At 37.0% G+C, this 288,358-nt stretch overlaps 2 protein-coding genes and 1 non-coding gene across 3 annotated transcripts; 1 reads left to right on the top strand and 2 right to left on the bottom strand.

The window, feature by feature from the left end:
* Positions 1–78,506: 78,506 nt before the first annotated feature.
* Positions 78,507–78,613, bottom strand: LOC126026813 (U6 spliceosomal RNA). Its single transcript, XR_007502028.1, has one exon. It is a non-coding gene; the product is annotated as a U6 spliceosomal RNA (small nuclear RNA).
* Positions 78,614–95,198: 16,585 nt separating this feature from the next.
* Positions 95,199–122,098, top strand: TIGIT (T cell immunoreceptor with Ig and ITIM domains). Its single transcript, XM_049785551.1, has 5 exons — positions 95,199–95,256; positions 112,415–112,600; positions 115,055–115,387; positions 115,786–115,892; positions 121,877–122,098. Exons 1-5 carry the CDS (start codon positions 95,199–95,201, stop codon positions 122,096–122,098), a joined length of 906 nt encoding a protein of 301 aa, XP_049641508.1.
* A 29,570-nt stretch (positions 122,099–151,668) lies between these two features.
* ZBTB20 (zinc finger and BTB domain containing 20) lies at positions 151,669–286,913 on the bottom strand. Its single transcript, XM_049785767.1, has 6 exons — positions 286,855–286,913; positions 211,780–211,880; positions 198,937–199,100; positions 198,369–198,556; positions 162,806–164,410; positions 151,669–152,171 (listed from the first exon to the last, which is right to left on the bottom strand). Exons 3-6 carry the CDS (start codon positions 198,945–198,947, stop codon positions 151,750–151,752), a joined length of 2,226 nt encoding a protein of 741 aa, XP_049641724.1. The 5' UTR covers positions 198,948–199,100; positions 211,780–211,880; positions 286,855–286,913; the 3' UTR covers positions 151,669–151,749.
* Between the last annotated feature and the right edge of the window lie 1,445 nt (positions 286,914–288,358).

The following is a 288,358-nucleotide window of genomic DNA, read 5'->3' as shown; positions in this document are numbered from 1 at the left end:
TTCTAAAGTTGTTTGTGATTCTGTGAATATAAATGCTATTTTACATAATTATAATTTTACATGATGTAAGATTGGGTTTCCCAATCTGAATGTGAAACTTCAAGTTTTTCTCTTGGATCAGGGAACCAAAAGATTATTCATCATGAGGATTGGCATATCTGATATGTAAAAATAAGGAGTTTATGAGAAAAATGATTGTTAAGGAGTTTAAGGGCTTTAATTGTTTGGATTCTACATGGTTCTTCTTTGAGTATCTCACGTTTATTCTATTTAACATTTGAAGCTCTGTGTTTAATAATAATGCTGCTCTGACAGGGCATGAATCGGGCAACAAAGCCCTTATTTCTAAAGTTCTTGTGTTAAGTTACCATATCTGTGTATTGGTATTGTAAGTACAAATGTTGCTGGCAGAATTTTTTTTACAATTAAAATTTATCTATTTATTTTAATTTGTGTGTGTGTGTGTGCTCAGAGTTTATTTTTTGGCTTTGTACTCAGGAAGCACTCCTGCCAGGCTCAGGAGTCAATATAAGATGCAAAGGTTTGAACAGGTTAGTCATGTGCAAGACAAGTGCCCTACTCACTGTACCATTGTAACATACATTTTTTAGCATATCTATAATTCATTTTTTTTTGGTTTTTGGGCCACACCCTGTGACACTCAGGGGTTACTCCTGGTTATGCGCTCAGAAGTTGCTCCTGGCTTCTTGGGGGACCATATGGGACGCCGGGGGATCGAACCGCGGTCCGTCTTAGGCTAGCGCAGGCAAGGCAGGCACCTTGCCTCCAGTGCCACCGCCCGGCCCCTATAATTCATTTTTTATAAAATTCAAATTAAGATAAATATTGATAGAGAGATTTTAATTCACTATAGGGTCAGCACTATATAATCAATATACCCCAAATCACACATCTAGAGAATCAACTCAATGTCCAATCTATATACTTTGATGTGCTAGTAAATGGAAAGATAAACGAATGTAAATGTATAGAAAATGAAAAGAGAGGGGTGTGTATGTGAAAGAATTAGTTCTTCATCTCAAAACATTAGTTCAGGTAAAGATTAATAATTATCCTTTTTAATCTCACACATTTCATTCATCTTTACAACATGGAACAAGCTTCATTCTTTTAAGTAAAATTTACTTAACTTTAATTTATGATTGGCATTGGAGATTTTGAGATTTGTCTTCTGGGAAGAACTCCAGTACGCCTACAGAACAGACATGCTTGGGCAAAAACCAAGACAAATACAGATAATTTTCCTCATCTTCCTTCCAGGAAACCATCTCAATAGCATGACCGAAACATTCTCATGTACTAGCCAACTGTACTTGATCAATGAAGAAGTCTATCTTTTGAACTGCAGTGGGAGGTTTAGAGCGAGAGTTAAGAGGTGTTGGGTTTCTGCATGCTCAGTGGTTTTGTTTGAAATGGAATTAGTGTGAAGTTTGTGGTGGAAATATTCCCTTTTAGTCTTTTGAAATGTTGTTCCAGGGTAGCTATTCTTTTTATTTCATCTCAGGAACCTTGCCTTCAGCACCAACCAGTGCAACATGACTATTTCACACCATTTTAAGACTCCACAGAGTTCACATTCATCAGTGTAGTGTGGAGACCAATGAGGTTGTGTGAGAGCCAATTTATAAGGATCTCTACAAAAATAGGGACATTTTGTTTTCATGTCTGACCTTAACAAGCAGTTCTCACTATGAACTGGCAGATTTTATTATCTTGATGATCTTAAATCGCATGAATTATCATCTAGTCTAAACTACAACACTGTGTTTTTCACTGCAATCAAACCCTAAGGCACTGAGTGCAAATATAAGTAGGAAAATGAAACAAGTGATCAATGTAGAAGGACTGCTTCTTCCAACTTCTAGTTCCCATTTTATCTAATGATGCTGTCTTGAGATAGATGCAAACTGTCTGAGAAAGCACTAGTTTTTATGTTTGAATTTATTCTGTTGCTGAAATAAATTTAGTGAAAGAAAATAATAGCTCAAACCACTTATTATTTTCCAGTATATATTTTTTTGAAAAACCAGAGAAAGGAAGCAAATAATGGAAGGTTTCTAGATTAATCATATCACTATTCAATCTACTCTTAATTTTTTATTTGAAGCAACACAATTTATGATATTGTCAATTATAGGGTTTTATGCATGCAATACCACATCCTCTACCAGATTGTCTACTTTCCTCCACCATTGTCCAGTGTCTTCCACCACCTACTGTTCCACTGTTCTTGGGAAACTCAGCTATGTAGACAAGATATTACTTTCTGTGTCTCTTTAAGTAGTAGAGCATAGCAGAAAAAAAATGCAAGTAAGTGATACATGTTTTAATATTACATTCGCTTTTCTTTTTTTACTTTATTTAAAGAAAATGTATTAGATAGTTGATCATGGGGCCAAGCGGTCTTGGATGCATTAGTAGTGTTAAAAAAAAGTCAGAACTAAATATCCAAGCCAAAGGCAACAACAGTGGAATCAAGAGACCCAAACTTTAATAATCTAAATTTAAAATGGGCCTATTATACTGGCAGACTGGGGGGTGGTGGTGAAGAGGGGTGGTATGGGGAACATTGGTGGTGAGAGGTCCACACTGGTGGTGGGATGGGCCCTGATTAATTATATGTCTGAAACCCAACTGTGAAGAACTTTGTAAGTCACAATTGTTTCACTAAAATTAAAATTAAAAATATAGAAAGAAAAATGAAAATGAAAAAGGAAGAGAATAAAGAAACTTTAAAAAAGAAAGATATAAAAGGAGTACAAATTAGTGACAATTAGTGTGTCTTCAATCAAGTCATTAATACAATGGCAGAAAGTTTAGTAAGATCTTGTTGTTAGCAGTCCATTATGTTAAATTGTTGTGTTTCAAACAAATGAAGTTTTCCAGGAATTCAATTTTACAGATACTGCAGCTTTTGTGGAGCATGTTCTTAGTTGCCAGGCCTCCCAGAAGAAGGATGATGTGGGAAGAGGGTTGACATACTTGCTCCGAAGAAAGCCCTGGTGATATCAGTCCAAATACTGGCATACCTAAAGTTTGGTCAGACTTGCTTTTGAAGAGAATCATAGAAGAGTGGTGAGTCAGGGCCATAGGAAAAGATGGTGTTTAAGGGACATGGATGCAGCAGGCATGCTTTGACAGAGCAGGGTTTGGCCTGCCCTCTTCTTCTAAGATGGCCCGCTGTATGGCTGGTGTACTCAAAATTTTCACAGCTTGGTTTACATTTCTATTTAGAATAGAGTGAGTCTATGTAGCTGGCACAGTGCGAGCAACTATGTTTGTTTTTCTATGTGCTTATATTTTTAATTTTACTTCCATAACTTTTCATCTGTTTTCTTCTTGATTTTTCTTATTGCTCATCAACTAATTTTTTCTTTTTTTTTTCTTTTCTTAAATTTCCTCCAATTTATTCAATAGTTTTTTTTTTTTTGGCAGCGCTCAGGGGTCACTCCTGATTTCACGCTCAGAAATCGCTTCTGGCAGGCTTGGGGGACCATATGGGATGCCGGAATTCCAACCGATGACCTTCTGCATGAAAGGCAAATGCCTTACCTCCATGCTATCTCTCCGGCCCCATATAGTTTTACTTTTTTCTTCAATATATAGAAATGGGAATGAGGATAAACTTGAATTAGAGAAATGTGCATCTCAATTTTTCGTGTGTTCAAAAGAATTTTGTGTTGATGGAAGATTTTACTTTCTACAGATGGCCACAAATACATTTTTATTTATTTTTTTAAGATTTAGTCTTTCATTATCAAGAGATAGAGTCTAATATCTCCATTTTTGAACTTGGTGAGCTTTGGTTTCAACTAGTAAACAGATGGGGCATTGAATTTTAAGGCTGGGCCATAACAATTACATTACTTCCAATTTGTTCTTATAAAGTATTTGCTCTTGGAACTTAGTCAACATGTTATGAGAAATCCTACGTAGTCCCTGGAAAGGCCATTACATAGAGAAATCAAAACAGGTATCCTATAGTCCTAGAATATTGTTCCCAGATGAAAATCAGAATCAATGTGTCAACAATTAGAATGAGTCACTTTGAATGTGCTTCTATTAATCTAAATTGAGTGTCCTAGTTGATACCACATTAAGCACAGATAAGCTGTATCTGCAAAACACACATCAGATTCATGAGTAAAATAAAGTTTATAAAATCTGGTTCCTTAAAGGATGGATCATAGGCCAAGATCAGCAACATCAGCTTCACTATGAAAGTTGTTACAAAGAGAGAACATTGATCTTCAACCCAGTCCTACTGACCCCAGAATCTATATTTTGACAAGATGCTCAGGCTACTTATTGGGGAATAAAATTGGTATAAATATTAATATATTGTTACATTAATGATATATAATAATTATATTTCATAATTAAATAATAATGGCTGCTAATACTTTCCAGGTAATCAGGTCCTGGCTGATACCTCTGTAGCATTCTCAGAAAAAAGAAAGGGTACAGATTCCAAACTGCCACCCCTTATACCCTCGACATAAAAGGTTTAGCTATATGATTGAAATAAAAAAAATTAGATTTTAGTATGAGATTTCAAGCTAAATCTTCTCATTTGAGAAAAGACTATAGGATTGACAAACTTTTGGTCTTTCCTTTTGGAAGCAGAGTGGGCAGATCCTCATCTACTGCACCCAACCTGCCACCAGAAAACTCAACAGCCCCCACAAATCTTTCAACATTTTCCCTCAGGAAAACTGCTCAGCTCCTCCACCATTCGTTCCAAAAGAAAATAATGACCATTGATACTTTTCAGGTAGGCGAGTTTTGACTGAGATACCCCTGTGGCATATGCAGAAAGGGAATGGTGTCACTAAATTTGTTTTAGACCTATAAATCATAGACTACATGACCACATAATTCTTTTATTTATTTATTTGTTTGTTTGTTTATTTGTTTATTTATTTATTTTTGGTTTTTGGGTCACACCAAGCGGCACTCAGTTATTACTCCTGGCTCTACACTCAGAAATCGCTCCTGGCAGGCTCGGGGGATCATATGAGATGCTGGGATTCGAACCACCGTCTTTCTGCATGCAAGGCAAATGCCTTACCTCCATGCTATCTCTCTGGCCCGTGGCCACATAATTCTTCAATATTTTATAGTAGTGTCAACCCAATATCACAGAAAATCTTATGGAAAAATTATCAGTGAGCCTAAACAGTAACACAGAAGGCTCAGCTAGCACCAATCACAGCCCAGGCCAGTAACTCCTTAGATACTGACTTTGATAGCACCAAGGAGAGATAACAATAATTTAGAATTGACCCATCTTGCTCTAAGTTTAGTAATTAAATTTGCCTTTGTGCTGTAACAAACAATATGAAGTAAATTTGTTTGTGCTGACATGCGCTTACTTGCTTATTTTAGCAAGTGGGAGATTGGTGAAGGGAAGTACAGATGGACAGTGGGATTTATATTTGAATATTTAGTGCCTTAAATGTCTGTATTCAGAACAACTTAGTAAATCACAGTGTTCTAATGGAAATTAGAAAAAATAAAAGAAAGTTGATTTGCATACATGTAGAGGGACTTGAGAATGAAAGAGATGGTGTAGTATTATTACAGAAGTCAAAATAGCTGAGATATGGAGAATCTATGAGTTTTAAAGGGGCCTAGACAGTATACTGAGTTAGGTGTGTTTCAGCTGTTTTAGTCTAGAAAGAGAGGAACACTAATGGGCACAGTATAGAGAGATGGTAGAGGTGCTTTGATTTAATTATTGTTGGCAACACAATATCATAGACTATGTTGGGTTTTGGTAATTGAATGCATGTGTATAGAAATATATTTATTTTGTGGAAAATAGTTTTAATGCCCGTTTAGGTTTTCCAGTGTGAAATGTGCTATAGGACTAGAAGTAGACAGTTATTATTATTGCTACAAATTGAGTGTTGAGTATTCACACATCATGTCATTCTTCAGTAAGTGTCTTTTTAAATGGTTTGATATCTGACCTATTGCATAAAGGAACTCCTTTCTCTTTATATCTGATTTTTCAAGATACTCAGCATGTATAAAATGTATCTGAAGTCCATTCTCTGCAGGTTACATTTTCAATTCTCAGAAATTCATTGCTCCTCAGCAGACAGTACTTGTAGAACTTTATATATTAATGACCATAATCTTGCATTCAGTAGTAGTTTTTTGTCCTGTTCATAGTCCTTTTGCAAACTTATCATTGATATACAAATATACTATTTTACTGCCATGATTAAACTATAGTCACTCCAAAAGTTTCTTTTAAAAAAGGCATATTTTTAAAAGTAGCTGATTTTGAAATGGTTGCAAACAGCACAAAATGGGTGTATTTTGTGTCATTAGAACTTTTGGGAAATTCAAAAAAAACTGTAAAATTTATTAGATTAGCACACCTATTCCTAGAAAACACCATTTTCTCTTATTTTACTCAGAGATTTTTTTTTCTCAAACTGTGTTCTATTTTCCACATAAACATGGTATACAGTATTATGGAAGGCTAGAAGTTTAGTTTATACTTATTTGTGTGTATGACTGTCTCCACTCTTACCATCCAAGCTTTTTATGTTTATTTATTACATATAAAATGTGTGCATTTACTTCAGTCTCCACAAACTTACCTAAGTGTGCTTTCCAAAGCATAATAAGAAATCATGCTTATTATTTTGCATTGCAAACAACAAAAATACAGTCCTCAATGGAATTAAATAATGAACTGATACCTGAAGAAAAAAATAGAAGTTAAGACAATGAAAGACAATTGAAGAGTGAGAAAATTTCATTTCTGATTTTCTCAGTGGTTTAGAAGTTTGTGTCTGGCATCAGTGCTCCAGTTATTAATTTTACCACCAGTGTAACATTCCTTCCATCATTATCTCCAGTTTCCACTTATGCCCAAGCCTGCCCCCTTGGTAGACACAACTAAATGGTAACGAGATTATAAAAAAAAAAACTTTAGTGAAATAATTTGTAAAAATTATCTCATAATGTGGTCATTTACTTAGTAAACTCTGAAGGTTTACTAAGGTATTTGTTGCTAGTTGAGTATTCTGTATTATTGTGTTGATCGTTGGTGGCTTTTATGCTATATTCACACTTAATCTGGTGTGTCCTACAGTTTCTACAGTCAGTACTGAGGAATTTGGAGATTCATATTAGGAGAAATTTAGGATATTGAGGATTTTGGAGCTCCAGGAATTTGAGGGTCTATGGAACTGGGCCGAGAAAGTTGATATGTGGTGTAGTGACTGTGGGATGTAGGTATGGCTGCTGGGGCTTCCAGAAGTGGGGTGGAAAAAAGTTGCCTGTCTCCAATCTAAATAGACTCCAGAGTTTTCAGTCCCTAAACCAGTGTTTTGAAATTATTGTTTGAAGTTGTTGTTCTGCTGTCTCTGATAAGGTTAACTGTGAAGCAGTGAAATTGGGCCATTGGCATAGTGGAGGTTGTGGGGTGGAAGCAGCTGCTAGATGTTGGCAAGGGAGGGAATCAGCAAGTCCTCCTCCCAAGGGTCTTCCACAATTTTTAGCCATGAGACTGGTGTACTTGTAAATTTATGATCTTGGTTCACCTCTCTTTAGAGAATAAAATGAGTCTAGATTTGGTCAGTGAGTTGGCCAGCACTTAAATTATTGAAAAAAATTTAATTAAAAAAATAAAAACCCAACAGCCATGCCATTCTAACTTTCTTTTATAAATTTAATTCTAGTGTTTGTGTATGTAAAAAGTTGTGTACAACTTTTACACAACTGAAAACTTAATTTACTTTTTTATTACAATATTATTGGTTTACCAGACTGCATATGTTTTAAGACCACATGTATTCTTTTTTTTTTTTTTTTACTGGATTAGGATTCTTTTTTTTTTTTTGCTCCTGTATTCTTTTTATTTTTCTTTTTTCTTTCTTTTTTTTTAATATAATTTTTATTTTGATCATAGTGGCTTACATATTGTTGACAATAACATTTTAGGTACATATTTACATAAAATCAGGGGGGATTCCCATCACCAGATTGTCCTCCCTACACCTCCGTTTTTGTCCTACCTCCCATATCCTCTTCCCTCACCCCCAGGGCGGCTAGAATATGTGGTCCCCTCTGTATCCAACCCACTACTTAGTAGTCTTGCACCTGTTTGGTCTTGATGCCTCCCTTATCTCCCCCTCTAACTGTAGGCAGGACTAGCTAGTTCAAGTTGCGTGGTTTTGCCTGAAAAAGAGAAGATAAATAAACTGGGGTAAGAGTCTAATACCCTAAAAATGGGTGGAATCCTTCTAGAGGCTCTCATCATCGATTTGGGAGATGAAGGAGAAAAAGAAGGTGAAACACTCCACCAGTACCAAAAAAAGTGTCAAATATCCAGTGAGGACTCCAGCTATATCAATAAGAACCACAAAAAAAACAGACGAAAAACAAAACAAAACAAACGAAAACAAACAAAAACACGCCATGGTCTTGAAATAAAAAACATGGCATAGCACATAACGAAAGAAAAGAAAGGAAGAGAAAAAAATAAGTATAATTGGGGACAACAATTTCAATAATCACACCCAAACAGAGAAATCGACCAAAATAGATAGGTAAATAAAAATAATAATAACAATAAGAAATGAAGGTAATATATATAAAATAACCAAGGTTTTGTGCTTTTTGTATTTTTGTTTATCCCTCCTGCCCTGGCACAGTAAATATTGGGGTCATTCGAAAAGGAATTCACTTGGCCTAAGAAATATGGGGTTTCTCCGTCCTTGGAGTATACTGTCATGGGATCAGCTCTAGACTTTGCTCAGGATCATTTACTCTACCGGTGGTGTTTTTTTTAAGACCACATGTATTCTTTAAATATATGTTACAAACTATAATCACATCAAAGTGCTGATACTCCCCAGGGTCTTCTATCTCTCTCCCTCTTTAGTATTAATAATCCGACTTTGCTACCTAAGCACTTATTTTTGTTTGGCTCTATTTTAATTATTGTCATTAGGTATACCACTTAAAATGATTATATTGTTTTATACTATTGTGAACATCATCTGTAATAACTATTGAGTGGCATTTTGATTGAAGCTCTATTGTCTAAATGATCATTTTAATGTGATCAACATAATAGGTTATTGAAGGGATATTTATATTAACAAACATAAAGCCTAAGATTGTTGTCCTTAAACTTCATGTTTAGGAAAATTTAAAAAATAGTTGTAAATAGCTGAAAAATATCAGACTTGGAACTGGAAATTAGAGTTTTGTCTTGTCCCTGCTACATATGTTGTATGTATCTTTTGGTTTATCAATATTTCAGGCCTCAGTCCCCTCACTTGGAAAAGATGATGTTGAAATAAATGTTTTCCAATATTATTTCAAGTTACAATTGCCCATGATTTTTATGAATTCTAATATATCAGAAGAAGCTAAGTGCTACGCAGGCTGGGATCAAGCTTAGTAGGGTATAGAAATTGGAAATTGGTAGCTAACTATTATTTTACCAATAGTATTAAACCTACAGAAACCTTGAGCCCACCATAACACTTTTATATGGAATCAACAGTCATTTTTTTAGATAGAGCAATCAAGTTTGGACATATTTTCCTCTCCTTTCTGTTGTTTCACAGTACCTGTCTTGCCTCTGAAGTGCTCTGAGTTTGCATCCCATGCAAGAAGGCAAGACTGTGATGATTAAATATATCACCTACCTGAACCCCACACCTAGGTTTCCATGGAAGTCCTCTTTTGGAGTATTATTGAAAGACAGCCTTATTTGTTTGCAGGATCTGGTGATGGCTTCTATGTTATGCACATAAACACCTTGTCAGGCACCAGAGACAGGTTGGAGAGAATGATTGATGGGAGTGGGCTTGTGAAATCACACCTGCTGTCACAGCAGATGGGAAAAAAAGCCGGAGTAACCTGTGGAATTGCTGATCCTTTTATGAAAATTCACTTATAAAAACATTATTTTAGCTCTTTAACATACTTTAGAGGAGCCAATATCACAAAATAGACACTAGGGGAGCAATGACTATGTGAGTTTTGGGGAGTTTAGTCGCAATACAAAAACAAGAAGCCTACATCCATCAGGTGAACTGGTGTTTGAGCTCTAGGGTGGTAAAGCAAGTCTTTCTTTGCCAACTAATGAAATGTCATTCAAGTTGCAATTCCTGGCGGTGTGCCCACTGGGCATGTAAGTCTGTCCTCAGTGAATGTTATCCCAATCTATGTATAGCATTGCCTTTGGAGCACAGAATACATCACAGAGGGGGGAAAAAAGAGATGAAATAGACTTTTCACAAAACAAACAATACATGATAACAATTTATACTAACATGGGAATCCATGAAGACCTCACTATTCATTCCCCTCCTTTTCTTTGTTGCCATATCCTGGGTTATACACTTGGCCACAATGCTCATAATTGGGTGCAGAGTATTGAGGTCTCACACTTCTGGCACCAGGAGCACAATGCCAGAGCCATGGGGATTTCACTCAGTGTTGGGTACTGGGGAGGATGGTGATGCCAGGAACTGTGTTCGAGCTTCATGTTTGCAAGCAAAAGCTCAAATCACTGGGCCACATATCTGAGCCTTTGAGGTTTCAATTTTGATCATATTACAGTGTGGGAGGGGGATCTGTCTTGCACAATTTAACATTGCTGTCTAAATGTTACCTGATACACACTTAAATGTATGCATAGCTAATTATTAAGTTTTCATCATGTTTACAGCACTGTTCTATTGAAAGCACAAAGAAATACATTTGGATAGTAGTTGTGCTCATGAAGTAAATTAACATTTCCCACTACAAGCATTTAAGAGGATAAGATATCAGGTTATGAGAGAGACCCTAAGACAGAGATACAATAAAATTCAAATGAACTTTCTAGACAAAGTAGTGTATGGAAAAGAGGAAAGGTACAAAATCTGAGTGTGAAAAAGGACTTTCCTTCTTTCCCAAAGCACCTAAGAATTGATTTGGGCCACATAGTATATGGAAATTTAGTTTGAGCTGGGGTCTGGTGAAAGAGAACAGTTTTATCTACCATAGTCCAAAGTCTCAGGCAGCTAAATTATTCATTCATTTTACATTCATTCATTTATTCAACAAATACTTATTGAGAAATTCTAGCCAGGGAATTTCAGATCCGGGGATACAGAGAATAATCATGATGTTAGATCTCTGCTCTGAAAGAGAAAGGCAACGATCAAAATCAATGAACAAGGAAAGTTTCAGATAGTGGTGAAAATTATGCAGAGAGAGAAAGAGAGAGAGAGAGAGAGAGAGAGAGAGAGAGAGAGAGAGAGAGAGAGAGAGAGAGAGAGAGAGAGAGAAATTGGGTGATGTGACAGTGATTGGGTGAGTGCTGTAGAATAGGTGCTTTCTTTGATTCTCAGAAGAGATGATGGCTAAACTCAGATCTGAATGACAAAAAGCAGTCAGCCATGAAAAGGTCAGGGGAAGAACACTCCCAGCAGATGAAACAGCTGGCACACAGGCCTGGAGATGGGAACATTTTTGGCGCATTTGAGAAGGCCAATGTCATGGGAGTGTGGAGGATGATGGGAGGGGTGGAACAAGGTGAGACTGGAGAGGGAATATGCCAGATGGTATGAGTTTGGATTTTATTTTAAATGGGATTGAAGCCATTTGAAGGCTTAAGGAAAGATGTGATACTTTTGATATGCTGATCCCTCAGGCTGCACTACAAGAATGGATCACAGTAAGAGTAAAAGAAGATGCAGAGACCAAAGAAGAGGCCACTGCAGTGATCCAAAAGGGCTCCAACGGTGGTGCTGCAGATGGGAGAGAAGTGAATATATTTGGATATAAAGTTGACAGACTTGCAGATAGGTTGGCTGTGGGCAAAGAGAAATGCAGTTGCCAAAATAGTGACAAAATTGGAAACAGTTATTAAGAATATGCTGGTTTTCTCTGGAATGCTTATGGAACTATCACAGTACCATGCTCTCCAAAAGAAGTTAGCATATTGTGGAAGTAAATGAAGACTAACCAAATAAGAAAATCAAAGCCTATAGATTCAGATCTTGCTATACAGCAAGAATGTCAGTCACTATTACTTGTAAGTTTTGGCAGCAGAGATTCAAAGGCAGGACAAGTGTCTATTTAGTTGGAACTAGGGAAGGCTTCAAGTATTCCTTGACTGAAGACTGTTGGCACCATAAAGCTGTAGTTGTGCAAACTATTCTGTGTTCAATTCTTTGAGTTTTGTTTGTTCTAAATTGGGATTGGGGACAGAAATTAGGGAAATATCCATTATTAAGTCTTGGTCATTTGGGGCTGGTAGCTACATATATTATTGTTTAGCTTCCTGAGTTAACATGAAAGAAAACAAACTGGCTTGTTGGGTTACTTATTGTAAAGAAGGGATTGGTCTCCTGGACAAGTTACCCCAAATTATAGGGCAAATGCTTATTTATATGTATGATCTAGACATTGTCCAATTGAACACTCAGTGTCGTTTTTTAAAATAATTTTTATTGTGACCAAAGTGAATTACTTTCACAAATTTCACAAAGTAAATCTTTCAAAGTAATATTTAAGGTACATACTGACAATGTTCATATGACTGTTTGGTCCTAACACTCAGTGTCTTGAAAATTATTGTATTTTTAAAAAATAAATAAAAAATAAAAGAAAATTATTTTTTATATTTTGGAAAAAGATAATAAGTTTCTGCTAGGGTTTGGAATGGAAGAAAGAGACCACACAACTGAACTAAAGTTTATTACTTTAATATGTCTGCCAAAAAGATCCACACACTGTCCAGCCAGGGCCATCTCTTGAAGGAGATGAGCCCCACCCAAGGTCATGAGGAAGATTATATAGGGAAATAATATAGGGAAGTTTCAGCTTTCTGATGATCTTTAAAATGATTAGCTCGGCCGCACAGTGGTCGGCAACCTGCGGCTTGCGAGCCACATGTGGCTCTTTCCACTTTTAATTTGGCTCTTCTGTGTGCTGGGCGGCCGCTCCAGGAGTCAGAACTCTGCTCCTAGCCTCTGTCAGTGCGCACCCTGTGTGGCTCTCAAAATAAATTTCAATCTTGATTTTGGCAAGTTTTGGCTCAGTTGAAAAAAAGGTTGCCAACCACTGTAGGGCTACCTTCCTACTGCTCCTGGTCCTTCCCTGAAAGGCTGCTTGGTATGTCTAGATAGTTTGGGGAAGTTTCTATGGAAATAGGCTTGTGAAGACACCATCTGGTTCTTACAAAATGGCTTCTCCCTTTGCTCAGAACCTGAGAAGAAGCCTGCCATGTGGCCTTTACAAAATGGCATCCCGCCTTCTTCAGAGCCCAGGTGCCAGCAGTTTCTACAGATTTTCTTTACAGGCTCCTACTAATCTTTTTCTTTTTACCTTCTCACTGTGTCTGTGCCTCTCTTCTCTCCAAATATAGTTTTTCATTTGAGATTAAACTTTTCCTTCATTGACTTATTCATATTTCTCTCCTTCCTGAGATTATTTTGAGCTTAGATATTAGTTTAAATTCTCATCCTAAAACTCAGGGATGCATAATTAAATTTTATCTAATTGTCTATTTAGTACTAGTGTCAAAAAGTCAGTCTTTAGGACTTAAGTGTTGTTAACCAAGTGATACAGGTAGATACCTCTTGTTTCTCATCTAAGAGTAAAGTATTGTTGAAATGAACAGTAGGTATTTGTATATATTTATAGCAACATAGAAAATATATTTGTATCCATTGAGTTTAGTGTTTAAACTTTAGGCTTATGTTCCTTTTCCTTTTGACAATGTATGGATTAAAAATGAAAAAAAAAAATCAAGCCAAACTAAATTGAACAACCCAACAAACTATAATACAAAACCCCTTGGACTTTCAAAGCACATGCCTTGAAAAGCACTTGCTAGATTCCCTTGTGTAGTCAGTAGCAGATAACTGTAGCCAAATAGAAATAAAGAAGAAAGTAAATGATTAATTCATACATATGGAATCAGACGTCATTTACAGGACCTATATCTCCATCCTGAGAGGTTTTGCCTGCTCTTTATTTCCTAGGGAATTCCTGAATGAACCATCTCTAAGCTGTTGCCTGCTTTACAAACTATGCCCAAACAGAGCCTCCTTGATGTGTCTGGTAACTTTTGTGGTATGGTAGACAGAAGTAGGATAGAGGAGTGGAAAGCAGAGAAACCTACTTTTTTAGTATTCTAACTAGAGCTTTCTCATTCTCTCACCCTTCCTTCTTGGGTTTATGCCTACCTATTAAATAATCCTGTATTCTTTCATACATTACATACATACATTAACAAAAATCTAGAAAAGGAAATTCTAAAATAAGTACCCAAGTTATATTTATCTAGTTTTTCTGGGCATAAATAAACACACATATGTTGAATGTATGAATCAGTTTTCCTCAGCTTTTCTTGAGTTCTCTGAGTAAAAACAACTTAGAAAGTTTTATTGCTCTATATACTTTCACCACCATACGTTTTGAAGACACCTGATCAAAATGAAAAGGTTCTCTGTTATAAATAAATGAGTTCATATCCATCATATTTTATGTTCTGATTTTTGGGGGGTCCCATACCTGGTGACACTTAGGGCCCACTCCTAGTTATACTCTCAGAAATTGCTCCTGGCTTGGGGGACCATATGGGATGCCAGGGGGATCAAACCGTGGTCTATCCTAGGTTAGTGCATGCAAAGTACCATTCTGGCCCCCATATATTCTGATTTTAATTCTTTTTTTTTTTGCCTCCTCAATTTTAAGTCTTAAATATAGGTCAAGGCAGAGAACCCATTACTAGCAGTAGTATAAACCACAGAATCAATAAAAATTTTGAAAAAAAAATCGGTGGTGAGAAATGTGTATTGGTGAATGGATGAATGTTGAACATTTTACACTGAAACTCAACCATGAACAACTTTATAACTGTGTATTTTATGGTGAAACTTACTTATTTATTAAACTATACTTTTTTTTGCCTCTGTTTTTTTTTTGGGGGGGCCACGCCCATTTGATGCTCAGGGGTTACTCCTGGCTATGCGCTCAGAAATCGCCCCTGGCTTGGGGGGACCGTATGGGACGCTGGGGGATCAAACCGCTGTTCGTTCCTTGGCTAGCGCCTGCAAGGCAGACACACTTGGGAGAAACTATTCACCCAACACCCATCAGATAAGGGGCTAATATTCAAAATATACAGGGCACTGACAGACTTTATAAGAAAAAAACATCTAATCCCATCAAAAAACATGGGGAGAAGAAATGCACAGATGCTTTGATAAAAAAGAAATACAAATGGCCAAAAGGCACATGAAAAAATGCTCCTCATCACTAATCATCAGGGAGATGCAAATCAAAACAAAGATGAGATACCATCTCACACCACAGAGATTGGCATACATCACAAAGAATGAGAACAATCAGTGCTGGTGGGGATTTGGAGAGAAAGGAACTCTTATCCACTGCTGGTGGGAATGCCATCTAGTCTAACCTCTATGGAAAGAGATTTGGAGATTCCTCCAAAATCTGGAAATTGAGCTCCCATTCGGCCCAGCTATTCCATTCCTAGGGATATACCCTAAGAACACAAGAATACAATACAAAAACCCCTTCCTCACACCTATATTTATTGCAGCACTATTCACAATAGCCAGGCTCTGGAAACAACCAAGATGCCCTTCAACAGACGAATGGCTAAAGAAACTGTGGTACATATACACAATGGAATATTATGCAGCCATCAGGAGAGATGAAGTCATGAAATTTTCCTATATATGGATGTACACGGAATCTATCATGCTGAGTGAAATAAGTCAGAGGGTGAGAGAGATGCAGAATAGTCTCACTCATCTATGGGTTTTAAGAAAAATAAAAGTCATTTTTTGCAACAATCCTCAGAGACAATGAGAGAAGGGCTGGAACTTCCAGCTCACTTCATGAAGCTCACCACAAAGAGTGGTGAGTGCAGTTATAGAAATAACTACACAGAGAACTACCATAATCATGTGAATGAATGAGGGAACTGGAAAGCCTGTCTGGAGGACAGGTGGGGGTGGGGTGAGATGGAGGGAGATTTGGGACATTGGTGGTGGGAATGTTGCACTGGTGAAGGGGGTGTTCTTTACATGGCTGAAACCTAATCACAATCATATATGTAATCAAGATGTTTAAATAAAGGGGAAAAAAAGAAATTAGTCATGGCTCTGCACTCAGGAATCAGTATTGGTGTGCTCTGGGGACCATATGTTATGCCTGCGATTGAATCCAGATTGATGAGAAGCAAGGCAAATGCCATACACTTTACTATTGCTCTGGCCATGATATGAAAGCTTTTAACTTCTGCAAATAAAGGTTGGTTAGTCAGAAACCCAAGGTGAATGTTTGCAAGGCCCTTTTATTAGGGGAAGTCCCCTTCATAGAATAACACTTCACAAATGTATTGACATCAAATAAATCAGTTCCTAAAAATTAGGGAGGGAGGAAGAAAAGCAAAACAGATGCACTTTTCATTTTTACTGAACATAAGTCAAAAGAATTTTTAAAATTGTTCTAAATTAAATGTAGAGTGTATTATTAATGCACCTCCAGGTTTAAGTTGTCTCATTTTTCCAATAATAAATAAATATATTTGTTCATAAAAAAAGGGAGACAACTTACCTCTAGTGCCACCTCATCGCCCCCAAACTATACTTTTTTTAAAAAAAATAATCAGGCAAAGGTAACAATTGACTTCTCTCTCTCTTCACTTTAGTAACTGAACTACGCTGCCTAAATGACATCCTAAAATGACACTGCAAATGTGGTTTTTTTGTCCTCCTTCAACTCACATATTCACACTCAGTTTCTTCATTCTGTTTCCATAGTGTTCCCATCTAATTGTATCAGAAAAGCATGCTTGGAAAAATCTCCTACAAATCTTGATTTTTCTTTTTTGAACTCCATTCACTCATCACATTTCTAAAGACAATTGCAAATGCTACTGAAAAGGGAAATCAGCCCCCCCCCCCACCAGCCTTGGTGGGTGTCCCGCCCCTTAAGGAAGTCGTCACTACCTTGACTCCACCCTTAAGGAAGTCGTCACTGCCTCGGCCCCACCTCTACCCCTACCTCACGAATCATTGGTGTTATCCTAGCGGAAGTCCAGCCCTCAAGGACTCTCCTTCTCCTCCCACTTCCCATCCTATAAAAGGGGGTGATCAGGGACCCACTCGGTCTTTTGGTTCCGGTCCTATTCTGGAAGTCCATAGACCCTGGCCATTCAAAATGGTCAGTATTAAAGCACTTTTCAAAGCATCTGCTGGAACTCATCAGCCTCTTCATTTCTCTGCGCCGGGTAGCTAAATTAGGACTTCCGGACCTTTCACTACTATTTACAAAACCACAAGGATCTGTTTTCTTTCTCTTTTCTTTTTTCTTTTGTTTCTGGGCCATACCTGGCTATACTCAGTTGGTTACTCTTGGCTCTGCATTATAGTGGTGCTTGGGAAACCATATGGCATGCTAAGGATTGAACCCAGGTTGACCACTTGCAAGCACTACCCACTCTACTATCACTCTGTGTGGCAAAACATCGGTTTTTTAATGTGATAAATTTATATTTATAGATTGTTTTCTCATTCTTTCTATTGTCACAAAGTCATTTCCTACCCTCTCTCTTGCCATAGGAAAGACCAACATCTTTTGGAACATATTCAAACAGTTTTCTTTTAAAATCACTCAAAACAAAGTCACCTCTTTACTTTCATGTCATTTATCACTTAAGTTCAGGTAAAATCTGCTTAAAGTTATGCATATTGGAAAAACATCTTTTCTAAGACTTGGGAGATGGGGGTTGTCTGTACTCAATTCTTAGGAAATTCCCCCAGGCAAGTATCTCCAATCAGCTCTAATCTACTCATCAGTGATTTTCTTTCAAAAGGAACCACTTGAGGCTGAGCCAGAGACCTGTCAAGTGCTTTAGGCCTTGTGGGGAACTGGGAGGAAGGAGAGGATGGGGGAAGGAGTAGTGGGGTGGGCAGGCCACAGAGGAACACATAAATTTATTAATAAATGCTAGAAAAACATTTTCTGGAGGAAGACTCCCTAAGTTTCAAGGCAGATGGAGGAAGGCATGTTATTTCATCTAAGTTGATTATATTTTAGTTCATTTGCAGTTACTGGGGGTTACTTAAAAAAGTAACCCTTTATATATTGGGGACAGAGTAATAGCACAGCGGTAGGGCGTTTGCCTTGCATGCAGATGAGCCAGGACTGACCTTGGTTTGATCCCCAGTGTCCCATATGGTTCCCCAAGCCAGGAGCGATTTCTGAGTACATAGCCAGGAGTAACCCCTGATGAGCATTGCTGGGAGGGGCCTAAAAACAAAACAAACAAACAAAAAAACCTTTTATATAATGATATAATATAGACTAAGCATTGTCATGTTAAAGAGATGCCAGGCATGCTTCAGGGTCATGATATACTTTAAGAAAAGTGTGAAAAACAGAAACAAGGTCATATTAAATGGCTGAAATTGCCATCAATAAAATACTTAAAATTGGGAAAATATTTAAAATTATTCACAAGTTATCTAAGTAAAATTCATGGTAGTCTTTATTATTAGTGTAAAAATAAAAGCTGAAAAATAGAAACAAGAAGACAAAATAAAATTTCTTTTCTTTTTAAATTTAGACACTATGATCTACAACATTATTGAGTGTTAGGCATAGAATGTTCCAATTTACTGTCCACGACCACTGTTAATGGCCCTTTATCAATGTCCCAAAGTCCTCTTCTATTCCTCACCATACCTCTTTAGCAAATTCATTTGGCATGGGAGTGCTGGGGGCTCACACCAAACATTAATCTTGGTTTTATGCTCAGTAATCACTCCTGATGTTCTTGGATATATAACTGGGTCAGTCACATCCAAGGTTAATGCCTTACTCCTAGTAGTATCTCGCTGGTCCCACTAAGCCTCTAAATTTAAAAAAATATGTTAGTGTGGGTCACATGCTCATAAAAATATTGATTCTTGTTATTTTATGTGCACAGTTGCCTCATCTCTGTACCGCAAAAATGATCTGATTATCGCCATATTGTTACATCTAGTCCTCCTCCTCATTCCTCCATCTCCTCCATTTATTTGCAACCTCATTACCATAATTTAGGGTCTGGGGTTTGCCATTATTAGATACAGTTCATTCCCTGTCCTGTTAAACTTATACCACAGATCAGTAATATCATCACTGATATCATCATTCAAAGATTTTGAAAAAGCTAGTGGGAGCCGGCTTGGGGGACCATATGGGACGCCGGGGGAATCGAACCATGGTCTGTCCTAGGCTAGCCCTGGCAAGGCAGACACCTTACCTCTAGTGCCACCGCGCCGGCCCCTAATGCATTCTCTTTAAGGATACTCATGACTCTTTTTGTTTTGTTTTTTTTTTGGGGGGCCACACCTGGTGATGCTGAGGGGCCACTCCTGGCTATGTGCTCAATTGCTCCTGGCTTGGGGGACCTTTATGGGATGCTGAGGAATCGAACTGTGGTCTGTCCTAGGCTAGCGAGCGCACGGCAGATGCCCTATTTCTTGTACTACCACTCCTACCTGACTCATGACATTTTTCAAAGAAGTGGATCAAACACTTCTGAAATTTATTTGGAACAATAAACTCTCACAAATAGCTAAAGCAATCTTTTGGGGAAAAAGATAGGAAGCATCACTTTCCCCAACTTTAAATTATACTATAAAGCAGTAGTAATCAAAACAGCATGGTATTGGAATAAATACAGATCAATGGAATAGACTTGAGTATTCTGGTATTGACCTTCAGCTATACAACCAATTAATCTTTGATAAAGGAGCAAGACATACAAGATGGAGCAAGGAAAGCCTCTCCAAAAAGTGATGTTGAGAAAACTGGTCAATTACATGCAAAAAAGTGAACTCAGACCTTCATGCATTAAGGTCAAATCAAAATGCTTTAAAATAAAAATAGATTAAAGACCTGGATATCAGACCTGAAATCATAGGATGCATAGAGGAAAAAACAAGTAAAACACTCCATGATATTGAAACTAAAGGCATCTCAGGGAGAAAAAACACCACTGTCAAAGTAAGTGGAAACAGAGATAAACAACAAATGGGACTACATTAATAGTAGTAGAAGAAGCAGAGATAAACAAATGGGACTACCAAGAAGCTTCTGCACTTCAGTGGAAACAGTAACTAGGATACAAAGACTAACCACAGAATGGGAGAATATATTCACCCAATACCCATCCAATAAAGGGCTAATATCTAAGATATGTAAGGTACTGGCAGAACTTAAGAAGAAAATAAATCTAATCTAACCTTGTCAAAAAATGGGGAGAAGAAATGAAGAGACATTTTCTCAAAGAAGAAATACAGATGTCCAAAAGGAACATGAAAAAATGCTCCTCATCACTAATAATCAGAGAGATGCAAATCAAAACAACAATGAGGTATCATCTCACACCACAGAGAATGGCACACATCACAAAGAACAAGAACCACCAGTGCTGGCATGGATGTGGGGAGAAAGGGACTCTTATTCATTGCTGGTGGGAATGCTGTCTGGTATAGTCTTTCTGGAAAACAATATGGATATTCCTTAAAAAACTGGAAATTGGGGGGGGGTCAAAAAAAACCCCTGGAAATTGAACTTCCTTATGATTTAGCAATACCACTCCTAGGGATATACCCTAGGAATACAAAGACACAATACAAAAATGCCCTCTGCATTCCTATGTTCATCACAGCACTATTTACAGTACTCAGAATCGGGAAGCAACCCAAGTACCCAGAAACAGATGAGTGGTTAAAGAAACTGTGGTATATTTACACAATGGAATACTAAGCAGTCATTAGGAAATATAAAGTCATAAAATTTGCTTATACATAGATGAACATAAAGTTTATTATAAGAGAGAGAGAGAGAGAGAGAGAGAGAGAGAGAGAGAGAGAGAGAGAGAGAATGCGTGCCCCAGAGGCAGGCAGGGAAGGGGAGGTGGGAGGGAAGAGGGCATATGAGGGACACTGAGAAGGAAACTGTTGATAATGGTGGTAGGAAATGCAAATTGATGAAGGTTGTTATACATTGTATGAGTGTAACTCAAGCATGAACAACTTTATCTGGAAAAAATAAACCCTGCATTATGAACAAGCTTATAATCATAGTGTTTAAATAAAAAATATATTTAAGAAATCAGTATGTTGTCAATGCGATCCCAAGACCTCCAAAGCAGCATTGGGAGATCCAGCCCAAAATTTATTTCCATAAAAAAACAATGAAAGGGAATTATTCCTTTTTTCTTTCTTTCTGGCAGTGCTCAGGAGTTACTCCTGGCTCCAAACTCAGATATCGCTCCTGACTGACTTGAGGGCACCTATGGGATGCCAGGAATCAAACCCGGTCCTTCCCGGGTAGGCTGCATGCAAGGCAAACGCCTTACCTCTGTGCTATCCTTCAACCCCATGAAGGGAAATGATTTCTATCTAGAAAATAAAATGGAAAGAGGAGAGAATCTGAGAATTAAAAAAAAATTTGTACCTACTCCAAGTTGGTTTGCAAATCCTCAAGTAGTGTGTAGCATAAACAAATAAATAGAAAATACAGAGTGGAGGGATATCAGCAAATTTAAAATGAAGTGCATGTGCCACTTGCTCAGCAAAGCTGATCCTAATCTTTCTCAAAGCTACCTGGCCTAAGGTCTTTCTGGACAGATAGAATTCTCTTGCTTTGGCTCATTCACTGGTCAAGAAGCAGGCATTAGTCATCTTTCTCATATTTTGTTTGTTTTGGAGCTACAACCTGCTGTGCTCAGGGCTATAGAGCATGAGGTACCAGTGCTGGAACCCCAAGAGTCTGCTGCACGAAAAGCAAGTATACTAGCTCTTTGAACTATTTCTTTTTTTTTTTTTTTTTTTTTTTTTTTGGTTTTTGGGCCACACCCGGTAACGCTCAGGGGTTACTCCTGGCTATGCGCTCAGAAGTCGCTCCTGGCTTGGGGGACCATATGGGACGCCGGGGGATTGAACCGCGGTCCGTCCAAGGCTAGCGCAGGCAAGGCAGGCACCTTACCTCTTTGCGCCACCGCCCGGCCCCTGAGCTATTTCTATACCTACTTCTTTCAAACTCTTGTGTTTTGTTTTGGGGCCATATCCAGGGATGCTCAAAGTTACTTCTAATTTCGAGCTTGGGGGTTGCTTCAGCGATCATGTGGTACTGAGAATTGAATTAGGAGCCCCATACACATGTTCCAGGAAAGTCATCAACCTATGAACCCTTTTTTCTTATCATGTGCCTTTGGTTTCTGTGGAAGTTTCTCCTCTCCTTAGGGGATTTGCTCTTCTGTGATATCATTTGCTCTTCTGGTATCATTCAGTGTTGTTTGGCTTCATCAACTGCTTCCAGTTGGGTTGGCAAAAATGCTGGTGACAGAGTATCATCTTTTTAAATCATACTAGTAGTGTGAAAATGAATTTATTCCTAAGCTCCTAAGTTCTTGAAAATTATATAAAAGATTTGTATACAAAACTCAGATGTTTTCATTTTTGGATGGAATTAGATTTTTTTTCTTGCTAAACTCTACCTTATGTATCTTAGATATTAACTCCTTATCTACATAACAGGTGAATATATTTTCCCATTCTGTGGGCAGTCTTTGTATCCTAGTCACTATTTCTTTTGAGGTGCAGAAGCTTCTTAGTTTAATATAGTCTCATTTGTTTAACTTTCAGATCAAAAGTTTTAAATCTTGATGTAGTCCTATTTACCAATACATTCTTCCTAAAGAATTAAGTTTTGATGTCTTAAGTAAAAATTTTTTTGCTTAGCAGTGCTTAACAAGATAAAGACAATTTCCATAGCGTTAGGTCTTATATTTAGGTCAATGATACAACTTGAGGGTCCTGAGAAATAATATAGTGGTTAGGCAGTTGCTTACACACTACTGGTTTGATCCTTAGCATAGCATATGGTCCAGAAATGATTCCTGAGTAAAACGAGCAGGGAGTAAGTTCTGAGTACTTGCAGGGTATAGTCTCAAAACTGAAAATATATTTAAAAAGATATAACTAGAGTTATTTTTATTTATGGAAAAAGACATGGATGAGGTTCTTATTTTTGGCAATGGTTATTAATATTTTTAAAAACTTAGAGTTGTTTTCAGTTGTTTGACTATGTTGGCTTCTTTGAATTTCCATGTAAACTTTAAAATCATGTCACTTTCTATTAAAAAATCTTTAATGATTTTGATAGAGACTACATTTGTTCTACTGATTTAGAGGTTTCCTATAAATCAATATTGATTCTTTCAACACAGGAACAAAAGCATATGTTTTTACTCATTTAAGTCTTCATTAGTTAATCTTAGTGATAAATTTTAGTGCACAGTTCTTTCACTTCTTTTACTAGCTACCTTAATACTGTCATGATATTATAATTATTTTCAATTTCACACTATTGTTATTAGTATATGGAAATACAATAGCCCTTTTTATGAGGGGGGGGTAGAGTTATAGTACAGTTGGTAGGTTTTTTTTGCATGCAGTAGACCTGGGTTCAATCCCCAACATGGTTCCCTGAGTATTGCCAGGAGTAATTTTGGAGTTCAGAGGCAGGAGTAATCCCTGAGCACTGCCATGTATAGCCACAAAACATAAACAAAGAACTACGCTTTCTTTTTACACATTGATTTTGTATATTGCAATCTTGTACATATTAGATCTTGTACTTATTCATACTTAATAGCTTTGAGCTTTGTTTATGCAATCTTTTGGATTTTATACATAGATAATCATATCATCTCAAAATCCTGTCTTATTTCTTTACAATTCAGATGACCTTTATTTTTTATATCTATGACAAAGCATGTTTAATATCTATATGAAACAGAAAAAAAGTAGTAATTAAGTTTTGATAGCTTCTCTTTCCTTCTGTAATGTCTAACTTGACATTAATCTCATCCAACAAATCTTTCATGTTTTCATACTGAGAAACTAAAAATATTTTTCTTTTAATTTTTAATATATTGAGGTTACAGATATAGCTCAGCAGTGAAACACTTATTTTTGTATATATAAGGCTCCAGGTTTAATTTTTGCCATTTAAAAAATCTGAAAAGCAATACGCTCTGCAAACAAAAACACTTTTTGAATATTAAGAATACACTTACAACAGTGGTTTTAATGTTCTTATCAGCTACACTTAATATTTGGTTAAGTAAAGAATACATTTAACTTCCTGGGAGCCGGGAGTCTAGCAGGAGGGGGTTTGGCAGGCCACCGCCATGCTGGAGGCCTTCCTAACCAGGCCTAGTGGGGGTGCGGGACTTGGGTAACCCCAGCACCCCTCTACCACCTTGCTCCAGATCTCCAGGGCTTCCCTGGGCCACATGCCTGGGCAAGCCGGTGAGTTGGGCCCCTTGGTGGAGCTCGAAGGTACCCTAGGCTTTCCCCCATTATCCATTCAGCTCCTTAGGGAGGGTCTGGGTGGGGCCCTGAACTTCTGGCCTCCCAGCTTCTTGAAGTCACTGGTAATCTCTGTCCAGTCTATATTTTCAAAATCGCATGGGGGCTATTGCCCCTCGCGCACAAGAAACATTAATAGTACTCACTATCATTGAATTATGTTTTTATATATGCAGAATGTCCATTTTGTACTCTGCCCTTTTGCATACCCCTTCGTAAGATCATATTTCTCTTTAACTTCCTTAACTCCTATCATCATTACTCTTCATTTACCCTTTCTAACTTAAGTACTGTAGAGTCCTAAGTCACAGATCAAAGTGGTGTCCTGGAGTTAACACCCAACCAACTATTTTAAAAGGCATAAAGAGGACACTTATGTCTCTTCAACATTTTATGGGTGTTTCCTTTGACGGCTATAACTTTTGCTGAATATTTTCTTATACAGTGATGATCCCCCCCCCTATGTTTTTTATCTTCTCTTTGTGAACTGCTCAATATGAAATTTGGTGTGAAAGAATCCCTCAGTTTAATGCTTATGTTTGAACCAAGTCATGGGTATTGTTGGAAATGTTCTTACGCCCCCATATATCTGATAGCACCACGTGGCTTTATTTCTTATTTGTTTAGGCACACTAAAATGGGAAAATACTATACATACCAATAAGTTCTTATCTAATAGAGATGGGAACACACAAATTTGTAGTGCAATGAGACCTTACACCCTGAACATTGGCATAAAGACCTGGTACAGGCCTCAGAAGAATGGGCATTCTCCATTCACCCCTGATCTAGAGAAGACAGCTACAAAACATCCAAGGTTGTATATAACATCACCTGGAGGTATTCCTTTACCAGGGAAGACCCTATAGCTGCTCTGACATCGATCTACTCAAAAAAGACTTCCCTTAACACTAAGAAGACTTAACAAAAACAATGACCTGCTTACTGGACAGGGCTTGCTGTATTGCCCCTTAATTGTGAGGTTTGTCTATAACATCACCTGGAAGCAATCCTCTACCATGGAAGACCCTACCACTGCTCAGACATCATCCTGCTGAAAAGAGACTTCCCTTAACAATGAGAAGACTTAACAATGACCTGCTTACAGGACAGGGCTTCCTGCATTGCCCTTTCATGGTGAGGTGAAACGAGAAGACACTCCATATCATGACTTCAATTTAGGATATGCAGATTCCAGAATCTTTAATACAGAAACATGATACCAACAACAGAGACTGTGTGAAAGTGTGTTGGCACTATGGACAATGTCTTGGATTGGACGATAACTTGCCTGAAGCCTATAGTTGGTCTTATGCCAGGAAACTTCAGGGGTAGGATCTCTTTGTATTTAGGCCAAGGTTATTCCTTTCCATGCCTCTCATATTTTGGTGGGCCTATGCAAACAACAATTGCCACTCTAACACCGTTTTTACTGTGCTCCTTTGACTCTAATCCTTAAAATGCACCCACTTAAAATTTGAGGTTAAATGCACCCACTTAAAATTTGAGGTTAACTTAAGCTAATATGCATGTACATGGAAATGTAAAAAATACTATGCCTCTAATGTTTAAGGAGTTAAGTAAGTTTTATGGCTTTAGATTGCCTTGTGTGCTGTTAAGAAATATTATAATGTGCTACAATCTGGGGACTTGAGGGACAAAGTAATTGTACATGGATTCTGTTTTATTTATCTTAACGTTCTTTGGCTGAAAGTTCAAAGTTAAGATATCAGCAAGGGGACTTCTTCTGAGAATTATGTTATGGCTGATTGCCCTTCCACTATAACTTTACCTTGTCCTCTTTCTTTGCATCTTTTGTTCTCATATTCAAAATAAAAAAATTAAAAAAAAGAATACATTTAAGTTTATTTTCCCCCATGATTAGAAATTAATAATAATTCCTAAAGGAGATTAAAACATCTTAATTTAAAAACTGATTTGCGGCCTTGAAATAAAATGGTCCAAATTATAACACAAATTCAGGAGATCCACGAAAAATGTTTTCAAAGAGAGGCATATATGTTATAAATTGAAAACTGTGAATCTGGAAATTCAATGTATGCTACTTATGAGAGAAAGATAAAAAATATCTATGAATGAAAAGTAACAGCAGTAATAACAAAGAAATATAATTAGAAGTTCAGAGAAAACCAAATGAGACTAAGAAAGTCATGTTCTAAAAATGAAGTAAATTGTCCTGTGTGATTTGAGAAGTTGATAGAAATGGGAAAAATAACACTTTCTAAAATAATGAAACAAAATTCTAGATATTTCAGGAAGATGAAGAGGACCAACTCGTATTTTATATTCATGTGTACTTTCTCTGGGCTTTTCATAATTACTGTTTAATCATATTCTTATGGTGTATTTAGTATTCCCCTCTTGAAACTAATTTGACTTCTTATAAGCTATTTTTTCTTTCTGAGCAGCCAATTTCTATTAATTTCTCCCCAAGTTTAAAAGTTTGCTCTTTTTAGAAAAAATAAAATATATTTTGTTTTCAGGACTTACCTTGAAACATCTTTAGATGTTTAAGTGGCAGTAGATGAAGTGTTACTTCTTACAAATTTAAACTGACATTCATTAAGAAACATACTGAAAAACTTTCATATAAGCTCTTAACACTCATAATGTTTTTTCTTTAATCTCAAAGGAAAAATTTTAGATAAAACAGCTGTTGTTTGAAAGAAATTTTCTAAACTTCGATGATGACTTAAGACTTATTTTTAGTATGTTTTCCCTCTTCTGTCATATTTAAATAAAATTGTATTTCATGATTTTATTAAAAAGAAATATATATTGACTATCTCTGTGTTGGCTGAGAAAAGTATTCTTCATTAATTTCTGTCTCTTCTCCCAAATTCTGAATGTTATTAATGAAATCAGACTTTTATTCAGATTATTTCACAATTTTTAAGATTAATCTTTATTCTGATTATATAATTACATTTAATGTTATTAATTTTAACCCAGTGAATAACAATTCTTTTTAATTATAGGGTTTGGGCACTTTCCCTTAAAGGAGATGAGAAGGCACATGCCAGTTTCATTGGACCTCTGCCTACTTTGCCTTTCTGGTTCCTTTCTTTTCTATGCAAGAGTTCTACATCTGCTCTCTATAGCTTCTCACACAACTTTAGTTGTGTGCCATATACAAGCTGTTCTTCATTTTGTTCTGTGACTGTTTTTAATTTTCAGAATAATGATTTACTTGCTTTAATTCTCCATAAAACCTTTCCTTTTTCTGTTTTTATTGCTTTCTCTTCATTTGTATTTATTATTTTGGTTCCACAGATAAAAATGTTCATTTTTGAGAATTAGTAAAGAAATAAGAACAGTTTATGAAAGCTTCTCTTTTTAAAATACTTTCTCCATTCGAATGATTTTCTTTTTGAATTTACATAAGTTTTGGAAATACATTTTAATGCAGTTATTGGCTTTGAGCTATATCTTTCTGTATTATATTTTTTGGTTGCAATAAGGTTTGTAATAAACCTCTGCAAATTTTCATTGTTCTTAGAGTTAATATTCTACTTCATATAAGAAGTAGAATTTTAAACCAATAGTTACACATATTCTACACCTCCTAATCTTAATTTTATACATGTATTTCATCTACATAGGTTTTAAGTTCCAACAATGCAAAGCTTTTTTTTTTTGTTTTTGTTTTTTGGGCCACACCTGGCGATGCTCAGGGGTTACTCCTGGCTGTCTGCTCAGAAATAGCTCCTAGCAGGCACGGGGGACCATATGGGACACCAGGATTCCAACCAACCACCTTTGGTCCTGGATCGGCTGCTTGCAAGGCAAACGCCGATGTGCTATCTCTCTGGGCCCTGCAAAGTTATTTTTTTTTAAAGAAAATAAACACATATTTTAAGAAAATTGGGGACCAGAGTGATAAAAAAAAAAAACCAGTAGGGTACTTGTTTTGCACATGGTCTACCAGGCGTCCCAAATATGGTCTTTTACAGAGCCAGGAGTAAGCTCTGAGTACCACCAGGTGTGACCCCAAAGCAAAACAAACAAAATTTAAAAAAAGAAAGAGAAAGGAAACCATAAAAATAAATAGTGCTTACCAGACATTCAGCATATCTGCTCTCTTCATTCTTTACTGATGTTGTAATTTCTATTTGGTTTTATTTTCTTTGAATCTGAAGACTTTCCTCTATGTATTTTTTGCTAGTGCATGTTTATTGGTAATGACAGCCTTTAATTTTCTTTTAATTTTGCTTTTCTTTATAGAAGAATTTATTTTCTTGGGTATAAAATTCTGGATTGTTGTTTAGTCTAAGGACTCTAAAGTTATTATTTCCTTTAGGTGTTATTTGACAGTTTGACTATAAAGCTGTGACCCATTAAAAAACTATGCCTAGAGTTGAGTCTCTTTAAAATGGTGACTTTAAATTTTGTTCCTCAAATATTTTATGTTGTCATTTCACATTTTCTGGAGACTGATGCTAGTACATATTATATGTAGATGTATATATTATACATAATTATGAATATGTTAGATGCTTTGATTTTGTACTATGAGTATCTGAAAGCTTTGTTTATTTTGCCCGTTAAAATTTTTCTCTTCCAATTAGTTTTTATTGATTTACCTTAAAATCAATTGATCCTATAATTTGTCATCTCCTTTTCATTAATAAGTAAAAATAGTTATTTAAATATGCTTAATATTTTAGTTTTGGGTTTTATTTTATTTTAAAAGCACACAGCAAGTCTTTAATTAATGTTAAATGATAGATCTTGAAGACTTTCAGTGAAATAACTTGTAGTATAGATCATAGAATGCCACTTCGTTAAACATTGGCCAAGAAGTTTTTTCCTTGTTTAAATGTTATTGTAATACATGTTAAAATTATTATATTATATTATTTTACCTTTTTGTTTCAGCAATCAATTAATAATCATATGATATTTGTAGAATAAACTGAATGAATCTTATTTCTTACCAAGGATGCTTAGAACAGACTATATCTTCTTCATTAGTCGTACTCAGGAATCATTGTGCACTATTTAAGAATATTAAAAGATGTATAAGAATCTCTATTAAGGGCCCGGAGAGATAGCACAGTGGTGTTTGCCTTGCAAGCAGCAGATCCAGGACCAAAGGTGGTTGGTTCGAATCCCGGTGTCCCATATGGTCCCCCGTGCCAGCCAGGAGCTATTTCTGAGCAGACAGCCAGGAAGTAACCCCTGAGCAACGCCGGGTGTGGCCCAAAAACCAAAAAAAAAAAAAAAAAGAATCTCTATTAAGTTTTTGCTGACTTTTTCAAATAATCACTATTCTTAGATTACACAATCATATATATTAAAAACCCTAACGTCTCAAAAAAAATTTTTTTTTTGGTTTTTGGGTCATACCTGGCAGCGTTCAGGGGTTACTCCTGGCTTCATGCTCAGAAATTGTTCCTGGCAGGCTCAGGGGACCATATGGGACGCCGGGATTTGAACCGATGACCTTCTGCATGAAAAGCAAATGCCTTATCCTCCATGCTATCTCTCTGGCCCCAACTCAAAAATTTTTTAAGTAATGAGCCACTATGGTAAAATAGTTGGCAGCAAAATAAAAATATCAAAGTCTGTTGTATTACTAATTTATAGAACAAGCTAGAAGTAAAATAAGGAAAAAACTCCAACTACTTAAAATAATTATATATTATATATTAACTATAAAAATATATATGACATATTTATATATTAACTTAAAATAGCTATATATTATAGTACCAAATTAAAATCTAGGAATCAACAAAGAAGATTGAAAATTATTATGAAAAAAAATAGAAAAGGGGCTGTAGAAATGGCAGAGTGGTCAAGATGCTTCTCTTGCATGTGACTAACCTGGGTTTAATCCTTGGCATCTCATACAGTACACAAGAAAATGAAAAAATATTCCATGTTGAAGGCTTGGAAGAATTAACATTGTTAAAAATGATCATCTGTTAATGTAAGATATGCAGATTCCAGGATCTTTAATACAGAAACATGATACCAACAACAGAGACTGTGTGAAAAATAAAAGTGTGTTGGCACTACAGACAATGTATCGGATTCGACGATCTAGCTTGCCTGGAGCCTAGACTTGGTCTTGTGCCAGGAAACTTCAGGGGTCTGGTCTCTTTGTACTTAGGCCAAGGTTATTTCTTTCCATGTCCCTCATATTTTGGTGGGCCTATGCAAACAACAATTGCCACTCTAACACCATTTTACTGTGCTCCTTTGACTCTAATCCTTAAAAAGAACTCACTTAAAATTTGAGGTTAACTTAAGCTAATATGCATGTATATGGAAATGTAAGAAAATACTATGCCTGTAATGTTTAAGGAGTTATGTAAGTTTTATGGCTTTAGATTGCCTTGTGTACTGTTAAGAAATATTATAATGTGTTACAATCTGGGGACTTGAGGGACAAAGTAATTGTACATGGATTCTGTCTTATTTATCTTAATGTTCTTTGGCTGAAATTTCAAAGTTAAGATATCAGCAAGGAGACTTCTGAGAATTATGTTATGGGTGATTGTCCTTCCACTGTAACTTTACCTTGTCCTCTTTCTTTGCACCCTTGTTCTCATAATTAAAAATAAAAATTAAAAAAATGATCATCTGTTGAATAGCATTGTACAGATTTAATGTGACCCCTCCATAATTCCAATGGTATTTTTCAAAGACAGAAAAATATTACTAGATTTTGTAGAAATTTAAGATTCCACGAATAACCAAAGAAATTTTGAGAAATCTTTGCACTAATTCTAATAACCAAGATTGAAGAACAACCAAAATGCCCAAGAACAGAGAAATTGTAGTACAAATGCACAATAAAATACTCTTCAGCTGTAAGAAAAGAACACCCACTGCTACCACTTGGATGAAAATTGTGTATGTCATGTCAAGAAAATAATTTAAAGTGAGCAGGACAAATGCTAAATAAACTATCTTACTTACGTAGTATCTAAAGAGAACAAAAAGGGAAAATGGATAAAGAGATTGAAGATAAACTCTTGAGTATGACAATAAAAATGAGTTAATAAAGAAAGGCGATTAAAATGGGGGGTAAAAGAAGGGTGGAGGGGCCAAATCAGAACTACTAAATTTAGAAATTTTAAATAAAAGATAAATATTTTGATGTTATGTTAAGTGTTCTCTACAATAGCAGCAAAGGGTAATAGGAAGCTGTGGAAATGGTAATTATGTTTATTGCCTGAATGTGGCACTGTGACATTTCAACTCATTAACCTCTTCATTCTTTACTGATGTTGTAATTTCTATTTGGTTTTATTTTCTTTGAATCTGAAGACTTTCCTCTATGTATTTTTGTTATGTCATACACAGATGTGCTCAATGCTATTTCCTGGCTCTGTGCTCAGGGATCACTCTGTGGGGCGGAGGAGACAATATATGGACATAGGGAACAAATCTGGCGCCTATTTACATCTCCTTTGAGAACAGAGTGAGTCTATGAAGCTGGTCAAATTCTAATGTAGTTTTTATTTTTGTTTCTTTGTTTGTTTTGGGGCCACACCCAGTGGGACGCTAGGGATTGAACCGAGGTTCCTCCGGAGTAAGCTGTGTGCAAGGCAAACACCCTACCGCTGTGCTATCGCTCCAGCCCCCAATGTAGTTGCTTATTTTTTTAAGTTTATCATTATTTTTTTTTGAATTTTGGGCCACACTCAGTGACACTCCGGGGTTATTCCTGACTATGAGCTCAAAATTGCTCCTGGCTTGGGGACGCTGAGGGATCACCGTGTGTTCTAGGCTAGTGTGTGAAAGGCAGATGTCTTATGCCCTGCGCCACCACTCTGGCACCCCAATGTAGTTTTTTATGTACCAAGTATTCTTCAAGAAATTTGGAGAAAAGAAAAAATAATTAAGTTAAAAAAGGTTAAATAGTTAAAAAAATTTAAATGTTCATATTAGACCCTTTAAAAATAAATTATTCAGATAATACCTGTGTATAACACTACATACTTCAGGTATAAAGTTTATCATCTCAGTAACAGTATATATATCAATGTCCCATATTTTTCAAAAGTGTTATAACACAAGATCATCTGGACCTTTACCTGAGTATCTGAGTAATTAATTGTTTCAGAAATTTCATCCAGTTCTAAGTAACTCAAGACACAACTAGTATCCAATTTGCACCTCCCTTCTCTGACCCCACTTTACCAGTTGAGCACTACTAAGATTACTTAGTAACACCAAATACACTAGGATTCACATAATATTAATAAAATATTTTAATGGATAAGTGAAATGCCCAATTTATTGCTCATACAACTGGAATTTAGAGTTAAGTAATCTTTTCTCATTTAAAATTTTACAAATTAATGTTTCTAAGCTTTGTGGGAAAGTAAGTGTTCTAAAATAATATTAGTTTCTATTTATTATGCATATAGATATATGCCAGCTCCTCTGTCCATTCCCCATCTTGTTTTTCTGTGCTGAAGATCAAACCTTGGATTTCACACATGCACTTTACCACTAACCATAGCCCCATCCCCTAAATCTTTAATGTGCTATGTATGCATTATTTTATTTGTACCTTATCTGCTAGGTATTATTATCCTAATTTACAGAAGAACAAAAAGTATATGAGTAACTAGCTCATGATTACACTCTGAAATCACTGCAGATTGAAACTTTAGTCTTAGGGCATGTGGTTTTAAGTCTCTTCCTCTTTTTTTTTTTTTTTTTTTTTTTTGGTTTTTGGGCCACACCCATTTGATGCTCAGGGGTTACTCCTGGCTATGCGCTCAGAAGTCGCTCCTGGCTTGGGGGACCATATGGGACGCCGGGGGATCGAACCGCGGTCCGTCCTAGGCTAGCGCAGGCAAGGCAGGCACCTTACCTCTAGTGCCACCGCCCGGCCCCAAGTCTCTTCCTCTTAACCACTGATCTAGTTGCCACAATCAAGTTGCCATTATAGGGCCAGCGAGGTGGCGCTAGAGGTAAGGTGTCTGCCTTGCAAGCACTAGCCAAGGAAAGATCGCAACCGAGGTTCGATCCCCCGGCGTCCCATATGGTCCCCCCCAAGCCAGGGGCAATTTCTGAGTGCTTAGCCAGGAGTAACCCCTGAGCATCAAATGGGTGTGGCCCGAAAAACAATAAAAACAAAACAAAACAAAACAAGTAACTTTTGGGGCCGGGCGGTGGCCCTAAAGGTAAGATGCCTGCCTTGCCTGCGCTAGCCTTGGATGGACCGCGGTTCGATCCCCCGGTGTCCCATATGGTCCCCCACCCCAAGCGAGGAGCAACTTCTGAGCACATAGCCAGGAGTAACCCCTGAGCGTTACCGGGTGTGGCCCAAAAACAAAAAAACAAAAAACAAAACAAAACAAAAAAAAACAAGTTGCCATTGTAGGGAATTTTATTCAAGGCACAAGAAATTGTGCTATTTGTGGAACCTGGTTGGAACTAAAAGAAAACATGTTGCGTGAGGAAGAGGGACAAACAGGATTATCATATTATCTGTGGTATATTGGATAATTAGATGAGAAAAATGTAACCTAGTGAAGGGAGTATGCCTAGATTACCATTGACCCCTGAGTATAAAGAGGAGAACAGAGAAAGAAAAAAATTGAGGGGGAAGGAAGAAGATAAGAAAAGAAAGTGAGGGGCCGGGAGGTGGCACTAGAGGTAAGGTGCCTGCCTTGCCTGTGCTAGCCTAGGAGAGACCGAGGTTCGATCCCCCGGCGTCCCATATGGTCCCCCAAGCCAGGAGCGACTTCTGAGCGCATAGCCAGGAGTAACCCCTGAGCGTCACCGGGTGTGGCCCAAAAACCAAAAAAAAAAAAGAAAAGAAAGTGATAGGAAATGGGTGTCATGAGCCTTGGGTATATCAGTGATGTGTGAGCGTGGGATAGCTATATATATATATATATATATATATATATATATATATATATATATATATATATATATATATATATATATATATAAAACCGAAACAGACTCAACAACATTGACGTGGGGGCAATTGAGTAGGAAGGAGCATGGGAACGATTGTGGAGGGAAGAAGGCACTGATGGTGAGATTGATGTTGGAATGGTGTATGCCTACATCTCATCTATCAATAATTTTGTAAATCATGGCCCTTTCATTAAATAATAAGAAAAAGAAATTTTTAGAAAGATTGTCTGTTAAATACACACATGAAATCACTTCATAACCTGAGAACAATTTGAGGCACAGGGAAAATGTTCTACTAGGGGAAATTTTTGCTTTTGCATAAGTTTTACCTAAGACTAGCAAATATCTAGTTCTTACAATGTCATAGAAATGTAAGAGTCTTTTCCCCAATTCCATCTGTGATTATAAAAGCTAAAAATTTGTGGGAAATGTCGTGACTGCAAAAATGGCAATTAACGAAGGAATTGTTGCCAGAAGTAAATCAATAACCTATTTCTGTCACTTCTTTTTTATCCTGGATTTAGCAGGCATTAATCTAAGAAATCAAACTATTGTTTGTCAGAGTCTTTGCTGATTATTACTATTTAATTCTATAAGTTGTTGAGTCTTTACTCATATAAGATGTACAGACTACATTTATTATCTTTAAAAAAATTGTAGTTGTAGGGACTGGAGTAATACTACAGCAGGTAGGAAACTTGTTCTGCACTTTGCGATTTAGGTTCTATCCCCGGTACTACATATGTTCCTTGAGCCCCACCAGGAGTGATTCCTGAATGAAGAACCAAAGAAAGCCCTGAGCACATTGTGTTTATATATAACAATACACTTTCCTATAAAGTACTAAATGTATTTTCCTTAGAAAAGGCATATTGATTTTGTATTAGAAAATATTCATTAAGAAGTATAAGATTGCAATTAAAATCTATTGATGTTAAAAAACTGGTATTACATAGAATATTTAATATAAGACATTAATGGTTGAAAATGAATTAAATCCCTTAGCAAACTAGGAATAAACATATCTCTCTTAATCTAGTAGAGGCAGCCATGTGCACCATGGATGAGTGCCATATTTAGTGCCACATGTTGGGAAGTCCTTTAAAGAAATACCTATAATCCTTTTTGTAAACTGGCTTCAAGGTTATGAATTTTCTAAGATGTCATAGAAATTCACCTGTCCACAAATCTCTATAATTCCTTCAAATATAAATAATAATCTAGCTGGATAGAGTATTCTTAGTGAGGTTTCATTTTGTTGACTCTTGTTTTTGTTTTTGGGCTCTACCCAATGGCACTCAAGAGTTACTCAGAAATTATTCCTGACAAGCTGTGTGTGTGTGTGTGTGTGTGTGTGTGTGTGTGTGTGTGTGTGTCCGTGTCCAGGTTCAAGACAAATGCTGTACCAGCTGTGCTATATCTCTCTGGCCCCAAAGGAGGAACACCTTTTTTTGTGGGGGAGCCGTACCTGGCAGTGCTCAGGGCTTACTCCTGGCTCTCCCAGTCAGAATTTACTCCTGACAGGCTCAGAGAACCTTATAGGTTCTAATCTGGGTTGTCGCTTGAAAGGCGAATGCCCTACTTGCTGTGCTATCTCTCTGACCTTAGACTTTGTACTATATTCCTTTATCTCTGGTGCATATAGTCTCATTCGGTAAGAAACAACATAGCATGGAGATAGGGCGTTTGCCTTGCATGCAGAAGAACAGTGGTTCGAATCCCCCGAGCCTACCAGGAGTGATTTCTGAGCATACTTGAGCGCTGCCGGGTGTGTCCCAAAAAATAAAAAACAAATAAACAAGCAAAAAGGAACTTATATATGCAGGAAAGTCCATAAGATCTTAGTGTCCTAATGATTAACAATTAGCATTAAATAAAAAAAATCTTTACTCCATAATCTATACTAGTTTAATAGTTTCTTTCTAACTCTAGTATTATCATTCTTAGAAATAACTTATTTCAAAAACTTTTTTGAGGGACAAATTGATAACAAAGTGTAAGATACTTACCATACATGCTGTTAATCCAGGTTCTCTCCCGATATCCCATATGGCCCCCAGATTCCTTTTGGAGTAAGCCTTGAGTATAGAACTAGGCTAATCCCTAAATATAGCTGACTGTAGCCCCCAAAATAAGACACCCACAATCCCCCCCCAAAAAATACACCCAGGAAACTTTTTTGATGTTAGGTTCTCTGTGTTTTCTGTATATTAATCATTGTTCTCTCTCTTGAAAAGTCTTAGGGTTCTTCTCTTTCTTCTATATCAGTGGCCATGTGGAAGACAGCTCCTAAATCCTAATTACTTTAAAAGTTTTTCACGTCATGTTGTTTTACTTTCATCGCAAACAATGTGAGAACAACTGAGAGTAGTTAAGGAGAATGTTTTTCTCCTCATTTCACATACTACTTGAAAGGTGTTACAGTCACAAAGTCTACCTTTCTCTATTAGTTTTACTATGATGTATGCACAAGGTGGTCTCTAGTGGCTGGAGATGTGCCTAATGCACTGTATGTTTATGTATGCATTATATATGTTTGAGTATGTTATGTTTTTAATAGCAAATATGCTACTAAGATACTAATTAACAGTAACATCTAATCTTGTTACACTGTAAGGAGAAGGAAGCATCATAAGTTCCTTGCTTACCATCCTCATCACAAAAGCAAAGCTGTTTTAAAAATTATTTTCTAGCCCCAATCACACGATTAATTTGAATGTGCCAGATAGCAACATCTTTATTTGGAGTAGAGCAGGGACCCTCTCCCCTGCCACTCATCTCAAACTGATTGCAAGTGAATTTTCTGTCTCCTCAGGTCAGTGGGAGCTTGGAAAAGACTGATTAAAGAAATACAGAGCTGTAACATCATTTCACACCTGGGTGCTGTTGATAAAAATTCATACCTGTACTGATGATTATTTAGTTCTATTTTGTCTATGGAGGGTCTTGAGGTAGATTGTCCAATTGGAAATTTAACACTATGCCAACAAGCTTGCCAGCCATAAGTCTAAACAATGAACTTTTGAGTCAGTAAATAAACAACCTATGTTTATGCAGCTCTTCTCAGTTTATAAAATATTGTCTATTTCCTGTGATGGTCTCATACGGTAATCAGAAATCATTACCCTACATTATATTGAAGAAGCAGAGCATAAGCATGATCAAGGAGCCTTCCAAAAGTCACTGGTTTGATGAAACTCAAGCAAGGATTTTGAAGCAGGCAGTTGACTCTATCTCTGGGGTGTGATTTACTACTTCTGCACAGAATGGGGTGTAGGGAACCAGGAAGTATCACTGGGCTTTTTTTTTTTTTTTACAGGTGTTAATAGAAAGGTACATTGGAGGTAAATTTCTTATCTGTGGCCTCCTATAAAAAATGGAAGAGCTTCATTTGAAAAAAAAAGTATAATTTATATATATCATGAAATACACAGACACTAAATGTGCAGTATTATCATTTCTGACAAATTATAGTTTCATACAACTCTTGATTATATCAATTCAAGATGCAATATTTTTATCAAATATTTACACTTAGATACATTTACACTTTTTTATAGTCAACACCTCCCATACCCTCTTTGGCAATCTCCTTCTTCACATGTCCTCTTGCCCTGTTATTATTTCTAGCTCAAAGATCTGGAGATCTGATTTATGACAGTTTTGTTTTAGTCATTAGTGGAAGGACCTGTGAGCAGCGACAACCATATCACCTCTTTTGGTTGCCATGGTCAACCTGGAATCAGGATACATGTGAGTCACTTGAATAGGTCTGCCAGCTTATGTCACTGCACAGAGGCAGTGTCTCTGTGACAACAATTCCCTTCTGCATTCACTAGGCAATGAGTGACATTTAAGCAGCACTGAGACTTTGCCCGAGGCTCCTTTTGGCTTGCCTTAACAAAACACTGAAATCCAGTTAATGTTGAGGCAAAATAAAATGTCAGCCCCATCCCATTGCACCTTTGTGAAGAATGGGTTATAAACTCAAAGACCACTCCTTTGGGGTGGTTCCTTTTTGAGGAATATACCTTTCCCTTCATACAAAGGTAGAAAGACTTTAAAACTTAAGTTTTAAAGTCAAATTAAGTCAAATCTTAATACTAGTGAATCAACATCAATTGTCTTTCTAGCAAACACCAGTTATTAGTGATGTGTGTATTGATTCTGTGTAGATGAGTTTCATAGAGAAGCCACAATTTTTTTTTTATTTGGAACTATGTTTGGGAAATAGAACTTAATCAGAAGGTGGCAAGTCAGTGACTAGAGACTCAGTTTCAAGAGGTAATTCTCTTTGTTTTGAATTTTTGGTCACACTGGATGGTGCTCAGGGACTAATCATGATTCTGTGCCAAGGAGTGAGGAGTGACCCCTGGTTTTGATTGTGTTCTTGAGGACATGCTCATGTGTGTGTGTGTGTGTGTGTGTGTGTGTGTGTGTGTGTGTGTGTGTGTGTGTGTGTGTGTGTGTGTGTGTGTGTGTGAAGTGCTAGAGATTGGAACCAGGTTCAGTAGGGTTTAAGGCAAAAAACTTAATCTCTCTACTGTCTCTCTGGATTGTCAGGCAGTAATTATAAGGAAAGAGGCTTGGCAGCTCTAGTTTCATATTTGCATTTATTTTTTAGCCAGGAAGTTCTTTCAGGAATAGGGCAAACTAGGAGACCCCCTTTCCATTCATTTTTTTTTTGGTGGGGGGGCACATCAAGTGATGCTCAGAGGTTACTCCTGGCTATATTTGCTCAGAAATTGCTCCTGTCTTTGGGGACCATATGGGAGGCCAGGGGATCAAATCAAATCAAGGCAAATGCCCTACTTCTTGCACTACTGCTCAGGCCCCTTTTATTTATTTAATTATTTTTATTTTTCCCCTTTCCATTCTTAAACTATCCTGGCTAGTTTTGAAATGATTTTATTATTCTTTTATTGCTTCCTTCATATTCATGATTAAATCTACTCTGTACTTGGGGCAAGACCTGGCTCATTATAGTTTTCCTTTCTTTGACGGAAATCATTGTGTTCTAGGTAGGAAAAGGTCTTGGGAGAGGTTGCAGTATAGTGCATTCTATCATCTGAGCTGGTTGCTGCAGTAAGCCGGAACCATTTTTTAAAATTAATTTTTTATTTTTAATTATGAGAACAAAGATGCAAAGACAGAGGACAAGGTAAAGTTACAGTGGAAGGACAATCACCCATAAACAGAATTTTCAGTAGTCCCATTGCTGATATCTTAACTTTGAACTTTCAGCCAAAGAACATTAAGAAAAATAAAATAGAACCTATGTACAATTACTTTGCCCCTCAAGTCCCCAGATTGTAGTACAAAATATTTCTTAGCAGCACACAAAGCAATCTAAAAACATAAAAATTATGTAACTCCTTTAACATTGAAGGCAAAGTACTTTTTTAAATTTCCATGCACATGCATATTAGTTTAAGTTAACCTCAAAAGTTTAAGTGGGTTGTTTTTCCAAGGAGCACAGTAAAAACGATGCTAGAGTGGCAATTATTGTTTGCATAGGCCCACCACAATATGAGGGACATGGAAAGGAAAAGCCTTGGCCTAAATACAAGGAGACCCTACCCCTGAAGTTTCCTGGCATAAGACCAACTCCAGGCTCCAGGCAAACTAGTTTGTCCAATCCAAGTCATTGTCTGTAGTGCCATTACACTTTTATTTTTCACACAGTCTCTGTTGTTGATATCATGTTTCTGTATTAAATATCTTGGAATTTGCATATCCTACATTGCAGTCAGGATGGTGCGGAGCATCCTCTTGTTTCACCTCACAATTAAGGGCAATGCATGAGCCCTGTCCTGTAAGCAGGTCGTTGTTGTTGTCAAGTCTTCTTAGTGTTAAAGGAAGTCTCTTTTGAGCAGGTCGATGTCAGAGCAGTCGTAGGGTCTTCCCTGGTAGAGGATTGCTTCCAGGTGTTGTTATGAAAAACCTTGAATGTTTCGCAGATAGCTTCCCTGGTTTACGGGTGAATGGAGGATGCCCATTCTTCTGAGGCCTGTGCCAGGTCATTATATCAATGTTCAGGGTGTAAGGTCCCATTGCACTACGAGATTTGTGTGTTCCAATCTCTATTAGATAAGAACTTATTTGTATGTATAGTATTTTCCCATTTTAATGTGCCTATGCAAACAAGGAACAATGCCACATGGTGTTATCGGTGCATATGGGGGCCATAAGAACAAGTCCAACAATTCCCATGACATGGTTCAATCATAAGCATTAAACTGAGGGATTCTTCCACCAAAATTCCTTATTGAACAGCTCACAAAGAGAAGACAAGATAAAAAAGTGGGTAGAATAGTCACAGTAAAAGAATATTTAGAGGGGCCGGGCGGTGGCGCTCGAGGTAAGGTGCCTGCCTTACCTGCGCTAGCCTAGGAGACGGACCGCGGTTCGATCCCCCGGTGTCCCATATGGTCCCCCAAGCCAGGAGCGACTTCTGAGCGCATAGCCAGGAGTAACCCCTGAGCGTCACCGGGTGTGGCCCAAAAACCAAAAAAAAAAAAAAAAAAAAAAAAAAAAAAAAAAAAAAAAAAAAAGAATATTTAGAAAGAGTTATAGCTGTCAAAGAAAATACACATAAATTATTCAAAAGACATATGTGTCCCCATTTTTTGAAAAATATTTACAACACACTCTTCTTGGTCAAGCTAAGGAAGTGCAGGGGTGGGGGTTAATTCACCTGCATATTTCCTGTGATAAAGAAGAGGAAGGATCCAGATAATAACTTATTTTCATTTGTGATTGGTTTTCATTGGCTCCAACTGGCAAGCCAGACTGGAGTTGGTAATCTGGCAACAGCAACTGAGAGTCACAACCTTATTATCAAGGTATGAAGCAAGAAGGCATCAGCAAATATAGGGAATGACAGCTTGCAGGAATGGGTGTGTACATGTTGCAGAATTCAGGGATTTTATGATTTATATAAACGCTCCAAATTCCTTTTTTTTTCTTTTTCTTTTTAACCAGTGGCTTCTCAATTGACCAACACTTCTCTGAAAATGAAAAACATTCAAATAAGGTCACTTCATCTAGGTCAAACATGTAAAAAGGAAAAGACAGTCGATCAAGATTCTGCTTGACTAACATCTTGGGAGAAAGCTAACCAGAGTCTTCAAGGAGGAAAATAAATGACTCTGAGCCTGGGTTATCCTTATAAGGGCTGCCCTTGTCACTATGCTAATGAGGAAGGCCACAGAGGACATTAGTGATCTCTTCTCTGTAAGATGACAATTGTACCCATTGCAGGACGTGGTGGCATTTTTTTTAGCACACAGTTCGGCTTGCTCTGTGTGCATGCATCCACTCACATGCAGAGCTCGAATTGAAATCATCTCAAGTGAGAATTCTTGTGATGCATTTAAGGGGCCTGCACTTGACAGGTTGCTACCTAGTTATGGACTAAAAATCTCACCAGGCACCCCCCTAGCATATCGCCTGTCATTTCAAAACAAAGACATCCGGCTTCCCATTTCTGTGTCACATCTCATCCACTCATTCTCAGCTGAATCTTACTTTCATTATGAGCTCGGTGCCACCTCCCTGACTTTCATCAGATGAGAACTTGAAGAAAAGAGGAAGAGAGAGAGAGAGAGAGAGAGAGAGAGAGAAAAAAATCCCATTCCATGTTTTGACTTGGACTCCAGGTGTTATTGTCTCAGTCCAGCTTGAAAGAATGAAAGCCCATCCCACGAGGGGGCAGACCTGCTTTGCTGTCTTCTGCCACCACACAGCCTCTGAAGTGTGTGAAGAAGAGAGGAAGAGACAATTAACACTCAGCACCAATCTGCATTTCCTTTTTAGCTGCCATTTACAGGCTGCTCAGGTTTTGAAAACCAGCATTTCATGCTACTCCCCAGAGAGCCAGCCTCAGCTTCAGCAGGATCCATCTGCACAGCAGTCACACTGCTGAAATCTCCAGCCAACCCAGAATTCATTTATTTATTTTTTGAAAAATGAGACAAGAGAGCAAGTGGAAGACAGTGTGTGAGCCAGCAAGCAGGGTGAAAATAATAGATTAGAATCTAGTGATATCTAACACTCAGGTTTCACCAGTCCCTGCCCTGGTCCAGGCGGGCATGAGTCAGTGGAATTTTTCTTTGATCATCATCTAGATTCGGATGAGCAGTGAGTTGCTGTGCTTGAGCCATGCGACAACAGGAGATGACAGGCTGTGAGGTTCGAGGCAGGAAGGACACACTCGATAAGTTTCGGCGCCTCTCATCAGCCTGCGTGTCAGAGCGCTCTTGCTGATGGGGAACAGCAGGGAGAAGAGCCGTACTGGGAAGTCACTGCTGGTGTGGGACAAGTTACAAGATGCTTCTGGAGGAGAGAAATGTGCACCAGCGATGCCACAGTTCTGGCCAACTTGCTTTATTTCCGATGGCCCCCAAAGGGTTAAGGCTTGAAGCATATTAGCTTCGATAACTTTTGTTATTTTATCATTAATATTTTTAATACTGACTTCACCACCCCAGGAGATCACAGAGTCAATGGTCACAGCTGGTTTTTAAAAGGGGGTTGAGTCATTGTGTGATTGGTAAAACAGAGACTCAGCCTGAGATGCAGGCAATCAAATTTCCTGCTTCAAGGCATCCGTTGATCACTACAGGGGTCAGGAAGAAGTGTTTTTTCTCATGCAAGTCCTGGCATGAGTAGTTAGGTGAATGGAAAAAAAATAAAGAAAAAAGAAAAGAAAGGGAAAGGAAACAGGTTGGCTTTTGTCTTTTTCTTTCCTTTTCTTGTTTTTCCTTCTTTTTTTTTTTTGAGAGATAAATAGTAGAATTTAAAAGCCCTCTCATACCAATGAGTTCTCTCATTCCCTCCAGCTCTTCTCAGATGAGAAAAATACCTCTGGGGACGTTGAAGAGCTGGGGTGAGCATAAGAGATTTAGAATACAAACTGGTGAGCTAAAAAGAGCCATAAGAAAAATGCAGTGATCACCAGATGCAATTACATGCGAGGTCAAAGGGCACATTCTCAGGAAGCAAGGGTGTTTGCATCTCCCACAAACAAACCTTGGGCTCCTGAACCTTCCAGAGAGAGGGGGGGGGCAAATATTGCTAGTGTATTTTAAGGGCATTACTGTTAATGCATCTTTAAGGGATGATGACACACCCTGTAAGGACAATTGAACTGGGACACGCCACCCTTGTAATAGCCAACTGCCCAGATATAAAAGGAGAAGCTTGGCAGTTAGAGGGAGGCCAACGAGGAGAGCCAACGGGTTGGTCAGGGCACTCGGCCTCTGGGCTTAAAACAGCAGCATAAGCAGCATCAACAAATGCAACTTGCTCCTTGCTCCACCTTTCTCTCTCTTTCCCTTCCCATGAAATACAGCACTTCAGCCACGGAGCTACAGGTCTCCGTCCTGCATTCTGACAGGTGTTCTTTCTTGCTCACACCCCACTGGGGCAAACTTCAGGCGATTCATTGCATTAAAAGGCAACATTCTCTCTCTTTCCTCTCTCTTCTCTCTCTCTCTAGCTGTATCTCTCTCTCTCTCTCTCTCTCTCTCTCTCTCTCTCTCTCTCTCTCCACGTTCTCTCCTCTCTTCCTTTCTCTTCTCACTCTCCTCTCTCTTCTCCCTCTCAGACTGTTTACACTACTAGTCATCTACAAAAGAGGAGTGTAAGACTAACAGCTTTTAAAATCCCTAACTGTCCTTATTAGGTAAGAATTCTTTTTTTTTTTTTTTTTTTTGGGTTCTGTTTTCAAGTGCTTTTTAGAGTTCCTAGAGACAAGGATGTTTTGCCCAGTCCTCAGACAATAAATTCAGAGTGTGTGGCCTCAGATCCTAAAGTCATTTATTCTGTTAATCCAAATGCCTTTGGGAAGTATTCATTATGAACCCAGCTCTATTCTAGATGCAAAACAAAGTCCAAGTTCTGACTTAATTTCAATTCCAGAGGTGGAATAATCATAGCTATATGATATACTAGGCACACAAAAACTCTATGGAACAAAATACATTGGGATGGGCAGTGGGTTTAATGGGCGATAACAGTAAGGGTGGTTTGATGTGCTAGTGAAGGGCTTAGCCACAATTTGATGCTGGAGTAGAGTGGAGGGAACACATGGATACTCATGAATGAATAGAGGAAGAGGTAGCAACAGACACAAAGAAGAGTTTGAAGCTGAGGCTTTCTCCCAAGGAATGGGTAGTTAGAGCACTATTTGAAGATGGAACAGTCTTTATCATTATTGAGGAAAACAAGGAGGTCAGCAAAGAAGACAAAGGTTAACTGGTGAGAGAAACTTTTTCTGGAAGAAAAGAGAAGGAATTGTTAGAAAGGAAAAGTATTTTGAACACCCAAATCAAACACTAGTGGCAGTTCAAGTCAGAGTGAGAACATACCATTATATTTAGCAATGTGAGGTCATTGGTGCCCTTGAGAAGAGCTAACTGTATAGAATTGTGATTTCTTTCTGTGATGTGAGAGTTTCAGATCTACTCTCTGCTCTTTTAGTCATTTTTAAACTTATACTACAGCATTATAAATAATAGTTGCTGTTCACTATATCCCATGACTTAGTTATTTCATAACTGAAGGTTTGATGTTTATACCTTTTATTTTTTACTCCCAATTTTGTCACCTTCCCTGTTTAACCACCAGTTTGTTTTATGCATTAATAAGCTTGGCTTTTATGTAGTAGTTTAATTTAGATTGGGATCATAGAATGTTGTTTGGATTTTTGAATGGGAAAGTAACATTATCTTTTCAAACTAATTCAATAGAGAATAAGAACTAGAGCAAAAGCAATGCCTTTGGGTGACACATATTGAACTGAGTGGTTAGGAAGAACACACACCTTCATCCATTGCAATAGGAGGGAAGATAAAGTACCTGGACACATGTAGAAGGATGGGCCACATATGATAGGAAAAAGTTGTGCAAGTTCTTTTTCCGTAGCTTTAATTTTCTCAGAGGAGTGGGAAGCAAAGTAAACAGATGAGATTCATGAGAGAAAGCAAAAGTGTCAAAAGTTTGCAAAAAGAGAGGAGGAGATAAAAATAGTCCTAGGAAATGAGTGGACTAGAAAAATACAGTGGGATTCAAATATTACTATGGGCTTATTGGGGTTTGTGATCTTGACTTAAGAAAAATTAGTTAGGGACCGAAGAGTTAGCACAGCGGTAGGGCTTTTGCCTTGCATGCAGAAGGATGGTGGTTTGAATCCCAGTATCCCATATGGTCCCTGAGTCTGCCGGGAGTGGGGGGCGATTCCTGAGCTAGAGCCAGGAGTAACCCCTGAGCGCCGCCGAGTGTGACCCAAAAACCAAAAACCAAAAAACAAACAAACAAAAACAAAAAAACTAGTTAGCCTGGTGAACTCTTTCTGTCAAGTTTTAGCAAAAATATAGTCAGGGAATGAGAGGAACACTTAAATGAACTAGGCCTAGGGCTTTGCAAGCTAAGTACAATGAAAGAAGAGTAGATTGAGGCAGCAAAAGGCATTCACAGCAAATCACAGTATGATAGCCCCTGGAATATAAACTGGGCAAGCAGAAAAGGAAGTAGAGAAGGGGTGAGAAATATTTAACAGATGCCAAGAGCAATGGCTTGTAGGATCTAGTGTGGTACATGAAATGTTGGAGCTGAGCGATGAAGAAAGAAGAGTTGGAAAGAGACTTTACTTCAAAGAGATATTGGAGGAGTGGAGTAGCTGTTGAAGTTTTTGGTGATATGTTGATGGTGGTATTAACATGGAGTGGCAGGCTGAGATAGTTTGTAACAAAACCACTGGAAAAGAAGAAGGAAAATAACATGCGGCCAGACCTTAGAATTTTTTTCTGAGGGAGTGCTCCCAAGTACTGCTCAGGGACCTGGGCCATTGTCAGATGTACTCAATCAATCTGACGGGTGGGTCAGTATCTGCTAGAATCTAAGGTTGTGTTGATTGAGTCCTCCAATGCCAGGTACCATTCAAGGATGGTACCATTCAAGTTGGGCTCCCTGGGGCCCAACTCTCTGATGTTTAGTTGGATATTGAAAACAACCAGAGTTATGGTAGAAGTGCCTTTGAAAGCACTCAGCAATAAAGTTAAAATCTTTTAGGGCCTAAGAGATAGTATAGAGATTAAGGCGCTTGACTGGAATGTGCCAGTCAATTCCTGGCACCACCTGGGGTGCCCTGAACACTGCTAAAAGTGATCCCTGAGTAAAAAGCCAGGATTTGGCCCTGAGCACAAGTAGGTGTGGTCCAAAAATAACAAGTAAACAAATATCCTTAAGGACCTGGGACACAGAAGGACACAAGTGATCAGTGATAAGGAGGGACTTTTGTACGGAGGATGTTCAAATCATTTCCAGAAGGAAAGCTAAGATAAACATTGTGATTTAGGCAATTAAGGGAACATTTTTGTAATTTCTCTGCCTCAGTTTCTCTACATGTAAAATGGAGATAGTAACTGTACTACTCTTTAAGAATTACTGGTGCCCAGAGTTTCAGTAAGCTAATATATGAAATGTGCTTATCACAGTACCTTGCTCAGCAGGGCTCTTTGTTTTTGTTTTTAAAATTTTTGTCATTGAAGCTTTTTATCAGCTGGGCACCAGCATCCCCTTATGTCTGAAGTGACAGACCAAGCCTTTGGCAGGTGCTGAACAGCTTTTCAAGGAGGAGGATGTTCAGGGGTGAGACCCAGGGAAGATGCTGACTTAGCCAGCAGAGATGTGGTTCAGAGAAGAGGGTTAGAAAAGTAAGCAGGCCCACTGCTAAGACAAAGCAATTAAATATGTAAAGGGATGAGAGGCTTGACAGAAGAAATAGAAGTAAAACATGTTTCTAATCAGAATCATGATGAGGGCTGCCTGGAGGCTTCATTGGTAATTGATGTGCCTCTGACAATAATTAAAAACAATTTCTAGGACTTACAGAATAGAGTCACCTAGCGATATTATTTACTACAGAGAATAATGTCTGAAGTGAAAATGGATGTTATTGTTTCCTCAGAACCCATTAGAAGGTGACTTCCTGGTGAATAGATTTTTCAAGCTTTTTGACATTCACTGACTTTCTATTTATCTCTTCTTAGTCACAGAGACCATTATCGCAACAACAATACCTGGATTTATCTCTGTTAATGGCAGAAAACATGTGCAAAAGAAATCTTCTATGTGTGGGTCCTCAGATCAAGAAGCAGCTTTATTTTCCCAAATCACTAATAATCCTAGGGGGAGGGGTCCTGAGTTTGCTCAGAACACAGCTTCAACCTAAGGACTCACCCATAAAGGCTGAGGTATGGTATAAGCACAGATTTTATTATTCTTTTCTAATATGTGCATGATCTTATCTCACTGGAGAGGAAGAGAGAAAATGAGATGCAATGCTGAGTTTAAACTTGGCACATAGCAAGCATTCAGAAAGCATTCATTACTTCACTCAGTCATTATTTTTTTGTTGGGTTCTTCTCATAAGATTAAAGGGCCAGGCATATTTGCTCATTACAAACTTGGGGAAGAATCAGTGACATTTTGGGTTAGTGGCTAATATTCCTCTTAGGAGATGCAAGGTTCTGTGACAAGTTTCTCTCTGAGTTGTTCTTTCTTTGAGCATAAGCCTGTAGGTAATATGCCATATGATAACTCAGCAGCAAGAATGCTACACAGGCATTTGAAATTAAAGCTCAGTAGGTCAGAGACTTTACTGCACCTTTAGTCCCCTCTGTTTTGACAGCCAAGTGAACATTGATGTGAGCCCTGGAAAGGAGGTATGAAATGGGACAGTCATTATTGTCACCTTGCCTTCATGCTAAAGAGACAAAAGGAGTCCTCAGGGCTCTCCCAACATTCTCCAGGCCAGCACCCCAGGATGAGAAATAGCATTAACAGATTGTTGTTGTCCAAACCTCCATATGGTTCTCAGAGGGAGTGTAATTGGCATTTGGCAGGTGGGACCTTGCCAAGCAAATCAGGATCTATAGTATTAGTGACCCTTACCAATGAAGGTCAGTAGTAACTTTCCCCTTAAAACATCTCACTAGTCCAAAGACCCCCCAACATATTTATTCATGCCTCCAGATTTAAAACCACAGGAGAAGAAATAATAATTCTTGGAATATCATTGGTGCCAATATTCCTCTCTGCAAATCTGCCTGCTTCCCTGTGCCCCACCCACACCCCCAAGGGCAGGGAACAGGGACACTTCTGATCCAGGGCCTTGAAGAAAGGTGGTGAAGTGAGCTGTTGAAGTTGAATAAATATTGCAAGCTTGCAAATTCTGACTGTATATCTCCTGCTTGGGGATGGGACCCTCTCTGGACTGGTTCTTCTAGACACATGGCCATGCACCTAGCTATGTATCAGGTTTATCCCTTTATCATATACTACCAGGTGAGGGATCATCATTCACTCTAGAGCTAATTAATGATTCTTGAGATCCAGGGCCTCTTCCAAGATTCATCTATGAAAGGTACTTGATAAAATTCCCAAATTTGAAACAATCCTAAAATTTTATATACCAGTAACAACTTATTTAAGAAGTTTGGATATAGAATGATATTAAGAATAGCTATATGGCCTTTGCCTCCGCCCCCCACCCCTCCCGTCTGTGAGGTTTCCCAGGCTGCACTCACCAGGGGACCTTCCTTTGCCATCGCCAACCCCATCGTGTCTGTGAGGTTTCCTGAGGCGGCACAAGGTAGGGTTGGCATTTGCCAGGGGACTTTCTGCTGCCTCCGCCCCGCCCCCAACCGCATCTCCGAGGTCTCCAGCGCCCCCTATTGGGACGGGCTAAGAACCATAGACGAGAGGGTTTTCCGACAGAGGCCTGGAGGAGGCGGAGCTCCGCTGACTTCCACATAGAGGATGAGGACAAGGGAGCCAGGCTCAACAGCACCCCCCACCATTTTGGCCAGGTGCAGTACTGCACTGGCTACCAGCAAGAGGGGGGAACACTAACTAGGCTCCCACTAGAGGGCACTCTAGAGTCCAAACTTCAGCTAGCCCACCCAACATTCCCACCCAGAGCTGCAATCCAGAGAAGGGACCCAGCCCCACATCTCAGGGAGCAAAAGCAGGCTGAAATCAGAAGGCACTGCTCTCCAAGCTGCACCAATAAATGCATAAAAACATGGGTAAACTGAGGAGGACCCTAACAGAGTACAAGAAATCATGGAGGAACAAATTAGCCAAATTAAAGAAGATCTGCTACAGAATATGAGAGACTCCATACAAAAGGAATTAAAGAAATTAACAGACACCGTAAAAAGCCAGACAAGAAGAATCACAGAGATGGAGAAGCACATAGTAGTACTTGAAGGAAAACTGCAAACCAAAAATGACCAGGAAACCAACAGGGAATTAAGAGGCAAGGCACTGGAAGGAAAAGTCCAGTACTTAATGAACAAAGACAAAAGAAATACTCTAAGAATTGTAGGTATACCAGAAGGGGAGGAAACAGGGAAAGGGAAGAACAAGTAGTTAGGTAAATAATAGCAGAAAACTTCCCCACCCTTTGGAAAGAGGACTCTGTGCAAATCCAGGAAGTGAAAAGAGTCCCTAATAAAATAGACCCTAATAAAACAACACCAAGACAAATGGCAAAAAAAAAAAAAAAAAGGAGAAAGATGAACTCCTTAATCTCCCTAAATGTTAATGGACTAAACTCTCCCATTAAAAGACACATAGTAGAGAACTAGATTAGAAAACATAAACCGGACTTCTGCTGTCTGCAAGTACACCTACAAGTACAAGATAGGCATAGGCTTAGAATAAAAGGATGGAAATAAATCTTTCAAGCCAATGGAAAACAAAAAAGAGCAGGAACAGCCATTCTTATATCAGACCAAATTCCATTCAATCTCGAGAAAGTGATCAGAGACAAAGAGGGTCACTACATACTAATTAGGGGAACAATAGATCAAGAGGTACTAACCCTGATCAATATTTATGCACCTAATGTAGAGTCAGCAAAATATGTGTGGCAGTGTGGATCACTAATCTGGAGAAACACATGAAGGGAAATGTGATAATAGTAAGAGATTCCAATACCCCACTATCACCACTGGACAGATCTAGCAAGCAGAAAAGTAGCAAAGAAATAAGAGCCCTAAATGAAAAATTAGAAGATCTAGGGATAATAGACTTATATAGGGCCCTCCACCCCCAGAAAACAGAATACACATTCTTCTCAAACCCACATGGAACCTTCTCCAGAATAGACCATGTCTTAGGATACAAATCTAACCTATATAAGACCACAAGTGTAAGGATCATTAGAACCACCCTATCAGATCACTATGCAACAGAGGTCAAAATTAACTGCAAGAAGAAGCAATGGAGAAAAACTAATACCTAGAGATTAAACAACATGCTGCTCAACAACAGCTGGATCAAAGAGCAACTCAAGGAAGAAATAAAAAGATTCCTTGAGAAAAATGATAATGAAGAAACAACTTGTCAAAATTTGTGGGACACAGCAACAGCAGTAATTAGGGGGAAACTCATAGCAATACAGGCCTATGTCAAGAAAGAGGAAAATGACAAAACCAACAGTTTAAAGGATCATCTCAAGAAATTGAAACAACAGCAGCAAAGAAATCCAACCACAACCAGAAGGCAAGAAATAGTAAAATCCAGAGCAGAAATAAACAACATAGAAACTAAGAAAACAATACAAAAAATCAATGAGACCAAGAGCTGGTTTTTCAAAAGCAAACAAACAAACAAACAAATAAAACCAAGATAGACAAACCACTGGCAAAACTCACCAAAAAAAAAGAGGGAAAATATTCAAATTAGTAGAATCACAAATGAAAGTGGAAAGATTACAACAGAACCCCAAGAGATACAACATATCATGAGATCATATTATGAAAAACTATACTCAGTTAAGCTAGAGAACCCAGTAAAAATCGACAGATTCCTGGAAAGAATACCATCTTCCGAGACTGGAAAAGGAAGACCTAGAAAGCCTAAACAGACCAATCACTTCAGAGGAAATTGAAGATGTAATTAAGAAACTCCCTAAGAACGAAAGTCCAGGCCCAGATGGATTTACAGGTGAATTCTATCAAACATTTCGAGAAGACTTACTACCACTTTTTCATAGGCTCTTCCAAACCATCGAAAAAACAGGAATTCTCCCCAACTCCTTTTATGAGGCTAACATCACACTCATTCCCAAAGATGGCAAAGACACCACCAAGAAAAAAAACTACAGACCAATCTCACTAATGAACATAGATGCAAAGATACTCAACAAAATCTTAACAAACAGCATCCATCACCTCATCAAAAAGATCATACACCATGACCAAGTGGGTTTTTCCCAGGAATGCAAGGTTGGTTCAACATATGCAAATCAATCAACATCATACATCACATCAACAACAAGAAAGACAAAAACCACATGGTCATATCAATCGATGCAGAGAAGGTGTTTGACAAAATCCAACACCCTTTCATGTTGAAGACACTCAGCAAAATAGGGTTAGAAGGAACCTTCCTCAAGATAGTTACAGAAATCTATGAAAAACCCACAGCCAACATTATCCTTAATGGCGAAAAACTAGACGCATTTCTACTAAGGTTAGGAACTAGGCAAGGCTGTCCACTCTCTCCACTCTTATTCAATATAATCTTAGAAGTCCTTGCAATAGCAATCTGACAAGAAAAGGTAATCAAAGGAATCCAAATTGGGAAAGAGAAAGTCAAACTATCTCTTTTTTCAGATGATATGATGATATACATCATAACCCTAAAGAGTCCATAGTAAAACTCCTAGAAACAATTAACCATTACAGCAAAGTGGCTGGCTACAAAGTCAATACACAAAAGACAGTAGCATTTCTCTATACAAATAACAAAACTGAGGAGAGAGAGATTAAAAAAATACAATTCCATTTAAAATAGTTTCAAAAAACATCAAGTACCTAGGAATCAACCTTACAAGAGAAGGGAAATTTTAAAACACTTCAGAAAGAAATTGAAGAGGATCTAAGGAAATGGAAGAACATCCCATGCTCATGGGTAGGTAGAATCAACATAATCAAAATGACTATCCTACCCAAACTTCTATATATATTTAATGCAATTTCCATCCAAATCCAGGCATTATTTTTAAAGACTTAGAACAATGAATCATAAAATTTATCTGGAACCACAAAAGACCAGCATAGCCAAATAGATACTGAAAAACAAGAAGTTGGGTGGCATCTCTTTACCTAACCTGAAGCTATACTATAAAGTCATAGTGATCAAAACAGCATGGTACTAGAACAAAAACAGAGCCTCAGACCAGTGGGTTAGAACATAATTTCCAGACATAAATCCCCAGATATACAGTCAACTAATATTTGACAATAGAGCCAAGAACTTGAAATGGAACAAAGAAAGTGTCTTCAACAAATGGTGTTGGTACAACTGGAAAACCACATGTACGAAAGTGAAAATTGACCCATACCTCACTCCTTATACAAAAGTCAACTCAAAATGAATTAAAGACCTTGAAATTAGATCAGAATCTATAAAGTTTATTGAGGAAAAAATAGGCAGAACACTCGAAGACCTATATATTAAAAAAATCTTTGAGGATGGAACACCAATGGCAAGGATTCTAGCATCAAACATAAACATATGGTATTACATCAAACTAAGAAGCTTCTGCATGGCGAAGGAAACCCAACTTAAAACAAGAAGATAGCTAATGGAATGGGAAAATTTTTTTGCACTCAACACATCAGATAAAGGGCTGATAACCAGAATATACAAATCACTCAGAAAGCTGAGTCCTCCAAAACCAAATAAAGCCATAGAAAAATGAGGAGATGAAATGAATGGACACTTCTCCGAGGAAGACTGAAAGATGGCCAACAAACACATGAAAACATGTTCACCTTCACTCATCATTAGGGAAATCTAAATCAAGACAACAGTGAGGTACCACCTTACACCAGTGAGGATGGCTTATATCAAAAATAATGGGAACAGAGAGCATAAAAACCGGCTATCCTTTGCAAAAGCTGGCTCCCTGTGTGTGACACCAGGCGGGGAAAATCCGCGAAAGTACACCGGCCCAGTGGGGCTCAGCTGTGAAAGACTGTGAGTGTGACCTGTCTATGTCTGTCTACTGTCCTCTTGCGTGAAACTCTTGCGAGTGGGGAAAAAAGAGCCTCCAGAAACCTCGCTCGCCCAGACGCCATTTTCAGGGAGGGACTTCAGAGCATAAATACCGGCTATCCTTTGCAAAAGCTGGCTCCCTGTGTGTGACACCAGGCGGGGAAAATCCGCGAAAGTACACCGGCCCAGTGGGGCTCAGCTGTGAAAGACTGTGAGTGTGACCTGTCTATGTCTGTCTACTGTCCTCTTGCGTGAAACTCTTGCGAGTGGGGAAAAAAGAGCCTCCAGAAACCTCGCTCGCCCAGACGCCATTTTCAGGGAGGGACTTCAGAGCATAAAAACCGGCTATCCTTTTCAAAAGCTGGCTCCCTGTGTGTGACACCAGGCGGGGAAAATCCGCGAAAGTACACCGGCCCAGTGGGGCTCAGCTGTGAAAGACTGTGAGTGTGACCTGTCTATGTCTGTCTACTGTCCTCTTGCGTGAAACTCTTGCGAGTGGGGAAAAAAGAGCCTCCAGAAACCTCGCTCGCCCAGACGCCATTTTCAGGGAGGGACTTCAGAGCATAAAAACCGGCTATCCTTTTCAAAAGCTGGCTCCCTGTGTGTGACACCAGGCGGGGAAAATCCGCGAAAGTACACCGGCCCAGTGGGGCTCAGCTGTGAAAGACTGTGAGTGTGACCTGTCTATGTCTGTCTACTGTCCTCTTGCGTGAAACTCTTGCGAGTGGGGCAAAAAGAGGCTCAGAGGAGCACGGCCGCTCCGCTTCGCTACGCGGCCGTGCACTCTTTCTAAGGAAAGAACTCCATTGCAACAAGAAGGAAAAATCACACTAAGAACGGCGCTATATCACAGAAGCAAACATTTCTCTCTGGACTGTCTTCTCTGTTGCATGCTCGGGCCTAAGATTTGACCCAGTGTGAGGCTTCATCCACGGAGGACTCCCCTCCCTTAGAGGCAAGTCAGCCCATCCAGAAAGGGAGGAGCCAGAGGAGTGTGCTGCCTACATCATATAGACAATGAATACCACTACAACACGTAGAAAAACCCACAATACAAATGTGACAATGGGGAAACAGCGCAGGCCAGCATCAGACATAGAGAATGAAGATGACAATTCTGAGGACCAGATAATGACTGAACAACTAATCAACCTCTCAGATAAGGACTTTAGACTAGCAATATGGAAGGTGCTCAACAGACTCCAAGAAACCATGGATCGAGTTGAACAGAACACTAATAAGAACCAAGAAAATATGAAGGCAGAAATGACAAAACTCCAAACTGAAATAACATGTCAACTAACAGGCCTGAAAAACTCAGTAAACGAAGTGAATGACAAAATGGATAAGCTCTGGGACAGGGTATCAGAAGCTGAGAATAGACTTGGTGCTGTGGAAGATGAGATACATAACAATTCCATACAGCAGGAGAGATTGGACAAAAAACTTAAAGCAAATGAGCAGACAATGGAAAAATTAGTCAAAGAATGGGAACAGACGAAAATAGAAGTTTATGATAAGATCAACAGAAACAACTTAAGAATCATTGGAGTCCCAGAGACCCAGGAAGAAAATTTCCAGGAAGAATCAATGGTCAAGAACATCATTAAAGAGAAACTTCCAGAGCTAAAGAATATATGTTTTCAAATCCTGCATGCCCGAAGAGTACCAACCAAAAGAGACCCCAGAAAAACCACCCCAAGACACATCCTAGTCACAATGACAAATCCCACAGATAGAGACAGAATTCTGAAAACAGCAAGATCAAAAGGGGAAATCATGTTCAAGCAAGCTTCCCTGAGATTTACAGCAGACCTGTCACCAGAAACGCTCAATGCCAGAAAGCAGTGGTGGGATATTGTGACAAGACTGAATGAAATGAATGCTTCACCCAGAATACTATACCCAGCAAAACTCACTTTCCGGTTTGATGGAAGAATACATGGTATCACAGACAAAAAACAGCTCAGAAACTTCATAGACACAAAACCAGTCTTAAGAGAAAAACTGAAAGACCTAATCTAAGACAAGACTACCCAAAAGACACACCAAATTTTGAAATAAAGATGGCGTTAAATCCCAGGACAATTCTTTCTCTCAACGTCAATGGACTAAATGCACCAGTTAAGAGACACAGAGTGGCTAAATGGATCAAAAAACTCAATCCAACCTTCTGCTGCCTACAAGAAACGCACCTGAATAGTCAGAACAAACATAGACTCAAAATAAAAGGCTGGAGAAAAGTTATCCAAGCAAACAACACCCATAAAAAAGCTGGAGTGGCCATACTAATATCAGATAATGCAAACTTTATACTCAGGAAGGTTGTAAGGGACAAAGACGGACATTTTATATTAATCAAGGGGTACGTAGAGCAGGAAGAATTCACTCTCCTAAACATATATGCACCGAATGAGGGGCCAGCAAAATATTTAATACAACTGTTGACAAATCTGAAAAATAATATCAACAACAACACAATAATTGTGGGGGACCTTAACATGGCTTTGTCAACACTGGACAGGTCAACCAGACTGAAACCCAACAAGAATATACTAGACCTGAGGAGAGAAATGGAAGAAAAAGGCCTAGTGGATATATATAGGACACTCCATCCCCAGAAACCTGGATACACATTCTTCTCCAATGTACATGGGACATTCTCCAGGATAGACTACATGCTGGCACATAAAACATACCTCCATAAGATCAAGAGGATAGAAATTTTGCAGACTACCTTCGCTGACCACAAGGCTCTGAAATTATTTGTGAACTCCAAAGGGACTCAGAAGAAACACTTTAACACCTGGAAGTTAAACAGCCTCATGCTCAATAACCAGTGGGTCCGAGATGAAATCAAGGAGGAAATAAAAAGGTTCCTGGAAACAAATGACAATAAAGACACAAACTCTCAGAACTTATGGGACACAGCAAAAGCAGTACTGAGAGGAAAATTTATAGCTTTGCAAGCACACATCAGGAAGGAAGAAGGAGCTTACCTGAGTAGCTTAATGACACAGCTAATAGAACTAGAAAATGCTCAACAAAAGGACCCAAGAACAGGAAGACAGAAGGAAATAACAAAGCTGAGAGCAGAAATCAACGAAGTGGAAACTCAAAAAACAATCCGAAAGATCAACGAAAGCAGAAGTTGGTTCTTTGAAAAAATAAACAAGATTGATAGACCACTGGCAAACCTAACAAAGAAAGAGAGAGAGAGAAACTTGATAACTCGTATCAGGAATGAAAAAGGAGAGATCACTACTGATATGACAGAGATTCAAAGGGTAATCAGAAACTACTTTGAAAAACTCTACGCCACTAAAAATGAGAACCTGGAAGAAATGGATAAATTCTTGGACTCTTATAATCTTCCACGGTTGAAGGAAGAGGATGTAGCATATCTAAACACCCCCATCACCATTGATGAAATTAAAACAGTAATCAAATGTCTGCCGAAAAACAAAAGCCCAGGCCCAGATGGATTCACTAATGAATTCTATCAAACTTTCCAAGAGGAACTACTGCCAATCTTGGCAAGACTCTTTCATGAAATTGAACAAACAGAAACACTCCCAAATAGCTTTTATGAAGCCAACATCACCTTGATACCTAAACCAGACAGAGACGCTACCAAAAAAGAAAATTACAGACCAATATCACTGATGAATGCAGATGCAAAGATCCTCAACAAAATCCTGGCAAATAGGATTCAATGCCTCATTAAGAAGATCATCCACTACGATCAAGTAGGTTTCATCCCAGGAATGCAAGGCTGGTTTAACATCCGTAAATCTATCAACATAATACACAACATCAATAACAAGAAAAATAAAAACCACATGATCATATCAATAGATGCAGAGAAAGCATTTGATAAGGTCCAACACCCATTCTTGATCAAAACTCTCAGCAAGATGGGAATGGAGGGAACCTTTCTCAATATAGTGAAGGCCATCTACCACAAGCCAGTGGCAAATATTATCCTCAATGGAGAAAAACTGAAAGCCTTCCCTCTAAATTCTGGCACAAGACAAGGCTGTCCTCTCTCACCACTCCTATTCAACATAGCACTGGAAGTACTTGCTATAGCGATTAGGCAAGAAAAGGATATCAAGGGAATCCAGATAGGAAAGGAAGAAGTCAAGCTCTCACTGTTTGCAGATGACATGATACTCTACTTAGAAAACCCTAAAGACTCTATCAAAAAGCTTCTAGAAACAATAGACTCATATAGCAAGGTGGCAGGCTACAAAATTAACACACAAAAATCAATGGCCTTTCTATACACCAACAGTAATAAAGAAGAAATGGACATTAAGAAAACAACCCCATTCACAATAGTACCACACAAACTCAAATATCTTGGAATCAACTTGACTAAATATGTGAAGGACCTATACAAAGAAAACTATAAAACTCTGCTCCAAGAAATAAGAGAGGACACACGGAAATGGAAACACATACCCTGCTCATGGATTGGCAGGATTAACATCATCAAAATGTCAATACTCCCCAAGGCATTATACAGATTTAATGCCATCCCTCTAAAGATACCCATGACATTCTTCAAAGAAGTGGATCAGACACTTTTGAAATTCATTTGGAACAATAAACACCCTCGAATAGCTAAAGCAATCATTGGGAAAAAGAATATGGGAGGAATTACTTTTCCCAACTTTAAACTGTACTACAAAGCAACAGTTATCAAAACAGCATGGTATTGGAATAAGGATAGGTCCTCAGATCAGTGGAATAGGCTTGAATACTCAGAAAATGTTCCCCAGAGATACAACCATCTAATTTTTGATAAAGGAGCAGGAAATCCTAAATGGAGCAGGGAAAGCCTCTTCAACAAGTGGTGTTGGCACAATTGGATAGCCACTTGCAAAAAATTAAACTTAGACCCCCAGCTAACATCATGTACAAAGGTAAAATCCAAATGGATTAAAGACCTCGATATCAGCCCCAAAACCATAAGATATATAGAACAGCACATAGGCAAAACACTACAGGACATTACAGGCATCTTCAAGGAGGAAACTGCACTCTCCAAGCAAGTGAAAGCAGAGATTAACAGATGGGAATATATTAAGCTGAGAAGCTTCTGCACCTCAAAGGAAATAGTGCCCAGGATACAAGAGCCACCCACTGAGTGGGAGAAACTATTCACCCAATACCCATCAGATAAGGGGCTAATCTCCAAAATATACAAGGCACTGACAGAACTTTACAAGAAAAAAACATCTAACCCCATCAAAAAATGGGGAGAAGAAATGAACAGACACTTTGACAAAGAAGAAATACGCATGGCCAAAAGACACATGAAAAAATGTTCCACATCACTAATCATCAGGGAGATGCAAATCAAAACAACGATGAGATACCACCTCACACCCCAGAGAATGGCACACATCACAAAGAATGAGAATAAACAGTGTTGGCGGGGATGTGGAGAGAAAGGAACTCTTATCCACTGCTGGTGGGAATGCTGTCTAGTTCAACCTTTATGGAAAGCGATATGGAGATTCCTCCAAAAACTGGAAATCGAGCTCCCATACGATCCAGCTATACCACTCCTAGGAATATACCCTAGGAACACAAAAATACAATACAAAAACCCCTTCCTTACACCTATATTCATTGCAGCTCTATTTACCATAGCAAGACTCTGGAAACAACCAAGATGCCCTTCAACAGATGAATGGCTAAAGAAACTGTGGTACATATACACAATGGAATATTATGCAGCTGTCAGGAGAGATGAAGTCATGAAATTTTCCTATACATGGATGTACATGGAATCTATTATGCTGAGTGAAATAAGTCAGAGAGAGAGAGAAAAACGCAGAATGGTCTCACTCATCTATGGGTTTTAAGAAAAATGAAAGACACCCTTGTAATAATAATTTTCAGACACAAAAGAGAAAAGAGCTGGAAGTTCCAGCTCACCTCAGGAAGCTCACCACAAAGCGTGATGAGTTTAGTTAGAGAAATAACTACATTTTGAACTGTCCTAATATTGAGAATGTATGAGGGAAATGTAGAGCCTGTTTAGGGTACAGGCGGGGGTTGGGTGGGGAGGAGGGTGATTTGGGACTTGGGTGATGGGAATGTTGCACTGGTGATGGGTGGTGTTCCTTTTATGACTGAAACCCAAACACAATCATGTATGTAATCAAGGTGTTTAAATAAAAAAAAATTAAAAAAAAAATAATGGGAACAATCTGTGTTGGTGGGGATGCGGTGTGAAAGGTACTCTCATCCACTGCTGGTGGAAATGCCCCCTAGTCCAACACCTATGGAGAACAGTCTGGAGAGTGCTCAAGGAACTCAGAATTGAGCTCCCATTTGACCCAGCAATTACTCTCCTAGGTATCTACCCCCAAGTGGGAAGGACATTCATCCCAAAGTATGTGTGCACCCCACTATTTACCGCAGCACTCAGTATAATAGCCAAGTCTTGGAACCAACCTCGATGTCCAACAACAGATGAGTGGATCATTAAGATGTGGTATCTATACACAATGAAATACTACATGGCAGTCAGAAATGATACAATCACAGACTTTGCAGCAACGTGGATGGACCTAGAACATATTATGTTAAACAAAGCAAGCAGAAAACAAGATAAACACAGAATGATAGCACTATTCTGAAGTACCTAGAATATACACCAGATATACAACCAATACCCCGCGATTAAATAACAGAGTGTAACAGGATAGAAACCTCAAACACAGTAATAATCACCATGTACTGGGGAGAAGAGCCCAAAACAAAGGGGGAGAGAAACAACACAAAGCCCGATTACACATTATATCATAAAGAAACGAGCAACAACAGGAACAGCAGCATAGAGAGTACAGGTATGTAATTATCATTTTACTACAAAGGCCCATAATAATTTACTAGGGATCTTATACAGGATTACAGTTAAAGATTAAGACGGGAACTTACTGAGTCCAACGGAAACATTTCAAAACATTATATTTGAATGCCTTAACCTTACCACATTTAAAATAACCTCTCAGTTGTTCTGTCCATAGGGGTTCCTGGATACAAAGTGTGAACATCTTATGGTGGTACATGGTGCTCTGTCACACGAGGCACCATACTCTGCTTGAATCATGAAAATGGTCGGATAAAACTCTTTAACATACTCTTTATCTCTAAATTATGCCTTCTTTTAGGCATATGACTGTTGGCTACCGTGACATGACAGTGGCCACTTTTGCAAAAACCTCTCTGCCATTTTCCAGTCCTACGTGCTGTTTGCTACAAAGCCCCTGGGCCAGCAGGAAACAAGTAATAAATAATTTCTTAGCCCAGGGGAAAGGGACACAGCCTGGAATGAAGCTAGACTCCCCTAGCCCACATTTTTGAGTTAACAAGGTACCTTTTATTGTTTTGTGCAACATCGGGTTTTTACAAAAGAACTTTGCCCCACCATAAATCTGTTAAGAGTTTAGAAATGTGGCCAAACAGACTCTACCCAGGGTCTAGCATGACTGCCCCCTGCCCACTTTCCATATTTGGGGAATGATGTTATGTTCCTTGTTCCAACCTACCTGTCCTGTGTTTTTACCTTATTTGGAATAATGAGATGGTCTGTGCACTAAAAAGAGTGATTGACACTGCCTTTTGCCTGCCCCCTGTACCTACTCTATATAAGAAGGTGCTGAACCACATTAAAGGCCTTTGAACGGAAATCCTGTCTTGGGCCTTATTAATATTAACCTCTCTTAGATTTTTTCAAGGTGTGGCTGGTGATCTGAGCTTTGCAAAATAAAGGTGCGGTTGTTCGTGAGCCTCTCGTCCACTCTCCGCTGGCCGGGCCCCTTCGGGAGGCTTACAGGACACCCACATATGACCATGAAGCACCCAGCCAGATCACTGAAGCAACACCAAGACCTACAGATTTTTACCACAGGGCCCAAGCATTGAACCCTTTCAACCAAACTAACATGCCCTTGCTCTTATACCCTCTCTTCTCATTACTTCGTATTTTTGTTATTGGTGGTGTTTGATTGTTGGTTTGTTTTGTTTTGTTCTGTTTTTCCTATTGTCTCTTCTAGTCTCCCTCTTCTTCCACCTTCTCCTCCTCACTATCATCAACTCAATCTATGTCAAATAAAAACCACATGGTTACCTCCTCTATAGGAAAGGAAAGCTGACATATAGGGTGCTGTGGACAATACTGCAAAGGGTAAACACCTATATAGATAAACCTCACTAACACAATGGTCAGTACTCAAGACATGAAACCTATACATACCCAAAAGTTGATTAGTTTCCTTTTCTTACAAGTACTATACTTAGTACTCAGTGCACCTCTTGCACTCCACACCTCTCTACATTAATATACACCTAAGCTAACTTCTATATGTTTATATGTATGCAGGAGCACACAGAGATAGGAATCCTCCTTAAGGGACAAACCTAAACCACAAACAACCCATACCTATACCCTATATAACCCCTCCCACATACTATCCCCTCTCCCTCCTCCAGAAATCCGACTATTTCTTCACCCCTCAATCCCACCCCCCATATCCCCACCACACTATAACTTTTCACCCTCAGTTCTTAATCCATTAGGCATCAAGACAGACCTCCTATCCCAACGAGCCAGTACCCACTTCACAAGTGAAGAGACACCCACTCAAGCTCTCACCTCGTTTCCGGCAAGAAAATTCAACCAACACCCCGACAGATTCATGCAGTGTGGCCCTCCTAATCACCCCTCCCTAATGTGGACTGTGGTTTGATACCGGAACTAGCTCCAAAGGACCCCCACTGCAAGAACTCTACCCAAGACCTCCCTGCCTGGACCCCACACCTCACAAGGAAATCTCAAAAGACAATGGGGAAACCTATATTTTCATCATAAGTATAGGCCCATATAACACTACCTTTTATCCTGTTTCTCCCCAAATGTAAAGTGATCTCCTGTATCACTTTCTCCCTTTTTCTTTGTTGTTTTTTTCTTTTTTCTTTTCTTTTTTATTCTTGATAGTTTCTTTTGTTTGTTTGTTTGTTTTGTTTTGTTTTAGTTTTTGTTATTTGATTTGATTTGTTTTTGCTTTTTTTGGGTCACTCCTGGCGGCACTTGGAGGGTGCTCCTGGCTCTATGCTTGGAGAACGTCCCTGGTGGGCACGGGGTCCATATGGGATGCCGGGTTCTGAGCCAACGTCCTTCTACAGGAAGGACAGACGCCTGGTCTCCATGCTATCTCTCCTGACCCCACTTTATCCCTTTAATTACGTCTTTTATTTAATCTTTTTTTTTTTAAAGAAACTTTTTTTCCTTTAGATATGTGTGAGCATATATATTCTTAGTTTTTGTCGGGAGTCTGTTTTCTTTTCTCTCCACCTCCCAAATCCACCAGCAATATAACGTAGCACCACTTCCTCCTGAGAAGACATATTAAACAAAGGGGAAATTGTACGTATAAAAACAAGCTCTTACCTACTAGGGATAAGAACTCATACTTGTTTACAACACAGGGACATCTCCCACCCTGAATGTATGTCATGTGGAAACAACTTAGGCTCCAGGGAACTAGATATTGACCATCCAGCCTTGATTCCTGGATCCCAGACATAGAAAGGACAGAGTTCTCCACAACAGCTCCAGGAACCAAATCCCCTCCAGGGCATTTACAATGCTGCTCTGACACCAACATGCACCAGTTCTAAACTGTTAACCTGATAATGAGGAAATGGGAACAACTTGATCTAAGAGCAAGTTGTCCTTCCTCATCAGCTACCGATAAGACAAAATCAGAAAACATGTCACCCTTTGATCTGTGCAAAAGCCAAGATCGCTATATACAGATGACTGGTTGTTGCAACCAAGACTGGACAGTACGCATCCAGGGACCACCACCAACAACAACAGTAACAAAAAGCTCTAGCCTAGCCTTTGGTCTACAATCTGTTCAACAAACAAGATCTCAAATTCCAGAGGTTTGACTGAGACAACCGTAACTGAATGGGTCTTCCAGAAACATAACGAAAGACTTTAATTCAAGCTCCATCTTAGGAGCAACATAATGACCAAGACCACCAACTATAGAAGATGGATTAAAATGACACTGAAGAAGCATAACTGCTAGAACCACAAAGAAAGACTTCATAAGCTCCATTTCCTGAGCTGCACAGCCACCAAGTTCTCTAGATATAGAGGTCTGATTTTACCATCCAAGACAAAGCAGAAGTCTTCCACACACCACGAAAGCAACAAGGGGAGAGTAAATGATCATGCAAGGAGTCTATAGTTAATCCCATGACAGTATACTTCAGGGGTGGAGAAACCCTATATCTCCTAGGTCAAGGGAATTCCCTCTATATTATCCCCAATAATTACTGTGCCTATGCAGGGGGAAAAAGAAAAGAAAAAGCACAAAACAATCATTTTTCCACATATTTATTTATCGATTGATTGATTTTTTGGACGTCTTTATTTTGGTGTAGAGATTGAAGTTGATGTCTCCAATATTATTTTATTTTATTTTATCTTATCTTTCTCTTTCTTTTTGCACTCGAGCATGATTTGATTTCAGAACCGAGACTATTGTGTCGTGCTTGTCTTTATTGCTGTAGTGCTCACTGGTTATTTAATTTGATATTTATTTCTATATTGTTGTTGTGTTTCAATTACCTTTTTCACATCCTCTCTCAAACTGAGGTTGGAAGCCTCTAGAGGGACTCTGCCCATTTTCAGGGTATTTGACTTCTTTTTTTTCTCTTATTTTGTACCCCAATCTATTGCTTTTTTTTTCCTTCAAACAAAACCACATAACTCAATTTATCTAGCCCTGCCACTTAAATAGAGGGGGAAACAGGGGAGGGTTCCAGGACCAAACAGATATATGATCACTAATAGTAAGCCAGACAAAGATGGGCCCACCTACTCTAGCAGCCTGGAGGGTGATGGTGGGGTATATGGGTTGTAGAAAGGGAACTGGGATGGAGGGAGGACATATTTGGTGATGGGTATTCCCCTGATTCAATGTTCACATGTACCTAAAATTCTACTGTGAAAGATACATAAGCCATTATGAAAAAAAATCGTGTTTTAATCAGAAACTTTCTTTGACTTACATGTATTATTATATTATATTAATTATATTATGTTATGTTACTATATTATGTTATGCTAGTTTACCTCATCATGTTAATCAATTTTGTCTCTTGAATAAATTCTTATAATAAAAAAAGAATAGCTATATGATACTTCCAATCTCTCTGTGTTACTGTACACTAGCTTCTTTCAACAATACTGAAAATTTATTTCTTTTCTTCACTCTTATCTTATAATAGAAAACAAACTGAGGTGCATTTATCTAAAGTCTTGCCTTTCATACAGCCAACCAGGCTAAAAGTAAGGATTCAGACCCCCAGGTTTTTGGTTTCAAAACTCCATGTATTCTGCATTTGGTTGCATTATTTCTTAGGCTGTAGGAATAATTAACAGTAGGAGGCCTGGGAAAGTAAAGGGAATCCTGGTGACTGGCAGCAGATAATCTCTAAGCAGATGGACATTTAGCCTGTAGGACAGTGAGTGTGAGTTAAGGAGAATAATTGTCAGGTGGGGTGGCAGTCAAGTTTGGCCAGGCTCTAATCAATCTGAAGGTTATTTTCTTTAAAAAAAAATCTTGACTATATCTTTCTTTTTTCTGTCCAGAGAAGATTTTTGTTACTCATAAATGATGGTCGTTTACAATTGCATAGTGAGAAAATTTGAAATGTATGCTTGAATCTCCATTTATACCACATATTCAACATTGCATTCAATTATGCTTAAATTAGCTATTACCAATAATCCCATTTTTCCCTTTAAATATCTTATTTTTGGCCACACCTGGTGGTGGTCAGGAGTTACTCTTGGTATTGCACTCAGAAGTCACTCCTGGAAGGTTTGGGGGACCCTATGGGATGCCGGGAATCGAACCTGGGTCTGTCCTGGGTCAGCTGCATGCAAGGCAAACCCACTGTGCTATTAATCCAGCCCAATTTTGCCATTTAAAAAGAACATCAAGGCTTCACTGAGTAATCTGAAAATTAGCAAAACGAAGAATGCTTTATGAGCCACTTGTTGGAATACAGTTGTAGAACTACTATAGATATATATACACTATATACTATATATCATATAGTATCATATATATCTATATATAGTATCATATATATCATATATATCTATATCATACTATAGATATGTGGACAAAGATATTTATTATAGCTTTGATTGAATAAATTTTGGGTTAGTAGATAGTGGATTGCTAGGTAGGCATTAAATTATTTGAATAGATGTTATATTAAGTCAGAATCAATATAAAAATAATCTTATTGTGCAATCTGCAGTCTTCTTATTAAAACCACTATATGTATATGTTATTACATATTCATGTAAACATTAAAATTTATTTAGTTTTACTTTATATGTTTCTCAAAAGGTAGAATAATTTAGCAGATTGTGCCATTGTCCTAACCACTGGATAAAATGGTTAGACAGGAGACGGCCATTTTCTTCAAGACTTCTAATCCCTTAGCAAATCTGATCAAGCAACCTGTCACTATGTCTTCCTTAACTTTCTTCATTTTGATACTTGAACAAATGATCAGACACCAGCAGCTGGGTTCTGCCTACAGGTGAAATTAGTTTCTTTGAATTTACAGTTTGACTCTAAAGCTGTGATTGCTGTAATAACTCATGGCCTTATCATGATTCCTTTGCAGGAAAATCATAAACAGACTAGTGTGTTTGAAGTCATACAGTAAGACAGACATTAGTGTATTTACACTGACTTAACCAGTTCACTAAACAAAAAGACCCCCAACTAATTAACAATAGTCACGTAAGGCTAACTACACACTGAAAAATAATCAAACATCATGGAAGCTATATGTGAAATCAGTGTTCAATCCTAATACAGCTCTGACAATTGATCTCTTGAGATCCTCACAGCTCTGAGATTTCAGAGAAAGGTACTTCCTTCCGGTCAAGGTGCCTCCTCATCTGACCCATCATTGCAGTCAGCCTCACATACCATTTTCCCTTACTCTAACCTCTCTCTTTCCCTTAATTTATCATGTGAGAGTTGCATAGACTCTAACACCTAAGATACACCTGCCTCTTTAGTCCAACTCATAGTCTCCCATCTATAGTAGTAGTACAAACTGCTTCTCTGAGTGACTAATTTTAGTGAATGCTGAATGAACCAGCTCAACTACATTTTGCATTGTAATGTTTGTTTATTTTAGTGACAACTATGTAAAATTGACAATCTTTACAATGGTTTTTCTTTTTTTTTAAATAATATTTTTTATTTAAGCACCTTGGTTACAAACATGATTGTGGTTGGGTTTCAGTCATATCAGAGGACACCCCCCATCAAACACTGGTTTTTCTTAATATTTTGCTTATAATTAACATTACTTATTTTACTATTAATTATTTTATTATCTACACTTATTTATCTTATCATATAGTTAGTTAACAATAGTCCTTCATCCCATTGGGAAAAATAACTGAAAAACTGCAGTGGCAATAACAATAACAATAATGCTTTTGATGTGTATGATGTAGAGTTTGAAAAATGGAGGATTAACAACTAGAAAACTAAGCTTTTTAGTTTTTTTGTATACTCTCTTCTAGGTGGGTCCTCTGATTCAGTAGCTCTTTGGTGGAGCAGGGAGTTGGTATGTAGTAATTATAAACCCAGTTATTCAGGTCCAGAGAAGGATACACTGGCTAAAAGTGTAGATAAATTACAATATTTATAAAGGTAATGAGAGCAATTTATAATTTTGTAGTATAATTTATTTTGGTTTACAAGGTGTTCATAATATAGTTGCTTTTTATTCACAGTTACAAAGTTGTTCATGATTGAGTTTCAGTCAATGTACCATACCATTCACCAGTGCACATTTTCTGTCACAAATGTCCCTGGTTTCCCTCCCATCATACCCTCTGCTCTCTCCTCTGCCTGCCTCCCTAGCAGACATTTTTCTTTTCTCTTTCTTTTTTCCTTTTATACATGTGGTTTGCAATAATATTGTTGAACGGGTATCATGCATATCATTTATTTTAAAATTTAATTGTTTTATTTAATCACCGTGGTTACAAAATTTAAACACTGTGTTTATTGTTGAGTTTCAGTCATACATTATACACCATTCTTCACCAGTGTATCCTTCCTGTCATCACTGATGTCTCCCTCCACCCCTACCTTCACTCTACCTAGGTAGGCAATTTTCATCTCTCTGTCTCTTTCCATTTTGACTCTGTGGTTTGCACTATTAGTGGACTGGTGCCTTGCCTGTTAGTTTCTCCACTTTCAGCACCAAGTTTTTGTCCAGAGCAATATCCATCTATATATAAGTAAATTTCATGACTTCATTTTATGCATATCGCTTTAGTTTCTTTCAGCACCTATTTCTTGCATAGAGTGATTATTTCCAACTATCATTGTTAAAGTGGTCTTTTCTCTGTCATAACTGCACTCCCTGCTACTAGCTTCCTACCATGGACTGTTCATCTCTGGATATTATTACCATGCAGTAAAAAATGTTAAACAAGTGCTCAATGTCTGATATGTGTGAATTAGTCTTTTACCTAGTGAGTAAAGCTAACTAATCTTTTAAGGAATTTCAATTAGGGAATTAGGGAATTTCAATGATGACTTGAATAAATGGTATTGCAGTTACTAAACAAGTACACCGAGGAACTCAGTTTAGCAATACATGTACTGAGTGCTGTAACTGCAGAATAAAGAGTATTATTGGGCAACAGAAGAGGGAGAAATTAATTTTGACTGGGATAATTAATTTATAGTTAGCAGTTGAATGAAATGCCAAAGCAAACAAACACACACAGGTGTTCAGGATTATTTTTCTGACACCATTTGTTATTCATATTTGTGTGTTGCTTGCTATGAGCAGGAACATGGGTAGAACTGGAGATCTGTGAATGTCAATCTTTAAGACAAGGAACTGCCAAAAAGGACTTTGAGAATTTTATTTTGCATTAAAAAATTTCATTACAATTTTACTTTAGTAGACATTATTGAGATATATTCAATTCTAAGCCCAAAAATCATATGTAAAGAGAGCTTTGAGGAAGTTATACAACACCTTTAAGGAATTTTTACAATGTGCAGTGGAAGTATAAATTTATACATTTTTTATCTCATTGATCAATTCTAGAATAGCCTATTTGTCCAATATGTGATCTATTGGAAACTGTCTTCCTGTAGCTCCATTTCTTGATTGGCTGAGGATTTAGTTTTTAGAAAAAAAGAGTCTGGGATTTAACATGAAAACCACTTTTTAACAGACATTTATGTATATTCATTGGCAAATTTTGGAGGCCCTTATCAAATACCCACTACATGTCAAAGCAAATGTTAAGCACTTTCATTAATACTCCATATAAAAGATTTTTAGGTTTACCTCAATTTCAGAGAAGCTTCCAAAATTTTTCTTTTAGTCTGATGTTTTTAAGTCTGGAATGGTTTGCTGTATAATATGCTGTCATAAAGGTTCTACTTGGAGAACTAATGTTCACAGATACAAAATAGTTTGGACTTGAATAAAGGACACCAGAAAGATTGAACAGGTCTAGGATTACTGCTTTGGGTCTTTTTAATATGTTAAATGTTAATTAACAGAAATTACTATAGTAAATTTAAGCAGAAAACTCAAATTATCTGATATCAATGTTACCAGACATTAGTGGCCACTAAATTGTTTGAGAACTGACAGAGTTAGCACTAGTATAAACTTTTAATGAACTTTGAAGAACATCTTAGCACCCACTATCAGACAAACACCAGTCACAATCAAACCCATTGCATTTCAGCTGCTGCAAGAGGTTATTGAAGAAAGAAGCTTCTGACTTCCAATTATTCTGCCTCTGCCTCAGTCCAGGCCAACAAATAAATGGTTTCTCCTGTCTTCACTCCTTTCATATTTTTTTCCTGAAACTCGATTCCTGCTAGGATTTTGAGTGCCAGAGGATCTGGAAAAAATAGTTTCTGGCCCTATTAGAATGGGGAAACACAATAGGAGGGTAGAATACATTTGGAGCAAGCCCATCATACAATGTGGTAAGAGGCTGGTGTGTCCAATTTTAATCAGGTGCACCTATGAAATTTGAAACCCAGACAACATGCCTCACTTCCCTCCTTCAGTTAATAGGATATAGGTCTTAAATACAAAATAATTAATTTTGCCAGTTCTGGAAAGTCTGGGGTTCAGGTGGCTTTTTGAAATTTGTGGCCTTAGAAGAAGATACAGCAGCATATGGAGCTATTGAAATTATGATTGGAGGGTCCAGACACAATTAGCAGAACATTAAGTGTGAGGGGACTAGTGGCAGTTTAAGGCTTGGAGACTGTGGCTGGCGAGATAGTATAGTGTGTAAGGTGCATGCATTGCACCTAGCTGACCCAGGTTCTATCCCCAGCACTTCAAATGGCTCTTTGAGTAATGCCAGAAGTAATCCCTGAGCACAGATTCAGGAGAAAGCCCTGAGCTTTCATGAGATTGTCATTAACTGATCCCCGTCAAAATAAAGTTTAGAAACTCAGAGACGGATTAACTTCAGTGGGTAGAAAGAGCAGTTGAGCATTTTAGAGCAGAAACTCAGGAAAGGCTACTTGATTATTTTGATGATTTTTGCTAAAAAGTATTATGTTGACCCATTCCTGAGTTAATTATGAGAGTATAAAGTCTCCCCAGCTCCACAAGCATCTGAGTGTACTCATAATTGACTTAATATTTAATAATTTTGGAGAGATAAACATCACTCAATTTGGAGTGAAGGAGGAGAAACACAAATATGAAAGGAGGGAGGACAGGGGCCAAGGTTGTGTCAGGAACATTGGTGGTGTTAAGAAAGGACAGAACTGAATATCCAAGCCAGAGTCAACAACAATGAAATCATGAGATTCAAACTTCAACAACCATAAAACAGGCCTGTTATGCTGACAGTTTGGGGGACATGGGATGGACTCTGGGGACATTAGTCCAGGGAGGTTGACACTGGTAGTAATAATGGTCCTGAAACACTGCATGCCTGAAACCCAGCTATGAATAACTTTGTAAATCACAGTGGTTTAAATAAAATTTTAAAAATAAATGAAAACAGAAAGACCACTCCATTTGATGACCCTGATTAGCAATTTTCTGTTGAGATAGATCTTATTTGTATTCACTAGGGATAAGGTTATGGGAACCATCTGAAAGCCCAGTTTGAACTGGATTCAGAGTCAATTGTAATTATAATTTATACCGTATTTTCCGGCATATAAGATGACTTTTTAACCCATAAAAAACTTCTTAAAAGTTGGGGGTCATCCTATACACCGGTACACAGGAATACTGAAACTTACTCCAATGAGTGTTTCATCCCCCTCTTACTGCTGCATCTGATCCAGCTGCCAGGCATCATCACTCAGTCCTCTGATTGGCCTGATTCATCTTACAGAGGAGCTGAGTTAGCTAGAGCAGCATTTCATACAGCCGCCGGATATGCGGCTTGGCTTTCTGGTGCTCAGCTTTTATGGGATACAGAGGAGGCACTCTGTCTCCCTCTAGCTATCCTATTAGTCACTGCACCCCAGCCAGCTGCTCTTGGAGGAGCCCCCTCTTCCTGCTCTCAATGTAGACCACAATTAAAAAAAAATCACAGTCACTCACTACAAATGACAAATGTAAAATGATTGTTGGCACGCCAAAGTCTAGTTTTATTTAACATAGACTATTAACTTTAGAGGGTTCTACTCTTTTTCTCTTACGTTTTTCAATTTCAATTTGGTGTGCATTAAAAGAAAGGTAGTCTTATATGGTGAATATAGTTCAAACCCTGTATTATAACAGAAAAAGTAGGGGGTCGTCTTATACACCGGAAAATATGGTAATTAAAATTGTAATAGTAATTTTTAAAAGAAACTTGAGTATTCAAAATGAAAGATGGATACCATTAGTTCTAATACAAGGACCACTATGGATTCTTTCTTTTATATACTAATAACATCAATTGAACTCCTGCCATACAGCAGTCTGTGTATGCTCTTTATAGGCGACATAATAATAAACAGGCTGAAAGATGAGTCAGACTACAATAGGTGGAAAGTGTTAGTGAATCTCATCAGGCAGAGAACATGATGTCCACAAGCCCCATGACTAAAATGGAAGTAACTTGAGAAAACATGCTTGGAGGAAAGGGGCTGCTGCAGGGACTGGGGCAGACAGGGCCATATTGTCTCTATTAAAGACTCTGTCTTCTCTTTCATAACATTTGATGAAGCCATCATAAAGAGTTTTAGGTAGGAGATTAAACAAATCAAGTAAGTATTTACAAATAGTTTTGGTAAACTAAAACATTCTATATTTTCCATCTGGAAGGAAGAAATGCTGGAGAGGGATTAATGTGAATACAGTGCCTTTGCCATAGAAGAGGAATGTGATGGTAGAAGTGAAGAAGAGAGGGAAAGGAAAGGGATGTTTAGAAGAAAGAGGAAACACATAAAAAGGAAAACAGTTTTTTTCTTCTTCAGTCACATCAAACTTTATTTCACCTTCAGAATTTTTGTCATAGTCATCCTGTCACATATAAAAAAGGGAATTTAAAAGAGTTCACAACCTTGAGCATTAACAGGTTGTTCCTGGTAGTCCATGGCACTTTAAGGTGTGAGCAGCACTGCATTTATGTTCCCTCATATCAAAAATGGCTCCCGGATACACTATTTGGGACATCTCTTTCCCACAAAAAGAGAATTTGCATTCTAATATAAAGATGCTTGCTTAGAAATCAAACCAATGACCTTAAAGTATGATAAAACTTGTATTATAATTATTTCCATTTAAATTTATAGAATATGGATTATGAAGAGAGATTAGCTCTGTGTTTTATAATTTTATATATACAATTTATATTTTATATAAAATTTTATACATAAAATTCTGCTCTATTTTATCTTTCTGAGCTCCAGATTTTCTATGAAAAAATGGAAATAAGACTGCTTCTTAATTTCATAATTGGCTTATTTTGAAAATTAGATAATATTATTCTGGTATAACAAAGCAAAGTAATGTTAACTAGTATTTTATTCATAGTTTTTTAATTTATATTTTATTACTTTTTCATAGCATTTATCTAATTGTCCTCCACACAATTGTCTAATACTCTTGAAGACCTTCAAATTATAAGAACTCTTAAAAAGTAATACAACAATTTGAATTTAAATTTTTAAATTTTATTTTAGAGCAAGATTCTTTCATTGGAACTGTACAGAACTAGTTGGAGAAGCACTGCAAAGAGAGGAGGATAGGGAGAAAAGGACAAAGTAAATTAATGAGGGGAAAACTCTGAAGTGGAAAAAACTCAGAATTTCTGCTCTTTATTGTATGATCTTGGTTGGAGCTCATTTTGTTGTTGGGCTTTCATTTGTTCTCTTATTCTTGAGAACGTGAAGACCTTAAAATGTGCCAAGATCTATATAGAGCATTGGGATACAACTTGAAGCAAGGATATAGCTTCTGTGAATTGGTATTGGCAGTATCATCTTCGTTGTCAGCAAGTTTTATTCTCCTTGAGTTCATAGCTATTCCAAATTTCTTCTGTCATGATGCATATAAAAAAATCCAACAACACATATTGCCATTTTTAGATCTATATTGAAAAGAAAGTTTGTGTTGTGTTGATTTTGAACCCTCTTTCTTTCTTTCTTTCTTTCTTTCTTTCTTTCTTTCTTTCTTTCTTTCTTTCTTTCTTTCTTTCTTTCTTTCTTTCTTTCTTTCTTTCTTTCTTTCTTTCTTTCTTTCTTTCTTTCTTTCTTTCCTTCCTTCCTTCCTTCCTTCCTTCCTTCCTTCCTTCCTTCCTTCCTTCCTTCCTTCCTTCCGTCCTTCCTTCCTTCCTTCCTTCCTTCCTTCTTTTTTGGGCCACACCCAGTGACACTCAGAGATTACTTCTAGCTATGCACTCAGAAATCATTCCTGCTTGGGGGACCATATGGGATGCCAGGAGATCAAACCAAGGTTCATCCTAGGTTAACATGTGCAAGGCAAATGCCTTACGGATTGCACCACCACTCCGACCTCATGAACCCTTTTTCTTTTAGGTAAAATTGGTATTTGTAAAAGAAGAGAATAATAGACAAGTAAACAACTCCAACTCTTTCAGCACTCAAAATATCAACAAGTAATATATAAATGTTCACATATTTATAACATAATATACATATATGTAATTATGGATGAAGAAACTGAGACTAAAAGTAAAAAGTTAACTAATTTTCCCAAGGTAGATCTAAGTTAAGATTTGGACTTCACATTTCAGGATTTACTTCTTTTATATATTGAGAGATTCTTGCTCGAATGTAAAGATACCATCCAAGTAATGAAATTAGCCCAGTTGGAGGTGACTTAGATGTGGTTGAAATTTCTGGTAGATTTCTACATTGAGTATTTTATAGACTAGTCTGTGGAATGTGATATAGCTTAGTTCCTACATGTCAGTCAATAGACCATTGATGCTTTTTTGATAAAGTTGTCACCCATTTCTGCAAAATGTAAAATGAATCAATTTAATTTCTTTCTTAATTTAAGTTCAAGACAATTTCTCTATAATATGTCCCCAACTTTCTACTTTGGAGTGATAAATATAAGAGGAGACAGATATTATTTGTTTTAAATTATTTCTCAAAAAATTATCAAATTTATGTATTTTAATTCTTGTCGTTAAAATTTACTGCTGGGTAAATTAAAAGGCTGGAGAAGCCTGACATAGCTAACTAAATGAAAAATAGAATTTCTGTTGTTGCTGGCAATGTGAAGCAGTAGATATTTTTAAAAAGCCCTTCTAGTGCAAATTTGCAAAGCATATAAAAATAATGTAAAACTAGAAACTTATATTTAAGAAATGCATAGTTGTATTGGCAAGAAAGGGAAATTCCTAGAGGACAAAAATGATAAGAAAGCATAAAGACTGATAAAACTACATTTGAGAGAGAGAGGGGACGACAAATCTCAGAATATAAGAAAGATGGGAGAAACTCTGAGGCACCGTGGAAGGGGTTGAACTGAATCTCCACCTTGCCAAAGCCCTGACAGTCACATCCATACCCCACAGTAGCTGCCATTGCTAACAACACAATTTCACTGCTTCACAACTAGACACCAAACCAACAAAAATTCGAGGTATAGAGGCCGGCAAGGTGGTGCTAGAGGTAAGGTGTCTGCCTTGCAAGCGCTAGCCAAGGAAGGACCGCGGTTCGATCCCCTGGCGTCCCATATGGTCCCCCAAGCCAGGGGCAACTTCTGAGCGCTTAGACAGGAGTAACTCCTGAACATCAAACGGGTGTGGCCCGAAAAACAAAAACAAAAACAAAACAAAACAAAACAAAAAAAATTTGAGGTATACCAATTATGGGGCTTAAAAACTCTGGGGGTTTCTTGGAGTTGGGGTAGGCAGCCCTACCTTTCCCCCCAGCCAGAAAGCCCCAGCAGCCATATTCACACTCCTCAGTTGCAGCCATGTAAACTCATCTATCCAGGACTACAGATTATGGAATTCCTGGAGAGTGCCTCCACATATAACACCTCCAAATTCTTCAATACTGACACCAGATCAGATGGGAAAGTAGTATAGAAGCCAACTAAACTCATTTACCAAAAACAACAACAAAGAATACTCAACTAATAATAAACCACTTATTAAAATTCAATGAATTAAAGATCCCATTGTAAAATAAAACATTTTTCTTTTTCTTTTCTTGCCTGGAGTTCCTGAACCTGTTTTACCACTTCTTTTTGTTTGTTTGTTTTGGTTTTGGGGCCACACCCAGTGACGCTGAGGGGTTACTCCTGGTTATGCGCTTAGAAATCGCTCCTGGTTTGGGGGACCATATAGGACACAGGGGATTGAACCAAGGTCCGTCCTGGGTCAGCCGCGTGCAAGGCAAGTGCCCTACTGCTGTGTTACTACGGCTCTTGCCTCCTGTTTTACCCTTTTCACTGAGTGTGGATTATTTCCTGGGTCAGTGTTTGCTTTCAGATCTGTGACTCTCCAGTGTTCTGGTCTTGGGGCATAAAGCTTCCTCAACATGGTGGTGCTTGAGGGATCATATTGGTTTTAAAGATCAAACCCAGGTTATTCTTAATTCCATTTCAGGCTTGTCTTCTCAACTTTCAGCTCCCAAATCTATTAATCAGATGGATAAGTGTTTGGCTATCAACTTTCTTTAGTGGAGATACCATCCTCATTCATATTGGTTTGGCCTTGCCTTATATCTCCAATAGTATATCTTTTCTTACAGTAATGTTTTGCGTGCACTTACTGTTATGCATAAAATTGCATCTTCCCCAAAGATGTCAAAGTTCTTGGAAATGGGTCTTTATAGATAATCAAGTAAATATCAGATTACTTGGTGGGTGAAAGGTAAAAGAAATAAAATAATTTTTCTCTGTACCTTCCCAAGGACTCGCCCTTGACCAAAAGATACATTTTAACTGTTGAGCTTCACGAGGACTCCACTCCTTCCTAAATTCCAAGAACTTGCCCTTGCCTGTTGCAAATCTTATGACTTGTGGTTATCTAAATCTTGCAAAAATGTAACTGAGCAAATGTCAAGTGTCACTTACTCCCTGAAATGGACCACCCTCCGGTAAGCTATATAAAGACTTGTTAAATCTAGTTAGAGGCCCTCATCCTCTGACTTATGTTAGGCCACTGAGAGCCCCTGAATATTCTTGCATAATAAAACCCCTTGCTTTTGCATGGTCTCTGCTTCTTGGAGTCATTAGAGGGGTGTGTGTGGAATTCTCAACCTTATCAGTGGGCACACATACGCATATATAAACTTATAAAAATTTATAAATATATAAAGCTTATAAAATTTTATGAAAAAGGAAATGCTTCTTTTATTAAGAATAATGCTTAGGATAGAGAAACAAAAGGCATAGGAACAACTGGATCCACGTACAAATCAGAACTTGGATTCTTACCACATATTACACAAAAATTACTCAAAATGGTTCATTGCTCCAAATCTCGAAGTTAAAAATGACAAAATTCTCAAATAAGAAATATAATAATAAGTTCTGTGGTCTTGGGATGAGATATTATTAAAATTTTATTTTTATGTGTGTCATACTCAACAGTACTCAGAGACTACTCCTAGCTTACTTTTACTTTGGGGGTGATACTTGGCAGTAGTCAGAGGACCTAGATATTTTACCCAGACCCCTGACAAGGAAAGCATGAGCTCTAGTCAACTAAGCATCTCTAAGGTCTGAGGTAATGTTTTCTTAGACATGATTTAAAAATCATGAGCAAGAAAAGAAAAATAAAATAGATTGTTGGGTCTCACCAAAATGAATAGCATTTATGCTACAATGGACACCACTAATAAGGTGAAAGGACAGTTGACATAATAAGAAAAATATCTGAAAATTGTTTGTTTGATCAGTGACTTCTATACCAAGATAGAAATAACTTTTTTAATTCACACACCTACAGACTGAGCTATCGAAGGACTCAACTTTATAATTCAATAATCAAAAGAAAAAAGCTCAATTAATGAGAATATTTAATTAGACATTTTTCATAAAGCATGTACACATAACTAATATAACATGAAAGTATGTTCCAAATTGCTTGCCAAAGGAAAGCAAAAATTAAAAAAAAACGAGTAAAAACCACCTGAAAAAAAAAATGAAACTAATGCCACTTTCATATATTTGTCTGACTAAAATTAAAAGGACATGTTATGATGAGGGTGTAGAGAAAATGAAAAATTTATACATTGCTGGTAAAAATGTGAATGGTATAATCATTTTTTTTGGATACTGTTTGGCAGTTCTCTGTATTTATTTATTAAAGAAATGGCATCCTTTTAAAATTTGATTTAAGTTTTAACTTTTTTGGTTTTTGGATACACCCAGCAGTGCTCAGGGGTTATTTTTGATTCTGCACTCAATAATCACTCTTGGTAGATCTCAGTGATAATGAATGCCATCAACTGAACTTGGGTCAGCAGCAGGGGACCCTGTGCAAAGCAAGCTCCTTACTAGCTGTTATAATGCTCTAAGCCCAGTTCCCCTAAATTTAAATAGTCACTATAGGTTGAAATTATTTTTGTGTTATATTGTTTTGTGGGGCATGCCTGAATGTGCTTACATTTACTTTTGTTTACATTTGCTCTTGTCCTACTCTTTCTGGTGGGATCTGGGGAACAATATGTGGTGCTAGGCACTAAGTCCATTTTAGCCATTTGCAAAACAAGCACCCTAACTGCTATGCTAACTTTCTGGCCTGAACTCAGCAATTTTACATTTGAAGTGGAGAATATGTTCTAAAATTAATTTGTATTGATAGTAATGATCATTCAGTGAATACACTAAAAACTATAGACTTGTACATTAAAGCATGTCCACTTTACTTATGTGAAATATATTTCAACAAAATTGTAAGAACCGCATTCAAACATTTGAAGTATATTTAACTTCTGATATGTATTAATAATCTGATGACCATACATATGCTTGACATATAGCTTAAGAGAGAAAACCTGGAGCCAGAGAGATAGTACAGCAGGTAGGGCCCTTGCCTTGCATGTAGCCAACTTGCTTCCATCTCCAATATTCCATATTGGTCCCTTAAACTCTCAAGAAGAGCAGTCAGGAGTAACCTTTGAGCACTGCTGAGTATGGCTCAGATTAAGAAAAAAAGAAAAAAGGACATTTTAAGAATGGATAAAAATTTGTTGCTGTGGTACTATGGTATTGTCAAGGAAAAGAGCTTGAAAGTTTTGGTGGTCACCTTCATGTATTTATCACAACTCTTATTCCAGCTTGAGCTTCTCTCTGGAAGTGGTGATAAGGTAGTCTTCAGCCTTCTCTGGAGCTTGTGTTGGTGCCAGTTTAGAGTCTTAACAGACCTCACTTTTATGTCTACAAAGTGAGTCTGTCCACAATGTTCTTTTCCTCTTTAAGGATAGTAGCAGAATATCTTCTTCAATTTTCAATTTTTATTACTTTTTTTTTTAAAATATGGAACGCATCCTTGCACAGGGGCCATGCTAATCTTCTCTGTATCGTTCCAATTTTAGTATATGTGCTGCCGAAGCAAGCACAAGTTTTATTACTTTTTATTAACTCAATGACTGTCAACCCTACCCACAATCTACTTACCTTAACTTCTAATTTACCTTAAATTCTGGTCCTTAAATCTAGCTGTAGCAGATTAAGTCCTTTTTCATCACATAGAAGACTTTGACAAATAAATTTTTACTCAAAGAGTCTGAGAATAATTGGGATTCTTTAGATATCTTTCACATCTGTTTGAGGTCTTTTAAGGGTTAATCTGAATTGATAGACCAAAAACCATCTCCGATTTTTTTTGTTTTGTTTTTGAGCCACATCTGGCAATATTCAGAATTACTTTTGGTTCTGAACTTAAGAATTACTCTTGGTGGTGAGCAAGGGGCCTTATGAGATTATGAGGATTGCAAATGGGTTGGCCACATACAGGTTGGCCACCCTACCTTTTATACCATACCTTAAACCCCTCATCTCCAAATTTATATACAAGTATATAGGCCAGATGTCCTCTTTTCCATGAGATCCATCATGTCACATCCTCAGAGAGGAGGAAGAGAAGCTATAAGAAGAACCTATGGTATGACTACTTCTAAGGTGGATTTTGGGCCTGTATTCTCCTTTCTCTTTTTCTTAGTGATGAGAAAGATCAGGATTAGGTCTGGGAAATGAAAGAGAAACAGGATTCAATTGGTTTTGCCTTGATATTCCTTTCCTGCTGCTATTAATCCTATAAACAGAAACTTCTCTGGATCTTAGTCACACCCTACAGACAGCAGCAAAGTCCCTCTTCTCCACCATGACAATTTTGTGAAGCTAGCCCTTTAAATCAGTAAGGAGACAGTGGAAGAGACATTAAAAAGTTGATGGGCTTTGGGCTCTTAGCAACAGGGTCCCATAACATGCAGGCAGGAAGGTGAAAATCAAAATAGTGACTTTTAAAGAGAATGACATGTTAGATATATTTTAATGCTGGAACATTTTCTGCTCTCAGAAGAAAAAAAAAAAGAGAAAATCCAAAAGAATGGAATATTTCTAGAGGTTTGTAGGAGGAGTTATACAGCTTTAGTATGGTGTTCTGATGGATCTCCTCTCATCCCAGACTCCTAAGGAAAGGAAGGCCAATGTGAGCTTAAAACCTCATTTACAGCCTTAAAAAAACAAACAAATAAACAAACAAAAATGTTTACCTTCTCAAGCACTTCCAATGCTCATAGTCTAGAGATTTAGTAACTTCATTCTCCCCATCTACACAAAAGGCTTTTTGAAATTCTTATCTTTTCCAGACTTACATGTCTCTTTGCCTTGCTTTATCTCTTGCCCTCCATCATGCTCAATACCTAGAATATTTGTACTTCATTCAATATCCTGCTAGACTCAAGAACAGAAAACAAATCTATGTGCTCTTCAACTGATGAATGACTGGAGATGTGGTACATAGACTCAGTGGTCACTATACTTATAGAAATAAAATGGAGAGATAAACATTGTATGCCATTGCTCATGCATGGTATGTAGAGAAAACAGATGAATAAAATAAAAAATAATAAAATTTAGGACTATGAAACTAGAGAACTGGAAATATTTTTTTGTGTAGAAATGACATAAAACTTCAGGAAGAATGTTAATTTCTGTTAGCATGTTTCACACCTTTGAATTTTAGCTACTTAATCTACTTTGACTTCATACCTTACATAATATACATAGTAATATTTATCTTTATCTTTTGCCATTCCATAAATGGCATATGTGTGTGTTCTGTGATTAGGATAACAATATTAAGTGGAAAAGCTAATGGTTTCATATTGGTCTTTTATTTAGTTATTTTTGTTAACACAAAAATGGTTTACAAGAATATCTATGTTCTTGGGCTGGTGAGGTAGCATGGAGGTAAGGCATTTGCCTTGCATGCAGAAGGTCGGTGGTTCAAATCCCGGCATCCCATATGGTCCCCCAGACTGCCAGGAGTGATTTCTGAGCATAGAGCCAGGAGTAACCCCTGATCACTGTTGGATGTGACCCAAAAAACCAAAAAAAAAAAAAGAATATATATGTTCTTTATATATGTTATATATATATATGTTCTTTATGCTTTAGAGGTATGTATAGTTCTGCCACTCCACACTCCACCATTGTAGAGTTCTTTCTGTCCACACCCCTCACTACTTGCTCATTTTAGTTTTGTGGTTATAGCTTGAGAGTTTGTCTATTCATCTACTCCATTGCTTTGTTTCTTTTATTAGGTCTTATTTAGAAACTTTGCTCTTTTGGGTGACAGTATAATCTAAGAAATTTAGTGTGTAATCTATGAGAGAAAATTAAACTGGAAAAAAGAGAAAGAGGTACATAAGCATGAAGCTATCAAAGAGATGAATTATCCAAATTCTAAAAAGGTATGGAAAATGTCACTTGAGATAATTCAGAAAGTCAAAAATCGTAAATGATTATCTTTTTTTTTTTTCACAAAGAAGAAGAGGGACATCTAAAAAATGAACCAAGGTTTCCCAATCTCTTTTCAAGAGACAAAGGTTCCATAGAAACTCATGATATGTGTGTGTGAATTGAGTTCTGTGAATTGGAACTAAAGCATTACAGTCTATCTAGTACTACTGGTCTTAGACTAGATTAGTTAAAAGTTATTTTATGAAGGCCATTGGAATATACAAGTTATTGAAAACCACAAATCAACCAATCTTCCTATGTCTGTTTTGTTAGAATATAAAAGCAATTAAATATTAAAAATGTTTTTTTCTAACTTTGTAAATCACAGTGCTTTAATAAATAAAATTTAAAATATTTCTTCAACTATGCATAATTTAAAGAAGTAGAAAACTGGAGCACAGCTAAACAGCTTCTGTTATCTCAAAATAAGATTAAGTTATGGGTATTTTTAAATGAAATTAAATGTTGTGGGTTTTTTTTTTTTTTTTTTTGCTGATGACTTAGTTGAAGTGGGGAAGAGAAAGGTAGAAGCCTTGAGAATGGAGGGTATCACTTCCCTTTTTACTAACCTAAGTCACTGGGAAGTGTCTGGGGAAGTTTGAATAGATAAAAGTCTATAAAGAGCACCTGCACACCTCATATCACACCTGTTCCACAAGGCAGTCATCATACCACATCGACCTAGGTTCCACTTGTTCTAGTCTGAGTAGAAAATGCTCCTTGCCACCAGATTTCAAGGGGTTCTGCGGAACCCAAGCTGGACTGAAGAATTGCTCTTTGCAGGAAAGGAATATCAGTTCTAAGCTCTTACTCAGGCTTTCTAGGTCCATCACCTTCCCTCACAGAAAAGCATCTTAGGAAAAGAGGTGAAGTAACATAATTTTACTTTATTAGAGATTGTAAGTATTATAAAATAGGAGAAAAAATAATGTCCAAAGTTAAAATGAGTTTCTCCAAAGAGTAAAGAGTCCAGAGTACACATTTTATATGCAGATGAGTCCTCATCCCAGAATAGGGAACCATTTGTCTATGAAGAATCAGTTTTATAGGATTTCTCAACTGTCCCAGAGTGAGATTGTTTATGTAGATGAATCTTTAGCTATGACATTGTCAAGGGGAAGAGGTGGTCACCTTTATGTGCTTATCACAACCCTGTTTTTCCTGCTGGAACTTCTCTCTGGAATTGGGGATTTTGCTGGTGCCAGTTAATAGTCTTATCAGAACTCAGTTCCTGTGTCCACTAAGTGGATCTTGCCATTAGCTTTTTGATACTTTAGGACTAGTGACAGAGTATCTTCTTTATATCCCATTTTACATTTTATACTTCTAAGCACTCACTGCCATCTATCTGTCTGCTTTAGGATTAATACATAGTCACATATTATATTTTCTACAGTTAAGTTGTTTTTGGAAAATTAAAATATTACATTTAATGCTTCAATAAAATTAAATTTAATGTCAAGTTCCAACTAAATATCTTTTCCTTTAAAAATGTAGATTTTCCTTGATACTTCATTTAAAGAACAAATTCTCCTTTGTGTCATTCTATTAACTTGTTAAATAACAAAAATCCAATCTAGTTAATTTTAAAGATCTAATTGACTTTTTTAAATGATTCATGAGTCAGGCATATTCCATCTAGCAAGTAGTGGAAAGCTTTGAAACATTATATGAAACAAGAGGGTGTTTTTTTTTTTCTGTCAGAAAGAGGGCTATATAATGGGATAGGGAGTTATTTCAGTCTTAGGTAACATATCATTGGGGAATGGAAAAACGTTTTGTGACAGGTGATTTTATCTTCCTTTGGGGAATAGAAAGAAGTTACTTATTGGTACAGACTAGAAAATTTCAAAAGTGACCAGTATGACAATCAATATTTAATATGTGTCTTCATTTGGCATTGTTCTTTTCTATATATATATATATATTTATTGCAGAAGGTTTATTAATCTCATTGCAAGTTGACCATTCTGTTACTTATTTGTTTAACATTCGGTGGCTACAAATATACATTGGTGTCTCAATTGGTGTGTTTCTACAGGATGACAGTATTATTGGTGATACTGAGGCTTTTGTGAGGCATGGTTTCAGATTCCAGGTCTTCCGGAAGTATTAGAAGGCATGGGCCAAGTATTTGCACTCACTTCAAAAAAAGTCCTTGTGATGTCAGCTCACATACTGGCATACCTGGAGGCTGGGTCAGATTGGTGTCTCTGCAGAAAGAGAGAGTAGATGAATGGTGAAGCAGGGATGTTGGTAAAGTGGCGATTATGGGTGATGGGTGCAGCAGGTATGTCTTTGGCAAGACAGTGACTTGACCTGCCTTCTCCTCTTGAGATTGCCAGCCTTAAACTGCGTTGTTGGTGTAGCCATTATTTTTCGAGGATCAGTTGAACCTATAGAACTGTCTACACTCAGACATGGTGACTATGTTCATTGAGCTTGTTTTCAGCTGCTAGGACTTCCAGATGTTTGAGAAGCCAGGGGAAGGTGCTTACACTAACTCCAAAGAAGTCCTACTATGTACTGGTCCTCCTTGCCCTTGTCACTATTGTCTCTGAACCATTATTACCATGTCTCTTATTACCATACTATCTTTTTTGTTATATCTCACAAATGAGGCAACCATTCTATATCTATCCCTCTCCCTCTGATTCATTTTGTTCAGCATATTTAACTCTCCATATCCATCCATGTATAAATACATTTCACAACTTCTTTTCTAAAAACTGTGTAATATTTCATACTGTAGATGTACTACAGTGTCTTTATCCACAGAGGCAGGTAGACAGAGGGCCAGGGAACATGGGAGGGAGCCTAGTGGAGAGAATGTGTACCAATAAAGGGTGTTGAGCATTGTATGACTGAAACTCAATAATAAAAAACTTTGTAATTGTGAAAGAAAAACAACTGTATAATGAACAACCTTATAGACCATGTCATTTTAATAAAGTAATGTTTACAAACCTAAAATTAAGCCTTGGTGATGTAAGCAGAAATACCTTTTCAAAAATTTTGTAGCATCAATTTTATTTCTACTTGGTGGTAAGGACAAAGGGTTATACATTCCACCTATCATCTCAGACCATAAATTCACAGAGCAAAATTAATTTTTTATCTCCTTGATTAAAAAGTGTACCTTGTGTGTGTTCTGTTAGTAAATACATACTTTAACTTAATTGCTTGTAAAATCCAGAAAATTGTGCTTTATGTACTTTACATGTTTTTGACTGGTGAGGAGAAGTATAGCCCAAAGATGACCTGTCCATGTAGAATTCTTTCTCCACTGTTTACTGCTTCAAATGATCAATGTGAAACAACAACAAAATACACTACAAAATCCAGTAGATCTTTACTCCTTCCACAGGATCCTTTCTATTCCTTTTTTTTTTTTTTGCTTGTTGGAGGTTTTTTTCCTGGTCTTAGAGTAGCTACATAGTAGTAGTGCACCACTTACCTTTGGATGCCCAGTAGATTATGAAGGAGGTAAAGATGAGTTTCAATTTTTTCTCTAAAGATTTTTTTTCTGACTGGAAGTTTGTCATGTGCTTTTTTTTTTTCCTACTTGTCTACAATTTGCTGACAGGTTGCCTGACTAATCTTTTATTCATAAACACACATGCAGTCATGTTTTCCATTACCAGACCAATAGAAAATTCTTCATAACAGCCTTAAAAGTCTGTTATGTGATGTCCAAATCTTACTTTGTAATAACCCACTAAAAATAACCAAAAATAGAAAAGAGAAATCCCATTGTTTCTTTGTCTAGCAGAATTTGATAAGTCAAAGTGGGGACATCTATGTTTAAGATAGAAATAATCATGCAAAATTTATTTACCTTTCAGGAACATTCTTCCTAGAAATTGAGGGATAGTTTATCCAGGGTTATAACTTTCCTTTTAATTTTTTAGGTTGTCTTAGTTTAGTTTGTAATAAAACTAAGATATAGGCTACACACTTTAAAAATGTACATGTATCTCAGGTTAAGAGGAACAATTTAAGAGTAAAATGCTGTCAGAAGTAGAGTTTACAATTTATTTACATGGCCTGGAGAGATAGCACAGGGGTGTTTGCCTTGCAAGCAGCCAATCCAGGACCAAAGGTGGTTGGTTCGAATCCCGGTGTCCCATATGGTCCCCCGTGCCTGCCAGGAGCTATTTCTGAGCAGACAGCCAGGAGTAACCCCTGAGCACTGCCGGGTGTGACCCAAAAACAAAAAACAAAAACAAAAACAATTTATTTACACAATCATATTTATGACTTCAATTTGGACCAAAAGTAAAACTATCAAATGACCCCACTCTGCCATTTTAATTTGATATACTTCCAGATTTTAAATCTCAAAATTCTCAGTTTGTTAAAAAAAATAAATTGGGTCCTTAGGCCAGAGCAGTCATACAGCAGCTAGGGTTCCTGCCTTGTATGTGGAAGATTTGAGTTTGACCCCGGCATGCTGTTTGATTCTCAGAGCACTGATACTAGTGATTCCTGAATGCAGAGCCAGAAGTAAACTCTGAGCACCACTAAATGTGGTAACAAAATAAAATCTAAAGCAAGGGGAAAATCATAGCACTGCATAGTCCTGAAAGAGAAGGCTTCATTAATGTCTATAGTCAGCATTCTTCTTCCTCAGTCTAACTAAAGAAAGCTTCATATTGTTATTCAAATGTGCCAAATTGAACACTTGTGTGGTTGGATAGATATTTGAGAACTTCAAGTATTCCTCTGAGAGAGAGAAAGTACATGGAACTCATTTGGGAATGTCTTAGAGTGTCCTAGTTATGTCCATTGTGGCACTGATACCTGTAATTAGTCTTACAAAAGAAGCTTGACTTACTCTGGGTTATGTTCTATTCCCAGTCTTAAAAAAGTAGCACTCAGATTTTGTAATTCATTAAAAAAAATGGTTTCCATTTTATTTGAAGCATAGGTTCAAGCAGCTTGAAACATTTGTTTTTAAAATCATTTTACTTATTTATTTTTTTAATTAATTGGTTTTTGGGCCATACCTGGCAATGCTTAGGAGTTACTCCTGGTTCTTTGCTCAGAAATCACTCCTGGCAAGCTCTGGGGGCCATATAAGATGCTGGGAATCAAACCAGGTTTGTCTTGGGTGGGGTGCATGCAAGGCAAATGCCCTACTGCTGTGCTGTCTCCAATGCCAGCTTAAATCATTGGTAGAGAGGGAATAAATTTTTATCACACTGAAATTCAGAATACATCACCCAAACTTCAGAGATTTTTCATAAGAAATTCCTCTCTCTAACATTCTCCTTAATAGACAAATTTTACATCCTTTAAAATACCCAACTGGTCTTATCTCTATGTATTTATCAAACAGCTTCTTGAATCAATTTATTAAATCTTAGTTGAAGAACTTACCATCTGGCCAATATAGAATAATTTCATTTCCTACCAACACTTCGTTTTACAACTAAAAAATTTCCAGCACAAAATAACAAACAAAAAAAGACTGAATGGTGGAAGGAAAACTTATACTTAGCCAAACACCAGGACCTGAGGTACCACATGATGATGAGTCTTCTTGCTTTTCTTTTTGCTCCCATGTATTGTAAAGTACAAAGTCTGGAGAGGCCATTTACCTGGAACCCTTAATAGAAAAGAAAAAGCAGCAACAGTAACAGCAAGCACATCTCATGATATTTTTTCTATAGGCAAAAGATGAGAAAAGAACAAATAAGTACAGAAAATATTTTCCAGTCAAAAAAAAAAGAGAAAAAAATGATTAATGGTGAAGATAATTTGTAAAGTGTAAAATTTACATAAGAGAGATAAGATAGTAGAAATAGTCAGGGTTTACTTGTGTGGAAACTCTTGAGTGCGAGAAGAAGCATTTTTATTTAAAATTAATAAAGTTGGTACAAAGTTTTAAATTTGGAGGAACTTTAGATCTCTATATAACTTATGCAAATAATAGTAGGGATTAATATGAGTTTTTTTACAAGGGTAGGTGAAAGCACTTATTCTATTCCAAAAGATAATAAAAAACTATTTGGCAGGGTCATCAGAAATGCAGAGATGGGGAGAGATTCTCAACATTTAAGAACATGGCAACTAGAGGCCAACATGAATATTGGGGGCCAAGGGTGTTAAGAAAGTGAAGAGGTAAAGAATGACTTCAAAGTTTCTGACTTGGATGACTGTGTAAATGGGATGTCCCCACTGCAGTTGAGAGAACAAGGGAAGGGACATGTTTGAAGTGGAAAATGCTGAGTTCAGTTTTGAACAACCATGGTGAATCTCAGGTATCTTTGGGTCATCCATGTAGGGAGTGTGGAGGACATGCATAGGTCTAAAAGGAACTTTCTGGGTGGAAAAATGAGGTTTAGTATATCCAATTAGCATGCCAAGTCAGTGGCAATGTAGGGCTCATATGCAAATGAGTCTGTGGTGAATGTCATGACTCACTCATAATTTCTCCCTGAACAAAAAGTCATTTTGTTAAACAGGTTATTTTTTTCTGTTATTTTCTATTCACAGTACTATATGTCTAAGCATATTCAAAGATCTCTACAAATGACATCGGTACCCACCACCTATTTGATACCTATATTTTTTTAGATTGAGTGGGAATAAAGGATTGAGGAATCTATTGAGGATGGGGATGAGATGGCACTGAAACTCTTGTGGTGGGTGACAGAAATCTTATGCACACATAGTGTGCTAATATAATTTTAATAAAAGCAAATGAATAAGTAAATTATTTATTTACCAACTTTACTGAATGTGACCAAAAGCTATGACTCCCAAATTGGTTCTTAAGACTGAGTAGTATAGTACTACTACAATTTAGAGATAGAGTAACTTGGCTTAGATGACTAGGGCACACGTTGAACAACTTAAGAAGTGGCCGTCTGAGAAGAGACTGCCATTTCTTTAACCAGCTCACTGCATAGCTGCTAGTATTAAGAAATGACTTTCTGGTAAGCATTAACCCAGGACAAAGGAAAGGGCAAGCATAGAGAAGATCAGAGTGATTTTGTTTCCTTACCTGAGTATCTTAGCCCACCTCTGTATACAGGAACAAATAAAGGCTAATTAATTTAATTATTCAAAACACTCTTTCTTTTGTTTTTGGGCCAAATCTGTGATGCTCAGGGCTTAGTACTTTGGGTTACACATTACTGTTCTATGACAATGCAGTGAATATCTGACAGTAAATTGTGGAACTCCTCTCTGGAAAAGAGAAAACATACCCTCTTTCATAGTGATGCTTAGTATAGGGAGAAAAATAGATACTTCTGTTTTTATTTAGAGTTCTGTCTCTCACTAGGATCCGGGGTCCAGATTGTGTCTAGAGAAAGAACTTGGAAGGATTCAAATGATACATGACATTCAGCATCATATAGAAACAGAGATTTTTAGAAAAGAGGCATTTTTCCTTGAGTCTGACTATCATTGCCTATGTTCTCATCTCTTCGGAAGACTTCACTCCTGAGATTCCCACTGTCTTCAGTAATAGGTTTTTGTCAGGCCTCTGCTACCTGAGTAAAGCACATCCAAGTCTAGTTTTTACAAAGACAAGAAAGGCTGTAGATGGGAATGGCATCAAAGGTACAAAATGTCAGCTCTGAGGGACAGAAAGATTTGCTCAGAACCGAGTAGAATAGTTACAAAAGAAAAATCAGAGGGCATTATTACAAAGAAACTTTCTGAATGAGTGAGAAAAGGGGTGCTGCTGGAGCCTGTGAAAGTCAGAACTTCCTGTAACTAGGCACAGCAGCCAAGTTAGTCAAGAAGGATTCACAACTCCAAAGTTTGAGTGCTTTGACCATTAGGAAAGAATTTGAAGGATTAAGGAGACCAGATGGCAACAGGGCTAAAAGGTACATTTTGGTTCTCATAAACCTGAACCACCTCCACCAGCTCTCAAGAAACAGAGGAAGCCAGAGGGTTGAAATTAATTGTTTAGTTTTAGTCTTTTCATCTAGGTCCAGATGACTGAGTGAAAGGAAACTTTGTGGATGGTATGGATGAACCATACACATCTTGTACCAATTTAAAAAATGGGCCAAATATGTAAGAATCCCTTGGGGCAATGGAGATAGCTCAAGTTGTAGAGCACATGCCTAGCATGTGGGAAACTCTATGTTCCATCCTCAGCACGGCTTGAACTCTTCCTTAACACCATTGGGTAGAGTCCTAATGCCTTAAGCAGTGTTAGGAATGTTTGCCACACCAAGAGGCTTAGCACAGCCAGGAATGGCCCAAGAAATGGACCACAGCATGTGATCCATGTAAGGAATTGAAAAAATAATTTTGATTCATTTGTAGAGAGAAGGGTTAATTTTTGTCTTAAATATGGCCATATTTGTGCCAGCTTTGACCAGCATGGCAGGAAGTATAATATTACTTTTGAGAATGCCTGGATCTCTTGAGGCACCAGTCTGCATGTAAAATATCTGAATACCCAATGCAGCCAGAATGTGAAGGCCCCCTGGACAGCAGAAAGATGAGCTCAGTCATTTTAGTTGTCCTTACCAGAGCATGGCATAAGTGATTAAAGCTATTTGTGTCCTCCAACTGCTTCAACAGACCACCCTATATGCCAGCTAAATCCCTCTGACATTAGTGAAGACACAAAACAAAATTTCACTTTTTGAGCACAAATACTCCTTTAAATTCATGTATTGAGACTTAACTCCTAACAGTTCAGAATGTAAATGTATTTGGTACCTTTAGAGGAGGGAATAAAGTAAAATTATGTTACAAAAGTTGGCTCTAATCCAATATCTGGTGTCCTTATAAGAAGAGAGAATGATACATATACAGAAGCAAGATGATGAGGAGACATTGGAAGAGGATCTTTTGGCCATCTTCAAGCCAAAGAGAGAGGCCTGTTTGGAGAAAAATTTCCATAGGAAATTTATCATTCTAATAGGTTTTTGTTCAATAATTCATGAATGAACTAGTGTCCAATCTAGGATTCCTATAACCACAGTGCTTAAATAAAGAAGTTATTAAAAAAAAAAGGAAAGTACCACCAAAAAATACAAAGCAGGGGGCTTTTTATAGACCAATGGGAGGTGGAACAAAGAAGCTTCTGATTGGTTAAAGAAGGTTATTTTACTATTATGGAGCAAAGGGAATTCAGAGTTGGGTCATGGCTTCTGATAGTTCATTAAACAAAAGCTCATTGGGTATCAAGCTTTACTTTTCTGGGAAAGCTGAATATAAAAACTTAAAGCAGGGCTGGAGTGCTAGGACAATGCCCAAGGTGGTTGCTTTGCAAGTGGCTGACCCATGTTGGGTCCTGGGAATACCAAAATTTCCCCCGAGCCTACTAGGAGTGATCCCCAAGTGCAGACCCAGGAATAAGCCCTGGGCACAGCTGTGTGTGGCCTCAAAATAAAATAAAACACTTTAAAGCATTGGATTGCTGACAAGGGGCTTAGTATGCATAACTCTATTTTCAACTTAATCTGGGTATTTTAGTAGGCATCAGAAGAAACCACCCCACCATGGTATTGAACTTCTAGCTTCCAGAACTGTGAGAAAATTAATTTCTGTTGTTTAAACTGGATTTAGATTTGGTTCATTTACTTTTGTTATGGCAGCCCTATAAACCATTACACTCACCAAGCTCAGAATTTGTCATTCTCAGGAACTGTGAAAGAAAATAAAATGGCTTCTGTTTTAAGTCACTAAATTTTGGAATAGGTTGTTTCATACTAATAGGGATAGGAATAACCTTGTATTTCTAAAGTTCTGTTTCCTCTGGGAATATTCTGCTTGCTACATTCATTATATTTTAGGATAAACCAGAATAAGTAACTTAAAAGAACTGATACTACCAGAAAGAGAGGTTAGGATAAAAGGCCAGAGCTCTGTATTAGGTCTTTTGTGGCACTTGGGATTTTTATACATTTAAGTGTGAGTACAAAACAATGAATTGAAATGAAAACAAATTATATATAATTTAAATTATATTGCGTATAATTTCAAGTTTTAAAAATACTTTCTCATTAAATCTGAGAAAATAAAAAAAAAAAAACAAACAGAAACAACCAAAAAAATAATTGAATGTAATTTTGCTTTCTATAGCTAATTTGTGGATAGGCCATTTGGTCAGGTGGGATTCCTTGGAAGACAGAATTACAGTACCAGATTGCAGGCCAATGGCCCTGTCTGACCTAGATTCTGATTTCTTTAAAGAGTGATTATAGCTCTAGAGGCAGGGGTTAGGTCTCCTGGCCTCTATCAAAAAGCTCTTTTCTTAGCCGTGGGGGATATTACATTATAGCTAATTACAGGCTGTCTGCTAAGCTTTTCTAATTACTTCACTCACAATAATCTTGCTTTTAGGAAACTACGTCTCTGCAAAGCATCTTGAGGACAGGAGCATACTTGTTGGGATTCTTAGTACCATATGGAGACCACCTCAGTGGTAGATAAAGAGAAGATATAAATAGTGAGATCATCAGTCACTATAAAAACTGGCATCAGAAGCCAACCTGGTTGGGTTTAAGTCCAAACATTACTACGTACTGGTTTAAAGATTTAATTGGGTAACCTCTCTTTAAAATTTTCTCATTTGAAAAATGGAATTTTTAATAATAACTACTACATACAGTTTTTGGAATTGTGCCTGGTACCTACTTAGTGCTTCAATTTAGTAAATACATATCTAAACAAAGTATTATTTTAAATAATTTTTAATTAAAATTTTATTATTATTTTTTTTTGTTTTGTTTTTTTTGGGCCACACCCGGCGGTGCTCAGGGGTTACTCCTGGCTGTCTGCTCAGAAATAGCTCCTGGCAGGCACGGGGGACCATATGGGACACCGGGATTCGAACCAACCACCTTAGGTCCTGGATTGGCTGCTTGCAAGGCAAACACCACTGTGCTATCTCTCCAGGCCCGTTTTATTATTATTTTTAATAAAAATGCCAATATTATTTTTGGGGGGTCATACCTGGTGATGCTCAGGGATTACTCCTGGGTATGCACTCAGAAATTGCCCCTGGCTTTTGGGGGGGGACTATATGGGATGCCGGGGATCAAATCGATGTCCGTCCTAGGTCAGCCGCGTGCACAGCAAATGCCCTACTGCTGTGCTTGCCAATATTGTTTTATACTTGTGGGGCCCTGCCTCTATATTCCATGCCTTTCTCTTTATCCTCACATAGTGTCCTCAGATCACAGGCTTTTCTTCTTCTAATCTTAGTTATAATAACGTGCTTTACTAAGTTTTTATAATTAATAGACATTTAAGGCATTAAATGTTTAAACACTCATCCCACTATAAGTGTGACCTTTCCTTCAATAGTTTGTCCCCAATCTACCACCACAAAAACCTGTCTCTATGCAGGAACAAACAAATTTACTTTATATTGATTCGACACATAGGCAAGTGTAATTATCAAAACTTAGATTAAAAAGGGTCATTTTAAAATAATTGTTATGTCTTGTCATGTGTTACTAAAGTCAGTGTCTAAGAATTTACTGGGCTGTGGTTGATGCTAGTTGAACCTCTGTGTTACTGTTTGGGTTCACTGAAGTTGGTAGATGACTATGCAACTTTTCCATCAGATTTCCTGTGATACTACTGGGCTGATATTATTTTCTTTTGGAACTTGGTGAAGGAGTCAGTTTTTGTTTTTTTTTTTTTTCTGCCAGGAAAATGGCAGATATGGGTGGGGGCTGCTGGTCAGATTCCAGTTTTATTGAATATATTTCAGGATTTATTTCCATTGGCGACAATCTGATTTCTTCTTTTTTTATTAAATTTATTTAAAGGAAATATATCACACAGTTGACACAATCGATCACAATACATTTGTTTCAGGAAGAACAAAGGCAAAGTTATTAAAAAAAGAAAAGAAGGGCCCGGAGAGATAGCACAGCGGTGTTTGCCTTGCAAGCAGCCAATCCAGGACCTAAGGTGGTTGGTTCGAATCCCGGTGTCCCATATGGTCCCCCGTGTCTGCCAGGAGCTATTTCTGAACAGACAGCCAGGAGTAACCCCTGAGCACCGCTGGGTGTGGCCCAAAAACCAAAAAAAAAAAAAAAAAAAGAAAAGAAAAACTAACGAGATGGAAGAGAAAGAAAAGGTTCTGTAGCAAGTATATTTTTGAAAATCATTGAATCACCAGTTAACTCATCAAAGGCCTAGCAGGTTTAATAAGCTTTTTCTTCTTCCTCTCTCTCTCTCTTTTTTTTTTTTTAAGAATAAGAAATTTACAAGAAAAAAACATCTAATCCCATCAAAAAATGGGGAGAAGAAATGAACAGACACTTTGACAAAGAAGAAATACAGATGGCCAAAAGACACATGAAAAAGTGCTCCACATCACTAATCATCAGGGAGATGCAAATCAAAACAACGATGAGATACCACCTCACACCACAGAGAATGGCACACATCACAAAGAATGAGAATAAACAGTGTTGGCGGGGATGTGGGGAGAAAGGAACTCTTATCCACTGCTGGTGGGAATGCCGTCTAGTTCAACCTTTATGGAAAGCGATATGGAGATTTCTCCAAAAACTGGAAATCGAGCTCCCATACGATCCAGCTATACCACTCCTAGGAATATACCCTAGGAACACAAAAATACAATACAAAAACCCCTTCCTTACACCTATATTCATTGCAGCACTATTTACCATAGCAAGACTCTGGAAACAACCAAGATGCCCTTCAACAGACGAATGGCTAAAGAAACTGTGGTACATATACACAATGGAATATTATGCAGCTGTCAGGAGAGATGAAGTCATGAAATTTTCCTATACATGGATGTACACGGAATCTATTATGCTGAGTGAAATAAGTCAGAGAGAGAGAGAAAAACGCAGAATGGTCTCACACATTTATGGGTTTTAAGAAAAATGAAAGACATTCTTACAATAATAACTTTCAGACACAAAAGAGAAAAGAGCTGGAAGTTCCAGCTCACCTCAGGAAGCTCATCACAAAGAGTGATGAGTTTAGTTGGATAAATAACTACATTTTGAACTGTCCTAATAATGAGAATGTATGAGGGAAATGGAGAACCTGTTTAGAGTACAGGCGGGGGTCGGGTGGGGAGGAGGGAGACTTGGGACATTGGTGATGAGAATGTTGCACTGGTGATGGGTGGTGTTAAAAAAAATTTATAAAAGGAAAAAAAAAAGAAATATTTAGGCCAAAACTATGCTGCAAAAAAAAAATACTTTTGTTGTGAGCATTAATTTGCATTTTGCTTTATAACTACATTTACCGATTGAATTATAGACCAATACCAGGTTTTAGTTTTTAGTTTAGGCTTTTTATGGTTTATACTCTCCATTTCTGCTTACGGATTTCTACTCACTTGTCACTTGACAAGAAAACACCTTTTGAGAGATTATTACTAAAAATATAGCCATTTCATGAATATCTGATATTGGTCTGTCTTCCATCACTTCATTTGATACTTGTCTTGGCTTTTGTTAAAAAAAAAAAAAAGAATAAGAGTTAAAGAAGTTCAGTAAAAACGGTGTTAGAGTGGCAATTGTTGTTTGCATAGGCACAGTAAAATATGGGGACATAGAAAGGAAAAGGCTTGGCCTAAATACTAGGAGACCTTACCCCTGAAGTTTTCTGGCATAAGACCAACTCTAGGTTCCAGGCATACTAGGCTGTTCAACCCAAGTCATTGTTTGCAGTGCCAATAAACTCCCCCTCCCCCCGGCCCCCCACCACACAGTCGCTGTTGTTAGTGTCAGGTTTCTGTAGTTAAAGATCCTGGAATCTGTGCATATCCTACATCGAAGTCAGGATGATGTGGAGCATCCTCTAGTTTCATCTCACAATTAGAGGGCAATGTGGAGAGCCCTGCCTTGAAAGCAGGTGATTGTTGTTGTTGTCTTCTCTGTGTTAAGGGAACTTTCTTTCAAGTAGGTCGATGCTGGGGCATCTACCTGGCATCTACCAGGGTCTTCCCTGGTAGAGGATTGCTTCCAGGTGATGTTATAGACAACCTTGGTTGTTTTGTAGATGGCATCCTGGTTCAGGGGTGAATGGACAATGCCCATTCTTCTGAGGCCTGAGCCGGGTCATTATGACAATGTTCAGGATGTAAGGTCCCACTGCATTACAAGATTTGTGTGTTCCTATCTCTAATAGACAAGACCTTGTTTGTATGTGTAGTAGTTTCCCATTTTAATGTGCCTATGCAAAAGAGGAACAATGCCACATGGCGTTATTGGTGCTTATGGGGACCGTTGGAACAAGTCCAACAATCCTGGTAACTTGGTTCTAACATAAGCTCTAAATCTTGGGACTCTTCTACCAGAATTACTTATTGAACAGATCAAAAAGAGAAGAACAGACAAAATAGTGGGGAAAATTGTCACTGAATAAGAGAATATTCAGCAAGGGTTATAGCTGTTAAGGGAATACATATAAGATATTCAAAAGACATATACATGTCCCTTTTATGTCGTTTGAAATAGTTGTGGTGTGTTAAATCTGGTGCATCACTTTGGTCTGTTATTTGGCCTGTGCAGTCTGATAACCGGCTGGCGATAGTCCCATATCAGGAAAAATCCTTGAGCTGTGACTTCTCAGAAACCAGTGTTTTAGCAAGTAAAGGAAGGAAGGAAGGAAGGAAAGAAGGAGGAAAAAAGGAGGCCTCTGAGAGTATATCCATTGCAACAGTATATTGGGATCTTCTCAGGCTGAGAGTCTATCTTACCACTTAGGATGCGTTTTGGCAGCTGGCTTTGTGTGGAGATAATGATCTGCTTCTTGGGGAGCCAAGAACTGAAGGTAAAAAGGTAAAAAGTGGTTTTGGGGCCACACCCTGTGATGCTCAGGGTTTACTCCTGGCCATGTGCTCAGAAATCGCTCCCAACCCAGGGGACTATATGGGATGCAGGGGATAGAACCAAGGTCCATCCTAGGTCAGTGAGTGCAAAGGCAGATTCCCTACTGCTTGTGCCACCACTCCAGCCTGATAATCTGATTTCTTGTTTTGTTTCTCTATACTTTTATACTTTGTATATGAGTAAGATAATCTGATATTTGTTCTTTTATTTTTACTCACTTTATTACAGATTGTTAATGAGGTGGGAAGGGAATTGGCTTAATGAAAAAGGAAGGGAATTTTTTTTTTAATAGAGAAGCAAATAAAGGTCAAAGCAAATTGAGGTCCCATGGAATTGTTTTACCCCTCTTTTCTCTCTGGCAGATCTGTAGATGCTCTGGTTATTCAAAAACATTTATCAGGTCATACTTCTTTTTTTTTTTTTTTTTGAAGTCTTTTCTCAGACACTCTAGAAAGGTAGTTTTAGTTTAAGGAGGCAGGAGTAACATTTGTTATTTTGAACCAGGATACATTTGAACTGTTTAACCAAGGACACAAGTTAGACACATTTACTGTCTGTGAGAGTAGGTAGGTTCTACACCATCAGTTACCTTTTTCCCTATTGAAACTCTGACTATATCTTACTTTTAGACCCAGCACATGTTCCACACCCATGATATGTCTTGTTTTGAAGTTTATAAACATTCAGTGTAAGAATGACTGAGTGTTTCACCTTATTTTGAAATGTTGCCCAGGAGCAGAGTCTGGGAGCCTTAGTACTGTCATCATCACTGTCTCAGTACTGGCTGCATGCCAGCAATTTTAAGTACTGTATTTGACTTTTTATAATTTAGATCTCTCTTCTTACTCTGAAATAAACACCTTTGCTTCCTCCACATAACTACTTCTTCCTTCTTTTACTTGATATAGATGGCTATTTTATAACATTCAAAAGCACTCATTCCAATTTGCAGCCTACTTTGTATCCTACCCTAATTTTTTTGGGGGGGTATGAAAGTTTCCATATAAATTATAAATTCCTTGGCAAGAGGGTCATGCCCTTGCATGTTTCTGACTTGAGTTTGTTCCCCATTTCCACATATGGTCTCCTGAGTATTTCCAGAGTTATCCTTGCACACAGATCCAAGGAGAAGCCTGAGCACTGCTGTTGCTGAGCTCCCCAAAATATAGTATAAATTCCTGGGTTAAAGTTTTCTTCTTCATATCAATCCTAATGCCTAGTACAACAATCTTGCAAAGTAAGTGCTCAATATTTGTTGATTGATTGACATGAAGAAATGTGTTAGGGCTGTTAGATTTGTTATGACAGAAAATCAAGCAGCCTTAGCTCAGACTCAGAACAACCTATCCAATACAAGGAATTTGGTTAAATACTGAGAAGTGCCTTAAATTATTCTGACAGTCAAAATTAATTTAATATTTTATACTATATTTTTAGTTTTATGCATAATTGTTATTATGCTAAACAGTATTATATCTATGTGTTTAGTAGTTGGTGCCAGAAACCAAAATTAGTAGTTTATTGGCAATGGGAGTAGTGTTTCCCAAACACTTCTCAAGGTCATTGTCTTAACCAAATTAGAAAGATAATGCTAAGGGCCCGCTTAGCATGGAAATCATCAGGTTCATACTTGGTGGCACTCAAGGTGACTAAGTCTCAGTACTGGCTGCATACCAGCAATTTTAAGTACTGTATTTGACGTTTTATAATTCAGATCTCTCTTCTTACTCTGAAATTAACACCTTTGCTTCCTCCACGTAACTAGTTCTTCCTTCTTTTACTTGATATAGATGGCTATTTTATAACATTCAAATGCACTCATTCCAATTTCAGCCTACTTTGTATCCTACCCTTGGTAGTATTGGGTGAAGGACATGTGGTTCTGGATACCAAATTAGGGCCCTTCGCATACAAAATATGCATCACTGGTCCTTGTGATATCTCCCAGGCTTTACCCAACTAATTTTCAGTTGTTTTCTCCCAGTCTTCCTATTGATATAGCTCAGATGCAGTGTACAATTCTAAACCCACTATGTCACATTCAAATATGTTTATAGGGAATAGCTCTGAGTTTATCCTGCATCAGGCAGGTGATCGTTATAAAGTGTCATCTCTCTGGGCTTTTCATTATGCTGCCACATGTTGCTGGGTGCCCTTTATCACTCATTGAAATTCAGGAACCTCTTTTCTTACAGATTTACTTTATCACTCCTAAGTTTTGAGGCTACTGAGAAGTCAAAAGACATTAATTACACCCACATTCCTATCACTAAAAGTTAACACTCAAATGTTTTTTATTTTATTTCAAGCATTTAAAAATTATGACATTTCACATTTTAGAATATTGTAGAAATCTCTAAAAATTTTGTCTATAAGGGTCTATAGGGATAGCACAGTGGTTAAAGTATAAGGCCAGCCCTAGCTTGATTCTATTGATTCAACTGCTAAATGGTCAGTTGTGTTTTGCCAGATGTAGTCTTGGAGGCCTAGAGTGTTGGATAATCCTTGGCACTGCAGGCCAGAGCAACACTGCAACCTTGAGTCCTCACTTTGAACTGCAGGCCCAGGGGGTTGAGAATTACTATGAGTGGCCACCTTTATATTGCTCCTACCCAAAATAATTTTTCTATATAACCACTATATCTATTACAACATATTAGAATGTTAATATATGTTAAGTGCTATAGTAAAATACTATAACTTGGAAGTTTTCTCATAGTTCAGGAGACTAGAAGTACAAGATAAAGTGTTAGTGGGCTTGATTTCTTCTAACTCTTCTTTCCATCTTGAAGATGACCACTTCTTACTATGACCTCACTTGACTGTGTGTATACAAATTTCTTCTTCATGCAATGACACAGATCATATTGAAAAAAACCCAGCCCATTCAATTTTATCTTAATGTTTGTGAAATTTATAATGTGTTTGGGTAAATTAAGACATACTTAAACATACAAATTCAAGACGGGAGTTCAATTAGTAATAGATACTTAACAAAACTAAGAATGGTTCATGTAATAATTTAATTTATATTTTTAATTTATATTTGATTTCTTTCAATTAGGCCCCAAATATCTTTTTTCTCCTCTTTCTCTGTCCCCACCAAATGTCTTCTAAACCAAATGATGATCATGAATTGGATGGTCATAACTTATAAATTTATGTTACTTTAAAGAATTCCCTCTCTCTCCTCTTTTCTCCCATGACACTGTATTGCTAGAGTTTCTCAAACTAGATGTTATACCTATTATTTCAAAATAACAAAACAATGAAAAATATACTAAAATAGTCCATCAAGGAAAAACAAAGTGCTAAGCTTTAAGTTCAAATGAAGTAAGTGGTTGTGGAGCAGGGAGCCTGAGTGAGCCCTAGGGACCAGGGTGGGAAGTGGTGGTTTCCTCAGCAGCCACTGACATTGGTGTAGCCCTATTTGCTGGAACAAATGGAGTTAGGCCCTTACCAAAGGTCAGAGATGCCCAGATGTGCTGTTTCCTGGGAGTGCTGCTGCTGATGTGGCCACAAGATAATCATTCACTTCCTCAAAGCTCCTCCAAATTCTTGGATCAGAGATCATCAGATCACCCCTTGGCAGTGGAAAAGACTCTGATAGTGATTTAGGAAAGACACAACTCCAGATTACAAAAGGAGCCATGGTAAACCAACACATAAACCCACCAAGAGTAGTGGATAAAGATTGTAATCCTGAAGATGCTATCAATACTGATATAATCACTCTGAAAAGGGCTTCAGAGTGGAAGCAATGCAATGGACCACCAATGAAACAAAAAAGGATATGAAAGTAGAAATAAGAAAAATATAAACAGAAATGACAAAACTGAATAACAAATGACAGAATTGAAAAACTTGGTCAGCAAATTGAAAAATCCACTGAAGGGGCCGGAGAAATAGTATGGAAGTAAGGTGTTTGTTTGCCTTTCATGCAGAAGGATGGTAGTTTGAATCCCGGCATCCCATATGGTCCCCCAAGCCTGCCAGGGGCGATTTCTGAGCATAGAGCCAGGAGTAACATCTGAGCACTGCTGGGTGTGACCCCCCCTAAAAAGAAGGCCTTCACCAGCACAGTAACAGCTGCTAAGGAAAAGAATCGGCAAGCTCAGCAATGAAGTACAGAAAACCTCCAGACAACAAAAGAAGATGAAAATATATGCTACAAAATAAATCAACAGATGACAATAGGACTTTGGGATTAATTCAAGAGAAACATTAGAATCATTGGGGTCCCAGATGGCCAGTTTGAAACCTTTATGAAGAAATCAGACATTACTACTGAAAAGTTTCTAGAGATAGTGAAAACATAAACCTCCATCCTGGAAGCCCAAAGGATATTAGCTAAAAAAGAACCAAATAAAATTACCTAAAATACAACCTGAATAGAATGACTATAATTATAGAGATAGAATACTGATAGAATCAAGATCAAAAAAGAAAATTACATGCAATGAAACATCCTTAAGATTTATAACAGATTCGTCAAAGGAAGTCATCCAGGCCAGAAGACAGTGAGCTATAATGAAAAACAAAACAAAAAACAACACCCCCCCCCAACCTCCTGGCTTTTCTTTATAGAAATAATGAAGAAGGAGCCAGAGCCATAGTACAGTGGTATGGCGTTTGCCTTGCACAAGGCTGAGTCAGGAAAGGCCTCCATTTGATCCCTGACGTCCCATATGGTCCCCTAAGCCAGGAGCGATTTCTGAGCGCATAGCCAAGAGTAACCCCCGAGTGTCACTGGGTGTGGCCCAAAACAAAAAAAAAAGAAGGAAAGAAAAAAGAAGAAAAGAAATAATGAAGGAGAAGAAAGAAATATTTTTTAAAAATCCCATTCACAATAGTGCCTCAGAAAACTAAGTACCTTGGAATAAACTAAAATGGTGGAAGAGCGATATAAAGAAAACTACAAATCATTACTTTTAGAAATAAAATAGGCCAGATCAGGGGGATAAAAAAGGAACCGTAAGAGGTCACAAGGAAATAGAAACGAATTTGCTCATGAATTGGGAAGATTAAAATAATTAAAATGGTCATTCTCCCCAAAGAATTGTACAGAGTCAATGCAGTCCCTAGTAAGAATCCCTATGATATTTTTCAGAGTATAAAGACCAAACACTCTTGAAATTTATATGGAACAACAGTTCTCACCCCAGCCCATAAATAGCTAAAGCAATCTTTGCTTGAAAAAATGATGGAGGCATCACTTTCCACAACTTCAAACTGTTTTATGAAGTGGTAGCAATTCAAACAGCATAGTTTTGGAATAAATACAAATCCTCAGATCAATGGAATAGAATAGATTACCCTGAGACAGGGGCTGGAGCGATCGAGGATGGATCTGGGTTTGATCCCTGGCATCCCATATGGTCCCCCATGCCAGGAACGATTTCTGAGCATATAACCAAGAGTAACCCTGAGCATTGCAGGGTGTGGCCCAAAAAACAGAAAACAACAACAACAAAAAATTAAAACCTTGATATCAGACCTGAAACCATAAGTTATAGGAAAAGATCAGCAGAACTCTTCTTGACATTGAAAGTAAATTAACTTCAGACATGAATCAGAACTAAGCAATCAAATTGAAATGAATATAAGCAAATAAGACTATATTAAACTAAGAACGTCTGGACCTCAAAGAAAATGGTGACCAGGATAGAAAGGTTGCCCACAGTAAGACCATAATTATTTTCCTAACACTTATCAGATAAGTGGTTAAAAGCTAAGATTATAAGGCACTGGTAGAGCTTAACAAGAAAAAATTCAACCCCATCAATATGGGGAGAAGAGATGAACAGATACGTCATCAAAGAATAATTACAGATAGCCAAAAGGTACATGAAAAATGCTCCACATTATTAATCATCAGGGAAATGCAAATGAAAACAACAATGAGACAGGCAAACATCAAAAAGAACAAGAACCAGTGCTTATATATAGAGAGAGACTTTTATTCACTGCTGGTGGGAATAGTGACTAGTGAAGCCTCTTTGGAAAACAATGTAAGCATTCCCAAAAGGGGAGCTTGAAAAGGACACAGAAGCCAACTCGACTCCACCATGGATGTCTTTTATTCATTTCTCTCACCAAAACTCTTTTGGAAAAACTGCTTCTAACAAACTGCATTTCCTCTGCAATGGGTAATGTGAGGGTCACTGTGTTCAGAGCACCATCATTCCCAATAACCAGAGCATGGGAGCAGCCTAAATGCCATCAATACACGCAAAAAACAAACAAACTAGAAACTGAGCTTCTGAACAAACACTACTGGGAGTATACCCTAGGGGCTAAAAAACACTATTTTTGAAGGTTTTATATATATATTTAATTTTTAAATTGATTTTCATTGTGAAAAGAAGAAAAAGACATACAAATTATAATGAAAATTCTGGTCATATATATTTTAAATAAAAATATATTTTATATAATTAAAGAAAGATAATGGGAGGTAAGGAGTAGGTCTAAGGAGGTCATTTTTTTTGGCTTACTTTCTTTTAAATATAAGCCTGAAATAAAGCCTCATTATTTGGAGACTTCCTGATACTTATTTTCTTTATTTTTATTATTTTTTAAATAATATATTTATTTAAGCAACGTGATTACAAACATGATTGTAGTTGGGTTTCAGTCATAAAAAGAACACCCCCTCACCTTCACCAGTGCAACATTCCCACCACCAATGTCCCCCATCTCAATCCTCCTCCAGGCCCTGCCTGTATTTGAGACAGGCATTTTACTTCTTTCACTCATTAAGATAGTCATGATAGTTGTTAGTGTAGTTATTTTCTTAACAGCACTCATCAGTCTTTGTGGTGAGCTTTATATTGTGAACTGGCCCTTCCAGCCCTCACATCTATTGTCTCTGGGCATTATTACAATATTGTCCTTAATTTTTCTTAAAACCCATAGATGAGGGGCCGGAGAGATAGCACAGTGATGTTTGCCTTGCAAGCAGCCAATCCAGGACCTAAGGTGGTTGGTTCAAATCCCTGCGTCCCATATGGTCCCCTGTGTCTGCCAGGAGCTATTTCTGAGCAGATAGCCAGGAGTAACCACTGAGCACTGCCAGGTATAGCCCAAAAAAAAAAAAAAAAAAAAAACAACACAAAAACAACAAACAAACCCATAGATGAGTGAGACTATTCTCTGTCTATCTCTCTTCCTCTGACTTATTTTCCTCAGCATAATAGTCTTCATGTTTAACAATTTTTTAACCCTGTATTTCACAGTGACTCAATAAAAAAATAAAAGAAATAATTCTAATCTTTGTGTAATTGTTACTGCTTTTATATGCAGTTTAATTAGTTTCTTACTTAATTTATAGGGTTGCCTTTTTCTTTTTGCTTTTATGCAATATTTACATTTTGGATATATAAATAGTTATAGATCTTAGATGTTAAAAGCTATATACAAACAAATGTCTTTCATTCCAATATTCTCTATCCCAACCTCTGTTGTACAAACCAATAGTAGTTAATTTGTATAATTATTTCTGGTTATTTTTAGTGTATTTCTCTTTTGGGCCATACCTGATTGGTGGTCAGGTCTAACTTCTGGCTTTGCTTTCAGGGATCATACCTAGTGGGGCTGGAAGGAACATATATGGTGCTAAGGTTTGAACTTAAGTCAACTATTTGAAAGGCAAGAGATAATAGTATTTCTTTGGTTCCTTTTTACATTTTTTCTTAATACATAGGCAAATATATATGCAATGTCTGAGATGCCTTTATCTGTATCATACTAGACACAATTTTGTTTGCTGTTGGACTATACCCAATTATACTTGGACTCTGTACTCAGGAATAACTCTTGGCAGGCTCACAGGTGACCTGGATATCACATGATATACTGAAAATTGAATGCATGTCAGCCACAAGCAATGCAAGCATCCTGCAATACTATCTTTCAGCTAGACACAATTTTTTGGCACCTTGCATTCTAATTTAGAAATGTTTTCTGTAAAACACACCATATCAATATGCTAGTGATTAGTGAATAAAAATATTGATTAATTAGTAAAACATGAGGAACCTTATTTATGATGCCTAGTTCTTTATTGTAGGGAGGTGCCATAATTTACCCAATAAAGTACTGAAATTTGATATCTCATATTTTATTCAATGAGGTTTCTATTGACATACATTTTTTTCTTTTTCTTTTCCCTTCCCTTTTCTTTTTCTTTTTCTTTTCTTTTTTCTTTTTCTTTTTTTCTTTTTTTGAGCTGGTAAGAGTGACAGGTCACTACTCACAATTATTGGTTAACCTGACTGGCAGTTTAGTGAAGGGCCCAATGATGTGATGCTGTTCATTCTTGTGGTGCCAGGGACTACATGGGCCCCTCTGGCAGTGCTGGTGATGTGGTGTGTGGAATCCTCCAGGGAAATTCTTTGAATTATTCAGGGGCATCCAGTACTGTACCAAGTAATAATTGGGGTACAATGTCATGCTGAGAGTTGAACTGGAGTTGGAGGCATAGAAGGTATGTACTTAATCCCTGTACTGTTTTTTCTAGAATAAATTTTATGGGTTTTGGGTACATTTATTTTTCTCAAGACACTATGATGAATAAAGTTGCTCATGTTAAAGTTGTTTCAAGCACACAATGTTCCAACAATAATCCCAATACTTGTGTACCTTCTACTAATGTCCCTATGTTCCCTTTCTCCTTCTAGTCTGTCCCCTTGACAGATTTACAATAAATTTATATCATATTTCTTGCTCTAACAAAACAAAGGAATGGCAAATAACAAGTGAAAGAATACAATAAAATAACTATGGCTATACAAAGAACTGACCAGACATAGAACATTCAATTTAAGTGAGATGCTAATTTATTATTGAAATTGTCTAAAAATCCCTTAACAAGCTAGGAGTAACTATAACTTTTTTAATCTAGGAGAAGCCAACCATAGCACCATGTTTAGTTAGTGCCATACTTAATGCTACTTGCTGGGAAATTTGTAATATCCTTTTAAAAAGCTCCTTTAACTCTTAGAAAATTGATTTCAAAGCTATCATTCCTTCAAATCTCAATGATAATCTAGTTGGATAGAGTGTTCTTAGTAAGGTGTTCATTTCCCTGAGTTTTTGTTCTATATCCCTCCTTTCTCTTCTGACTCATAGATTCTCATTTGGTAGATCTGCTATGTAATTTATGGGCTTTCCTTTGTATGTTAGCTGCTTTTAGATCTTGCTTTCAATGGTCAGTTTCTATATGTCTGTGGCTTTTGTCTTTCTGAATACATTTCCTTGGTAATTCTATTTTTGCTTGAACCCTTCAAACCACTTATATTGTGTTATCTGTATTCCACAACTCTGGAAAATTCATTTAAAAATTGAATTCATTTAAAAATTGAATTGAGATAGAAAATTAAAAAGTAGTTGATGGTTGAGTTTCAGTCATACAATGTTCCAAAAACCTTCCCTTCACCAGTGTACATTTCTAGCCTGTTCCCTCAACACTCCATTCAGCCTGCTTCTATGGCAGACAGTTCTATTACTTCCATCCCTTTTTCTTTTATTTATTGTAATTTGCAATACCATTACTGAAAAAGTATCATGCATATCACTTTGCCTCCTTTTAGAACCAAATGCTTGTCCATTTCCAACTATTGTTGTCAGAGTGGTCTCTTTTCTAGCTCCTTCCCCCTCTCATTTCAGGCAAGCTTCTCTCTGGAAAGTTCTCAAATAAAAATTTTTTATATATATTTTAATTTATTTTTTATGTCTTTATTTAAGCACCTTGATTACCGACATAATTGTAGTTGAGTTCAAGTCATATAAAGAACATCTCCCTTCACCCATGCAACATTCCCATCACCAATGTCCCCCATTTCCCTTTCTCCAAACCTGTGTTTGGAGAAACATTCTTTCAGGCATTCTTTTTTCTTTAAATTACTTATTTAAAGAAAATGTATCACATTGTTGACATAACTGATCATAATACATTTGTTTCATGATGACAGAAAGCAAAGTTAGAAAGAGAACAGAGAATTAAAAAATGAAAGATGGGGAGAGAGTTTATTAGCAGTTATATTTGTGAAACTTATTGTATCACCTATAAAGGCATTAATGCAATAGCAAAAGGTTTAGTATGCTACCATTTTTTTTCCAGAGATGGGAAATACATTAAAAATGTATGTGTGGCAATTGTCATTTGTATAGGCACAGCAAAATATGGAAGAAATTAGAAATAAACACCTTGGGCCTAAAAAAACAGGGAGATCTTACCCCCAAAGCACTTTGGCATAAGACCAACTCAAGGCTCCAGGCCAACTCGGTTCTCCAATCCCCTAGTCATTCTCAGTGATCAGCTCTTCAGTCTCATAGTTGTTGCTGTCAGATTTCTGTAATTGTAGAAACTGGTTTCTGTACAGGTCCTGTGTTGAAGACCGGGTGATGTGTCTTCTGGTTCCGCCTCTCCATCAGTTAACATTGCAGAGAATGCTGCCCTAAAAGCAGACTATTGCTGTTGCCTGGTGGTCAGGGTGATATAAGAACTGTTTTTGGAGTAAGTCAGTACTGTGGTGGTAGTAGGGCCTTTGTTGGTAGAATTTATGTTCCTGGTGCTGGTGTGGAAAACCTTGTTTGTTTCCATAGGTGGTATCCTCAGTTAGGGGGTGACTAGTTAGTGTCGAATCAACTAGAGTCTAAACAAGTGTCTAGGGTGTAAGGTCCCACTGTAGTATACAAAATTTTGTGTTCCCATCTCTATTAGATAAGAACTTGTTTGCAACTGTTAACTTTTCCAATTTTGATGTGCCTATGCAAAAAGGGACAGTGTCACAGGAAGTTAGTAGTGCAAGACAGGCATTCTAATTTTCTCATTCATTAACATTTCTATGATAGTTGTCAGTGTAGTTATTTCTCTAACTGCACTCACCACTCTTTGTGGTATGCTTCATATCATGAGCCAGTCCTCCCAGCCCTCATCTCTATTGTAATAATGTCTTTTATCAACTATGATTTCATTTTTTTGTTTTGTTTTGTTTGTTTGGGGTTTTTTTTTTGTTTGTTTTTGGGTCACACCCAGCAGTACTCAGGGGTTATTTCTGGCTCTATACTCAGGAATCACTCCTGGCAGGCTCAGGGGACCATATGGTATGCCAGGATTTGAACCACCAACCTTCTGCATGCAAAGCAAACACCTTACCTTCATGCTATCTCTCCAGCCCAAATATGGTTTCTTTAACTAACTGATTCATCATATAATTTGTCTTCTTGGTCCTCAAGGAATTTTAGTGATCCTCTTGATCTCATCCGATATATAGTTCTCTGGTGAGCTGATCATTTCTTTTCTAACTTTCTTCTGTTGTTTGCAAGAGGTTTCATCCACCTCATCTTGGGTTTTCTGAGACTTTCTCTCAACTCTTGTTACTTAGCTGCTGAGAGCTTCTAGTTATATTTTTATCATGATCTGCCATACTTTCATTTGTGCCATTTCTAATAGGCATTTTTTTCTCATATATTTTTGGTTCTCATACATTCTTGACCTTTGCTACCTGTGCCATCATTTATTTAACCTTATTAAATAATCTCACCATGATGTCACCAAAATTATTTTCTGAAAATGTACAGAACTGATTGATATTGTTTGTGCCTTCCATATTATTGGCCGCATTTATTGAACTCAGTGAGTTTCTATATGTTTTCCTATATGTTTTAATGGTGCTTCTGATGTGCTGGTAATGAGTCTTTGTAGTTAGACACCTTGAAAGATTCTCAGTGATTATGCTGAGGGTTGTTCTTTTTCCTTCTCTGCCCTTTACTGATTGACAGGAAATGTAACTGTGAGTAGTCTGTAATTTGCTGAGTTGCGTATGTGGTTTCATGCTTTAGGAGCTGCAGTGTGGGCCCTTTAATATGGCAGAAGTATGGTGGCTGCTGGAACCTTGCCAGAAGGAAGAGGCTCTGCCTCCTGTTCTGAGGAGGGCCATGATCTGAGATGAAGATTAATGTCAACTGGAAGGTTGGTGCAGCAAGTGAGGTTCGGAATCTCTGGTGATTGATGAAGATTATGATGGAGTTTAGGCATGAAGGCTACTTCTCACTCCCCTTCTGGATAGGGCCAGTCAGAGATTAATCTCATGTGGAAGGGTGGAGCAGTAAAGAGAGGTTTAGGAGCTGTCCTGTGCACTCACCAATACATACAATGCCTCAATGATAAATTCACATAAGTGAATGGATCATTTTATTTTCTATTTGTGCTATTGTGTACATCCTTAGATTTCTAGAAATATTTTCTTTGGTTAAATAGAAAATACAGCTGTTATCTGAATCCTTCTCTAAATATGTTATAGTTCTAACAACAACATTTGACACTTATTTTTCCCTCTGCTACAAGAATTTGATTGGGTTAAATGAAATCAAATTGTACTTAAAAAATGCCTTCCCAGTGAGTGTTCAAGAGTTTGGGAGCCACTTTCACCACACTGGGCCTGAGAATTGAGTCCTGACAGTAAAGTGCTTGGATCAGTGATCTGGGGGACAACCAGGACCCCTAACAACTTCTCAATTTAATAGTCTCTTCTGATCTTTGAAAAAGTCATAGCAATAGTGAGTATTCTCTATATTTTCTATACTTTTTTTTTCCTTTTTTGGTTTTTGGGCCATACCCGGCGCTGCTCAGGGGCTACTCCTGGCTGTCTGCTCAGAAATAGCTCCTGGCAGGCACGGGGGACCATATGGGACACCGGGATTCGAACCAACCACCTTTGGTCCTGGATCGGCTGCTTGCAAGGCAAACACCGCTGTGCTATCTCTCCGGGCCCTGAGTATTCTCTATATAAAGTACTAACAAAGATCAACAAAAACAACTACAAAAGTTTTATCAAAATTTGGAGAGAGGAAATGAATGTATACTTCTCAAAGGAAGAGAATAGGCATATGAAATGTGATCAGCATCACTTATCGTTAGGGAAAATCAAATCAAGACAACAATGAGATATTACAAGCTAGTAAGAATGGTACATGTTAGAAATCAGAAAAACAATTTGCTGGAACCAGCTGAAAAGGAACTCTCACCCATTGCTGGTGGGAAAGTTGTTTGGTTCAATTCCTGTGAAAAACAGATTGGATTATCCTCAGTAAATTTATAATTGAGCTGATATATTACACTTTTGAGTACTTATCCCAGAACTTACAAACATTCACTCAAAAGGACTTATGCATACCATTATTCATTGCTGCAATGAGTACATTAGCTAAGATATAAAATCAGCCTTGGTGGCCAATGAAAGATGAATGGATTATTAAGATGTGAGACATATACATAACAGAATATTATGCAGCTTCAAAGAAATATGAAATCATGTAACTTGCTCTATTCTGGTTGGAACTGAAATATATCATGTTGAGTGAGGTAAGCCAGAAGAGAAAAGACAAATACTTACCTGTGATATATAAAATAACTGTATTAGAAAATGTAAATAAAGGGAGGGGATACCTAGATTACCCTTGACTCCAGATCTTAGTGAGGAAGAAAGATAATAAGGAAATCAAGGAGGGAAATAAGATGAGAAAGGGAAGTAATAGGGGAACAGGAACCTGATCTTCAGTTATATTGGGGATGTGGAAGAGAGGTATAGCTATACAGCCAAAGCACAGACTCAACAACACTGAAAACATAAGGTTTAAGCTAAAATCACTGATATTTACTGTGTCTTCCAAAGTGACAGGAAAGGATAGGGGAGGTTAGTTGAGTGGTGGTGGATGATAGAGTATGAGATCACTAGTGATGGGAGTTGACACTGGTGCTGGGACTTGTGTTGAAATATTATATGCCTAAAAATAAACTATCAACATCTATCTATGAAAACCATGGAAAAAATAAATTAAACAAAAGCCATTGAATATCCTCATCTTAGTCCTTATCTCCAGTGTTTTGCCCTCAAAATTATGCTGTTTGGATGTTGAAGTAAGTGTGTGTGTGTTTGTTTATGTGTATATCTGTTCATGTGCTCATGTGTTCACAAATACAAGTTAGGGGAAAATTTATTGATTTTTATTTTAGTGAGTCAGTCACAAAGATTGAATTTTCTTCTATTTCTTTTCAGCATCAAAGGAAATGAGCATAAGCTTTTCTATGTAGGTCTAGTATTTAATATTTATGAATTTTCTAATATCGAATCACCCTATGATCTGGACATAAACTCTAACTGGTCATTATGCTATTGAACTATGTATGACAATATTTTATTTAGAATATTTATTTAATATTTTATTTTAATATTTGTAACCAGATTGGGATCTGGTTTTCTTCTTTGTATTCAATTCTACTTACTTTATATAATTTTAAAATTTACTTTGTAAAAGTAATTTGTAATTTCTCCTTTATGTTCTATCTGTATATTTTAAGAAACATTAAAATTATCTACTCTGTAAATCTTTGTTACAATTTCCCTGTGAAACTTTCTGCCTAGCATTTCTTTTATTAGAATTGGGAGAGCTCTGGATGATTTAGAGTTTCTTTGAATGTTATAGTTTTACCCTAATTCTCATATAGATCCTGAAAGTACTGGAAGTAGAAAGAAGAAGTAGGAAGCAATTTTCCAAGGATTGAGTATATATTTCCAAAGAAAGATGATGTTAAGGGGTATATTAATGAATATTCACATGTCTGATGAAGAGAGGGAGAATGGAGCAATATTGTTGAGTGAGAGAATTGTGGAGAGCAACTGCAGAGAGACCTCAGCTAAGGAGAGATAATTTGCTTCCTCCCAAAGACTTATCATTGGGTCCAATGAAATAGCATAGTGTTAACCAACTTACCTTGCATATAGCTAATGTCTTTTGATCCACAGCACCACCTACAGTCCCCTAGTACCTCCATCTGTGGCCCAAACCAGCAAAATAATGTTTTGGTTTTTTTTGCGCCGCCCCCCCCCCCCCCCCGATTCTATGTTCTAACATCTTCTGGGAGACATTATCTTAAACACAGCTGGAAAGGCAGAGGGAATTTCCCATTGTCCACTGAGCTACTTAGTGGCCTTTGTGTGGAGGTCTTCCATGTCCCCTCACCTGAGGAGATTTGGATTTAGTAAAATAACCAATCACATCCCCAAATTACCACTGTTTATATAAATCAAGATCCAGTTTCAGCCTATAAGCCATACAACGTGATAAAAGGTTATAAATATTTTTTACGGTCTCTTTCCACCAGAAGCTTTGGGCCAACCATTCCATTGCTCAGATGGCTCCATGATGAAGTAAATTTGCTATAGCAAAATGGTAGACATATCTGAGTAATACTAGGCAAAATCTTCCAGGTGCCCTAAGTAGCCTGACCCTCCTTTCTCTTGTTTTTCTTAAGTAGATCTCTGTGGACCTACAGTTGAAGAGGAGGGGGATGTTTGTTTTTTTTTTGCACTCTCTTCTTTCACAACATAGACTATGATTAGGCTATTATAACCTATGACATAGGGCATGGTAGCTCTACACTGAAGTGGTTCTGACGTCTACAGCTATAGGCTGCTGCATTTATTCAGTGGTAGGGAGACTGCAGAGGTCTATTATGATTATCCCTGAATCCTTTTTTCAGTTCTAAGGCAGAGAAAGGTTTTGGAGAGATTGGATTTAAAAGACACTGCTGAGAGAATGGCCTGTTCCCTGAGAGACTTAGGTAGAGTTTATTGAGTACAAGTCATAGACATTGGGGAAAGTGAGACGTCATATAGTTAATATGAGTAATATGCTTGGAGCTCCAGGGAGGCACTCTGTTCCTTTTCAATACTGAGTAATTAAGGTATACCCTTCTCTCGTTTCCTTATTAAGGGGTTCCCACTCACAAGAAAATTTACCCTTCTAGCTGTTTTCTCTGATTTGAAGAGATAAGAAAGACTAAATCAGAATTCAACCAAATTTGGGTTCAGATAAAGGGGATACAAGTAATTTGGAGAGGGTCTCATTCAAGGTAGTTTGGGTATAGTGCCATTTGCCCCAGACTTTTGTCTTTCCCGCTCCCATATTTTTGCCTCTAAAATAATAGTGTTGTTCACTGGCTGGATTTCCAATACAGTTTCTGACATTGAGGTCGATTAACCTAAGATTCTCTTATTTTGCATGTTCATCAGCAGGATGAAGTCAGGAAACCCAAGGAACCACACTGGTAACAAGGCCTCATCAGACTTCTGGGCATTACACAGATGCCATTAGCTTATATGGTAATAGCTAATTTTTTTAAAAATTATATAAGAACAGAATTTTTTTTTTGTGGTTTTTGGGTCACACCCGGCAGTGCTCAGGGGTTGTTCCTGGCTCCAGGCTCAGAAATTGCTCCTGGCAGGCACGGGGGACCATATGGGATGCTGGGATTTGAACTGATGACCTGCATGAAAGGCAAACGCCTTACCTCCATGCTATCTCTCCGGCCCCTAAGAACAGAATTTTAAAGCTGGTTTTTTTTTTTTTTTTGATTAATAGTAATCTTAAGACTAGTGTACGTCTAACCACATTTTTGTTAAAAATTTTAAATGTGTTTCCTTCATGGCCTTTTTTTTTTTTGTGGTTCACCCAGTGCAGTTTGTGTAATTGTTGAGAGTGTTATCTTTTTTTTTTTTTTTTTTGCAGAACTTGTTTTTTTCGAGACCCTCTATGCTCTTAGATTCAGTTTCACCCTGCCAGCTGCAATCGACCAGTTTCAGTGGCAGAAGAGGCCACATGATCTTCCTGTAGGGCTCATGGGCAGAAGTATGCGGTGGTGCTTCTTCTTGCTCTGGGCACAGGGGCTGAGGCAGGCTTCCGAAGCTGTCATAGGTAAGGCCTGCAAATCCAATTTAAAGCTGGAAGTAGAGGGTGGCTGGGAAGGAAAATGGGAGGATATAGATAGGGGTGGTTGAGTCTGAACATCATCTTCATCTGAAGTAAGGAAACAGCTCTCAGAATCCCGTGTCTGTCTGTGATAATCGTAGTTTCTGATGAGAAGGCAATTTGTGGCAGCAGATGAAAGAGATGGGGCAAGAGATACCTGGCTGATACCAAAAGTAAAGAAGTTTAGGAAGAGAAAGGCAGTTAAAAAAGGAAGGTTTGGAAACTGACTTGAAGTTCAATACTTTTCTTCCCTTTTTCTGTGCTTGAAAAATTATCTGAGAAATACATTTAAATAATATTTAAATAATTATTTAATTAATAACCACATAATTTAAATTAATAATTAATAACATTCATTTATTATAACATTAATAAATTAAATATAATTATTTAAATAATTACTTATTAAGAAATAATGGTAAAAGCTTTCTCAGATCCCAGAGTCCCTACCATTATAGGTGAAATTTATGCTAGATCTATTGTCTTTCGTATTAAGAATCAGAGGCAAGTATTTGAGGGGCTACACATATTTAAGAACTATTGAATGAGGGTCTTTGATGCTGTTTTCTGTACCATCTGGGGGTGGAAAAGTTCTCTGAATGTACAGGGCTGATAAGTGTCAACAAAGAACAGTTTTTCTTCAAGCTAGTTTTCCACTGAAGGTTTTAGTTTTTCTGAAGGTTTCCCCCAAGAAACCCAAATGGCACTTAAACAAACCTCCAATTTTCATTTCAAAGGAAGTGATAATGTACCAGCACAGAAACAGGTTGCTGAAAATAAATAAATAAAATACATGTACTGACTTGTTGACAGACAAGGTCTTAGATTCTAGGCAAGGGGATAAAATTTGCTTATAAAATAATCAATGACCCATTAATGTTGAGAGAGATTATTGTCATGGGATTTAGAGCCATCTTCATGTAAAACTTTGATGCGTCTTTAGACCTGTCTTGTTTTAAAGTAGACCTCTCAGCTTATCTTTTAAGGCTGGTTTTGAGTCTGTAAAATTTCTGAGCTGCTGTTTATCTGTGAAGCTATGTATACTTCCTTCAAACCTGAAAGTGAGTCTGGCTGGGTACATTATTCTATGTGAAGCATTCATTTCGTTGAGTTTTGTCACTATCTCCCACCACTGCCTTCTGGCCTTGAGGGTTTCTTGTGACAGGTCTGCTGTAAATCTTAAAGATGCTCCTTTGAATGTAATTTCCCTTTTTGATCTTGTGGCTTTCAGTATTCTATCCCTATCTATGGGATTCATCATTGTGACTAGGATGTGTCTTGGGGTGCTTTTCTTTGGGTCTCTTTTAGATGGTATTCTTCAGGATTTGGTTGCATGCAGTCTTTATCTCTCTCAACGTTAAAGGGCCAAATGCACCAGTTAAGAGATACAGAATGGCAAGATGGATCAAAAAACTGAATCCAACGTTCTACTGTCTACAAGAAACAAATCTGAATAGTCAGAACAGACTCAAAATCAAAGTTGCAAGCACACATCAGGATGGAAGAAAGGACCTACATAAATAAGCTTAATAATACAGCTTATAAAATTAAAAAACGATGAACAAAATTTAAATTAAAAAATTAACAAAATAAGTAGGCAGAAGGAAGTAACAAAGATTAGAGCAGAAATTAATGAAGTAGAAACCCAAAAAACAATCCAAAAAATCAATGAAAGCAAAAGTTGGTTCTTTGAAAAAATAGACAAGATTGATAAACCACTAGCAAAATTCACAACAAAAGTGAGAAAAACTTAATAAACCAGATTAGAAAAAAGGGAGGCCTCTACAGATAATACAGCAATCCAAAGGATATTCAGACTACTTTGAGAAACTGCCACGAAAATGAGATCCTGGAGGAAATGGGAGAAAATATAAAAGACATTATTGTAATAATGCCCAGAGATGATAGAGATGAAGGCCGAAGGACTGGCTCACTATATGAATGCAGTTAAGAGAAATGACTACATTAAGAAGTACCATGACAATGTTGATGAGTGAGAGAAGTAGAATATCTGTCTCAAATATAGGCAGAGGGTGGGGGAGGAGGAGGAGGGGGAGCACTGGTGGTAAGAATTTGCACTGGTGAAGGGCGGGGGTGTTCTTTCTTTGACTGATGTCCAACTACAAGCATGTTTGTAATCATGGTGTTTAAATTAAAAGAAAATAAAAGTACTATAATTTAATTAAAAAAGTAATCAATGAGTTTATCATGAAGCTCTATTACAGTCCAATATTCCAAGAGTGTGAAGGTCTACATGCTGTGGGAATTATAGCCTGTACTGGAGAACTGGATTAGAGAAAGAATCATTTTAGAACCAACTGTAGCCTCAGTGCCTCTAAGGTAAGGTTCTAGACCAGTATTGGTACAAGACTTATGCATGCTTTTTTCCCCTTTCCCTAGGAGGAAATATGGCAGGTAGAATATTAACGACGGGAAACATTTCTGCAGAGGAAGGTAGCTCTGTAACCTTCCACTGTCACTTATGTTATACCAATGCCAGTGTGACTCAGGTCCAGTGGGAGCTGGGAGACCAACTCCTGGCAAATCATAATGCTAAGCAGGGGTGGTACATCCACACCAGATTCAGTGATCGAGTGACTACAGGCCACAACATGGACATCACTCTCCAGTCATTGACCAAGAATGACACAGGGGAATATTCCTGCAAATTTTACACATACCCTGATGGACTTTACAAAGAGAAATTCTTTCTGGAAGTCAAACAAAACTCAGGTATGTTTTTGGAACCAAGTGACTAGTAATCCTTATTCTCTCAGGGAGAAAGTGCTGAACATCGTCAGAACGTGGCTTCTTACTACTGGCTCAGACTCAAATCACTTGGAATCATTCCAATGATACTAATCTGACTGTCTTGTAGTAAACATTTTCCTTAAGAATCTTTATGGGGAGAGCATCCCTAGGAATATATCAGTCACATAAATTAGAATTAGCCCCAGAATTTACGAAAGGCTTTAGAAGAAAAAGCAAAATCTGTGCAAACATGTAAATTTACAATAATTTCTACTTACGTGCTACTTTATGGTTTCGGAAAGACCTTCCTATTCCCCATTTGCCTAGATATTTGAGCCACTTCTCTAGTAGGTAAACCTACCTTGTTATTCTTCTTACAGTGCCTAAGTACAACACTATGTTTCAGATGTCATTGCTTGGAACCCTGGCCACATTGCTGATTGTCATCTGCACAGTAGTTGTGGTGGTAGTTGTACGGATTATAAAGGTGAGTATCATAGTCATGACATCCCATCTTTACTACTCTGGTCCTTTCTGGTTACATGTATTCCCAGAAGGAGGCCAATATGTGTTTCCTGCACTGATCTTTGTATCATTTCAGGGTTCTCGTTATGCCTTTTGGTAAGGTTTTAATGCTCTTCATACCTGGGAACTCTAGAATTGTGGAACCTTTACGCTTACTATCTTGCTGTCACCTACAGTTCTTACTTTCTGCTTGTATTTTAGTGTGTGCTGCCAAAGTGAGTATAGTTACTGCTTGTGCTTTAAGCTATTCCTCTGAGTATTTATCTACAATTAACTTGGTGCATTTTAGAATCTATTCCATGATAAATCTTTGGTTCTTGCACACTTGAGTTTTAAAAAATCAAATTGTAGTTCTGGGTTAGAAATTCTAACCAGTATTTTATGAACAATGAGAATTTTATGAAATTTGATAAAAACAAGAAATAAATTGTAGGACTAAAATGTGCATGGCAAGTTGGGTAGACTGTATATTCTGTTATTCTAGTTTAAGATATGTATATGAAAGAGTGATGAGCAGGGTATTGTTAGTTTCGAATCTCAGCACTGAGTGTGCACTTTTAGAAACTTTCAGTTAGTTTTAATACATTCTTAGCCACCATGCTTTCACATATTACTTCTCTGCTCTTTTTTCTCTTCTTATAGACAATAATTTTTAAAAACATGGTTTCTAACACTTTTTGCATCATTTTCACTTTTCTCATATTTCTGATTTTTTGGAATATTTTTCCACCTATTTGTCTGATTAGATTTTAGAATATTTCCTATCATCAAACTTTGCACTTTACTGCCTTTTCTGTTGTATCTAATGTTCTATGTTCTATCAAGCTGATATACTAAATTCCTTTTTCTGAGGGGTACACTTAACTGCTCAGGGATTATTCCTATCCTATGCTCGGGGATCACTCCTGATGGGCGCAGGGGACTATGAAAAGGATTGAACCTGAGTTGGTTGCAAGTAAGGCAAGTGCCCTACTATCTAATGGCTCTGCCTCCTTCCAAGGTTCTTGATTTTAGTCAGCTATATTTTTTCTTCTTCTTTCTTTCTTTCTTTCTTTCTTTCTTTCTTTCTTTCTTTCTTTCTTTCTTTCTTTCTTTCTTTCTTTCTTTCTTTCTTTCTTTCTGTCTTTCTTTTCTTTTCCTTTCTTTTCTTTCTTTCTTTCTTTCTTTCTTCTCTCTCTCTTCCTCTCTCCCTCTCTCCCTCCCTCCCTCCCTCCCTCCCTCCCCTCCCTCCCTCCCTCCCTCCTTTCTTTCTTTCTTTCTTCTTACTTTCTTTCTTTCTTTCTTCTCTTCTTTCTTTTCTTTCTTTCTTTCTTTCTTTCTTTCTTTCTTTCTTCTTCTTTCTTTCTTTCTTATCTTTCTTTCTTTTTCTTTCTCTTTCCTCTCTCCCTTCCTCCCTCCCTCCCTCCCTCCCTCCCTCCCCTCCCTCCCCTCCCCCTCCTTTCTTTCTTTCTTTCTTTCTTTCTTTCCTTCTTCCTTTCTTTCTTTTCTTTTCTTTTTCTTTCTTCTTTCTTTTCTTTCTTTCTTTCTTTTCCTTTTCTTTCTTTCTTTCTCTTCTTTCTTTCTCTCTCTCTCTCTCTTTCTTTCTTTCTTTTTTTTTTGCCACACCTGGTGACACTCAGGGGTTACTCCTGACTATGTGCTCAGAAATCGCTCCTGGCTTGGGGGATCATATGGGACTCTGGGGAATCGAACTGCGGTCTGTTCTAGGCTAGTGCACGCAAGGCAGAGGCCTTATGGCCTGCGCCACTGCTCTGGCCCCTAGTCAGATTTTTTTATACCTAATATTTTCACCTTGTTTTTTGTTTGACTAGTTTATAATCTGCCAAAGATTCTAGTATTATCTGTTTTACTCATTTAAAGATATTCATAGTAATTAAAATTGTATCCTCTGTGTCTACTTTAGTTATTTGTTGCTCATTCTGCTTTATTTGATTACTTTTTATTATGATCTGTATATTCTCATGAAAACTATAGTAATAAGTTGAGGCTCTATATTTTTTCATTTTCTTTCAGAGAGGATTTCCTCTTTTTTCTATTAAGTGACTAGTTTGGAGGCACCAGAACACTTTGGTAAAAGCAGTGAGATTTTCTACTGTGGACTACATTATATAGGAGTATACAATTAGACAATCCTAATTTAAAATTAGATGATCCTAGGTTTGGACTTTTACTTTATCAGTTACTTGAATGGTTATATCATCTGACTTCATTGAATCTTTCTTTTCTCCTCTGTAAAATCATAATGGTGTTATCCTCCTCGAATTTTGGAAAAACTTAAGTCGAATAATTAAAGTAAACCTACTTGCCATTTTTCCTAACATGTTAAAAACTGTTATTTATTAGATTTTTATAGTTATTATGTTTTAGTTACCATAGCAGCTCAAAGCCTGGTGGTCACCTTATGTTTTTATTATATAGAGTATGACTAAAAATAAATAATATTTATTAGGCAAATATTAGGATACCACTCCACTCCTGGAGACTTCTGTGATGTCAAGGAGAATTCGGTGTGCCAACCTTCAGTTACACATTCTTGAAATTGACATTTTGGTCTTAGCAAGACTCAACTGTGATCTCTGTGACTCCTTTCGATCTTTAGTGTGTTAGTTTCAGTTTTTGTAATGATAATTATATTTCACCCAACAGAATGGATTGGAAATAGTAGCTGAAAAACCTCTCTCAGGCACAGAACATTTCTCCAAGGATTTTTGGAAGAGAAAAAAGATTATACCAACACAAAGGGTCACAAACAGAGATTTGAGGGAGAATTAGGTATTCATATTCTTAAAATGATTTGAGATACTGCACTGATACACAGTATATCCATAATCTCTGAGAACCACCTTTTATCTTCATAGTTAGAGAAAGATGCTACCACTGTGTACTAAAAAGGAATGGATAGAGTCTGAGGAGAGAAACTTCCCTGATTCAAATGTATGGTTTTGGCACCATGGTCTTGATCTAAGCCTTATTATTCATGATCTTCCCATCTGGTATACCCATCCGCAAATTTTCTTTTTTCCTTTTGGCTTGTTTTTGGTTCATACTTGGCAATGCTTAAGGGTTGTCCTGGCTCTATGCTCAGGAATACCTGTTGGAACTTGGGGAATTTATGTTTTGTGGGGGATTCTTACTGAGTTTGGCTGCAGGCAAAGCAAGCAACTTAACCAATATACTGTCTCCATGCTTGCTTCTTAATTTTTGATATGTGTTCACAAGTATATCCATGGCTTCATACACTCTCCACCTCAGCCTCCCTTCATAGATTTGTGTACAACTGACCCTGACACTAACCAGCAATCTATGTTTTAATGAGCCCTGGCTATTGTTGTTCAGATCAGGGCTAAATGACTTGCTTTAGTGTAGTGTCTAGAAAGTTGACTGTTTTGCATTGAATATCATTAAGCATTTTTTTTTTTACCGTTGTACTTGTGCCTGTTATCCTCTGATTTCATGGCCTTAGCCCAACTTCACCTATGATGATTTCATATGAATATGATAGCCAATTTCAACTTTGATTTTTCCAAATATATTGTACTTTTCTGCCAATTGTTCCTTACTTGAATTTAGGATGTACTTATAGACAGCAGAAGGTCACTTGTCCTGCATTTCGCTGACCCAGGTTTTATCCCTGGCACCATGTGTTGGTAGAGGCCTTTGGATTGGTCCTCATATTGCCTTCTAATTAGATGTCTCTCAATTGTTTCCTTTGGTTTTCCTGTTTAAAAGATGTTTTCCCCTTGCCTCCACATCTGGCTTTTCTCCTTCCCCTTGGGGTGGGCTTTTTTTTCCAATAAAGGCTACTCAGGTGGCCTTGATGGTGGCTGACATTTTGACTCGTGATTCCATGTGGTGGAGCAAGTGCCTTGTGGGTAAACAGCTTGCAGTATGAGTTTCTGGCCTGCTATTCCTTCCCAACTGTGTGTGGATTATTTTCTGCATTGGAATTGCTACCAGACCTTCATCTTTTGTCATACCTGGACAGGGGGCATGGGAATCCCTTTCCCTCTTTGGGAACGCACAACCCACCATTCAACAACATATATTTTCCCCTGCACACTCAGCTCTGACAGAAGTGATTCTTGAGCGCATAATAAAAAGAAAGCCCTTAAAACTGTTTAAGTGGCATGAAAATCATATGTGAATTTATAGTTGTTGGACCATGAGTCAGGGCTGTAGATTACATCGTGTTGTAGACAGTGTGGTTTGTGTTTGAGTGTGTATTTGTGTGTGAGCACATATATATGTGCACTTGCATTTAATTCTAAGATTGAACATCTGTTGTTAACTTGGAGTTTCTAATGAGGAACACAGCACCAGCCCTCCATCAGAGGCTTGGGAACTGGAGAAAACAGGGAAAACATGTTAAGTATCAAACAGTACTTACTACTACAGTGAAGAGCACCAGACCATAGTATAGCACATAGGAAGAATATAATTCTTGGAAAGGTTACAGAAGCTTCTTAAATAACATGTAACAAAGACAAGTCTTGAAAAATGATTAATATTCTTGTTTTTGTTTGTTTGTTTGTTTGTTTTTGGGTCATTCCTAGCAGTGCTCAGGGGTTATTCTTGGCTCTGTGCTCAGAAATTGCTCCTGATAGGCTCAGGGGGACCATCTGGGATGCTGGGAATCAAACCTGGATCCTTCCTGGGTTGGCTTGAGCAAGGCAAGCACTCTACCACTGTGTTATTGCTCTGGCCCCAATATTCTTGATTTTTTTGGACACAGCCAGTAGTGATAAGGGCTTACTTTTTGCTCTAAACTCAGGTAGCACTCCTGGTAAGCTCAGAGGACCATATGGAATACCAATCCAGGTTGGCTACATGCAAGGTAAATGCCTTACCTATTGTGCTATCTTGCAGGCCCCTGGAAAAATGATTAAGGTTCTTAAGAAACTATATGGAATGACAAGAGAAACAGTTTAAGTAAAAATGGGGGAACCTACAGGAAACAGCATATATAGCATGTAAGAACTTCCAAATGAGAGCAGCTTTACTGAGGAGAAAGCATGACTGATAGTCAGAAAACCTTGAGTCAGAACTGAATTTGTCTTTGTGCAAGTGACTTCACCTGTTCATGCCTCTTAGTTCTTTCAAAATTAGACACTTTAATAGGTTTACTAATAATGCCATATAAGAAGGTAGCCCAAATTCCCAATTAATGGAGTCTCTCAATATCTAAGCATGAAAGGATCCAACTCACACTTTGGAAGTTTCTTCTGCTGGAACCTAGGTGAGATTTGGATTAGAGGTAAAGGGGAATCTAGACATAGGTGAGAATGGGAGCCTAGGAGAACAGGAGACAGTGATGCCATGGCACCCAGCAGAACATATTTCAGAAAGAAATGAGTTTGAAGTGTCAAGTCACATAAAGAGAGTAAAAGGTATGGAAGAATGGTCCTTAGTATGGGGTCTATGAGGTTGGTGAAAAGGAATCAATAAGTCTGAGGCACAATTGCACATGTAGCAAGTGCTTTCAGGAGAATGATTAGTATTGAATTTTAGTTGGATGGGTAGCAAAACTAAAGAGTAAAAAATTAGTGTCCTGTGATAATACAATGATGTGTACGTGTGTGTGTGTGTGTGTGTGTGAGTGTGTGTGTATGTTTGTGTGTGAGAAAGAGAGAGAGAGAAAGAGAAAGAAAGAGATCGTTATGTATCAAGTTGGGAGTAAACTGTTTTTGTCTTAGGAACATATCTGACAATTAGAGAGCTACTGCCAGTTCAGCACTTGTAGCCTGTGACCTATGGTACACAGGAAACCATACAGTGTTGGGAATCAAACCTAGGACTTCAACATGTAAAGTTTGTGTTCCAACTTCAGAAAGCAACTTTTGAATGACATCCCACATGGAGCTCCATTGGAGTAATTGGTTAGTGCGCGGTACTTATATGAATGGCATCCCACATTCTCATTTTGGAGTTGTGTTTGTTTGTTTTTAGAACAAGTTGCTCAGAAAACATTCTGATGTGAATGGTCTCAGGAGGACAACATCTGAACAGGCACACCAGAGACCCAGCAGTCTTTCAATTCCTGGAAACTATGTCCCTGATGGATTCTGTAGAGAGCAGGGGGAAGAGGACTATGCTGAGCCACATGACTACTTTAATGTCCTAAGCTATAGAAGTCTTGGGAGTTTCAGCTTCCTGGCAGAGACTAGTTAGCCCCCAAGAAATATCTCTTGAGATATGTATACCTATTTTTGCTATTATAAATGGGTGCATAAGTGTCTGCATTCTCTACCTCCAACTCCACTCTCCATTTGCATAACCCATGCCTCTTGAACAGCATGATCTTCTCTTTTCAAATTATCTTTTCTTCCCTTTCATTGTAGCAGACCAGGAGAGAGCAGCCTGAAGTTTGATCATGAATGTACAGTTCAAAAAAATCTGGAAATTTTGAACCTGGCAGTTTGAATGAATTATCCAAATATTACTAGAAAGGGTTTGCGCCTCATGGTCTTGGGTGGGTATTAATGATGGTATGACTGAAGTTCTGCACGTATCCAATTTTCCACAGTTTTTATCACAAATATTCAGCATTTAATTTTAGGAATAAAGCTGATAATAGTGAGGGGTTAGTTTTTAATAGGGACTTGAGGATGACTAATCTGTGGTGTTGACTCTAAGAAAAAACATTAAGTGGAGACAACACTCAGATTTAAGAGCTAGGCCTTCCATAAGACATTTCAGTTGGGTTAGCGTAGGGTCAGAACAATATTTTGTCTTTTATTTGAAGGAGATGCAACTAATTATGCTGAAGCTGGGCTGAGAGTAGGTTTTATTTGATATGGTTATGGTTGTTGGGAAATAGTTGTAGTACCATTTGGATTGTTATAAAAATATGAAAGGCTCTATAGGTGTTATAAGTGTCATGTTACAAAAATAAGATTGAAAATTGCACACAAAAATCAATCTTAGAGTTCACTGAACTAAACTTTTCCTAGTGAATCAGATAACAATTCCATAAAAACTAGATTCTTAGAAAGATCTATTGTTTAATAAGGTATCCACTATTCACAATTAACTACTGAGAATGTGTGATGTAGTTAGTTTGAATTGAGATAAGCTGTAAATATATAAAATGTGCCAGATATAAGGTCTAAATGCTCTTAATATTTAATACTGTAAACTATCTAATCAGTCATTTAAAATATTTTTCTTATTAAAATGATATGTTGGAATAAATAAAATATATTATATTAATTTCATCTGTTGTTTTTAATTTCATAATGTGGCTACTAGAACATCTAAAATTACTTTACACATCTTCTAATATCTTTTTATTGGGTCACACAATTTTCTTTTCTGACCCTAAACTAGACTGGAATCTCGGAATAATCTCTCTCTTTGACAAAGGTTTTTTTTCTGTTTTTCTATTATTCAAGATGGGATATGGGGGCAGAGAGACAACTCAAAGGCACTGTGCATATTTTGGATGCAGGAGGTCTGAGTTTGGTATTAGAAAATGTAATACTTCGTGATTTCTGAGCAATGTTGGGAACAGCCTCTGAACACTAAGCTAGGAGAAGCCCCAGGAACTGCAAAGTGCTTTTCTCCCATTACCCTGCTATTCAAAAAAACAGTGATGACTTTGTCTTTTGAAAAGTATTTGTGAAAAGACCACATGGGGAGATTGAGTCAGAGGCCCTAAACTCTCTTGGAATCCCTCTTGCTTTCTATGACAGGAGGACAGGAAAATAAATGAATAAATGGATGACAGAGGAGGAATATATTCTATTCCTGACAAGTCCATTCAAATGTCTGACTTAGACATGAATTATAAATTAATGCAATCATATTTAAAATCCAAAGTATTATAGTGAGCAATTGAGGATCTGTGAATCATATTGTTTTGGGATAGGGCATCTTCATTTGTGGACAGGACCTTCCCATGTAATTTTGCTTCATGACTTGTCTATTTTCATCCTTTGAGCCCCTAGAAATATATGATCACAAATAATAGATGGCTGACACATATTATGCATATAAATGGTACATTTTTGTGGCAAACCATGTTTCAAAAAAAGGAGGGCTGACAATGGCTGTCAGCTGTGGGGTAGGATTCTGTTGAATCTAATTGATTCTTCCCAATATTTCATTATGCCTGTAGATATACTCTGCCACCACCTTTCCAGAGTACACCAGCAAAGAGGTGAGGACCACCTCTGTAATTTCTTGACCTCTTACGTCAGAAATATATAAATGTATATAATTCATTTGTATAACGTAGAATCTAGGACAATAAATACCATTTAATAGAAGTTTCTATCTGTTAGAAATGTTCTGTCTGTGCCATCCAAAATGGCAGGCACTATCCCTGTATAAAGTATGCTAAAGTATGGCATATAAAATATAGCCAATGTAACTAAGGAACTGAATTTTAAATTGTTTTTATCAATTTCAATTTAGATGTAAATAGCAACATGAGGCCAATGAGGCCAACAGATGCTTTATAGACATCAACATTCTTACTGTCTTGTACATGAAGAAAATGCAGATACGTTTATAGGCTCTTTGGCCCACAAATGCTGTTATGTATTTTAAAGGAAGCTGTGTGCTTCCTGTGATGAAGACAATGCATGAGGCAAAATGCATTTATGTATCCAGGTACTTCCTAAAAAGATACCTGAACTGTATAGATTGGATAATTAACTTAAAACATATCAGAACTACCAAGAAGCTGCAGTTCAAGTTTTCTGCAGAAAAGAATTAACATCATAGGACTTGCTTTGAACTATAGTCATTCTGTCTTCACACAAGTTGTGAAGAATATCTGCTCTAGGACCAATCACCTGATAGATTATGACAGAGATCAAAAGAGTAGTGATTGTCTTGAACTGGGATACTTGATCCAAGTATTGAGGATAGATGTGTAGTGTTTTGACACTGGATGAGCCACTTAATATGTTGATTCATATACAAATATGAATTGTAAGTAATAATAAGTAATAATCTGATCTATTATATGAAATTCTTGCCAGGGTAAATTAATATAGTATAGTCATGTCTGTAATTAATATTATGGAATTAATAGTATATTTACTGTATATATACACTATGAGTATGTGTGCTATAAGCATATGGCTTATGATAATACCACTAGGGTCTACAAAAGAACATCAAACCTTGTTGAGATCAACCAAAGTATTAAACATTTTCTGGGGGGTGGTGTGCTTTTCGTGTTAAATCTGGTGATTTTGGGGGCAACTCATAGGGCTGGACCTGGAGATGATCATGGGACTATGTGCTATCGGGAATCTAATCTCCAACATACAGAGCATGCACTTCAACCTATTTTCCCAGCTTCTAAACTTTTGTTAACTGGGTTATAAGTAGTGCTAAAAATTGTAGTTAGAACTTGAGGACAGCAAATTCTCTGTATCTAAAATTTTTTGTTAGGATGATAATCTTTTAATACCAGAGAGATGCCCTGATAGTCTCCATATTGATGTTTAAATTTAAGCAGACAAGGAGACAATTCATAAATGATTTATTTATTTTAAGTGATTGGATTTATTTCAATGCCCAGTAAGTGGTTGTAGCAATAGAAGATTTTAGTGGAAATACTAGGACAGTGGTGGGAGAGAAAATTGTCTTTACTGTGAACAATGTTTTATAGAGATGCTGACCTCAAAAAGATACATTAGACAGCATTCCTTGTTTTGTGAGTATTAGATTCAGTCACCCAGTATATTATATTGTTTTAAACTATCATTTTAATAAAGTTTCTTGTATATGTAGCTGTATTTAATTATTAATTGATATTGGTGTCCAAATCTGGAGGTGATCAAGGCTTTCTTCTGACTCTTTATTCAAATATCACTCCTAGTAGGTCTTGAAGGACTATATGTGGTATGTGGATTGTGCCCAGGCCAGCCACATGCAAAGGAAGTGCCTTACTTGCTGTACGATCTCTCTAGCCCTATATTTAGCTGTATTTAAAAATTATTGTATAATCCTCTAAGAACTTTAAACATAATAGATTTGTCTAATTTTATGGCTGAGCATATTTAATATAGATGATAGAAAAGTAACTACCCATTATATTAATACTATAATTATTAACTGTACTTATTTCTAAGCATTACAATAGATAATCATAAATCTATTCCTTAGAAAAAAATTTTCTCTCCTTGATAAGGGCATATGCACATTACTCTTTTGAGGAGTACTAGTATGGTACACATATCTTAGATTTCAGAAAACTAACTTTGTGTTACTCTACAAGTAAAGCTGCAGGCATTTAAACCTTGGTTGGTAAACTAGTATAACAACAACCTCACAGTGTTTTACAGGGTTATTGTGAAATTGGATAAAGTATCTGAAGGAGATACCAAATGAGTAGCTTGTCATTTATCATTAATGCCTATATATACTTTGCACCACAGTATTTTCAAGAGGTAGAATATATTCCTCAGGCAAGTGAATGCGGCACCAGAAGAAAGAATCTTCATGACGTGGATTGGCAACATCAAGTCTTTACTAAGGCACACAGAAAAAAAAAAGGTGATGCATTGTTACAATGTTTTCCACTTCATTTTCAATGTCCTAGAAAATTAGAGCTCGAGAGATTGAATTATAAGAAGACAGTATTTAATTTCGTAGAGGTCACTTTTTAGTCAAATTTTCTTTAGGATCGTCACACTTCACTTTCCTATCCAGAAATCCTCACACTAGTGGAAATGTTCATCCACATTAACCTCCTCCTGCTTAATGCCTGCACGTGAATGTCCAAACTAGACTATTTATTCTTTGAGTTGTTCCCTAGCATAACTTACTCATGCATGTTTTTTTCTGTTAATTTGTATATGATCATGGTATGTACCATACACTTTAAATTGTATAAAAATATTTTATTTATATTTATTAGATGATAAAGAATAAAGAGGTTGAAATAATTTCTTCCATCTACTTTATATTTCTAATAGTATTAAAGAAAATTTAGGTACTTCCTGAATAATGAACTAATTTGATTCAGTTCAGTTACTTTGGATTCATATGGACAAACAAAATTCATGTTTTCTGGGAAAGAGTGATAGTACAGGAATTAAGGTGCATGTGGCTGACCCTGTTGGATTCCCAATACCATGTGCTATCCGGAGTACTACAACTACAGCCCTACCTGGAGTCCCCTGAACACCGTGGAGTATAATCAGGTCAGCTTCAGCTCCTCAGAGCTTGAGTAGCACTGTATTTGTGGGCTCTTGTTTCATGTCTAGGTTGGCACAGTGTCATATGGAATTGGTTATTTCCACAGAAGGCGGGTAGAAATTGATTTTGACATGGAGGAGGGGAAAGGGTGATCCAATTAGGACAGCAGTAAATGATCATATGTGAGGCTCAGACAGGAGAAGGAAAATACCCAAATTTATCTTTCATTTTTCCAAAGTGATTTTAATAACACTAACGCTGGAACTCCTACTTCCTGTATCAAGGGGACTGAAATATTGAGGATTTTCTGTCCTTTTTGGTAGAGATCTAACTGAATAATCTCAGATTAGACCTAGTCCACAATTGTGTGGTAGAATATAAAGAACTGCTTAAAAATGAAACACTAACACAGAACAAAGAAGACACATTAGGAAACCAAGAGAAGATTTTTTTTTTAATTATTCCTTCATATTCAAACTTCACAAACAGTGTGAACTTGTACAATACCTCGGAAAGTGAAACTTACAAAAAAAGTGCTGGTAACATTTAAAAAAAAAACAACAAAAACCCCAAAAAACAAACATCATTCTTAGCAACATCAATTACTCTTCCACACAAAACAGAAACCTTGTAAAATTTATTTTCGTATTTTTTAAGGCGTAATACTTCCGTATAAAGTATATGCAAGAGATAAAACTTCACAGTATTCCAAAATGTCACAATAATAATAATAATATAATAGTATAATGAAGCGCTACAGTTAATTTTTCTTTTTTTGAAGGTTTTTTTTTCCTGTTTAAATAACAAATACAAGTCACAGGTAAATATACGTGAGAAAAATACGAGGCTAATATTAAATGGCAGGTAAGGATACTGTCACTGTAAGAAAAAACTGGCAGGATGTGTGTATTTAGTCTATATTTTAAAGCACTTGATAGAAAAGGCGTATGCAAGGTTTTTCAAAAACAATTTTCTGTTTGATAACTGACAACAATTTAAGAGTAGATGATTAAAAAAAAGGAACAAACTCCCTCTCAAAACTTTTGACCTGCTCATCCCAAACCATGTCTATATTGATGAATGAATGGATAAATGTGTAAAGACGTAAGTTTATATGATACACAGATTGATACAGCAATGTTCCATGCCCACCTGCGAAGACTGGAGGGTATAGTCTCTGTAGTCATTGAACCCAGTTTCTTCTTGGAAAATTATTCTTTCAATTTAAAGCTCTCTTTCTTTGCCTCTTCCTTTGTCTAAACTCTCCCCCAAATCCCAGGTCTTCAGTCTGAAAAGACAATCTGGTTAGAAAAGTTGCCCTCCATTCAAAATTCACTGGGAAATAGAAACTGCAAAAACAGTGATACCCACACAGCCACTTGGATGAATATGTTTGTACAAGTGTATATGTGTGTGTATACAGTAGCAATTGCAAAAAAGGGACCATATTCCTTTCCATACTAAAATACAATGTGATAAGAATCATTTCTGTGCAGGGAATAGGGTTTCTTCGAATCTTATCACAACACTGTGGTGGGAAAATCAGGAAATGGTTCACCTTTCAGCAGTCACCACAGTAAACTTCATTGAGAACACACACGCCCAGACCTCTGGTCTAGGAACACGTGTGTGTGTCAACAGCTAGCCATTCAGCCAACAGGTAACAGAAAGACAGCAGATAGCAAAACATGTCAATAAGGTGCTCAAAGAAAAAAGTGGCACCCACTCTTCAAATGGATGGCCACATTAAGGTGCTTCAAAAAGGTTTTTTTTTTTTTCTTTTTCAGTTTTTATTTAAAATGTTAAGAGAGTACTGCTTTGCACATGGTAGTTCTGAGCCAGGCCAAGAGTTTTGAGATTTCTGACATCTTCCATTAAAAAGGGCTTTCACTGTCGTTGTTTTGTTCAGTTTGTGGTGAGTCACTTGAGTTTAAAATTTTATTTCTTAAGAGCCAAAACTGAAATAAAATGAACATGATGAAAAGAAATAACATGAAATGGTTTAGAACATTACTGCATTTCCATTAGATCAAGATGGCTTCGCCCAGTTTTCCTCTTTCACTAATACTGTTCCTTTTTTTCTATGACAATCCATTCCTGGTGAACATACGGAAATGACCAAAGTCACTGCAAATGGCTGTTTTTATTTTTTGTGATCTGTTGCAAGAGTCCAACCTTGTTTCCTCTGCTGTTATGTGTAGTATCTGGTTTTGTAATGAGTATCTGGATTTGAAATGAGATTTCATTTTGTTATGTGCATATGTGCATAAAAGCACAGATACACACTGATACATGTATAATATATACACTATATATATGAATATATATAGGAAGTGTGTATACATTTATACATAATATAGTGTATATTGTTTCAACTGGAGATAAACTGAACTGGGTTCAGACACTAGCACGTGTTTATCTTTCCCCTGCTCCCACTGTACATTTTAAACAGTCTGGAGCTGTAATTTATTTTTTAAAGTGCATTTTTAATGCAGAATAACTGTAATCCATTGATTTCTTAGAAAACATTTTGATGAGAAAAATCTGACAGTTTTCAGCCCCAAGAAAGAGAAACCTGGGTTTGTTCGTGCCAGGGGCTGATGTGGCAGTGCCAGGCATGTGCCTGAGTGATTACTGGGCATTCTGGACTCTGGGCACCTTAGCAGCAGCAGCAGCAGCACCTTTACGAGAAGGCATAGATAGAGAAGGAAGAAGGAAAGCTTAGATGAGAAAGGAAGAGTCTGTGATGTGTTTACAGGTGGAAACTGTTAACTTTGCATGAATGTGTGCATTTCCTGCCTGGTCAGCCAAGAGATGGCATCTATTTCCTTCCCACCACCTGCCCACAACCTCTCCACACTCAAGCAACACCCATGCATCTGTCCCCACTTTCAAGGCTGACTTCTATGTCAGCTCCCTGTGGGTATGTGAGTGCCAGTATCGAGTAGGAATAAGGCACCAAAGAGATCAAAATATTACAAAAAGATGCAAAACCTCATTTCACAGAGCCTCTTCCATTGCTCCACATAGTATCATAATGCATGTGATACCAATCATTTGTGTGTACTTAAATGTGTCAAATAATATCTGAAAGAGACTCGAGGTCCTTCAGCACCAGAGATCTTTAGGAATGCACCCTTTATCTAAACACACTCACTCCCCCCCCCCCCAACACCCACCCCAGCCCCCACACAAAAGCACCAAATAGGGAGAACAAGGCTGCTTGCCATTGTTCACCTTGCTGTTGAGAAAAATCAAAGAAGTTTATGTAGTAACTTTTCAGAAATTTTTCTAAGAGTAAAAGGGTGTAGGCTGCATGTATGCAATTACTTAATGTATAGAATGTCCACATCAAAGGGTGTGGATATTCTTTAAATTAATGGGTAGTGGGGGAAGAATATGCTAGACAAAATTTACTTCTCAAACCATGCCTAATTCCTCTACAAACAATTTACCTCACCCTTGTTTTCTTTTAAATCTTGTAAAATGGAAGAGATTCATCCAAGAAAAAAAGGAATAAAATGAAGGCACATGATTTTATTCGGTCCCGCAATCCTTTATGAAAAATTATGTTTTGTACCTATATGTGCGGTATGTGCATATATGCAATTGTGAAATGGGAGTTCAAGGGCCACTGGGTATGAAATTCTAGGAAAGTTAGGAGAAGAAAACAAGAAAAAATGTAGAGAAAGAAGAAAGAAGCAGATAAAAATAGAGGCCTCTCTTTAGCTTTCTGTCATTGACAGTCTCAAGATTTGGCTGCTATAGGGTCCAGAATGGAATTTTTTTTCTTGGTGTAGAAAGTGCCCCCAGTTAAATATCTCCAGTTAATCATGTTACAGCTTTTGGTGTTTCCCTTTTCCCTTCCCTCCAGCCAAATGATTATTATTTTTTAAAATCACAGTTTAAAAAATTATTTTTTCAATGTTGAAAAAATATGGAAAAGCTATTGGACAGCCGCAGGACACTCTGCCTCTCCATCTTCACAGTGAGCAAGCAGATGAAGACAATCCACAGAATCAAGGATGTGGGAAGCAAGATCTCTTTTGCTAGATATCCCTCCTTTGGATTTCCCAGGAAGTGCCTTTCCAGCACCACAGGACATTTCTTTCAATGGAAATGCCCCTCTCAACCCTGCCCCATTCATGGAATGTGGGCTACTAGGAAAGGCTACTTTGGGAAAACCAAGGGAACAGAAGGGTTGTAGAAGCCAAGAGTGGAGGTGTGGGAGGCTCTTTAATTAGGTAGCCTGACCACAGAATGGAAAAATGTGGTGACTACTGAGAGGCTGAAATCCCATTCACATTTTACCTATGAGACCTCAACTCTCAGGGGCACCACCTTTATTCCTCACTTTGTATAAAGTTGACCTCCAATCCTTAGGAAGGCAATGGGTGGGGAAAGAGAAGAGAAGAGAGTGGAGAGAGAAGAGAGCTAGAAGAGAGAGGGGAGAGTGAAGATAGAGAAGAGAAGAAAGAAGAGAGAGAGGAGAGAGAGGAGAGGCAGAGGGAACTGGCTGTATATACAATAAAGGGCTATGGACAGTGGGATTTCAGAAACAAATTTAACTTTGGTTTTTCGATATTTTTCAAACCATAAAAATTAAAGCAGGGCTTCGGTAACTTCGATCATCTGACAGCTATTATATTTTTCTCATTTGGCATGGCTAAGGCAGGGGGGGAGAGAAAAGGGGTTTCCCATAATTGGTTGAAGACACAGGGTGGTAAAATGCTTCCACACTTAAACTCACAGTCCAGTGTTTTTGACATTTCATAAATAGCTTTTTTTTTTCTCTAAAAAAAGAATAAAACAAGAACAATTCCTTTACTTACTCATCTGAAACAAAATAAACAGCAGTGGGTACAAACTTCTTCTTGTAACAATTACAAAAAACAACAATATAATCCCAACTTTTAACACGCATCTTGAATCAGTTATTTTTTTTTTTAACCTCAAAACTGCAGCATATCCTTAAGGGCAAACTTTTCGATTAGTTTTTTTTTCTTTTTTTTTAAATAATATCTTCACCAAAAAAACAGTCTTGTACCAATAAAATGCATTCAAAAATAGAAAATATTACACAACAAAAATATGTATCCTTCCTTTCCAAAAAAGATTCTTCACAAAAAAATGTAGAAAAAATTCTAACAATTTTTCTCCTCTCCTAAACATTAACTTTCAGTCTAGGGCACAATTATTTATTGATTTAAATGTTCGTTTTTGCATAAAACATGGAAGATGCAAAACAATGACTGTATTAGGATTGTGTAATTACATCCATTCCCACCCCTAGTCAAACAAAACAAAACCAGAAAAACCCAGCAAGCATTAAATAAATGATACAGTCAACGGCTTGGAAAACTGTCTCTGTCCTTCATTTCACGGTGCATTTGTATGGATTAACTGGCTCTGTTGATATCTGGGCATGCTGAAGAAGGGAGACCAAGTTGGAGTCAAGAGGTTCGTTAGGAATGACCGATGTTATGGGCCATTTACAGCCTCCCATGTTACAAGCCATCTGCTGCAAATCCGCAAGGGGAATTTGCACATGAGCATGGCCACATGTGCACTGTACACATACCTCTATACAAAACACTTTCTCAAGAATAGTAATTCATTATTTCTTTTCTGTCTCTTTCTTCCTGTACCCAGACCCCCCTCAAAATGGAGCTCAAGAACAGAATCAAAGCTAATGATCAATTCTAGTGGTATGAGACTGGCTGAGATTTTTTTTCCATATTCTCTCACACAGTCAACCTGTTGAGGCATTAATTAAAATGAGAAAAACTCCAGCTTTCAACTAAATGTCTTGTTTTCACTATCACCATTGAACTCAGGTTTCATTTGTCTTTTCTTCTTTCCTTTTTAGCATGGTAGGTTAAATAATTATTTTTTCTTATTTGTTGGTATTTCTTCATATGGGATGTATTGTGTATGTGTATTCAATACAAGCAGATTTTTACCCTTGTTGCTTATTTGGTTGCTGGTTTTTTCTTTGTGTTTTGTTTTTTTGTTTTGTTTCTGATTTTTAAACAGTGAAATGTGTCCAATTTTATTTCCAGTGCATTAAACAAATTTTAAATTAAAAGAATAAACTCCCCCACCCTTTAAAAGGAAATAACTGATAAAAGTACAATATAATAAAATCAGGCATTGCCAAAAATAGCATGATGTGCAACCTCACTTACATAAAAGAAAAACAATCAGACAAACAAGAATTATAGAACATAAGCATGAAGGAGCCAAGACTATAATCCCAACTACCATACAATTGGCAAGCACTGGTTAAAAAATAGGTAAGGCTACTCTTAGAATTTTAACTCAACATAGTTAACCACTGCTCATGTCTTTTCCTTCAACTCTTAATCTTTAACTCACTCATTCTTTATATCTTTAAAATGAAAAAATTGTTTTCATGTATTTGGTCTACAGTAGAATTACATATTAATAATAAAATAAAAGGTATTTCATTAGCAGGTTGGTACTGCATCCATGTGAGGAAATAGAAAAAAAGTACTTGTAGACGTATCAAATGGACTCTATTATTATAAAAATAAGCACAAATATAAAAGAAATTATAAACAGGGCAACAGTCAACTGAAAACAACTGTAAAAAGATATAGTTTGGATTCTACAAACTCCTGACAAGCTATGCCCTAGAATAACAGCCTCCAAATCTATCCCATGATTTTCACTTTTCCATAGGACCACTCAAGATTCAAATGAAAATGGAAAGAAAATGAAAATAAAGTGGACAGGTGGTTCAGCCAGTCAAAGCTTCTTGCTATCTCAGTTGACTGGTCAAGGCAGGTGGACAGCATCCAAGAAACTGGTAGTCTATAACAAAGCCACCGATGGTGTCTGTTTTTAATTTTGGATGGGTCTTCAGCCCATCCTGTAACGTGTAATATATGAAATGAGATCTAATTCTGATAGTGAAGAATTGGCAGCAAAGAGGGAAAGAGAAGAATGAGAAATAGGAAAGCTTTGGATACTACTTCCCTTGGTTTTATTTTTCTAATACATTGCTTTCCTTCTCTTTCAGAGTTTCCTTGAGATTTATCTACAGGGCCAAATGTACTTTAGGTATAAGTAAGTATGTAAGAGTCCAGAACTTTGTCTTTCTGAATGTGTCCCTCTCTCTAAGCCCCACGAAGCAGAAGAGGGCTGAAATATTTGTAGTAGCAGAGGCCTATGACTTTGCCCTATCTGAGGGCCAGTCCACACTGATGGGGTAGGAAAATAATTCTAAGAATTTAGTCTGATAATCAGCATGTATGAAGATTTTTTTTTTGCTATCTTGTCAGAAAGAAAAGGAAGATGAATCAGTCAGAAAATAATGCTTTTGGCTTCTTTAAAATTTAATTCAAACTGTCCTTTTTTTTTTCTCGCTCAGATGCTCTAGTTTAAAATAGAGTTTAGAATCTAGTGCAAATATCAAATCACAGCATTCCAGGAACAAGATCCTATCTCTTCATTTAAGTGAATATTATCCCTTCAGACTTCCTCAGAAGATTTGGGGCAAAGGTTCAAAAATTAAAATAAAAAAACAAAGTTGGACAAATTATTACATGAAAGGCACTATCATAACCGATCAGCCTCAGGCATTTTCCTTGACATGAGCCAGGATACTTGATTCACTCAAGCAAGTGCAATGGATTCCAGACTGGGATTTTTTTCAATACTTCATTCATTGGATTTATCTGACTTCCTTATAGACCACTGTTAGCTCTAGCCATGCAAAGCATTGATCTATTCTGCATTCATACTTCCCCATGTTTTTTTTTTTTATCAATGATCTTTATTTGGTTGTAAGTGATTTACCTCATGCTCTTTCATGGAACTTTCTCTCCATCAGTCTACAGATCATGAATACATTACTGATTACTACTGTGTATTTGATAAACATGTACTACTGTTTATTTTATTCCTATCTTTTTAAACCCAAGATCAAGACCTCAGTCATTAAGATAGTTCTATAGCTCCTCTAAAAACAAGTTTCTTGTAAATAGCACTGTGAACAGAAAGAAAACCAAAGTGCAGCCCCTTAACCACCAAAGCATAAGTATCTCTGGAGCCTGTCGTTTTATTTCTGTCCAGGAGAGGAGAGGTTGAGCTCTGGAGAGTAAATCTTTGGTGACAAAGCTGAAGAGGGAATGCAAGAGGAATGCAAGATGCAAGGACAAAGTTTTCCCAAGTCTTCCAGAGTATACTTGGATAGTTAATGTGAATAAATTTTTAAATTCTTTTCCCATAACTTTGGTTTGATTCAGTCAATATTCTTAGTGCTTACAAATACACACCTCTAAGAACCTGTTAAGACCTCTAGATTAAGAGTTTCTTATTAAAAATAGAGATAATTATTTGAGTACTTAAGGAACAGCTTAGGTTCTTTCTGAAAACTTTAAAAGGAGATTTTTGACTGGCAAGGCCAACAACTTTATTAAATTTTTTTTTTCAATTTAGAATGATGGATTTGAATGGATGCTAAGAGACAGAGAAGGATACCAATGTTGTAGGTGACCAAACTTTCGGTAGACCAGTTTTGGGGCTGATAACACCAGGGCGTTTTAGGAAGGAGGTTGCACCGGAATATTTTTCAGTCTTCACCTGACTGTTTTTCATTTGATTTCCCCATCATGTTATAGTTTTCAGAGAAATTCGCCTAATTTGGATGGGTGTGACTCACAGGAATTTTGAATTCTTAAAGACTACTGTAGCATCTTCCCTCTTAGGTTATGATGGATTGATTTTTATGTGGCGAAGGCTTTTTTTTTTAAGTTATTAAGAAGCCATCAAATTATAATTCCTCTAAGATTGAAAGTGGCAATAAAAATAAATCTAATAAAGAAAACTGGGGGAACCCACAAGAAGTTCAAAACTAAACTTTAGGCACTGTTAAGGTCTTTTGATTAACAAAAGATAGATAACCTATGATGGAAAAGTCATCCACTCTCCCTCCAATTTCAAAGATGGACTAGCTTGTTTCAAAATAAACCTTTCACCTCACTGGTTTTCAGTGTTTATTGCACTGTTCCCTTACCGTTGTCTTAAGGAATTTTTCCACATGCATGGCCTTCCTCTTTGGTTAGCCTGTTCTAGGTTACATATTCAGGCTGAAGGTATATACTCAATATAGATAAGGTTATGTTTTTATTTTTTTTTCAGAAAGAAGAACAAACCACTGCCCTCTGTGCATCAGCAAAGGGGCTCTGTGGTACAGGCCAACGTCACTGGACCCTCATCATATTGGTTCACTTTTCCATCATTACAACTCTTACTGAAAGCTTAGATGGAGATAACATTGAGCAAACATCTCTTTATATGTCTTCCACTTATTGTTCTAACCAAACTTCTTTATAATAAGAAAAAAGATTTCACCAGCATGGTAATTTCTAGGCCTGATCAAGTTGGCAGATTTCATAGCTTCTCACCAATTCTGCTAAGATCAAGGACCATGGAAATAACCCTCCATTTCTGTGATGCTTCTGAGTTTTATAACTTGCTTTCTTCTCCTTTCCCATACTCCACAACTCTCTCCTGGCACAAGTAAATACATTTCAGTAGTGCAATGCAGTGCAGTCATATTTAGTGCAAAAACAAAACAAAATAAAACACCCCACCCCCAAATAAGCCCTATAACAGACGCAAACTTAGCCCTAAACAGCTCAACAGCTCTTACTAAAGGTTACCAGTGCCACAAAGTGGGAAATTCAGTCTTTATCTCACACTTCTGTGAGTCATCTCTTTTGTTGCCTCATTTGCTTTAGATCAAAGGAGAGAAACAACTGGCTTGCACCTATGCATTATTCTGTAACACATTAAGTCAATAGGCAGAAAATAAAAAGTAGTTGAGTTGAAACCAGGGGTAGTATTTAGAAGAGAAAAATAGCAATTTAATATAAAGGTCAGTAGTGGTTCTTATTTAATGGTTTTTAATTATGTCAGATGGCTCCAAAGCTAAAGGGAATGAGGACAGAAAAAGATAAAGCTTCCCTGTGTCCCAACACATGGACTTAAGTTTAACAGTGCTGGTCTTTTATTTTTGAATAGTATAACCAATTATTTTTCAAAAGTTTGGGGTAGCAGTCACACCTTACCTAAAATATGTAGGGGATACTTGGAGAACTCATTTCTTCATATTGACCTCCTTCTCCCTCATCTCATTTCTCTCCCATGCAGTTATTTTCCGACTACCCATAAATACAATTCTACAAACACACATAGAAATTCTCAAGGCCCCTCTCAGTATAACTGAATGAAAACTGGTATAAATAGCCTAATGATACATACAAAAGGACAGCTATAAAAATAAAAGTGAGTTATTACTCCAAAATTAAGAGTCTATTGTATCTCTTGTTTTGTTTTGTTTTTCGGCCACACCCGTTAGATGCTCAGGGGTTACTGGCTAAGCACTCAGAAATTGCCCCTGGCTTGGGGGGACCATATGGGACACTGGGGGATCTAACCGCGGTCCTTCCTTGGCTAGTGCTTGCAAGGCAGACACCTTACCTCTAGCGCCACCTCACCGGCCCCATATTGTGTCTCCTAAGGTAAAAATTCATTGTAGGATATTTTAGGGAGCCTACCTCTCTTGCTTACTATTAATCTAGAGTTAGTTTGGGATATGGCAGTACTGAGCTCATCTGGACAAGTATTGAAAGTTACAAATTGCAAAAACGAAAAGTTTTGCATATGATAATCTTCAAGAATCAGTCTCTTCACTTTTTCTGGGCCTCTGCTCCTCAAATGCAAATCTTCTTGTCTATACCTGTACGTACACACACACACACACACACACACACACACACACACACACACACACAGGCTAAAATCTCAGAAGCATCAATATGTAGATAGGAACAACTGACTCAGGAATCAAAGATATTTGGTAAAGTGGGAGCCAATAGCTTCAAATTACTTGAAAACATCAAGTTACTTTATGCTATCAATTTCTTGCCTTATAATGAGGACTACTAAGAAGCTTTGCTTTTATTTACACTGAAGACCACAATTCTGTCAATTATAGTGAAAAAGATTATTTTAATTAACTATATAAAAGTAAGCTTTAATTTGTATTTCAACAGACCCCTCAAGGAAAAAAAAGAGGTTCATCTGAAAGGAACTAAGGATGAAGTTTAACTGCTAAAAATGTCTTTGAGAATTCTCTCCTGCATGTTTATAATCTGGTTCCCAAAAATTCAAGTTTGTCTCTGACAAAATAGGTATAGTGATCATGGTACTTTCTTTCCTTAAAAGTAGCTACTGTCAGTGAACATACACAAACACTTAAACTATGGATAAACCTTGTATCAACTTTGAACCTTTCTTATTTTTTAGCAGTGGTTGTGTGGGTTCTCTTTACACATGCTCTGTGTTAAGAGCAGATTAGATATAGAAGTCAAAGGTTTCTACAGTTTCGCTTCACAGGTTTGATAGTATTTAGAAGATTTAAGTCACAAAAAGGCAAGGTTGTCTTACCAATTCTTCAGACTGAAATAGAATGAGATGGCAAAGAATGGCTAGAGGTGAGTAGTATTCTCTCTCTGGTAAGTCTAGGAACTGGCTTTAGGAATTCAGAAAAATATCTTATTTAGTCCCATCACATTAACCTGTTCCCCTTCTTTGCTTTTCCTCTGTTCACTTAATTAAAATTTTAATTATTTTAAAGATTAAGCTAAGAATGCAAATTATAGCACAAAAGACAGGTTATAAAAAGGTTGTCAGGCTATCTATAAAGTGAGTTGAGTTGAAAACAATATGCTTTCAAAATGACGCACTACAATTTCCTTTTTAAAAATAAAGTTTCTAATTTGGTTTTTGCCTTCTTTTGTGGTGGTGGTGTCTGAGGGTAATGGGCACTGACACTGCAGTGCCTGTTCCCTTTTGTGATTCTTTCTTCCAGTGCCTGGTGGGAGAGAAGAGAAGTAGTGGATGTAGTGAAGTAGTGGATGTTTCTCTAGTCACAATCTCAAGACCACATACATTTTGGAAGTTAACAGAAAAAACAATGTTGAAAATCTAAAAATAAACTGATTTTGACATCTTAGCTACATCCTTTTCCAGAAAATCTACTACATATTAATAAGAAACATCCAAGGAGGATTTAAATTAAATTAATTTATTCCCCGTCTTAATAAAAAAAAAATCTGAGGAGGGAACAAGGATTTGTAGTGTAAAATGTATGACCTTCACCTACTTCAATTTCCATCCTTTATTTTCAGACCTGACATTTTAGGTAGGGTTCAGTTTTATTTTAAGTCATAGTTTATACGTTAACTAGTCTACACTGAAAATGCTGACAGAATTTCTCTTCTCAAAGCTCCCAAGTGCTACCAGAGAAGAAATGTTAATTTTATGGCAAAATGACTCCTTAATAAAGGTAGAAAGGCAGAAATTTTATTCTAAGAGGAGAATACTATGGTTGGGTCAGCAAGTTACTTGACCGATGCCTATAGCCACAGGCAGTAGCAAACTGAAGTCAAAATCATTTAAGCTCTTGAGAAGAAAGAGATAAAAGGAAACAAACAAATCAACAAAACAAGATTTACTAAAATACACATTCCTCCAGTTTCAGGTTTCTAAAAATAATAATTATGTATATATCAAGGTTTACAGATAGCGAACAACTGTTTTAATGTGTAAAAGTATTATCTCTTTGCTTTACTATGTTAGTTTCACTTTCTTTGAAGGAATTGCATCTGTGCACACTCGTCTTAAAGTCCAGTGCAGAAAATAAACTGGTATCTACCAGCATCGATCTCAGAACATTTCCTAAACTATGTTTGTAAATGCTAAAACTATGTATCTGTAAAATGAGATGCAGACTCTATGAAATGCATTGTGGGGGTAGGTGTGGAGTGGGGGAGAAAAAGAAGAAATAAAATCCTTCCTATTCTCCAAAATAGATGCTATAATATTTCTGACCATTATTTTTCTGTATTAGTAGTTACTGTTAGAGTTCTTGGTGCTCCTGACAGGTGTCAGCTTGGAAAAGCAGAAGGCTCAGAAGCAATAAGAAATTCATACTCTGGAGTCTCTATAATTTTAAACAGAATTTACACATTAATCTCAACTAATTCAGAGATTCTAGGGGGAGAAATTCTGTGTCTTGGGACCAGAACTTTTCTTAGAGAAAAAGACAGAACAATGTCAAACAAGTATTCTGGAGAAATCTTGTGATTAACTGGACCAAATGGGACTTATCAGGGCCATATCCGTTTCTATTCCTCATTACACTTTAAATCACAGTATTTATGATTTAAAAGTCTTATTTTCTTCATATTTCAATGCCTAAGTATGAGAGTAGTTTGAATAAAGACACTTTTCAAGAAGATGAAAGAATAAAGGATAGAAAAAGGAAAATAAGGAGTAGGATTGACCAGGAGAACATGCCAGATGGAGATCACACTTCTAAGGACCATAAATACTTTAAGAAATGTTGATTTTCTTCTAGATGAATAACTCAGTGATGACCTTTGAACATACTCTTTATTTCATTGCTCTTTATGGCATAAATTGGCTGTATTGATATTAAAGCTGGATCCAATCTCAAGTTAAGAATACATTTTCTTGATATTAGATGTTGATTCTGTTTTCCAATAAGACAAAAAAAAATTGACTCTTGTGTATTTAAAACCAGGTAGTTCTGAATGCCACAGAATTGTCTACATAAATGTCTGAGGAAGGTATTAAATGGCTCTTCAAGTATCTATACACCTTTATATTATTTTATTTAAACATGTGTTAAGTTTATGTTTAAAAAAAATCTCTGGCTGCAAAATATGGGATCTTTCCACCTCATTAAATTGCAGTATAGAGATCAAAATGAACCAATAATTGATTTTAAATGTTAGCACATAAAAAAAATCTTGCAAATTGTTCCCTACACTGTATTTTAGAAGTGGCCTTGTTTACTTTAGAAGAGCTGCTAAATCTTGAGAAGATAGGGCCAGAGTCCAGCATCCCATATGGTCCTCTGAGCCTACCAGGAGTGATTCCTGAGTGCAGAGCCAGGAGTAACCCCTGAGCACCACCAGGTGTGGCCCCAAAACCAAAAAATACTTCTGAAATGTTATCGACTCTGCTAGATTTCTGTAGTTCTCCTATCTTGTAAGTATGCCATTTGGCCTAATATTAAAAACTAATATCAATGAAATGAGCCTTTTGTTTTTCTCCCTCAGAAATGGTTTATTCATACCAGAAATTTGAACACTGATACTTAAGAGGAAAAAAATAACAGAAAATAATTTTCTCTTTGTCTCTGACCAAATGTGAAGGTGAAGGGAACTGATGACCTCAGCAAGTATAGTTGACATTTAAAACTGTGAGTCAGGACCTCCCACGCTCTGAAGAATATTGATAATTTTTAACACATGAAGGCTTAACACATGAAGATATGTTTTATTCTGCTTATGAGTCTCAAGTTAATGAATTCACCCATGTAAATACTCTTCAATTACATAAAACTTGGAGAATGCCAGAAAGGGGAGAGAATGTAGGAAAATGAGTGCTCAGGTGTCATAATTATTAGGGTCATGGTGTTATATGAAAAGATGAGGTAACTTAGTCGTGGCGAGAAACTAAAAAAGGTAAAGGATAGTGAAGAGGAAAATAATAAAGGTAATACAGTATTAGTATATTATAATCATTGGAAAAGAAGAAACAACAGTCTCAATTTACAATCATATTACTATAGTTGAAAACTTTGGAGAAACAGATTTTTAACTTTGCTATTAGTTCTAATATTAATCTTTTTAAAGTAGACAAGAACAGATAATTCCTTAATACCAGGATTCACAAGTGTTGGGTGTTGACCAAAGCTTCGGTAAAGGGGGTGAATGGAAAAACTAGTTTAGGGGCAGAAAAACTGAGTGGGATTATAATAAAAGAATAAAAAGTATTAGGAAAGATGAACAGAAGAAATTGCTATTACTCATACTGAGAAATCCTAATAATGGTCTGGTAGGGGAAGAGTTTTCACACTGAATATGATGAACACTTTGTTTTCTTTTGACCTGAATGTCAAACAAAGGAAATAAGACTGATTTCAGGGGCCGGGCGGTGGCGCTCGAGGTAAGGTGCCTGCCTTACCTGCGCTAGCCTAGGAGACGGACCGCGGTTCGATTCCCCGGCGTCCCATATGGTCCCCCAAGCCAGGAGCGACTTCTGAGCGCATAGCCAGGAGTAACCCCTGAGCGTCACCGGGTGTGGCCCAAAAAAAAAACCAAAAAAAAAAAAAAAAAAAAAAAAAAAAAAAAAAGACTGATTTCAGGCACCCAGGATGGATTAAAAGTTTATGTGACCATACATAGGGTTTTCTTGGCACCGAGGGAAGAAAGCTGAAGAAACTTTTTATCTAAAATATTATTTGAAATTGTTTTTTGTTAGGAGGATAGGCAGACTGATTTCTGAATTTGCCCGATGGTGTGGCTAAAGAAGAAACACCCCAAATCTCTCCCTTCACAGACAAATGGAGATGTGAAGGCTAGACACACAAGAACCATCATTTTATGGATTCTGCAGACTGAAAAATGAAAGGTATATTTCTGAGTTCTATTTCTGTCAGCCTGTTCTGAAAAAGTTCATCAAACTCTGTCTTTATTTATTATTTAAATTTCCTAGAGAAATTAACACTATATTACCAAGCTGCCTCCAGGGATACATTAACAATTAGTTAAAAATAATTGTGAATTCTGAAAGCAGAAAGTTTTAAAATCAATGTTTAAAAATATAGCTGGGACAACTAGACATTTCATTGTTTCATGTTTCTCACATGAGGAGTTCTTTAAAATGGAGCTTATAATTGTTGGTCAGATTATACGGGGTTTAAGCAGCCCCTTGGTCATATTTTTAAAGGAAAATACAAACAATGACAGTCCAAGAGGAGAAAATCACAGATACATTCATATGTACTTGCTTTTGTCCAATTATTGAGAGGGTGAGCTGAACAAGATCACTTTGAATATGAACCTCTTCATATCAGTCACACCAAAAAAATGTTTCTTAAAAAAGTTTTCACTTTCCTACATTTGCTAAGTCTGAGCATAAAAATATCTAAAATTCTGTAAGAACAATACTGAAGCTGATAATATAAAGAGCAAACTAGAGCAGTTATGATTATGAAATGTACCAGATTAACTGTAACAGGTTGGTGATGGGTGATAAATGCAAAGAAATAATATTTCAATCAATTCATGATAATAGGCAGATTCAAAAAGGTAAAATGAATATAATGTAATATATATTTCAATATAGAGTTGTTATATATGTGTATGTTCTAGGTTTCAGAAATACTGCAATGTAGTGAACTATACTTAAGTAAGCATACCTAAATAGGAACTCATTCTTCCACCAAGTCACTAGTACTGTTAAAGAAAAACAAAAACAAAAATAAAACCTCATTTCTTCCAGTAAAAAGAAATACCTATGGTTACAGTCACAGACTTTTTTAGATATAGAAACACAATATAACTTTTTAAAAATAATAACAACAAAAACCTGCAACTACAAGTAGCCTTACTTAGTGGAGGAGGGAAAAGTCACCAAAATAGAAGAGGAAAGAAAATGTCCTCTGAATTCTGTAAATTAGCAGAAATAATCTACATATCATAAAAATAATAAACCATCTAGTAAAAGAAGGGCATGGGAGTGAGAGAACAATCCATCTGTTTCCAGGCCATCTTTAAAAGTCAGCTGTGAGAGTCAGGCTCATCCATTTAGAATATTACATAAGAGTGGTAGTCAACTTTAATGTTAAGATGGGCAAAAGCCATCAGTTTTCAAAGTTTACCAAAAATTAATCCCCCAAGAATCTATTGGTTTACTAGACATGGTAAACAACCCATTCCTGGAAAGATTTCTGCAAAGGCCACATTGGTTTCAGGAGACACAGTTTGTGAATTATGATGATAGCCTGCAGATGCAGGCAAAATTAGGAAGCTTTAGTTTGAAAGTAAAGTGGGTGGGTTCTTATGCGTACACACTGGGTTGCATAGAGGAAATGAACAGAGGCCGTTCAATTATGGGATGGCTCAGACCAATGTGGGTTTGGCCTTGCCTGCCTGGCCTCAGTGCCCCCTTCTCCCCAGAAGACCCGATGAGGTGCCCCAGATGGCTGCTTCCTCTTGTCTACTCGCCAATGGAGGACTTCTGTTCTACCTTCTCCTGGAGGAAAACAGCCTGTCACTGTGGGTTTGTTGTGGCTCCAACAAACTGCCTTTGTTTCTCCCAACTCTGAAACACTACAAAAAGCAACAGAGTGGGCAGGTGATTGCTTTCTGGGAAGAGAGCCACAAGTCTGAGCACAACGGTGGGAGAGGCAACTCTATCTATGCACTCGGACCTGCGCCTGTGTATGCTTTTTTGAGACACACACATTAACAGACAAACACACACATTAGTAAACCCAATAAAAGTGCAGAGTTGGTTAAGCGCACTCCATTCCAAGTATATTCAAGTTTCTCATGAAAGGGATACAGAGAAATTACTGATGGTTGAGCTCCTTCAGAATGCCCTAAAGTTTCAGTACAGACAGTAATTATAAATGATGCACCGCTAAGGCAACAGAGCAGAAGCAGATATGGGATATCTTTGCACAATGAGAAATTTGAGAATCTCATTCATTGTTCCTGGAGAAGAGGAATGTGGGACAGTTTCTGACTGAGAGCACCTCACACTGCATGTGTTTAGGATTAACATGTACTCATTTACAGATATTTTGAACAGCAGCTGTGACAAATCAAAAGGGCTAAGTTGCTTTCATTACTAGAATCTACATATACATATATATAGCAATGATTTTGCTGGGCAATAAGAAATTGTTTCAATAATATTAGAAACAGATGTCTCTGATGGTGTTAATTTTTCTGCTCTCTTAGGTATATCGGAATTTCAATGAGGCATTTTGAACCAAGGAAACCTCTGAATTTGAAAGAGGCTGGGTAGGGGCTTTTTACATCTTAATTAGATAAAGCAGAAATCAGGTCTTCCATAATATTGCCTTGATTTTTCCCTAGGATCTGCAGACTATGCTTTCACTGAAGACTTGAAAATGGTGAATTTGTATTTACAGCTAAAAACCATCAGATAAACCAAATGCTCTCTAAAATGGAGAAAGAAAAAAGTTTACAATTTTTTTCTTATAAAGAAAGTTTTTTGTTGAGATTATTCTCCCTGGAAAAAGGTCTAGGGTTATATGCTGTTAGGGAAAAAATAAATTTAATTGAGATTATTCTCCCTGTTAAGAAAAATGTTTCAAACTGGCAGTCAGGCTCCTCTGTTAATGTCTGATGGAATTCACTATTGAGCAAAATGATGTCTGCCTTATGCCCAGCCAAGATGTATGTCACTGAAATAGGAAATAGTCATGTCAGTACAAATTCAGTTTGTTCCCCCCCCCCCAAAGCTCAGTCACAAATAGGGCACATAATTGGTTTTTTTCTGGAGAGGGGGAGGGTCACACCTGGCAGTGCTCAGGGATCACACCTGTGGAGCTCAGGGCACTATAATGAATGCCAGGGCAATCCCACTATGCTAGCTTTCCATATCCAGGTCACATACTGTGATAAAGCAACCATGAAAAAGCAAGAATGTCCATGTCCTCAAACCCTTTCAGTTTCTGTTTCTCTCCTGTCCTCTGCTGGGCTTTCTGGATTAAGATAAAGATTCTTGACTCTATGTGGCCTCTTGTGAACAAACTTTAACTAGATTTTTGTTTGATCTGAAAGTAGTTTAGTTGTAACACTAATCTGCACTTAAAGAGCCTGCTAGAATCCAGGTGTTTGGGTCAAGGTATGGACATTCACTAATTATTCCATTTTGTTCCTTCATGTGATGAACCACAAAGCTCTGAAATCAAACCCATCATGCTATAAAGCCATTCTTTCCTTCCTCACCCTAAAAAGTTGGAAACAAATCCTAGTGTTTCATGCCATTTTCTGGAATATGTTACTATACACCACTGATTTCTAGGGATTCAGTATTACAGGAAAAAAAAAAAAGACTAGGCAGACACTTAGAAAAATCTTTGGGTTATTTTAGTTAGGATGACGATCTTAATGTCTAGTGGTAGGAATAGCACGTTGGGTTAGAAAATTTTTATGTTCTGGATGTTTACAGGGATAGTAATACAACCACGTTTCCCCTCCTTTGCCTCCAGATGTAGCCTGAGCACCAGGGGAAACAGCCTTTGAAAGTTTGCCTCCATGTGATCTATTTCATGGGCACCTAAGAAAACAGCCCATTCTTCATGGAAAACGGAGGAGATAAAGAGGTTTTGGAGTCCCAATGGGGAAGTTCAGTCAAGTCTTAGAAAGCCCCCGTGGTTGGGTCAGCTCAAGAACTCTTTTCACTTCCCGCAGATGGAGAAGCACTGGGTTGCTGAGCCTTTTCTATGGAATTAGGCAGTCTATTGAAATTCTAGTGCTCCCTTCCTTTTGTTTGTCACCAAGTCACATGGTTCTGTCTTTAGTGTCCTATTTTTCTTTTCTTGTTTGAAATTTCTTTTTCTGGGGGACAGAAATTGGCCATTTAAATAAAGTTCTTTTTCAGTGAGTAAAGAGGTTTCACAGAGCCAGAAATCACTCAAAAGAGTCGGCCGACCTTACCCATGGAAAAGCTTAGAGATTTCTCTAAATACCTTTTGCCAAAACTTCTTAGTTTTGTGATTGGATGTTTTGTTTTGTTTTTTTTTTTTGGTTTACATTGTCAGGCTCTGAATACATTTTGCAATCTTTTTATTCTCTTTCCCAAGGGCTTCCATTACTCTGAACTTCAACTCTTTACTAAATTAAAGAATTCTTTCAAAAAATTTCTTTTAAAGTTAGCCATGTCCCAACAGAAAGGGTACCCCAGAGTTTCCCTAAATCCCATGGGTATCTCAGGTTGTGTCAGCTCTAAATTTTACATCTTGGTTTACTTTCCTTTGCAGCAGCATACTGGCAAATCTGACTAGGTTAACTGACACATTGCCTGTAGAATCTCCTAGCTTCTCCTCCCAGTCCCAGTCAGTTGAATTTCATGTAGGTCAATGAAGGAAGCTTCAGAAGAGGCAATTTGGTAGAAATTCTGACCAGATCTATCTCCCATCCTCTTTTTCTAAGGACTGGGCAGATTTGAGAAGCATTCTGGAGGAGTCACAAATGGAAATACATATCTGTTTTATGCTCTCTTTCAGGCTCAGAGGATTTTTAGAAGTAATTTTAATAAGGGTGCTTATTTTCAACTTCTATGCTGAAGCAAATACTGATTGTTGATGGGTATGTATGTTGGTTGGTGTGTCTGCATGATGTAGGCCAAGCCATGTATTAGGATTCTTTTCACACCAGAATGCACAAATTATAACTGTTGGTAGGCTGGAAAGATTTTTCTTGGTCCTTCTAGATTATTGGGATGCTACAAAACAAAAACAAAAACAAACTCCTATGCCTTTCAAGCAAAGAAAGTTCAAGTTTTACTTTTTATTATTTTTTTTTTACTTAAGATCAGAAGTTGCATTCACCTCCAGATACTTATGAAAAGATAAGCACTGAAGCCACCAACTAACTTTGGCACATAGGATTCAGAACATTAGAAATTTGGGGAGGAAAATACCATAAAAATGTTATTAGAAGCTAAAGTTTGCAATTCAATCAAGTCTACATAGCAAAAGATCTTTGATATAGACGCTTTCACTTCAGATTTTTTTTTTTTTTAGTTTTGGCTTGATTCTCAATCTTTCTTCAGAAATAGAATTTGTATTAGACACAAGTGTTCCAATTACTCCCTCTTTTAGGATTATATTTTACACAATTGGAGTATTTTTGTACAAATATTGGCATTTATTAGGCATAAAACTGCATACTAAACTTATGCTACTGATCTTTTAAGTGTAGGAAATTTTATTCATTTTTCATAAGTTGTACATAAATGTCTCCAGATTTAGACAACATTATATGTTGACTTTTGTCCTTTTCTTAGTTTAGTTAATCCTGTTTTCAAGCCATAAATATTTTTAAATGTTATTTTTTGTCCCAGTTTGTTCAATGTACTCGATTATTTATTTATCTTTCTCCTGATTTACATAAAACTTGTTTTTTTGTATTCATAGCATCCTATCATGAGGTTTCAATGCAAGAAATGCATTGGTTTGTAAATGAAAGCCTAATGGATCTATGCTCATCCTCTATTCCTGAAGCAAAATATTCTCCCATTTTCTCAGATGTCTGGAATTAATTTAAAATTGGACTGACAATCTGAAAGTATCTCTATCTTTTGGAAACACTGATTGGTTCATTTTTTAAAATGTAGGTCAATTGGGAAAGCAGCCTTTTCAGAGACTAGGCCATAAAGTAATGGCCTCATAGCAACTTAATTTTCATCCAGATTGGATCTTCTACTCCAATCTAGCATCTTTCTCTCTTCAGGAAACTATCTGTCAATTACTTTAGTCTGTAAGACAATTGCAATGAAGTCATACAGAAATAAAAAGCCTACTATTAAGCAAATGTGAATAGTCAAGTTGTCACAATGGGTATTTCATCCTACCAAAAATTCTTTAGGAAAAGAGAAAGAGAGAGAAGAGAGAGTCAGAGACAGAGAGACAGAGAGAGGGACAGAGAGACACAGAGAGACAGAGAGAGAACTGGAATCTCCGCACTACATGTTCTATGACAAAAGGTAAATTTTAACCTAATTGTAAGTTTTTTATGTGGCAAATCAGCATTAAGGCAAATGGATATCCCTTAAATTTGAAGAGATATTTAAATGTGGCCCATATTGTAACCTAAGGTCAATGTTTTTAGAGGTACTGTAAGTTCTGTCTATTTTTACTAAAATATGAATAAGGACACTATTTTATTTTATATCAGCCACTGTTAACTACTTTTCAACATTTGAAGTGGCATTTAGCCTTTTTTTTTTAACATAAGCCAAGGGATTTCATCATTTTCCTGTTATGTCATAATTTTTGATTTTATGGGTTCAGTGACTTTCCAAATACCAAAAATATTCCAGGACATGGTTAATTAATGAATGCTCCCTCTATTGGTGAAAAATTAAAATAAGAATCTTGATATTTCTATTTTAAAAGCAAAGTTAGTAAGAGAAAAATGACTTCTTATTTCTGAAGCTATTGTCCACTAATGTTTAAAACAGATCAATTTTGGACAGACAGTTCTTAACAGGACTCATCTAGAAGTCATGAGTTAGTTAACCATTCAAATCAACGTGAAAATTTCTAGCAAGATACTAAATCAAGAACCAAAGGATCAAGTCAAACCCAATTGTACAAACACTACTAAAAACCACCAAGTACTTGTGGAAAGATTAACCAAACGACTAAAATACAACTATAACATCAATTTAGTCATCACAGAGCTGATGACTTCGGCAAATTTTCCTCATTTGGTGCACTATTTTTATAAATAAGTTGCTGGTAAAAAAAATTAAATTAAAATGCCAAGTAATCTTGAAATTAAATTTATTCTTTCTTGAAATTAAAATTATTCTTTTTCTTAAACTTATAATTTGATATTTCTGCTTAAAAATAGATTTACCCTTAGGTTAAACATGCCTAGCAATGAAAGAAACTTTGGATTTTTTGTGAGGTTTAAAAATTCCTATATTTGAGTTTCTATGTTTTTCAGGACACTGTTTACACTGAAAAATACTTATTATAATACCTTGATTAGGACAGAGTAGAGAAATCCCAGTGAGGAAGAGAACCATCTAGGATGATACAAAGATTTGGTGGCCTTTTGAATGACAGATTTGGCATCTAAGAAGATTTTGTTACTTTCTTTAAGCCTTTCCTAACAAGCAAGTGTTATGAAGTCACCTAAAGAACGAACATCTTGTTTAGCCCTCTGAAGCATGGTTCATATAATCTGAAGGTGATATTTGAAAGGAAGAAAGTAATTTTGGCATCAAGACATCCTAATCTAGAACAGGCTTTTGATTTATGCTGCTCTCTGTAGCTGAGAAGGGTGAGGAAAGATGGTAGAGTTCTGTGAATGCCTCCTCCTGGCTGACTTCCAAAGGAAAGAAACCTTTTGTCAAGACCTCCAGAATACTAGTGTTTTGTTAATTTTTTTTAAGTCAACAGAAATCCTAGAATCATAAGGTTTCGATAAGCTTTTCAAGAAGAAAGAAATCTGTTTCTGAAAGATAAAGTCCCTCCCATGAAAAAAAAAAAAAACAGAATTCTACATGGATTGGTTGACAACAAATTCAGTGGAACAATGTAAGCTTGCTAAAAGTCAAAGAACTAAATATCAAAATACAAAGCAGCAGTTCAAATTACAGCAGGGATGGGCTGGCCACCGAGGCCCTCATCAACCCAGGCAATACTTAAAATAATAAAAATTAAGAAAAAATTTTAAAAATGAAAAAAATATCCTTCCTCTCTTTAAAATATAACTTTAACTGCTTTTTATTCTTTCTATCTGGAAGCAGTATCGCTAGCCTTAACAGTCTGACTTACCAAAAAATATATATATATGTGTGTGAAATAAAATAAAAGAGAAGGGATCCGTGGCAGTGTATGCAAAACCAAACTGAAAAAAAAAATTACTTTGAACAATCTTACTTTTTTGTTTTTTTTTTACACAAATACTGTTGTAAATATATTAAAAAAATCAGCATTCTATCTGGTAAACGTCACTTTTGCCCCTCTATAAAATTTTGAATTAAAAAAGCCTCACGAACTTTTTTATTCCCCCCACCCTCCATTTCTCTTTCTTTTTCTCTTCCACAAGAATATATCCTGACACTTTTTTTTTTGCAAAGATTGTTGGAAATAACCTTCTCTTGTACCTAGAAACATAGGTGCAAACCTCTGATATCTTTGTTTTATCTGCATTCCTGCCTTTCATGAAAGTCCCTCTTGATTGTGCTGAGGCTATGGCCCAGCGAAGACACTGAATAAATACGATAGCCACTGTTGCTTGATGCTTTTCCAAGTCTTCCTGGCTTCTGCTGAAAAGGGGTTATGGAGGTGGTGGGTCAGGTGTGTGGACCCAAACAGGATCTGGGGGAGAAGTCTGCCATTCGCCTTTCCCACACCACAGAACCCACTGTCCCTTCCCACCCCCACAGCCCTTTTATGAAATCAGACAACGTGGTAGGTGGAAAACAGCAGGGCCTTTCCTCTGGATTTTCAACCAGAAGCGATATTCCACAGTTCTAACTGGTTACTGTGAAGTCCAAGCGGCCAGAATTGTGAAAATGTCCACTGAAACACTGCAAGCGGTGTACTTAAAAGACAGTAGGCCTTTTAGATTTTGTATATATTTTTGTAGTGCTCTTCACAAGTGAAAAAAAAATTTTTTTTTTACTTTTTTTTTTTAAAGATTTTTTTGTAAAGAAGGGTTGTATTTAGAGGCCAGTAGCTAGAGATCCAACCAGTGGACCTCTTGAAGCACTACCAGGCCTTAAGGCCACCATCCAAGGGAGACTGGGAAAACTATTATTCACCCAAGCCTCCGGAAATGTAATGTACCAGCAGGCAAAAAACAGTTCTTCATGTAGTACAAAATGAAACGAAACAAAAACAGAAACAGAAAGTAAAAACAAAACCAAAACATTTTTAAATTCTAGTGCCATAGCTTTTTTTTGTTGTTGTTTGTTTGTTTTTTTTGTCGCTGTTTTGTTTTGTTCATAAGAAAAAAAGAGAAAGAGACTACTTATCCATCAGACACATGCATCCTCATGTGGTCGTTGAACTGCTCGATTTGGTCAAACTTTGCTGGACAGACGGAGCAGACATAAGTGGTCCCCTCCGTGCAGGCCACCACCCCTGGGGGACCAGCTCGGGCACCAGGGGGTGTGCCCGCAGGAGGGGTCCCATTGCTGGCACTGTGCAGGGCCACGTGTCGCTCTAGGAGGGTCTTGTGGGAGAATTTCTTTTTGCAGATGTAGCACTCGTAGGACTTCTCCCCTCGGTGGAGACGCATGTGCACGTTAAGAGAGCTCTTCTGGGTGAAGCGCTTGTTGCAGATACTACACTGGTAGGCCCTCACTCCCGTGTGTGTCACCATGTGCTTGATAAGGTAATCCTTTAAGGAGAAGGAGCGCCAACAGATGCTGCATTGGTGGGGCTTCTCACCTGTTGATGTGGGGAGAGACAGCAAGCAGAACAAAGCAAGACACAACAGGGGAGGGAGAATGAGAGACAGGAAAACAAGACGACAACAACACAAGAGAACAAAATTAAAAAAAAAATCAAATCTGATTTTGTTAATGGATCACCCTTGCTTAGAAAGATCCAGTCCTTCCTGGCCTCTTGTGTTCTGAGAAAACTTGCTTTAAGGTGATGTCAGCACAGAGTTTTCCATTTCCCCATGCCAGAAAATGGCTTTCTTGGAAAGCTACAAAGTAATCCCCACTAAAATTCTTCAACAAAGGTCATTCTGTGGAGAAAAGGGAGAGCTACTTTAAAAGGGTCATTTTCAGTGTCATCATTAGGGGATTTACCATGTGTTTCCCATAAACATTATTAAACATACATAAGAAATGTGAGAAGGAAAATCTTTGGAGACATGGGGTTCTTTGGGGAACTAAGGACACAGTCAAATAGCTTGGGTCATTGGGAATTATCTCTTTGTATTCTACCTAGTAAGTAATGCCTTTATTGGGGTTCTGGAAAATACTGAATGGTTGAGGAATACATCATTTGCAAGCACTATGTTTTCAATTGTATCTATTTTAGACAAAATTCTTCCCAAAATATAACTTAAGACATAAATTTCCACTTTCTTTTGATTGTGCCAAGAAGCTCCAGGATGGATTTATTAGATATGGAGGGACAGCTGATAATAGACAGCACAATAATCTCAAAGGTAAGTGGTCCTCAATGCATGGCATGCCACTTGACAAATATCCAAATGGCTTAAAAGAATACAGTCCTACTTACCTCATTGTGCTAGTGTTGACATAAAATACATATGCAACCACTTTTCAGACCACCAAGAGTGGTGTGGGAATACTTGCATGGTATTCTTATTAGAAGACTTTCCGACCCTCCTCCACCCATTAAATAGTTCCATACGATTTTTCTGAACCTTTGGATCAATGTATAAAATATATTTCTCTATATTTACTTGATCTATTGGCTGAAATCCTTTTAACTCTCCTGTGTTTACTATTTTGATTTTTTGTTAATTTAGCAATCCAATGATCAAACTTGTTAAAAAAATAGTGAAGTAAGATTAAGAATATCCTCACTGCTTAACCACATGATGTATTGCTCTTTCTATATTATTCATACGCCTGGAACAATTCTTTGGAGTGAAACTTGGTCTTGTTGGTGCTATTTGTCCTCAGATTTGCTTTTGACAAGTGACATAAATTGCATACAGGTCTTCCCTTTCTTCCACTTCATTCCTAATGCCCAATTGTTGCCCATGATTAGCACCCATTTCAGAGAAGAAAGTCCTTCTATGTATTATTTAATACATTTAATAATTCTTTCTATGTATTCTTCACTAATCCTGCCTAAAGTTCAACCTTTTGAAGCTCTCTAGAATAAACAACCTAACATCTGGATTATATATCAGAGCAAACAAAAAAAATTGCCAAATTAGAGTTAACTTCTATCTAAAATATGTACCTTGACTTTCTTTTTTCCCTTATTATTCAATAGGTGAGATTTGACATGTCACTAGAATAATGGCAATTAAAATAAGTGCAGAATGTTTGTGTTTGGTTCAGTACTGATGATCGAATGAGGCATTCATTATCAAAATCAGTGTTTATAATCTGGCTATGAAACTTTATTACATAGAGAGCTTTCATTTTTCTTATATAAAAGAACGTTCTCCCCCTACCCCAGAGATACACTACTGTAAGAAATGCAGTTTAGTTCAGGAATTACTCTACACGTTTCTGAATGGATTTTATTGGTATTAGACCTTTCCTTTAGTTATTTACTAATTTCTGGACTATCTGTCTCTTTTGATTTCTGTTTATTTCATTCTGAATAAAGGGAGGGTGTGAGCTATATTTCAAAGGGTTACAAGAAAAGAATTTCACTTTTGGACTGAAATGTGAGAATTTAGGAAAACTTCATTCCTAAATGAAGAGCTCAGATTATGAATGGTGTTTACGTAGATTTTTATTTTATGAAATGAGAAATTCCCCAAGGGAGAGAATCATGCATGTTATTTTTAGTAGGAACATTTCTGTCAGCTGCAAATGTGTGGGGATCTCAAGCTGGTCTTTGCCATCCCACTGCTTTCTGTATTCTTTCTGAGGCTAGATAGACCAGCCAATTATCCTTTAAAACATGGTCCCCTGTAACCTTGAGTAGAAATGTGCTATTGAGATTCCAGATATGTTGGCTATTGGGAAGTTGTAACTTGGTCTGTCTTAAAATGCTCTGGTTGTTTGAAACTTTAACCTTCTTTTGGTATATTTTTATTGATGCAAGGCCACTGATAAAGATTTTTTTATTTTCACTTCCTTCTTTTTTTATTAATGTCTTTATTTAAACACCTTGATTACAAATATGATTGTTGTTGGGTTTCAGGCATAATCTGTCTATAAATTTATTCTTCACCATTGACCCCTTTCTGTCCATAGCATATGGATATAAGTTGTTTATATGCACATAATATTTGCATGACAGTTAATTATTTGTGTGACACTCTGATTTATAAAAGTTTTCATCTTTCTGGGTTTACTTTCTCATCTGTCGGTGGGAAGCTGAGCCAAACATTTGCCATGTTCTTTGCAGACTTAGTGGCTTTATGTCCACCTGGTCTACAACTCCTGAGGACTCTAGTCTAGGACTCAAGTCATCTTGTTGGCACAAGACCTGAGACAACCTGCTTAAACTACTCAATGCACCAGCAGTCCCACATTTTAAGTAGGACATAAAACCTTGTTCTTTACAGAAAAATGGTGTGATAATTAATGAGGAGAAATTTTTGCAAAGCACTAGGGAACTCCTTAAAGCAATGTACTCTCTATAATTATTAAGGTGCTATATTTGTGGAGTCTAGGCATTTGAGAAAATGTCATACTAAGTGGAATGTAGTTTCAGATTTGTCAGGTGTCTACAATTTCCATTTATCTATGTTGTGTGTCACTTTGTAGAATAGTTAATATTTTCCCACTGTTTTTCTGTTTATTAATGATAACATTCCCAAAGGATTCTCAATATTCAACATGAACTGAATGTGACCTGCTAGTTGTTGCTTTCAATGTGGAAACATGATAAGGTAAAACTAGAGACAGTAAATGGTTTTCTAAGTCTGAACTAGGAATGACAAGTTTTGCTAGAGAAAAGACATGAAGTATTCAGCAAACTTTAGAAGTCTAACAAAAAATAGGTCACACAAAGTCTCTTCATTTTAAAATGGTCTTTGTAAGGGTTAGACCTGAATTCTATTATTTTGGCTCATTGGTTTGGGAATGTTACTTAACTTCTCTAAGTCTCAGTTTCCTTATCTGAAACTTGAGACTAATATACTAAGTTTCTCTCTTATGAAGGAATTTTTAAAAATAAAGAGATTAAAGTACTTAGCACAGAGCCTGGGATAATTTTGAGTAAAGTTAAACTATTCCCTTCAGTACAAAGTAATTTGTGATAAACATAACCAACTGACAAATGCCTTGGATGGTTTGGAAGGTTATGGATTAAGAAAAACAACTGGCTTAGGTAATCAACAAAGACAAGTGAATAGACTGCAGCTATGTAATTCCAAAAGAAGTAGTATGATTTCAGTTCCATATGTTAACAGAAACCAAGGGTATTGTAAACATGCCTATAAACATTACAGAGGTTTTCTTAGTGGCAATCGAGCTGTGAATGCAGTGAAAAAAAAAATGATAACAAATGACAAATGGGGAGAGAAGGTGATGCCCTTTACAATTGCTAGGGAAAGGTTATGGTAAAACACATGCATTTTTTTCTAAAGAACTCCTTTTCAAGGGCAGGAGCAAGTGATTGGGCATTTGCCTTGCATGTGTTAACCTAGCATCCCATATGGTCCCCCAAGTCAGGAGCAATTTCTGAGTGCATAGCCAGGAATAAGCCCTGGAATAATACCCAGGAATGAGCATCACTGGGTATGGCCCAAAAAGCAAAAATAAGCCAGGAATAATACCTAGGAATGAGCATCACTGGGTATGGCCTAAAAAGCAAAACAAAACAAAACAAAACAAAAACAAACGAACAAACAAAAAAAACTGCTTTTCAATTCTTTCTTGTGGACCAGCCTGAGACTTATGAAACTTGTTCTATTATGAGTGACTATTTAGAAATAGAGAGAAAGAAAGATGTTGTTAGATTAGGAGAAATAGAGAGTTGCATCCAAAGTTCAAGTGGAACATATCTTAATGGGTTGAAACAGCCAATTCTGAAATAATCTCTGTATTGGGGCTCAGCAAAATTTACTTATATAGAGAATTCTTTCTCATTCTGACTAAGCTTCTCCAGAGTTGAGAATGGAGGGAATGGATATTGTAGCAGGGCATTTTTCAGAAGCAGTGTTACCGCCTCTCTCTTTCATCTTCATGACTTCTCCATTTCCTATTATAGCAAAATAGTCTCTTCTTCAGATGAGAATATCAAGGTGTCAGAAAACCAGTGTAGGGCCTAGTCAAAGAGTTGATAGTAGGGAAGGAATAAATATGGACAAAAAGGGGACAGTGGCTAATGTTAAGAGAAACAGCAATCTTGAAAATGCAGGTGCTCTTAATGGGAAAAATCAAGACTAAATCAGAAAAGCTCAGTATCAACAAAAATGTGCTCAGATGAATTAATATAGAGATCTCACTGACTGCAGAATTTGTTCTCAAGAAAAGTCTATCTGAATGGTTGAATATACAGCTGAGAGAATATCACTGTAAAAACCTCCAAAGCTTTCCTCTCCAATTCTTGCTTATATTCCTAGTGCCAATGTAACTGTGCTGCTATTGTGAGAAGTTGCTACTGAGCGCACAGTACACTCACTCACAACATCTCTGTGGCTTGGGTGACAACTAATTATTTTGGTTTTATAAAAAAGTTTTTGAAAAACTCAAGAAACTCCATTCACCTGATTTTTTCTGACAATATTATGTCATTGTAATATGTAATTGTTTAGCATGCATAGTTATTTATTGACTCCTGAGTCAAGTGGTGTTCATGTGTGCTAGAGATTGAACCTGGGCCAGTCACATGTAAGGAAAATAACCTAACTACAGTGGTATCTCCCCAGTTCCTAATATGAATATTGAACAGATATTAAAAGATAACAGACATTAAAAAGGTAAGTAGCATTCTAAATCCATTCCCAGCAAATAAATAGCAATGGCCAAGAGTATGGTGCTGGTTATATCAGGTTATCTCCCTCCTCTGAACAATTTCTAGCTCCTTGATTTGTTGCAAAATGGATGATGTTGTTATAGTGCATCATATGTATGTTCCTAATAGGTTCTGATAACTATATATCTTTTACTCACTAATGCAATTCATATAAGTTATGTTAATCAAGAGCAACCATGGAAAGTAAGAACTAGAGCTATATTTCAAGTGGCGAAAAACTGATAATCAGATATTGATTAGGAATCTTAACTAGTTAGAAAGTGCTAAAGTACTTCTCATTTCCTTCTTTTAGAATATATATCTGCTCATGACTTCTTTAATTGGTATAATTAAATTAGAAACCCAACTTCCATGAGAGGATTACTATTTTATGTTAATCTTACTATTTTTCCATGATCTTGCTATTCCAATCTTATTGCTATATTTATTTATATCAAATTTATGGCTGAAATTGCTGTACTTCCCAAAGTAACATATGAAATTCTCTGTGCAGAGGGCACTAACAAGTTAAAAAGCATTACCAATAAACAAGCTACAATAATATAATTTAGAAAAATGATTACCTATCAATTTTCTGTGAAGAAAACATAAGTGGGGATAGAGATAGAACAAATTGTCTAGCAAAAAGAAAAAGATATAAAAATATGGGTTTCTTACTGAACTTGAATGCATTTATGTATAAGTCCTTTGGATTAAATTCTTCTGGAAAGCAAACCCAAATTTCAGACTTTCATTCACAAACTAAACAAATATTTGTTAAGTGATTACATTTACTACTTTGTATTTATCTCTAGAGTTTTAAAGCCAATAATATTAAGATTAAGCTTTAAAAGAAACTTTACTTTGTCAGATAAAATATATCATATCCAGTTATATCGTAATCTAAGCAAACAATAAATGATATCTGAAGATCAGTATTCCAACAATACTGCATGATATGTACTTATATTAAAATGTACCTAAAAAATTTTAGCTTAGAATCTTACATTTTCAACATTCATCCAAAAGGATGTATGCACACCACTATTTGTTGCAGCATTCAGTACAATAAATAAGACTTGAAATTAATATAGATGTCCAACAAAAAAGAAGTGGATCATGAAGATGTGGTACATATTCAATGGAATACTATTACACAGTTGTAAGGAATGATGCAAATCATGCAATTTGCTGCAAGAAGGATGGAGTTGGAAGGAAGCCAGAAGAAAAAGGATAGATATGGAAAGATATCACTAATATGTAGTATTTAGAATATCCGCATAAAAAATGCAATGGTCTAAATGGGAGTTGTTTCAAACACCTGGCCCCTGAGTATAGTGAGGAGTAGGAAAGAAACTGAGAGGAGGAAGAAAAACACAAATATAAAAGTATGAATGGCAGGAGTCAAGTGGTCTCAGGTACATTGGTAGAGATAAAAAATGAACAAAACTAAATATCCAAGCTAAAGTCAAACAACAATTGAATCATCAAGAGACCTAAATCTAAAGATTTAAACTTAAAATGGGCCTGTTATACTGGCAGGCTTGAGGGAAAAAGGTGGTGATATAGGATACACTCTGGGAACTATCTTCCTCCTACTAAGTATGAATAAGGGTTTTCTAAATCACATTTTGGGCTCCATCATTATGATTTCTGAGTTTTAAATTTCTAAGAATTTTTAAGCAGCTGGTAATGGGATCAGTTTAAGAACCACTGATCTTGGTTTATCTATGAATTTTCCTCATTGCTCACTTCCACACCCAGAGTGACTCCAAGACATCCTAAAGTCTTATAGAACCCTCTGCCTTTCTCTTTTTCCTGTTCTTTCACTTTTGTTTTCACTCTTAAGTGGAGGAGGCATAGAAAAGTCCTGCTTTCTTCCATCAGAAGATGGTGTAAGTTATCTTTTCTCACCCCCTCAAATTACCTTATTTTCAGGTGCTTTGTTCTTAATGTTTGGTTACCTTTCTCACTTCTTTAATGAAGTTTCAGTAAAGTGAATTTGAATAATTCCAAGAAGACATAAAGTCCTGCTGTACTTTGGCAGTGAATGGAACAGTTATGTAAGAGATTTTCTTTTATTCTTAAAAAAAATCATCCTGAAAAGATGATTTTTCCCTCCAAAAAGCAAGTACCTGTTATGAAGATAGTTCATGGGAAACCATTTTAGCATTTCAATTCTACAGAGGAAGGAAAGGCATCAAGAGCTTATTATTCAGAGGTAGGAGACAGAGCAAAGAAACTCAATGGCTCCTGGGTAGAGGGAGATAAAGTAATATGCTGATTTTTATTTTTACATTAAGTAGTACTTTGCCTTTTATGAAAAGATCTCACATGCTTCATACCTTTACAGCTTCTCAAAAGACAGGAAAATTATTATTTCTATTTTAAATTCAAAGAAATTGAAGGTTATAAAATTAAGTGATTTGCTTAAGGTCACATAGCCAATTAAAGGAACCAAAATGAAACCCAAATAATCTAATTTCAGTACAATCATCCTTCATTTATGCATTTCTAGAGCTATAATCATTATGGAATATGCTTTGACAACCAGGCCTTTTTTTTTGTTACTAAGAAGTACTGCTTCACCTCAAAGATGATAGGATGGACTACTTATTTGTCTCATCTATTTGCTTTTAATAAGTATATAGATCATCAAGATTTTGAGCAAGAGAATTCTTTTTAGTATCTAGATATTGGAATGCCTGTAATTGCAAGCATAAGTTAAATGGAATCTTGGTTATTGAAATTATAAGCTAGTTACCATGCATAGAAGCTCCAAGACAGAAAATTCAAATTTCTTTTTTTTTTTTTTTTTTTGCTTGGCCAAATGACTCTCTGTTAGAGTCTAGGAAAGAATAATAAAACCATCCCACTTTTCCACCAAGTACCTCCAGTACTTTATAGAATTTTTTAAAAGATAATTTGAGTTATTTACTTTGAATTTTTATCATTTTTTTCTTGGGCTTTTTTGGGTTAATTTGGGAGATGCTACTTTTTGTGTTTTCAAAAGAAAAGAGATATTGGAGAACTCTGTTTTGAATTGTGGATCCAAATCTTGCATTACTTCCATATGTTCAGGCTCTTTGCCTTTTGAAAATTGAGACCAATTGTTTTAAGTTTTGTTATTTATGTTATATATTCCTTTAGTTACACAAAAGTCTTGATAGACTCAGGTCTCTTCCAACTGCCACTGACTGCCAAATAATTCTGGAATGAAAGGGAAGATTGTTGCTTCTTTTAAGCGAGGTGCTCCAGTGGTATATGTACATTATTGATTGCTTCCAGATGTGGTCATGTTATAAAAACCAATATAAAGCCATAACTTACTGAGAACTATCATGGTTTACTAGATTTTTGAAGACTATGCTTTGTTTATAACTTAAGTTTAGAAAATGACTTTACTTGTAGCTTTTGTATCTATGATGTCTACATGTGCAAAGCCACTGCTGGTTTTCTCATAGGCGAATCTAGTGATTTAGGTTAACCACAGAGTACTTTGGTGAATCCACTGAGCAAATGGGTTTATATATTAGAAAGACAAATTTTGGTGGTACATTGTAAATTTATGTTGTGAATTTAGAGCCATATTTCAATATAGGATCTAAGAGAGACTATGCATTTTTTTAATCTGCTAGTTTTGCTGAAGGAGATACATGGAGTAAGAAACAAAATTATTTATGGGTCCAAGTTCAGCAAGTCAAGTTTAGCCTTATAAATAGTATATTTTTCCTTCTTAATTCTTAATTTATGAGTTTAAGACAGTTAAAGGAAGGATATAGACTATGTAAGAGTACTCCATAAACAACAAATTGTCACAGCAATAAAAATATTAGTATTGGATTATTTTTTCAAATAGTGATGATATCCATACCACATATAATGTTTCTCTTGATTGATCACAGGTTATAAGTGCATTCACATTTAGCCCAAATAAATACAGTGACTTATCTTTACTTGATTGTCCTCCTAAGTTTTGTAGTTAGGCACTATGTTTATTTGTAAATGTGAAAATTGTCATGTTTTAAGAATATCTGGTTCCCATGTAGATTTATAGAATAACTTGAATTATGCTAAACTTAAAAGAAGGCAAATACATCTTACACAATGTCTATTTCAGTTGTTCACTTCCAAGTGTGCACTATGTTATAGTCTTTCTCTTTTCCTTCTATTATTGTTAAAATTTATTTATAATTGTATTTATATTATATTATTTTATTATATTATTTATATTCTATTTAAATTTCTACTATCTTATCTAAGTAAAAAAGTTTACTTTAGGAATTAATTATTATTGTTATTTAATTCATGTTTCTTTCCTTTAGCAACTTAACTGTCATTTAATAGAAGTATTCTGAAACAAGATGTATTCCAGAGTGACTCTTAAGATGGCAAGTTCATCCATAGAAACCACTGTTAGAGTAATTTTTTTAGGTAAAGAAATCGTAGAAATAATGTAACACATGTCATTTATATGAAAGGCAGACAATATATATATATATATATATAAATAAGTGGAAATAATACCTACTCTTTTAGAGTGTTCATGATGTGCCACAAATAGTTTTAGCAACTTAATATATATTAATTCATTTACAAAATAGCCTTCTAAGAAAGATATATCTTTTATACAATGAGTGACTAAGTAATTGTAATTTCCCCAAGATGACAAAACTCTGATGTGGTTGTCTAAGTTAAACCCAAGCACTCTAGATTCAGTGCTCTAACTAAACCACTACAATATATTATATATATATATACAATATATATATATACAATATATATAATATATATATACAATACAATATATTAACCCTGAAGCATAAGGGACTATGATGCTTTGAGCATCCTCTAAAGGCATTGGTTGTTGAAAAAAGAGAATGTGAAAATATAAAGTAGAGTAAGTCTTTAAAGTGCATAGCTCTATTCTTCATTTGGGAAGGGGGTGCCAAATGCAACATAAGTTTGCATCAGTCCATTGTGGTCCCCTCAAACTGATGTTTCATATAGAAGTTAGTAGAGAAGAAAGTCTTAGTCCCCGATTTACTTATATCATTTTTATCTAAAATGTGGTGGTATTGGGGAATATGTTTTCCAAGTACTTTTCCAGTACCTCGGATCAAAAAAATATAGTGCAAGTTTCAACACATTTAAGGAATGCAGTGCATGCAGATTCTTCATAGGACATTCCCATTTGACCTGTCTCTAAAAAGGATTTTCAAGATTCTATCTTTCTGTGATGGGGTGACTTAGTTCCTATAAGGGGACACAACTGGGGCTACTGAAAATGGATTATAATGGGGGTGGAAATCCTTAACTCCTGAAAGATGCTCTTTTGCCTATGACCCCAGATCTTCCCCCACTCACTACCTTCTGGCTTGCTTATCCCATTCCACCATCCCCTCACACCCACCTCTTGCTACCAGGCCTCCCAGGGGGCCTGGACTCACCTGTGTGTACAAACATGTGCTTGACGTAGTTCTGTTTGGCGGTGAAAGTCTTGTTGCAGAGAGTGCACTCATAAGGCTTTTTTTCACCTTGCCCGCTGGCTGTGCTGTGACCTGCAGATGGGGCCAGGGGCTGTGGTGCTGGGAGCTGTGCAGTGAAGGTGGACAGGCCGGGCTGGGACACTGTCACAAACTGGGTCTGCTGGCCTGCCAGGGGCTGTGGCAAGCTGAAGAGAAAAGGCTTGGGGCCGCTGCCCGCGGGCTGGGTAGTGAAGAGGGCCGGTAAGTAGGTGTTGCCGGCTGTGCCAATGACCTGTGTGTTGCTGGTCAAGGTCAGAGGCATCCTCAGGTTGCTGGTGAGGGTTTCTGTCTGGCGTAAATAGAGCTGGGTACCTGGCAGTGGCTGCCCGATGGATGTGTTGACCGAAGGCTGCTGCAGGACGCTTTTGTCGGAGCTGTTGCTGACTGTGATCACTGTGTTATCCATGTCCACCTCGCTGCTTCTTTCGGGGGAGGAAGCACCTGTGTCTAGTGGGTGCTGTTGGGGACCACCCTCAGCAGGAGCCTCTGCCGCCTGGTCAGGCTGGGCAGGTTCTGCCTGACTATCCCGTGCCGCAGAAGGCCCAAATTGCTGCTCCACTGAATCTGGCTCGGTGCCTATGGAGGAGCTGACCCCCGAGTCGAAACTTTCCCCCTTGGGCTCACTCTCGGTGCCCTCGGCCTGGTCGGTGTCTTCTGTGCACTCCTCCGATTCGTTGCGCTCCAGAATCTGCACCCTCTGCTGCCCATAGTAGTCATAATCGTCCTCCATCTCCTGCTTGATGTGGATATTCCCTACCAGGGTCTGGATGCGCACAGGCCGAGGTTGTTTGCGGCAGTGTGTGGTCTCGGGGGTGGTAGACAGGTAGCGCTCCATCTGCTGCGAGCGCTCATGGATGCGAGTGATCCAGCTGGGGTCTTCCATGTGATGGTCCCGGGGCAGGCCGAGGGCCGTCTCGTGGTGGCTGACCACGGCCCCACTGTAGAAGGAGCGCTCGCCGCTGCCATTCTGCATGGAACACGCATAGAGCGCCGAGTAGATCCTGTCCACGCTGTGCTGGGGGTGGCCCTGCAGGTAACCAGATTCAGTGTCGCTGCTCTGGCCCGAGGTGCCTGATTCGGGAGTGCCCCGGGGTGTGTCCTGGCCCGAGTCTTGGATCCCTGGGAACACATCCCCGACATTCTGCGACACAATGCGCGTGCATTCGTCGATGACGGTTTTGATCTGCAGGATGCTGGCCGCCGTGAGGATCTGCAGGGCTTCCGACTGCGACACTCGCAGCACGCCACTGTACATGAAGTCTATGAGCTTTTGCACCGACTGGACCGACACCACGGATGGGATCTCGATGTCGCTGTAGCCCAGAAGCAATTTGTCCTGGAAGAAGGGGCTGCCGGCTGCCAGCACGCAGCGATGTGCGCGCAGCATGCTCCCGTGGATGCGCACCGTCACGTCACAGAAGTGGCCACGGTTGCGCTGCTCGTTGAGGGTCTCGAGCACGGAATTGCTGAAGTTGTGAAGGTTGATGCTGTGAATGCGCTCGGTCATCCCCTTGCAACTGATGTCACCTAGATGAAGACAGACATAAAACAAGAGCGTGGGTCAGAGGTGGGAAACTGCAGCTCCTAAAATCGAGGCATCGCAGTGATAAAAGTCTGTGGCTTCTTGAAGTACCTGCACTGCCCCCAGCTCCACTTGAACACAAGCTGGCTTTGTAGCAAGATGGACATTGATACGTCTTGTGGTGGGGCGCAGGAGGCACTGGCAATCTGCCCATGTGGTTGCCTATGTGGGCAAGGCCTGAAATTTGGCTCCAACATTTCCCCTGTTCTTTTGGCTATTGAATTCATATTAATTTGTGGCACCACAGCGAGGGTGCTCTGTTCAAGTAGAGAACCTGTAAGTAGATGGTATTTGCCTGCTATTTTTAAGACTTCAACAATGACAAAAACCAGGAAGGCCACCTCTGTTGCAACCTCATTTCGTTCTCGTGATCAAAATATCATGATCAAATCATCGAACATGCTTTTGCTTTGTTTTGTTTCAATCTCTTCCACATATAAGTGAAATCAATGACTATTATCAAAAAGCAAGAAAGAAGTGGTGGCAAAGATATGAAATGTAAGCCCTCTTAAACCGATGGTAATTGCGGTAGTCACTATGAAAAAATTATGGAGAACCCTAAAATAAATTAAGAATAGGACTATCATATGACCCAGTAGTTGTACTTCTCAGTATATTTAAAGAATCTGAAAATACTAGTTTGAAAAGGTGTAAGTAGCCCAGTGGACACTGAAACCTTTTAAGTAGCCAAGATGTAAAAGAATATCTAATGCTTATATGAAAAATGGGTGGATAAAGATTTTGTATCCGTACATAATGGAATATTACTTGTTATAAAAGATGAGATATTCACATTTGTTATAATGCATTTGGTCCTAGAGTGTGGTAAGCTAAGTTAAAGGAAGATTCCAATCTATTCTTAACTTCAAAACTCAACAACCAGCTCAAGAGAGGTTCTATTCGATATTAAGAAGATGCTGAGGTTCTGAAAGTACCTAAATGAATCACTGAAAGTTCAGACAATTCGTAAGTGTCAGGGTGAATCCAAACCCTTGCATCTTGATCCTCTTTACAATGTATAGCAATGGTCTGCTGAGGAATAAACTTGGATTATATCCATATTTGTAACAAACAGAATTCTAATACCCAGGACAAGGAAAAGTGGGATACTGAAGGTGATGATTTGGTTGCTTTGAGAGATGTAAATGATCGACAGCAGAGCTATCATTTTATCTTTCTGTCTCTGCCTCCGTGTGTCTGTATGTCTGTCTCTCTCTCTTACACACACACACACACACACACACACACACACACACACACACATACACACACACTCCCTATTTGACTGAACTAATCAAGTATAATTAAACATCCAGATAACCCTATAGAGAATCACAAAAAAAGTCTTCTAAATAGTTTAAATTATAATAACTGTGGTGATGTCAACTTCATTAAAAACCACAAATTCAAATTCATATTGCACACGTATGTACAATCATCTGCCATGACAAATCTCATTTGATTTTTATACACCTTCCTGAGTACACTGGTTCTGCACTACTACAACAGCCATAAAAGGCTAAATAGATTTTGCTGATATGGGTACAGATGTGAGGGGACCTGCTTCTCTATTCATGTGCACCTCCTGTGCACAATGCTGAAGCAATTCCTTTCCCAGGCTCTCTTTTATGTTTAACACGAATACAGTGGGAAAATGTTTCTGCCACAGTAAGACAATGTCCAGGCTTTTGTGAAACATGCCCTTTTTAATCCAGTGGGCATTAATGTATAGATTCCAATGGAATAAATCTGAAATACTCTACTGTAGAAGATTTGTCCCCCATTGAAAACAAATCTTGATTAGATGGTTATTCAGGGACTGTATAGGAAAGAATGGTGTGAAAATGCTAACTCCATTCTTTGTGAGATTGGCAATGAATAGGCATTTAGGCTATTCAAAAAAAAAAACCCCTCAATTCTACAAACCACACAACTTTACAAAGATTTGGAGACACCCCCTCTCCATCAGTGGCATGAACACAGAATTGATGGCAAAATAAAAAATGTGATAAAAAAAATAACCTCCTGTGTGTTTTAAAATAATAATCTATCTTCTTTTTACACTAGACTAAAAATTCAGTTTGCTGGTAAAAGCATTCACTCAAAACATAGAAGAAATTCTATCACAGAAAGTGATCATGCATTCTAAGTGATTGCATTCTATGAGAGAACACAATTATAGATAGGGCTGAAACTGAAGTGGGTACTGAGAGAAATTTATTTGTGGTAATAGGTGATAGAGGGCCAGGCCCCACCCCCTTGCTTGTCCCTTAAGCTGCGGGTGTCCAGGGATAGGACTTAGCATGAGAATAAAATGCCGCCTGTGCACAAGGGGAAATGAACAAGAAAGGAAACAGCAGGCAATACAATCTCTTTTAATTAGGTGTGAAATCCACTCCTTTCTCAGTCCGGATATATAAAATGAAACTATGGAAGGGTGAGGCACCGTAGAGGGAGATGGGAATTTGAAGTCTCTGTGATTTGGGAGGAAACACCAGCTCTCAAATTAAAACCAATATGAATTTCGGTGAAGTCAACAGGTCTAAGTCAAATGGCAGGGATGAAAAGCCCTTGAGCTTTCAATCTGGGCCACAAGGCTCAGATGAGATAAGTGGGTTAGCACAGAAAACAGTGCTAGGGTGGCCAGTTCTCTGAAAGAGTCTCTCCTATTAATCCTTTTTCTTTACTTAGCCTTAGACTTTTAGCATGTTGAGGTTGATCTTTCATATTTTATGTGATTAGTGATGAGTTTAATCTATCACCTGTTGGTGCTGTTGCCAATACAGTTATGCAATGAAAAAAATCCATTTCTTTCTCATTCATACATTCAGTATTTCCTTGTGATTACTGCTTCTACATGGAAACCATGTGAAGTTTATCAGCCAATATAAAGAACTGCAATTTTAAATGCTCATTTGAGGAGGGGCAAAAGAGGGAGTTTTACTGTACCTCCCAATAAAATTTCTCTTCTCTTCTGTAAGGTTTGCTGGGGAAAAATCAGTCAGTCCCCATCCCTACCAGGAGAAGGGCTGGTTAAACCTGAAGACATCAGATGTCAGCCCATACTATCAACAGGAGGACTGACTGGAGAATAACAGGATGTCAGCTCATACTATGTGTGATAAGGACTGCAATGAAAACCCACCTAACCTGCTTGTAGGGGACATAGAAACATTTTAAACTGATTAAGGATGTATCAGCATATACTTCTTTCCATGCCTTACCCCACCAGATGTGAGCTATATAATTCTACTGTAGGCTGCAGGTTGGTGCAACTATGGCAGCTCCTGTAGAGACTGAGACCTCACCAGGAAGTACCCCCCCCCAATAAATTTCCCAGTAGGTCAGATCTATCTCTGCTTCTTACTCTTCTATTCCACCACTTTTATTTAGTGCCCAAACCAACTCATCTGCTGCTTATGGGAAGCCCTCTGCCTCTCAGGTAAGGTGGTTATAATAAACTGCCGAGGTCACTGAAATTATTTCTTGATGATGCCAGGCAATAAAAAAAGACAAATAATCTGGCCTGCAGTCTAACTAGTCCCACCAGATGCCCCTGCTCCTATTCTGTTCCAAACTACTCCCAGGTACCCCCGGATATACTACCAAGCAACTGGCCTCACTGTTGTCTTAAGGGGGAACCACCCATCTGAGTGCTGGATTTTTATAGGCAACAAACTGGCCAGGCCTGATGAAGATGCCTGATGAAGAGGCAGCAGACATTCTAACCCAGTTACACAACAGCTTACATATAGGCCATACATAAACTTTATTCCTGCCTTTTGCAGTCCCTTTTTCTTTCACTCATCCCTTTCTGCAATACGCCACACAATGTGTTTAAAATGCTGCATCTGTTGCCACATCTTCCCTCAGGGAAGTCGTCTTCTGTCCCCCACTTTTCCCATCCATCAAATGAGGGGCCACTTGGTAGGGCAGGGTTGGCAAATTTACTTTACTCATATGCCCTGCCACAAAACCTTCTGGTATCTCCTGAAGATGGGGGATATCTTCTCTGAGTGAGTGGGAGCTTTTTCTACAATAAAAGAGACTGCTGATGTGGTCTTACTTCTCAGCTCTCAAATTTTCCCTCACTTCCCTCTTCTATCTAGTTGGACAATGGACCAGTTTTTGTATCCAAAATTACCTAATAGGTTTCCAAAGCAATAGGAATAGAATGAAAATTACTCAGCCCATACCATTTGCAATGTTGGAAAAGTCCAACAAGTCAATGGAGTGTATAAAGATCAGCTGTCTAAATTAACCAATGAGCTTTCCAAGTTGTAGGTAGAGCTATACCCCATGGCTCTGACCTGTTTTCATGCAGCCCCCAAAGACCCTGCAGCATCTCAGTCCTTTCAAGTTTATGTATGGGAGACACCCTCTTCCTCAGACATTCTCTACTGTCCCTCCCAACTCTTCTGGCTGACTACCTACCCTACTTATTCATGTTTAGACATATGCTATGTGAACATATAGACTGCTACTTACCCACCATGTCTTGGGAGACTGATTCATCTGGGGTTGCTGAATCCCTGTCCATGGGGACTCAGTATTCCTGAAGAGCAGAGATCCTGCTCTGCTATACCCATGATGGGAATGGTAATCCTCATCACACCCAGGTGTTCTCAAGGTCCTGGATGACCCAGTGTGGGACCACTTTTCCCAGGTGAAAAGAGCTGGATCACCAGGGATATGATCACCAGGGATCACCAGCAGACTCCAACTCTCTGAAACTTTGGGCTGATAAGTATTCAATGACTCCTATTGGCACAACCCACTTGAAGTTCACTTGCAATTCCTTAGATGTTTGACTATAATTTGGTGCTGATTGCTGTTCTTCCCTTTCTTGCCTCTGTATTCTGACAGTGGAGTTAGTGATTGTGGCCCCTCATAAGTGGGTTCAGACTGAAAAGGCCCTACTACCTACTACTTATCTGACCCTAGTCATCTTTTTCTGCCTCCTAATCCTGTTTCTGGGATGTTTGAGGGGCCGTTCCTTGGGCTAAGCCATAGCTTCGGTCTCTGGCTCCTCTTTCATTCCAATTAGCTGGGTAACCAGAGACATCCAAGCAAGCATTCTGGGAGCTCATAGTTTACAATGTAGAATGCAACCCCCCACCAGCCCTTTTCAACGCATGCCTGCCCCCCTACTAGATGCACCTCTCCCATTTCCATACATTTTTCCATATAATTAAAAATTCTCCCATTTTTAATCTCTCGGCTTGTTGGTTAACCAGTTTTGGGAGAGGGAAGGAGCTTGTTTTTTTTCTAAAGAAAGAAGTAATTGCAAAAATGGCTTTAATTTTTTTACAGTTGTAGAAGTTATCCAAATTAATTAATTATTTGAACTCAATTAGTTCAAATTAAGTCCTTTCTATCTCCATCACTCCCTCTCCAAAGAAGACCTAAGAAATGCATGGAAATATTTCCCAAATTTTAAATAAAACTGGTTGATGGATGAAGCTTTTTTTGGGGGGGGGATTTTAATTTTATTTAGGGGCTATTGGGCCATACTTAATGGTGCTCAGGGCTTATTCCTGGTTCCTGGCTCTGTCCTCAGGGATCACTCCTGACAGTGTCCAGGGAATATTCAGTACCAAGTAATCCAAGTGATGCTAACTCTGTGCGAAGCAAGTGCACTAATCCCTATTCCACCTCTCAGGTTTTAGTCATTTGACTTTTCACTAATTTATTAATAAAACAATTATTAAGAAGACCCAGGGGAAATGAACCCATAAGAGTATAGATGAATCTAAAATCTAAAAGAGTGGAAAAAGTTTATTCATAAAATTTTTGGTACTTGATTTTTTTTGTTTGTTTTTTTTTCTTGGGGATTTCGTTTTGTTTTGTTCTGAGCCACAACTGATGACACTCAAGGGTTACTCCTGGCTATATGCTCAGAAATTGATCCTGATTTGGGGACCATATGGGACGCCAAGAGATCAAACAGCTGTCTGTCCTGGGTATCCACATGCAAGGCAGATGCCCTTCCACTGGTGCCATCGCTTTGGCCCTTGGTATTTGAAATGCATATCATTAAACCAACTTCTTCCAAACCTCAAGCCCAGGAAATATTATGCTTTGTTTCTTTTTGTTATTTTTTTTTTATCCTGTGAATATTATATCAGTAATTTAGGACAAAAAAAATTAAGCTATGGGCCAGAAAGATAGTATTGTAGGTAAGGTGGTTATCTTACATGCAGCCAATCTGGATTCAATCCCTGACACCACATATTCATCCCTGACACCACATATTCTTGCTTGTTTCCTGAGCACAAAAGAGAAATTAACTCTGAGCATAGCTGGGAGTGGCTCCCACGCCAATAAAACATTCCAAAACCTCTAGGTCACATTTAGCAGCTATTACATTGGACTTCATTGGATACTTTTTTGTGGAAAATGTATATTTTCCACAGACTCATTCCACTGTTAATACCTTATTTTATTTCTAATATGATTTTTATTAGTTATATGTAAAAATATTTTTCTATGTATTTATTAACACATCAAATATTATTTTGTTTAGTTTGGGACCACACTGGTGATGTTCACTAGCTCTGCACTCAGAAATTATTCCTGGCAGTGCTTGTAGTATCATAGGGATCAGACTTGGATTGGTCATATGCAAGACAATGTCCTTCCTGCTGTACTATTTCTCTGAATTCTGTATATTGAATATTCTTTAAGTCAACTTAAATTCTTTATGTTATGAGGTGAGGATATAATCAAACAATAGGTAAGTAACAAATTTTATGGAATCAATTTTAAATATAAGTCAAATATATTCAAATTTTAAATATGTCAAAATATAAATATATATTTAATATATTAATATATATTATATTTAATATGTAATATATATAATATATTTAATATATTAAATATATATTTAAATAAATAATAAATTTAATATATTGTAAATATATTAAATATATTATATATAAATATAATATAATATAAACATAATATATAATATATTTAACATATTAAATATATATTTAAATATATATTTTTAAATATATAATCTAGCTACATGCTTTATAAATTTCTATATTTTAGGCATCAGATGCTTCTGGGATAAAACATTGAAAGCACAAATACCATCTTTGCTTACATATAGCACAGTTTCTGAAACCTAAATTTTATTTCTGTGAACAAAGCATTGTATAGCTATAATTCTAGGCAGCATTCTTGAACACACCTATGCTCTCAATCCAAGGGTGAAATAAAGTGGCTTAATCTTGACAAGGAAAAACCTGCTGGGACTGAGAAGAATAATCAATGAAATCTGATGTGGATGCCTTTAAATTCTCCTCTATCATAAACCTTTGAGGCACCTTTTAGGAGTTTCATTCCCCCACCCCTTCTCTTTCCTTACAAATTTAGCTGTTGCCCTATTGTAACCTTTTCTTTTGTTCCTTAAATCTGAGGAACAAAAACACAAAGATGCTGCATCTGTGGGTGGGATACAAAGATGAACAAAAGGATCCACTTAAATTCACAGCTGAAGTATGCAGTTTGAATGTGGATTGTCTGCTAAAGGATCTATATATTTATGTATAGTTAATAAATTTGATCTTTATTTTGCTTGCAAAGAAATAATTAATTTCAAAAGTGCTTCTGTAAAAATCAGCATCTGCATACTACTCTGTTCTGTTCTTTTTGATCTCTGTATCATCACCTAATTTGAAGATAAAAATATTTTTAACTTTATGAATTCAAAGGTTTAGCATAAGTCTTAGAAATGGTATTACTTTGAAAAAAAATACCATCAAGGGCAATGAAGTATAGTTAGGTAAGAAATCATTTTTTTTTTGACTTTGGTAAAACTTTTATCTGAACTTCAATGAGTGAGAAAACAGAACTCCAGTGTCATTAAAAAAGCATTTTTGAATAAAATTATCACAGAGCTTCCCAATACACAGAATTTCCTTTAGTGCTCTGTTTCAGCACTGTTTTGAAACTTCTTTGAAGCATTGTTTCAGATTGATGCTCAAACTGGTCTTATGCTCTTATTACTTGTGTCTTCCTGAATATTTATGTTGCTTCCAATGTGGCAATTGTTTAGCAAGAAGAGTCTTGTTTGTTAGTAGGAAGAGACTATATTGTTTGTGTAAGGAAAATGTGACTTTGAGTCACAATACATATATTGGGTAAATAAACTGTTTTTCTGATAAACAACAAGGAAAAATCCACACACAAAAAAAGTGAATTTGTTTTGCCAGATGACTGGTATAGAAATGATTTGATACAGGCCAGATTAAGAAAGAAGTTGAAAATGGGGCTGGAGCGATGGCACAGCAGTAGGGTGTTTGCCTTGCCTATCTAGGACGGACCTTGGTTTGATCCCCGACATTCTTATGGTCCCCTGAGTCAGGAGCGATTTCTGAGTGCATAGCCAGGAGTAACCCCTGAGTGTCACAGGCCAAAAAATAAAAAAAAAAATTAAAAAAAGAAAGAAAGTAGTTGAAACTATATTTCAATAGATCACTGAAGGTGATTCTTTATAGAACATTGCACAGGATTTTCTTAAGAAATAGTAAGATGTATTGCATTATTGGCTCATGCATATAGGATTCTAAGTAACTGTCAGAACTCAAAACTTTGGATGTATATAAAGTATAGGACTTACTTTATTTGTTTTCCTTCCCCCCAACAAGGACTTACTTTAATTAATAAGGAGTAAGATATTTCATTTTAATCTATTTAAAAAATTTTTTAAATTGTATTTTTTTGGATATGTTTCTGAGGCACACTGGACCAGTGTTCAGAGATCACTCCTGGCCCTATACTCAGAAATCTCTTCTGGTGGTGCTTGAAACTATATGTAGTACTAGATATCAAAAACAGTGGTTGAATATGTGCAACCTTACTTCCTTCCTTTACTATCTCTACCATTATTATGCACCTTTTAGTGAAATATTATATTATTTAGTATAGAAAAAGTCTTCTGTAATAGATAACATTGTACTTATTATTATTTTAGGGGGGCACACCTGGTGATGCTCAGGGGTTACTCCTGGCTATGCACTCAGAAATCACTCTGGCTTGAGGGACCAAATGGGACAGCGGGGGATTGAACCATGGTCTGTCCTGGGTCAGCCACATGCAAGGCAAATGCCCTACCACTGAACCATTGCTCGGCCCCTACTTATTTATTTTTTATTTATTTTGTTTCGTTCTGGGGCCATAAGCAGTGGTATGGCTCAGGCCTTACACCTGGCTCTATACTTAGGAATCACTTTTGGAGGACTTGAGGGACCATGTGGGTTGGTCCCATGCAAGGCAAATACTCTACTCACTGTAATATAACTCTGTCCCCAAAGTTCTAATTATGTCATATTTATTATTTTTCTCAATATATCAATATATTGATTTTATTTGATATTTTTTTCTAATTAGTCTCCAATTTTTCAATTAGTCTCTGTCATAATTCAGAAAGTTGGAATTTCTCCACCCCTTGCATGCAATAAATTTAAAATTTTCTACTGAATTTTTTCCTAAATGAAATTACTGCAATATCTTTCCTTACCAGATCTTATGTGTCATTGGAGAACCCTGTTCCAAGTTCTTTCTTTTCTATGGGGGTCTAAGTTCTCCTTTTCATAGTTCCCAAAGCTTGGTGAGGTAATAAAATGAAACATCAATTTTTGTTATTCTCCCCCACCACCAAATTAGAAAATGCTCATTATAAAAAGGTAATGAAGAAAAACCAAGTCTTGTACACAGTTCTACGCTCCCTTACTCTGCAAAGTTATGGTTCTGAGACTAAATCAGAAGTTGAATTTGAAAGAAAGAGTCCCCATATATGGCTTTGCTTTAGGAATCTAGGTCCATGGATAGATATTAAATTGGGTCCTTTCCAATGAGAAGAGGATGAAGCTGGCTGGTGCTTAGGAATTAGATTAAAGTTCTCTGACAGGGAAGAAAAAAGTCTTTGTCCAGATGTGGAAGGTTATCAAGGTTTCAAGTTCTTTTCTAGTACACAACTCCAGTTGAGGTAATTCCTTGACACACTTCTCAAGGCTGAACTTTAAAAAGCACTGCTTAGACAAGTACAGCTATATTTATATCAGATAACACAGAGTTCCAGATAAGACAAACAATAACATAGGAACAGATCATTATATATGTTAATGTTTAAGAGCATAATACAACAAGATTTTAAACTTTTAAATATATGTTTATCAAATGAAGGAGCAACAAAATAATTTAAACAACTACTAATAGAATAATAATGACAGTACTACCATAATAATTGGGTATTTTAGCACTCTAATTATGGACAATAAATAGGAAATAAATAGTCTTAATGATGAATTTAAGAGACACATTTAAGGTTTAAGAGACATATGGAAAATCACCCCCAAACAACAAAAAATCATATATTCTAAGTGTACATAGAATTTTTTCAAGGACACAAAACAAGCATAAATAAACTATAAAGATTGAAATAATGCCAAATATTTTTAGAATAATATAAAGTTGAAGCTGTTAAAGTTTGAAATGTATTTACTAATATTGCTGATTTGTTTTTGCAACCATTATCATAATATTTACTTAATTCAACTAGGGTTAATTGTAGTCAGGACAAATCAGGCCCTACCAAACCCTGAGCTTCAGCAAGGAGCACAGATAAGCAGATGAGACCAGGAAAGGGCTGGTCCTGTTTTTTTGGTAAAAGTAGTTTTGTACAACTGTGCTCACATCGTTATCTACACTATACATTAAAATTGATTCTGAAGGCTGGTCCTATATTATTGTGCAACTGTGCTCACATCCTTATCTGTACTTTACACTAAAATTGGTTCTGACTTAGACCATAGTCTGAGAACCCTAACAAAACAAACAAAAAATGAAGTTTTGAAAAATCTTTAATATATGGACTTTAAACAATATGTATCTCAGTGACCACTGGGTTGATGGAGAAAATAAGTGTTCTAGAGATTAAAAGTACCTGGATATTTATGAAAGCTAAAACACAGTTATTTGACCTATGAGACATAGTAAAAATGGTATTAGAAAGTAATGAATATATGAACATATATATAAGAATCACAAATAAAAAATTTGCCTATGCTAAAAATTGAAAAAAAAAACAAATCCAAAGGTTAGCATAAGAAAGAATTAAAAACTAACTCAAAATAAATAATAAAAATAAATAAAATAGAAGGAAAAATTGTCAAAAGATTACTGAAATTAAGAGCTATTTTTCAAAGATAAATAAAATGGATAAGCTTTAGTTAGGTTTATGAAGAAGGCAAAATTTTAATAAACAGAAGCAGAAATGAAAGGGGAAGTACTATAGAGATGTAAAATTTTATAAATAATACAAAAGAATCCTGGACAACTATATGCTAACAACTTTTAAAAAACCTAGAAGATATGGTTAAATCTTTAGATATTTATCTAAATTGTATTTACAATCTACCAAGACCAAAAGAAGAAATAGAAAACATGAATGAATCAACTGATCACAAGTATAGAAACTGAAACAATGATCAAAAACAGTGAAAAGACAAGTAGAACAGATGGCTTTACTAGTGATTTTTTTTTACTAACTTTAAAAAAAAATTGATTTTATTGGAACCATTGTGATCTCAAAACCCTTCATAGTTGAATTTCAGATATACAGTGAATCAGGGTCATTCTCACCACCAGTGTCGAAATCCCACCACCAATGTTTCCAGAGTGCTTCCTATACCACCACACTTTGACCCCCTGGCTTGCCAGTATAACAGGCCCATTTAAATTTAGATTGTTAAAGTTTAGATTTCTTGATTTTATTGTTGGTGACTTTGGCTTGGATATTTCATTTTGTCCTTTATTTCTCCACCAATGCACCTGAGACCACTTGTCCCTTGTCCGCCATTCTTTCTTTTTCTCTTTTCTTAATTTTATAGAAAAATGGAGAAATATGAAGTAAAACAATATGATCCATGTCCCAGGGTTCTATTAAAAAGGTGGGAGCCCCTATTTAAAAGATAAAAAAGAAAAAAAGGGGGTGGGGTGGCAGTTTTTTGCAGAGGTGCAGAAAAAGTCGGGGATAATAGAAAGGAAAACCATTTGGCCTAAAAACAGGGAGACCTTACCCACATAAAACAAACTATAGAGTTAGACTCTGGACATACTAAGTTGTCCAACCCCAAAATCTTTCTTCATAGTTCCAGTATTTTTTTTTACAAACTTTTAAAAGAGAAACTTAAAGTAATTCTCCTTGGGTGCAAAAAACAAACAAAAACAAAAATAAACTAACTGAAGGTATAATGCATCTAAATATTATTATAAAGTCAACATACTGTATTATCAAACCTCTATATAGTATCACAAAGCAACAAACTATTGACCCATATCCCTGATGAACATTTATGCAAAAAACCACATAAAATTTGACAAAATTAAATACAACTGTACATAAAAAAAAAAATTCATGACCTAGTGGAGTTCTGGGCATGCAAAAGTATGTCAGTATATTCAAGTAATCAGTATAGTATACTATAAAAATAATTAAAAAATAAATGTGATGTACACCCATTTATGATGTAATGAGTCCAGAATAATGGACTGTATACAATAAATATGCATAATTAATATTACATGCAGTAATGAAAAACTGAGTCTTTCCCATAAAATCAGAACAAGACAAAGCTATCCCCTCCATCAGCTCTATTTAATTTGGTATTACAGGTCTTAGAGAAACTATGCAACAAAATAAAAAAACTTAAAACAGAAAAAAAGTAAAACTATCATTATTTGCATTTGACATAATGCACACACATATAAAACAGTAAAATTTTCATTAAAAATATATTAGAGCAGTGAATACATAAGTTACACATATCCAAAAATTCCTTTAGTTGATATATAAATAATAAAGAAATTAAGAAAGCTATACAATCTATAATTGTATCTAAAATAAACATATATCTAGAAATAAATTTAACAAAAGAAAGGAAAAACCTGTATGATAAAAACTATAAGATACTTCGGGCCCGGAGAGATAGCACAGCGGTGTTTGCCTTGCAAGCAGCCGATCCAGGACCTAAGGTGGTTGGTTCAAATCCTAGTGTCCCATATGGTCCCCCGTGCCTGCCGGGAGCTATTTTTGAGCAGACAGCCAGGAGTAACCCCTGAGCACCACCGGGTGTGGCCCAAAAACCAAAACCAAAACCAAAAAAACCAAAACAACAACAACAAAAAACTATAAGATACCTTAAAAAGACAGAATAAGACAATAAAAAGTGAAAGATTTTCAATGTACATGAGTGGGAAGAAATGGGAATATATGTCCAAAATACAAAAATTAACATGCATATTTAATGCAATTCCAATAAAAATGACAATGACATTTTAGAAAGAAGCAGAACAAAAATACTAAAGTTTATATGGAATTAGAAAAATCTTCAAATAGTAATGACAAGAAAAATAAGAAAGGCCTCAAAATATTTGAATTTAAAGTATACTACAATGTATTCAATTAATATTGCAAGATATTGAAATAATAGCTTCATAGAGAAATAAGATAACAGAAATCCCAGAAACAAACCTATTTACCTAAATTCATTAAAAAGAATCAAAGACTATGCATACAATGGAGAAATGACAATTTACTTAACAAATAATATTGGGAAAACTGGACAGCTACTACCCTTTAGCTGCATATACAAAAATAAATTTAAAATGAATTAAAAATATAAAAGTAAAACCTGAAACAATAAAGTACACAGATGAGAATCTACGTGAAGCTTTCTATGGAATTAGTATTAGAGATATTTAGGAGATGATGCAAAAAGCAAGGAAAATGAGCTAAACAATTGGTACACATTATATTAAAAGTTTTTTTTTAACAGTAAAAGAAAATGAAAGCGAAATGAAAAATTAGCTTATGGAAGATATTTATATGCCACATATACAATAAGTTAATATTCACAGTATAGGAAGAACTCACACAACTTGAAAATATACTAACAACTAAATAAGAAATCTGAATTAATACTTCTCCAAAGAGAACATAAGGATAGTTGATAGGCATATTAAAAATGTTTGCCTGTCAGTATGATTGATAATGACAATATCAAGATACCTACTGATAATCATTAATAAAGAAGATACAGTACACAAAAAATCAGTTCTTCAACTAGTTACAGGGAATTAAACAAACACAGCAACTGTCCAGCCAACAGTCACCTGAATAGCCCTGAGCAAGGGGCAACTGGTATTTTATTTTATCAGCAGCTATACTTCCTTCTGAGTCCAGTCAGAAGGACCCTTCTTTATAAATTAGCATATATATTAAGAACAAAGACTGGCAAATTTACACAATTGTGGCCATAGAGTGAGAAGCAGCCTGCAAGTACTTTAATGTATAACTTTGAGATTAAGGGAACTTCCTGTTATACCCTTATTATCCTGGCAGTTCCTGTTTGGCTGTAGGTTTCCTTATCATAGATCTTTCAAAACCTAGTTTACCCAAAGGTCTACCTCCCAATCTTGGGTTTTTTATTACTGGGATAATTTTCTACACATTTATACTATGGGACTCTATTTGATTATTCAAAAGAGATGTGATTTTTTTTCCCATTGCATAAAAATTAAAGGAGCTCATGGCAATTATGCAAAACAAAATAAGTCAGAAAGATAAAAACAAGAATTTGATGAATCACTGATGAATACAACATATGGATATAAAATTCATGAACAAATGAAACAAAATGGAAAGATAAACTAATGAACACTGAGTAGGACTACTTGAAGATAAGGAGAGAAAAAGGTGGGCTAGTATAACATTTATTTTAGTTGAAAAAGATTAATAACATTTGTAAGGAACTCCTTTACCAACTATACTAAGACAGATTAGCGTAGTATCTTAGTGAGCACAGACATATCTAGCTAACCTCATAGTTAACAGATAAAAATCTCTGTGTATATATATATAGATAAATAGATATCTAGACAGACATAGATATAGTAATAGCCCTATATCTATGGAGAGGAATGATTGCTGAGTTAGTATAGAAAGGAAGGGACTTAAGAAAAATACTGATATTCTTGGAGTTAACCCATGTTCAACTGTAAGGATCATATATAAAAGGTATATCTAAACCCAATTAATACTGGCACCTGGCAGTCAGATGGACCTGGATGAATGAATGACAGTCTTGTTGGTAGATGTACATGTACAGTGAAAAATGGAAACCTAAATGGACTGAAGATCTAATTTCACCTTGGAGTTCCCAAGTCTTGTACAGATTTGTTCCTTATATTGTGTGCATAGATGGAATTTATCAGATACTCGTCTCATTATTTTTCACATGTGGCTGTCTTATCATTATAAGAATATAAGACTCTAAGCTTTCTGTGGGTTGGTACTCTGCCTTGTTATTACAACAAACACAACTATAGGCGATCAGATTTCTCATATTGTTTTACGTTGAGTGGGTCATATCTTAATGCTCAGTCAACTCTCTCCATTGCATTTCACATATTTATTAACAAGTAGGAGCCTTGTAAAAGTAAAAGTAGGAGCCTTGTAAAAGCCTTCTAAAAGTAGAATACCTTTATTCTGAAATGTGTCTACATATTTGCAATTTCTGAAGTTCTAAGTAATTTTGTAATATTCTTCTCCCTCCCCATTATTACTCTACCTCTTTTTATAAGAGGTTGAGTAAGACGAACTTCAATTTCCAATATAAGTTTAAGATAAAAGCATTTGATTTTTAAAAATATATTTGAGTTTTCCATAAATTGTGCTCAGAAATGTATTGTTTCCAGCATATGCCAGGCTGTTCCCATACTTCTGATTTTATTTCTCCATTGAGTCATCCTGTGTGTTGCCATTTCAGTAAAACTCAAAACTGAGTTATTACTTATAATGTAAAATGAGAGCAGATAACCCATCTGTGATGTAACATAAAAGCAATCAGACTATACTTTTACCACTGTCATTCAACTTAGGGAGGTTACACTGCTTTGTAACAGATATTATAGCCATAAAGTATCTATCAGTCAGTTTTGATAACATGCATTTATATTTGCATAAACAACGTCAGGGATTGTTTAGAATATTTTCTCTTAGTGGCCACTGGGTGTCCTCATTTACAAAGTAAATACTTGATATTTAGTGTTGGTCACCAGAGACACTAAAAGACAAACCAGTTTTCTTTTTCCCCTTGTACATATTGGGTAGAAATTTAGTACCAAACTCACATACAGGTCAGATACTAGTCTATTTAAAAATATCAGGTCCAATTGCTGAGCTAAAGTTTATACTTTAACCTAAACTAACTTCTGCAGTTTCCAGAAATGAGTTTACAAGACTATTTCCTCAATAAAGGAGACTATGATTCAGCTATTAGACTGAGCTCTTATTTATTTGAAAATTGGCATGGGATTTTGACTATCTGCCGAGAGCCAAGAGAGAGGAGCAGAGAAGTTCTTAATTTATTCTTGAAAGGAAAGAGAACACCAAATATCTCCATGGGATATTTGTTAGATTCTGTTTTTATCTTGATTTTTTTTGAAAACCAATTAAAAATAATAATGAGAATGAGAAAATGTCCTTTGTCTGGGAAAACTAAAACAATGTAAAAAGCAGAATAAGCTGGGTCATATATGATAATCAATAATTTCATATTTAAAACTAAGATTTAAGTTATTCCTATATGGACTAAATAATCCAGCTATAGCACCAAGGTATAGGTGTTTCTCAGAGTACAAGATAATAATTAAGAGTTTGGGAGAAAAATACTTTAGATGAGGTCAACTTCATGGCATCACTAATATTTTTTTACTTTATTTTATTTTTTATTAATTTTTTATTTTTAATTATGAGAACAAAGATGCAACGAAAGAGGACAAGGTAAAGTTACAGTGGAAGGACAATCACCCATAAACAGAATTCTCAGTAATCCCATCGCTGATATCTTAATTTTGAACTTTCAGCCAAAGAACATTAAGAAAAATAAAACAGAACCTATGTACAATTGCTTTGTCCCTCAAGTCCCCAGATTGTGGTACATAATATTTCTTAGCAGCACACAAAGTAATCTAAAGACATAAAACTTATGTAACTCCCTAAACATTGAAGGCAAAGTACTTTTTTTAAATTTCCATGCACATGCATATTAGTTTAAATTAACCTCAAAAGTTTAAATGGTTTGTTTCTCTTAAGGATTAGAGTTAAAGGAGCACGGTAAAAACGGTGTTAGAGTGGCAATTATTGTTTGCATAGGCCCACCAAAATATGAGGGACATGGAACGAAAAAGCTTTCGTCTAAATACAAGGAGAACCTACCTCTGAAGTTTCCTGGCATAAGACCAACTCTAGGCTCTAGGCAAACTAGTTTGTCCAATCCAGGTCATTGTCTGTAGTGCCAATACACTTTTATTTTTCACACAGTCTCTGTTGTTGGTATCATGTTTCTGTATTAAAGATCCTGGAATCTGCATATCCTATATTGCAGTCAGAATGGTGCAGAGCATCCTCTCGTTTCACCTCACAATTAAAGGGCAATGCAGAGAACCCTGTCCTGTAAGCAGGTCGTTGTTGTTGTCAGGTCTTCTTAGTGTTAAGGGAAGACTCTTTTGAGCAGGTTGATGTCAGAGCCATGGTAGTGTCTTCCTGGTAGAGGATTGCTTCCAGGTTTGTTATAAAAAACCTTGGATGTTTCGTAGATACCTTCTCTGGTTCAGGGGTGAATGGAGGATGCCCACTCTTCTGAGGCCTGTGCCAGGTCATTATATCAATGTTCAGGGTGTAAGGCCCCATTGCACTACGAGATTTGTGTGTTCCAATCTCTAATAGATAAGAGCTTTCTTGTATGTATAGTATTTCCCATTTTAATGTGCCTATGCAAACAAGGAACAATGCCACGTGGTGTTGTCGGCTCATATGGGGGCCATAAGAACAAGTCCAACAATCCCCATGACATGGTTCAATCATAAGCATTAAATTGAGGGACTCTTCCACCAAAATTCCTTATTGAACAGCTCACAAAGAGAAGACAAGATAAACAGTGAATAGAATCGTCATGGTAAAAGAATATTTAGAAAGAGTTATAGCTGTTAAAGAAAATACACAAGGGCAGAATCTGTTGGAGAAGGAGGTCGGTCTTGGTGCCTAACAAATTAAAGAACTGAGGGTAAAGAGGGCTAATTAAGGGGAAGATAACGAATCCGGATTGGGATATGAGGGAGTAGAAGGGGCTCTGTGTGTAGGAGGGGAAATATATCAGAGGGGTTATATACATTGTATAAATGAATTGTTTATGGTCAGGCTTGGCAGTCAGAGAGGACCACTGTATAGGAAGTCACGACTACATATACACTGATTTTAGAGACCTATTTGAATATTATCCAGCAAATCTAGGGAATTCCATTTTTTTCCTAAAACAGTCAAGAATTAAGAATATTTTTGGGTGTTGTTAAAAAGTATTTATGTCGTGCGGGTGCATTTGTGCCCGCTTGCTTTTGAAGATGAATAATAGTAAGAAGAGAAATCCTGAATGGGATCCAGTCTGGGGTGGGGGGATCTCAGTCCCCTGAACTAAGTGATCAGCCCAGGGGGCCTATGGCTAGCTGTCCTGCCCAGAGCCCCCAACATGTCAGCTGAAGAGAGACAGAAGAACTGGCATGTGGAGTCTTCCGGGTGCATCCCTGCCTTTGTATCACTAATATTTTATTTGTGACCAAGTTATAGTTGTGTGACTCTGTTGCCCTGGTCGAAGATAGATGTCAAGGTCAGAGTTCACATAGTCAACAAATATTATCGATTTTCCCACTCTCAGGCACCGAGTATAACATAACACATAACTAGGCAATCACTTTGTACTCCCTAGAGTGATTTTTGCAATGCCTGGAATTGTTAATGCTTCCAAATTCATATTACATACCTTGCTGGTGCAATTGTTTCCTTGCACAGCAAAATGAAGGTCTACGTCCAGACTTGGCAAATTTCTCAAATGTAAGATACAGAACTACTATTAAAATATTTTAAAATATTTGCTTCAAACTTAGTTAACTAAGTGAACCATTTCTGAAAGCAAAGTTAACTTTACTGCAACCATGACCTTCATTTGTGTATATCTCTTAAGCATAATAAACTTTCTCTGGCATGTCATCATAGTACATAAATTATTGATATAATTTTGGGCAATCATTTATAAATTATACAGATAATATCTGGGAAGCTAGAAAAACGGAGTGGTTCACTACCTTGCAGGATGTTCATTAATTAGTCTTGTTGGTTTTGTTTAACAGTCTTTTCTGTTTTTAAAGGACCACCCACCCAAGCTCCTAGAGCTTCACAGGGTTTGTAGAGCTTTAAACACTTAATCAACCATTTAAATCCTAACAATGCACAATAGCCAGGTCACTTTCACCCTGAGATTCAAATAAAGGTTCACAATGCATTGAGAGTATATAACAAAGTGTCTTATTTCTTCTAGAAATGCTTACGTTCCTGGTTTTTATAGCACTTTTTGATTCTTTAATTAGCAGATTCATTTTTCAACTACTGTAACCAAAAGACACATTTGGGGAGAGAATCCGCTTTATTGCATTTTACCCTAAGCCTCTTCTCCTTTCAGTTTCCTCAGTTTGCTCCGTCAATTTTACTTTTAGAACTTCTTGAGGCTCGGTGACTGAATACCACTGAGCACAGGTCTTATCTGATGTACTGGGCCCTGTTGTGGTGTTTTGTTCTTGAGGTACAGGAATAATATTCTAAAACCTAGACTCCAACTAAAGGAGGATCATTAGCTTTTTAAGTGTCGCTTTTCTTTCCTCCATGCCTCCTCCTCTCCAACCCAATACATCTTTAGTCCTGTGTGCTGGAAGCAGATGGCAACCATATTCCTAAATTGAGTATATACAAAATCATGCCATGGAGAACAGAGTGGCTTCAAAGTTAGTTTCTATTCAAGTGGGATGGCAGAGAGTCCTGGAGGAGTGAACTCATCTTTCATTCATTTTATCCTCTATTCATTGAGCCAGGAATTTGTTTTCCTACACATCCATCTACTGTCCAGCCAGTAGAGGCGTGTGTGTGTGTGTGTGTGTGTGTGTGTGTGTGTGTGTGTGTGTCTGTAATTCTCCATAAGACTGTTGCAGCAGAAGGGCACTAAACATTTAATGCCACCCTCTTGTTTCCCTGGCCCAATTCTGCCTGTTGCTGATCAAATCATGTTATTCCCATGAGAGGAGCCTGGGTGCACTGTGGGAGGCTGGAAAGGGGTGAATTTCTTAAAACACTGTCCCTTTTGGAGACTGGTACTTATATTCTATGTTCCTCAGACATGGAAAAGGTGACTGAACTGTACAGAAAATTGTGCAGGTGATGTCGTAGTATTGGTGGTGGTGGTTGTGTGTGGGGGTTTGGGGGTGGGTAGAGTGGGAAAACCTTTACTTTTTGTTGTTTCAAGGTTTGCTGAAGCTTTCTCCTAATCATCTGTTTGAACATCTTGAAAATACGTATCTATTTTCATGATATCTATAAAAAATAGGCACCACATTATACTACAAAGTCGACCTTAACCCTGCCATATTGCTACTAGAATCAAAACATGTAACAGTCTACATCCAACAGAAAGTAATTATGTATTCTCAGAATAAAAACCAGAGGGTATCTCTGAGGTACTTTTCTTTGAAAATCTGCAGAATGAAACAAAAATCAGATAAAAAAAGTTATCTCTTTGGATATAATGCTCAAAAATGCATCAGAGGCTTATGTTCGTTCAATTCTTTCCACTATATTCATCCATTAATTTAATCACTCAACAAATATTTGCTGAGCACCAATTCTAGTAACGTACTTTTCTAGGTGCTAAGAACTCAACAGTATATTAGAGAGGATTTATGTTCTTAAAATTCTTTCACCTAGCCAAAAATAAGTATTATTAACTTTTATAATGTTATCTAAAAAACAAGAATTCATGTTACTTGGTACTTTCTTTTGGTTTACTTTTTGTTGTTGGGTCACACCTGACAATGCTCAGGGCTTATTCTTGGTTCTTTATTCATGGATCACTTCTGGCTTTGTACAGGGGACCATATTGGGTACCTGGGATTTAACTTGGGTTGGCAGTATGCAAGACAATCATTCTTCCCATAGTACCATTTTCTGGTTGCTATTTTATACTTTCTCTCCAGTCTATCTGCAAACACAGTTCTTGAAGACTGACTTCTTAAACCAAGAAGTTTTTTCTTAAAGTTTTGTATTGCTATCTTCACTTTTTTCTGGAATACAATGCTGAGAGTTCAGATTGTATCTGCTTCTGTGTGTACTGTCTGGCTATGCATATGCATGTGGATACACACATGTAACCTGAGAATTGTTACTCTTCAAGCTACACTTACATTTTCTCTGTAAATATTGTACCATCTAATTTGAGTCTTTGGATTCTACTGATTAGCCATCATCAGATGAATTAAAGAATACTGCATATAAGATGCAAAAATCATGACTCAGTACAGTGCTATTCTGCCTCAGGCTCACACATAATCTTGCTTAGCATTTGATTTATAAATATTAATAAAAGATTTGTAGCTCAAGGTTTATACTCATGTATGAAATTCTATACTTGCACTAAAAGTGCTCAGGAGTTAAGAGAAGCAAATGTCAGAAATTAGTATGCATAACCAAACTTATGTGAGTATCATAAGATAGGAAAGACTCAATGAATACAGTGAGCCAAAAATTCTTAATGAATTTCTAAAGATTATATTTTTTCTACTATTGAAAATGGACTAATAAAGGTAAAAAGTTAGTGAGCTGGATGACAAAGAGCAATATTCTTCTGCAAGAAAACACATTTACTCTTTTAGCTTTATGTTGAATTACTAAATTATTTCAAAAATACTTTGAAGTCAACAGGAAGACTGTATTTCCAAAATAATAAAAGATGCATTTTCAAAGAGTTGAAAGTTATGTCTCTTTGGGAAGGACTCACTGCAGTGAAGGTTAGTAGTTTGTGCTTTCTAAACTTACTTTGGCATTTTCAGGTATTAGGGCTGGTGGTAATGCTAGTGAAAAGACATCCAAGTGTGCAGAGTGGGTACATGGACATACACTACAATGTATTCTGAGATAATGCTCAAATTCAGTACAGGCTGTCTAGCACAGTTTTATGGGTTTGCATATGGAATTCCATCAAGTTCTTATATAACATAATATAATTTTATGGTGTATATGAGGAAATAGAAACACAAAGGTAAGCAAAGCATGATAAAAGGATGTAGAGGTGCAATTTCACATTAAAAGGAGCATGTATACTGACACATATAATCAATAAAAATTTAAAATAAAAGGGAAAATAACTAACTAGACTTTGGAATTGAGAAAATATTTTGAGCAACACATGGTCCAAATATTAATCCATTATTATCATGTTCAAGAAACAGCTTTTGTGGTCCATTATCATACCTGTGCCTGTCCTATGGGCATTCAGAAGGGTCAAGAAAGGGTCTAGGAGTCAGTCTGCACTTGGGTTTTTGCACTGTACTTCTGGACTCAGAGTTTACTCTCTGGGGACAGGGTTGAGGATGCAGATTAAAATATTCTGACTGCGATATCTGGGAAAATAACTCTTTAATTCTTTGAGCTCCCAATCTAATGAAAGTAATTTTTTCTAGTCTTTCACGTACCTAGGCAGGGTAGGTAGTTGTGTATCTTCTTACTTTCTTAGACTGTGACAGAAAGACCAATCTTGGATTGAAGTCAAAGATCTTCTGACTGGGCCCGGAGAGATAGCACAGCGGCGTTTGCCTTGCAAGCAGCTGATCCAGGACCTACAGTGGTTGGTTTGAATCACCGTGTCCCATATGGTCCCCCGTGCCTGCCAGGAGCTATTTCTGAGCAGACAGCCAGGAGTAACCCCTGAGCACCGCCGGGTGAGGCCCAAAAACCAAAAAAAAAAAAAACTTCTGACAAAGAATTTTTTTCTGGAGATAGAAGAGTGCACTCCACCTAAAGCCTATGTACTGCGTCATTTCCCAAAGATTCCAAAGCTACCTGGATCTTCCTTTCAGTGTTTTAGTCCCTGATTCCTAAGTCACTTTTGGAGCTCAAGCTCCACTCACTCTTTTGTGAATTTTACATAATAAATAATTTTATTTCAGATGGAGTCTTCCTTAAATTTTAAAAATTCAATAAATAATAGAGTATCTAGTTCTAACCACCAAGACCTACAGAATTTCTCTCTTTTTCCTTGCCACTACTACTAATAGAAGTGCAGCATCTGCATGTGTGTTTCCATAACACATGGAATCATGACTTGTAGTCCTAATCTATATAAGCTTTTTTCCATGATTTCCTTTAGACTATTCACCTTAAGAACTCATTTGAGATATAAGTCAAAGAAATAATCAGTGATTATAAGGAAAACGTTAATAGCTAAGCAAAAACACAAAACAACACAAATAAATAAACAAGCAAACAAAATCTAAATAGTGAAGGAGAAAAAGAAAAGAAAAACCTAAACAATAGTTAATTTAGTTGCTATCTATTGCTTTGTTCTGGGTCCCACTGGGGTGCTCAGGAAATGTTCCTTGCTCAGAGCTAAGGGATCAGTCCAGGCAGAACTTAAGGTTTATATTTGATATCAGATATCTTTTTTTTTATTTTTATTGTGGCCAAAGTGAGATATCAGATATCTTTTATCAATCTTTTTATTCTTCTATCTATAGACATCCTTTAGATTCCTGTACCATAAATATTTCATAATCCAAATTTTTGTGTTACCTGTTCATTATTTCTCTTAAAATTACTGTCATGCTTTACTTAATGTCAATTATATGTCCTATTTACAAATTGACCTTAAAGTACATAAATAAAACTAATTTCACTAAAGCTAATTAATATAAATAAGAGTTAATTTCTGATGTCATAAATTTAGTCAAAAAAGAAAAAAAATCACCATACTTGCAAAACCCCCAAACATTTTGGCTCATATTCTGTGATTCTCAGGGCTTACTCAAGACTCTGCATTCACTGGTGCTCATTGGACCATATGAGGTGTCAGGGATTTAACCTGGGTCAGCTACATGCAAGTCCAACATCTTACCTGCTGTATTATTTCTCTAGCCCTATCACTTTTGATAATAAACATTAATTTGTATTTATTTTTCTAAACTGTCTGTTCTATTTGGAGTAGCAGGAACCAGAACTGATCCTGGTAGTCCAGGGAGTAAAGTGGGCTGGACAATATGCCTTCCCTCACAGGGGCACTCATATAACCACAGTAACTCAGTCTGGGACAATTTACACATGCCAATAGAGTTGATATGCACATTTCTGGAATGTGGAGGAAGCTAGAGATCATGGAAAAAATATAAATAGACATGGGGAGAATGTACAAACTCCATGCAGATGGGATCTATATGGGAAATACATATTTTCCATAGTATAAAGATGAAATAACATCAAACTAGTTGAGGGCCTGCTGTATTAAACTTCTTTTAAAAATATTTTGTGGGGCCCGGAGAGATAGCACAGTGGTGTTTGCCTTGCAAGCAGCCGATCCAGGACCAAAGTTGGTTGGTTCGAATCCCGGTGTCCCATATGGTCCCCCGTGCCTGCCAGGAGCTATTTCTGAGCAGACAGCCAGGAGTAACCCCTAAACACCGCCGGGTGTGGCCCAAAAACCAAAATAAATAAATAAATAAAAAGGTGTATGTTATCTATTAAAAAAAATATTTTGTGAGTCAGAGAGATAACAGTTGTCTTTTATTTCTTCTTTTTTACCTCATTGCCTTCATATCTGTCTACTCTTGTCTACATAGTTGAACCTGACTCCTCTTATTACGTCTATGAACCTGGCCTCTCTTGTCCCTTCTATCAACAGCTTCTTTAGATTACCAATAGCCTCAGCTATTGACAAACCTCCTTGGCCTCTCTCCTCCCTCTAGATACTCTTTCTCACTTCTGTTGCTCTGTACCAGAATGCAAACTCTATGTACCTCCCCCTAATGTCTCATTTTCAGTGAAATTCTAATAAATTTATAAGAGAACTCCAATGAAAATTTTCCAAAAAACCTGAACCAGATGTTAATGTTAGATGGAGTATTATTATCTTATGAATTTTCTAATTTCCATCTAAGATAATGGTGATCTGAAGACATGTACTAACTAAGCTTTAAGATTTTTCGTGGCAGTGTCTGCTTGTCTCCAACTTTGGTGGTCCTGAAAATTCATTGTATTGCCAGGTTGGACTTGTGGACAAAATGTCAGGATTTAGGTGCATCCACATATATAGAAACATACTTTAATCATTCTATAGAGGAGTTTCACTCAATAACTAATGTCTCTTAAAAAATACATTAATTGTGTTTAGAAGTTGTATGTTAGGATAAAAGTAAGGTTGTAATTTGTCTTTCACTATGTTGTAAACATTTGCTATGATTCTTTGGCACTCTTTGGGTCTCAGTTTCCTCATCTGAATAAGACTGATTTTAGGCTATGTAACATTTAATCTCTCTCAGTATTGGTAAAAATTTCTGCCTTAGAGATAACAAAGGCCATAGAAACAGAAGAAAGGCAAAAGAAAGAGTGCTATTCAGATGTTGAGACAATAACAAATTTGATTGTAAACCTGGTATGAATTGATTGGTGAAAAGATCTGGTTTGAAATGTCTTTCAAATAAAGAATTCCTAGCATCTTTAGCATACTCTAAATTGATTCAAAATGAAAGAAGGAGAAAAAGAGAAAGAGAGACAGAGAGTTTTAATCAGGATGTGAGAATCACTGATAGATACAGAGGAACACTAGTTTATATAATGAAATTTGCTGCTAGCAGAGGAAGTATATACAAAACTGCCACTAGCACCTGCAGATAAGAACTGGAGATGCACTCCAGCAAGATATGAGATGTCAAGATGAAGAACTTAAAATCAGCAGTCAGTCTTAACATTTATGTGTGGACAATAACAAGCATATTCAGTGCAGTATTGGGGAGAACAATATGGCATGGATAACCTGAGGCAATGGGCCATTAGACCAGATTTATTAAGGGACTTAGGAAGAATTTCACAAAGAGCACAGATTGCTAGAATCTGGTGAAGCCATGAATCAATGACAGAATTCCAACATGATCTTTTAGGGGACTATTGGTTCCAAGAATCAACCCTTCCCAACAAGAAAAAGGATTTTGAAATCCCTTCATCAATAAATTATCCATTGGTCCCTCATAATGCCTTTATTGTATGCATGAAAAGATGGTCACTTTTGCTTACTACTAAATGGGTGGCTTGTATATCACTTACTTAAAAAGCAAATATGTAAAGGAGACATATACTTCAGACCAAATGAATTTTAATGACTGGTAATGTTACTCAAATATATACCACTTATTATTAAAAAGACAAAGCCAAAGAATGTCTGGGTACCATAACTACTCTGCTTTCTGAAACCACTGTAATACTCTTTTTGCTTTTGCAGTCTTACTGCTATTTCTTCTTCCTGGATGCTACACACAGCCATTCCTTCATGATCCAGGTCTAATGTACCCTCTCTTGTGATACCCACCCTTTCCTATTTCTTCAACTCCTGCCTCAGAAATATGGCAGCTTTATCATTATTGTTGTTGTTATTGTTGTTTGAGGACCTCTGGAAGAAAACTCTTGCTCTGACTACCTTGTGAGTGATACCCACCCTTTCCTATTTCTTCAACTCCTGCCTCAGAAATATGGCAGCTTTATCATTATTGTTGTTGTTATTGTTGTTTGAGGACCTCTGGAAGAAAACTCTTGCTCTGACTACCTTGTGAGGCTAAGAGCAGTAGGATCAGCAAACCCATGCCCAGATTCCTTATCCAGTGAAACTGAGAGACATTAAGTTTCGTTGCTTTTGGTGCTTTGTTGAACACATTAACACACATTTTTATATCCCCCTTTGTAGGTTTGAGGAAAATGTCCAGGAACAGTTTGGTGAATTCCAAAGAGAAGTAATAAAGATAGCATCCTGCTTGCATCTACACCCCCTAGGTAGTACTAAGAACCAAGAAACCAAGTTACTCACGAGTGAATGACACAGGGTGACCACCAAAACAACTGTACTAAGTAGTTAGGGGAGTTATTCATATAAAGTAGCACTGTAGGGAGAGGGGAAATTTTTATATAAAAAGAGAAATAATTTTATTTTAAAAGGTGGATTACAACGTGAAACTTGAAGATCAAGAAGGCACATAGTAAGTGAAAATTCAAAGAAATTAAAACAAATTCAAACAACAGTCTGTCTTTCTAACATGTAAGTGCTAGACAAAGCACAGAGAACTTTAAGTCAGAGGACATCAAAGGTCCATAAAATGCCAAAGAGAATATGTATCAACTCAGAGACATAAAAGCAACTTGTAGAAAGAGAAAACATCTTAACAGACATGATTTCATGATTTTTAAAAAAGAGGTTTACTTGGGCAGTGAAATAGTAGATAAACTGTTTAAACTACTAGCAATGCAAAAGTAAATGTGCATTTTGGGGAGTAGAAGTTGAGTAACAAGAAATGTAGGACACTTTGGAGATAAAGAGAATACTTAGCTATATCAAAACTGCTCTGCTGTTTAACTGATAAGGAATTTTAAAGAATTGAATAGTAGAGCCATAGAATGACTATCTGTAGTTACTTATCCCAATTCATTTGAGTATATTTCTTCTGTAAATTAGCATGACCCCAAAATGTTTTTAGGATTGTCCAACTTGTCCTAAATTCCATAAATAAACTCTTTCAGAGGATGCTGTTTTTTGCCATGTCTCTATTACAGTTCCTCACAGATGGACCATTTTTGTCCTTCCAAAGTCTAAGAATAACTCTTTCAGTTATCAAGACATACCAAAATCCAGTTCAGCTGCTCCTGTGGGATTCCAGTTAGTTTAGACACATCTGCTGAGATACATGCATTTGAATCCAAATGAAGCTTTTGTTTGATTATACATTTTGAACATTTATGGAGGCTTTTTTGGGGCCAAAATGTTTTTCATTTTTTGGCACTCCAAACAGAGATCTTCATTTATAAACACTGCCTTCTGAGCACCTCCAGCAGAAATGCAATCTTTTCATGTGAACAGGTGCCTCAGGAAGTTTTTGGAAGATTTTACACTGAATCAGCTTTCTGATTGGAAACTTTCTGAACACGTAGTCAAAATTGCCAAAGAGACCTTCAAACTTGCTAGAGCATTTTTCACTCTTACAGACATACATTCACACATACAGACAGCCCAAGTAAAAGCAAATCAGAACTCTATTAAACTCCCTAATAAGTCGCTCTTTCTCAAAAACAAAATACCAAATACAACCAAATGAAACAAAGAATACATGGCGCAAGATATAAAGAACAAAAACAGGAATTGGGATTCTTCATGAGCATGTTCCCTGAGAAGCTTATTCTGAAGGTTTATGATTTCAGGAAAATTTCTCTCTTAATTGGTTTTCAGTAAATGCTCACGTACTTGCATTCTATGCATCCTTGCCTTAATGTATGACAGGAATTATTTTTACTTATGAAATTTCAAATTGTCAGTTTCAAAGATTTAATTCTCCTATAAAAGAGGTCAACCAGGATGGAAAAACCCTACCATTCTAAAAAAGGGTAGAAAATACTATTATTCTAAATTAGGGATTCTTCTGCAAAGTCCACATCTTCCTCAATTCCCTGCCATTTTTCTTTTTCAAGTTGAACATAAACGAAAACATGGTCACAGAGTAGAATAACTTTTAGGCCTGAAAAGTTATTATAGAGTAAAAGCACCCCTCCCACATTGGGCTGCCCGGAATTCAGGGGGGAAATCTGCTTTTAAGTTGTTCTTATGGCCCAGAACCAGATGCTCTTAGGTGGCCAGAAACCTTTGTCTACACCCACTTAGCAGATTTCTGGCTCTTTATCAGGGACTAAGAAGTTTATTTGCAGAAATGAATCATTTCCTTCAAAATATCCTTTACCCTATTTACATGCTTGCATATTCCTTCCATTTTGTTTTTTCCCCTACAGCTTTACTAAGGGAATTAATTATCTAGAAGAACAGGAACATACAGTAAGTACATCTGAGATACAGGATGAGACACAGTATGTCATCTATTAGGCCTGGCTAAGACCAGCAGCTGATGCTAAATGGGAAGGAACATGCACCAAATGTTTTTTAATCACAAAGTTAGTAATTAATTGCTCTTTAAAATACATTTTATGCTTCTTTCTGTCTGTGTACATGAAATGCACATTTATTACATGCCAAAAATTACAACATTATGGTTTAAATGTGACTGGCACGGAAGTCCGGAAATCAGAGTTAATGTTCCCACAGCAACTTTAATTTCGTCCGTGTGCACATGTAGAGCTATAACAGTCTTCCGTTCCAGGATAATACATATATAGATGGTGTGGGGAGGAAAGCTAAAGACCCATATCCTCAACTGTAGTTACAGAAAAAAAAGAGAATAAAAAAGCGATGCTCCTTTCTATATATGTGGGAAAAACCAACAGCAAAACAATGTCCCCATGTCCCATATTGTGTAATGAGGGAATGAAAGACTCTGCTGTGATGCCGGCACTCAAGAGGACAGTTTCTGTTGCTGTGGGAACCTGAACTTTGCATTTCCTGACTCTGGGGTAATTAAAATGTCAGCCTTAATGTGGCATTAATGGAGTTTGCCATAAAAAATCCTCTCTGTTTTGTTCTCTAAAAAATTGCTTCAAAGTTCAAACTAAACAAAGGAGACTGAAAATTGGAATCTCCGGGACTTGGACAGGGGAAGCCAAGGAATAGGAGTGGGGGATGGCTCATAAAAGCAGATGCTAAGAACAAGGTAAGGAAAAGACCACCATTCTCATTACCAGTGTTCAGCTCCAGCAGAGTCATGCTACCTACAGAGCTAAAGTTAAATCCACCCACACAACAGTTTGGTAATGTGTAAAGGTTATATTAAAAATAAATAAAAACTGTTAATGCGTAAGTGCATCTTGGCAAGGACACAAAAAATGAGACAGTCTGATGAAAAAACAATGGAAAACAGGGAAAGGTAAGTAACCATGGATCTCAGTTTCCAACAAAAGAAAATATCAGAAGAGAAGCCACTGTAGGTAAGGAACGTAGGATGGCCACAGTAAGAGGATGCCTTCTCCCTGTAAAGGGAGCTTATTAGGGGGAAAGCACAATACAAATAAATACAAGTTAAAGTTCTGGCCAGGTATAAATATATGCAGACAAGAATGTATGACTGTGATGTGCTATAGCTTGATAATCAAGAAAAAGTTTTTCTTTTTAAACTGAAAAATATTTTCCCTTCCCATCTTCTAAGCCCTGTCTCACTGGGGAATCTCCAAAGACCAGAACTGTCAAGATTGCCTCAGTGCATATGGATAGCACCATGGTTTGAACTCACAACCCTGTACTTGCCAAGCAAATGTTAAACCACTGAGACATCTCCTGGGCCTGAGAAAGATTTTTAGTAAGTAGACTTTTGTTTGCTTTACTGAGCTGGCTTAGCTTTGTTTAACCTGTTTTCCTTTAACTCTAAGGGCAGGGTTTCATATATATGTGTGTGCATATAATACATGTATATATAAAAATCTATATATGTATAATTCTAGATTTATATATAACATCTCTATATAAATGCATATACATAAATATACATATATGAATCAATATATGTATAAATCTAAATTTATAATATAAAGGTAAAATACATATAAAATATTCATATATAAATCTATATATGTCAATTTATGTGTGCATATACACATATGCACATACACATACATCACAAATAGAAGTCACTATCTTGTTTCTACACTTTGGATGAAAGAGCTTGGTTCAGTTCATCCTCAGCTTGTTTAGTGAGTAACTGTATTGTCAATCGCCTAGGGGGTTTTGCACACTTTGCATTCCAAAACTCATCTTAATGCCTTCCATTATCATCATCAGAGTTTGATTACCATTATATTTTGGGAAGTAGTGAAGAGGTGTCAAGCTAGGAGGTAATAGGGGAATTTGCTGAAAGGAAATTGTTGGTATGCTACAGAACTGCATATATTTCAGTAGCAATATTCACCTCTTTGCATCAAAAAGGGAAGCGTTTCTTAACTACAATCCATATCTTTCCAGTGACTGAAAAGGTATTTCCAGTGACTGGATAGATCTGATACCATTCAGCAGGTTAAATATTCAATGGGGAAGGGGCTAGATGTGACCTCTTTGCTCTGTAACATGGCCTGTGTCCTTCAGAAGTGACAACTATCTGATTCATTCACTCTACCCATTCATATGCTGCTTTTTCTTTAGGAGAAAGCTTATCCATTATCATTTATAATACAGATCTGAGTATTTACACATTTTCAAGTATTTACACATTTTCAAGATGCCTGTTTAATACAAGGAAATCATCTCTAAGCTTGGAGAAGTAATTTCAGAATATAGGATGAGAAAAAAATTCATAAACACTCCTCAAGTACATCATTCATGTCTCTGGTGTCAATGTTCTCAGTTTTCTCATCTGTAAGATGGGAAGACTTATAATGAATGGCAGTAAATGAGTATTGAGAAATAGCTAAGAATAATTTTGCTAAATACATGACAAATGAAAGTTGTTAGAAGAATTCATATCACTCATGAAACCTGGGAATACCAGCCAGTGGTGGAAAGTTTCTGATGTTGAAGATACAAACAAGTCAAGCACTATTTTTAAATGCTGTTAGTTCTAAGTAGAAACTAAATATTTTACCTTAAAAATTGGTTTTTAAATAATATATTGGAGGGATGACATTTTAAAGCAAAAAAAAAAAAACACCCTACAAATCCTTCTGAACACAAGTAGAGCATCCAAAAAAATGTAACATCTTAAAAATAAACCTCTTCCCTCTATTCTCTCAAGCAATCTTCAAATGGATAGCTTTCTGTAAATCTTCCCTAAAAAGATTTTCTTCTAAATGTAGGCTCAAATAAGGACAAACTACACTCGAAATATATTTGGAGAAAAGTATAATCAATTGAAACAACAGGTTGGAGCATAGAGCATTTTATAGTAAAATCTAACTGACTTTCCAAACAGCTGGGAGGATTAGGCTTCTCCTTCCCATTTGCTCCCCTTCCAATTGTATTTATATACCTTTCTGAGCTCAGATCCATTTGCTCCCTGAGGTTCTATAAGGGTAACAGGCTTATACTCTTCCTTGTTCACATTTACTACTAATGCCAAGGCCTGGCCCAAGGTCACATATGATAAAGCATAATAAATGAAGCCCAATTCTTTTTCTATTAAGCAAAACCTTTATATTATGTTAACAGAGGATTTTCTGGGCCAAGGCCATTTGGTGTAATACTCCTCATCAGGTATGGCATAGAGCCAGGTAATAAAGGTTTGCGTGCTGGAGCTCCAGGCCCTTCTCCACAGGAATAGGCTACCTTCCTGGTAGGTAAGGACAGTGTGCGCATGTCTATGGGCTCTGTGCCACACTGTTTTCCAGTTCTTCCTGTAATTACTATTAGACTGAGACTGCCAGGCATGAAAACTGAGGGTGCTATTTTTACCATGGTCCACAGAAGTGTGGGCTCCAGCTTCAGTCCTCTAGGTTTCTCCATAGAGATAGAGACTTTATATAAATTTCGAAGACCATAGAGATTTGGATTCCCTCACTTCTCTTTTTATATTCTAGTGAATAGCTGGAGTGTGGCCTCAGCCCAACCACAAGTAGAACTAGCTTTCTTCCCTACAACCTCAGCCCTTAGGTTTGCCCTTTTATCTAGAGACTATTATATGAAGAAATAAGCTGAGAGTGGAATCTTCCAGACTTATTCACCTCCTGCCCTCTTTGCAAAGTTTTACATTTTTTTTTTTTGCCAGAATAATAACAGTACGGAATTTAGACTCTCATTTCCAAACTAATAATTTTTTGTCTTTGTAGCTAGTATAAATGGAGTATTTTTAAAAACATAACTTTCCTGATTGTATCTTCTTCTTTATAAAGAATATAATACACTAGGCCCTTGCCTTCTACCAGACATGTCTGGAGATCATTTTCGGAGTTGTTGAATTGTTGTTGAGTATCTTAAGACAAAAGGAATATTCTTTGGATTAAACTTCATTCCATTTCTTTTCATTGTTAACACATATGTTTCTTTCTCTCCAAAGTATTGGGTTACATTTCAGAAAGAGGAAAAAAAGTCTCCTAAACGTGATTTATCAGCTTTCTTAAAATAGAATCTGAAGAAGTGACTCCCAGATTGGTGGGAAGACAGCAAAAATAAACAGCAATGGAGATTTCAATAGCTACGATCTCATTAAGCTGCCCATTTCCAAATTTAGCCCGTAGGCAGTTTTTTTAATTAAAAAATATTTTTAACCTGAATTCTTATTGGCTACGTTAAGTCTGGGTGGCTTCTGAATTCTTGGAAGTCATTCTCTTTTTCTTCTGTAAATTTATGCTATCCTTTAACCACTTCAAAATAAATTAAAAACTGGAAAGAAATTCAGCCAAGCTACATGAGACTCCAATAACTAATGCAAAGCTGACTTGTGTTATGTAATTTCAAAATGGATGTTTCCTTGTGTCTAACTGGCCTTTTGAGGTCCATATTTGGCTGTTCATTTAGTCATGGTGGAAGTGCCATGATTCAGATCAACAGGACAAAAGAATAATTAGAAAGCAGCAGCACAACCTTTTCTGAGTTAATGTTATGAAAGAGAATGTGGTTTGTATAATTATTCAGCCTTGTGAAGTCACATGCCCCTTTACCTGGCTTTAAAATACGCTCTAGTTCTGAAAATATAGATGTTGGCTGAGTCAAAATGGTGGCAAGTTACTTTTGTCTACTTTAGAAGACCAAATGGAAATAGCTTGTTCCAAATGAAAAAGCCAGAAACCAGGGAAGAAGCAGGCTCCAAGCACTGCAAAAGACACCATCACCTTACTGGTGTACTCACAATCAGATGACCCGGTATGAGCGTGAGAGTTTGTCAGTGAATGTGTTGAGTGGATGAGGGCTGGGTCTGGAGACAAAACAGCTTCAAAGTTCAGGCAGGGAAGGCCCGGCTTGGCGCTGGATCCACCCGGCTGAGTAATCTCATTCTCCTCAGATGCCTTCTGGTTTTCAGCTGTCTTGGGTTTCTTCCTGAAAATAAACAAAGGGCCCTTTGAAGGAACTGACTGCATATTTGGGAAAAGGCATTTTTAGAATCTGTTAAAGATAACTTGATTTTTTTTTCTGAGGGGGGGTGGGAAGGGGGAGTCCAGTATGTCCCTTGTTTTAAAACAAGCTGATTCTTGTTTTTTTTTTTTTTTCCCCTCCAGTAATGGTCTAACTGGGAACACATGAAAGCATATGGGCCAAGCAAACAGCACCACATTTGGACTCTGTTGGCTGCATAAAAAGACCCTGTCCCAGAACTTTAGACAGCTTGAGCTACGTATGGCTGACATTATCCAAGAAAGCATTCTTTTTCCCCCTTAAGAGTTTTAACATGGTCTGGAAAAATACTAGTGGAGGATTACCGTTCTAGCATTTGTCAGGAAGCTTAGAGACAGGACCCGTGGAGTAATGGGAGGAGCACTGGACTGGGAGTCAGGAGACTTGAGCTATGGTACTAGCTGTGCCTCTAACTTGCTGTGTGGCCTTGGGCACCTCACTTCACCTCTCTGGACTTCAGTTTCCTCATCTGTAAAATAAAGGGCTTGGATTAGAAGGCCCTAAATGTTCCTCCCAGCTTTAAATGTCTATTCATGGAACACATTATGGAACATTAAACTTTCTTGCTTTTATTAGATTTTATTTTAGATCAACACATAATTTCAGTCAAATCACAATCAGGATTTTCAAACTGAAAATGTAAGAAAAGGAATAATGAAGGTTTTTGTTAAAATAGCAAATGCAAGGTGAAAGCAAGAGCTTAGATTCTAGTAGGTAAAGGATAGTGTAATAAGAGATCCTCTCTGTATTACTCACCAAAGGTTACATTTCTTTGTATTTTTTCCATTTTGATTTAGTGCATGATCCTGAAGCAAGGAGTAATGAATGCATGCTTGGGATGTGAGGAAGAGATAGATGAAAGGAATTAGAAAGTAATTGTTGATAATTGCTATTTGGGATTAGAAATCGGAAGTAAAAGAACTCAGCTGTAGGTCAGCCTGTCATCTCTCTCCAGGACAACACAACTGAGAAAAATGAATATGTACTTAACTCACACCAAACACATTCTACACCCCAGCCAAACTGGATTATTAGTCATATCTTGAATATTTCCTTGGTTTCCTTGTCTGTGTGCCTTTTAAAAATATGATATAGATGGTAACCAGAGAAAGTATTTTTTTTTAATTTGGTAGATTATTTGTGAAGCAGAATTTTCTGTAAATTGATTTTTTCCATGTATTCCTTTTTTATGATTATGGCAATAGAATTGTCATACAGAATATTTCGCATGGAAATTTGATGTACTGGGTAGTTAAATCTGCCTTTATAGAATATGGTATTATGATTAGCATCCTGGGTTTCTGGTCCAACAGGTTCAGAAATCAAATATGCCTTTTTAGAGGGCAGGAGGTAGAAGTGACATGGTAAAACTGAAAATAGCAAGGATGCTTTCGGACATATATTTTGGTATAAAGAAGCTATTGTAAAAGAAACAACAAACTGCAATACTTTACCAACTGTTTGCTAACTGGGTGAGTATAGAACTAGCCCACACTCTTGAGGGGGTTAGTGCCCCTTTCAGACTTTCTCTAGGAAAACTCATCTATATGTTTTTCCATCACTGCTTTATGTCACCAGGTTTGTGACTATGCTAGAAACCTCAGAATCATAGACCTTGCTCTTCCTTAAAGTCAATTAGTCAGGTTTTGACAACTGCCTTAGTCATGTTTTTCACATCTGTGTTTCCTTTCCATTTCCATTATTATCACATTGACACTTTTAATTTAGATTATAGCTTACTTACTGGCTTTCCTGTTTCCTTGACTCCTTTATTTTTAATTCCTGGATTCACTAAATCTGAGATGACCACATGAACTTGACATGCAAGCTACAATTTATATTTGCCCTCCATGTTAGCCATACTGTTCTCCAACATTTCTTGAACTTTTCCAGAATATCCTAAAAAATCTACATTATTTATTCTATATCTCTGCTCATTAATTTTGAATGCCGTTTATTCACCTTCACTGAGGGTATCTCTCTTATAATTATCTCGATTCCTTTCTCCCAAACAGGCCCCGACTCCTCTTCTTCCTTCCTTGTGTCTCTCTCTTTTGCCCTTTCTATTTCTGGAATTTTCTCTCACCTCTTTCCCCCTGAAATTTCCAAATAATTTTACCTCTCTTATTCCACTTTTATTCAAAAATTTTAAGTTATGTGTTTGCCTTTTCTATAGGACTGAAAACTGTCCAAGGGCAAGAGAATGTCACGGACTCTTAAAAATCTTCATGTTGGGGCCGGGGAAATAGCATGGAGAGGCAAGGCATTTGCCTTGCATGCAGAAAGACTGTGGTTTGAATCTTAGCATCCCATATAGTCTCCTGAACCTGCTAGGGGCAATTTTTGAGCATATAGCCAGGAGTAATCCCTGAGCACTGCCGGGTGTGACCCAAAACCTAAAATCCAAATCAAAACAAAACAAAACTTCATGTTCAGATCTCTCTTTCCTACCTACCATTTATTTAATCACACATTTAATTGGCAAATACTTACTCTATGGCTATGTGGTGCAAGAATGAGTTAGGGAATAATTCTAGTTTATGCCTTCCTAGTGTTGTCTAGGATCTACCATTAAGCAGAATAACTGAAAAAAATGCTGTCATTCATCACTAAGAGGCTGTGTGGGCTTCCTTGTCCTTAAAAGGGGATCAAGCCCCCTCATTCTAACAGGTCCCAATTCCCTCACCCCACTGGCAGCCAGGGTGGCCTCAAATTGTACCCCTCACCTTTCTCTACAGCGTGGCTCTCACCCACTTTTCCTTCTTAGTCTGGTCTAGCACCTGCATTAAGTTGGATGGCTATGTGTGGGGTGCAGGATGGTGTGTGTGTGTGTGTGTGTGTGTGTGTGTGTGTGTGTGTGTAGGGGGGTATGTCCCCTGCCCCTTTTTGCCCATGCTAGACTTCTTTTCACCAACATGGAGCTACCCTCACCCACTCTCTGGTTCCATCATTACCTCTGTTCACAAACTACCTCTGAACAGTTAGTTATCTGTGTGTGTGTGTGTGTGTGTGTGTGTGTGTGTGTGTGTGTGTTTTGGTCTGTTTACTGTTTCATTCTTCAATACCATCATTGCTGCTGTCAGCACCAAACAGCCTTGCCCTTACCCCCCTGTGCAGAGACCTCTTGGGGCAGGCAGGCAGGCAGGCCAGGGGGTCCCTGACAACCTTAGTTCCAGGGAAGGTAGGGCTCTGCCTCTGGAATGCTCTGTAGAGTGACGGGGGCTTTGTTGTTTTTGGAGGATGGAGGGCCACCTTCCTCCCTCTTCTGTTAGGGAGGAGGTAGCCATTATTTGTCCCAGCCTGGGACCCCCTTCTGGTTTTCTATTTGCAGTTACTTAAATAAAAAAATACCCTTTTCTGGGGAAAAAAATTGTGTTTACTGATAGAATGAACTGCAATAGAAATTAAGACTATATTATGAGAGGAGTCATAGTCTTTAGACCATGTTTCCCAATTATGTTTCCTAGTGAAATCTACCTTTCCTTTACCTTCAACTTTGCTCAAACAGGCATCATTTAAATATCAGAATGAAACACTAGGAAATATCACTTACCAGAAAAGAATGATTTTGCCAAGTCTAAAGCAAATTTCAGATACATGCTTCAGGAAGTTAATGAGGCCCACTTGCATATATGAATATATGGCCAAACAGCCAATAATACATTACTTTTAAAACTGGAAAATTAGGGGCTGGAGCAGTGGCACAAGCAGTAAGGCCTTTGCCTTGCACGTGTCTAACCTAGGACCGCAGTTCTATCCCCTGGCATCCCATATGGTCCCCGAGCCAGGAACGATGTCTGAGCGCATAGCCAGGAGTAACCCCTGAGTGTCACTGGGTGTAGCCCCCCCAAAAAAAACAAACAAAAAAAAAAAACAAAAAACCCTGAAAAGTATAGTATTCTTTATTCTAATGGTCTTGTTTTCTTCTTGTGGTTTGATCCTGCTCTCTCTCTGATATCTTGCATGTACCCTCTTGCTCTTTCTTTCACAGATCACCTTTGGAGGTCTCTCCTTGCATAAAAGCACCAGAGCCCTCTTAACAGAGAGGAAATACTGAAAAATCAACTTTGTGACTCACCCCTCACCCAACCTCATTTGCTAAATATCACTTTATTTGTTTTTATAGCACTGGGCTCTTTCCCAGCTGCACAGATAACAGAAAGCCACCCACTGTCCTTCAAGACAATTCATTTTCCAATTCATCCTCTGTGATATTTCTTTGGGATTCCTTTCTCTGGAGTGAAGATTCACTAAAACATAGTAACAGACTATGTCTAGATATGCGTAGGTTGTGTTATTTTTGAAAGGTCTTCAGTAAGAAGTCTTGAAACAGGACTGGAAACTTTTACCAAGGCACAATGCTATGACTTAAGGCTATCAGGATGTCTGAAATAACCCATTATTTACTTTTATCTATGTAGCTCTAAAAGTTTAAGTTGGTAAAATTTCAGAGATAAATTAGTTTTAGATGTGTTAAATTTTGGTTCACTCTTTTATGTGTCAGTCAAGTTAACCTGACTCGGAAATTATAAGTTAGAATAACTTTGGTCAAAAAAATTTGATAGACCAGTTTTAACAGACCTGCTTAGATAACAGGAGCAAATTCTGATACTTACTCCTTGATAGGATAAAATTTCTTTACCCAATTTTACAACTCTAGAAAATTGTGTTTCAACCTAAACCACTTTTTGAATCTGATTTTATTCACCATGATTTTTTTTCAACTCACAAGATTTTCTTAAATTACATACTCTAGTAATTCAATGTAGAAACAAAACAAATGTACTTTTAGACATAAAAAATAGCCGATGGTTTTGACCATACTTTAAGGTATGGGCACAAGAAAATATTTGAACCACCAATGTTTATGAAACACAAGAAAACCTTTGATTTAATTTTGATAGTTTCACATACCTGTTAGTAGTGTGTTTTTTCCTCTTTAAAATTGGCTAACACCTATAAAATAAAGCCCTATACTACCTCACAAAGCTATGACCTCACTATACTAGAAGCTCTAGTTCAAAATCCTTTCTAGGCTGTCCAGGTACTGATGCTCATGAGAATTTCAGATGTTAGGAACCATTATAATTTTTTCCAATAGATTGAGAATTTCAGTTATCTTTAGACTGAACATCCTAAGGTTCAAAAACACTTAAATGTTTTAAATTGTTGGGTTGTCTTTTTTTTTTTTTTTTTTTTTTTTTTGGCTTTTGGGTCATACCCGGCAGCGCTCAGGGTTTACTCCTAGCTCTATGCTCAGAAATCGCTCCTGGCAGGCTCAGGGAACCATATGGGATGCCGGGATTTGAACCACTGACTTTCTGCATGCAAGGCAAACACCTTACCTCCATGCTATCTCTCTGGCCCCTGGGTTGTACCGGTATTTCTGACTTACAGTGATAAAGCAGCTTGCCCAAGTCTAAGGATTTCTACTTCTAATATCAACCTGCTCTATCATTCCAGTGTTCCACTTAGACAGATGATTACAGAGAGGTGGCCATCATATATACACATGCATGCATATACTAGATTGATATATTGATTTTTTGTTTCTCTGATATTTTAAGAATGGATGGAAAGTAGCTTATTTTGGTCAAGAAAGACAGGCGATCTCTAAGGTGAACTGAGCCCCGTTGGCCAATTGAGACTACCCAATGTTTTCTGACCCTCACATTCTGCTCCCAGTCTTTTTTTTAGCAGGACAGATAAAAAGCTCTTTTGGTACCAAGCCAGCAAGTTAAAACAATAAGGTTAGGCTCTTTGAAGGAACTGGGGTAAAACTGTAAGCAGGTTGACTTGGGCTTGTCTGGACCCTTAAGGCCTGGAGTCTCCCTAGCCAGTAGTATTTGGAAAGTGTGATAAGACATAAAGAGAGGGAGGATGGGAGGCTAAACTTGGGGAGCTTCACCCATCTATCATGTTGCTGACAGTTTGTTCTCAATGCAGATAATGTTGGATAATTGAAACAGCTTTTCTCTGGCCATCACAGACCCTCAGGCAGCTCAAACTGAGGACAGATGGATTTACAATAGTGGACCAAAAGCTTTAGACTGAATATGAGGAAACAAGTAGAGAGCCTTTAAGCACCCCCTCAGGCATTTGACTATTGTGGATGCATCACTTTTGGAGGCCTAATCACCCATGGAGACCCCTGCCTTATCTCAGGTGAGAATTGCCCAGAAAAACCAGCATCCCACTAGACTGTGGGAGGCTTCCAGTCAGAGGCTGAGAGGAGGGAGGGAAGAAAGGACCTTCTCCAAGCCCTTCTGCCAGCCTACACAGTTAAATCAGAGTGGAGCAGGCATCCCTGGGTGACTCAGACTCAGAAAGGGACTAGCACTGATATGACATCATGGTTTCAGCAGACAGGGCAGTTGGAGTTCTGTGATTGGTGACAAAGCAAGGAGTAAACTGGGGTGGTATTCCCAGCTGAAAATTAGATTGATAGAAGGATGGAGGAGGTGCTCCTAAGCAGGAGTTATTAAAGGTGATAATTAAATTAGCATAGTCCCGGTGAAGGTTCACTCAGGACCTATGAGGGTGTCAGCAAGATGGGTAGAGACTCAGTTTCCTTTTCCCAGGGTACCAAGGGGTCTCTGTGACACCCTAAGATGGTGTCATAGATGACATGATACTCATCTGTTTGGACCCTTCATGTGTCTGTTAGCTCAGAAGTACCCAGATAAACACAGGATCTTGGTTCCATCTCAATGGACCAGAGTCTGAGGTGGAAATCTCCACTGGGCTAAACAGTGTCCATGGAATCGCAGATACGAGCTCAGTCAGATCCGTAACAAGAGCTGTGGGGCCAATTCATTTACACAAGCCTGCCCTCAGACATTCACACCTGGAAAGAATTTGAGTCACTTTTGTTGGCGGGGTGTCTGAGACAGGGTCATGAGTTGGCCATTGTGTTCAGATTCAGGCCTGGTAAGTGGGCAAGTTCCTGGCCTGAGACCCAGGGCCCAAGATTGAGGATCATCTCAAACTCAGAATCCCATCTCCAGGCCTAGGCGAAAGATGATGAGATAGAAGAAGCAGAAGCAGAGATAGATTTAAGCAACTTTATTGGGGTGGGGGGGGGAGTGAAGCCTGACAGTCTCCACTAGGGCTGCCAGAGTCGCGCTCACCTGCAGCCTGCAGTGGGATTATATAGCTCACATCTGGAGTGAAAGGGCATGCGAAGAGGCATATGCTGATGCATCCTTCATCAGTTTAAAGATTTCTCATCTTGGGGCATAGCGGTAAGGCATTTGCTTTGCTCGTGGCCAACACAGGACAAATCCCAGTTCAAATCCCGACATCCCATATGGTCCTCCGAGATGGGCAGGAACCATTTCTGAGCGCAGAGCCAGGTGTAACTCCTGAGCACTGTCGGGTGTAAACCCAAAACCAAAAAAAAAAAAAAAGTTCCCATCTCCCCTACAAGCAGGCCAGGTGGGTTTTCATGGCCATCCTTATCACTGATGCTGACACCTGATGTCTTTCAGGTTTAACAGCCCTTCTGCTGTGTGGATGAGGACTGCCTGATTTCCCCCCACAGTAAGCCTAAGAATTGTGGCCCCAGTTTTGCAGTTTATAGTTTCTCTCTCTCTCCCTCCCTCTCCCTCCCTCTCCCCTCTCTCTCCCTCCCTCCCTCTCTCTTCTTTCTGTCCCCTATCTCTTTCCTCTCTGTCCCCTATCTTCTCTCTCCCGCTCTCTCCCCCTCTCTCACTTCTCTCTGTCCCCTATCTCTCTCCTCTCTCTTCCTCCTCCTCCTCGTCCTCCTCCTTTCTCTCTCTTTTCTTTTGTTAAAGAAGGAAATAGCATGACCTGGAATAATTAATTAAAAATACCTTCTCTGGTTGTTTAAGAATTATATAAACACAGCACATCTGAGGGCAATTCACACAAACCCACTGTGTCCATGCATTATTCCCTGGAGCCTTTAGAGGGCAGCAGCACACTGGAGGAATCCAGACAGCATTTCAGAGAGGCAAACTCCAGATCAGACTAGAACCTTCCTCCTGTTCACCATGCCAAAAGTTGGTTTGCCAAGCCCTGGCTGCTCAGCCTCTTTCTTTCTTTTCAGTCTCTGTCTCTATCTGTCTCTGTCTGTCTCTGTATCTCTGTCTGATTTTATTTTTTGTTTCTGTCTCTCTCTCTGCCCCCACCTTCCTTCAATGTTAAAATTATACACTCTGATGAAGTTGTTCCTCAACCGGAAAATGAATGCTCCAATAAAAAAAGTTAGACAGGCCAACAACAACAAAGAAAGAAAGAAACCAGGAGAAAGGGGACTGTTGAGAGGGAAGCATTTAAGAACAAGAAAAGGGCAGATGTTTCGTAAATATATGCAAAGTAAAACTGGGTGGACCCCAAGCACTTCCATGGAGAAACAGACCAATCATTGTACACTTCCTCTCTCCACACTGGTGGAGCTGTGCTTTCAAAAAAGAGAGTGTGGTCTGCAGGCACCTGCCTTCCACTGGTCGGCAGTCAGTTCTGACATTCTGAAGGAATCACTTCCAATTGTCCAGAGAAAGAACAAAAACATTTTCATCTCCCCATGGCAAACATTTCTGTTAGGAGAAAGAGGCTGCTTCAGAACTGGGAAGGCAGGCGTTTTAAGGTGACTGGAGGCTGAGCTAGCCAGCTAGACCTTCTGCTTTTTTAACTCTCACTGTGCCGCTTCTGAGTAGTTTTGGGCTGAAACATAGCAGTAAATAAGGCCGTGACTAGTGTTGTCTCTTTCCTTATCGGACCATATTGTTTGTGGAAAGAAAAATATGCATTGAGACAAACTGACGAAATTGTAGATAGTAAGTATGCTAAATGCATAAAAATTAACTAGATTGGTGGCATTTTATGTATATATTTCACACTTCTTTTTGCATACTGCATATGAGACAATGCTTTCTGCGACATATGGAAAATAAATATTTTATTGGTGTATGCTCTTATCAGTCTCCAGGGTCTGTTGAGTGGAAAGTGCTCTTTTCAATTTTTCTATCTCACTCCTATTTTTTTTCTCTTCGCTGGGCTTCTACCCTCTTGTGCACATTAACATGCCTTCTGCTTCTCAGCTTGGCTGAACAAGAAAGAATTAATCAGACCAGCCCTTTGGTAAATAATTTACTTAAACATTGGATCACGATAATTTAGACCAGTGATGTCGCCCTGTGCTATGACCAATCTTTCTGGAGTGGTAGCCTTGATGTCTTTTCTAATACATGAAAAAGTCTCACTCTTGCCTGTTTTTTCGGGGCGGGGCACACTCAGTGACACTCAGGGGTTACTCCTCGCTATACACTCAAAAATCACTCCTGGCTTGGGGGACCATATGGGATGCCGGGGGATCGAACCGCAGTCTGTCCTAGGCTAGTGCGGGCAAGACAGATGTCTTACCATTTGTGCCACTATTCCGGCCTCTCACTATTGCCCTTTTGGAAAGAAAAAACAAAAGGAGGTGGCAGCCCCAATAGGACTGGTAGTTGATGGCAGAACTGGGCTCTACCATCTAATAGTGGTGTGTCCTGATTAAATCATTCTGCTATGCCTCATTTTCCTCATCTGTAAAATGGAAAAAATAATGCTCTTCTCCTAAGATTGATTGGGAGGATTAAATGAGATAATTCATGTCAATGATTTATACAGCTCTACACCCAGACAATGCTCAATTAAGTTAGCTCTTTTCACAGAGTGAATCAGATCTGTGATTGTTTTTATTTTGGTTATAAGAGGCCACATCCTTTGCGTTAGAAGTCTTTTTTTTTTTAAATCTGGTTTCTGTCAGGGACAAATAGATTGTAATTATAGCTAAAGCAGAAAGAATGCTAGGATAAGCAGGCTCTTTTTCAACTCTTTGATATTGTATGACCCTCCCAAGTCTCTGTTGATCTGTTTGTCACTGCTCTTGCTATACCAAGAGCTCCTCTTGAAGTTGAAGGTCAAGCAAGCTATACTTGGCCTATACAAAGTGATCTAAGCAGAGTAGTCTGGTCTATTCATTGAAACCAACCTTCGGCCCTTTCAAGCTTATCATTTCTTCTTACAATTTATCCTTTCACTGCTTAGTCTAATACTCTCAGATCAACTGAAGATGGTTCTATGATTAAAAAAAATTATTCTCCCATTTTTTTTAAACCTTCTTGACAAGGTGGTTCCTAATGTTTTTCAACGTATTTTCCCCTCACTGTATCAGTCAGAATCCAGGCATAAAACAGATGGCACCCTCAAAGGTTTCAGCTGAAGAGGGTATAATGAAAGGACAGTATACTGAGGTACAGATGAGGTTAAGGGACCCCTCAAGGGATAGTGATGCTCTGGGGATTAGCAATAGTAGAAAGCTGTTGATCTCAGTGTTAAACTGTTAAGACTATTAAAGACATCAGTTCTCTAAGTCCAATCATAACTAGAGTTGAGAAGGGGCCAGAGCTATAGTACATTGGGTAAAGTACTTGCCTTGCATGTGGCTGACCTGGCTTTGATCCCTGCAGCCCATATAGTCCCCTGAGCACCATCGGGAGTGATTCCCAAGTACGGAGCCAGGAGTAACCCCGTGCATTGCCAGGAATGCTCCCCCCCCCAAAAAAAAAAAAACAACAAATAAAAAAGGATTGGTCTTGGGAAAAGGAAGCTGGAGTAATAAACAACCTCACTCTTTCTCTTCTCCATGATTTCTTTGGGTCTACCTCAAAGGTAATTAGGAAAGAAGGAAGCGTGGGTAATGCCTGTGTATGTGTGTGTGTATGCATATGCGTACGCATGCACATGTGTATATGTATATTTAGGGGCTCATCAGTATATGGATTCTTACTTTTTTCCATTTTGCTCCCTCTTTTAATCTTGACATTTTCTGGAAGACAAAACTAAGTAAAATAAAATGAAATCAGGTCTCTCATAGTGTTCATGTCTACCTATTTCATCTATTGCCATCTATGGGGGAAGAAAGCTGAATGTAAGCCACATGACAGTAATGGTTTTAATTTATTTTGTTGCTGCTGAGTTCCTAGTTGTACAATGGTTCTTAGTACCATATAATACCAGTAAAAATTAGTTGATTAAGTATTCTCATCTGTGCTGTGTCGACACTACATATACATAAAACAGTCTTCTTATCACAACAATTCAGGTAAAGTGGATTGGATCAATGTGTAAGTGGTAAAAGAGTAGGAAATGAATTTAAATCTAGTACTATCTTTAACACCTCCAATCCTTAAGACCCTGCCCTGGGGATGTTGTCAACCAAAGAAAGAAACACATTTTTAGAATTAGGACACTTTATAAATAGTATGTGTACATTGTGTGTGTGTGTGTGTGTGTGTGTGTGTGTGTGTGTGTGTGTGTGTGTGTAGAAGGGGGTGGATACTCATCAGTGTTCAGGAATTACTCCTAGCTTAGTGCACAGGGTTGCTTCCAGCAGTGCTCAGGAGACCTTGTGGCACAGGTATCTAACCAGGGGTTAGCTGTATTCAAGGCAAGTGCCTTAACTCCTATACTTTTTGGCACCATTTTAAAATATTTTAATTATTGTCTTTTTACTCAACAAGTCTATTAGTGTTGTTCTCATTTCATCTATATATAAGAGAAAGCTTAGTTTCTGCAAAGCAGATATGGCAAAGATTAAAACTAAGTTTAAATACTTTCCAGGCCTGTGATATGTGAGAGCATAACAAGCTACACAGGTGAAAAGCTGCATATGTCAGAAACAAATGTTCACTGGTCAGCTTCTCAATAAATTTTAAATTCAAATTTCCAGATCTGAAGCTGCAATCTCTGAGCACAGAAAGAATGGGAAAGATGGTTTTCCTTCCCAAACAACACAAAAAATTTAAAACCAGTATCTCTCCTAGTATACTGTACTACTTGCACCAGCAAAACTAATCTATGATGACAATAAACTGAGAAAATTACCCAGATTTGGGAGTTTTTAAGGCATTCCTTACACTTGATGAATGAAGGGCTTTACCTAATTTTCTAGCCTGATTATAGAACAAATAAACTGCTTTTGGTCTCCTGTCAAGTTCTCAGACCATAATTCCTCAAATCTGTGACCCATTCTGGTCAGGCCCACGTATAACCTTTATCTCAGTGAGCATCCATTACAATTCAGGCAATTCAAAGAATGAAAGGTAAATGTAAAGAAAAAATAAAGCGAAGGACCAAAACTCTGGATTCAATGCCTTGGATCTGTTTTATACCAAATATCTAAAGACACAGAAAATAAGAAAGCAAAACACCTACTTTAAGCCTAAGAAAAGTGTTAGTCTTCCAGCTTTAGCATTTCCCAGTGACAGAGATATATGTAAAACACCATCCCATCACCTGCCTCAGACCTTATAGGAGAACTTTGTAGACACAATAAATAGAAGGAGTTCTTGTTTAAACGTGTATGACTAAATTATTTTGTAAGTATTGTCTACTCATAATCGACATTTCTGGCTTTTCTACTATCAATAAAAACATTTTGTTATTTGTTACTTTGAACATTGGTTAATGAGTACTTTATATTGGTCTTTCATCAGTATTCTCTTAGAGGCCTTTCCCAATTTTTTTTTTTTTGGCTTTGGCTTTGCAAAGCCTATACTTTTCCTGCATAAAATGCCTGACCAGACCAAATATCCAGAGTCATGCATCCAAAGAACTGGTGCAAACTGATGTAGAGGCCTGGACACAAAATGAAAGGAACCAAAAGTGTCAAGGCAAAGACACTGACCCCTCAGCATGACAGAGAGAAAAACTATAAGATACTGAGGTTTAGCTAAGACATTGAGGAGGAAAGCTGGGTCATACTGTTGACCAGCATAACAAAACATGACAAGTTGCAGTGAGATTTAACATAATGGCACAGCTAGGAATGAGAGGCAAAAGATCACACACGAGCTGCCATCGTTTCAGGTACAGCCTTAGATGTAAAGGCAGAACAATCTGGTCCCTGCAAAGAGTACTCAGATCCAGCTTAGCATAGTAATCCATAGAGAAGAAGCGATGCTGCAGTGAGGAGCTTCCCAGACTGGAAAGTGAGCTCTACAGTGGAAAGATCAGGACAGAGAGGAGAAGCCACCTAACATTTCCTCCATTTTTACAACTGTGTGCTGGCTGCTGTTGTTGTTTTGAATGAAGTAAAGAAAAATAAGAAGCCTTCACATTAGGCATAATGTACTCACAGTAGATTCCAAACAAATGGTGTCACTCTTCAGGTAAATCACTCCAAGACTTGGGCCTAGTGCAGATGTTCATTGGGGCAGGGAATAGAAAGAGGCTGCATCTAGAGTATTCAGAAAAAAAAATAAATAAATAAAGTGAGAATTGAAAACCAGGGAAGAAAGATTATAGAGAGTATTGTATAGGCCTCTTTTGCTGTATTTTCCTCTAATTTACTATCCAGTACTAAATCATCAACACCAAGCACCATCTTGAAGCCAACAGTTGATTTTTCAGTTTTGAGAAATAAGCTGAGATGGAGGATGAGCATGAGGGACAAAGTGTAGTATCCTTTGACTTTATCACTACAAACACTTCTTTCAGTTGAAGTTTCCACCTCTTTATTGCACAGTTTTGACTCATCTATAAATGTCCACTATATTTCTGAGTACTTACCTTTTCACTACACACCCCTACAGTCTCCATGGGTGACTCATCTTGGGGAGTTTAGTTTTATGAGCTATAGAAAGGATGATTATTTATCTCAGAGCTCCAAACCCAGAGGTATTTTCTAGCTCTTGCTCTTTAAGCTTGAGTTACCAATCACTTAACTTCTGAAAGTTTTCTCTCTTCCCATATGGAAGCACCATTTTATTTTTTATTTTTATTTATTTATTTTTTTGGCTTTATTTTTGGGCACACCTAGTGATGCTCAAGGGTTACTCCTGGCTATGCACTCAGAAATCGCTCCTGGTTTGGGGGACCATATGGGATGCTTGGGGATCGAACCGCTGTCCATTCTAGGTTAAGCTGCATGCAAGGCAAATTTCCTGCCACTTGCACCACTGCTCCGGCCCCTCAAACACCATTTTCTAACTTCCTCTAGACTTATTTTTTCTGCCTCCTTCACTGATTTCCCTTCTTTCCCCTGTTTTCTAAGTGCAACTAGTTCTCAATATTCTTTCCATACACTTTGCTTACACCTACTCCCATGACCTCAAACAAGCCCTTCTCCATACAAAACACCCACACTGTTATCTTTAATTCATGGTAGTTTATAATGCTTCAGATAAAAATCCTAGATAGCTACTAGTAATTGGCTATTAATTAAGTTGGTTCTTTGTTTACTAATTCAGCATTTATAGAGCATCTATTAGGCACTGGGAAAAAGAGAATAAGATAAGATGCTCCCATTTCTATCAAATATTGTAAAACATGATTTTTTCCCCAGAATGTTTAAAGTAGAATTCATTCTCTATGTTAATTCTCTAGCCTTCCCTCTTGGTACCATCAGATTTATCCAATAACTCGAACTCATAATTGTTTAGTCATCTTTAAACTCTTTACTTATATCCAATTAGCTGCCAAGTCCTGAATTTTTATTAGCTATATATTATAATTTTGTATGTATTATATGATGTATATATAATTATATATAGGTATGTACATATTTATTTGGGTTCAAAGCTCCCTAAAACTTCATAATATCCCATGTTTACAGTGATAAAGGTATCTTATTTTTGGAAATGGAGTGAAATTTAGATCCCATATCTAAGGAAAACTGAGTTTGCCAACTGAGCTAATCATGACATTTGAGAGTTGGACCTTCTAGTTCCATTCCTCACTTAGAAGAAAGGTAAAGGATTTGGGGATTGTGTCAAAATATGATTTAATGATTCGTGCCTCTGTAAAGAAGCTATTTAAAATACCTGAAAAGGTTTTAGTTTAGATAGCTTCCAATGGCAGAGCATTTGGAGATTTGGAAAGAGTGTGAAAACCTGGATAAAACATGGAGCTCTGTGCCCTTTCCTCATACTTTGCTCTATGAAGCTCTTCCATATGATGTTACCAAGTTATATTCTTTTTATCATGAGCAATAATCCAGAAAGTAAACCAATACTTTAGCAAGTGAAATACATTACTTTAACAGACAAATGAATTCAAAGGGCAGTAGGGCAGTGTGTGTATGTGTGTTTGTCTGTGTGTATTGGTCATTGGAATCTCTAATGTATTACCAATTGGTCAGACGTGGTAGGTAAAAACCACATGTCTAAGGAGGGAATTCTTGGAGTATTATATCTATAGGTGGGTAGAAGTTCAGAAGCATAGTGACAACCTGAGTTTGTAATGAAGACTAAAGAGGAGATGGATAATCTTTCAAGTATCATCCATACCTCTGGAATCAGAAATTATCTTCAGGTATAAATGTGTGTGTGTGTCAGAAATATGCTGAATTGTAGGACAGTTGATGTCTGTAGAGCTGTTTGATAAGAGAATCATTTTTATACACATTGGAAATTTAGTTCTCAGAATATCTGAATTAACACATGCTGGGGATCATAACAGAATTTAGCTCCTATAAACTCCTAACTGGCTTCATGTCATCCAGACTTTCTTGATCTCAAATCCATTATTTACACAAATACTACATTAACCTGTCTAAGACTCTTAACCAGAATCAGATGAAAAGTCCAACAGAATGTGTTCTAGGTGAAGAAAACAGATTCCCCAACTCCCAGACAAGAAGATTCAGTAGTTTTTACTTGACCCAAACAGCTTAATTCATTTAAATGTTAGCCTATAGAACTACAAGACTTCATCTAGCTCTGCCAGATGTACCAGAGGAAAAAAGCAGTTATATCATATTCATTTTTCTAGAATGGTGGAAGCAAAGACCATAGAAAAGCATGCATGATATAGGAAACAGCCACCTTAAAAACTGAGTAAGCTAAGAGCTCTCCCTTATTCTTCTAAAATCACCAAATGCTTGAACAGACCAGCAGACCAAAATGCCACCTGAGTTTCTGAGCTTCCTTCTTTCAGGCCCCTCACTTGTTACCATGAACGTTACATTGATAAAGGAAATCACCGATCACTGTGTCTAGTAACATAGATTAAAAATTATCTGATAATATATAAACCATTAGGTGATTAAATAAATGTCTAACATATCACTTAAATCGTGCATTCTATAATTAAAACAATTCCTCAGTCCTCAATTCTGCTGTTATGATGTTCCTTTAAGTTTTTGGCAAATTGTAAGCTATCTCCTAATTGTCTTCTGTCATTACACACACCTGAGGATCTATGAAACAAAATGCTGTATGCTAAGTTGCATTGCTGCAGTTTGGTAAAAGTCTTGGTGAAGGTGATGTCTGATTTTTTTCTATTTATCCCCTTCTAATACATCCCATCTCTAAGGCTTTCAGTTGTGATGCCACAAGATAATTTTAAATGGTATTTGGGGCCACACATTCTTTCTAGAATCTAGGAAGTTCTGTCTGCCTCTTAAATCATCACTGTATAGGGAAGCTGATTCTGAAATGCAACAAGCAAAATTGTTGTTTGTGTTAGAGGCATTGGAGGTGGCGGGTTATTTCCATGTCAGCAGGCTTTATTGTTGGTATCTCTGCAGCTCTGCCCTGGAAACCCTTACTTAGAGAACAGAACTGCTTTGTAACACATTGGCATATAACATGGCAAGGCATTATCTATGGAGGTCTCATTTTAGTATGTCCCTTCCCATTCACTGGATATCATACCAAGTCATTCTAAAATGACAGATGATTATTATGACAAAGCTTACAGAAAAAGATAATTGTCACAGTAACAGTTACTATTTATTAGAGATCTGAATTTTGCTACTAATTGAAATTTGTATTTTCATATGTAGGAACATTTTAATTAATATTTATTTATATTAGGGCCATAATCAGAAGCTACCCCTGATTTTGTGCTCATGAGTATTCCTGGCAGTGTTCAGGGAACAATGTGGAGCTAAGAACTAAAAGAACCCAGGTCTCCTGTCTGTGAAGCATGAACTGTCTATTGAGATATTGTCTCCAGTCCCTTTTAATGACATTATTAATTAATTTATTAATCCATTTATTTGTTTGAGGCCACACCTTGTCTGTACTCAGGACTTATTCCTAGCTCTGCATGCGGAGATCATTCCTGGCAGTGCTTGGGAGAACTCAGGGGATCTGGGGGCTCAGAGGATTAAACATGAGTAAGCAACATGCAACGCAAATATCCTACCTGATGTATTAACTCTCTAGCCCCTAAGTACTTTATTATTTAATCTTAATAACAGTTCTGGAATTGAGGTGTATATTAGTATATCTATTTAACAGTTGAGGAAAAATGAGATTCACAGAGCTCAAGTAATCAATTCATGTTAGAAAGTTATAGATAACGTGTCCATGTTTTAAACCCCCACTTCCTGATACTAAAGATGTAATTTTTTCTTACTGTACTAACAACTGTCCTAATAACATGGACACACATATAATTCTCTTTATCTTATCTGCGCAAGAAAGATGCATATGCTATGTCTATGTTGGTTCATAGCATTGAGAAAATAGAATAATTAGCTCCTCCAACTAGAAGAATTTAGGATCACAGACTTTAGGTGAAAGAACTCTTTAGGAAATTATAGTTTATATAAGTAGGGGTACTGAGAGATAGTACTGTGAATAGGATGTTTGCCTTGCACATGACTGACCTAGGTTTGATTTCTAGCATCCCATATTGTCTCCCAAGCACTGTCAGGAATACTTCCTGAGTGAAGGACCAGGAATAATTCCTAAGGATAGCCAGGTGTGTGGGTGGGTGTGTCCCCCACAAAAAAAGAGCCAAACTATAGATCGTATATATAATATATAATACAGTTATTTAATACAAGCAGATAAGGTTCTTGCCTTGCAGGTGGACAACCCAAATTTTATTTCTGGCACCATTTCAGCACTGCCTAGAGTAGAGATTCCTGAGCCAGAGTCAATAGTAAGCCAATAGTACAGTAAGTCAATAGTATAGCTGAGTATGACTTAACCCCCAACCCTACCCCCAAAAGGGTAAATATATGTCCTTCCTAGCTACTTTCTATTTGAAGATGATAATGTCTTATATTGGTCTTAAACTAAAAAACAAGTGAATCAATCACCCAGCATTTCTGATTCAGCATGTCTAGGATGGAGTCTATAATTCTGTTCTTTGAATAAGCTCCCAAATGATGGATGTTACTGATCTGGGTTCCATATTCCCTATGTCTTATACTTCCCTTCCTAATTAGGAATGTTTCTGAAGGGGCAATTCAAGTAACTAGCTTCGCTAACAGCTCAACAGCACAAACAGCTTCTGATTCTGGGCCACTTTGTCAGGTCATCAGGCATTAGACAGAATTCAAGGAGTTTCTGGCTGAGAGCACATTATGAAAAAATATCATTTCTAGATCCCCCAGGGCTTTTATACCCCATTGGAAATTAAAATAATAATGTCTCTAGCATGTACAGTTCCTATTTCTTACTTTATTGTTATTTTTAACAATAATTATCTGGTAATAATTCAAATAACACCTTTCCTCTGAGAAATTCAGTGAGCTTTACTAACCTTAATTGTCTAACAGCAATTCCCAGGTGTAGATAAAGATGTCTCAAAGATCACAGTAAATTTTAAATTGTTCCATTTCCCTCCTTTCTTCGCCCCAAATGTAGTGATGAATTAGTGGTGAGGGGTTACTAATTGGTAAAGACCAAAGATTGAATATCTTATAATCTGAGGCATAGGGAATTTTGTAAAGCAAGGGCAAACCTAAGCAATAATCAGCAGGGGTCTAGGAACAATAGCGGTGTGGGTGGCACCTTGCTTTGATGTAACCAACCCAGACTCTATAGCCGTACCACAGGTGGTTCTCCAAGCCCTCCAGGAGTGCCTTGAGCGTAGAACCAGGAATAAGCCCTAAGCACTGTTAGGGGTGGGGGAAAGAATGAGCAGAGAGGTGATTGTAGAGTACTGGACTATTGGTGAAAAAACAAACAAGGAAAAGTAAAAAAGCCCAAGATTAATTTTAGGATTAGAATTTTACTAAAAACAAAGTAAAAGCCTATAAATAAAATAGATTGCCTTGAATTTGTCATTTCCCCTCTTAGCAACTCAGTTCTTCCATTTATAAGAAAAGAAGGTAGAGTTTGTTTACTTAAGGGCCTTTAAAACTCTTAATAGTCTTCTAAGAAGAAAGATCTGGCAGTTCGTAGCTCATCAACCAGTTAAATCATATAAACTTTTAAAAATCTGTTTGATTTTTAACTTTTCAACTTTTAAATTAGACCAAATGAATTGCCAAGTCTGTGATTCTCCCCGCTTTTCTGGAAATGAGGCATTTCATGAACGAGGCTCTGAAGGAATGCTAGCTAGAAAATGAATCAGGAACCCCATCTTCACTTCTATGATGCTATCAAAATGTTCTGCTTAAACATTTTTTTTAGCTTTGATACCTACTAGCTAATATCCATGTCCAGAGGAAATAACTGATGGCTGAAGACCCCTGAGACTGGCTTGGCAGTAGAGGTCCCATTGTTTGTCATATTAAATCTATGTTCGTTTTTCTCCTAGAGACATTTTGATTCATCTTTGACAATTCATAAACTCTGCTAATATGAGTAGCATATCTCAGGAGCCTTATCAGTGTTATCAGGTACAACTGATTCTTTTATTTCATTTTTTTGGCTTCATGGTGTTTTTTTTTTTTCTTCTTCTGGTTTTAATGAATACCTAGTGATAAAACCCTTTCTCTAAGTTGTTGGACACTCAGAATCTTTTTGTCTGGAAAGCCTGCTGCACATTCTGGTTTTCAGGGTATTTTTTAAACTTACGTTTAGGATTCTAATATGAGCACAATTTATGGTTATAGCATTATAATATTCAGCTAGCTATGTTCTATCTGTGTTATTTGTACCTTGTCCTTTGCTCTGAGCAAATCTTATTACAATTTATGACTAAAAGAAAAACAAGTACATATGAATACCAAATATTAACCCAGAAAGCATATTCTGTTGCTGTCTCCAGAGCACCTCTCTTATTTTTCCTCATCAGTCCTTCAGATAATTTGGCTATCTTCACTCATACCTATGGCAACTTTACTGTGTGGCAGTTCTTGTTTTTGACATTTTCATACATTATTTCTCATAATTTCTCTTTAAAGGTAAAAAGTATAAACTCATAGATCATGATAAGAACTAGAGGAAATCAGAGGCCAAAGTGATATAGTATAGTGGTTAGTGATAGATAGTGCCTTGCACATGGTTGACCTGGGTTTGATCCCTGAAATCCCATATTGACTGTCAAGCCTGCCAGGAGTGATTCCTGAACTCAGAGCCAGAAGTAACCAACCTCTGAGCACTGCTGAGTGTGGTCCAAAACCAAAAAATACAAACAAAACAAACAAAAACTAAAAGAAATCAATGTAGGTCTTTCAGGCAAAGTTTTCCCATAGTACTTTGGGCACTATAGAAAAGTGCAAAGTACAAAGTCACTGACATCTCCCACCTTTATTAAACCTATGTTCATTTTGGGTCATCACCCAGACATAAACTAGACTCCTCATCATAACCCTGTAACACCTTCTTAAATTCACTTTTAATTTTCTCTAAAACGTGTAACTTTTAATTTAAAAATCTCATCATTCTTTCTAAACCTTATCTACTTTGGTTCTACTCTTAGCTCTCACCATCATTTCAAATAACAGTGTAAAGGCCTTACACTGAACTTCAAAAGTTAAAAATCTAAGTTGAGAAATTTCCTTTCATATTGCCTAACTCTTTGCAACTGGTCCATTATTAGCTCTCTGCTGGCTTTACTGACTATTTTTGTTGAGTATGGCTTTGCTTCATGATCTATTATTTTAAAACAGTTCTCAGAACCCCTCCAGATTTTCCTGATTCCTTCATTTTTTAACCAACATGGACTCTTCTTACTTACAACTTTTAATTATAAATCCATATTAACATTTACCACTCCCTCCCTCTCTTTGCATACAATGCACATGCTTGCTATCTGGTGTCCCTCAGCCTTACACAGTATCACTTCCAAGTACAAGTCTGTAGTAGTTTTCCTTAATATGTCCCCTTTTGATTATGGTGCAATGAGGATAGTTTTAGATTGGAAATCTTGACTCCTGTTTTAGTATGAAGAGCTGGCTCTTCGTGAAGTGCATAAGCATATCAGCTGTAACCTCTTCCTTCAATGCTACTAAATTTTTATTTTGATTCCTATTTTAGTATGAAGAGCTAGACCATGAAGTGCAATAAGCATATCAGTTGTAACCTCTTTCTTCAGTGCTACTAATTTTTTTTTCATTTTTTCTCAAGTTATAACACATAAACACACGTAAACACCTAAACACGTAAACACCTCCTTGTAAATATTTTCCTATCTTGGACATTATCCTCTCTGTTTCTGATATTTATCCTTCTGATTGCTCTAAGAAGTTATTTTCTTCTATGTAGTTGATGAGATATTTATCAATAATAGTACACTAGTGTGTTTTGCCATCAACTCCTGATGTTCAAAATCTTTCTAGATATTAAATTTAGAATTAGTTTTATAAAGTAATAGAATTTAATATATAATTCAAAAAAGTTTATTTTCAATAAAGTATAGGGAATGATTAATTTTATAAGTTTCTTTTGTAAATGTACATAACAGTGCTAATCCCAACATGTTCATCATAATGTACACAAGAATATTAAAGATGATGAACACCACAGAATTGTTCAAATGCATCAGATACAAAAACTTCCTTGTCCATTTCATTTTTTTTAGTGAAGCAATAAAAAGTAAAATGATGTCGGAGGAAGGAAAGAGACACATATTCAAGAGAGAACACAGCATCTTCAGAGAAGGAAAAGCTTCTTACCCTTTTCAACCAGAGCACTCATTAACCTAAGAATATGGTTAGGTAAAGAATGTTTAATAAAATTTTCCCAGTTCCAAACTATTTAACATAGGTACCTAAGTTCACTGAATCAGTCTGTAATCAAGGTGCTTAAATAAAGATATTATTGAGAGAACTATAAATAAATAAATAAATTTTCCACTACTAGTCACTTCCGTCTTCTCATAGAAATAACTTGGTTTTGAGCATGTCTGCAAAAAGTACCATAGAATGTGTCTAAGTCAGTGTTAAGAATTGCCAAGAATATTACCCTATTTTCAAAATGGGGTCATGCAGAAGAGAGATGCAAAAATGTTACTTTTTACATAAAATTAAATTGTTTATTTTTTATACAAAAGAAGTAACTAAATTTTATTTTGCAAAACTTTCCATTGTGCTCAGAAAACACTAGCCTTGACACAGTAACAAATGCAAACCACTCTTCACTTTTATTCTAGTAAATTTTCCAGGACAACACTAAAAAAGTATATGTTTCAAACATACCTGAGACTTTAGCTCATCTACTCAATCATCTTCCACAAAAATCCCAACAATTTAAAAGTACTTATTATTGTCACTTAAAATAAACCCTTTGATACATTATTATAATTTTTAACTAAGAACAATGCAGAATTTTTCTATTGTAGACATTTTATCATTATCCAGCTTCTTTCAGACATTACAAAATACAATCTATATTTATTTTAAAGTAAACACAAGTAAACATTCTCCTATATAGTTTTGTTTTGTTTTGTTTTGTTTTGTTTTGTTTTGTTTGTCGGTTCAGACCCGTTTGATGCTCAGGGGTTACTCCTGACTAAGCGCTTAGAAATTGCCCCTGGCTTGGGGGGACCATATGGGACGTCGGGGGATCGAACCCCGGTCCTTCCTTGGCTAGCGCTTGCAAGGCAGACACCTTACCTCTAGTGCCACCTCACCGGCCCCATAAATAGGTTTGGTTTTTTTTTTTTTTTTTTGGTTTTTGAGCCACACCCAGTAACGTCAGGGGTTACTCCTGGCTACGCGCTCAGAAGTTGCTCCTGGCTTGAGGGACCATATGGGACACCGGGGGATGGAACTGCTGTCCGTCCAAGGCTAGCTCAGGCAAGGCAGGCACCTTATCTGTAGCGCCACCCATAAATAGTTTTAAATTAACATTTTTATTTTTATACCATGTTTTAGTCCAGTAAGTCAGTAAAATATTTCACATACATTATTTTAATTAAATAAAACATGAAACTTCGACTTTTTGCTCTCACACAATAAAACTCCATGCCTAGGCGTCAAGATACCAAGAGACCTTGGCCATCAATATGAAGGATCCCATTAGGTCCTAATTTTAGATAATATCAAATCTGAAAAAAGTCAAAGCCCATTAATATCTGGTTTTTATATGCTCATCTGAGACTTACAACCTGCCCTGACCCTGTAGCTGATGTGGCAGTACAAGTTTTATGAAAAACATGGATTGTGTTGTTTGGCAGTTAAATGCTATGCTAGTGATAGCCAAGCTACCTTTACTACTCTAAGTTGATGTCTCCAAATTGATCAGAAGAGAGGGAAATTGTAATGTGACTTAAGGCAGTAGCACAATCCTTTGCCATTCTTCAAATGTTTGCTACACAGCAGAATAGTATATTCTGTATATCAGACACTGTGACAAGCAGTTAACCCTCACTCCAGTCTACCCAAGGCTTCCTTGTATAGGAAAATCATATCTTTTTTTCCATTGAGTTTCCACAATTTAATGATCAAGAATGGTAGGATTGAATGGTAAAGCATGATTCAACAATGAATTAACATTGGTAGGAAGGCATTTTTTCCAATGTCCTTTCATGGGTCCTTGGAAGTTCCTAGATTATTTGCTCTTCTCTTTGTTGTGAACTTATGCAAATTCTTATTCATACCTAAATACAGAATACCTAAATACAGAACTACCTTCGCTTTTTATTTTTATTTTATTCATACCTAAATACAGAACTACCTTCGCTTTTCTAGATTTAGTCTTTATTTTCCCTAAGCACATGATTGCAGTTGGGTTTCACTCATATAAAGAATACCCCTTTCACTAGTGCAACATTCTCATCACCAACGCCCCCAATCTCCTTCCCTCTCCACCTGTATTCAAGATAGGCATAAGATAAGATAAGATAAGATTCTATTTAGCAATGAGAGGATTAAGAGGAATAGTACTGCTGAATCTTAAAATCAGGATTTTCAGTAGAAAAATCAGCCTTTGCCACACACTCACCCATCAAATATAATGGTTACCAACAAACTATGAGACACATATAAAACCAGAATACTAGATGGAGACTTTTTTACTGCATCTGGTAATAAGAGCAAGAAAGCTGCATGATCAGAGTCACAGTGAAGTCCCTTTTCTGACCCTTATATAAGCATGGCAGGGAATCAATGCACGGCATAATTACATTCTTGTTGAAAAAAAGTACCACCTGTAAAAGGGTATTGATTAATAATTTGTGCTTTGCCTTTCTCATACGTCTGAAGGCTAAAATAAACTGATACACATGGGAGGGCTTTGAATTCCATAAAATACTGAATCAGTGTGATCTTAAAGAGTGACTATGAGAGAATCAAAAAAAAAAAAAAAAAAAAAAAAAAGGTCTCATGTGGGCCTGTGAAAGTTGACAGCCAGTCCACTTTCATTGAGATTTTTTAGCAAAAGCTGTGATAAAGCACTGGCACTAAATCAACTTCCACTTCCTCCTCTCCCTTTGCAGCATGTTTCATTCAGGGCATCATCAGCTGAGCAAAGTTACTTGATGGGCAAAGCAAATATCCAAGTTCCTACCATTCTGATAGGAGTTAAGACTTCTAAACAACAGTGTAGCTGGCAATCCTTTCCTGTTCCTGTAGGTGTTTGTGAAATACAGGGGAGATTCCTAGGAAAAAAGCAACAGCTGAGGAGAGAAGTCAGACCTCACTGCTCCCAAGGCCCATTTTTCTCTTACACACAGCTTCTGCCCACATAATTTCCTTTAGGAGTCCCAGGAGACAGAAAAGACCAGAATTAGCAGGAGCCTCCTTTCCTGATAACCCAAGTGCTCTGCTTGAAAGGCAAAAGATATCAGCAGAATAGCTGTACCAAGTCGGCATTGATTTCTCCAGCCTTTGTCTGTGTCTGGTTTCTGTCTCGGTTAGAGGTGGTTACTGTTACTACAAGCAGCATGAATCATGTCTCTGTTAAAAAAAACAGAGCTTCAATTGTCTTACATAATCCCTAGAACTGAATGTCTAACAATAGCAAGCCATTTACAGGTAGGGAGTCTGTCTTCCTCCCAGACACATATATACTCACTCACTCACTCACTCACTCACTCACTCACTCACTCACTCACTCACTCACTCACTCACTCACTCACTCACTTCATCACACACTTTCTGACTCCTCCCTCTCTCTCTCTCTCTCTCTCTCTCTCTCTCTCTCTCTCTCTCTCTCTCTCTCTCTCTCTCTCTCTCTCTCTCTCTCCTTTCAGAGTAATGTGAGGTAGTCAAGGAGGATGCAGAATGAGAAAGGGGACAACAAACACAGTTGATCCATTTTATAATTTTTTGGGGAGGAGAAGACTACACCCTGTAGTGCTCAGGGCTTACTCCTGAATCGGCACTCACGAATCACCCCTAGTAGGGGCTCAGGGAACCATCTGCCAGGGTGAAAATCAGGTTGGTTATGTGCATGTGCTCTACCTGCTGTACTAACACTCTAGCACACACACATACATACACACACATTTTTTTAAATTTTATATTCTAGTGAAATAATATGCAACACAAGGGCCTGATAGCCAACATTAACTGAGCAAATAAACTGTAGAAAACAAATGCTCTTCAAACTATTTAAAATGGGGAAAAAAACCCCCCGAGAGATATAACCAAGAGACACGTTCTGGCACTCTTGTCAAGCCAACGAGGATTGATGTAGTGGGTAGAAGGTGGAGTAAAGTAAATTGAGAGGAGTGATGTGGGAGGATGTAAGAGAAAAAGGGAGGGAAGGATAGATAGAGAGGACTTTTGGCTACCATTATTATATAATTATTATATAATAAGTGAAAAGGAAAATATAATAATAAGATAAGATGAAAATGACAAGAACCATAAAGGTAGGTTGTTCCTTAAATTTTACTTTTGGTTGAGGAAAAAGTTAAATGGAAAAAAGAAATACAAACTGTAACATGGATGCCTCTATTTTCCCATGACCTTATCATGGCAATCCTAAAAAAATTGGATGATATATATTTTGATATATGTTTTGATACACATTCCCAGGAATATAACAGATCTGCATAGCATGGAAATTGGAACTGGGAGGATTTTATGGAAACATACAATTGTCCAATATATCCTGTTATTCATCTGGATCTCAGAAGGAAAACTTGATTCTCTTTTTTGATGGTTGAATAGCATGAAACAATGACCTAGCCTAGTTATAATCAAAAGATGTTCTTGGGCACAACATTTTAAAAACCAGCCTCTGAGACATTCTTGTTCTTCAATTGTACAAGAATATAAAAAGGAATGTAGATATAGTTCTATGTCAAAACAATTTTATTACTTCAAAATAGGACTTCTCCTACCTAAGAGGTTTTCTCTTTAGAATATTCTTCAAATATGTAAGCAAAAGAATTTTGAACAGACGGAAAGGTGATAAGAGCAAACTTTTCTTTAAAGGGAAAAAGGTGGAGGAAGAATTAACTAATGCCCCATCATCCCACCTGTAAAGGAGTTGAAGTTTATAAGAGAACTGCTACAGTTTTCTGAGGAGATTTGCTCTGTATTGCCATAGAATATGGTTTCCCAAAGAAATTAATTCTATGTTTTCCTTACAAATATACAAATATGGAACAGTATAACAATGATGATAGGACCAAAATAATAAAACGAGGCTCATGGGTTAGACTATTCTGCTTAGTTTTTGCAATTTATGAATTAACATTTTTTAGAGTTGCTGTGCTGTGGACTAAATGTCTTAATAAATACAGTCATGAGACATCAGTTTCACAAAAGGCTGTCCTCTATTGTGAATTTAGTTACCAAATAATTTCTTCAGCAGATATATTCTCAAGATCAGAGTTACCTATGTATCTGTGAGATGACACCTGCCTGAAATTTCAGTATTTTTTCTCGGCAGTATGGCTAACATCTGAGTCAGGACAAGGTGAGCCAGACAGATTTAAAATGTAGAAGCAAAGATAGGTAGTACAAGGGTTATTGCCTTATATAGTTGACCCTGATTCCATCCCTGGCTTTGAATATGTTCCCCTGAGCACTGCCATAAATGATACCTGAGCACAAAGCTAAGAGTAACCCTTGAGCTCTTGATGCACTTGCTAGTTATGGTCTAAATCCTCCTTACCCCTCAATAAATGTAAAAGTGAATTATTATATATTTTTTCACATTGCAACAATAAGTGTTTCAAAGTTGAAGTTGACAGGTGAGTCATAATAACTATACGTGGTGGTACAACAAAACATAGTATTATATCAGAAACATAGAGTTTCCAAATGACAGATTTTCTTTCTTTCTTTTTTTTTTTTAAAGAGAAGTGGTGGGTGAAGGCTTTAACCACCTTTCAATAAACACTTGTTGAATGCCAACTGTCAATGATTGACTTGTACTCCACAGAAAGAAGCTGGGACTATAATATACTCTTGTCGTGATCATCTCTCACACTGAGAAAAGTGAAACTCAAGTACAGTTCTTACCTAACATGACAGAAATAATCGGTACAAGGTAACAGGTTCTGCTGGTGATAGCTGGAACTGGTACTCCAAATGGCAGGTATTGCAGTTTAAGAACATCCAGAGCACATTTATATAGTGTAGATCTTATCTGAACTCTAGAAACCCAGAAAAGTCCCAAATATGATCGCTGAGTTTTAAAGTAATCATAGGACTCTTATTAAGATATCCATGTTCTCCTAGTGAGTTTTTTTGTATATGCAGAACAGTTAGAATTCTTCTGAGAACAAATTCTGAATTTCAGAATCATTTCTGAGAATCCAATAACTTGTAATGATAAAATAAACTTTGGCTCAAAGCAATTGATTGAGAAACTAGTTGACAATCAAGATATGCAAAAAAAAACTCTGGAGGTGGGAGGAGGGGAAAGGAAAAGTCAAAAGAATTCTCTAAAATAATCACAGAGAAACTGAAGAAATGATTGGATGATTAGTGAGAAGAACAGAGACACTAGTCATGTTAGTTCAGTTCAATGACCTGGCAAGCCATGAAACATTTCCCAAGTTTCACTTTTGTCATATAATAAAACACAAGTAAGAAATTAGATGCCTTTAAGATTCTTTCCAATTAGAGCATTTGATTATGACATTTTTAAAGTAAAAACCAATGACAGTAATTGTCTCTTCCTCCTTTTGGTAAACACATTTCTTCTGATTTTTGCCTATATTGGTTCATATTAATGAACACCAAACTTATTTATCCTAATATACATAGGAAAAATAATAGAGTAATAATTCACATTCCCCCCATTATTCTAAATCAGTGTCTCCTTTCAGATAAAACTTAAAATGTCTACCATAGAAACACAGGCTCATTCTGATGGTCACAAAGGTGCTTACTCATGCTTGACAAAGGATCTCCCTCATTTGTGCTCATGCAAGCTTGCCTGATTGGGTTATTTCTATATTTACATATGACTATTTTTTCCTCTTAAAACTTGTTTATGAAATCCCTAGGAAGCATAAAGCTACTCCCTCAAAAAAAAATAAAGCCAAATAAAACAAAACAGTTAAAATAATTTACTTCAGTTAAAAATCAGTGTAAGAAAACATTCAAGGAAAAAAATGCCTTTAAAAATACTCCTGTATGAGGCTGGAGTGGTTGCTCAAGCGGTAGGGAATCTGCCTTGCATGTGCTAACCTAGGACAGACCGAGGTTCAATCCCATGTCCCATATGGTCCCCCAAGCCAGGAAAGATTTCTGAGAGAATAGCTTCAGTATCACCCTGAGCGTCACCACGTGTGGCCCAAAAACCAAAAGAAAAAAAATACTCCTTATCTTAGGGGGAAGAAAATAAGTAAAATACTCTTATCAGTGACTGTTTCACATGAAGTTATTGCTTTTTATTTTTATATAGACTGTTACATGTTGGGTTTATAATTTAGAATATGAACATGGATATTTCTCCCTGTATTATTCATAGCTATGAAATCAAGAAGGCCCAGAGTTTGCTGAGTCAGCTTTATACAGACTAAGGAGCCACACAGAAAAAACCCAATACCTGGAACTTATATCATATCCTGACTAGAAACTCTGATTACTCATGACTTGCTCTTTTCCATCTCTGTCCTGTTCCTGTACTGGTTTAAAGCCCTGCTCCTAGAATGCCCTCCATTTGTCTTCCTTTACTTCTCAAAATTCCCCCTGTTTTAACACTTTCTGAATGATAGCCCCTTTCTAAAAAGCAACTTGGATTGATCCAGAGATAATTTTTCATGGCCAGCAAGTGATAATTAGCCTGTATGATAACTGAAGTTACTGAGAATATATATCTGGGAAATGTTCAGATAAAACAAGAGAAGATTGTTATAAGTTTCTGGGTTTATATAAAACAATACTAGCTAGATTTGAGAATAGGCCCAATATAGAGGTTGTGGTACATAAAAGAAAAGTTATAAAGTTGTAGTCTTCTAGATAAGGAATGATTTACAATGATCTGACTTCTTTTGTTTCCCCCTTAGTTTTTAGGACATACCAACCAGTGCTCAGGAGTTATTTCTGGTGCTCAGGGGTTATACCTGGGGACCATATGTGATGCTGGGTATCGAACCTGGGTTTACCACCTACAAAGCAAATGCCCTACCTGCTCTGCTATTCTCTGGTGCCTCTCTCTCTTTAATAAAGGAAAGAGATACTTTTTATTTTTTATATTTTATTAATTTTGATTTTTAATTATGAGAACAAAGATGAAAAGAAAAAGGACAAGGTAAAGTTACAGTGGAAGGACAATCACCCATAAATAGAATTCTCAGTAGTCCCATTGCTGATATCTTAACTTTGAACTTTCAGCCAAAGAACATTAAGAAAAATAAAACAGAACCCATGTACAATTACTTTGTCCCTCAAGCCCCCAGATTGTAGTACATATTTCTTAGCAGCACACAAAGCCATAAAACTTATGTAACTCCTTAAACATTGAAGGCAAAGTACTTTTTTACATTTCCATGTACATGCATATTAGTTTAAGTTAACCTCAAAAGTTTAAGTGGGTTGCTTTTCTTTAGGATTAGAGTCAAAGGAGCACAGTAAAAATGGTGTTAAAGTGGCAATTATTGTTTGCATAGGCCCACCAAAATATGAGGGACATGGAAAGGAAAAGCATTGACCTAAATACAAGGAGACCCTACCCCTTAAGTTTCCTGGCATAAGACCAACTCTAGGCTCCAGGCAAACTAGTTTGTCCAATCCAGGTCATTGTCTGTAGTGCCAATACACTTTTATTTTTCACACAGTCTCTGTTGTTGGTATCATGTTTCTGTATTAAAGATCCTGGAATCTGCATATCTTACATTGCAGTCAGGAAGGTGCAGAGCATCCTCTCGTTTCACCTCACAATTAAAGGGCAATGCAGAGAACCCTGTCCTGTAAGCAGGTCGTTGTTGTTGTCAAGTCTTCTTAGTGTTAAGGGAAGTCTCTTTTGAGTAGGTCAATGTCAGAGCAGTGGTAGGGTTTTCCCTGGTAGAGGATTGCTTCCCCAGGTGTTGTTATAAAAAAACCTTGGATGTTTCGCAGATAGCTTCCCTGGTTCAGGGGTGAATGGAGGATGCCCATTCTTCTGAGGCCTGTGCCAGGTCATTATATCAATGTTCAGGGTGTAAGGTCCCATTGCACTACAAGATTTGTGTATTCCAATCTCTATTAGATAAGAACTTATTTGTATGTATAGTATTTTCCCATTTTAATGTGCCTATGCAAACAAGAAACAATGCCACGTGGCATTATCGGCGCATATGGGGGCCATAAGAACAAGTCCAACAATCCCCATGACATGGTTCAATCATAAGCATTAAACTGAGGGACTCTTCCACCAAAATTCCTTATTGAACAGCTCACAAAGGGAAGACAAGATAAAAAGTGGGTAGAATCTTCACGGTGAAAAATTAATAAAGGAAAGAGATATTTTTAAAAAAGAATTTGGCACTTTGGATACTGCAACATACAGTACTGCAAAATTATACTGTTTTAAATTTAAAGTTAAAAAGTCAAGATAGTGGGGAATATAGAGGACATAGCAAAATTAACAAAGAAAAATATGGTTTATTTTTCTTCAAATATAGAAATGTGTTTATAATATACCTCCAGACCTTCTTGGAGTGGTTGGTCAAACCATGTGCTTTGATAAAGTCTGATAGTACCTATCTGGGCTGAAGTGATGGGACATAGTATATTATGATACTAAAAGATGGAATGAAGCTCAGACATGCTGGATGCTGTACTATATGTATATGATTTTATTTATGTGTATATTTTTAAATCTATATATACAAACATATATATTTGTATGATGTTTGGCAACCTCACTCATGATATTCCTGTGAAGTAGGCATGTGGTAAACATAATTAGCCCATTAAACAGATGGTAGGGCTCTGGCATATCTCACCATATTCTAAAATGGTGGAGCTGTGAGCTGGGACTGGAGAGAGTGTAGCTTAATGTACAGTTAACTGCAAATCTCTGTGAATTGCTACTTTCCTAAAGACAATCTGGGTAGGCTGAATTTGGCTGAGAACTAGGAATGGTTTAGGAAGCTTTAAAAATATACAAGGGGACAACTTTTCACATTCATTCAGATATAGTATCTTCATTTTTACTTACTAGAGACTTTTTTTTTTTGAGAAACAGTTTTTTATCTTAACTCATCTGTGTTCCAAGCAAACTTCCAAGTTGCAGAGCAGATTTAAAAAAAAATTACATGCCAAGTGGAAATGCTGGGTAAATGTTACTTTTAAAATTGTCTTAACAAAGTGCACTACTGAAAAAGATAAAGTGAAAAGAGGTTTAGTACCATAAACATAAACACATAGTTGTTAGTGTAGCAGAGTAGACAGATATATGCCGAAATGTATAGATGAACTTTTACCTGGTTGAAATATGTGGCCATGTTACATTACTACACCATGTTATAGCTGGCTTCATAGGATCTGAAATGAAAGTTTCTGCTCAATTCTTTGTCACTTGAAATAGTGGTGCTAGCAGAAGTGAAAGAGTTATTAAAGTTAAGGCTTGAATTTTACAAATGTATTTGAACTGGCTTCAAGAAGACATGAAACATCAATACATCTGGAGAATAAAACTTGCAATTGACTGTTCTTTACCATCTGGTCTCAAGAACATTTTCTGCTTGGAAGTTGCATAAGCAATGAAAAAACACACACAAACAACTTCCTGTACCATGTTTTTGGTCACTTATAATGACGCATTACAAAGCAAACCAGCTAAATATGAGCAACTGTGCCTTAGTCCAGATGACAACATATATTATAAAACTATCAGTGACAGAGAACATCTTTATTTTAAGTGATCAGGACCTGGAAAAATATTTAAAAACAAATATTCTTCTTTCTAAGGTGTTTGTTTTGAATCATTTTCATTAGTCTCATTTTCAATGTCCCTACAAAATCATTTCTAACCTTTTCCAAATTAAAAAAAATTCAAAAGCCATATTGCTATCTAAAGCAAGAAGATTTTATTTCTACACTTTTTAGCAAAAATATTTTACATAATCTTTATTATTATTATTATCTTTTTTTTTTTTTTTGGTTTTTGGGTCACGCCCAGCAGTGCTCAGGCTCTGTGCTCAGAAATCACTTGTGGCAGCCTCAGGGGCCATACGGGATGCTGGGAATCAAACCACCATCTCTTGGGTTAGTCACGTACAAGGCAAATGCCAACCGATGTGCCATCTCTCTGGCTCGTTTTTACATATTCTTATCTGTTGTAATAGTATATGTGGATATCATTTACATTCCCCCTACCTCATGATAAAGGGTCATCCATAAATGTCATTAGTTTATATTTTTCAATAATATCTTCCCTGTTCATTTGAGAATCATCCTTGGCCCTCACTGCTCAGAGTTGCAATTCTGTCCATGACTGGAGCTCAAGGTATCATTTTTCCGTTTTTTGTTTGTTTTCAACCTTCCAACTTTCTATGCTAGATGGATTTTCTAGTTTGCTTTAAACTGGAAAGTCAGATAAATAAGTATTTCAGAAACACTACTGTTTAAAAGCCAGGTCTGGTCAAAGACTTTGGGTTCTTCATTTGGACGTTTGAAGGTTTTTCATTTACATTTTGCTCCAAGTTGTTATTCAGGAATTTGAACTGCCAGAAATCAGACTTCAAGATATCATTGTGTAGCACAGGGCATGGCACTATATGCTCTTTCCCTGCAAGAGCTCTCATTTTCAAAGGTGTTTCCCGACAGTCCATTCTTGATTACTTTATTAAGTCCATTCTTTTTCATCCCTTTGAGGTAATCTTAGCTACAGAGATAGCACTGGGATGTAGGGAATAGCAAAATTTTTTAGGATGAAATGAGGAAAATATTGATTTCTTACAGATAGGAACAAAAGTACATATTGACAAGTTATAAAATTTCTGGACTTCCATTTTCCCTCACCAAGATTTTGAACAGGGCTCTGCCCTTACTGAATATTAGAAAAATATTTTAGTAAAATTATTTATATTAATTTAATACTAACTTTAGTATTCATGAAGTAATAGGTAATATCTGATTCTTTTTGCACCCTTTTTTGGGGGGGGGGTTTGGGCCTTACCCTGTGACACTCAGGGGGGACCATATGGGACACCAAGGGAATGAACTGTGATCCATCATAGGCTAGCTGAGGGCAAGGCAGACGCCTTATCCCTTGTGCCACCGCTCCGACCCCTTTTTCCACCCTTTCTCACAAAAAGAAAACCAGCATAATTCACAACAATCTGTGATAGTTAAGATGACTGAAATTTAAACTGGACATTTTGTCTTGTCTCAGAAATAGGATTTAAAAATGAACACTATAATGTTAAAGATTTCTAGAGAGCAAAGAGTTAACTATGTTTGACATAAGAGAAGTGGAAACCTTAAAACTAAAATTGCACAATCTAATAAGTGACTGATAATTAATTTTGAAGTCAGAGTTCATGAAACTCTGTCTTAACCCTTTAAAATTTCAGTTTAAGATATATAAAAATATCCCATGATTCATACTTTTAGCTAATGCAGATTTATCATCTCTTTCCAAGATTTTTGAGGTAGTGAAGTTTTACAATGCCAAACATCCTTAGCTTCCTTCGAATAATTTTTTCTACTTTTCAATTTACTTGTTAATATTTATACTGTGATTATGTGATAAAATACTATGTAAGTTATTATTAGATATTGGCTAATTTGTGATAAAGAGAGTTTTCAAGAAAGTATCCATCTTTTAGCATCCAAGTTCACTGCAGATGAAAGAAGTAATTCAGGCATAAAATGTTCTACTATTTTTTCACAATAATATTTGAGGGCATGGTTAATGAGTTCTAAAATTCATTCACAACATCACCAATCTTTTAGGAATCTCATAAACTTGCATGACCTTTCATAATCATGAGAGGAAAAACCTTGACAAAATTAGAACCGGTTATTATGCCCGCTCTTCCTTTCTTTTAGTTATTTACTTTTTTTTAAGGGTGGAGTATTGAAACAATCGAAGGACTCCATGCTCTATGTTTTTGAATTTCATAGAAGACTAACGATTGAATAATTTTCTCACATCTCTGTTTGCATTTTCACAGTCTAGCTGCATTGATTTGTGTCTCATAAGTAGACATTTCCTTTGTTGGTTACAAATCAATGCTATAGAACAAACCTGCTAGCATATTACCACCTCCCCCCACCTTGCAGTTTTCAAAACAAAGCAGTTTCCTTTTAAAATTTTAATATCATTGAGTGCTAATATACTAAAAGAAAAGAAACCCCACTGCCACCCCCCCAAAGGGAAAAAAAAAAAAAGAAAAGCACCAAAAATGTGGGAAAAGCAGCTCCTCCCTATCCAAGCTGGTCTCTGCTTCTTTGGCACTACTTAAAGCAGAAGCCTGCCTAGTGGGAGAGAAGGGCTCTGCTGCCAGCCGCTCCTGGAGTGCTCTTACTAACCCAATTAAGGTCTATGCCTTCATACATCACAAGACTGCACAAAGTAACACACTGTGATGTCACCGTCAGATATGATTTCACTGCAGGAAAAAGCCAAAAAGGCAGAAAAGGTTGCATGTATTTGACTTTCATTCCAATCTTCTAAGAGGGGTTAACAGGAAAGATAATCTTTTTTTTTCAAGATTAAAAAAAAAAAAAAGCACCAGCTTCTCATATGAATGTGCAAACTGCTCTGAAGATACCCCAGCATTTTTACCCCAAGTGGATAGGTATGAATAAGGAAGTACAAAGAAGTATTTTCATCAGTTTGAATGCTCTTGCTTGACACTTAGCTACAGGTACAAAGTAAGAAGGCCTAATGTAATTTACCAAAATTAAAAGAGCAATTTTCTGTTCTGTTCCCTGCCCCCCCCCCCACCCCACTTAAAAAGTGTCAATTGATTCTGGTCAAGCTATAGCTCTCTGTACTAGGTCCATTTTAATACACCACTGATTAAATGGTGTGTTTGTGGCTGAAGGCAGGAGGAAGCAGAAGCTGCTAAAAAAATGAATTAAGGCCCCCAAGGGCCCAGCTCTACAAATACTAAGGACCTCTTCCCTCACTCTCTCTTTTATTTCTACTTCCCTACCTCTTCTTGCTTTCCTTCTCTTGCACTTCAGCAGGGCGCTGTTGATAGCCCACTTTAACTCAAAGTACTGAAATGGTAATTTGGGACACTGAAACCTGGAATCATTTAGCCTTTAAATTCTGTTCTTAAGAATTAAAAGAAAATTCGGGCCCGGAGAGATAGCACAGCGGCGTTTGCCTTGCAAGCAGCTGATCCAGGACCAAAGGTGGTTGGTTCGAATCCCGGTGTCCCATATGGTCCCCCATGCCTGCCAGGAGCTATTTCTGAGCAGACAGCCAGGAGTAAGCCCTGAGCACCGTCGGGTGTGGCCCAAAAAACAAACAAACAAACAAACAAACAAAAAATATTAAAGGAAAATTCAATGCCAGAGTGATAGCACAGCTATAGGGCGTTTGCCTTGCACACAGCCAACCGACCCAGGACAGACAGTGGTTTGAATCTTGGCATCCCATATGGTCCCTGAGTCTGCCAGTAGCAATTTCTTAGCAAAGAGCCAGGAGTAACCCCTGAGCACCACCAGGTATGACCCAAAAACCAAAAAAAAAAAAAAAAGTCCATTGATTTTATATATACACACAAAAGGGAGAAAATCCCATGCCCTAAATCACAATAGCATTTGAAAAAAAGATGAACTTTCCCTAGGAATTAGCCTATTTAACTGTATTATGGAAAAAATGTTAAAAATATGTACTTAGTTGGTATCATTTACACCAAAGGGAACAACAGTTGTTTAGAGATATTGATAAAGAAAATTATAAGAAAATTACAAAAATACAGGAAGAATACAGGAGCATTATATGAAGCTGCTATATGTTGGGATTCACCAAGAAATTCTCAAAACAGTGAGAGGATCTCTTCAAGTTCTGGGAAATAAACATCTTTGTTACTATGAGAAAGTCTTAACCAAAGTTTGTGGCTGGAAAAATAAACTTGGGGAGAACACTCTCGTCCACTCTCAGACCATACCCACAGATGTTCCTTCTAAAGCCCATCTAACAGGTGAAGCTGAGGATGTCCACAAAGCATTTGAGGATAAGAGAGCTGGCTCTAGAAATGAGTAAAATCTATTTTAAAAGAATGGTCCTACATTTTCCTCCTTTCTTTTCCACTTCCTCTCCTCTCCTCCCCTTTTCTCTCTCCCACTATTGTTTACTTAATCTGAATCCTGCCTTCAGAGGGACCAAACTGCATCCAGACGTACTATTAAGATAAGAAACTTCAGGAAGAGAGATTTAATGAGGGGCTTAGGAGTTTTTGGAGGAGGAATGGAAAATTATTTAGAGAGAAACTAGGGGGGGAAGTAAGAAGCAAAGTATCAGAATCAGCACCAGAATGGCTGTAAACTAGTTTTGGAGAGACACAGATGGTCTGCATTCTCCAGAACAAAAACAAACAGGAAGTAGCAGGGCCGGAGCCCCCCTCTCCTCTTCATTCCTCCCTCCAGTGTAAATTGGAAAAAAAATAAAACAAAACAAAAAACAACTGAAATGTGTTCAGATCAAAAAGTTTTCTTTTAAACACTGGAAAGTGACCAAAGGGAAGAAAAATGAGGAATTTCTGGTTCTAGTAGGTAAAACGCCAAAAGTGCATCACATTTGGAATTGTAGAGAGAAGAGGGGGCTTGAAAGAGAACTAGGCATCGAATCCATATTATTTGGAGAAATGCCAGGCTTGTAGCTGATGCTGGAAAGTAACAGACAGGTGGTAAATAAGAAGTCTGGACGAAGTCTAAACTGAGGAACAGGGAAATGGTGCTGGGGATCATTAACACTCCTGGGGTAAAGAGGGTAGGAGAGTAAGGAATTAAAAACTAAAAAGCCTTGGGGCACTGCAATTTAGGATTCCAACTTATATGATCACTCACATGCAGGACACGGCTTTAACTCAGAAAAAAAAAAAGGATCTGAAAGGAAAGGCTAGTTGGAGGGTTGAAAACACACCAAGAGCTCATGCTTTTCTAAACTGAATGCTAATAGACTCTCTTGAGCAGAGACACATACACACAGAACATTGAAAGTCCACAATGGGGTTCAGGGTCAGGGAGAAGGTGTAAGGAGTCGCCTTCTTTTCTGTACCCTGGAATGGCACAGGCCTCTGTCAAGTCAAAGACATTCAAGATAGATCAAGCACACCAGGCCCCTTTGACTCCAGGCAGCAATGATGACAGTTTTCATGTTCCAAAATGACTTGGAAAGTAAGGAGTGTCTGTAAGAATAAAAGGGGTGGGAGGGGAGGGTGGAAATAAAAGGGGAAAAAAAGTGTCCTTGTTGAAAGTTTTAAATTACAGGCTCAGTAAAAAACTGGCATTCCACCACATCCGGTCTAGTTACCAAATGGAAAAATAGGGTCATTAACATGTTTATTTGAATTACATTAGTCCTTCTCTTTCATATTTAATTTATTCTGTTAGGGAAAAACACACAACACTCTGCATGCTAGTGAAAGGCAGGAGTGTAATGGATCAGGGAGCTGAAATGCAATGATCTTTACCGGTTATCTATCCTGCTAAGGCTTTTCAGAACTTACTAGGATTACTCAAGGATTCTGTCCCTCAGGAGGAAGGGAAGAGTACAGAAAGATGTAAGGTACAGATGCCACTGAGTTATTAAAATATTATTGAAGCACATTTGAATTAAGGAGTGGGTGTGGGGTTTTAATATGGAAAGAAAGTTCAGGAATAGAAGAAGAGGTTTGAATAAATGACTTCTCTCTATTGAGTGACCACATACACAGTTGGTACTGGGCTGTTTGAATATTCTCTACATATGGACAGTGTAAAACAGAATGACAGCTCTGTGTTATTCATATTCTTATATTAGAAGGTGAAGGCTGCGGATTGATCTCCTGGGCCTTGCTATTGTCCAAAACAACTCAGACTAACTTATGTATAGGCAAATATAATGCAGTACATTTATGTATCTTATGAGAATTTATGTGTTATGCATTTAATGGAGAAATGAAAGGAAAAATATCTTTAAGATGATCTTAAGAGATGACCTGGTTTTCACCATGGTGAAAGGATATAAGATGAGTCCTTACTCTGTAATTCAGTAACTACATTTACATATTCGATGGATAAAGTTTTCTCAACTATAAAGTAGGAACATTATTATAGTAGCAATTATTTTAGAGTTGTGAAGATGAAGTGAGGTGACTTAGGCAAAGCAGCTCTTTAAACCCTGTGCATATACAAAGCATTCTTATTTCACAGAGACGGTGGTGTCAGACTCAAGTACCAAACTATGCCAAATAACCTCAGAAATAAAATAGCAAAGGAAACAAAGCAGGAAATGCACTGAAAAATATCACACTGAGGGGGCCACGGATCTTTCAACTCCATGCTTCCTAGCTGTGTCATTTGTTACCTGGAGGGTTTCTCACTGGGATGCTGACCTTGGGTTCACAGATTGCCTCCACAGTGGGTTGCCACCCACTCATAATGAGTCACATAAAGTTCAAATCTTACTTTATGCTAGCAATGTTAATGTATCTAAGCTTTTTTAGTTGTAGATTTCTGTCAACGTTGTCAAAATGGTAGCCTCAACTTCAAAGCAACATGAAACAGCCAGCCCAACCTGCAAATGGTCCCTTGGTTCTGGAATCATTTGTAATCCAAGTCCAGGTTCTAGTTTTAATGACAAAAATTGGCTCCATAAGCACTGTCTTTTTCCTTTTCTTTAGGCTCTCTACCATGAGCGATACTTTTACAATCTGCCTTTTCCTTAAGGCAGACTTTAATATTTTATTTTGGGGGATTTGCTTTTTTTTTTAGTGTGACATAGACAGAATCACATATTCTGTATCTTCCTCTTTGGTCTTGTTCAGCTGTCTAAAAGCTGAACCCTGACTCAAATATAACTGCATACACTATAATGATGCTCTGGTTTGAGCCCAGAACATACTTGAACTGTATTTTGAGAGAGGAAGGAACAACCCCAAGAGAAGACTATGATAGTCCAGTGTGGCACAGTAGTTCTGGAAAAGGATATGATCCTGCTTAAATTCAACTAAAGTAATCATGGTATACACGAAGAGTTTTATTTAAAGTGGTCAAACCCAGATGTTAGAGCCACAGTATGTTGGGTAGAGAACTTGCCTTGCACATAGGCTACTTAATTCAATTGCTGCCATCCTATATTGCCCCCTGATTCCAAACCAGGAGTGATCACTGAGTTCAGAGTCAAGAGTAAGCCATAAGCACAGTGCGTCCCAAAACATCATAATCACCACCACCGTCCTCATTATCATAATACTTTCAAAAAATATGGTAAATGTTTACAAAGAAATAAAAGGTCCACTGGACATGTGAACATCATCTTATTCTTTAGAAGAAATAAATTAAGATAGATATATTTTATGACAGAAAATTAAAAATAATTAAATGTCAGTGACATAAATAGTATAATAAAGGCTTAGCTAGTTCGGTAATACGTCTATAATGGGTTATTTAGGGAAAGTGAGATATTTGGAAGAATAAAACTGTAATGCTTGAACTTAGCACAAGGACAATTGTGTCTTCTTATATAAACAATTCCTAGTGCTATGATCTGAGAGTGAATGGTGAATTGAAAGGTCCATGGGTATGACTCAGTGGTGGGGCTTTTCTTGTAATCAAGTTTTTAGAAGAAGCTCATGATCAGGGATGGAGTGATATTACAGTGGGTAAGACACTAGCTTTGCATGTGGCTGACCTAGATAAAATTGCTACCACTGTAGATCCCCTTAACATCACCAGGGGTGATCACTAAGCATAGAGATAGGAGTAAGCTGTGAGTAGAGCCAGGTGTGCTGGTAAATTAAAAACTAAAACAAAAACACACAAGGCTAGTGGCTAACCTTGGGGAGGATATTGGCCAGAAAGCATTGTGAATTCTCAAGTCCATTATCACACACATCCTGCTGCCTAAGTCACATCATACCCCTCCTTCTGTGAAGCACTTATTATTATTAGCTCCTTTTTACAGACAAAAGAAATAAGGATAAGAGAATTTCAGTAAGGAAAAGTAATTTAACAAAAGTCACACAGCTGGTAAGTGGCAGACCTGGAATTTGAATTCAGCATAATCCGCTTCCAACAATACCACACTATCACATTACTGCTGTTTTCTGCCCCACAGTCAGAGCAGCTAAAGTTGATCAATTTAATCTGTTAAAGTTATATAGTCTTGGTCTTTATTTCCTTTAGTATCTAAATTGTGTCTGCTGTACCTTCTTCCCATGAAAGAATGTATATACATTAATAAATCATCCATTAGGACATATCTAGTCTCATTAAGAGGTAAAAGAAAAAGAAGTTGATTAAAAGTTAAAGGTATATTTAACTAGTAATCTCAATATATTGCATGTAGCTATAAAACACCATACCTTATGCTATTATTAGCAATTTTCTATCAAGTAATATAATAAAGATCTCTTAGTTCTCCTAATTAAAGCCAGACATTTTTAAATTGTATTTTATTTTATTAAAATGATTGTGATTTACAAAGTTCTTCATAGTTGGAAAACCCAGATATATTAATAAAAATAGCATCTACTAATCTACTAAGTGTAAGAATGTCTTAGATATCAATAACTTCATTTTATAAATTCTAATATTAAATGGGTAACCAAATGGAAGAAGATACATATATGTGCGGCAGGAAGAACATGGTTAGGAGAAGAGATAGTATAGAAAAATATGTTTTTAACTTACTGTGTTTTGCCATATGAAAAATATAAATAAATACAAACTGTTTCATGATTTTAAACTCATGATTAAACATGTAACTGTATAAATACACCTTTAAGGTTCAATGTTGTCACTTCTTTTTTTCCTTAGAACCCCAAATTTCATTTTTTTAATATTTTTTATTTGAGTCATCATGAGAAATGTTACAAAATTGTTCATGTTTGGATTCCAGTATTACAATGTCCAATGTCCATCCATTCACCAGGCACATTTCCAGTCACCACAATGTTGTCATTTCTACTTTGTCCATTTATGCACCATGTAATAAAGTTTCTTAGAAAATAAGACAGAAATAGAAGATAAGAGTTTAAGGGGGAAACCATCTTATTAAACAGTAAAACTAAATTTCCCTGAAAATATAAGAAATTAGAGAAAACTCCAGTTTACTTTCCTGAATTCTGCATAATCTAATCCTCATGGACTTAGTTTTCTCTTTATTTTGAAGGGCTTCAATTCAGTTGTAGGAGATTTTATTCAAGAGCATGCCTCACCTAAAGGATGTGATAGCATATTTTAAGAATTCTTTTGCTACTCCAAAAATTTCAAAATTATATGTGCTTTTGAATATGTTGGCAAGTATTTAATTTTCTATTCTTATAAATTGGGTCAGTTTATTTTAATATAGTTAGAAATTTTTAAAATATATTTCCAAATAAGTCATATCTATATGTATATTATTGAGAATTTGGGTAGAAGTGAAGTAATTTATAATATCAAAGCTCTTCTAGGTTTTTTATTTCTTTTCCTTTTCCATTCTGCTCTCTTTTTTATTTTCCAGCATTTCAAATACAAATATAATGGATTTATCTTATGCCAGCTGTGAACTCACTGCTTTCACAAATATTCTCTTGGACATGGACTACCCAAGTAGTGACAATCACTGCCTAATTAAAAATCAGTGTGATTTGATACCATTTAGAAAGGACTGAAATAAAAATTTGAGCTAAAATATTTTATCATTTAAAAAACATTTCTTACCTAAAAACAACTTACTTTCTTTCAATTTGGCACCTTATTACAATTATGGCCTGGGGATATGGAAATAGAGAACTTTGGAAAAGTGCTAACATGATTCCAGTGATTTACAGAACCAAAAGAACTGAGATGAGCCAAAGAAGAATGAAGGCAAAAAATATATATGTATTAAAAGATGTGCAAAATCATATACAGGCTACAATCTCTCCCTTCAATGTGGAAATCTTCACTACCATATTTAATTTTCATAGCTATTAAAAACTCCAATTTATAGATTCCAAATATGACTGGATAGCTTAATCCTCTGTTGAATCCTAATAATGCTAAATTCCTGGGATTATTTTCTGTTGGACTCATGAACTTTGACATAGGTCAAATGAGGCATAGAGTGGATTGAGGATCACATGTCAAGAGTGATGATCAGAGTTTATAGCTCAGGTTGTGGGCCTGACTGAACAGTATGTGTTGAGTTTAGCTAACTGACTAAGACTTAAATGTCTTCATTTGTAAAGGAAAAGACTCCTTTTATACCTAAAAGACCTATTTTGTGAGTCTTGTCTACTTGGTTTTCCTTGTTAGATAGATACTAGCCTGGTTAGAAGACCAGATTAAAAAAGGCTATCATCATAAATCCATTGCTCATGTAAGTCAGATAGCCCTAAATACTGCTTCATACATTGTTTTTACTCAAATATTTAAGGATTAAATGTCTTGGTGTAGAGAAAAACCCAATTTCATAGTCAGAGATTCTAATTTAGATTATAAAATGGAGAGCTGCCAAAGAGACCATAGGGTTTAGTTAGGACCAATGAATCTCAACCCTGCACAAAGTAATTCAAAACAGGAATCTCAGCGAGATTGAGTCAGTAGAGTTAATATAAGAACAAAGTACCATTTGTTGTTCCCTCAAATTATCTCTGAGTGCTCAATCCAAAAACCCTCTTCCAAAAGAGGCATTAATCATAAAAGAATTCTCTGACTTTAAGTTCATATAAATAGCTCAACAAATCCTTGCATCTATTAGTTGAGGTACAAACATTTCATATTTTTTTAAATGTTTCATATCAATATCTACTTCCAGTGTATGTTATTACAGTTACTACAGAGTAGGGAACAGTCACACTAAAACTAGCTCAACTGTGCTGGGCTCTGCCCACACTATCCCTAAAAACTGGACAGACAGGCTAGCAGTGGGGTTCTCTTTACGATACAGAAGAGCCATTTTTACCTCAAGTTAGTGTGCCTCAAGAAGAGTGTGTCTGCTCTGTGCTACACATTTCTTCTAGTCAATGAGCCCCATTACAACAAATAAAAAATACTACCATATTGCAAAGATTCAATGGGAGAGCAATGCAGAACCATATAACACTTAGTGAATGAAGATGGTATTTCTTGAAGACCAACTAGTAACAGACACCTATATAGTCTCTCTGTTATGTGCTTAAAGAAAAATGCACTTTTTTTTGAGAATGTTCAGAGAACTCAAATAAACCATGGAACAGACAACTAATAAGACTCAAGAATTCAGGAGAATAGAAGTAAAGAAACTTCAAACAGAAAGGATAGTACTGAAAAAATTGATGGTGGAGTAATGAAAAGCTCACTGGATAATCTCACTGCAGAGTAAAAGTTGCTGGAGATAGAATCAGTGATACTGAAGACAGATGAACTGAATAACACCTCCAGACAATAGCAGAAGATGAAAAAGTGTTTTAAACAAACAGAAATGGAAAAATCCTCAAAATAAAACTAGGTCCACTAACTCTTTGTAAAATACTTGAGTAGAGTTTGCACTTAAGTAGAATATATAGTGCCCTACTGTAAATATGTCTTAAGTGTCTCCATACCAAACTTCTACCTCATATAACAAGAATGACCTCATGAAGAATATGTAAAACTGTATATTAAGTATCAATGATATAATCAATCAGTTATATTAATATATACAATACTTACAATATAATATATAACATTTACAATATAATATAATATTGTGTATAGAATACACGATATTACAATATCATAACACATCTGATAAAGATTAGTATTTAATATCTATAACGCACTTTTGAAAAATTTAAAAAACATATCCTTGGGCTGGAGCAATAGTAAGTGGGTAGGGAACTTCCACATGGCAGATGCAGGTTCAATTCCCATTTAGTCTCCCAAGTTCCACAAGGAATGATCCTAAAGCATAGAACTAGGACTAAGTCCTGAGCATAGCTAAGTGTGGTCCAAAAACAAATAAGAAAGACACTCAAAATGGGGAGAAAGCTGACCAGACACTTCCTCATTAAAGGTATATAAACAGCCAATAAGAATATTAAAATTTTATTTCCATCATTTATTATTAAAGAGATTTAAATCAAGCAGCAATTATATATCAATTTATACTGGTGAAATTGGCACACATAAAAAAAAAAGCAGAAACAACCAGTTCTGGTACAGTTTTCAAAACAAAAACAAAAACAAAAAAACCCAAAGGAATCTCATTCACTGCTGGTGGAAATGTTATGTGGTTTAGCCTTTATGGAAACAGCATGGAGACATTTCAACAAATTGTATTGGGTTTTCATGTGACCCAGAAATCCCACTACTTGGCATCTACCTCAAAAATCACAAAGCACTATTTTGAAAAGATGTTTGTGCTCCTATTTTCATTGCAGCATTATTCACAATAGCCACGATTTGGAAAGAACCCAAGTGCCCAAGATATGATAACTAGATAAAGAAACTGTGGTATAGATATACGATAGAATACAACTCAGCTATAAAAAAAGATAAAACAATGCAATTTGCTGCAATGTGGCTTGAACTAGGTGGTATCAGGCTAAGCAAAGTTAACCAGAAAAAAAGGCACATAAAAAGAATTATCTCTCTTAATTGTGTGATATAAAATAGAAAGAGAAAAACAAATGGCAATAGGTAGCTGACCCTGGTATTTGACTATAGAGCTGAGTCTGCTAATGAGTTGGAAGGGGATTTTGAGACATTAGTGAAGAAACACTGACACTTGTGGTGGTGGTGCGTATAGTGTTAGGACACTGATGCTAACAACTCTAAACCATATTGTGAATCATGATGTTTAAATAAAACAAAACAAAACAAAAAACCCACCACCAACAACGTGATTTTAATTTCTTAAAATTCCTTTAAAATCTAACTAAATAGGATTAAAAGCTGAAAGATGAAAATCCTTATCTTAGAACAATTAACCTCAGATTATAAATGTTCTCTGATATCGTTAGTTTGCTTGCTTTCAACATCTAAGGTTTTGTTGTGGTCTTGTTTTGGTGCTTGAATGTATTGTGTTCCATCTCCCCCTCTTTTTGGAGAATTTGGCCAAGCTTAGATGCAGAAGGTGAAATCCAATCTCCAAGTGCCTACAGAGTTCCTCTTATGGCCTGCAAGACAGATCTATTGGGCCTCACTTTTCCTGGTCAGTGACAAGTAAACATTGGGTTTCTTTAAGCAGTTCCATTGTAGTTCCTGGGCAGCTGTCCTCACTGCACATAAATAGTCTTTATTTCTATGGGTTGTAACTCAACCATCAAAATACCAAAATATGCTTTGGTTTGAGACTTGGTGTACAGAGAGTCCCAAGCCCCAGGATGGCTGTGGTTTATCTAAATTTAAGAAAATGGTGAGTTTTGTAGGTTGTTTACTTACTGTTCTCAAATATGCTTGAAAGTCTATTTTACACTTTCCATAGAATCATGTATTCCCAAAATGCCATTTTAGCACTTTTGGCAATCCATTCTGAATTTCTGTACTATACTGAAAGAACCAACCAACGGTGGGAATAAATTTCATTTTCTTACCAAATACAGATGTTTGACTACTTAGGTCCTCATCAGTGTTCAAACTATTGGTGTGTTGTAACATAATAAAGTAAAGGCGTTAACGTCTTTGTTTTTGTTTCTTTCAGTGATGTGCAGAACAGATTAATGAGTTCTTGTTTTGGTCCCTTGTATAACTCAAAAACTCATTTCAACTTAAATAAGTTAAGTAATTACTTCATAATATGGCCTAATCACCTCTGGTATTTTGAAACAAACAAAAACACAAAATGGCTGTTGCACATTTGCACTCAATTACCCTGTGGACTTTATTGCAGGTGGCATAAACTTCAAATGTATGCTTTGTTTGTGGCAGAAAACCTGTAACCTCCCCTACTATTCTTCTAAAGAAAAACATACTTGTTCTCTTAATTGGCAAGAATGGTACTTTATTTCCAAAATCTGGAGAATAGATTTATTCCTACAGGATGTTAATAATAATAATGAAAATAATATCATATCAGAATTTTTCAATGCTCAAATTTTCTCTGCTTTTGAAGTCTAAATAAGTTCCAGTTTACCATGTATTAAATGGAATTTGCTTCTCAGAGGAACAAATTGCTTCTATAGGGTAGCCCTGTAGAATCCTTTTAGATGAATATACCCAAGAAAGAAAATAAATCTTTTTAAGTGTCTAATGTTATGAGGAAAAAAGAGACATTTAAAAACTGTGTAATTGTGAGTTTTTCACCAAAAAAAAATCCCTCTTGATTTGGATTCCTTTTCTGTACCCTTAAGATATTTAAAAATAGAATTACATGCCAAGAAACTGATGATAAAAACTAAAGATTTCCACATGAACTTGGACCTCTTTTCTATCATTTAGTGAGCTGTAGTGTAACCAAGATCGAATTTAAAAAAATCAATAATAGAAAATTGACAATATAACATAGTCCATAGCAAGCTGTTGCTACCTAGGGGAGATTCATTACCCCATCCCTTATCCTTCAGAAAGGATAGAAAGAGTCTATATCTGATTGTGATGTTTCTAGGCTATTTTGACATTCTGCTGTAAGAGGGAGAAGTGGCTAAGCTTCATTAGTAAACATCCAGGTCGTTTCCTTGGCATGCATGATCTGCTATGTCAGCTGAACAACTGAACACCTCGAGATTTCTCCAGGTGGTATCTGATAGGACCATACAGTTGTAATACTTTCTGAATACAAAGATCTAACTAAAAACAATTTTCCTAAACGGTGACTACTTTACAGATATCATGCATTTTAGGACTTCATAGAAACATTTATTTTTTAATGGCAGGGGATGTTTGACTTAGAAACCTTCTCTAGCTTCTAGCTTCTATAGCGTTGTAGATCATGACAATCCACCATGCACGGGTCTGTGCTGCAATCCTTCATTTAGAGATGTTTTATAAACTACTGGAGAAATAGTAATGGGTAGGGTACTTGTCTTGCATACACCTGTCTTAATTTAATCCCGGACACCTCTACAGAGTCCAAGTCCTGTCAGGAATGATCTCTGAGTGTAGAGCCCAGAGTATGCCCTGACCACTTCCATGTGGTCATATGCATATATATGTATATACATATACATATATGTATATACATATATACATATATGTATATATACAGACACACACACATTACACACAGTACAAACAGTGCTCTAAACTAATTAGAGTTGAACTAATAGATGTTCAGGTTATTAATAAAAGAAAATTCAAGCAGTGGAAACAGTTCGGTTTTGATACAGCTTTCCTATAAAAGTAGTGGAAGTTTCATTACTCAAGGCATTTTAAACTAGAATAGACAAACACTAGTGGGGTATGTTGAAATAAAATATGCGTAGTCCGTCTGTGAATTAGTGTTTACTTTCAATATAATTATAAGTGAAGCAACACTGTAATAGGAATTTTTCATACACAAGAAAGCTATGGCCACTATGTTTCCACATTGACCATATGTTGCACATATTGGTTGGTGCGGATGTGTATCCTTACTGCCCTCTAGTGGATGAAATGTAAGACCTACCTGATCAGACCAATCTAATAAAACTATTATGGCTCGGGGGTCTATCAATCCTTAATCATTTAGGGTAGAAAGAAAATAGCTGTGTTGATGCATTTTCCATCAAATTATAAAATTGAAGGGCATTAAAAACAACAGAGTCAAACTCTGTAATTAAGACTGCCATTTAATGTTTGTTCGCACACGGTATTCATTTCTGTGTATCCCTGCCAAAGATCCATTGTGTAATGTTGTCCTCATTTGACATTAAAAGCACCAGTTCCCTGGAAAATGTGAAAAAGAAACCATGCTGCCTTGAAATACATGGAGTTTACTTTTGGAAACAGAAAATTAATACAGGCACAGTAAGATAATTTGGAACACAAATAATGGTGAGGGAAAAAAAACTTGAAAATCAGGACGGCTCCTTAATTCTGAGTAAGCATATTAGCAATCTCTGGGTATGCTGGCTGATATTCAGAAGAAGGCAGGCAACTGGGCTTTGGAACAGGAAAGCCGATTTGAAAAGGACAGAATAACGCATTTTTATCTATAGTAATGGGGCAGGGAAATAAATCTAAACACACATTTTAGTACTGTGGATATATATTTGATAGAACATATTTAGATTGCTTTTTACATGTTCATATTCAAATGCTCTACTTCTACAAAAAAAAAAAAAAAAAAGGAAAGAAAAGAAAAGAAAAGAAAAAAACCCCTACGGATCTACTGCATTTTTAGTGAATCTAAAAGCCGTTACCTTTGTTTGTTTTAAAGGATTAATTATTTTAAAGGATTTAGGCTTTACTCACTAAAGTTTAGTCTCACACTTTGCATTAAAAAAAATTCTGAGATGCCAGAAGGAAACAACTGTATAATCTGAATTGCTAAAACCAGTGACATACTGAGTGTAATAGATGATATTTGAATGAACAGAACTGATTCTTCTGAATGCTGAGCAGAGCACCCAAAGACCAGTTATGAATGTGAGTAAAGAATGTGGGCTAACTCTTTCAATAGCATAAATTATTATAAGCTGGTATTGTGGAGCTAGATATATATTTTAGTGGGAACTAGTTGGGCTGAGAGATTGCTCTCTTTGAGAGAGGGAGTGGCAGTTTCCATAAAACATGGTTTGGTAAAGAAGATGATAGTTTAGCAATCAAATGAAGATAGAGTCCAGAGTACCCTTCCTTGGCCATTTTTTCAGAAAAGCAGCACTATCTGGATAAAGTAGAAATGCAATATGAAGCCTCTTATTACCTGAGAGTCCTAGAAGAAAATTTTAACCAATAAATATCTTGGAAGTTGGTTTTCATCCCATTCTGGTTTATTGTGCAACCATTAGCATCTGTATAGAAAGATGACTGGTTGCCCTGGGGGGGGGGTGGTGGTGATTCAGAGTGGTAAGTACTCTGGGGCAACCAGAAGAGAAGTAGAGCCAATTTCCTGCTTAGCACCACGGACAGAGCTGTCAGTAGAGAGCAACATCCTTGGTTGGCATTATCTTGGGAGTTGAAGAAACATGGAGAAATCAGTTTTGCATTTTGAAGATGTCCCTATTCCTAGTGTGACTGGACTATGGAACTGTGTCTGATGTTCCCCTAGAGGAGCCTGTGGAGCTAAACAGGACTAGTTCAGAATAAAAAAGAAAATGGCTCCCCAATCTGAGCTCATGAAGAAGAATGGTTGGGACGGAAGAATGATGTCTCCTTGACCGTTCTCTGTCACTTTTCAGTGTTTTGAAAAAACAGGGTTCTCTGAAGAATAATACTCAGGCTTTCCTGAAACAAGATAAGTTCCTATTTATTTCAGTCTTAGGATCTCTAAGACACAGAGATTAGTATGGAGCAGGACTAAGAAAAGAGTACGAGTAAGGACAATGCTAAAAGTAAAGAACTTCTATTTCATCCTCTCTCCCGACAGATAAAAAAAATCAGGCCTTTTATTTCCTCTTAATTCTGGATTTTGGGGTGTGGTGTGGTGTGAAAGGCACCGTTCTCTTTTGTAATTGAATAACAGATTCTGTGAAGTTAATGTTATTGCCTTTCCCATTTGAACAGGGACCGGATCGCCTTTCGGCCCTGCTGAAGCCTGATGTAGAGACCTAGTTTAATGAAAGAAAGCATTCTAGCACAAATGATCTGACATTCAGTTTTATTGTGACTTGCTAAAACTTTGGAGTCAAAACTTTTCTTACTTGATTATTAACGAAAACCTTATTTTTAAAAGAACCTGATTGCTAGGGAACTTTTGTATTACAGTTTTAATCATTTTTAGGGGCTTTCTTTAATATAGTTTCCTTATTAGGCCTTTCTGTCCACAAGGGAGTTTAGGGAGGGTATCGGGGGAGCTGGAACCTAGAATTTCGGTCAGCTCACTACACATGTTCACCAAATGGGAAAATCCTCCCTTTAAACCCCAGCAAGACAAGATAAGCTCTATCTGCCCAGCAGCCTTTCAGAGGCATTAAGGGTAAGAGAGAAGGTAAGTAATTCACTGTGCGTCCCCATTTCTATAATGGGGAAGGACGTCTTGATACATTTACAATACTCCTCTGGGGATATTTCATCAGTTATACCTAAACTCTAATGGACAATAATTGATTTGAACTTTCCACTTAGCACAGAGCTGTAAACAGCTTCACTGCAGACGGCAATGTGCCGACGTTTTGTAAAGTGGAGATAGATTCAGAAAACTTTTGTACTGGGTCAGGCCATAGCCTAACAGCTTTTGTATCCAGAGAAGAAACAGTTTGTCCTCCTGGTTTTAATAGCTGAGCTAATCGAGTTTCAAGCCTGCAGTAGCTATAGGTTATCTTTTGAAGGCATTCCATTTTAACCCCTCACTATTGTGATGGGTTTATAACCCAGCCATAAAAATGCACTCATGATCTAGACATACATCAGGACACATTCAAAAACATGACTTACTGAATGCTAATTTCCGGAGAAAAGGACAAATACAATGTTAAAGTCGTTTTCTGATTATAGCTGTTCTTTTATTTTTTGCTCTTATTTTTTAACTCTCTATAGCTGTTGAACCCCTTGGGGGTGAATACTCCCTTCTCTCCTTCAATATCTCATCTGGCTCATCTCACTCTATATCTTCTCCCTTCCTCCCTGACCTCACTTCACTTTGTTTCTGATTCAGAGCTGCATGCTTAACCTCTCCCAGAATGACCCAAAGACCTGTCCATACACTTCAAGGCATGGTTTGGGGCTGAGTACTCCTGTGACCTCAGGCTCCTTTGGTGGAGTTTTCTCTAACCCTGTTGAGCACAGGGGGGATGAAGTTAAGAGTACTTCTTTTTTCTCTGTGTATGATACTGAGCATTCAACCCACTTGTCTTACACATGAAAGACAAGTGCTCTAAAGATGAACTACAAACCAGGCATGTTTAAGGCTATTCTTACTCAAATCAGTTTTTTTTTTTTAACTTTTCCAGGTCTGAAATAGATGAGAGAGTGTGAGGGGGGAGAGAGAGAAAGAATGTTTTTTTTATTCTGGTTACTTCATTATTGGGGTTTTCCTAGCTTGTCCCAAGGACTTTTTTAAAAGGGAGTCAAAGTGCACCTGGCAGCCATTTTAACAAAACAAAAGGCAGTGGCCCCTTTGGAGTTGCTGCTTCTCTGGTGGCAAAAAATTCAGTGGTCCTCAAACTTTTTAAACAGGGGCCCAGTTCACTGTCCTTCAGATCTTGGAGGACTGGAATATAATAAAAACAAAAACGGTGAACAAATTCCTATGCATGTTGCATATATCTTATTTTGAAGTGAAGAAACAAAACAGGAACAAACAATATGTGGCCTGTAGTTCTACATACTTTGTGGCAGTGAAGAGGGACCTCCTATAATCACCAGCTAGAGCTTTGTAAAAACCATTTTATTCTGACATATTAGGAACATGTAGAGAAAAGGTACATTTTGTGAATATATCAGTATCTATCATTCTCCCCTATGTGAGTTTAACACAGAATATAAATTTTCTGGTAATTCTGCTAACGAGAGTATAAGAGCGAAAAACACCCTTTGTCAGGAAATAGATTTATCCTCCCTGCCTAATTGTAGGTCCCTTTCTAGAAATCTATTACTAATATCAGTATTCAATCAGACCTTTAGTCAAATGGTCTGATTCTAAAATGAATTACAATCCATTTCTTTTTGTCCCTAAAATCAGCATCCTATAGATACAAGATAAAATGCTATATTTGTTTGCTTTTGAGTCTACCATTGGTCATTCAGGTAACAAACACTAAGTATGTTGTTTAACCTTAAGAGACAAAGCATTTCCACCTCACATTTTGAGACACTGAATCTATCTACTCATATTTTTGATTGATAAAATTATATTGTAAGATGTAGATTAATATATATATATATATAGATTATAGTCCTAACATTGGTCATCCTTAAAAGTTATGATGATTCATAGCAAATCAAAGATTTAAAATTTTAAGATTTTAAAACCTCTTGGAATATAATACAAAATGGTATACATAATACAAAAATGGCATTTCTACCTTTTGTGTGTGTGTGTGTGTGTGTGTGTTTCTTGGCCCACACCCGGTAGTGCTCAGGGGTTGATTATTCCTGTGTCTGTGCTTTGAAATCACTCCTGGCAGGCTTGGAGGACCATATGGGATACAGGGAATTAAACCCAGATCTGTAGTGGGTCAGCTGCGTGTAGGGCAAACGTCCTACCACTGTGTGATCTCTCTGGCCCCACTTTTTCCTATTTTCTATGAGAGTCTAGATCTGCCCAAACTTTTTCTTTTTTTATAATAAAAGTATAACATTTTAATACTTAATATTTAAAAAATGTGGAGCTTTCAAACATTAAAAATCATTTAAAATTGGCCTAACTTTCAGCTGGGTCACCAAGACCCTTTTTCAGAAATAAAATTTTTAAAAATAATTTTTATTTTGACCAAAGTGGGTTACAAATCATTCACAGTATTATTTTAGGTACATAGTGACATTGAATCAGGGGCATTCCCACCACCAATGTTGTCCTCCCTCTACCCCTGTTCCCAGCATGCATCCCATATTCCCCTCCTTTGGTCCTTGGGTTGCAAGTATAAGTGGTCCCCTCTGTGTCTAGCTTGTTTTAGATTGGGTATCGATTCTGCTGTTGTTGGCTTTGGATTTGGTACCTAAGTCTGATCATTTTTTATTTCTACTCAAAGTTCATACAACTGTTTGGTTTTGGTACCCTCCATTGTTTTCCCCTCAGTTTGTGAGGTGGAACAAGATGGTTCAAGTTATGGGGTTCTATTTGAAGGAAAGAAAAAAAGGGGGGGGGCAAAAATCAAACAAGCAAAAAATGAGAGGTGTCCTTCTAGAGGCTATAAATAATGATTTAAGAGAAGAAAGGAGAAAAGGAAGAAAAACATAATGACAATACAAAAAAATAAATGAAAAAATTTTAAAAATTTAAAAATCAAACAAAAATTCGAAAAGCACCACAGCAGTAAAGATAACAACCAAAAAATAATCATGGTCCCAAAATAAAAGCAAAATAGCACAAAACATAAAACAAAACAAAACAACAATGACAATAACAACTAAAATTTAATTTGTGCTTTTTTTGCATAGGAACAGTAAATATTGGGGAAATTAGAAAGGGAATTCCCTTGGCCTAAGAGATACAGGATTTCTCCACCCTTGAAGTATACTGTGATGGGCATAACTCCAGGCTCTGTACCTGTTCTTTTACTCTCCCCTAGGTACTTTTGTGGTGTCTTGAAACTTTTCACTCAGTAATGGATGATAAGATCAGGCCTCTATAACTAGAGTTCTTAGTATCTGCACAGGTCATAGGATGGAGCCTAAGATGGAGTCTTTCTTTATGGTTCTAGAAGTTCTGTTCCATCACTGTTGTTTTAATCAGTCTTCTGTAGATGGTGGTCTTGGTTTTGGAACCAATCCTAGGATGAAGCCTAGGATGGAGTCTTTCATTATATTTCCAGCCGTTTTGTTCGATTGCAGTTGTCTCAGTCAGACCTCTGGAATTAGAGATCTTGGTGGTTGTACAGATCATAGGCCAAAGCCTAGATTAGGGTCTTTTTTATTGGTCCCAGGAAAAGTTCTGCCCAGTCATGGTTGTCACAGTCAGTCTTCTGTAGTCAGTGATCTTGGCTTTTGCACAGATCGAAGAATGAGTTAATCTTATTGTTAGGTGGTGAGGTAAGACAACCTGCTCTTAGGTCAAGTTGTTGCCAAGAAATGAATATTTTTAAAATATTTTTTAAATCAAAAAATTCCAAACAGTGGTACCTGATGATTAACATTTTAGTGACCAACATTTTAGTAGTTATTAGTCTGTGAGGTGTTTAGATCATCACAAGCATCACAGAATAAGTTTCATAGTTTATAAAATCACTAAAGACTGAGTGTGCTTTAATATAAAATGAATGGCAAAAGTAAAAGGATGGATAACAAATTCATAGTGTTTCATATAAACCTTGGGATTTGAAGTTGTATAATTAATGAAAATGAGAAAAGCCTAGAAATAATTCAGGATAAAGGTCATAGAATGTCCTCTCCTTCCTTACTTAAAATATTTTAGGAGGTGCTTTCTTTTTTTTGTTTTGTTTTTTTTTGTTTTGTTTTTGGGCCACACCCGAAGGTGCTCAGGGGTTACTCCTGGCTGTCTGCTCAGAAATAGCTCCTGGCAGGCACGGGGGACCATATGGGACACCGGGATTCGAACCAACCACCTTTGGTCCTGGATCGGCTGCTTGCAAGACAAACGCCGCTGTGCTATCTTTCCGGGCCCAGGAGGTGCTTTCTTAATGGCTATCAGTAAGATGATGTGTTAATAGATGTTCTTTATCTACAAATCAGATTGAACATTTAAAAAGTAATTTTAAGAAGTCGTCTGTAGTGGGGGAATTAAAAAAAAAAGTCATCTGGGATTTGGCTTAGTTATACAATTTTGGCAGTTCCGAAGATGTTAAGGCTTCATGTAAACTACTGTGATGTCCCCTTGAAAGTTTTAGGAAAGATAGTTGGTCTCTAGATGTAGGTGAAACATTGCTAGAAAATAGGGCAGAGGAATCAAATGAATTCTAGACACTGGCTTTTTAATAATAGTTTAAAATTAATTGTAGGGCTCATCTTGAAATACTATTTCATGAAAATCTATGTATAATACTAAAATTGAAGTCTCCCACATGCTAAGATGGCTACAGTCATAAGAAATAAATCTCACATAAACTGTTTGAGTCTCTTATTGATCAGTAGTTATAAATGCTTGGCAGATGTTAAGGAAGCGACTCTACCATCACCTATAAAATAAATAGAAGATCTCCTTGTTTGTTTTTAAAAGTGACATTTACTGACACTTTTCTTTATCATATTTAGCTATATAAGCCATATTATAATTGTCATAAAAACTCTAATTCTGGAGCACTTCTTTTAAAACAATGTATTATTCAGTAACCTTAGATAAACATGCAATTTAGGAGTGGAAAAGATGCACACAGAGACAAGTAATCATAGATACAAAGCATGGTGAATTTCTGTGTCATGCACTTCACACCTCAACTCATCTCGCGGGGAAACTAGAGAAGGGGCACAACCATTTCTATTATGATAATTCACAAAGGGAGGCCATATAGATATGCATGCGAAGTCTCTCCCCACCTCTCCATTTACATGCCAGAATTTCAACTCTGCGACACTGAGTCCCTTCATTTAGCCAATTAGTCTTTCCAGCTTCATGTAATGCACGCCAAGAAGAAGGAGAAATAGAAGTGCTGACGCTCACTGCTTTGAAAGTTGCTATTCTAATGCCAAAGCTGCCTCTTGAGCAATTTCCAGAATGTATTAACATGGGAGCAAAGCTCTATTCCTAAAGACATGGATCACATTATGCAGGGGAGCCCCCTTCAGCATGTCACAATTCCACAGACTCTCCTCCATCCCTTACAAGACCTTAACAGTTGTATGGAGCATGGCTCAAGTTTATGGTCTGTATGCAGGCAAAACCTAGGAGGTCTTCTTCAAGAGAAGGGGCCAATTTAGAAACATTCAGCAAGCAAAGCACGAAGTGTTTCCTGGAACATAGCATTGGCCAAGTCTTTGCATGGCTGTACTAAAGAGAGCCAAAGTCCAAAGAAAACCTAGTCTCTCAGCTTAAGTTAGAGTGAAGGATTCATCAGTTTGAGTCTTCAACAATTTTGTACCAACTAAAACTAGGCTCCACTGAAATACTTTTTTTTTTAATCTTTTTTTTTTTTTTTTTTTTTTTTTGGTTTTTGGGTCACACCCGGAAGTGCTCAGGGGTTACTCCTGGCTCCAGGCTCAGAAATCACTCCTGACAGGCTCGGGGGACCATATGGGATGCCGGGATTCAAACCAATGACCTTCTGCATAAAAGGCAAATGGCTTACCTCCATGCTATCTCTCCAGCCCCACTGAAACACTTTTAAAGTAACATGCAATCCCAAATTTTCTTCAGTATTAAGGGCTAAATTGAAAAGATCTGATATTTAAATAAAATATTTCTACAGTTTTGAATCATTAAATGTCCTATTACACATGTGATTTTGATACTTAGCAATAAGATTTTGTTCTGAAATACAGAAGGCCATTCATTTCTCATTTTATGCTGACCATCTTGTCCCTGTTTTGAGGGATTTTAATATAACCTCCTTTTCTCTTATCAACATTTATACCCCTTTGTCTCAGTCTGGCCTACTATAAACTTAGCTATTCTCTACTTTTCTAATCACATTTGCAAAAGACAACATAGAGCAGTGGAAGTGGCAATTGACCATGATTTGAGATGCCTAAGCCTAAGTCTGAATTCCATTAGTTACTTTGCTATTTGGACTATTTCTCTCATTAGAAAATTTCCCCTTCCCTACAGAGAATCTGAACATTGGCTGAAATGGTCCTGCAAAGTTTCTAAGTTTCTTTCTCTCAAAAGCATATTTGTTTAACTTGTCCCTGGATTCTGCAGTTTAAAAGTAATCATCCCTTCAATATTCCAAATGGTTTTACTATCTTCTTAACAAGTTATCTCTCAAAAGATAAATCTTAAGGCCTGTTTTCATATACTGATGAACTTCTTGAAATTTTTCTAGAATCTATCTCTTATGATTAAGTTAACATTTCCTGTTCATGATATATAATTAGATATCTGGTCGCACCTTAAATCCCATAAAATGCCTACTTTTTCTTTTTAAAAAATTCTGCTCTTTAAATTCTAAACAGTTTCTGACTTTACATGATACTCCAACCTACTACCACACATTCATGTCTTAAAATATATTTCTTTTATAAATTCACTGTAACCCTATCAAAATTCCAAGAAACATTACTAAAATTTGTATGGAATCAGAAAAGACTTCAAAGAGCCGGAGTAATGATAAAATAAAACCAATAAAATTATCATACTCCATAATGTCAAGCCATACTATTAAGCTATAGAAATCCAAAAAATATAGTATTGTTAAAAATGTAAATGATGCAGATATGTCTTTATTAATAAAATAGAACTGAGATTTCAGAAATAATGCTACACATATATAATAAATTCATAATAGTGAAACTAAAACATGAAATAGAGAAAGGGAAGTATCTTTAACAAATGGTACTGGGATAATTGACAGCCATATACAACACAAAGAAATCAGGCAACTATCTTATATCACACACACAAAAATAAGCTTAAAAGGACTAAAGACTTGGATGCATGACCCAAACCCATAAAACACATATAAAAACAAACATAGGCTATACACTGCACAATGTTGACTTCAATGATGCGTCTGGGGATTCTACTTCAAGAGCAAAAGAAACTATAGCAAAACAAAACTAAACAAGCAAAAACTAATTGTAAGCAATTTGGAATAAAAACTTTACATATAACAAAAGTAAAAATGATAATGCTATGAAAATAGAGTAAATAATTAGACTCATATATTTGTCAAATGGCAATATTGAAGGTATTATATAAAGATGACATAAAGCTCAACAACAAACAACCCTATAAAAACACAGAAGATCTGAAAAAATACTTCTCTAAAGAAGACATATAAATTAACAGACACATACAAGAAAGTTCATAATCATTTGTTATCAAGAAAATGCAAATATTAACTATAATGAACTATCACTTTATGCTTTTGAAAATGATTTCTATCAGAAATATTAAACAGTTATTCTTGTACATTGTTGGTGGAAGCAAATACAAACTGATTCAATCTTTATAGAAATAGAGGTTTACAAAAATATTATATAGAGGTTTCCTAAAATATTAAAAATCATTTTAGTATATATTTTAATATATTATCAATGAATTATCTACCCATTCTACTTCTAGTAATCTATCTGAAGAATACAGAAGACCAACCAAAATATATCCCCCCCAAATCCAAAAATTATGTAGTTTTATTGTAGCTCTATATGTACAATAGTCAAGACCTGGAACCACCTGATGATGGATGAGTGAATAAAGTAGATGCTCAGCTCTAAGAAAAGATGAAAATTGCCTTTTCTAATAAATCCATACCAAACCAAACCATTTAATTCTGACTGCATTACCAAGGTTATCAGAGAGGGAGGGGAAGTTAGTGTAGAGGGGGTTGGTTAATTGGATTGTGAAGGGATTTTGCTACATTGGTGGTAGACATGATGTGGTAACATACATTTGAAGAGAGGCAAAACCATATTTTTAAAGCATATCCACTGTTATAAACCATTGTTAACTAAAAAATCTAGGTGTAGAAAGTTTTTTTAAATAAATAAAATAGTTTGCTTCTCATAATAATCAAATGTTCAAATATAGAAAATATATACTTATAATATTATTAACTCAAATATACAGTTTTGATTGACCTGCTGGCCAGCTGCTTATCACAGCTTTACCTATAATATGAAAACTGCTTCCTCACTCCAAAATGTTATCAACAGGGGTGCACAAGCAATAGGGCTTTTGCCTAGCACATGCTAACCTAGGACAGACCACAGTTCAATCTCCACTGTCCTGTATGGTCCTCCAAACCAGGAGTGATTTGTGAGAGCATAGCCAGGAGTAACACTGAACATCACTGGGTGTGGCCCCCAAAAAAGTTATCAACAGCTTAAATGTCATAGTTTCTGCTTTAATATTCTAATGGATTTCTAATTTTCTAGTTCATATCAATAGAGAATTCAAATCTCCTAGCATTGGAAGTCCTACATGGCTATACTTATATAATATGTCAGACACTGGTATCACCATGATTCACCAATAACCTTTAGAAAATCTCCTTTCCCTTCCTGATTCTTTCCATTGGGTAGCTTCATTATTATGGACAAGTTCATTTTTGAACCTTGCCCACATCTAATAGTCTTTTTTGTTGTTGTTGTTGTTTTTCAGGCCACACCCATTTGATGCACAGGGGTTACTCCTGGCTAAGTGCTCAGAAATTGCCCCTGGCTTGGGGGGGGGGGGACCATATGGGACGCCTGGGGAATGAACTGCGGTCCTTCCTTGGCTAGCGCTTGCAAGGCAGACACCTTACCTCTAGCGCCACCTCTTCGGGCCCCATCGAATAGTCTTTTTTTGTAGTTCTTATCTTGTGGTGCTCAGGGGTTACTCCTGTCTCTAAACTCAGAAGTTACTACTGTCTGACCCAGGGGACCATAAGAAATGGCATCAAACCTGGTTTGGTATTGTACAAGACAAGCATCCTACACTCTTATATCTCCAGTCCCTCCCACATAAAATTGTGTGTGAAATAATCTTTTCATGTACTGAAGAATATCTTTGCTTTCCTCAAATTGTAACTGAAATCCTGCATCTGGTAGGGAGATTTACAATTCAGCTAATTGCCAAACTCCAAAACCAATGTAAAATCCACTCTATCATTGTACTATCCTTAAAAAATGCATTGTACTATGTAGGTATTTCTTATAATTTCCCTGAATAGCAGGAGAAAACAATAGGTCCTCAAAAATACATTTTAATTAATGTATTGCCTTGTTAGGTCTATAATTTAAATGGCAACCTGTTTGCTTACTTTAAGATATACAAATGTATTTAAGTCTCCTTTTTAAAAACCTAAAACTCAATTGTAGTGAACAACTTCGTAACTGTGTATCCCACATTGATTCAATTAAAGAAGTTATTTATAAAAAATAAAATAAAACATCAAAGAAAAATATTACGTATATAATACATGAGTAAGCACTTGTTGAATTGAATTGAAAAAATAATCCTAAACAGGTTACTCATGGAAGAGGGAGTAATATGAAAAAGACGATTACATAAATATTCCATAACAACATCTAAATGCAATAAAAAACAATACCCAAAAGAGAGTTTCTCAGATTTCGCTCATCCTCTTGATTATTTAACATTAAACTGATAATAATATACTTTAAAAATAGCTTTGATTTTAAATCACCAAATTTACACACCAAGAATTAGACACTAACAAAATCCCATAGTCTGATTTATTTCTCTATAATATATCTGTCTTGAGAACATCAGCAGGAATACACCAAAGAAATATGTCCCTCATGGGATCAACTATATAAAAAGACAGAACACATCATCAGCACAAAAATCATTATCCATCTAATTTCTCCCATTCTAGATGGCTCCGGTGAGCCCCTCCATCATTACTGACTAGGGTTAAGATAGAACTTAATGGATTAATTAAACCAAAGCAGGACTGCATTACAGATCAAAGAAGGGGAGCTCTTGGCACAGAGGAGGCAGCAACCCTGTTCTTTCATTCAAATCTGCAAGAGTAGGCTAGCCCCGGGTGCTGTACATTTATACCATAAAGTAGTCTCCAAAAATAAGATTTGCTGTCTGTTGTCTGGGTCTTTTTCTTAGGACTCATCAAAATCTAATACTTGGGTATTTATCAAAATTCATTATGTATGAAATTTAACATTCCTTCTCCCTCCCCCCTTCAGGAATGTGGGAAGCATATGGAAGAGATGCCATGTAAAAGAAGTAATGTGGTCATTTTGGTCATCAAAAACCTCCAGTTATGGGAGCGGTTATTGTTTGAACGCCAATGTGAATATTCACAGATTATACAGAATAGTCAAAAGAACTGAAAGGAAGAAGTGACCATAATCATAAAATCACCGGGACCCACCCCAAGGCAGCTGTCCTAATGGAAACCTTGAGACTTGTTCATTTACAGAGGATTTTGAAATTCAAATGTGGAAGAACAGGATGATTCAACAGGCACAATCTAGGGTCTTTTTTCTTGTAAAAGAAAATGGGAAAACAAAAGAGGAAAAAAAAACAAAAAAGCCCCAGGAATACTGTACTGGCAGTTTACTCTAGAGATGTCATGAACCAAGTCAGTATATTAATTGCATAAAAGGCTGGAAATGTAGTTCTGTAATAGAACACATGCCTTGTATGTGTGAAGTCCCAGGTTCAATGCCTTGAATTACACACACACAAATCAACAGTGACTTAGTAACATGGAAATATATTTTTCGTTAAGGATAACTAGTTTCTATCACAAGATATATTAAATATGTAGCTATTAAAAGAGAATAAAAGAGAAACATCTCACTCTGGGAAATGGTACCCAGATAGACTTATTAGTAATAAGAATCCTCAGTGAGTCTAGGAAATATTGATGACACTAGATTGGACTAACAGACTAACAGACCTATTTCCGTCAAATGAAATATAACCTTAAGAATATAACCTTAAGAATTCCAGAATAGGATCTGGGCAGCATTTTGGTTTCATTTTTGGAATGACAGAAGTAGGACTGGCTTCTCTGGGGATCCAGGTAATTCCATTATGTTGAGTCCCCGTGAATGATAAGTAATTGAAATAAAAAGACACCTATGCATTGGATGGCTGCTCTGAGGGTCTTTTTTTTTTTTTTTTTTTTCTGTTCGTTTGTTTGTTTCTGGGCCATAAAAGGTGTTCAGGGCTTGTTTCTGGCTCTTTGCTTATGTCCTTTTCCAGGTATCACTCCTGGCTGGGCTAGGGAGCTGGGAAGCAAGTACATAATCTCTGGTTTCAAGTAGGTTTCATTTGAGATTCATGCTCAGGGGGAAAACTTGCACTAAGTTCAAACAATAACACACTTCTCAAAAACACATGTTATTTTTCACCAGCGAGAAAGAATAAAATTATAGAGTTGGAAGGCTTCTTACCTTACTGATTATTAATCTAGTTATTTTGTAAATAAGGAAACTGAGGACTTGCCAATGGCCACAGAGTTAATTATATAGCTGGCAATTTTATCAATAATGAGTCTACAGATGGATTCAAGGCTATCACTGATACTCTAGTACTGGATCCTTATTTAAGAAAGTTCATTTGGGGGCCTGGAGAGATAGCACAGCGGCGTTTGCCTTGCAAGCAGCCGATCCAGGACCAAAGGTGGTTGGTTCGAATCCTGGTGTCCCATATGGTCCCCCGTGCCTGCCAGGAGCTATTTCTGAGCAGACAGCCAGGAGTAATCCTGAGCACCACTGGGTGTGGCCCAAAAACCAAAAAAAAAAAAAAAAAAAGTTCATTTGGGCCTGGAGAGATAGCACAGCAGTGTTTGCCTTGCAAGCAGCTGATCCAGGACCAAAGGTGGTTGGTTCGAATCCCCGTGTCCCATGTGGTCCCCCGTGCCTGCCAGGAGCTATTTCTGAGCAGACAGGCAGGAGTAACCCCTGAGCACCGCCGGGTGTGACCCAAAAACCAAAAAAAAAAAAAAAAAGAAAGTTCATTTGTGTAAAAAGAGAAAGGCATACAGAAATAAATATGCATGTACTAAATATGTGGCTGGACTGTAAAAATAGGAAATTATGTTGTAGTAATGTTGCCAATGGTCAAGGACCCACTGATTAGGTTCACTTGTTTATTTGACATTCACTGAGCTCCAACTATGTGCAAACTTCTGAAAGTAAAAATTGTGTGCTTGGACATAGGTTTTGCCGTTTCAATGTGGTTGTTTCATATCTGCACACAACCACCTAAAATAATTAAGTAGTTAAGCTCATTCTCATTTGAATTAATATAAAACAGAATCATCAGTTTTGAATCATGAGAGAAGGCATAAGCTCTGCATTATATTTTAATTAGAGACTGGAAGTAATTTTGAATTTTTTTGGTACCCTAAACTTAAAGGTTGAGCCATTGATTTTTAATGTGCTCATTCACTTTTGGCCTGTTTTCCCCTTTAAAATCTACTGCACATTCACTGCCTTAGGAGTTCAGAAGTAGGGTTCTTTAAGACTTGCTTCTGCCCAGACTCTGAGGGGTATTTAGGTCAAGAATGAGGGTGGAGTAGAGGAGAAATGAAAGAACCTGGCTGAGCCAGTTCTGGTCTAGTCCTTAATCTCCAAGTCATTTCGCTTTCACTTATATTTTAATATGAATTACATAGAACAATAATTTTACCTCTCAGATAAACAGAACTTGAATGGATAAACACTGATAAATACAATTAGCTTCAAGTAGTTTGGATTTGGAGAAGTCACTAATAGTAAGCTTAGACCAAAGAAGTGATTATGCCATCCAGATATTTTTCTTAAAAAGATGGGATATGTTTTAAAAAAATACATTCGAATGATTTTGCTAGTAATTCAAGACTATGTTAGGAAATTTAATATATCTTAATCCTTGGAAAAACCTTTTAGAGTAACGAATACCCATATTTCTTCAGGTAAAGAAAGTGAAGGCACAATAAAGATTTGATCAGATTTACAAGGTAAAATGCGATTTGTTTCATTTATACTAGAATGCAAGCTTGTCATTCTAAAAACCTATGTTCTTTAGGACCAGACTGATAGAACACTGAGTAAGGTTCTTGCTTTGCATATATTTTACCCAGGTTTGATCCCCAGCATCACATAAGGTCTGTGGAGCATGTTAGGAATAATCCTGGAGCTTGGAGCAGGAATAAGCCCTGATCACTGTTGGGTGTGGCCCCCAAACAAAATAAGTAAATAAATAAAAATCATGTCCTTTTCCAAAGGAAAAAAGATCCAAAGATTAAACAACTATGAATACTATAAAACACTATGAAACAACTATAAATTGCAATAGCTTTATTTAGTATCTGTTATATGATTACATATTGGGTATAAAAATTAATACAAACATACATTTTCTGCAACCCTTATATTAAGTAGGCCAGTACAAACAAATTAATATTGGATTCACTAAAATAAAATAAAGCAGAAAAGTCAAATCCCATATGTATAGAACATTTTTTTTAATTATAGGAGACAATTTGACAGTGCAATTTTTTGAGAAGTCAATACTTACATATATGCTTACAAATAAATGCTTACAAATAAAAAAGGTGCAAACCCATTCAATACCAGAAATAAAATACACAATCCTCAGTAAATTTTTCATAAAGTGCTAGTAGTGTTCTAAAATATTTTTAGTGTCCTAAAAATATTTAAAGACAAGCATATGCTTGTGAATAAAGGTTTCCTTTTCTATGGGGCTTGCCTTGCTTACCTCTCCTGTAAAATGTAAAAGTTTTTCTTCCTATATGTAAAGAAATCTTATTTAAGTAAAAACACTGAATTTTGAAAGTGGTAGACTAGGACCATTAGGATATCTTACTCCATCACCAATACAAGCCCACACCCAGTTGAAGCTGGCTCCCCTAATTTCACACAGGGTAGAAAAATAAAGGAAGAACATAGAAAAAGGTGTAGAGTTGGAACGGAGAAGAAATAACAGCAGGAATGCCCCTGGGAATAATATTCTTTCCAGTGGGCACCAAAAAATGAAAGTATGCAGAGTGAGCAGATAGCATGCTCTCCCAGTAGTCCTGGGATATTTCTCTTCACAGGCTCAGAACTAAAACTCTATGGTCCTAGATGCAAAAAAATGGGTTGAAGAGATTCTACAGAGCTTTCATTCCCTTTAATACCATGTATTCCAGAAATTCCATCACTTCTGCAAGAATTTCATAAATGCTATAACAATTTTCCCAGATATACTCAAATGCAAAAAAGCTTTATTCTAAGATTAAATGCATTTGAGCTGCTTATCATTTTCAACTATTATTGATTATTTATTATCCTGTTTTAATTTTACAATTTTCTACATAACTGCTGCCTTTCATTGACCCTTGATAATCAGGTGAACAAAATATCACTTTAATTGCCTGGTGGAAGAAATAAAAATGAGGGATTGGGGTAGGCAGGAATTGTATTACAGTAAGAATATATAACCAATAGTCCTAGATCAATGACACAGATGTCAACATTAAGATCCCATATACTAGCTTATGCTGTCAGTTTTACAAAGACAGAGCCAATGATGAAATTCAGGTAGAAAACAACCTCAGGAAAGAATATTAACAACTCCTATAGTATTTTAAGAATAAAATTATGAAAATTTGGATCCCAAAGATTCACCTATGTTGGAAACTGCACTGATATTAGCAAGACCATATTTGGGAGGGAAAGGATAGAAAAGGATGCATTAGCACCCTCAAATCTCTACTTATTATACTACCTTGACACAGGTTAGCAAAAGGCCATGGAGAGGAAAGGAGGCACAGTCTTCTCTTTCTTATACAGACAGCAGAGACAGGCTGGGGGAAACCACACACTTGTATTTTGCTAATGTAAAAGTCCCAGTGGAAACATTAGCACTCAAAGACATTAATGTGGATTTGGGACACTCCCTGAAGGATTTTGATTCCATTAGAAAAAAAAAGAGAGAAAGACATTGACAGATATAATCCTGCTTTGATATGTTTAATACCATTTAAAGAGAAATGCACCCATGTACCGCTAGGCCAGGACCTTAAGAGTTCAAAAAGTGAAACATCATTTCTCACTGTAAAGAAAAAGCTTGGAAAATATTATGTGAAAATTAATTTGGCATGCTTCTTCGAAATTTTAGATTTCTGGGATGAGCAAATGGGTACAGTTTTCTTTTAACTGTTTTTGAACACCATGTGTTGAGAAGAAAACAACAGAATGGCAATTGCTCATCCAAAATGCTAACTTGTGGCATGGCACAGTCAAGATGGCCTGCCACAGCCAAAAAGCAGGTGTATGCTATGCCTCTCACTTCAGTAGCAGGCGCACCACATGTCCCTGCATTCGGCAACCTCTTACATTTGCTTTTGGAACCTTTTTGAGGGGGACAGTAAACATGACTCAACAGAATGTCTAGCCTCAAAGGGCCTGGCTCCCCCCCCCCCCACTCTCGCACTGGCTTTCTGAAAGACAGACTCTCTGAGAAAGAACCAAGAAAAAATTGGAATAATGCATCTGTTTTGAAATTCTTTGCAATATCATGTCCTGAGCCCTGGCAGGAAAGTGACTGGATTCAAATCATTTTGTGTGAATGAAATTTAGGATCTAATCATATTGGAGAGTAATAACAATTATTTGGTATGGCTGGAAAGGATCTATTAATTCAGCTCCTTCATGTAGGTTAGCACACAGTTAATGCATCTACCATAGCTTATGTATACCTAACCACATAGTTTAAGACCATAAATCTAAAGATCCATATGTAAACTCAGAAGCTCAAAGTATAGAATATATAATACTATTGGGTATTATGGGATGCCAACACTGCCTCAATCTGACAATACAAATCTGGTGCTGCTTATTCTAGGAAGAAAAAGAGTTTTATATATATGTATAGGCTTATATATTATGTAGGCTATATGTATATGTATAGGTTTCACTCAACTATAAAACAATTTGAGGAAGGAGAGACAGATACGGAAGGCTCTTTTCATTCTATCTGTAAGATATCATATAAAAAAGTCAAATTAAAAGTCATAGCCATTTCTAAGCCTAAGCAGGTATGACAGGAAATAAAATCCCACAATATTTGTGTGCAAAGATGAAAATAAGAATTCAAATGACTATTTTAATGTATATAGCAATAATTATTTTATCCTATGATTTTAACTAATGAATCAATATCTATGATTAAAAATGTACATTCAAAATAGGGAAGAATGAAACTCATTAAAATTAAACTAGAAAAAAAATTATCCTTATATATTCCTGATACAGTTGGTGAGATTAATTATAGGTTAAGTTTCTCATTGACCTTTATGGAGTTCAGAAAGTATAATTTGTTGCCAGATACTTATTTGCCATTACTAATTTAACTCATTTAAATGATAATTTTCTTATGTAACTTTTATATTTGATGGTACTTTTTAGGTGCAGGAGGGTACACAAACTGTAGAAGCCTGTCTATATTTATGAAGCTTATTCTGCAATAAAGAAATAGGTACATAGAGACATACTTTAGTGAGGACAGTGTGCAATCACAGAAAACATACAAATAAATAAATCATTTAGCAGCTCAGAAAAGGCAATGTATCCTGACTATGGAATACCTATGTAGACTTATTAAGATGGCTTGATGTACCAAAAGGAAGAATGTGGCTGAGCTAGTCAGTCACATGCACAGGGATTTAGCTAGACGGAGAGAGGAAGGATATGTACTATGTATTCACAACACCTCTCTCTGAACTGTTCTATAATTAATATTTACCAAAGGTATGGATGGATGAGAGAGGCATCAGTATAGATGCTAGGTCAAGTGAGTGGATCTTTGTTGGCCCTGGCTACTTAGGTGTTTCGCTAGTACCTTGCCACATATTGGTATTGAAACAATATAATCTTTTCTTACCAGTGTGAAAAGTTTAGGCTCTGATTCATTCCAGAATGAGGGGAGTTACAATTCAAAGCATCACTCTCCAAAGTGAGGGCAACACGTGTTCATGTTCATTTAAAATGAACATGGCACAGGTATCACAATGCCTTTCAAATTAGAAACAAATGAACTTCTCAATAACCCCCAAAGAGGATGAGTCAGAACTTATGCTGCCTAGATACGACAATGGAGTTGGGATGCTACTTGTACGTGATCCACACAAGAAATCAGGTTTTCTTGTAAGTAAGGGAGAGAATTCGGATATCCTTGCTTGTAGGGCTGAGCTCTAGCTGTAGAATCATCTTCTTTTACAATTTTCATTCCACATGAATATTCTAGTACTATTCATCATAAATAGTGATTTTTCCTAATTAAGGGGTGTTGTGTGTATATATATATATATATATATATATATATATATATATATATATATATATGAGAGAGAGAGTGTGTGTGTGTGTGTGTGTGTGTGTGTGTGTGTGTGGTCTTTTTGAGGGAGGATGGCGTTACTGATGTGCTTTTGTAAAGGATTCAAGGTTGTCTGGGTACTCAAAAAAATGCAAGTGAAAAAATACTGTTTCTTTGATTCAATAGTGCTTATATTTCGGCAACATTTTCTTTTTCCATCCTCAAATATAGTATTTGAGACAATCTGCCCACAAAGGAAAGCTTAGAGCTTCAAAAGTGTAGACGAACCAAATCAGAATTAATCTCTGTGAAAACAGATTCAGGCACATGAAAAAAGTTAAGGGAAAAATCCAGAAAGATGTCTGCCATCTCTCTTAATCTGAGGTGAGCTGAGGTAGGACAGGTAAGGAGGAAGGTACCTAGAGATTTCTAGCAGTAATATGATCCACTGTCTCACCTCTGGTGACATAGCTTGGTTTTGTGTTACCAAGGGGTCCAGTTGATTTGGTTATAATGTGTCCAATGGTTGGACTACATGAACCCAGACAAGGTTAATAAAGGGATATATTGTCTAACTGAGGTGAAGGGCAAGTAGCCAATACCTTTCATTCAGAAAAGGTGAACCAGATCAGCTTGGGGGAACATCTTTAGCTGTGTATTATTTTTATCAACATATTTAAAACCATGCATTACACTGTAAAAATATTGTATCTTTAAAAAGGCTTGCAATTCCTCAAAGCAAAAGGGTAGAAGATAAAAGCCATTCCTCGAACATGTCACAGATGCATTTTTTTTATAAGTGGATTGCTTTATATGTGTTATCTCACTTGATCTTATCCCAACTATGAAAGATTGATATTTTGCCCATATTTCTTATGTGAAGAGCCTGAGGTTCAGAGTGGTGAGGCGTGTACCCTCTGGTCATACAGTTAGCAGGGGAGCTAAACTGGGATTCAGTCTGGGCGTTGTTAGGACACAAAGCCTGTACTCTCCGCCATGCCTTGTGCTTTTCATGGCACCGAGTCAGTGTTGGGGGAACTCTGCCCAGCATCTCTGGTTAGCAGAGTGAATCACTTTTATCATTTGCCAACATGTCATAGGGAAAAAAAACAAAACAAAACCCCCAAATTAAAACTCCTGGCTCTACAAGCGTTCCTATCAACCACCTGAAGTTTGGCTTGGTTACATATTATTTGAATATCTGACAATCTTACAAAAAAGTCTAGTTGGAATAAAGAGTTTTTTATTTATGCTCGCTCCTATAGTTAAAAATCACCTCTTCCTACATAACAATGTGCCCAGGGAACTCTTTCACTGCCAGCAACTCCTCTGAACACACTGAAAAGTCAGAATTTGGGGCCTATACACTGACTAACGTTACCAGCTGTGAGGCGGCTTGAACATCAGTAATATGATATTTCCCACTACAATTTGATTTGGTTAAAATGTGTTTGAAGTTCACCCTTTTATTAACTAAAATTACCACCTCCTGTAACTGGAGGGCCCTGGAGAGAAGGCTGCTAGTGCAATCCAACCTCCCACCCGCCATCAGTGCATTTCCTGGCAACAAATACTATTAAATTGATAACTACAGAAATAGGTCAAAATGTCTTTTCAATAGTTGCTAATGTTCTCCTAATGCTCCTTCGCCTCCCTTTGATTCTCCTGCTAACATTTGCTCTCACGTTGCAGCAGCAACAACTAGTAAAGAAAAATGACTAGGAGGTAGAGAAGCCCACTGCTGTGTATGGAGGTGTTTTTAGGCGGTCCCTGAATTACAATATCGAAAAGTTAAACCTCCCTGGGGGCCAAAGGCCCCAGACTCAGCTTCACCAGCGAGTTTGATGACAAGGGAATAAAATTCTGTGTAACATCTGATCCTTCTTACTTTCCTCTGTTAAAAGAGGAAATTCAAGAAGACTGATTATTCAAATTTTTAAAATGCCGAGTTCACAGGAGGTAGGAGCCTTGACTAAGGGAAAGGCCATCAGGTTTTGTAAAACATATTTACCCTATTTCCATAAGTACTAGGGATTGGTTATCTATGAGAAAAACTTATTTTCATGTAAAAAAGGATACTGTAGCCTATTTGTATAAGAGAGAAGACTCTCCACCAGCATTGCTGATTTGATTATTAACTGTGTATGCTGACATTTCTCCTTACTTCCCAAGAAAGAAATACTGCTTTCCTAAGTTTATACTATGTATGTTACCAAGAGAAAGAAGTATAGGTGAGTGGGTCTAGCTTCTCAAAACGTAGCTGTAGCTAGGGAGACTAGTTTGACAGCCAGCTCTTGGGGCAAAGGCAAAGAGCCTCTGCTTATGAAAGAGGAGCATTCACATAAAGTACATTTCAATTTCCAAGGCTTCTAAGATGCAAACATCCACAGGGGGTGGGTTACTTAAGTCATTGTCATCCTGCCTCAAGGCTTGAATCACTTCCACCCTAAAAAAATGTAGTTTTAGGGGTTGGGAAAATGGGGGGGGGGGGAGAATGGAGACAGAAGAGGTAGGAGGAGGTAATTAGATAAACACCATAACCCATAACCTTGCTCTAGAGGCAGGGGAGAGGAGAAAGAAGTTGGTGAGCACAGCCAAGAACTCAATCTCCTTTTGCACCCTGTGCCTGATGGAGCTGATGGTGAACCACTAAAAATATCTTTAGAGAGATGCCATGTTTTATGAGTCATGTTTGTGACCATTCTGCTATGCTGTGGTTGTACTATTGCTGAATAGGTGGTGGGCACTGAATTAAAAAATTTGCAAACTTTCCACTACCTGGTTTAAGTTAGGGTAGGCTAATTAAATCTCTTAAAATTTAAACTCACAAGGATTAGACAAACCGGTCTCTCTTCATTATATCCTATTCTCCTTCTTTCACAGAGTGGGGAGAAAAGATGTATAAAAGCTTCTAGGAGAAGGTGAGGCACATACATAAAAGAAGGAATACTTCCTTCCTAGTTTCTATTATGAATGTGGGTCTTGATATGTGGTAGTTCTCTCTGGATCTTTCCAACAATCCTGCAGATATCATTAGCATAATGATTCAGAAAGTCTGAGAGCTTAAGGTAGTCAGCTAGTCAGGGTCTTTCTCAATACCTCCCTAAACACACATTGTCCCCTGCCCTGAATTCCTCTCTTTCTAGAATATTTCCATCCTTTCCTAGTTATAGTTTTTTTTTAAAGGGCCAGCCATCTAGAAGATATTCATTCAGAATGTGGGGGATGTCCTAAGGCATCAAGCATAGTTGTTAGGAGTTAGGAGGCCTTAGATTTTTTTGAGTAATATTTATTTCTTACAAAATATCACTTTTGATAGGCTTCTCTCTCTCTCTCTCTCCTCTCTCTCTCTCTCTCTCTCTCTCTCTCTCTCTCTCTCTCTCTCAAGATCTAATCCAGAACTCATAATTCCGTCACTCAAACTCACCAAACAGGTGGTGGGGTTTGTGTCTATGCACCAAACTTAGCAAGAATTCTTATCGTGAGATGTTTTATGTATTTTGAAAAGAGAAACACATAGGTACTTATGTCACTTTGAAAAAAGGCGTAAGAGAGGATTGTTAAAAATAGGAGAGGAGAAAGCCATAGAATATAGCTGAAGCTATGGAGGTAGGGTAAGACAGGCAAGGTCATTACAAAAACAACTGTTGGATACACTTAAACATTTGTTCAGATAGTGGGTGAGAAGTCAAAAAGAATTTACAAGATAATCGTTTTTCACTTCTATTTAATGGTGGAAGTCTATTTTAACTATCCAATACAGGGCAAAAACGTACCCCCACAACTACTTCTCCTTGCAAACAAGTATCTGGCTGAGACAACCATCAAATTTCTGGTTACAGAACAAGACCATCTTGATGATAATTGTCTTATGGTGTATGAGAGGAGGAGGAAGAAGAAAAGGGCTCTTCTGAACAGTATTACATGGACATGAAACTTCAGAGTTTACCTCAGGAATTAGCTTTTGACTTAGGGTCATTTTCTCTCTGAGAAAACACGTGACTGATACCTTTATTTGACATGCCCGAGAAAGATAAATTCCAGAAAAATAAACTACAGAATTGGTGGGGCTAACAGTAAAGTGTAAATGTGAAAGAACTTAAAGAATGGTTAGGAATTTCAAAAGGGAAACAGAAAACATTAAATAAAACACTGGGGCTTTCAAAACAAGAGGTCCTGGGCAGCTGCTTAGGCTGTAAACAGGAAGAGGCTCCAGAATTGAGAAATTGATTTTGACCCAAACATTTTGGGTACTAAAGTCACCAAGACTAAACTGAAGAAAGATGGTCCCACCACTCTCAATCTCTTAGTCCTATATTCTGAGGCAGGGAAAGACACAAATCAATTCTATAACAAGAATCAGAAAAATCTACAATAAATCTGCAGTGCATGTTTTCTCAGTTGCTACTGCATTGACTTCTAGTATATTTGTCAGAGACACTGGTCCCTACTTCTTCTCAAGTTAAATCCAACCAGAATATCAATGTATTGAAAGAGAAGCCAACTTTCTGAAAACATACATTTAAAAAAACAAAACAAAACAAAACAAAAAAACGGTTTCCTGGCTGTAATTCCTGTTCCTCTTTCTTTCTCACCTTATCGAGAGGTCTTGGGCCTGTGCAAACCGGCTCAGACTTACAGGTGAATTACCACAATAACTCTTTTCAGTTTGGGGGAAAAAAATAGAAGAAATAGGAGAACCTGGTCCTAGCCCAGCAGAAATGCACTCTTTTCACTCACAGTAATGCTTGTTCTCTTTCTTGCCTCTTATTATGCTAAGTTGGAACTATGACTACACTCTCTATGGAAGCTAAGTTTCCTTTTTCTGGATGCCTGAAATGAACCAAAAAAAAAAAAAAGCTATTAGAAGGTAATGGTCATGTATAAAAAAATAATCCCATTATTTCTCTTCATCTGCTCTCCTCTTGTCATTATCACTCCACCAAGATCTGCATATAGACAATAGAGATTAAATAGCCATGATGACATCAAAAGAATAACAGCAGTACAAGACAGATGGACTGACCTCTTTTTACTGATCTTAGGAATTTATAAATATATATATATATATATATATACTGAGCCTGATTCTTATTGGGATAGACTAGTGGGTGGGCAGGAGTCTAGAATGTTTATATAAGCCGATGCTTATCCCATAGTTATTTTACACTTTAGTTACATTTATTCTTACTCTCCCATTTCTCCCTTAACCCCCACAGTCAAAATTATACTTTGATACCAGACCAATCACTGAATGCTTGATTTAGTTTTTCAAAAGCTATCTATTAGAGAACCTAATCTTTCATTTTACTAATAGGCATGTATTGCTTTGAGCAAGACCACCAGGGTCCAAAATAGATGAAAATGTGTTTGCATGTATACAATTCTGCTTAGATTTTAAAAAACTTCCAATTCATAGAAATCATATAGGCTTAGCCATTGTTTCAAAGTGTTTTAACAACTGGTAATTAGCATAGACTATCCAAATATAATAAAGTGATTGACTATAAAAGATGCATATATAAAACCTTAATACTTTTGTTTTAAAATCATTCTTTGTGGCTGTAAATAGCTAGATATAATATATATATATATATATATATATATATATGTACACAACCAGCCTTAGAAACTGCTGTGAAGTAGAGGAGGAGAGATGGTTTTCTATTTATCTGATAAATATACTATTACATAGACAGGTTAAATTATTTGTCTTGTAAGGAAGAGTGGAGTTGAGGAGAAAAGACACCTATCACATTTTTTTCCATGGTATACTATTTAGGAACTGGGTAACCATTATTGTTTTTGAGCTACCTGATTTAAATTTTAGGGCAAATTTCCAGAAAATATGTTCACCTCTTTCTCTGTCTTTCTCTCTTTCTCTGCCTCTCTATCTCTGTTTTTGTCTCTGTCTCTCCCTTTTCCTCTTATATTCTTAATTTCTTTGAGATTATTATGAACTATTCTTATATTCATATGTGGCTCCAAATTTGTCCTGGCTCTTCATGGACTCTAGTGGCTTTAGGCCTTAGGAATGCATACAAAAATAAGACACCCTGGAATGTAATAATGATAGATTGATAGATAACATCAGAATAGTTCATTTGTTACCATATATACTGGTAAAAGTGAATTTGGAATGTCCCTTTCATAAGAGCTAGTTCATTGTCTGGAATGATATAATAGGAAGCAAAGGCCTTTCTCAGGCAGCACCAACACATCCATATCATGCTTTTTCCCAGAGATCTCAGACTAGGGTTAGGGCTTTCAATGATAATGTTCAGTGAGTTACTTCAACTTGGAATTCTTCTCTGTTGTGTATTAGAATTGCAGCATATCCACGTTCCTGGTATTTGACTTTATTTTGGTGCACATTTGCATGTCATTTGTGTAATGCATTTACTTTTTAAAAATGGGCCTATTCTTTAGAATATTTTGATAATATTTTATATGACTTACTATCTATTTTTTGGTTTATTTTTGTGAATAAAAATTCTAGATTTCTTGCTTCTTGTCATGCTTCTGGTTAATATTTCCCAATGTCACCTGGCAAATGCTTTGGAAATATAATTTCATTTTAATAAATCCTAAACCAAACATAATTGTGAAAGAAAACCAATGGAGGAAAAATAACACAAAGAATTTTGAAGCTAAACACAATAGTTCCTTAATTCTGCCACTTTACTCATTTCTATCAGAATGTAACATTGCCAGCAAATTAGTTAGCCATATTATAAATTTTTAAGTGAAGGAACAAAATCATAAGTTTCTCTTTTGGATGAGCATTATCCCAGTACTATAAGAGAACCTGAGTAGTGTGGTGTGGTGTGGTGTTTGTGTATGTGTGTGAGTGTGTGTGTGTGTTTCAGTTATTTCTCAAAAAATATTTTTATTTTCAAATCACTTCAAGAAAGCAGTTCCTTAGATTTTTCTAGGAATGTTCCAGCTCCCATCTGTACCTATAAGGGCTAGTACTCAGAATTTCAAACAGAAGCATGACAAGGAACAAAAATCTAGGTACCCAGTCTGTTGTTGCTATTCAGACATGGACTGTATATGTTTGGAGACGACACACAGTGGAATAGGAAAGGACACAGAGCTCTGTCATACCAGAACATTTATTGTAAGGAACTAGTTATGCTGCAACTGCTTTGCTCTTTTATATTCTAGGCAACACACCGGTGAGTATAATTCATAATGAACATATTCAACATTTTCTCCATCAGTTCAATACATTATTCATAAATATTAGAGATGGAAAAGACTTAGTAGATTGCTGAGCCCAAGCCTCTCTGTACTTTCCTATCCCCCAACTGTTGATGTTCACTTAAAAAAACAAAAACAATAACAAATCACACAAGAAAAGCAACAATTTCATAAGCTTTACAAGTTAAAAGGAAACAGTATTCAGGGAGTAGAAGTCCAAGCAAGGCTTTTCCATCCCTCTTCTGGGGTTCACTGAAGACTAAGAGCTGCTCTTTGCTATGAAGAGAGGCCAAGAAGGGAAATACTGATTTCACCTCTTGAGAATCATAGTTTAAGGCAAAGCCAAAGAGTCAGTACCATGTCCTTAGCCAAATGCTTACTGTCTCTATGACCTAAAGTAGACTTAGGCATTCATCTCTCAGTTCAGAATTTGAGATGCAGATGATAATGACAGAAAAGAAAAATGTATAAATGAATAGAGAGTTAAAACTACGAAAGAAAGCTCCCGGGATTATCTGTACTATCAAGATAGGAAAACTTTGCAGATGCTACTGTCTCTCTAGAGGAATAAATGCTTGCATTTTAATATTCTCAGCAGCTGGTTCCTGTTGAATGCCATCAGGATGATTCAGCCACCCACCAGGAACACCAGGAACAGCAAGTGCACACATAGAAATCTGCAAAACTTTCTTTTCTTGATGCCAACACCATTACTCTGGCAAAATCAAAACCCTTTATTGAATTACCAGTTCAACTGAATGTAACCTTGTTCCCCTCAAAAATACCAGCTCAATTGCAAGTACATGGAACTTCTGGCTGATTAAAATGCAACATTCTTCCTAACTTGAGCACATCCTGCTGTCAGCCTCTCCTGGGCCATGGCCATGTGAGCTGTCTTTTAAAACTATTCTCACTATTCACTGTAACTTTAAAGACCAGCAAGATCCCTTGTATGGTGCCCTACTTATACTTGAACCTATAATTTTCACGTTATATTTCTATTTTGTCACATAGAAGTTTTTCATTTTCAAACCATGTCAGAAAAATAGAGGGATGTTTAGACAAACTGTATTGACCATTATCCTCTTAATATAGAATTACCAAGTCAGACTATAATAAGACAACAATTTTTATACTTGCTCCCTTCTTGAGACATAGCAGTTAGGTAAAAAAAAAAAGTGGGAAGAAAATGTCAAAGATGACTAGCTATCAAAAATGTCTTGCCTCATTTTCATGTCTCCAATGTAAAATCTAAAAACATTCAACACATATTCGGGTGATCTCAAGAGCCATGAAAATATATAGCTGGAGAGGGAATCTATAAATGTAATGAATACACAATTGGCTTATAACAGATACAACTAAAATTAAATTTGATATCTTGACCTGCTCTCTAAAGTGAAAGTTTCTAGTTCAGACAGCAGATAGTGGTGTCACAAGCTCATTAATCAGAACCAGAACTACAAGCTATCACTTCTGTGGCTGCAGTAAGGAGCAATTCTAAGTGGTTGGTGAGTCTTTAGAGAACGTAAGAGGAAATACGATAGTGACAGTCTACAATGAATGGTGTTTGAAGTACACATATATTGATACTGGCAATGAATAACCCCCCCCCCCCCAACACAGTTTTTCTTTTCTTTTTTAAGAAAAAAACTTTTAGGAATAACTTAAGGATTTGTGAAAGGAAGTAAGAGGCCCTATAGACTTGCATTAAAAGCATGCATGCTTATTCAGTTCCTATTATATAAAAGGTGTTGTGCTTTTTTTGCTTGAGGAGATATTGAATGCAATTAGATGAACCTGTGATTTTTGGAAGAATATTAAAAAAAACACAGAAGCAAGAGAATAATAATCATAATAGAAGTAGGAGTAACAACAACAATGATATTGAATTATTTGTATGCGCTAGTTCTGGTGCTAAGTACCTCCTATAAATTGTCTTCTGGAGTTCTTATACTATCTCCTCAATGTAGTTATCATTTTTATACTTATATTTATAAAAAGTAAAATTCAATGACATTAAGTGCAATGTTCAAATTATGCAGCCTTGTTCCCTACAATATAGGCAAAAATGCCAAAGGCTCATCTATACATATATGACAATATGACATTGTAGAATAAAAGAGACTGGATTTGCTTCTATTTGGAAACACCAGAAGAAAGGAACAGGTTTGCAAAAGTAGGGTGTATGGGTAGGTGAAAAAGCAGTTATCCAATTTATATTGTGTTTAAACTTGTTAAGTCAGCTCTCTCTGATTAAATACAACTCACATTTTGGGGGTATAGGAAAGTAAGATAAATGATCTACACAGGAAGGTTTCTAGAAAGTTTGTTTGCAAAAGGTTTTTATGATTACAATTTAGGCTTTTTTGATGGAGGTTGGATAAGAAATGAGATATAAGAGTATCTTATAGGGATATAGGGGCAGGGGAACAGTGTTAACACTAGATAGAATCTAGGAAGTATAAAATCTGGTTGCATTTTCTTTCACTCTCTACAAAGCCTTTTATCCTTACACATATATACCTCAGCTCCATCTAAGGTGGGGTTATTAATACAGAAATAGGAACTCTGAGAGCTCAGTTCCTTTGCTCCATTTTTCAATTACTTCTGAAGTAGTATAAATCTCTTTTAGGGGTCAGACCTGTGGGGTGGGAAATAAAAAACTAGAGTTCTCATATGATTTGACAATTTGCTTTTCTCATTTAGAGAAAGTTTTGTCAGTTTTTCTGCTTAAAATGTTAAATTATGTGGGATATAAAATTTTAGATTGCTCTAGAATAAGACAGATGTTAAGGCACTTGCCTAGCATATGGCTGACCCAAGTTTGATCCCAGCACCATACATGATCTCCTTAATGCTACCTGAACCACAGACTCCTGAGCACAGAGCAGTAAGTAAACCCTAAGATTGCTGGATTAATCTCCCAAACAATTAAACAAACAAAAGCCAGCAAAATGAAACAAAATTTCTTATTGTCAAAGTGGATGGCTTAAGGTAAAATGGCATCTCTTGTTAATTCTTTTATGAAAATTTTTCTGGGAGCTTCTCCTTGTGGGTCTCTGAACCACGAGGACCACATCAAACTGTGCAGGGTTATGGAGTGCAGGGATTGAACCAAAAAAGGTACACCTCTAGAGCAACATTCCTGGCCCCAAACAGACTGTTAATTTCTCTGCCCCTCTGGATAAAAATAAAACCTCCTGATTTTCTGTAATTTCTGCCTCTCTCTCACATTTAGAACATGTAGCTCACAGAATTTACCATCGAGCACAAAGTCAAGATGAATGTGGGGACCTTTAGGTGTGTTTTTATTTTTATTTTTAAAGTTTTACTTTTGAATTATGTTTTCATTACAAGTGATAGTAAAATACATATTTTGTTTTTTTAAAATTTGACATGATTAGTTTCCAAATATTCCAATAGTCTTTTCTGGAGAGTTCACCCATATTGAGATGTCTAAGACCCCTTCAAGCTCTGAGATGCAATGATTATGACATTTGCTTTGACGACACTTAAAGCAGAGCTTTACAACCTCAAATATTAGCATAAAAAGTTGCTCTAACAATTACATTTATATGAATCTTAAAGCAGATGTGCATAACAGCTCTTAACAACCATTATCACACTGGACGGCCAAAGCTTCAGAGAAGTTGTTAAAATTCTCTGCAAAAGTGAACTTCATAGTTAATTATATCCTATAGGGAAAATTTCTATCTTCTTTCAAATTGATCAGCTCTTTTCTTCTTTTGGATATCTGTTTACTTTGCACAGAGCCTCCAATAAATAACTTTACTCATTCATTAGCTCCCACTCTGTCTTAGCTTCTGTGTCTCACCCCTCTGTCCTTGTCCACTGAGTTGACTCTTACTGATGTAATCTCACATGCTTCTTTGTAGTTACATTCGTCATAGTGCTCATTAGAATTATCACCATTCCTCCTGTACCTTAGGTCAAGGAAATTAAATGTGCTTATGCAGTTTGTTGTCATTTTTTTCCAGTTAAGATTTCTTCATCCAGGATAGTTTAATTTTATATGATCAATGAATAGCCAGCTAGTCAAAATGACTTTGGAAAACGTGGAAAAATGTCACTCCTAGGGCAACATATTTAAGTTTCTATTGGTTTTTGCAAATCGAGACAGCAGCATTTCACTGACTTCAAATGCACAGGTTTGCAGTAGATTCTTGTCAATTTAGTCATTCAAACTGTTAAGTCAATAAGTATGAAACATATATGATCTGTATTTATATATGTTAAAGTAAAAGTGCCTTAATTGTAATCTAAACCAAAAAAACTATAAAGTAACAGTTTAATTCATTGGGCCATTCTAAATATTTCTTAACTTTTGCTTTTCCTATGGCTATGTATGAATAAATACACCCACAATAGTCTAAATCTGGAAATTTTTGTTTGAGCTCTGAAAATAACCTAAATAGGGTTGAGAATTTGATATCTAATCATTGCTTTATATTAATGCTCACAATGTCACCTTAAAATATATATATTCATTTATTTTAATGTTCAATCAAAAGTGTAAGATGTCAGGTCTGGGAATGGTTAACAAATCATTCTCTCCTGGTTATTTTTGGCTTTAAGTATATTGATCATTTTATCATTTTCTTGTTTTAAACTGCTTTAAACACAGCACAAATGTTATTCTCATCATGCCAGAAATGGGTTTGGAATTGATTTTGAGTTTCCATCAATTTTACTCTTTGCTCTCTGTGAGAAGTTTTTTGCTTGCTCAAATGCAAAAGGATAGTTTTGTTCTAAAGATGTCACACAGTTTAACATTCAGAGATTCTTAGCTGGACAAATACACTCACATTTTCTACTTTTCCAAAGAATAAAAATCACTGAACTCATTTCCATGTACTTTATAAAAATTAGTGAGAAATCATTTATATGAATGCAACTTTAAGGGTCTCAGCCTGCTTTCTCTTCATGTAAGTGTTCAACAAAAGCATGTATCTTCTGAGCAGCCTGTCTGATTGGCCAGGTTGGCACTGTTTCAGTGTTTGGCCTACAGCGGCTGCTTAGGAATAATTTTGTCTCATCCTCTCTATTTTCCTGAACTGTATTGGACTCAGACACGTGGTAGGGAAAGGAAATCCAAGTCCGTTAAACGCTATTTCTTTTAGTGCTAAAGCCAAGCTTAGTTCTACTTTGGCCAAACCATCTTATCAAGATTAAACAAGAGATATTCGTAGTATCTATGAGAAGACTTTCCATTTAAATAAAATAATTTATTACATACTACATATATTTTAAAATCCTTCCACCTGAAAATGGGAAGGGGCATTATTGAGCTTCTATCGATCCTGAAAATAGCACACTGTGACATAAAATTTGTGGCAGTTATTTATTTCAATGCATTTAAAAAGATATAAACAAATAGTTCTTTCCATATTAAAACAGATATCAGAGATCTATTTCAGTTATTACTGTAAATATTTTGGCTTCTATAAAAGCACCTTACTAACACAACTGCATTACCCTCCTCTGCACTCTCACAATTGAGAATTTGTAATATTTCAGCCAGGTTCTCAAGATTAATTGACTGAAACAATTACACCATAGTATTATGATTCCTTTGCAGAATCAAATGAGAGATCGGAACAGTTCAAGAATTAGAAGAGTTGCAACAAATAGAACCCCAAATCTCTCTCTTCTATATATTTTCCATACTTATAGTAATAGCTACTGTTATAGTAACTACTGAAAATTAACTTTACATGCAAGAATACCAATAAGCATAGGTAACAGTCCATTTCCTACTCCATTTTTACTTTTCTTTGGTGCTATGTTTCTTTTATTTTAAAACAAATGCTTCACCACTTTTTGAAAAGTAACCAGAAATTGCTTCTCCAACTATCCATGTCTTTGATTTTATATGTGTAGTGTGACACACCTTGAAACAGAGAGGCCTACTAAATAGAGTGGGATGTTAACTTAATTTAAATACAGACTTAGGGGGAAGAGCTCCATCTACTGAATCAGTTAGATCACAGTTGTACCCTAGAGTCATCATTCACTACTTTCAATCTCGAAGGTGAGGGAGAGAAAAGTTACAGACCAACAGTTTAGAGTCTGATGCCATTTGACCACACACACACATACACACACACACACACACACACACACACACACACACACACACACACACACACACACACACACACACACCACACACTTTCCACAAATCCTTGGCCTTCCCAATCCTCAAAGCTTTAGGTGTTTCACTATAAAAGAAAAGTGAACTTCTTTACTTTTTGAAGCATTCCTGGAAAGAGGTAGAAAGCTGTTGGTTATTGAAGTAAAACTCCCAGATAGCTCAAGAAAAAGTGACAGAAAGTTCACTCTACCAGACAGGCTGAACAGCACAGGTAAGAAGCAAAGAGGAGAGGCAGCCTACTTACTTCTGCCTTGCATCAGTGCTGGGAAAGTCTGCATTCATCTAGAATCAGTTTTTCTGGGCTCTCCCCAGCTGCACAGTGCTGTTGTGGCATTGGGAATTTGCTGTGGCTTCATGAGATTATGGGGATATATTTCAGCCAAAAGAATCACAAACAAAATTCAGGAGAGAATAAAGTATAAAAACAGCTGATCTTACTAGAGAAGCTCTTGGCAATTTTCTACATATGCTACAATTTTCTTGGTATTTCCAAATCGTCTGATCATAAAAATTACGAGATCATGTTTATCACTGTTATTTTTTCAGGGTTGTTCATTTAAGGGACGGTATAGTCAAGGTAAATAAATAGGTTGGATGAAGTAATGTACATCCTTACTAAGTAAGAAGAAGTAATTCCTTGTACTTATTTAAGAGCTTACTAGAATTCACAAGTTTAAAAAAGTTTCTTTAGAACACTGAAGACATATAGAAATTATATATAGGAAAATATAAAAAATATACAGGTGAACATAGCTAAAGTCTATATGAAATAAGTCAAACTTTTAATGGAACAAGACAAATAGTATCTAAATATAACTGAACAGTAATAGAACTGCATAAAATTCAGGACATGTACAATTTAGAAAAAATGCTTTATAAATTAAGATAAACAATTAGACTAAAACTAGATAATAATGATAATAAGTATATATAATGAGTTAATAATCATATACACTTAAAATAATTAGAGGATAGACTCAATTAATTAGATTTTAAATTAAAGGAAGTAATATAATATAATAAATAAAATCTGTATTAACACCTATTCTTTTTCATGCAAGAATAGAACATAAAAGTACAGTTGTATGTGTCCATGGACATGTTTGAATATGTATATATATATGTGAACAAAGTATTATTGACACTAAAAAGTGATAGACTGCACAGAAATAAAAACTTTGAATTATTTTAAAGTGACCATCTAAAATAGCATCACCTTGGAATTTAAAAAAAAATCCATTTAGGTATCAGATTCTGTTTTAAAGCATGAAAGGAAACAAATCATAAAAACATTTCATATTAATATGTATTTTAAAAATTATTTGCCTTTTTTAGAATAGTTATCTAAAACGGCTAACTGGATTTTCTTCAAGCTTTTTCAAAATAGCTAGGAGAAATTTCACCTCAAAATGAAATTTATTTGGTTAGTTATAGAGGCTTGATAAAAATATTTTTTCCTCCCAAACTATAACAAACAGCTAATAAATAAATATATTCTGGCAAGAATCGATAAGAATTGCAAAGACTTAGAGGGTCACCGCAGACTTGAGAAAGGTAACCAAGTGAGGAAACATCAAATAAAGAGAAAGAATATAAAGCACTCTGACAAAAGGGAAAGCGTTAACAATTACTGACAATAAGATATATACTTTTAACAGTTATGATAGCAACTAAACAAGCAAAACAACCCCAAACAACTAGAAATATACATCCTCAGAAGAAGACTATCATAGTAAGCAAGAAGAAAACATACTTCTTTATTATTTCTTTTGGAAGCCTGACTTAAAAAAAAAGATACATGTGTTCCTTTTCTGTTTTATTATAGGCCCACCTCGATTTAGCTTTTGATTCCAGATGAGAGCAGGCATGTTCAGACTAGCATCTTTGCTCTATAAGTAGAGCTGCTGGCTATCCCTTCACTGGCAAATTCTCATATCCCCAAATTTATACACAATAGATACCTTTAAAAATCTGTAAAATTTCTACTTTAACCAAATATCTCAGAGTTATTTTTTTCCTCTTGATTTACTCATTACTATTAAGCCAAAAAAAAATTAAGATAGACAACTCCTATAAGAAAGGAAAGTTGAATTGTACTTACCCTAAGTACAATGTGCAAGCCTCAATGGAAAGGCTTAATGGGGTATCAACTTTTGCTCTATGATTTTTAGAAGGGAGTCCAGGTTTAAACTCAGCTCTTAGCCTTTTCCCTTCTGGAAAACTGAGTAGAATCATTGAAGGTAGCTCTGAGAAAGATCATACATATCAATAGCCTTACCTGTGGCCATTCAGAAGACTGCACTTTGGTGTGTGTTTAAAACTATGCATAAAGTCAGAGACAGCGCATGCTCAGCAGGCAATTTAAAAATATTTATAACATAGTTGTTTCAAAAACAAATTTCCTCAAACAAAGCAAAACTCACATTTCTTATCCACGCCAAGTTTAATGTTCTGAAACAAAGCTGTTTTGGAGTTTTCCGCTGGGGAAAAGGGCTTCTAATATTTTTTGTTGAACGAAAAATAGTTCTCCCTTCCCTTTTGGGTACTCTTAAAGGAATAAATTTCCATCTAAGTTTCAACAAAATTCAGATCTGGCTAAGATAAGGCATTAGAAATAGACGATCTGCAAAAAATAATTTTAGGGAAGATAAAAGAAACTAAAAATTATACAATTGAAGAAAAGGGATATCAGAACCTTCAAGTCTATTTTGCTTGCTACTATACAAAAATATTTTCATAAATATAGGATGTTATGTATAGACAAGATATACTGATGCAAGCAATATATAACAAATCACTGGCATTTTCGATGAAACTACTTCTCAGTTACTAATTAAAATATGAAAAGCCCGCAAAACTGAATAAGAAATGCATCAAAAATTTAGGATTACCCAGTAAGAATGTTAGTGCAGTTCTTTTTCACATTGCAGGCCTGGAAAGAAGGTAATCATCCATCAATTGGTTACATTTTAACTTCTGCTAAGCAAAATTCTGATTTAATATTGGACTAATTACAGCAGACTATCCCTGGCTAGAGATTTCTATTTCTCCTCCTTGAATATCCCTATGCATTCCATTTTACCATCTATCACCAAACCCTGTGTGAACCACAGAACTCCCAGATCCGATTTTAATCTTTCCAACTCAATTCTCAAGTCTCTGAATGACTTTCAGTCCTTGTTCTACTTTACTGGGGGTGCTCTGCTGGCCTCACAAATTCTCCACAGAAACATTACTCGCTATCTCTGATGCTTTCAAAATTAGCAGAGGGTGCCAAAAAAAAAAATCAATGATTACAAAAGTTTATTAAAGTGAAACAAGGAGTACAGATTTAAGAAGTTGGTTCTACTTTAATTTCTTTTGCAACTCAGCACAGGTGTTTCTTAACTTGTTCCACTGTGCATCTTGTTAAGGGGGAATGGTTAGGTGAAGATATGGGAGTGGGCCCAGGGGCCGACCAGGAAGAACCCAGGGGCTCTAGCCTAAAGTGTTAATGGATGCATTTAAAAATAGACCCCCAAAAAAGCCTAAAGTGAGATTTCTTTTTTGGCAAATGATTAAACCAGTATGCTGAAATAATCAAAGCTTTGTCCTTAAATAAAGCATCAAGTGAACAGAACAAAAACGAAGATAAAAATTGCACACACAAATGTATGTGTGCACACACACTTTCTCACACACATGCATAGATACACAAAACTAGCGGTGAGGGGAGAAGGAAATTAAATAAAAGAAAACAAACAGAGTCCTAACAGGCCATTCTCCGAAAAGGAATCTAAATAAAAAGTCATATGATATCTGATAGTGCAGGACACGTCGCCAAGAACTGGAGCGGATTGCCTACAGGAAGAAAGGGCTAGTGTATTCCAGCTCAAAGAGCTTTTCTTTCCTCCTCCTGTATTTTTTTCCCCTTTTCTCCTCTACTGTGAATGTGTTACTCTCAGGTCAGATCCACGAAGAATCCCAAAATGACAGCTATCACCTTTCACTGTTCTTAGCCGCACAGTTAGTTGATAGGAGCTGCCTGAGTTGGGATCAAGAGGGGCTAGTACAGCATTCACTAACAGCCTCTTATCATAGCCCCCTCTGCCCCTTTCACAGACTTCTTGAGTCACCCAGAAATGGACCCTCCATCCCAAAAGCTAATGCAAGAAACCAAACAAAAACCCAAAATCCACAAGCAATAGCCTACAGCAACAAAAGAGTTCAGGGGGGAAAAACATCAGAAACAAATCCAAAAAATGGGGGAAATAAATAAGGCTCTTGCCTTCAATTTAAAACTTTCTTAAAGAGCAAGTTTCTTTCCTGTTATTTGGATGACTTCTTTTTATAAATCCCTTCTCATTAAGCACTCATTAGAACATTAGCAATTTTACAATACAGAAAAGTCTGAAGGCAACAGAAGGATTTTCCTAAAGAAAATGCATAACTGCGAGAAGTCAGCTACCCTAGGAAATTTTAGGTTTGCTAGGAGTTCACCTGATTGTCATGCTTTTCATCGAGTTTAAGTGCAGACATCGACCACCTAGTTCTTGTTATTTTTCTGAGGGTCATTACTGAGGCAACACATACACAGTAAGGATTCCCCGAAAAGACTCCTTGTTATCAAGTTACTTCAGACATAAGGCGCTCACACCTCCCAGTCAGAAGGCTTTACTGACTAGACATTACACTCTGCACTGATATGTTTTATATTCTTAAGAAGCAATTATATAAATGCAGGCTAAATAGATGGAGAAATGTCTCTATCTATGTTTTGCCTATAGTTTCCCTCCCCAGGGACAGGAATAGATTATATTTTCAGTGACTGGAAATAGAGAAAAGAAGTTTCTGAAGCTGAAAACAACTGTTGTAGCTGTTTTCCATTTAGTCAAACATTTATCTGTAGTTAGTTCCTATGTAGAATCTATAATTTAGGATTGGGGTGCTTGTAAATTCCCCCCCTTGATCAATTTTACTTCATTATATATCTTTAAAAGATTTCCAAGTGATAATTGCAATATAAACACGTTCAGAGGAGAACTTTTGGAAAGAAAACATCATCTTGAATTCATAATTCAAGACTATTAATACGAAGATATAAACATACAGCACAGAAAAAAGATGGAATGTTTACCACATTTTGCACATACAGTTGACACGCTAATTTCTCTTTTCTTTTGTTGGAGCATTAATTTGGAAATGATCAACATTCTGGAATGTCTGTTACAAGCACAAATCCATGGGAAATATATACATGCATAAGAACACAAAACTACAAGGCAATCAGAACCATTGAAAAATCTGTCTAGACTATATTTCACTTGAACTAGAGTATCATGCACAGGACAAGTGATCTCTCTGGGGGTTTTGTCATTTATGTAATTAGACAGAAATAAAAATAAAGATACAAATATCGGGTCCCTTAGTAGCTTAATAGCTGACAAGTGACACACGCGATACCTTTTTAAACAGACGGAGGCAAAAACTTGTGAGATCGAATGAACTAACAAACTCCTTTGGTATTTTGGGAACCCAATTCCATAATTAACTTTTTACCCGAGTGGCAAAAGTATATGGAGCTACCACTAAGTCGATTACTTGGCTGACTCCTGCTCTCTCTTCCACAGGTTTTTGGGGCCCCAGAAGGGGTAAAGAGATGGTGAGAGAAGATACATCCTGAACAACTTTTATTGTGAGTATGAAAAAAAGCACAGAGTGAGCATAAGAGCAGTTGGATTTATAAAGATTAAAAGAGGAGAAAAGAGCAACATATTTAACTTAATTAGTCTTTTTTCCTCTGAATTTTTATGTATATATATTAGAGTGATGGGGAGAAAAGATAACTGGGTTTCTTTTGAATGTCTTTGTGTCTTTATAGAGTGAATGTTCTGTTCCTGTCCCTTTCTTTTTAGGCTAAAAACTAATAAAAATAGAAAAACATATATCAGACATTAAGCTCACTCCCCCCACCCCTTCCCTTTGTAAAGAACTCTTTGTTCTCTAGTGAAAATGCAGAAAAATCCCCGGGCAGCTACTCCCTGAAACAAGTGCAAAACACTTAGAGGCTTTTGGGCTGGCTGGGAGCCAGGAACCCTCCCGCTGTCTGGTTAGAAGAGGAAAAAAGAGAGAGAGAGTGAGAGAGAGAGAGGGAGAGAGAGGGGAAGAGAGATTGGGGGGGCAGAGAGAGAGAGGAAGAGAAAGCAAAAGAGCGATAGAAGGGAAGAAAAGAAGGAGAGGAGAGACGGAGAGAGAGAAAAAAGAGAAATTAGAGCTTCCTTTAATAGATATAGGAAGCAGCGGTTTTTTTCCTTTCTGTTTTTTTTTTTCTTCTTCTTCTTCAAAACTGGCGGTCAAGCGTTAAGTAACTCCCTTCCAAATCCACCTGCTAGAAATGAACTTGGGTAACCCCCCAGGGGTGCACAAAGACAGGGAAGACAGTAACACACTCCGTACTCTTTCCCACCCCCCCGTTGTACTGTTTCCATTCTTTCTGTTTCCAGACACAAATGCCCACAGATCTCTCACGCCACCCCCCTTTGCCCCCCAACAACAAACACGCGAAATACATGCTCCCTTAGTCTCCTAAAAAAAAAAAAAAAGGCTTTTCCATCTCGGTTGCGACACAGTGATAAGGGGTAGCGAACATCTCATACCTGGTGTGAATGCTTATCAGTCAGGAGTTCTCCTTTTCCCAAGACAGGGAACTGTCTCCTTCCAAATTTATTAGAACCTCCTCCACTGCCTCTTTGAAAAACCTTCTTTGTCACCCTCTCCCAAGTCCCGATACTTCTTTAAAAAAAAAATGGCTTCGGAGCTCCTTCTATTCTTGATATTGATTCTCTCTCTCTCCCCCCACCCCTCCTCCTCTCTCCTGTCTGTGTCTCTTCTGAGTGGTCTATTGATAAGTCCCTGGAGGCACTGGGTCAGCCTGCCCGTAGGAAACCAGACACAATGCACAAATCTCCGAGTGCCATTCTGCCATCAGCAAGCAGACCACGTTTAGGAGAGAGAGAGGGAAAAAAAAAACAGTAGAGCAAGAGACAGAGAGAGAGAGAGAGAGAGAGAGAGAGAGAGAGAGAGAGAGAGAGAGAGAGAGAGAGAGAGAGAGAGAGAGCAACCAAGGGAGGGAGTAACAGGGTGGGGGGAGAGAGAGGGAGAGAGGGAAGAGAGAGAGGGAGAGAGAGAGGAAGGGAGAGAGAGAGGGGCAGAGAGAGAGAAGAGAGAGGAGAGACACGGAAGGAGAGTGAGTGTGAGAAAAGGACTGATTGGAACAGGAGGGAGGGAGAGAGAAAGGGAGAGGGAGAGAGAGAGCAAGCGAGAGGGAGAGCGACACTGCCAGTCAGGTTAATCATCCCTACTTTAATTAGCTGTTCGGCTTAGACATAAAACAATTGAATTTGAATGATCTGTCAGCAGGCTCGGCTGAACCAAAGGGGAAAAGCGAATATTACAAAAAAGACTGTTGGTGTGTTCTGATAAGCAATACTGCTCGTACTGACAAATCCTCAAAGGGGGAACTATTAAAACTTACAACTAAACAAAAAAGTGCAAATACAAATGGCACTAGATAGAGGTCTTTTTAAAAAATGGATTTTTTCTCTCCTAGTTTTATGAACGGCAGATATTTATGCGTCGGTACCAACATATTAGGGGTCTGTATGCAATGTGTGAAAGTTTATTAACGATGGTCTTAGAATGTAGCAGACAGATGCTGCAGAGAACAAGACAGGTACAGTCAGATGTCGAGTCTAGATCTTGGAGGGAGATGGATGCTGGAAGAAGAGGCAGCGCACCGTGGCAAGAGATCAGCACAAAGTCGTTGGGCAGACAGGCAGACAGATTTTAGGCACAGCATGATCTCGTCTAAAAAGGCAAAAGTTCTGATGCAATAATAGGTGCAAAACAATCCATCCATCCTCCTCTCCCGGGAGCACTCCAAGGTACAGTTAAAATGGATTAATCTTTGTGACAAACAGAGCTGGCAAAGCAGACTATGGCAGACACGAAAGGCGATTTGCAGACCTGGAGATTATCAAAACTGGGAAAAGCCAAAAAGATAAATCTCAGCCAACCCCCTAAGATCACAGATGAGGAAACTGAGGCCCAGGATCAGAGAGATAGTATGGTCGACAGTGGGACCTGGGCTCCCATGGCCCA

Source organism: Suncus etruscus, chromosome 13 (assembly GCF_024139225.1).
Source record: "Suncus etruscus isolate mSunEtr1 chromosome 13, mSunEtr1.pri.cur, whole genome shotgun sequence".
Lineage (NCBI taxonomy): Eukaryota > Metazoa > Chordata > Mammalia > Eulipotyphla > Soricidae > Suncus > Suncus etruscus.
The sequence above is the reverse complement of the archived record's forward strand: the minus strand, read 5'-3'. Positions and strand labels throughout refer to the sequence as shown.

Coding starts and splice junctions, on each gene's coding strand:
- TIGIT (XM_049785551.1), top strand. CDS start 95,199: ATGCCACATGGCGTTATTGGTGCTTATGGGGACCGTTGGAACAAGTCC. Junction 95,257..112,414: donor GAACAAGTCCAACAATCCTG/GTAACTTGGTTC, acceptor TTTTTTTTGCAG/AACTTGTTTTTTTCGAGACC. Junction 115,388..115,785: donor GGAAGTCAAACAAAACTCAG/GTATGTTTTTGG, acceptor TTCTTCTTACAG/TGCCTAAGTACAACACTATG.
- ZBTB20 (XM_049785767.1), bottom strand. Junction 164,411..198,368: donor TCATACCGGGTCATCTGATT/GTGAGTACACCA, acceptor GTCTTCATCTAG/GTGACATCAGTTGCAAGGGG. Junction 152,172..162,805: donor GCACATGTTTGTACACACAG/GTGAGTCCAGGC, acceptor CCACATCAACAG/GTGAGAAGCCCCACCAATGC.